The 238791-nt window shown below is 40.6% G+C and overlaps 6 protein-coding genes across 11 annotated transcripts in view; 3 read left to right on the top strand and 3 right to left on the bottom strand.

Moving 5' to 3' along the window:
* The window catches only part of fam184ab (family with sequence similarity 184 member Ab), a 146117-nt gene extending 116458 nt beyond the window's left edge, over nucleotides 1-29659 (top strand). For 4 of the 5 annotated variants that reach the window (XM_072686274.1, XM_072686310.1, XM_072686293.1 and 1 more), the window contains exons 14-19: nucleotides 7569-7753; nucleotides 14062-14208; nucleotides 18252-18369; nucleotides 19156-19260; nucleotides 22574-22782; nucleotides 29124-29659. In XM_072686274.1, the coding sequence (XP_072542375.1) occupies nucleotides 7569-7753; nucleotides 14062-14208; nucleotides 18252-18369; nucleotides 19156-19260; nucleotides 22574-22782; nucleotides 29124-29205 (846 nt within the window). In that variant the 3' untranslated portion in view covers nucleotides 29206-29659. The remainder of the gene's footprint in view (nucleotides 1-7568; nucleotides 7754-14061; nucleotides 14209-18251; nucleotides 18370-19155; nucleotides 19261-22573; nucleotides 22783-29123) is intronic. The other variant, XM_072686283.1, reaches the window with a different exon arrangement.
* Nucleotides 29660-30851: 1192 nt separating this feature from the next.
* On the top strand, nucleotides 30852-37961 carry mcm9 (minichromosome maintenance 9 homologous recombination repair factor). The gene is made up of 8 exons (XM_072675497.1): nucleotides 30852-30909; nucleotides 31071-31202; nucleotides 33794-33968; nucleotides 34253-34455; nucleotides 35275-35478; nucleotides 35680-35762; nucleotides 35850-35995; nucleotides 36387-37961. The coding sequence occupies exons 1-8, from the start codon at nucleotides 30852-30854 to the stop codon at nucleotides 37861-37863; spliced, it is 2478 nt and encodes an 825-aa protein (XP_072531598.1). The 3' UTR covers nucleotides 37864-37961.
* Nucleotides 37962-48314: 10353 nt separating this feature from the next.
* cep85l (centrosomal protein 85, like) lies at nucleotides 48315-109221 on the top strand. Of its 2 annotated transcripts, none has more exons than XM_072686260.1 (14): nucleotides 48315-48347; nucleotides 59226-59384; nucleotides 81370-81769; nucleotides 81864-82191; nucleotides 96159-96244; nucleotides 98098-98215; nucleotides 98314-98508; nucleotides 99427-99579; nucleotides 100322-100476; nucleotides 101049-101166; nucleotides 101861-101911; nucleotides 102370-102477; nucleotides 105307-105487; nucleotides 106888-109221. In XM_072686260.1, the coding sequence occupies exons 1-14, from the start codon at nucleotides 48332-48334 to the stop codon at nucleotides 107049-107051; spliced, it is 2232 nt and encodes a 743-aa protein (XP_072542361.1). In that variant the 5' UTR covers nucleotides 48315-48331; the 3' UTR covers nucleotides 107052-109221. The 2 variants fall into 2 exon arrangements, with proteins under 2 accessions (XP_072542361.1, XP_072542351.1); XM_072686250.1 differs by lacking the exon at nucleotides 48315-48347 and adding an exon at nucleotides 55059-55407.
* Nucleotides 83081-91589, bottom strand: pln1 (phospholamban 1). Its single transcript, XM_072686237.1, has 3 exons — nucleotides 91467-91589; nucleotides 86320-86701; nucleotides 83081-84299 (listed from the first exon to the last, which is right to left on the bottom strand). The coding sequence occupies exons 2-3, from the start codon at nucleotides 86472-86474 to the stop codon at nucleotides 84281-84283; spliced, it is 174 nt and encodes a 57-aa protein (XP_072542338.1). The 5' UTR covers nucleotides 86475-86701; nucleotides 91467-91589; the 3' UTR covers nucleotides 83081-84280.
* A 545-nt stretch (nucleotides 109222-109766) lies between the features above and the next one.
* Nucleotides 109767-120367, bottom strand: LOC140551730 (uncharacterized). The gene is made up of 8 exons (XM_072675359.1): nucleotides 120095-120367; nucleotides 119259-119547; nucleotides 119034-119153; nucleotides 115394-115651; nucleotides 114881-114972; nucleotides 113233-113414; nucleotides 111447-111616; nucleotides 109767-110090 (listed from the first exon to the last, which is right to left on the bottom strand). Exons 1-8 carry the CDS (start codon nucleotides 120365-120367, stop codon nucleotides 109906-109908), a joined length of 1569 nt encoding a protein of 522 aa, XP_072531460.1. The 3' UTR covers nucleotides 109767-109905.
* A 1476-nt stretch (nucleotides 120368-121843) lies between these two features.
* slc35f1 (solute carrier family 35 member F1) lies at nucleotides 121844-228379 on the bottom strand. The gene is made up of 8 exons (XM_072656580.1): nucleotides 228028-228379; nucleotides 179596-179771; nucleotides 156985-157112; nucleotides 149502-149661; nucleotides 147093-147249; nucleotides 142353-142405; nucleotides 133609-133763; nucleotides 121844-123106 (listed from the first exon to the last, which is right to left on the bottom strand). The coding sequence occupies exons 1-8, from the start codon at nucleotides 228153-228155 to the stop codon at nucleotides 122882-122884; spliced, it is 1182 nt and encodes a 393-aa protein (XP_072512681.1). The 5' UTR covers nucleotides 228156-228379; the 3' UTR covers nucleotides 121844-122881.
* Between the last annotated feature and the right edge of the window lie 10412 nt (nucleotides 228380-238791).

The following is a 238791-nucleotide window of genomic DNA, read 5'->3' as shown; positions in this document are numbered from 1 at the left end:
TCTTTTGCTGACGTCAGCCTAAGATTTAAGCAGGATTAACTGGCACACTAAGTGCTTGCCACTTAAAGTCACCTTTGACCTGGACAAGAGCCACCCAGAGTGACAGGGGCTCGGATTTGTCTCTGTCCAGAGGAGCTTTACTGTTTATTTGTTTGTTTGTGTATGTGTGTTTGTGTGTTGAAGGCTGATGTTATGAGCGGTGAAAGGGCCAGTGTTTGGTATTGGCCTTTGAGCAAAGTGTAGCTCAGAGGGGCTGCGCTCTGAGCCCTGTGGGTGACCAGCTTGTTTTGACATGTTGGTCAGGCTGTTTGTGAACATGCTTCTTTGCCACTGTGTATGTGTGAGAGAACGTGTGTGTGTGTGCTGTTAAATCTGAAACACAAGTATAACTTAATCTCTCTGGAGAGAGAAAAGCCACCGGCCCATAATTACTGCTGCTCTTATTTTCATATTGCTTTTTCAGAAGCAGTGAGTGAACTGCACTTCACAGATCATTTGAGGTGACACTGTTGAGCAGTACCTCATGGCAGCTTGTCTAGTAAAGTATCTAGTAAATGCTTAGCTTTGCTGTAAAATGGATCTAAATTAATCCAGTTTAGTAAATCTATAGACATAAAATAAAGCATTTGTGTAATGCTCAAGAACACTATGCCGGCCTGACTACTATGCGGGTGTTCTCCTGTCTTATACAGAGGACAGCACAGTTGCTACTATTAATTAGTCTTATAACTGAAAAGCAACGGTATGTAGCATTTTTACCTAAAACTAACAGCTTCAAAAACAGTGAGATGCTCCACTGACCTGTAATAGAGGGAATATCATCTCCATTTGTAAAAAAAAATAATCCTGTAAAATTACTCTACCATGTCAGTCCATATGCTTCTTTCACTCTCAATGATGGTGCTGTAACTCTCAGATTGTCCAGAAATGCATGTAAGCATATCCTCCAATGCTGCTCTAGGAATAATTTACTGAGTAATAAGCTTTACAGTGTATAAAAACTGGGAACTGAACAAGTTAAACAGGGTTAAAGTTCATCAGAAAGAAATTATTTCCTTGTGTCCCAAATTTAGGTTTTCTTAGTTTTGCTGACATAGCAAACAAGTAGGAAGCTGACACCAACCACTTATCCTCACTCCATTAGCCTGACTCCCTAAATCATTACACATCTGACTCAAACTATGTTGAGTAGCTATGTACTCTCCAGTAGACTTGCTTATGTGGTTTCTGACACTGTATGACACAATGCTATATATAAACATAAAGGACAAGTACATGCATCGATGAAAACAGCAGTTATAGCTGCTTTGAAGCCTCAATTTTGGCCACACTCATGTACACTTCTAATATTTCACACAAGGCCTGGATGATATCCAGGTAAGCCCAACTGTGTGAGGTCATTCAGATCCATGACCTTTACTTGTTTTTAAATAACGTGCTTGACAGCGATTTGTGTGATAAAAAGGTAAAGGTAAAGGTAAAGGTGCACGTATTTGTCACTGTACAGTGTACAGCGAAATGTGTCCTCCGCATTTAACCCATCTGGTAGTGAACACACACACACACATGTGTTATATAGTATGGTAGATAGTATGGCCCTTTTACTCCAGTCTGCAACACAGAGCAGGAAATTTCCACATTCAGGTTCAATAATAAAAAAATTAAGAATTTTCCACCTTTGTAATGCCTTTACATGCTATAGTGAGGAACCACTTCACAACTGATCTGAACCATCGGGACACTTAAGCTATGGAAAATGCTGAAAACTTACCATAGCCTAATGCTATTACTGCCGTAATAAGCCAGTTTAACATATGAAGGTAATATCACATGTATTTGCTATTTGATATTATCTAGCAAGCTGTTTCATATTAAATGAAACCTCTGTAGGTTTACATTAGTTCTTTTTCCCCAACATGGCAGTCATAGTCGATATCCACTTACATCATCCTACCATCCAGGCTCGTTGGACACCAATATCTCTTTTGGCTGATTGATGGAGTTTTGGAACAAGGGGGAAACTGGGATTTGTCTCCAAACTCATGAGACCTAACTAATTTTAGCATAAGTGTGACCTCACCTTTGTGTGTACTCTTGTTTGTGTTCATGATAATGGGAAGTAGTCAGGATATAAGCTCTGGGCTTCTGCCAGATTTTACACCATGGCTCTTTTCAATTACAGTCTCCCTCATGACAAAGTCTTGGCAAACGCTGCAATCACATTATCCAAGAAGCACATTTTTGCACCCCAGTGGAACTTGATTGAAGAAGATTTCTTCTTTTTTTGTCTGTTCTATTCTAGTAAACCCAGTTTACTCTCACATGCAAGTCTGGGACTTTGCTCAGTGTGTGAGTCAAGATGATTGAACGCGGACTGTGTAAGGATTACTGGAAAAACGTAAAAAGGAAAGACCACTATTTCAACTCTTTTTGTGTTTCATACTAGTATATCTGCTCAATTGGTGTTATTATTACTGTAATGGATGACTATAGGATGTTATAGAGGAATCTGGTCTAGACTATTTGGACCTCTTTGAGCAAAGCTAAGTGTTCTAACGCAGGAGCAAAATGAAATTAAAACAGTGATGATGAGTGACGTCTCAAACAGCACAAAAGTACAGGAAAATACCAATTGCATAAATCTGTGCAAGTAGTAATTTCCGGCCATGAAGAAGAAATTATGACTGGATATGATTCCAAAAAAAATGTCCCAGTCTCATAAGCCTTTCAGTCATTCTACCTTTCAAGGACAGTTTTGACATCAAGGCTTCCGTACAAAAGGCAGCAGAGAGTGAAGCCAAGCATTATTTACTTTCTTTCTGATCACAACCATGTGCTGAGTTAACATGGTGCTCCATTTAACAAGACAGAAGAAAAGAGGATGGTGACAACAGTGGACCAGTCTGTAAAAACAATAAATACAGGCCAAAAATATTCAGTACTTAATACATTGAACTATGCAAACATTAGATTAGTTTAGTTTTTAGGGCTAAATTACGGATATTCATGTAAAAAGCTTGGGCTATCTGGGAAATAGTGGTCCCAGTTCTCCACTACAAATAGAGAAGGACATCATTCCTGCAGGCTCTACAGGCCAGGCCTTTGGAGATACAGGCTTCCCTCTGGCTTCCTCATGAGTTTAAGTGCTAATAGAAATATCACTAGTCAGTTCCAATGATAGGCTGGAGTCAGCTAGCACACACTCACATCCCCATTTGCCTCACAGTTTCAGTCCCAGGCAATGTACCAGAGTACAGCCTTTTCCCATCATAAGTTCCCCTAAAACTCTGGCTTCCCTAAGCTCCCTCTGTCCCAAGATGAGAGAAACAAGTCAGCAAAATTACTGCTTACTGTAGTGCAGAAAGCCTTTAAATGAAAGCAGAGCCCTGCTTTGTGTGCTTGAGTCACAGTGGCTGACAGGAAGAGTGTACAGGCTTCATTGAAGGAGGAGCCATTCTTTAAATCCAAGGATGGCTTCAAAACAAATGTAAGGTTATGCATATTAGAACTGTTCCCCAAAAAAGAGGTACAACACAAAGTATGAGCTATCATGTCCTTGCGTGTCTGGCTGAAGACATCTTAATTCACACCTGTAAGGTTGTGTTGTACCGTGTTACTTGCCTTTAGGGATCAGTGGTTATGTGTGTAATTCTAAGTTCCTGTTTAGTTTATTCACTCGGGACAGTGGGGCCCAAGTTCATTCTCTCTGTCAAAAAAGCCTCATGATGTAGCCATCCCTCTTGTGGAATGAGCATGTACTCCCTCAAGTAATACCAGACTGCTGTATGCTAATGAAACAGCTTCCACCCCCCCAGTGCTCAGTTCCCTGACACTGCTTAGGCAAATCCCTGCCATGGACTCGGTTGGCAAGATGAATCAACAGTTGTTGGCTTGTATGTAAGGCCTGAGTATAATTAATGTATGTCCACAGCACACACAAAGTACAGAGTATGGAAACCTTCCGGTGCTCCTCAAATGCAGCAAATGTATTTATTTATTTATTTAGACTCAATTTGTTCACCAATATTATTCATGTCCAATTTTACCTGCTAAAAAGATCTTCAAATTACACTCGTTTAATTTGGGATGTTATAAAGTTGCTGCTTCTGTGCAACCACTAATGCAAGTAGGGTGTGTAAGAAAATATTGATATATTGAAGTATTGTGTTATTAGGTTTTTTTGTACTGTATCGATTCTCAAAACACAAGATGGATATTTAATTTAATAGTTTACTTGACTAGATTGGTGGCAGACAGTGGTTCATTCTGTGTTGTGGTTAAGGCCGACCGCCTGATAGCATGTTGTACTCTGTCTTTGGATCCCGCTGTTCTGACTGCAGAAACTTTTCTAAAATGTGATTAAAAAATAGCAATAACATGCGCTGATTGCAGTCTTCTTTGCCAATTCAGACTTTTCTAGGAATCTTTCTAGGAATTCCAATTGACAGTCTGTGCTTTGCTTGTCACCCGATTCCTCACAGATCAGGCCGATATGCTCTGTGCGCTGCAGAAGACGGCAGGGTCACACAAAGTTCAAATGTTTTTAACTTTTGCGTGATGCACTTCGGCCAAGACAAACTTGTCATTCGTCCATGTTAGAAGGACTTCCTGACATGTTAACTGCCCTCCTGTTGGTTGTGCTTGATGTCCAATGAAGATTTTTGAGAGAAGCTGAAGACTGGCGGCGCCCTTCTAAACAGTGCAGGCGAAAGTTGAATAATGCTACTTTTTCAAGCTGAACATGACGACACAGTACCAGTGAGAAAGGTATATAGGGAGGCATTTCAGTCACAGCAGAGGTGTGTGTGTGGCTGTGTTTGTGCTGCTGGCACAGAAATGTAAAAATAACCGGTGCAGAATCAGTTATATGAGCCAAGTGATCAGGGAATCTCCAATAGCAATTAACGTCTTGCTTACAGCATTACAGTAATCGCAATACATTAAATAATAACCCCTGTATTATGATGTGTATCATATCGGCAGGTTCTTGCCAATACACAGCCCTAAACACAGCATCAATGGACAGCACAGTGCGCTTGGAGGAGAACACCAGCTGCCAGTTCTGTTATGTCAGCTTAGGCTGAGATGCCTGCATTGACTGGTATTGCGCCAAGTGATGAGGCCAAGTATGCTTCCTTAGACTGCCATTTATGGATGGCTGTGACATCCCCAAGCAGCGATAGATACAACATTTAAACATCTGCGCTACTCAGGATCTAAAACATCAGATATGTGCTCATATGCAGCCTCATGCAGATTAGGTATTAAGACATGTTAACACTGTGCTAATAATCAACAGTGAATCCAAATTGCGGTTCAACTTATTTCTTCTAGCATTGGCATCTTCAAGGTTTTACACCTTAGGATGGGGCCTCTGTGTGATACAAGTGTTTAGCTCCTAAGGACAGATGCTCTGACAGCACTATTAAGCTAATTATAAAGTGTGAAATGATATTTACTGCAACTCAGGAGTTGGATGAGCAGACTGTAATTCAGTTAGTTAAGCAAGTTCATAAAGATGGCTGTTGGCTGAGCTGTGCACTATAGAAAGAGCAGAGTTTAGGAAGTCACAGTGCTGTTGGAGTGGAAAATTAGCCTGCAGATACAGAGCGCCGTTTGATTAATCTACACTCTCCAGTACAGGATGGTGGAAATTACGGTCATGTTAGGAGAGCAACTTCATTTTGCTCTCTCTCTCGCTCTGCCGGCTAGTTCAGTGTGGTAACATACGTTTGAAGGATGCATACGTTTAATATGCAGGCACTTACACCCATTTTAAAGGAGTTATTTGGTTACTGTACTGTATTATAATGAGTATATATTCAAAGCTGGGGTTAATATATTCATGGGGGGCTTCACTGCTGCTCATGGAAAAGCATGTGCTGCGTTGGGGGATCTGTATGTGCAGAAATATTAGATGCCTTCTAACATCTCATCTCGTTGCAGGAGACGTCAGAATAATGCATGCATGTGCTCTGTCTCCATGGGCCTTCAGTCTTGTTGTTTTGCTGTGTTCAAATGGAGCATCTGAACATTCAGAGGCCTTCTGGACTGAGCATTAGCTCTTCCCACCCTCACTTGGGCCCACTGGGTCCAGCTTTCGCTCCATTAGCTGCAGTGAGATAGCGTAGCATTAAAGCTGGATGCTTAGCCTCCATGGTGTGAGGAGACAGCAGACTGATCTGTCAAGAGTGACTCAGAACACAAACACAGAACGGCTGGCTGGTCACCCTCCCTTTACTTATTCATAGGGGGGCTATTCATATACAGCATGGGCACAGAAAAAAGAGGGGCTAAAACGAAAACAGAGCTGCGCAGCCATCAATATTACATTCCCTGCCTGGCCTCAAAGTGCAGTGGGAGGTGAAAATAGCTGGTCCAGGAGACCAAAATGTCGGAACTTTTCAAAGCTGTCATTTTTTTAAGGCCTTGGGTTTAAGTGACTTATATAAAGCATCAGAGAAGATGGTTCTGCCGCACACATAAGAGGATTGCATTGGGCAGAGATGTTCACATAGCTATTCCAGCTTTCCAAGTGATAGGGGAGTGTAGGGCACAAGCCAATATGGAGTAAAATGTAAAATGTAGATAAACAGCAGGACGTGCTTTGCATTTCTATGCCAACATCATAGCAAGCCCTGAAGACCATGAAAGTAAGAAAACTTACAGATGTTTTCTTAAATGGTTTAAGTCCCAGAATTCACACCGATGTTATTTTTATTACCCTCTTGGTGTTTGTAGCATTGCACTATTTTTATGCACATTAACAAGCCTGAAGTACAGCCTCCACCGCTAAATGGTGAGGGACACAGTTTTCCAAAAGGATATGAGTGTTAGGATCATCCTAACTGGTAGAATGTTCGGTGTGATGTTCGTCCTTCAGGAATCATCTTTGAGCTAAGATGTCCAGTGTCACACCTGTATCCCACCCGTATAGCAGTCGACATCCACACCCATATAAATAAAACATAAAATGACATAAAATATGAAAGTAAAACATATTCTAGTTTCATCATACTGACTTTTGGTCCAAAATAAATGTGTAGAGTTGTGTTTAGTTGTGGGTAACACCACTACCCTCCATGTGGCAGACTGCGGTTTGATTTCCAACTTGGCAAGAAGACTACTCTAAACCAATAAGAGACATTAAAGACTTGTGACGCTACATTCTGTAACACGTTTAAACTGTAAATCAACGTAGATGACTTCTATGGGCTTCCAAGCGGTGCAGCCCTCTAAGGGTGAGCACACCTGTTCGATCCCTGGTCGACCATCCATTGTCTCTATTGGCCTCACTCATTCTGGGTGGGTATAGGATGGCCCTCCCTTTTTCATTCATCACTCAGCGTGATGCGTGCCAGTGCTGACGTCTGTTGTCTGATGTAACAGAACTGGCAGTCAGTGTTCTCGTTCAATTGTATTCAGCTGTGCAGTGAAAAAGATGCGTTAGTAGTGCTGGTAGCGTCATGTGATGGGAAGGCCTAACTAGTTGATGAAAACTGAAAATTACTAAATTGTGGAGACAATTTGTAAAACTCTGTGTGTGTGTGTGTGTGTGTGTGTTGCAGGAACGAGAGCTGTTGAATCGTATCTCGGACCTGCAGGAGGAAGTGACTCGCAGGAAGAACCACATTGCTGACCTGGACCATGAGATTCACACCCTTAATGAAAACATCAGCACCCTCACCAAAGAGCTGGAGCTGAAGGGCAAAGAGGTGCTGAAGATCCGCAGTGAAGCCAACCAGCAGATCAGGTTTGTTTGTTTGTTTGTTTGCATGTGTCAACACTGAAACAACAGACTGATCCATCAGTCTTAAGGCTGCATTGATTTATGTTAGAAAATGATGACTGATTATAAATATAAAAAAACATATGCACTAATTTGTCATCCAACCTAAAATACTTACTGACATACTGTACAGAAAATGTAGTGGTTTCTAAAGAACTGTAATAGCATTGAATCTAGGCAATATAGGCAACCTCTCTTTCAGACACCTAACCACCTAACCACTTCTCGGTTGCTGAGGTGGCTGTGTGTTCTCACTAGTGTGAGTGTTTGTTTACTGCTACGGGATGGGTTAAATGCAGAAGCACTGCTGTGCAGTATAATGGAGGCACAGACTGAAGTATTACTGAGCAATGCCTTACACCAATGTAATTAATTTTTCCAATAACAAAGCAGTTTAATGCTTTACAGTTGAAGGACCCGTATCCAGCTTTAGTTATCCCCTGAGGTCCCTGAGGTTCTCATACAGCTTTTGTTTTATGTTCTAAAAGCAGTTATAGTTCATTTTTGCATAGTCAATTTCTGAACTTTCTTTACCTCTTAGATTTCTTAGACACTTAGAAATCATTTGAGGTAATGGGCCATGTTACACGCAGTCCAATGTCCGAACAGGGCTGGACCGATTTTTATTGGAAAACCTCTGACTTTGTTGTTTCGCCTCCAGCTAAGCTAGAGACTGTAATTGGGTTTGCTTCAGGGTCTGACTCTTTGTTGTCCCACCCTCTTCTAAAAAGAGGTTCTGATTGGTTATGCTTCAGGGTCTGAATCTTTGTTGCCCCGCCCCCTTCAAAAAAGAGGTTCTGATTAGTTATGCTTCAGGGTCTGAATCTTTGTTGCCCCACCCCCTTCTAAAAAGAGATTCTGATTGGTTATGCTTCTGGGTCTGACTCTTTGTTGTCCCACCCCCTTCTAAAAAGAGATTCTGATTTGTTATGCTTCAGGGTCTGACTCTTTGTTGTCTTACCCCAGATAAATAGAAATTCTCATAGTTTTTACCAATTGAGTCTTTGTTATCAAAATGAATTTGGCTGAGTGGATTTTAACCGTTAGCTAAACCGTTCCGGATATGTGTCTGCCACCTCTGTCTTAAACGCAAACAGGATGTTTTGTAACTGTGCCTTTAAGACAGGGCTTGGATAAATTATATCTGTTCTGATTGGCTGTCCTGTATCGTGTCTTACTTAAAAAGCACTCCTGACAACTGCAGTATGAGTGGGTGGAGCTAAACTGGCATAGGCTAAATAGGCGTTGAGTTGGTACTGGTACAGAAACAGTGATCTCAAAACAGGCTGTTTTCACAGCATAGTTTCTGTGTATGGACTTTACAGACTGAGGAGGAAATGGTGTGTGAAACTTTAACAATATTTGTATATTATTTTTAAAAAAGTGAGAGAGGCTTTTGTATGAAATAGGCCCTATAAATTCTTATAATCACATTACAGTTATTGACTTGCATTACTCACATGTCTCTAAACAAGCAGTATAAATGATGTGCAGTGCGTTTAAACAGAGGGTTTTGTGTATCCGCATTATCTGTGCCTGTCCTTATCTATACTTTGGTTGTGTGGGTACTGCCTGTAACAGCTGACTGCGCAGTATGGCCTGTGAACATGAGCATTGCAGAATGAGCATAGGCGAAAACCAGCCACTAGCCGCAGTAACATAGCATGAAATGCTCCTTATATATAAGATAAAGCGATAGAGGCCCAACCTAAGCTAAACAGGACAACACAATTTTCATTAGGGAGCAGCTCTATCAAGTTTACATTCATTCATTTATTTATTGGAAGGCAGCAGGTTTTAAACAGTTTTTAGATTTTATGAAAATATTTCTTCAGTTTCTTCATTTTAATGATGTAAAATTATTTGTCTTGTTCTGTGCAAAGTCAGGGGCAAGGACATGACATTTACTTTAATTGCCTAATTTATTTCTAAAGTACTAAAGTAATAGACTTCTTGTACTTTTGCATGAATAATAATCCTTAGATCCATTTAAAGACCACTGTTCATACAGGTAGCACCTCAACATGTTCTAATATAATATAATGCTCTAATATAAGGGTGGGACTAGCAGAAGACCAGAATCTACAGATCTAAAACAAACACAAGCAAATAAATCTGTAATTTACAAATGTAATGAGTAAAGTAATCTCATTACAGTTTGAGAGAAGTAAGCATAAGTAGGTAATGGATCATCTACCCCAGCACTGGTTTGAAGTCAGACACTTTGGTCAGATTGGTCAGTCATCCCATATTTTGCTCAGCCTTATACACATAAGAGAACCTCTTCATCGGGGGTCAACAGTTCTGGTCCTGTTCTCAGACACACCTTCTAAACCTTGATGAATTGAATCACGGTGTTTGAGCAGGACTCCGAACCATGAGGATCTGTTCTGACTCCTGGCCTGCATGCGTGCAGACCCAAACAGACAGCAAACCACAGTCTTGGGCTTTCTCTCCGGCTTCTTCCTTCGTTTGCGTACTCAGAAACACAGTGACTGACTTTTCCCACTGTTGTCTTTGCCTGTGGCGAGCTTGTCACATTAATATTCAGAATAGCCAGTGGAGCTGCCAGTAATGAGGCTTGTCAGTTCTAGCCTTCATTTCATTTTAGAATGGTGGATATTTCAAATCTGAACGAGCAGAAATCGATGTGGCATTTATTGAAAACTTTTGAGCTACTGCAGGACATTTTCGTTTGCCTAACTAGCACTTCAGACCGAGGTCATGACCCCTATTATGTTGATTTGTTTCAGGAAAAATAGATGCCAGGAGCGTACCAATTTGCAATGCATATATTTGTCTGCTGTTCGGCTACTCACACTGCTTTTTTGGTCTTGCTGATGTACTTTGCTTCCTGTGGCTTTGCTATAGGATAAAGGAAAAGTAGCAGCCTGAGAAGGAGACCAGTCTTTATCATCTCATTTTCACACTGCGTGATATTAATATTTTAGTTTCTATGAATAAGTAATGTCAGCAGACTGATGCCAGGCTCTGATCAGAATCAAAGGTTGTTGTGCCATATATTCCAAATGAAGAAGTAGAAGATGCCTCACTGTTGTTTCAGCTGGAGATGAATTTAAGACTGTACTGTGTACATACTGTGTTTATACACACACGTGGGTATGTGTGTTGGTGTCCATTTGTGTTCATGTTACGTTGCACAAAGCATGTTTCACTTCCAATTATATAGCATGGGAGCAGATTCTGAGTCGTGCGCTAAAAATAACAAATAAATAAAGAATCTCCTCTGGTCCCCGGAGGAGAACTACTCTGGGAAAGCAGCAGAGCCGACTTCTGCACTTCCAGTGTACACGCATATGCATACACTTAGTGGAGGGAGTGTGTGTATACAGTCATGCCCGAAAGTATTCATACCCCTGGCAAAGTTTGACTTAAATTTACTTTTATTTAACCAGAAGTTATATTTTTGCCTTGAAATGACACAGGCATCTCCCAGGAGATAACACGATGATGTACAAGAGGCATCATTGTGGGAAAAAGTATTTCTCAGCTTTTATACACATTTGAACAAAAAGTGGCATGTCCAAAATTATTCATACCCTTTGAAAACTGTCACAGTATATGGGAAAATCCAAAGTTCTATACCATTCCAAATAGTCCAAGCTGTTTTAAAGCATCCTAATTACCCTGATTCATTGGGAACAGCTGTTTTAATCAACTCAACAGGAGAAAAACAGCAGCTCTCTGCAGTTGGTTTGTGGACAGTCATGGCTAAGACAAAGGAGCTCACTAAGGACCTGCGGCTGTGCATTGTGGCCGCTCACAAGTCAGGAAAGGGCTATAAAGCCATATCAAAATGTTTTCAAGTTCCAGTGGCTACAGTGCAAAGTATTATTAAAAAATACAAGAAGTTCCGCACTGTGGAAAATCTCAGAAGATGTGGTCGGAAGCCAAAAGTGACACCTGTGCTGGCCAGGAGAATAGTGAGAGAGGTGAAGAAAAATCCAAGGATCACCACCAAGGCCATCCTGGTGAATCTGGACTCTGCTGGTGGCGACATCTCAAGGCAGACAGTTCAACGGACACTGCACACTGCTGAGTTCCACGGACGCAGGCCAAGGAGGACACCACTTCTCCAGAAAAGGCACACAAAAGCCCGCTTGACCTTTGCAAATGCTCATCTGGACAAAGAAGAAGACTTCTGGTGTTCTGTTTTATGGTCAGATGAAACAAAAATTGAATTGTTTGGCCACAATGATGTGTGCACCATTTGGCGTAAAAAAGGAGAAGCCTTCAACCCTAAGAACACCATCCCCACTGTCAAACATGGTGGTGGGAACCTAATGTTTTGGGGGTGTTTTTCAGCCAATGGACCAGGGAACTTGATCGCAGTAAATGGCACCATGAAAAAAGAGCAATACATCAAGATTCTCAACAACAACATCAGGCAGTCTGCAGAGAAACTTGGCCTTGGGAACCGGTAGACATTTCAGCACGACAACGACCCAAAACACACAGCCAAAGTGGTGAAGAAATGGTTAGCAGACAAAAACATTATTGTTTTGCAGTGGCCCAGCCAGAGTCCTGACTTGAATCCAATTGAGAATCTGTGGAGAGAGCTAAAGATCAGGGTGATGGCAAGGAGACCCTCAAACCTCAAAGAGTTGGAGCTCATCACTAAAGATGAATGGGCAAAAATACCAGTGGAGACATGCAAAAAGCTGGTCAGCAATTACAGGAAGCGTTTGATTGCTGTAATAGCCAATAAAGGCTTTTCTATTAATTATTGAGAAGGGTATGAATAATTTTGGACATGCCACTTTTTGTTCAAATGTGTATAAAAGCTGAGAAATATTTTTTCCCACAATGATGCCTCTTGTACATCATCGTGTTATCTCCTGGGAGATGCCTGTGTCATTTCCAGGCAAAAATATAATTTCTGGTTAAATAAAAGTAAATTTAAGTCAAACTTTGCCAGGGGTATGAATACTTTCGGGCATGACTGTATGTGTGCACATATGAGCGTGGTAAAGCTGTATGAACTGTTCCATGCCTCGTTCTAGTGAAGAAGTGATGTTGGAGAGAAAGTGTGTGACTGTCCTGAATGGAAATCAATAAATAAACAGAAGGAAGTGTTGAAACTTACACCAGGCAGTGATACCCTCCCACCGAGCCCACCATGAATTATACACACCTTTCTTCGAAAAGACAGCTGGTATTGAGGCAAAAACGGAAAAGAATATGAGACGCAGGAAGAGCAAGATGTATTAAATGTTATTAGGAGAGCAGGATCAAAGGCAGCATGTGCATATGTTATTGTGCATAGTGATGGTGCAGCAGCCAGCAGGGACATCAGCACAGTATTCAAGTAATTAATATTTAAAGATGTTGTGTGCATGCAGTGTATATATCTGGGAAGCAAGTATTTATTTACTCAAACACCAATATTACAACAAATACAAATAACATTAATATAAAAAGCAGTTGTTTTACAACACTGTGTTTATTTGAATATCCCAAAAGCTCTCCTCATGGGAGTTTAGTATTATTTATAAGTATCATCACCAACGCCTACTTATATATATATCGCTCAAATTTTTCATTTTTTGATATAATCTGAATCTAAAAGTTCATCTGTATATTACAATTTAATGGAAATATGAAATAGATGATGAAATAAAAATACTAAGAATAATAAGAAGTTGTTTCCTTGCCCTCTATTAAACTATGTTAACAAAATTAATTAATAAATACATGCATGTAGATATATATTTGTCAGGGCAGTAAATGTTTAGTTAATGTTCAGGTGTCCAGTGACCAAATGTGTTACGGAAAAGGATGATGGAGTTTGATGTATCTCAAAAAATGCACATGCTTCTGCTGGTAGCACCATGTAATATAGAGACCTAGCTAGTGGGTGTGAGTTAAAAATTCTGTCTCGTACCCTTGGAAATACAAGACATTCTGGATATTGGCTTCATCTGGATTATAACTTCATTCTTGATGTTATTTAGTTTTCCTTGTCATCTACAGCTCCTGCCCTTATCCTGCACTTTATTTCATTGAAAACTTTGATTTTAAACTTTAGACATGTATTGAGTTATTAATTCTTAAAAAAAAACATTTTGAAGCCTTTCTGTATGTCTAAATGTTCACACAGTGTAAAGGGATGGTGGCATTGTCAGCTGGTGTAAAACAATGTAATAATGTTAAAATAATTTGATTTTGATATGATTGTGACATTGTGTTCATTAATAATAATAATAAGCAAATCTGACTGACGTATGATGGATGTGTGTGTTTGTTCTTAGGGCTCATGAGCAGGACCTGTGTAAGAAGCATGAGAGGGAGATGGCTGAGTTGAACGCACTGCACAATAGAGAGACTCAGAACATGCTGTCTGACTTCAACAAGGCTCAAGAACTGCTCAAGGACAAAATCTCTGCCCTGCAGATTCTGTGAGTAAACCCACTAACTCTGTGTTTGCCCGAGCCTGTGTTTCTGTGAGCTGTTCTTTTTTTTTTTTTTTTTTTTTTTTAATTAATGGAAAGTATCAATGATTGCCATGCATTCTACACAACTTCAATTTTCCAAACAAATCATGAGATAGTAATTATTGTACATTAAAAATGAATTAGTAGAATATCTCTCCTCATTAATGATTCCGTCAACCAGGTGTGCCCGAAGTTGAGGAAGTCTAAATAACTATGTGTGGTATATCGGATAGAAGTAAAGTTCTATGCAAACGTCTGAAAATGAAAAGCTATTCTTCTGGACAGTTGACATATGTTTGTTCAAATAACACAGTAACTGTGAAATAAATTCTAATAAAAAATACATTGTAATTTAATGCACATCTTCTCCTTCTTCTCCTTGAAGAAGTTCAATATTCTCAGCCTTCATTCAACAGCTAATTTATCTAATCAGCCCTTCATTAAGGCAAACAAGCTGCTGGTGGAACTGGAATAATATATCCAATGTCAAGAGTTCAGAGAATCAGCAACCAAAGCTATGTTCTTCTAAGCAACATATGAGTAACTGACTAACAACACTTTCTGACCACTGTATTTATTCTTGAATTATGAGGTGCTTTACATTGTGCATTTGCTGAGAGAAAAGGTTGTAATTCGCCCACAACTTTTGCACAGCACTGTAATTCCATATGTATTACTTCTCTATCAATCATTCATAGTCGTTGCTGTTGTTCTAACATGGCATATTGAAGGCTGAACAGGAATGTGTTACGTAGTCAAGGCCTGGTTGCAGACTCCTTTTTTAGAAGCTTTTTTAAAAAAAACAAAAAACAAAGAGTAGGAAGCAGGAGATCTCCTGCCATGCCAGAAAGCCTCACCCGCACACACCACTCACCCTCCTGATGAGATTGAAAGCCTTGGCTAGATGTCACTTTAGTGAACAGTCCATTGTGGCTATGCCTTGATCAGCCTGCATGTTCAGTCTTAGACATTGTTCAGCTGTCTTACACTATACTGATTCCTTAATCGGTCATATTAACATGTCCTCAAGATCCTTTTTTAGATAACCTCTTATAGGATTCTAACGTTCATTGTCTCAATGCTTTTCATAGCCTTCTTTGTTCTTGATTCATTGCTGTGTATTCATTAGTCCCTTTTCGCTATTCCTATCTCTTACTGCTTCGATTGTGTTATTGTTTGCTATCTGGTGTCGACCAGAAGAGGTACAGGCTCTTTTTTGGAGTCATTGTTGTGCTCAAGGTGGAAGGTGGGAGTTTTTCCTCGCTATTGTCTGCCTTGGGTTGCTCCCACATTTCTGTAAATACAATTGAAATGAATTGAGATAAACTCAGCATCAATACAGTATCTCCCATCCCTACCCCCATAAACCATTACCTCTTACACATCTAATAATGACACACACTCATGCTCAAACAGCAAGACGGAAAGCTAATTCCGTTCATTTTTGATATTTAACACAATACATTTAGGGGTAATGAAATGAGAACATAATTATCATGCATAATAAACACAATTTCATTCAGAGAGCAATACAAAAGCAATGTAAGGAATAAGTGTGTGTGTGAGCGTGCATAAACATGGAACAGATGTACAGGGGGCTCTATGACTCAGGATAGTGCTGGGAGAAATGACCTATTTTAACTTGACTTGAATGAGAGCACCATCTAGACTCAAATCCAACTATTACACAGCTTGTGGTAAAAATAGCTCATCCTGCTCCTCAAATCCTCCACATATTTACCAGCACTTCTGCAAATGCCAGTTCAGAATTCAAAGGCACATGAAAGTAAAAAAAAAAGAATATGCAGATCTGTCTATGAGATTTTTTTAAGCTGCGTGAGAAATATCTACAGGCTAAGGGCAAAAGGACCACATATTCAAGAACCCTTCTCCATAAAACTCAAAAACAGGAGCTGAAGATAGACCCAAGATAATGTTAGACATGTAATAAATCAGAATTTGCAAAAGTGTCACTATTGAATTAATTAAACAGCTATGTCACATCACCCTCTGGTCTTTACCTGATAGTATGAATGCGCTCATTGGTAGATCAAATTAACTTTTACAGTAGAAGAAAATCTGAATAACAAGGCTTTCACAGCCATCCCGCCCCTTTGTTTAGAAAGGAACATGGATCTATACACTGCTAATTTATACACTAATTTGTAAACCCAAGCCCTTAGATTGGTGAAAATGTGCTGTTCTTTAATTGCAGGTTTGACTAGCCAACAGAGAGATAATCTTTACTATAGCACTGACCTCTGCACTGACTGAGAGACCAGCAGTGTTTTTTTATACTGTCTCAACAAAGGCATTATCATTAAGCTTGACGTCAGGTCCAGACAGTGAATGCTGATTGACTACAGATAACGTCCTTTCTCCCAAATGCCCTTTCTTCTGAATGGTGGGTGAGGCTATTAGAATTACAGCAGAGTAGACTTCCTGAGACCAGATGTCCTAAGTCAAAATAACCACAAATCTAGATCTAAAATAAGCCCCAAAATACTGAATCTAGCATTATACTGGTTCAGTTAAAATGTTATTTAGCTTCTACTTTGGCAGTCTAGTGTTGAATAGTGGTGGGTTTTTCTTCGTCAGACGTTTCCCAACACAGCCCCAGAAGCTCTCAATAGGGTTTAAATCTGGTGACTGTTGGTGATATGGCTAGCACACTTATGCCATCATAGCATCTGATTTTGCATCCAGTTATGGAAATGCACAATTCGTGCAATTTTAAGAGTGCTAAGTAGTCCTTTAGTGACTAGCAGAATGAGGTCTCGAGTGGAGCAGCCTTTAACGAGTAACTTTCACACTGTTTTCTAACTCTGCCATCTCTGGGCTTCCCCAGAGGGCCTGGATTTACAGCTTGCTAATTAAGTATAACACAAATCTGTTTTAATGACGGTCCCGTCCTTGATGCAATTAATCACAGTGACAATCAAGCTTCCCCAAACCTAGTTCCCCAACCAGCATTAAATTTCAGCCCACTTAAGCCTCATGCATACTTGGTGTCTGTAATTTCCTCACACGTTGCTGCATTCGTGGCTCCATTTGAGTGTGAGTAAGCTGAGCAGGCTTGTGGTTTTGTGTTCTGTGGTCACTTTGGGTTGTTGTCACATTGTGCAGAGTGTAGAATCAGCAGAGTGATGATTTATTTAGGAAAGCCTGGCCACAGTCTCAGCGGGTTTTGAGTTTGTTTACAGAGTATCAGTTCGGATCACTTGTTCAGGGTCAAAGTCATGGGCTATTCAGATACTGCCTCGTCCTCCGGCCTCTGACAAACCTCACACATTGAGAAAGCAGAATGGATGAATAGGTGGTTCGTTTGATAGACAGATGGGATCCTCTATTTTGTGTAAATCAATACTCAATTAACGTAAGAATAAATGGGATAGTTAAAGTACATTCAAACTTCAGACATGACTTCATTTTCAGAAAGTGCTAGAACAAGGCTGTTGTATAACAACTGTAAAGTTTCTTGTTGGAAATAAAGTTATTACACCCAGATAATTAACACTAGACAAATCCTTAAGCTAGTCTTTCATTTGAGGAAAGCCATCAATCATAAAGGTGCATTCAGAGGAAGCAGTGTACTGCTGATTGCTGTACGCCCATTATGTGCATATGAAATATCCAGCTCTAATCCAGAGGCTGAGCAGATATTGATTCACAATGACTCTATTCATGTTGAGAATGAAAGGATTGGTGGAGATGAAGGGCTCATTGAGAGAGACAGGTATTCAGAGGTGCTGCTGATTTTAATTACCAAACGGGCGGCGGGAGATTAAAGTGGAGACAGTGAAGTGGGATGTTACTTTCACATTGATTTGAAACTAATGGCTTTCAAAGCACTCAAAGCCTAGGACTGCCAGCCTACGCCGGCAAATTGAGTCTGAGTTCCAAAGAAGTCAAATTTCTCATCCACTGGTACCTGGCAAGCCCAGACAGCTGATGTTTTTTTTCCTCCCACTGTGAGTGAAAAGAGAACTTCTTGCTCTGTTTCTTAGGCTGGAGGGGACAGAAGAGAAGTTCAGGAACCGAGAGAGCAGACCAGAAGACCTCCAGGTGATTGCTGAGCTCAAGGACATGGTGGCTGAGAGGGAGGCCCTGGTCAAGAAGCTGGTGGTGAGTAAGCTGATTATTATAAACGCTAAAACCTGACAACAGTGCTAACAACCGGTACTTTTAAGCATTGACGGCTGGTTGGTAGGCTTAGGTGACCCAGAAATAAATGTGTATTAACACTGTAACCATGGAAACCAAAGTCACCTAGCAACAACCCTAACTTGACAGCAGAACGGACCATTTGCTCACCTGATGACATTTTGTAAGAAAAATAATCAAAGAGAGTAAATGAACCAGTGTAAATGAAGTTCTTATTCAAAGCACCACTGAAATGTGAAATTAAAACACTCTAGCAGAGGCTTACAAAGCAAGCTATGCTTGCTGGATTCAAAAAAAGATTCATGGTTAATAGTCATCTAGCATTTTCAGTGAAATTTTTGTTCAACTTTTTAGTGTTACTGATATGTTAGTGTTACTTTAGTGTTGCTGAATTGTTTCTCATGGGTCTGTTTTCATCGTGTGGTCATTTCATTCAGTCAAAATGCATATCAGAATAGCCGTTTTTAAACACCTCTAGCAGTCAAGGTATTTTTACTTGTTTTTACTGTTGAAACCAAGCATTTTCCCACAACTTTACTCTGTTTTTTGGGGATTAGCATACAGATTAGCCAGTGTGATCATTTTAATGCAATACCAGTCACTGATAAATAGACTGGCCAACATGGAATGTTTTCATCTGCTCTGTACAGAAGAATCAAGCACAGTTCGAGTTAGCTATAGCTGTAGGATTTGTGTAGACGTGACTCCCATGTGCACAATGACCTGACATTTCACTGCTATGCACAGGATGACAAAAAGTTCTACCAGCTAGAGCTTGTGAACAGAGAGACCAACTTCAACAAGGTGTTTAACGCCAGCCCCAATGTTGGTGTGATTAACCCCCTCATCAAGGTAAGTGGAACCACCTGTCTCTCCTGTCAACAATTTCAGTGTTTCACAGAAAAACTGTTTCAGTGATATTTGTTTAGCATCTACTTCCTTACATGAAGAGAGATACATCATTGTATGATGTGGCACATTAAGGAGCGGCAGGGCCAGCTGATTTCAGTTCACACTTGAATCAGTAACTGCTGGATCATTAACACGTATTCCCCGAGTGTGCTGATCTGCTGATGGGTGGAGTAACACTTTTATTTTTGTTTCAGGGAGAAAGATGGTGTGCTGTTCTAATAGTAATGCACTCTGGTCAAGGATTAGAAACCATGCATGGTTTTGGGGCTGTTGCTGTTGATTATATTAACATATGCATGCTTTGTTAGCCTCTTTTACCCTGTTCCTCAATGGGTTCCAAAGGACCACCACAGAGCAGGTAGTATTTGGGTGGTGGGTAATTCTCAGCACTGCAGTGACACTGATGTGTTGATGTGTTAGTGTGTGTTGCGCTGAGTGCTGCTGGAGTTTTTAAACACCTCACTGTCACTGCTGGACTTAGAATAGTCCACCAACCAAAAATATGCAGCAAGCAGCGTCCTGTGAGCAGTGTGCTGTGAGCACTAGATAAAGGACCTCTAAAGTAGAGGTGTCTAATCCACTCATACCAGCACAACACACTCTAAGACACCACCACCACGTCAGTGTCACTGCAATGCTGAGAATGACCCACCACCCAAATAATACCTGCTCTGTGGCGGTCCTGTGGGGTCCTGAGCATTGAAGAACAGGGTGGTAGGACACTAATTGAGTATGCAGAGAAATAGATGGACTACAGTCTGTAATTACTGAACTACAAGGGCTCCTGCATGGTCAGCTATTAAAATGGCCAATGAATGTAGAAACAAGGAGGTGGTGTTAACACTTCATGGCTTATTACAGACTAAGGTGAATTACCCAGTAACTACAGAGACTTCTGTACAAACTGGTGGGGCTATTCTTTGGTAATAGAAGTTTGTAATAGCACTCTTGGCCAGCCACAGGCTTTTTAAGGGGTTGGTATAATGGCGGATTGGTGATATAAGTTGTGTCCATCTTAAGAGAACAGTAGATGAACCTAAATATGCAAAATGTGAGCAATTGCAAGGTTATTACAGTCAATCAGTCAATTTATGATGGTTATGTAATATGAAAAATAATATAAGTAATATCAGCAGCCCTATTATTTACTATTTTCTGTAGATAGTCTATAGGGCAACCAAGTAACCTCTTCTTAATCTAAATACTTATGTTCATTTTTTGCTTCATAATGGTTTCTAATTCCTGACTAAAGCGCTACTTAGAGGACAGATAGCAGTTAATGAATGTATGTTCTGGTTTTCATTGTAACCTTCAGATATTCCAATTACTTGTCCTCTAAACGCTAAGTGAACGCGGTGCACAAAGCCTTCACCTAATCAAACACTTGTCCGTTCTTACATCAATCAAAGACAGCACACACAGAGACCGAGGCGTAAGACTGGACTTGTGCAGATTCAGAAAGCAGCTGTGTGTGTATGAATAATGAGACTCCTGTCTACCCATGACATGCATAAATGAGGAGCTCATCATTAGCTCTCCTGAGTTCTACTGATCAGCATCAGGATTCTCTAAAGCACTGCAGCACAAAGATCATCATAATGTTATTTCGAATGTCAGCTGGAATACATTCTCTGATGCTTCGGATGATCTAAACACTGAGGGGCTTTTGGGAAAATGAGTCCTGACTAGGGTTGCACGATGTTCCAGCGGCCGATATTATTACCCATTTCACAGCTGATAATTATAACCGATAACTTGGTGGCCTAGTTTTTTGGCTGGAAGGTTTTTCATGAATCGTTCAGTGATACAGACACCACAGTGGATGACACACTGATGATTGAAAGATTGATTCTGCATTGTTTCTGCTATCTTGAAAAAGTAAAAAAGAACACCACGTGTCCACATGGTGATTCAGAATTCAGTGTGCTCCCAGTGTCTGCACGGGTGTCCTCCGGGAACTGCTGTTTTTTTCCCACCTCCTAAAAATACACTTAGTAGGTGTATTTTTGAGACTACTATTGAATAGGCTATGCTAAATTCCCTAGTTGTGAGTGTGTATGTGAATTTAAGGGTATGTGTGGTACCCTGTGATGGACTGGTGCACTGTCCTGGGGGTATTCCTGCCTTGTGCCCAATGATTCCAGGTAGGCTCCAGACCCACTGTGACCCTGACCAAGAAGAAGCGGATAAGAAGATGGATGGATGAGATTTCATTAATACACTGTGAAATATTTCACAGTGTATTCCTTCTTTTGTTTTCTGAAAAAATCTGGATATCTGCAGCAGAACACCACGTAGAACACCACATGACAGTTTGATGAAACAGTCATGGTATGCATGTTGCTGGGAACATGTTTGACTACAAAAAACTGGCCAATCGGTTATTGGTATCAGCATACACCACATCAAGGTGTTCAAGGTGTTATGGGTTGTTGTCATCGGACCACAAATTCCATACCAGTGCATCCCTAGTCCTGACAGAGGAGGGAGGTGTTTGTCCCATTTCAATGTAGCTGCAGCAACCCCAAACCAACAGGCCTGTGCGCATGAGCAGGTGGTTCACTGCTGCCCCATCTGTGTTCTAAATCCAGTCCTGCCAGCCTGCAGCACTGCACAGGTTAGAGTTTTCTGTGCTCCAGCACAACCGATTCAACTTCTGGGGCAAAGGGATGGAGGGCAAAGAGACAATGAAAGTTCTTCAGTTAAGGAGTTGAATCAGGTGTGTTAGAACAGGCAAAACACAAAAGTGTGCAGTGCTGTGGTCAGCTAGGACCAGATTTGAGAAACACTGTTCTATAACTTCCAATAGCTGTTTCAGTGTCAACGTTACATATGTGCGTATGTGTATGTTTGTATGTATAAGTGTATGTGTACACGTGTGTTTGTGTGTGTGTATGTGTGTGTGTGTGTGCGTCTCTGTTTTCTTCCTGTTTAGACATCCAGTTCTTCTTCTTTGCTTTCCAAGCCATTCTTTATCAGCCGCAAACTTTCAGTAGCCTCTTCCTTTTGCCACATCTGTTTTTCAATCATTTTGATTTGACTGGCTGAGAGCGACTGTTGCTGCCACTGCTGAGAGGTGCAAGCTTGACCATCAAACACATGAGCTTAACTTGTGAATGAGAAAATAAGAAATCATATCAGAGAGCGCCAGCCTACTCTATTAACCAGAGCAGCTCTCCCAACTATATATATATACATACATATATATATATATATATATATATATTTGTTGTTTTTGTGTCCTTCTGTGTAGCAAAAGCGAAAGAATGACAAATCGGCCAACCGATTCAGCAGCTCGCCCAATCTAAGGGCCAATGTGGAGGCTTCGGGGACAGGGAGCGGCCAGCCCCAGCCCAGTCGCCTCGAGCCCATCCCCAACTCCCCCATTCACCAGCTGGAGCTCAACACCAGCAAACCACTGCCCCCACCGACCCCTCCCACCGAGCCCAAGAAATTCATGAGGTGAGCCACACCTCTCCATCACAGGTGCCATCTCTGTCTCTCTCGCTCTCCACACCACAGGCCAGAGGACGAGCATACCAACATGTCGAAGCTCATCTTTCCTTGTAGACCTGACCTAAGGTTTTTGCCTTTTTTTGTTCAGTTTTTTTCTACGCTCAGACTTTTGCTAGGTGCTCTAGTATCCCCCTTTTTTCCACTAGCATCCTTGAGAAGCTGGAAAGAAACCAGTAAAACCAATGTGACACAAATGTGGCAGCATTTTTGTTCCCCCCGCCATGCCAGGCTCCTCTCTGATCAACAGCGAGCGTGAAATTGTGAATTACAGATTGAAAGTACTAACCATTCGGCTCCGAAACAAGTCATTAACTTGAATAATGAATGCCTTCTCTGGGCTCGGAGAAAGGAGTCATGTGAGAAATCCCTCTTGATCATTATGCTGGTAGAAGGATGTGCTCCTGGTTTGTCTTTGCCTGGGTCCTTCAGAGACAACGATGGTGCCCTGGGAGAGACAGACTTAGATGCAGATGAAGAATTGACCCTGCTCTCTCCCAGGCTGCTGTCACTTCTGTAAAGGAATACTTTAGTGCAGGGGTGCCCAACCCTGATCTTGAGGATCTACCACTCTGGAGAGTTTAGATCCAATCATCTAGCATCCAGATGCTCCTGAAGGCCTTTCTTACTTGGATGCTAAGTCTAAGCCAGCTGGTTTTCTGGTACAGGGATACAGTGGTTGCTGAGCCAACCTACAGACCCTACAGACCAATCTGCTTAAGTATTCATATAACTTTGGCAAGCCAGTTCATCCACTATTGGTTTCTTTCCAGACGCAAAAAGGGGATACGTTTTATAGTACTACTGTATACATGTATGAGTATCTTTATTACCTCTTAATCCCATACATGAGCTTTGGAAATGGCATTGGAATGCAAAAGGGAGCATGTGTCCCCCCTGTCCGAGTGCACGCTGGGAGTTGGTGTCTTTTTTTTTTTTTGTCTCTGTGTTGTGGTTTGTGTTTTCTCGTCTGTGCTGGAAGTTATACAACTCATATGTGCTGTAACTGTTGTTGAAATATTCTCTGAAGCATCGTCACCATTACTCTGTACTGCACTCGATACTGCACTTTTGGGTCATACGACCTGTGTACACTGAGAGGACAAAACTGTACAAAACTGTAAGATTTCGTTTTCCACCATCCACTGTATTGATGTGTGTATGCGTATGTATGTGTGTGTGCGTGTGGCTATGTGATTTGCACTGCATTTTGAACGGTGTCTAAACCTTGTCCATTTTCTTAAATAAACCTCTACCTCTGACTGGGTTTTGTGGTGCCCGGCATGTTGTGAGCTGTGTGTGTTTGTGTGCGTGTGTGTTGTGCATGCATGGCTATGCTTAGCGGATGCCGCTGCTGCACTCGTTCCTAGAAGTGCCTTTGCGTCTGGGGTGCTGCTGTGTGTCTCTCCTTGCATGCTGTCCTGAATGTGAATGAGCTTGCAGTGGAGTGGCTAGACAGCCTTGCACAGGGCTGCCCTCCATTGCCATGGGACTCGCCCATCTCTCCACGACACACAGCCTGCCTAGCTCACATCGGACCAAAGTGACCTCGACTCCACCCAGCAGCAGAACAGCAGCGAGACGAGCCTCTCTTCAAATATACATACACATACATACATACTCCTCTGATGCCTTCCACCGATGGTTCCCAATCCAGTAGTCGGTGACCCCTAGACAGCCCACGTTTTGCTCTGTCACAGATCCCATGAGTCCTATAGCAGAGATATTATTAGAGAAGACATTAACTGAATGAAATAGAAATAGGATAACGCTCAACAGGCTCCACCCTTTAATTAAAAGAGACAGTCACCGCCCCAGCTGGCCCCCTATGTCGATAGACGTTGTTATCTGGTTGAATGTAGGTCGTGATGTCGGGTGACCGAAATTCAATGTCGGTACAGCGTCTAATGCCAACCTCAATTTGACATAGAATAGGGATGACAGCTGAAGTTGATATTTTGTTGGTTTCAAGTCTTGATGTTCAGTAACAAAATCCAGTGTCTTCCAAACGTCACATGACAGTGTCATGTTGACATAAGCTCACCCCTTTTTCCAGATACATTATCAAAAAGAGTAACCATAAAAACAGAGGGTAAAGATGCTCAGTGTAGTCATTGTTGTGGGGATGCAGTATGTGCATTCATTGTAACCTGAAGAATATCAGCCATATTGCATTATGTGGTATTTGTCTAGTCTTACCACTGATTTCAATTAGTTTTAGAACTGTTAACTAGGCAACCTGTAGTCATTTTATTGGTCTCTTCCCATCCAATGTGGTCTAGGATCCATGCTCATATGTAAAAGCCAAGTGAGCAGATTCACCTAAAAGGACTACTGGGCATTCAGTATTGACTCTGTTGTGTTAATAGCTGAGACAAAGCAAAATGTGGATTACCGGGGGATCCCTCAAAGGTGGACTGAGAAACACTGCCCTAACACAGTGATGTTTGCCACCAGGGGTAGGCCACAATGACGGTGCAATGTTAGTGTCACACCAAAGGAAGCTCCAAGTAAGACACACTCAGTAACAATAACAGCACACTGCCTAGTCATGAGGTGGATTGGAACAGGACTACTATTACTGAGAGAGCCAGAGTTTAAAAACGACACACACTACAGATTCATACTGGATTAAAACCACTCCACAGTTAGAATTATTACTGTAAAACTAACTGTAAAAACGATGGCACTGAAACTCCAAATACAAACAGCTCCAACAGTGTGTAAAGACGTACACTGGAGCATACTGCATTGTGGCCTTATCCTCATTTTTAAGCATTACACCTCAGTCCAGCACCTGGCAAATGGGACACATATGTAATAATGCTGTGTTCTTGTTCTTGCTATGGTTAAAGCCCCTAAAGTTAAATCACCCCTTTGTCTCAGCGTAGGGAGGGGTTGAGTTTGGGATGAAAAGGCTAATATGCATGCTCAACTGAGCGCTAAATTGAGTTTGCCGGAACTGAGGCATCACTGACAGAGAACACTGATTGGGGCAGAGATGTTTGTGAGTAGGAACGGGTCTTTGAGCTGACTGTAAATGGTTTTTAGAAGCTGGACAAACTGGACTGACTCAGGATGCGTTCATTTAAAAAGTTTGGTGCCATGTTTATGAAAAGTCTAACTTTCAAGTAAGTCCTACACGTGCCTTAAATAACAGCTATTCAAATCAACATGTTAATGACCTTATGCATATTAATGACCTTACTCACTGCCTAATGGGGTGTCAAAATAGGCTGAAAATCTCAGAACCAGTGCAATACAGTTTATTAAAAGAAGCAGAATACAGTAACATACTGTAATGAATATCATATCTACTGGGTTAAAAAAATACAGTAACAAATAACATAAAAATGAATAAATATAAATACTTATAAAAATAAAAATAAAAACATTTTAATGTGGGATTAAATGTAAAATTAGCCACAATTAAAAAGTATAATTAAAAAGCCATGGCAAGACAAAAAAAGTGAAAAGTTAAAGCATCCTGATATAGATGCAGTTACAGAGCTCTACAGAGCTTTATTTATATGTGTTTTTTAATCTGCATGGCTGAACCTCGTCCATTACAAAGAGCATACTTAGTCTTTGTAATTGTATTGGACTAGGGTTTCCATATCTCAGCCCTATGTGACCATACATCTCCAAATGTCAACTGTAAAACTCTAACTGTATGGGCTGACACCTGTGCTAAATGAACCTACCTGAGATACTGTCAGCGACGAGCCCTTGCACAGTAACTGACAAAAGCTGCAGAGTGGAATGTCATTTTCGTGATGCCTCACGAAGGCCCAGAAACTCAATTTTCCCTTGTTGTGGCTCACTATTACATGCAAGAATCCCATTGTCTTTTTTAGACAGATTAAATATTTTGTTAAACTGTCTGGTCTGACATGTTTCTCTGATTATGTTGTAATCTGTAGTCCTTCACTTTCATATAATGAGCTATTTTAGCTCCGCCGTTGTCTGCACTTGGCACCTCACATTAGCTAGTTAGACATAAAGAACTCTCTCTCTCCCCTCTCCTTGCTTTTCACTTACTGTTTCTCTGGCTCTTCAGACTTTGGATGTGAAACATTTCTTAGATAAGAGGAATCTACTGCCCATCAGCAGCCTGCAGCATCTGCCGAACTGATTCACTGAGAAAAATCCAGACGCCAGTCAGATAGTCAGAAAAACTCCTGCAAACAATCAGCCGGAACTCTCAGAGCCATGGAAAAAACTTTCTACTCTTTTTACTTTTCAGAAAAAAAGAGAGATCTACACCTGCAGTGATACAGTGTTCTAGATTTACTAGTTTTTGTACACTCTTAAAACAGAGTTGATGAAAATAAAGCTCTAACAGATATTCTAACAAGATATTCCTTAATCATCAAACACTGGATCAAAGTCATTCCTTTCTATAGAGAAACAATAAATGGTATTTCATAGTGACACTTGAGGTGTACAGCATTTTGAAACATTTTTGTTTATTACAATATATGGCTACTTTGAAACACTGTTGTCCCCACAGAGAAAAAGTGCTGGTGCGTTCACACTAGTCAACAAATTAATAACATTAAAACAGATCAAACACAGGATAAACAGTCATCTGTACTTTGCATACTTGCATTAGTGCATATAAAATTTATGTATTATATTTATGTGTTATATCATCTCTTCATGAGGTCTTAATCTGTAATTACCAGGCTGTTCCAGACTGCAACACATTTAACACTAATGTAAAATACATTAGCGTCACATAATGGCCGCATACTTCAATTATATTGAGTATAATGAAGTTTTTAAAAAAAGCAATAACCTCTGAAGGTCCCCTTACTCACTTCACTTCAAAACCAGGGAGATACCTTAAAAGTACCATTTATATATATATATATATATATATATAGACGTATAGTTCAGGACTTTTTGTAAATAAAGTTCAAACCTTTGATTAATTTTAATGCAGTTGTTGTTGTACAATAAATGCTCCAACAAAACGAACTGTACACAATTGTGACTTTTTACCGATATGACTTTTTTGGTTTTTTAGTTCAACATCTACAATGGTAATATGGCATGCAAAGGTTTGGGCACCTCTGGTCAAAATATCTATTATTCCGAATAGCTAAGTGAGGATGTATAATGTTAAAGACAATAATTTTTAAGTAAGTAATATTTATTGTTTACTTCCATATTTTATAGTTTTTGGAATTTAATGGTACTTTCCTGAATTTACTGAATTCATTCTTTCCTCTACCAGTGAAATGTTCCCTGCACAACTGGCTGGGTCAACCCACCTTCATTCTTAATAGTTGGAGAGATGTTCTTTTCATTAAATTGCGCACCCTTTTTTCTTCAAACATGTTTTTGCTCATTACAGCCAAAACATTTTATTAAAACAACTCGTTTACAAAATTTCTTCTGATGACCATAATGGTCATATTTGCGCAGGTCTCACTGCACTGTAGAGCAATGCACAAACACTCCATAGTCTGTTAAAGCTTCAAACAGGGGTTTTGCCTATGGAAGAACCACTATCGTCAATTCTACAATCTTTAATTGTACAGTTCTGTTATAGAACCATGTTCTGTGCATAAGACGTAGGGTTTTGTGTCTCGTAGAAGTCCTGTGCCTCATTCTTGCCTGAGACCATTTATGAGCATTCATGTTTAAGCAGGGACGTAATTACGTTTCTATAAATGTGAACCCAAGGCTAAACAATTCTGGGGCCGAAAGCAGACGGTGTAGCAAACTCACACCGCGTTTTTCACCTTGAAGAAAAATTGAGTTTTCTTTTATGGGCAACATAAAGGGATTACATAAGAGGAACGCAAGAGAGGCCAACATAGTTCAGGTCTTAAATCCACACACACACAAGGTCAAACTGTTCTATTTTCTTTGTAATTCAATCAGACTGAAGTTATTGTGCCAGCAGAAAGTTTGATCTTTTTTAGAGCGAGAGCCTCTCGGAGAAACAGATGGAGCGGACTCAGTTCACAACATTGAGGGGCTGAACCAAATTCTTTAACTGAAAATTTGTTTGCCACAGACTCCTGCGGAGGGGCAGCGGAGTGAAATGGACTCGAAAGCACGGCCTGTTTATCAGAACTTTGGATGAGGCAGAGAAATATGACAGAATGCTTTCAGTATTGTTTGTCACAGTGATGGATGAGAATACATGAAGTGTATAAAAGCTGAAAAGGCCAGCGAATATAAACTGCAGTTTGCAGTATAACCACTGCACTCCTCCTGTTCTCTCTCTCTCTCTCTCTCTCTCTCTCTCTCTCTCTCTTTCTCACTTTCCACAGCCCTCCTGAGACAGAAGAGTCACCCGTAGCCTCCCCAGATCCTCAACGCCAAGAGTGGTTCGCCCAGTACTTCACCTTCTGACTTTTAGCAACTCAAGAGCATGTCAGCCAAACCAAAAAAAAGCAAAAGAAAAAACAGACAAAAAAAAGATCCTCATCTTTTCATCATTCCATCTGTTCTATTTTTTTTCTCCACTGTGAATGGGTCTCTTGTTTTTTTGTACAGTGCTAATAGGTATGTTTGACGTTGCATTTCATGCCGTTTCTACAGAGTGGTGCATTTGCTGCTATTTATTCTTTGTTAAATACAGTATAGAGTAATCGTCTTCTCTATGTCTCTTCTTTTAGAATGGCACCGTAATGAGAGTTTGTTACAGCTGCATAACCACTTTTGGTAGACTTAAAACTGTTTGTATGGTTGTCAACAACACAGATACAATGATGTCTCACCAATTTTAAAATAAAAATGCATATTTTATATTTATATTATACTGTATGTATGCTCAAAGAATAAATAATTATGGTGACATTTAAAACCGAGTGTGTCCTGTTGATTCTTCAGGCGAACATCCGTAGATGAATGAAGGGTGGCTTTCATTTTCCACTACTAGAAGGTTCCTGCACGGCTCAGAGGGAGGGAGAAAGCTCTGATTTAGCTGGCATGGAAAGAATGAAAAAATTAAATAGTGACCTTTACCAGCTGGAGGGTGGTGGTGATGGGGGGGGGGGGGGGGGGGGCAGTTCAGAAGTATGTACTGTTTGAGATACAGCCTCTGCACAGATCCACATATACACAGCAGGTTTTGGGGGAAAAGGTCATTTGAGGGCAAATGAATTCATGCAGTTCTGCCAGGAACCATCATCACTGAAACCTGGATTTTAATCTGAATTCTTATTCATGTCCTTTCCAGACAGCTTCTGAACTTTTTGGGACTAGTTGGAAAGTTGCCGGAGTTATAAGGGTCACCAATGTACACTGAAAGATGGGCTGATCAGAGTTTTTAAGGATGTGTTTAAGGTAGTCTACTTTTTTCTTAGAGTTACATTACATTTATAGCATTTAGCAGACACACTTATCCAGAGTGATTTACAAGGTTAGTTGTATTACAGTGGTGGGCCAACGTAGTGTTAGGAGTCTTGCCCAAGGACTCCTATAGGTGTAGCACAGCAGAGTTACCCAGCCTGGGAATCGAACCCCTATCCCCCACAAGGTGTGGTAGCTCAGTAGCAGGTAGTGGTGTTATCTGTTGCGCCACACCAACCACTGTTTAGTGGTGTAACTTGTAGGGTAGTCAAACTTGTAGAGGTCCAAAGCCCAAGCTAATAGAACTCTGTCATCACTACTTGACATCTACTTACTGGAGGTTATTCTCTTATTGGGGGTCCTTTATTTATTTTGCACTAGGGCCCGTAAGACCCTAAGTTAGTACATCCAGCGTATATCTGCGTAGGGAATTAAGTTAGACTATTTTATTCTCATTGTAAAATAAAATGTCGCTGTTAACATAAACTCTAAAGGGAATTTAAAACTAAAATAATAGCTGATAATTATTTATTTATTTCGTTTCTGAATTAAAACTTGGTTACATATTGCGAATACATTGTACCCTCCGTTCAGAGGTAAACTTTAGTTAAACTGAGAGAACTATTTATTAAATCGAGGCTAAGTTTTAAGCCTCTAATTGTTAATATTACTACTTTGGTACTTCAGGGGCTCCGTACCGAAAAATGAGACACAGTGACGTCGATCTCGCGAGAATCTCGCTCCTCCCTGCCAGCGCCAACCGTACGCACTACACTGGGACCTACCACGAGAGCTAGTGCGGAGGTAGATCCAGCTACTGGGCTCTGTCGTTTGAACGTCCACAACAACACTAAGCCTACACAGAAATGTTGGACCCACACGTCTACGCGTGTTCTCGTGTTATTATATTTCATATGTGACAGACATCTTCACAGTGGGACTGCGCTTCCCCTTGTTCTGGCCGTGTCCCCCCGCAGAGCAGAAAGTGCAGGAATCCAGCGCCAAATCTAAAGCATGTCTACCCAAACAGACCTGTTGTCAGATACGCGTAGTTGGTAATGTTGCACGAGTCCTAAAAGCCAGTATACTGTTCGGAAATGTGCGCGAAAAACGAACTTTCGTTTGATTTAGAGGCGTTTTTTATGTAGCTAGCTGTCTTTCTTCTCTGTGGTAGCTGTGTTACTGAGAGGCTAGCTAACGGCTGACCCTCGCTTCAGCTTCAGCTGTGTTTTCAGACAGGGTTGGTCACTCTGTGCTTCTCACGTGCTCGCTGTAAGTGATGGAAACACCACAAACGGCTTTACATTAGTGTTTTACAGCTACTTAATCATGGCTTTGTAGTTCTGTAATTACAGGCCATAGTCCATCTGTTCCTCTACATTCTCTGTTAGCCTCCTTTCACCCTGTCCTTCAATGGCCAGGACTCCACAGGACCACCACAGAGCAGGTGGCTAGTATTTGGGTGGTGGGTCATTCTCAGCACTGCAGTGACACTGACATGATGGTGGTGTGTTAGTGTGTGCTGGTACCAGTGGATTAGACACTGTGTAAGTGCTGTGTGAGTTTTTAAAGCACCTCATTGTCACTGCTGGACTGAGAATAGTCCACTAATGGTGTCCTGTGAGCACTAGGTAGAGGTGTCTGATGGAGTGGACAGTGACTGGACACAGTGTTTAAAAACTCCAGCAGCACTGCTGTGCCTGATCCACTCGTACCAGCATGCCACCATCATGTCAGTGTCCCGCCAGAATGACCCACCATCCCAATACTACCTGCTCTGTGGTGGTCCTGTGGGGTCCTGAGCACTGAAGAACAGAGTGAAAGGACACTAACAAGAGAGAAACAGATGAACTACAGTCTGAAATTATAGAACTACACAGATGATCAGCTGATATATAAAACATGATACATATGTGTATGCATGTATATGTGTGTGTGTGTGTGTGTGTGTGTGTGTGTGTGTGTGTGTATATATATATATATAAACACTAGTCCTACAGTAAAGTATATTTATTGTCCACATATGCTGCTAGATATCAGTAGGAATCCTGTAGTGGTACATAGGCAGTCAAAAAGATTTGTTCAGATGTATATATCTTGTATGTATATTATACGCTGTTGTTTAGCAGCTGTTTTGGATGTGGTTTAAGGATTTGTCTCTTCTGTGTTGGTGGAAAAGCACAAACAATGATTTGCCCACAGGTTAATGCAAGACTTTACACTGTTTACCAAGTGATGGAGTGGACTGAGGAGTGAGAAGGTGTTTGGAAGGTGTTGGAAAACATGTGGAGAAGAAAACTCCCACTATAGTAGGTGGTTGGACAGTAGGTGTGTATATTATTTATTATTAGAAATTATTATAAAATGATTATATATACAAATTATAGACTGCCAGTGTATGATAGATCTAGTAGGGTAGTGTTGGTCAGTCAGTAATACTGCTGTGTGTAGCAACAGAGGTTTAGACTATTCTGGCCAGCACAGGTGTCACTTTTGGCTTCCGACCACATCTTCTGAGATTTTCCACAGTGCGGAACTTCTTGTATTTTTTAATAATACTTTGCACTGTAGCCACTGGAACTTGAAAACATTTTGATATGGCTTTATAGCCCTTTCCTGACTTGTGAGCGGCCACAATGCATAGCCGCAGGTCCTTAGTGAGCTCCTTTGTCTTAGCCATGACTGTCCACAAACCAACTGCAGAGAGCTGCTGTTTTTCTCCTGTTGAGTTGATTAAAACAGCTGTTCCCAATGAATCAGGGTAATTAGGATGCTTTAAAACAGCTTGGACTATTTGGAATGGTATAGAACTTTGGATTTTCCCATATACTGTGACAGTTTTCAAAGGGTATGAATAATTTTGGACAGTTTTTGTTCAAATGTGTATAAAAGCTGAGAAATACTTTTTCCCACAATGATGCCTCTTGTACATCATCGTGTTATCTCCTGGGAGATGCCTGTGTCGTTTCAAGGCAAAAATATAACTTCTGGTTAAATAAAAGTAAATTTAAGTCAAACTTTGCCAGGGGTATGAATACTTTCAGGCATTACTGTACCTCTGGTCAAACTAAATCTTATATAGTCTCTTATATAGCTTTCCTCCAGATAGCTTTTTCTTTGTCCATGTGATAAGCTGAAAAATTCGGTTTCGTGAAATTTTGGAAGCCAGGGCCTCTTTCATGGACGACAGCTTCTCAGTCCATGACTTTGTAAAACTTATTTGACTGTAGACCGTGATACTGGTGTTTCAGCTGCTTTCAGTTCATGGCAGACCTGTGTTTTGGTGGTTCTTATGTTGCTTCTGACAGCCCAAATGAATTTCCATTAGCTGAGGGTAGCAGTTTAGGTCTTCTTCCAGATCTTGGCAGTCTACACCACCCAATGAGTTGTACTTACATAGTCATTTGAATTGAATGACCTTGGCTCTGCAATGACCCCAAAAGACTTTCCTGACATAAATCTACAACCATCCTAGTCAGGTCTGCACTGAGCTCATTAGGCTTTCCCGTTGTACTGTGTGTTGGTCAATCTAGTGAAGGCTGTTAAACCAACAACCAAAATTTGAGCTTGTGCACTTTAAGTTTTTTTTTAAGTTTGATTATTGTTGAATGTTGTACCGTTTTCTCTGTTTGTTTGTGATCAATAGGTCTGACTGTAGCAGCTGTGAAGGACTCTGGAGAGTGGCACCTGGAGGCAGGAGCATTGGTACTCTCTGATGGAGGCCTGTGCTGCATCGATGAGTTCAACAGCATTAAAGAACATGACCGCACCAGCATCCATGAGGCCATGGAACAGCAGACCATTAGTGTGGCCAAGGCTGGGTTAGCAATGTTTTTGACCCGGAGAGGCACTTTCACTGACAAGATCTAGATTTCAAACCTGTCTGAATCGACATGTAATAACTAAAATATATGAAGTGAGCGACTTTACTAATTAGTTGAACCTGGAGCTCCCTTTTTAATAGTCCTGGTTCAAGCCACTTCATAACTTATTATTTTTGATTTCTGTCAGTGCCTTGTGAAATTGCCCTCCCAAATTATTTATTTATGAAGGAAAAGTGTTATGTGGCTAGGACTGATTGACTACACGTGTGTCTTGCATGCAGAATGGTGTGTAAACTGGATACAAGGACCACCATTCTGGCAGCTACCAACCCAAAGGGCCCGTATGACCCCAATGTGTCCGTCTCTGTGAATGTAGCTGTGGCGAGCCCTCTTCTCAGCCGCTTTGACCTGGTTCTGGTCCTGCTAGACACCAAGAACCCTGAGTGGGACAAAATCATCTCTTCCTTTATCCTGCAGAACAAGGGTTTGTTCAAAGTTAAAATATAAAAATTATTGGGTAGGGTCAGTGTGCAATGACCAATATATGGGCATACACTGTATGTCCAAAAGTAACCCTCTTCATGTTAGTGAATTCAGCTACATTAAATAATATCCATTGCACGCACACACACAGCTTGTAAAATATGCAGAGAAAGCATTGCTAATAGAACAGGACTTCCTAAAACGGTGTATGGTGTTTCACGATCAATTGCAAGTGTCTGTTAAATTGTCCAATATTATTGATTCAGAACTAATCATCTGACAGTATCTTGCACCTCTAATGCTCTCATGGTTAACTCATGTGTTCCATCATTTAATGTAAAATGTTCCCAGAGGAGTATAGGCTGTTACTGCAGCAAAGGGGGACAAACTCCCTCTCAGTACCTTTTGAAATGTTGAATGCGCAGTGTGTACAAAACATTAGATGTACAATGTTTTTTCTTTCTTTTTTTTCTTGGATGCAATCATGTGACTGTGTTGTTTAGATTACTACTATTAATATGATTATAAGTTTGCATGACACCAGAATACTACCTGCAAAGTACCTGGATGGCAGACACAACCAGACACAACCAGACACAACCATAGTGCGAGCTCTCTAACAAACCCCATGCATCTTTGTAATGTGAGCAAAAAGAAATCTGATATAAGGGATGCCACAATTTCATGCTTATTACTTAAATAAAACAATCAAAATGAAATGCACAGTGTAATTTTTTAGTAGTTTTAAATAGATAGGAAAGTAGTTTTGAATAGATAGGAAAGTGAAATGTCCTGTCTCTCCCTTTTTGTTTAATTTCAGGTGCTCCAAGTCAGTCTTCATCATTATGGAGTATGGAGAAGATGAGAGCCTATTTCTGCTTGATAAAGCGGCTGCGGCCCCAAATAACTCAGGAGGCTAACTCTATCCTGGCCCGCTACTACCAGCTGCAGAGAAAGAGTGACAGCCGCAATGCTGCACGCACAACTATACGCATGCTGGAGAGCCTTGGGCGCCTCGCAGAAGGTCTGTCCATCTCTCACTTTCTCTTTTTCAATGTCTAAATCCTCTGCCACCTCTTGCACCTTGTTGTATGTACAATATCTCTAATAAACAGCCTGATGTTCTTAGTCTGCAGCGTTTTCTCAAGAGCACAAATACAGTACTTTTCCATGAGGGCTGGAAGGCCACCCTTATAACTTTTGTTGTTGTCGTTCCTCTTCCTAGCTCATGCCAGGCTGATGTTCAGAGAGACGGTCACAGTGGAAGATGCTGTTGTGGTGGTATCTGTTATGGAGTGCTCCATGCAGGTATGTCTTCTTTTAGTTTTACTTTATTATGGAAATTAATTTTCCTAGTCTTTTTAAGCAGAAATCTTTTTTGTATCTTTACCACAGGGGGGAGCACTACTAGGTAATGTGAACACACTGCACACCTCCTTCCCGGACAACCCAAGAGAGCAGTATAGAACACAGTGTCAGATTGTGCTGGAGGGCCTGGGTTTGACCCACATCCTTGACAAAGAGCTAAAGCGGCTCTCGAGGTAAACCCCACCTTAGACTTGTATCAGTGACTGAGAGGTATTAAAATAAACATATAGATAATACTTTGTGTATCAAAACTGTATAATGATAAGCTTCCTAACTGTTTTTGCTCATGCACTCATATAAAGTGCAGCATGCAACAGTGTACACCTGCTATATGCAGGGCACTAGGCAGTCATTAAGGCAGTATACAGTGCTACACTGGACAGTGCAAGGCAGTAGATACAGTGAAATTCTGGGAACTGAGAACACAGCAGTAGTACATTAGAGATATATTACATGGAAAGATATATAAGAATTATTCATTTCAGTACAAGAAGACGCCCCTGGTGGTGGCTCTATTTTTAAACATGATGTCGTCTTATTTATTTATTTTTAACTGTGAAACAGAACACACAACTCATCTGGAGTGGAGCAGCACAGTAATATGCGTATGGAGAGCACGGGCCGTGAGCTGACCCCTGCACCTGACCCAGGACTTGACTGGTTCCATGGTTTAAGCAGTCCAGACGAGGCAAGCAGCACTTTCCCCTCAGTGTCTCCCATCACTACCTCCACACAGAACGCTGCGAAACCACAGAGCCCAGCCGTGTTGCCTAGCAACAGCAGTTCTGCGCATGGCAAGGGTTCTGCGTGGGAGAAGGAGGCTGGTGGGGCCGTGGAGGCGGCGGCTGAGTCAGGCAGGGATATGGAGGGGGCTGAAAGACCCAGTTCTGTAGTGGAGAAAAGCTCCAAAAAGCTACGGGCCAAACGATTGAGAGGGATGGGTAGGGAACCCCTGCTGAGAGAAGAGAAGACCGCTGAGGGTGGGAGGACAGACACTGGTGATGATTTGGAGCAGATGTTTTCTCCAGACAGGTTTCCCTCCCACAGCACGCCTGTGGCAGGCGAAAAGCAGCTTTCCAAAAGAAAAGCTCCTTCACTTGGTGTCCCTGTGGAAGAGCAACAATCCAGGGACAAAGCAGAAAGTGGAGAGGACCTACGCAACAAACTGTCCAGCTTTACCTTCAGACCTAGAGAAAGAATGGGGCATGTAAATCAGACTGGTTACGGTACCAGTGCTAACAATGAAACACTTCCTACAGTGGATAAAGGCGATAGAAGAAAAAGTGGCAAAGATGCCGAACAACCCACAGAGCAGAGGGAAGAGAGTGAAAATTATCTGTTCTTTGAGCGGCCAGCAGATGGCAGCAGTGCAAGCAAGAAGCTCCGTCAGAGAGTTGAAGCCAAGGTCAGGGAGCTTCCGTCTGAGGCGTTACATAGGGAGAGTGGAGGAAGTAAAAATATGGAGCACAAACGTCAGCAGCTCCTACAGAAACTGTCCGGTTTGACTTCAGGAGCGTTTAAATCTGCTTCCGACCAGCCCCCCATGCCTCTCCAAGGGCAGAGTCACCCAACAACACCTAAAGTTGCTTCCTCCACCCTGGCCAAACTTTCCAGGTTCTCTTTCGTTTCCTCTGAGGAGAAGAGCCAAGAAATTTCCTCCACAGCTACAGGACAAAGGCCAAAAGCCTCACCAGTTTCCGAGGACAGTGTAATGGAAAAGGCTTCCAGCACAGTGGAAAACAGACATTCAGACACAGCTGTGGTAACTGTGGAAGAAAGAAGGGAACAGAAAAACACCAACCCACAGACCTTAATGAACTCCACCACAGAGAGTGGTGCAAAAACTAGCAGGCCATGCATAGCCGGCACAAAGACCGAGGATTGTGGCGCAGCTCAGGGATTAGGAAAGCAGTTAGCGAACCCAAAAAAGAGGAAGTGTTTTGAGTTAGGCTCAGCAGGCCCCACAGGCCTTCTCTCTGGCTTTTCATTCTTCAGCTCCTCTGTCATGGATGATGATGACCTCAATGTGGACTGGGAGTAAGAGTCAAAAGACTGAATGTGTAATTACAGAGTATGAATCTGTATAACTGCTAGAGCGGCATGGTTAAAATACTGGATTATGCTGTTGCATTTTATGAGGGCACTATACTGTCCCTTTACATATATTAAAACATGAAGTATTGGAGAATCATTAAGGGGACATGGTTATATATGAGCCTCTGTTATTGCAAACAGAAACTCGTGGGGCATTTCAGAATGGGTCATCTTGAGACGTTTTAATATCCTGTTCTATATTTTATGTGGAACGTTTCCTTAAAACCTCTGAGGGGAAAGCATCCAGGTCTCTGCTGCCGCTGCTGCTGCTGTTGCACCACAGCCGTGCCAGATTATGAATCAGCACTAACTGTGCTGACAACTTATTTCTCTTCTGTGACTAGTAAAGTTAACAGTTGCTTCTCAATATTCAGGGATGAGGTAGCATCACAGTTCTCTTCTTATGGCATATTGCACATGACCACTTCCTTCATCAGTTCTGGACAACACTGAGCCAGCAGATACTGAGCTTACATGTCCTGCTGAAACCATAATTAATGCACTAGGTATAAATAAGAGTATTGCACATAGCACAAGTATACTCCTGGTGTGTGAGCTCAGGTAACAAAGCTGGGCTGAAATAGAGCTTAAACAAACACTGTGAGCAACCGACACATCTCCATCTTTTTTAATATTTTAATTGATGATTCTTATACCTAACCCCTTAACACTCCAAGGCTTATTACACACTAAGGTGTATTACTCAGTAACTACAGGGACTTCTGTACAAACTGGTGGAGCTATTCTATGGTAATAGAAGTTTGTAATAACACTTTCCGTCCGCCGACAGGTCATAGGCAGTTTAAATGGGTTAATCGTACTTAGGTAGTTGTTCTTTATATTGAGTTAAAGTCTTGATGGATAGACCAATAGACTACATTACTTGGATCAAAATCTATTTCCGTTGACTTTCAATAGTGGTGATTCCACTTCCATCCAAAGTGTGATGTGTCGATACGTTTAGTAGTTGAGATCTTTGCAGAGACCGCACAATGCATACTCAAATTACACGGCCGATTAGGTCCCCAACGCTATCAGGGGCCCCCAAGAGTACCAAGATGTGATAAAAAAATATTCATATATTTTAAACAACATGTCAACATATCAACATATTTTAAAAATAACTTAAATAACTTCATAAAAATGGTGTTACACTATACAGTTGCCATATAGTTGGCACACTAGGTTAATTTCTGCTGTTGGCTACTGACAGTGTTGAGCAAATGCAGATCTGTGTCGCTTGGGTAGTCGATAAAGGTCCGGGTGCTTCAGCGTATTGCATAATATCTTTCTCCCTATGAAATGATGAAGTGTCTGGTGCTGAGGTGGTGGTATGGGGGCCCCCAAATGAAGGCTTGGGCAAGCCATGGGTCTTTGTAATGTAAAGTATGCACGTTCTACTTTAGCGTCACCCACCTGCAATGCTCGGGTTTGTTTTTCTGCACCACATCATTACTTCTCAAGTTGAGCCAAGTGTTTTTGAGCAGAACACAAACCTATGCAGTAGACATGGACAATGTCAAAATTATCACAGTATTTAAAGACCTTTCCACACACTGTGTGCTACAGTTCAACAGGAACGCAGTGTCACTGACACCAAGCACCAAAAGCTGTTTTGAGTACTACCAGCACTCCCTTGTGGACAACCCTGCCAAACAGAGTGAGTGAATTAAGCCCATGTTGATAACATGCTTCACATCTACAAAATACTGTGTGAAGTTCTAAGGTGTACCATGTCCCATGAAACGATGAACGCTTTTAATGATGCAAGTTTGGACGATATCCATGCCCTCATTTGATATGAGCAAGGAAGCACTAGCAAAGTGTACCAATTACTTGTAAAAGCTATAGCTTTAGTATTTCCACCACTCAGCCTCAGATATGGTTTCAAGCCCTCAGGGAAATCCACAAATCTAAATATATGTTTGGGCAGGGATTGATGTATTTGTGATAGATGTGCTAATATGTGGACATGTGAAACCTTCACTGTGTCCTCAGAGAGGATAGCCTCCATTACAGAGTGAGATCCTGTCTCTAGTTGGAGTGGGTCAGGGTCTAGTCAATGTCAGACAGTGAGGTGGGTCCCGTGTGTGTGTTCTCAGTGTTCCTTACCGAGGAGAGCTGTGGTCAGGAGAAATGCGCTGTAAGATGAGGATTTAATGGATCCTAACTTCCTGCAGATGAAGCACCAAGGTCATTAATAATGAAGTGATATTGACTTTGTGTCTGTCTGCTGTTACTGAGTTAGCATATACCTCCTCATGCTAGCCTTACATCATCCGTCTGGAATTTGGGACAAATCCACAGATTGATTTGTCATTTTTTACTGTTTGTTTGTTTGTAGGGATGTCAATGAGTCACATACTAGAGTCAAAAAGAATGGTTCTTTTAGAAACACACACACACAGATAACTAAGATTCCCCTCTGACTATGATTTTCCTAACATGATCTAAATGTTAGGAAAATCATAGTATTACTCTCCGCACATTTCCCAACTCAGTCCCCTAAACCCCCAGTGAAGTTTAAAGCTAGTGACTGGTCTGATCTGGTGTGTTGTCCCAGCATCACCTTACCGCTGTAAGTCTTGCATTGTCTTCATATTATCAAATAAGTAAAGCTATATCACTATACATACACTATATAATACGTACAACAGCTGCTACACATCAGTGTATGCCAATGTGTGCATCTGAGCAGTTGTAATCAGGTACTTGGGTCTATAAAAGCAGTCCATGCAATGGACCAAACAAAACAGCAACACATTTTAAAGACTCCAAACTTCCTCACAACAAAAGGATGAAGTAGGGAAGTCAACATGGTGGCACGAAGCATCGAAAGCTATTTCTTGCTAATAGCACTACTTCGTGGAGAATCTTCTGCCTGCTAAATGTGAGTGAGTGAGTGAGTGAGTGAGTGAGTGAGTGAGTGAGTGAGTGAGAGAGAGACACCTGTAAAGGCCAGAACACACCAACCAAACACACCGGGATTTTAATGTTGTCAGTGGTTTTAGAATGTTCTGGGAAATACTGGTCTGTGGCTCAGCGGCCAAACAGCATCCAACAGCAGATCTTTAATATTAGAAAAGGGGGGAACCGTATTCAGACTGGGTTCAATTTACATGGGGTCCTTGGTTAATTCACTTTCTCAAGGGGCTCGTCTTTAAGTTTATTCATTATAATTTACTTTCAAGGCATTTAGCAGATGCTCTTATGCAGATCTTAATCACTGTTTACTCAGAAAATACCCTTGGCTAGTTTGTATTGGCTAGGATCCAAAAGATACGATACCTCTAAGCTTAAACACTACTAAATACAAAAGTCAGTATTGACAGTATTGGGGCTTCAGTCTGCGTTTTCTGCGAGCGACTCTGCTGTTCGGACACCCAGGGGAAGTCTGTTCCACCACTTCGGTGCCAGGGAAGAAAAAAGCCTGAATGTTCGTCTTCTGTGGATCTTAAAGGATGCTGGGTTAAGCCGAGCCTGTCTGGATCAACCATGTATAGTGGGGATAAAAAAAGTATTTAGTCAGTCACCAATTGTGCAAGTTCTCCCACTTAAAAAGATGAGAGAGGCCTGTAATTGACATCATAGGTAGACCTCAACTATGAAAGACAAAATTTTATGAGAGACATCACATTGTCTGATTTTTAAAGAATTTATTTGCAAATAATGGTGGAAAATAAGTATTTGGTCAATAACAAAAGTTCATCTCAATACTTTGTTATATATCCTTTGTTGGCAATGACCGAGGTCAAACATTTTCTGTAAGTCTTCACAAGGTTGGCACACACCGTTGCTGGTATGTTGGCCCATTCCTCCATGCAGATCTCCTCTAGAGCAGTGATGTTTTGGGGCAGTCGGCGGGCAACACGGACTTTCAGCTCCCTCCGAAGGTTTTCTATGGGGTTGAGATCTGGAGCCTGGCTAGGCCACTTCAGGACCTTGAAATGCTTCTTACGAAGCCACTCCTTTGTTGCCCTGGCAGTGTGCTTGGGATCATTGTCATGCTGAAAGACCCAGCCACGTTTCATCTTTAATGCCCTTGCTGATGGAAGGAGGTTTGTACTCAGAATCTCACAATACATGACCCCATTCATTCTTTCATGTACACGGACCAGTCGTCCTAGTCCCTTTGCAGAGAAACAGCCCCAAAGCATGATGTTACCACCCCCATGCTTCACAGTTGGTATGGTGTTCTTTGGATGCAACTCAGCATTCACTCTCCTCCAAACACAACGAGTTGTGTTTGTACCAAACAGTTCTACTTTGGTTTCATCTGACCATAAGACATTCTCCCAATACTCTTCCGGAACATCCAAATGCTCTCTAGCAAACTTCAGACGCGCCCGGATATGTACTGGCTTAAGCAGGGGAACACGTCTGGCACTGCAAGATCTGAGTCCCTGGCGGCGTAGTGTGTTACTGACGGTAGCCTTTGTAACGTTGGTCCCAGCTTTCTGCAGGTCATTCACTAGGTCCCCCCGTGTGGTTCTGGGATTTTTGCTCACCGTTCTTGTGATCATTTTGACCCCACGGGCTGAGATCTTGCGTGGAGCCCCTGATCGAGGGAGATTAGCAGTGGTCTTGTAGGTCTCCCATTTTCTGATTATTGCTCCCACAGTAGATTTCTTCACACCAAGCTGCTTGCCTACTGCCGATTCAGTCTTACCAGCCTGGTGCAGGTCTACAATTTTGTTTCTGGTGTCCTTCGACAGCTCTTTGGTCTACACCATAGTGGAGTTTGGAGTGTGACTGTTTCAGGTTGTGGGCAGGTGTCTTTCATACTGTTAACGAGTTCAAACAGGTGCCATTAATACAGGTAATGAGTGGAGGACAGAGAAGCCTCTTAAAGAAGTTACAGCTCTGTGACAGCCAGAAATCTTGCTTGTTTGTAGGTGACCAAATACTTATTGTCCACCATTATTTGCAAATAAATTCTTTAAAAATCAGACAATGTGATTTTCAGAATTGTTTTTCTCATTTTGTCTCTCATAGTTGTGGTCTATGATGTCAATTACAGGCCTCTCTCATTTTTTTAAGTGGGAGAACTTGCACAATTGGTGACTGACTAAATACTTTTTTTTACAGTTCTTGAATTACCTACTGTTTTTTGCTCAACTCAGCGATTGTCTTACAATTTTAAAGGCATCCAGATTCACATCTTTATATTTTCCCAGACAGTGGCCTGTCTGACCGCTGCTGTGCAAATCAGAGCTCCTCCAGTGGATATTAAAAACTTTCTGAATCTCTAGCAAAAGCAAACCTGGAAAATGAAGACAGCCAGGTAAGCAGGAAAGTGTGAGCTGAGTATTTTTTAATCATTACATGATTATTAGTATATATAATATTATACCACACTCAGCTAGATCCGACCCGCTGTGTGATTGGCTGGGATGCGGTCCTGAGGTGCCAATGTTGCACTATGGTCGCACTCTGACCGAAGCTCCTCACGTATTACTCCGCCACATACTCATGGAACCTAGCAACGACGCTACAAGACAAAAACACCTGCCATAACAAAGCAGTAACCTTATAATTATACATGTAAAACACTGACAACATTATTTATTTATACAATTCATACAAAATATTGGCTTTGAAGATACTTGTTTTGACCAACCTGATGCTTCCGATGAAAATTAAAACGAAACGCGGGAGATTTCGCGCTGTCAATCGCACGGCGTCCCAAACCGCACATGAGTCCCCTAGACACAGCCACCGTGGGTTTCCAAACACGGCAGTACTCATCAGAAGTGTTGCTAGGTAGGATGGTAGGAAGGGTGCATTGTGTGGTTTGAGACACGGCCTGAGATCAGCCAATCAGAGGGAGCATGATCTTCTGCACCATTCAAAGTGGAGCAGATAATTGGAATGTAGGGCGGATGAATACCAAACAACGTTCAGCTTTACGTGAAGGTAAATTCAGCAGTGTGTGTAGCCGCGGGACTGATAGAACCTCTAACACTGCCGAGAGTTTGGTCTGTTGCTTGTAACCCTGATGATTGGGAATGGGTGAACTGCTCCTCCACTGTTAGGACTGCTATGGGTACAGCAGCGGGGTGACTGAGAGACAGGGACTATTTTACCTCGCGGATTGTTGATAAACAAACTTTTTTTTTTTCTGTTTTCTTTATCAGAAAATTTAACAATAAACACTACACCAGTGCAATCTAACTTAAATTACAAGTTATTTATATATTCCTAGACTTCAGAATTGATGTGCAACTTTACTTAAAGCTTAGTAGACTAATTAATTAATAAATAAAATAATTAATTGATGTATTTTGTGAATCAATCAAATTTCCAACCTTTTTCTAACCCACAGCCCCAGTGTATGCATTATTACCAGCATATGAATGGTCAATTTTTAAATATTTTTAATAATCTAGTTTAATAAAGTAAAGTGACATCTGTTTACAAAGGGTCTCAGTTCCAGGTTGTTGTGCTCTTCAGTAGAGTGAAAGAGAGCGTAGCGTATTAAAATGCCTAATATAATCAGGCTGATTCTGGTTTTATTAGCTTGTCTGTGTTTTACTCTGCACCCCAGGCATGGGGTACATTACAGCATTAAGTAAGCAGTAGGAAAGATGGATTCCCCTTTCAGTAGTGATTTTGTGAGCTTCTCAGTCAGATACTTTAATCAGATGTCTCCTTTATTGTCCTCAACAGATTTTTAAAGACACACATTCACTTTGGACCCTTCTGCACAGCTTGCCGTGACAGCGTCAATGACCTGTACATGGGCTGGTTTATGTCAAAGACACATGTTCAGGTGAGTAGGGTGAACAAGGGTCTGTTTTCCTTCAGTCAGTTACAGTTCAGCTCGGTGTAAAGATCTGGGGGCTTTCAGCAAAGCCTGAGGTGAAATACTCTACTTGAGGGTAAGTAGGATTTAGTACACTGCTAAACGTACTGATGAAGATGGGTTACATCTTTGGGGAACCTGATTAGAAATATAACACTATATATAGGCTGGAGGTTTAAAGAGATTCCCTCTGATTTAGCCTGCTGAAGTGTGTGTGCGCTGCTCTGACAGGTATAGCACAGTTGCATAAACACACAGGAGGGTTTCTCAGCTTGCTGTAGCATGTTTGTTGTGGAAGCTCTGCAGGGGAGAAGAGGCAGAGCAACAGGATTGTTGCTAGGGTTGTGCACACTCTAACCCAGGGGTGGGGAAGTGAGGGCCGGAGTCCAGCACAGTTTAGTGATATCTGCTGGAAAATCCAGCTCAATACCAGCTTTTGCTGGTAGCTGGTTTTGGATGGGCTTTGAGGGTGAGAGTGGTTGACTAACTTGGTGATGCTGGTCATGCTGGTCAACCAGCTTGTTGATGCTGGTCATGCTATTGTAAGTTGCATTTGATTCTGGTCATGCTGCTTGTCCATTTTAGTCATGCTGGTCATGCTGGTTAACCAGCTTGGTCTTTTTGGTCTAGCTGGTCATCCCTAAACGAAAATATGAGCTCCGGGAAAATATATCACCGGGATATCAAGTCAGGGATATCACCATCCTGCTGACTGCCTTGGAGCATTATGATTAAAAGTAACCTTCAACCCCCAAAGTAAGCAAGGATATAAGCCCATGTCCTACTTAAATAGGGTACATTTAAAATGTTTAGTTATTTATTTATTTTGTGGGGCAGATTGTTCAAAAAAGTTACAATATGTATATTGGGAAATATACATTGCATTAATATATTTTTTCATTTTATAATCCTGATATTTTCTGTTCTATAATATGGTGTAAAATAAATGTGCCATTGTGTGGTGCATACCTTTTACTAATCATTTTTACTTGAATATACATTTATATAGGTTTATATAGGTTGAAATGCGTATATGGTTTACACAACACAGAATCATACCGAATTTATTATATTGTTTATTATATGGATTCACTGCACTTTCAGCAACTGCACTGTCATGTAACACCAACAATTATTCCCGCAACTCTATATATGGAATAAACTAGAATAAACTTAAAGACAGAACAGTTGTTGAGTTATTAATCAGAAGAACACAGGTTTGGTTGGTGATTTTCTGTCAAATTCAGTCACCATATGGATGAGTTCAGTTTCACCAGTAGCTCTCACCTGATTTACTGTAATAAAGAACTTATTAGACAAACTAGCTGTTGTATGGGAACTGGAAATACTGGAATACCAGCAGAAGAGTGCTGAAAGTGATTAAGCTAACGTTTGAATGTATTGTTATATTAGAGCTTTCTGCCCAGATAAATAGCTTTACACAATATCAATGCTGTATGTGTACTGGGTAAGCAAATATTCTTTCAACTGGACTGAATATGTGTACTCTAAAGTTGAGCAATACACACGTATTCACTGTTAGGGTGTGACATTCAGCATTAAAGTGCTTACTTAGAAACACAGAGGCATGTGCTGAGAGTGAAACGCCACCAAAGCACAGAATCTCTTCTGGAACTTCTAAAGCGGCATGGAGACCCATAACCCAGCCCTCTTCCACAAACACTTAATAACTCTGTCACTGACCCAGACAGCCATTGATCATTTAAGGAAGTAGTCCAGGCTGACCAGCGGCCCCTCTTTGCGCTTTTAATAGGGTATAACTACACATTGCTACATGTGCAGGTTTATGGAGTGTTTTCAACCAGTAAGGGGAAATTCCAGGGGCTTGGCAGTATAGCTATGGTTTGAAGTTTACATACAATCATCATAAACAAGGGTGTCATGATGATATTGGGTTTCAGTGATTTATTTGGAACTGTTCTTTTTTATGCTAACATCTTTAAGAGAAAAAGGAAACAAGAATTTGTGTGTTTTCTGACATCGACACAGGGCAAAAAGTATATACACAGGGTGAAGAAATACAACAGACTTAATATTTTAAAATGTTCTTGACCATATTGCACCCTGACCATCGTCAAGCTTCTGGCAGACTTCTAGTAGAACTCAATGAAGTTTGTTTTCCTGGTTCCACAGTTCTCACACACACACACGTTATATGGTTGTGGTTGGGACTTTGGTAAGGCCATTCCAAAAGCTGTTGTATTAGCCTGCTTTATCTATTTCACAAGCACCCTTGATGTGTGCTCCTTGTTATTTAACATTAAGGATGTATATTGTACACACATTTTGCACCCGGAAAAGAATAGTTTTTAAAGAAATAATTGAAAGCCCAATACTGTCATGATATTCATGTCCATGATGAGTGTCTGTACTTCTAAACACAACTGTGCAAGAATTAGAAAATGTGTTTGGAAAGCAATACAGTGTTTTGGATTTACCTCATTTCCTTACAGCAATACTGTTGTTTCTAAGGCTAAGTAGAAACTGAAATATGAAAACAATTGGCTCATTATAAAAAGAGACCATGAAACTTTGTATCAGTCAAGACTAGGAAAACATTTCCATTTCACTTTCAATACAACAGCAATCTGTCTCATCGGTTTCCAACTGCATACATTTCATACAAAGCCATTTATTCCACATTTTCTGAATGCTATGTATAGGGGTCTAAAAGCTTATTGAAAAGCAGTGGAATTTGAATTATACAAAATGCTAAATAGTTTATAGTTAATAGTTAAATAAATATTTGAGATAATGCTTATTGTTATTGTCAGATTTCTAAGAAGAAACTAGAAACTAGAAACTTTTCATTCAAATTGCTATGCTATAAAAACCTTTACAATGTAAAACTGTTTGTATTCAATCAGAAAGAGACTATTCAAAATAGAGGCAGTTTCACTCTGTGTGCAGACTTTATATTATAAAATACACACCAAAAACTATTATTAGATGCAGTATTTACATATTTTGGGATCATTATTAGATGCAAAGTATTATACTGTAATGATATTTACAATATGTGTTGTTGTGTTTTCCCCAATAATAGAGGTTTATGATATTGATATTTTATTAATATTATTATATATATACTAATAATTCAGTCCTCACATTATAATTGAGTCATTACATATACAGTCAAACATACTTCTGGCTCAATGTGGCAGCACTTTGTGTTTCACTATGTTAACTGTAAATACCTATCAATTAAAATAAAATATGTCAAAAATATGCTGATTTTTACAATTTTGAAAATTTGTTCACTTATTTAGACCAGGAGTGTGCAAACTTTTAAACATTAAAACATTTTATGGATATGCAGTGTAGTTATTTAGTGCAGAACTACAATAACACTCAAAAATACCCCTGACAATAGTGATTTGATGTGGCATACATACTTTATATAGAGATTGGCTTTGTTCTGAAGTCACAGATATTTACACCACATGTGTTTGAAAAGTGTGTGTACTATGTGGAGTGAATGCTTATTGGCTGAGCAAGTTCCTCTGCACTCTGCGGAGTTTCACTTTAGCTAACGTATGCTGAACCATTTCCACTTCCTCCTGCTACTTCTACATTATGCGCCTTTCTCATGAAGAAGCACAATTGTAAGTCACATTTTTACTCTGTTCATTTTTTGAAAGTACGTATTTGAAAAGGCCACTGATTTATACCTGGTGAGAAGCTGCTTCATAGAGTCCACAGAATGTAGCTAGATCACATATGGAGCTTTGTAAACTAGACCTAGATACTGCACTATTCTTTAACAGTTCGCTCAGTTAGGTGTATTACGCAGAAGCTACGGTGACACTAATATGTAAGTTGTTATGTGGTTACGAGAGTGAGGAATAGAAGTGTGGGCCCACATACGGGCCCTTGGGCTTTAAGGAGTTTAGTAGAAATGCAAGTACAGGAATGTATGTCTGTATATTTCACTTATTCATCTACACTGTACAACCTAAATGTTGAATTAAGCAGTTAAATTAAGCTATTGAATGGCCAATGGTCTTATTACACCCTTCTGTTACAGACGAATACCACCACCAGTTGCACAGACACAACAAATAAATAATAATAAGTAATAAACCTCAGTGTGTAATAAGCCCTGGAGTGGTAAGGGTTTTAACCTGGGTTAGGCAGCTCAAATAAGTGCTTTAAATCACACAAAGCAAAGCAAATGAACAGGGTTGGATAAACAAAACTAGCATTTTACACCAGTTCCAACCTGAAAACAATCTTTTACAATGTGTACCATACCCATTTACAAAAGGCTGTGATATCAGAGTTTATAATACAGCAGTCTTAACAGGGTCACATTCTCATACCCTGTACATACTGTTGTATTTAATCCTCTGCATATTGCCCGTGGTCATGGACTGTTAATGAGAATACACACTGATACATATATATATTGGTGGATAAGAACAGGAGCCTGTTGTGTACTGCTGTGTTAGAGGCCACGATGTTCTGATGCTATGGCAGCCGTGTGTATCAAACAGAGCCATTGGTTTCCTGGCTATGAGACAGGAAGTAGAGGGTTGGTGCAGCCTGCATGGGCTCGATAACACGCTCAAAAACACTGATTCTGGACGCCTTGCTGGCTTAAGGTCCCGCTCTACGCAGATTCAGGCAGTGGCTGGGGATTTCACGTAGCGAACGCTGTTGAAGCAGCTGCTAGAGTAGAGGCGAAACATACACCGATTGTCGGAACAGCAAACCACGCTGACCCCTGCGAGAGGAAATGCTTTGTTTGTGTTGGTAGCGACACTGTCCATTACTCTGGGATAAGGGCAGGGAGCCAAAAGGGCAGCTTTGTTCCACCAAAACACGATCATTCATCATGACTGAAAAGCCTGTTTGTTGAGTTGGCGATTAGTGTTGTTTATTGCAATGTTATCACGCTTGCCATTGAAGGGTTCATTTGTGTGCATCACTAAAAGCAGTAATGTGTCCTGCTGATTGGGGACTTTGGTAAGGATTTTGTCATTTCTTAGGCTGTCAGACCAATGATATCGGTTATTGAGTAATCTGAACACAAAAGGGCAAACAATAGAAATCTTCGTCTTAACTGAACAATAACAAACTGTACTCAGTTCTGAGATTATAGAATACTTTATTGGAAAGACAGTACTACTACTACTACTGCTATTGTTACTACAGTACTAATACCACTACAATACAACTACTCTGGGGGTATGTTTCTGAATTGTGTTTGTATATGTAATAAGGTTTGTATAAGGTTATGTTGAATAAATTGGAACATAATGTTGACTCTTTAATAAGGGCTCTTCAGGGGTTCTTCATGGGTACAGCAGTAAAAGCACCGTTTGAATTCTTAAACGGCTCCTTGGCTGGTTTAGGGGTTTATTGCTCAACACTGGTATCTATTTATGTGTTGTAACATCAGCATTGTGGCTACTGACCACTGTGTGCTGTTATGCTGTTATTTCATAGATAGTATGTTCCTGGATTGATTGTGGGTCTCACCTGGTCCTAAACTACACTGCAAAGATATTTGAGATGTTATTGTTATTTGCTGTTAGTTATGGTACAATTTACAGTAGTATATACTGCACAGTATGTGACTGTGTTTTACAATGAATTCTGGGAGCTGTACAGTCCTGTAAAGACCTCCTGCTTGAAATCTTTACATAAGTAAAATAAGAAAATTCTTTTTTGTTTTAAATCATATTTTTCTGGCAATCCTGATTTTCAGTGGCGCTTCAGTGAAAGCAGTAGAGAAAGCAGTGCAGTTTGTTACAGGTGAGGTGAGAGAATATGGATACCTGGCACAAGGACCGCTCAGCTCATCTCGGTGGTAAATCTGGACTGAGTGTTGCACTTGTTTGGTTAATCATGCCAGCCCTGGTTATATCCATGGTGTGCTTACTTCACACTCTGTCTGTGCCACTAAAGGCCTTAATGTGCCCCACTGATTGGCGACGATCATAAGGATGGTGATGTTCTATTGGTTCTGCACTAACAGCAGTCAGATTGTTCTTAGCAGAGTGTGTTCTTTGTTCGGTGGTGAAGTGTGGCCTCTCTGTGCCTGGCGAGTGGGCCGAGGCTGCTGTCCAGAGCTGCTGTCGCCGTGGAGACAGTCAGTACTGTCATAGACTGCCAGGATTCCCTGTCTGCTCAGTGCGTGTCTACATACACCCACACGGGAGGGATTCCAAGCTCACAGGTGGCCATTTAGCAAGACCCAACCTGCGCTGAAGATGTATGTTCAAATATGTAAAATGCAGCAGTGGCTGTTTCATACATTTTAAACAAAGTGCAGCTCAACAGAAATCCTCCACCGAACTTGTTTTGAGGTTAACGTGCAGCCAGTGCATTTTCCTGACAGCTGTCAAAAAGGCATACGGAATAAATGTTATTAATAATGTAAACGTATTATGCAACCTCCCATGGTGATAGCGTTTCACTGGAAGCCCAAAGCTGCCTTAGTTGAAAACAGTAACACTTCATTTGTATGTTCTACATTTGTATTAGCCTTTCCAGGAGACTCACTTGCGGTGTGGCTGTAAACATCTGCACAGAGATTTTTCTTCACATCCACAGTTCAGTCTTAGAATACACACAGCTACACACGGATCATAGTAAAGAGTGTGTGTGTATGTCTGCTAGAATATGTTTAATGGGAATGCTAAATTCTGTTGCACTGCTGATCTTAATCTGAATCCTAAACATGTTCCATTGACGTTGAGGGCTGGAATCTGGGGGTGATCGGTTTGTCAGTTGTGTTGTGGTGTTTTTTTTTTTTTCATACAGTGGCTAGAAGGAAACACCTGTGAATGATTTCAGGTCTGAACTGAGAGTGGAGCTTGATTTTCATCTCTCGTTCAAAGTGCTGTTTATCTGATGGGGGCATTTAATTTGATGGTCTCTGCATTGGCATATAATTCCCATATCTGTGCATCTTTTTTATGTAGCAACACTAAATTTTACAATTTAACAAACCATTCCTGAACAGTCAAGACTGTGTTCTATCTGGGGCTTGAAAACTGACATTTTCGTCTGTGATCCCCTTTCTATTTAAGCATCAAGTGGTGTTCTACGAGAATAGACTATAATACAGTGACACCCAAGGCACAATTCACATGTTTGGATTGTAAATGTTTGTTGAATGAGCTCTTTTTACACACTAATTGCACTTGAATGCAAATCTGAATGAGCAGGATTTGATTAATTGTAAGCTCATGGGTAATTGAACCAGCACAATGCTGTAATTATGTGTGCAAGCTCTCCTTCCTTTGTGTAAAAGAGTGCTATTGTTTAAATCTGTTGATGCTGAATCTACAATAAATTAAATGTCTGATTTTCATGCTTTCATCATAACTTAACTTCCATAATATTTAAAATATCTTTATGGTGTGTTCTTGATAATAATATAGAATAATGAAAACAGGACGTACCTTTTACAGTGGTTATCTGTCAAAGAGGAACTGTGCAAAAACAATGCCAAACATGTTGAAACTGAACTACATGTTGCACAAAATATTGGAAAACGCTGTCTATTGTGCAATGCAGATATTGTGAAAATACATTTAGTAGTCTGCTTCTCGTGTATTTGGGACCATGGTAAATCATTTTGGCTTCAGAATTTGGGATATCTAGTGTATGGATATAGGAATGAAACATGAGTGGATTTTATCCTCAGTGTAGTCCCACCCCTTAACTAGGTGTTCCTTATTAGCCCTGGAAGGCTAAAGGCTTGCACATGCTTCCTCCAAGCCACATGAAGCACCATCACCTCACATCAACATGCGGCTAATGCAACATCTCTGGACAGCTAAATACTAACTGCCAATCCTGTTATGGCAGCTAAGGGTCGTGTTGGCCAGTATCACTCTGAATGATAGGGAGAGGGAGAAAAATCCAGCAACCACTTATGCTGTCTTTGACCCCTGGCCACAGATGGCTGTGGCATCACTAGTTATTAAACTCATGACCTCTTGATGATGGAGTCAACACTTACACAGTTGTGCCACTTTTTTAGTTTTTTTAGAATAACTTGAAAAACATTTAGGAAAGCAAACAAATTCTTCCTAAATATAGAACATCTGTAGCACCTTCTAAATCAGGTGAAGCTACTGTTATCTGAAATCACTGTAGAAGCTGCTTGCAGTCTGCCTAAAAGCTCAGGTTTTGGACAGTATCCATACAGGACAATTATATTGCAGAATAAAAAATAGCCTTTTACTGACCTGGACCCCAGTGTTCTCTTTGTCCTTTAAGTTTAGTGTAGAGTAGTATTGCTTTATAGCAGCAGACTGCTTTATATCAATGTGGGCTAATGAGCTGTGAGTGAGGTCCACACATTTGAACACTTGACAGCTTTAACACACAACTTCAAACACATGTGTTTTACCTTTTTAACTTACACGTTATTAATTGCAGTTAAAAGTATATAAAGTACTTTCATGGGGCTTTCTTAGTCCAGAATAGACATTTTTAAGGGTCTGTTTTTAAGAACTAAATGTTGTGCTACAATACACTTTTATGAGCATGTCATGGTCTTGAAATTCTGTGGTATTACAGTTTTGCCATATTGCCTAACCCTATTTATAAACCGTTACAAATAAGGCTTCTAAATGGATATTTGTCCTGGATGAACCGTTAGGGGGGGAAATCTTATGGAACCTTCATGTGGACGGTTATTTCAGTGAGAAACATTTTTAGGGAACCCAAAGTGGTTCCTTGGCAGCATCACTTTTTGGCACCTCATTTTTTGTAGCTAAGCTGGCCTGCTTTAATGGCCTGTAATGGTCGTTTAAAGCCATACAACCTTGAGTAATTCCACACCTCCATTAAACACTCGTATGCTGTGTTCCATATAGTTACTGAATTATACACCTTTGGATTTGTTTGATGAGAACTTGCACTTCCACTGCTCTTGTGTTCTTCTCAAACTGAAGTTTTCAAGGTGTCAGTTATCTAACCTGACATGCATCCAACAGCCACTCACCCTGTGTCAGTGAACAGCTGAAGAATTCCAGCCCCTTAAATAGTTCAGCTGAAATTCCTCTGAAAGAATGTGCAAAAGAATATAACTGGTAAGACTCCAATATACTATATCTCTGCATTTAAAAAAGGTTACTTTTGTGTTATTATTGTGTTACTAATGAAGCCTAAGGCAAGCCAACATGAACAGAACAGGGCCAAAAAAAGAACGACCTGTAGGACTACACTTCACAGTAGTGTAGATGAGTAATTAAATAAGGGTAAATATTTGTTCATTTGTTAATACATTTGTATTTAGAAGGAATTGGAAAACATAAACTGGCATGTAATAACCATTAAGGATAGGTGTTTCTGAGAAGGCTGATAGGGAGTGTAGGCCATACATAAAGGTCTTGTCACTCATTGGCCATTGTCAGCAGGGCTGCTACTACCTTACATATGCCTATTATAGGTAAAGTGCTTATACACAGTCTACATACTTATTAATTTCATTATTTTCATTGTTTAATATTCAGTAATAATGTTAACTTCACTGTTAACCAAATTGAAAATGACTGCTGTGGAGCAACTGTGTGTGTGTGTGTGTGTGTGTGTGTGTGTGTGTGAGGGGGTGTCTGTGTGTGTCTGTGTGTTTGGGAGGCATTTACATTTTATGGTATTTGGCAGACACCCTTATCCAGAGGCATTTAGAGCAGGTTTAATAATGTTCCAGAGGTAGACGAATGCAGCGCTAGGACTCTAGGAAACGAGCCCCTTCTCTGGTCTTCTGTGTATGGGGCAGTGCAGTGGTGTTAGTGTGAACGGGACGTCCGTGTTTGGGCAGAGACTTCCTAAAGGAGCAGGAGACAGTTCACTGACACAAGTCCTGTTGCTCAGTAAATATAGAGTCAGTTGTCTTGTTGGTAAAGGTGTAAAGCAGTAAAGCCCCCCCCCCCCACACACACACACACACTGACACTTTACCAGGGTTTTCAGCTTGGGGGTTGTAGGTCTTCCCAATTAGTTTTTTTTTTTTTTTTTTTTAAGACCCTTGTCCCCAGTAGGACTGTTGAGAAGTGAGGGGACGGGTTTTTACATTGGGTCAGCGTGTTGTTGCGCTCCACCAGCACAGAGATCCTCTGAGGGGGAAACTCCACGTGTCTGAGCTGTTGGAGCAGGTCTAGAAACACAGGGCCTCGGTGTTCCCTTCAGTCCTTGGTCTGCCGCCAGCCAGTGGAGTGGGAGGAGCTGAGCTCAGATTGCGCCTTCTCCCAACACTCAGAGTGTGTGTCCGTGTACGAGAGAGAGAGAGAGAGTGTGTGTGTGTGTGTGTGCGCGAGAGAGAGAGAGAGAGAGAGAGAGAGTGTGTGAGATCACGTCCTTGCAATGCGGTCGCTGGAGAGTGGACTGTAGTTCGGTGGCTAGATTTCCGACACATGACTGATTCACGCAGCTCGCTGCTGTGAGTCTCTGTGAAACAGGAGCTCGCTCTCTTTGTTGTTTTTCTACGTGCACTGACTTACCGTAAATATGGATTTCAGCCTAACCTAACTCGAATATCCCTCCCAACCCGTTGGGTTCGCGTTTCTGGGGACGGTTCTCTCTTCCTTCTGGAAAACCTCCGTCTCCTCGACATCGCTTCTTCAGGCAGAGAGCGCATGAAATCGAGTGAGATGTGGGGCAGAAACGATTTTGAGGATGTCCTTGATGCTTATAAATCAGGTAAGATGTCTAAAAATGTCTCGTGTGCCTAATGGACACGCTGGTTTGAACCCCCCGTGAGTTTGGAGGGGGGGGGGATTAGCTAGCATATCTATCTAATTCGCTTTACCGTAAAATCTCGTCGCGCGTCTAACGGTATCTTTATTGTTAGCCGAGTTGCTAGCACACGGGCTAGTCCTCCAGCCTTCACAAAGCTCCTGAGGGACTCGACCCCAACCATTCGGGCTACGTGACGTGCTCATGGGTTGTGTTAGGTGGTTTGCTGGCTGAAATGACGATAACTGGCAACGGGGGTGAGTAGTTATCACGATACAGTGGTCTCACTAAAAGACTGGGCAGATTTAGCCTGCTAGCATCAGCCTCGGTTTTCTGGAGCTGAGCGGAGACCGTGCTTGGCGGCGCTGGTGTTAGCTAGCTGGCTGGCTGGCTGGCTGCCTCCTGGTCGTCGCGATGGCTCGCTAAAAGGAGATAAAATAGAGGTGTACGGATTTGTCTTTGTCTTTGTCAGAGGCTTGTTTTTTTTTAAACCAGTTTAAACGTGTAGATTGTAGAGAGTCTATGTGTCTTGTACTGCGCCTCGGTGTTTTCTAAGGGGGTTGAGACCCTGAGACTCAGCTCGAGCAGTTGGTTCAGTATCTATCGCTAGTTAACTAGATAACTAACGTTGTAACCTAACGGTAATAAGGTTAAGATCTTATAGAAACATGATTCATCACGACATTTAACGCAGTTATCTGAGGGGTTTTATTTTTGAACGCTTGAAACATTGCAGATTTAGCTATACCATAAGGTTACTGAGCCCCTGCAACCACCACCCCCCGTTTAATAAACTACTAGCTAGCTGTTTACTACCGTGTAATAACTCTGAATGAGAAACTCAGGGGCAGATACTAGCTAGTTTTTACCTTTAAAGCCTGGCTTGAGACAGTCTGGCAGGTCTAACGTTACCACCCAGCCTAGCAGCCTCGTACACTCCACGTGTAGGTAGACATCGGGGCATGTTTTCAATAAACACTTGCATATTTTGTTGGAGGAAAAGTCTCTCTTTATTTATCTGTCTGCTTCAAACATTCAGCTGCTGTGAAGACGCCCAGGCCGTCACTCACAGATGTGTTTCTGTACTGAGAGCCTGTCTCAGGAGGATGTTTGTCAAGTCTGTTGCAAAGTAATGTGAAAGGGGATTTGGCCAAAGGGACCAGTAGCCCAGTTTGTAGAAACCCCCCCCCCCCCCCCCCCCACACACACACACACACACACACACATATCCCAGTATATCCAGCTTTATGAGTTTAATCCTGGACAGCGGTCGTCTGTTATCTGTAGATGTAGCTACTGTTGATGTTAATTTCCCTCTATCAGAACCAAGTGACTTAGTGACCGACTAAGTAACCTGCAGCCAGACCAGGAGAGGCCGGTTTATCAACCCAGTCGCAAGTGACTTTCCCACTGTCTTGATGTTTGAAGGGGCATGCTGAACATCTGAAGTATTTTTGCACGCTTGTCTGTACTGTTGCTCATGGCAAAAAGCTGGAGGCACGGCTTATGGATTTTGTGTTGATTTATGGCTCAGCAAAAGCTTTAGTGATGATTTGGTGGGCTGAAGTTTCGCTGACACTGACTTTTTAGAGAGCGAGAGACAGAGAAAAATATTATAACTTGGCAAAGTGGATAACTTCTGTAATTTTTCTGCGCTTATCTTTAATGTGAAGTCCTCAAAGTGCATTAATGTCTACTTTAAAACACATACATTGGCGATGATGTGATGCAGCCTTTTATTTCATGATAAGGAGACTAGTGTTGAAAGTATCAGCCAATACTTTTTTTCTTTAAAATGAACTTGTGATGAATGTTTTTATTTGAAGCACTTCACTTTAGATGAGCATGTAAAAGTAGGCCACGATGAGTCAAACTAGCTACATCATGTAACATCACGTTATCGCACAGTGTGAGTGTGTGTGTGCTGTTTTACAACAGACTTGTTACAGGAGTGTGTAAGATCCGTAGATTTTGTCATTTCGCTATCCAGTTTAGCATTTTTCTTGATACCAGTGCAATACTCGTACCCATCTTCACTGATGAGCGGTCTCTAATTTTAATCAAACTAATATTCATATTAAAGATGAAGTACTAGGAAGGTTTTGTAACTGTAGCCATAACAGAGGCCCTCGTACCTTTTCTCCCTTCTGGCTGTTACCAAAGAAGACAGTCTTAATGACTATGTCTAACCGGATTACACCCTAAAATAGATTAGGTTAGCAGATAAAGGGGACATGCTCTCCATTGGAAGACTGTCCATTTGGATCGCTGTTGCTTACCTGAACTTGTCCTTTTTTTGTCCTTGCCGAGCATTAATGAAGACCAGCTAAGGTCAGCGTGAGTGAGGAAACTCTTGGAATTGAGTCTTGGGCAAGCATGGCTGTGGATATGTAGCATGAATTTCATACTTTCATACTTTCTTCATGTCACTTTCTCTAGAGTGAGTAATGAATCAATGTTTTTAGTGATATAAAGCCTACTTGTCTTCATAGCTGCCATTTAATGAGTAAGAAACTGTAAAAAGAAGCCAGGTAGTACCCTGAATCAATTAGATAGTTCTTGCCTCTTCTTTCTGTTATTGTGCCACTGGTTCAGGTTCACCATTTCATGCACCAACATGCCATTTCTCTGCACAAGCTGCCTAATCTTTTGCCACAGCCTGATGAAGATTGTTTCTTGTAGATGCTCTGCTTTCTACCAGGGCACGTCTAGTGGTGCTCTCGCTACCAGAAGTCTGCATGGGCTTCTTAGGAGTTCTGAAGTCTTATCTTATCTGCCAACAGAATAAGACCATTTTTTCTACAGAAGTGATCAAATCTTGAGTTGGGTATGATTGTAAATGAGCATCATGTCCTTTATTTATGCCTGGGTTCATGGGTTCAAGTGTCTGAATATTAATATTAAAACAATTCATATCATGAAATAAAACACAAGAAATTATTAAAACAATTACTAGAACAAATTAAACATGTAATATATATAAATCATATAATTTAAGGAATACAATGCAAAAATATGATACATATAAAACACCTTATTTATGTTATATAAGTTGTTATTATATATAAAATAACACAAACTGTTAATATAAGTGATTCTAAACCTTTAAACGTAAAGTACTGATTGATAGAGTTTAGTATGGTATGGTGTGCTGTAGTATAGGATATTTCCCCTGGAAGGTAATTTTTTAAATATACTAAAATGAGATAAAAACATGAGAGATGAAATACAGTTAAAATAGTGCAAAACAAACTTTGTAAACTGTTTATGTAGATCAATTTTATACATATGGGATCTATCCCCCACTGGGAAGTGGCTCTGTCCAGCTGTACAGGGTTAGGACAGTAACTTAAGCTGTGGTAACCTGGTCTTAGCATTTGTTTGTGTACCAAAAGACTGGTTGCTTTTTTTCTGTGTAAATTCACGTGATCTACGATGAGTTTCTGTGGTCTCTATGTGGATTTCATTGAATGTAGAACTGTCAAAGTGCTGTTCGGCGCATTAAGGAATTTGAAAGTTCTCAGAATTATGAGTCTATGGTATGCTATAGGGTGGTATAGTTTAGTGCACTGTAGTATGGTGTTGTAGAGTAGTTGGCTTTTCTGGTCCATCCTGGTCACATCATTATACTTGATTCTATGATGTCATAATTAGAAGAATGCTCTAATTGTGATGTCATTAACTCTCTGTCTCCGGTGGTCATGCTGTTCTTGTTTAGTGTGCTTCTCTTGTGGCTGTGAGCACTGCCTCTGTGGTGACCGGGTCCTCTGTTTGTTGTCTAGGTTCGAGCACGTCCTCTCCTGGATGGGTCCCAGGCTGTGAGTCAGCATGGCAGGGCTCTTCCTCCACCACCACCAGCAGTAATCGCGGGAGACGTCACAGCGCCGCTTCTGACAGTGGTGACACAGGCATAGGCACATCCTGCTCTGACAGCGTGGAAGGTAAGCCCCGGTACCCACTGACCTTTCAGAACGACAAAACTGATGATTTGCTCTAAACCCATAACTTGCTTCAGTGAGACTTGCAACCGTTGTTATCGGTTGCCTCCGAGCCGTGATCTTTGCTGTTCAACGGATAAAGTTCATTTGCAAAAGGCACAGCCTGAGATAGGATCTTAGGGAGTCAACTCTAAATTGGCCATCCACAACAAAAGTAGACCATTTCCTGTTGTAGCTGGGGTTAGCTTTGTGCATTAATGCAGTTGCCGTTTCTTTGTTTGCGCTTTTACACTGAGGCCTGTTTTAACCAGGAATTAGTACAATGTTGTTTATTTAGTGTTTTTTCTTTCTTTTTTGTAGCTAAATTAATTATGCTAACTAACATTATAATAAAACGTAAAATTTAATATCCACGAAAAGCTTACTGTGACAGTTCTTTGCCATGACCACCGTACATAAACATATTATAATGATCTCACCCCTGTCAGACATCCACAAATTATTACTGCTGTCCAGTCCAGATCCAGAAACGGGTCCATTTGCAGTCATTATTGTGTTTATGTTAGGATGTTGTTAGTTTATAATGGCAAAATTTACCAAAAGTAAAAAGGCAGTATTTTCGTAACCCTTTTTCCAAGTATGCGCTGCATAGCTTGGAATCTTACAACAGGCCAAATGGTGATTCACATCAAATTATCTCATTCTTTCATTTTTCCCCCTCCCACTGTTTCTAACTGGCTGACTATATTGGTAATGTTTTTAAATTCTTGTATATGATTTTTATCTTTGAACAATTCTGTCATACATACTGTTGTCAAAGCAGTACTTTCTGTGAAACAGTGAGACTGCATGTTGCTTTAAAAGGCCGGAAATGAGGTGTGGCCTGCTCGTAAACTAGACGTTCCTGCACAGTCTGAGCACTGGAGAGATCAAGGGGTTGTTAAGTTCTCCTTTAGCACTTCTGCATTTGCTAAGAAGACAGATGTTCTTCCCTGTGTGACACCACTGCTTGGGAAGATAGACTCCCTGTCCAGTCGACCACAAGACCAAAGCTTAATTCAGCCACAACTAGACCGACCTAAACTGCCTCGGGCAAGTCAGAGAAAGATGCTAAGCATTTAGACTTGTAACACTCGATGCACTGAAACAGAAATCATCAGAAGGCCTAGTTTTGTTTCTATAATTAGCCCAGACTTGTGTTATAAATTTGCATTATTCTGTGCACATTTGAAGACGCTTGAGTGTTACTACATAAAACAGAGCAGTCCCTGCTGGACGTTGCTCCTGTTTGCCAGATGCTGACTGATGAGCAGGGTGGGTTCTCTCTCCCTTCTGCACTCGCCCTGTTTACCCAGTAGATTTGGTTACTGTAGGAACCTTGTGAGTACATTACGGCACTCGTCGGTTTTTAATTGGCGCTGGGCGTGATGAGGGATTTGAGCTGTACTTTTCACAAAACATTGTACCCTCACTTTGTCTTGACCTGGGTCTCAGTGTACAGATTCTTGTGTGATCTTCACCCAGCTCCCACATTCTGCTGGATAACCCTTGCTGTGTTTTCAATACAACAAAGTAACTTTTAGTAATTTCAATTCCTTACCTGAAAATATATTAGATTATATTAATTGTAGTGCAGCATTTTATCCTGATTTGTATCTTTCGTAACTAACATGTAACCTGGTGATTTTGCTTGGGACTAACTTATTAGCTTCTGTCTAGAGCGTAAAATTCTCCTATAAGAAGATTCTTTGTTTTTGCTGTATCAAAAAACACATTGAATCAAAACACCACTATGACTTTTGTAAATTGTTAGTAAGTGGAGTTTATATTTTGCCTATAGATAAATCAGTCACTGCTTATACTATAACATAAAAGCTGTGACTGAAATTAGCATTGTACTATACAGGAATGAATTCGGACACTTCCTCATCATCATCATCATGTGTTGGTGTATAGACAAGACAAAAAAAACATATTGACCATTTGTGACGGACACAGATGGAATTTGGCTTCCACTTTTATCCCATCCGTGCAGTGAACACTTACATACACACCAGTGAAACACACACAGTGAGCAGTGGGCAGCCATTCTAACCGCTGAGCCACCACTGCCCCAAACGGGCATAACCCGTGCCTGTGCCATATTTAAGCCATGTTTAGGCTCCATACACGCACGAACTGAATTCTGAATCTTTGTCAGTTATGTTGCTTAGCAGTATAAGCCCACCACAAACAAACTACATGGGAAAATATCTGAAATTCAAGATGCACAGTTGGTTGTCACTTTCGCTCACTTATCTGTTGCTTAGTAACGAAAAGACTTGAAGACCATAAAGTTTAGTCCACAGTCCGCTCCTTTAGTGAGCTACGCTGTTCACTAGAAATTAAAAGTGCATTATGGGAGATTTGAGTGCCCTCAAATTCACGCTTGAATTTTACTTTATGATTTAGAAACTCTGCAAAAAAAAAGCTGCAAAAACATGACTGACCGACTCAGTAGCTCCTCTAAATGTAAATAGGGTTGCATATCGGTCACAGCCAAAGTGTTTCTATGCTGTAGCAAAAAGAAACAACATTCTTTCAAACCTCTGCTTGAGATCAAATAGTGACATTAACTTCTCCTGAAACTGTAACTGTATTATACTGAGCATTGTGATGGCGATCTGTGGGCTCCAGGGATGCCAGCTCATGCCTGTCCTGCTGATGAGCTTCTGGCTCATTCCCATTGATTACGGCACATGGACTGGAGCCTTAATTGATCTCATTATCGTCAGTGAAATCAGTGAATCTGGACTGCACAGAGCCAGGATCAAGGTCATGTACAGAGCCTTGGGCCTCTCTGACAGTCCATGACCCTGTCATGATTGTGCTTTTGCTGCAACTTGTGACAAGAAGGAGATGCCTCAGAGCATCCAAAATGCAATGTTTTTCTCTTGAAGCATGTGTTACAGCTTTGCGCAAGCTATCATCAGCAGAGATCAGGCTTGAAACAGTCAACGAGAGCTGGCCACAGAAGTAGGGCAGATCAGCCATGAAAATGCCTGTAATCGCTGCGTAGGAAGAGGAGCCGCGATATCACTGAATGGTACAGAAAACATCCATCCTGTGGCTGAAGGAGATTTAGGAAAGAGAGCACTGAAGTAGGCCAGAGCACTTTCTCCAAAAAGGAGGAACTGCCTGCTATGCTTGATATATTTAATGAAGCTTTTAAAAATGAACAAAAAAAAAAACAGTTGGGCTTTAATGTGCCAGCTTAATGCCCAAGGCCAGTTTTGTTTCCCCTTGGGTAAATTCACCAGCGAAACACAGTGAGACAGCAGTTCCGTTGTTTGGCTTCTATCAGACTTGCAGAATAAAGCACATCTTAAAAACCTGATAATAAAAGGTATTACATGTGTTCTTTAAGAATAAGCCTCTTTCTTTATATCTCAGGGTCCTCTATGGTATTGCTGATGCTCTTTCTTCCAAAATCTTTCCTTCGGGAGGAGTAGTGTGTGTGGACACAGTAGCTTTAATCCACACGAAGGGGATGTTATTTTGGGAGCCACCGCATAATCACTAGCCTACATCTAGCCTATGGTTTAGAGTTGGTTGATTCCCCATCACACTCCATTTTCGTTTCCAGCACACACTGGCATAAGCACATTTAAGATAACACATGTACAGCTGTTAATGACCACTGTTCTGTAGCTCTGCTTTCAAATGGATGCTCTGAAGTAGCTATTTGATCTTTGTAAATATTACTCTGCACGCTTAACATATAACATGCTTTTTCATATGCTCAGTTCATGTCGATGCCGGCTGTTCACCTCAAGTGAATTGCATAATGAGACGGCAGCCTCATTCCACTTCATTAGTGACTGCAGTATATGTCTAAGCCTGGGGACATGTCCTGCATCGAGGTCACTCTGGTCCGTCCAATTCTCAGTCAAATCTCAGCACAAGTGACCCAGGATGCACAGAGAATCCCCATGTCCCAATCCTATTGGCTAAAAAAAGGTTGGTGAATTCAGTGGATAGAGGTCCAGACATAATGTAGTTTTAAATATAGGTCAGCCTAGCTGATATGTTAGACCGTCTGCTAAACATGTACTGAGCTCTGACTGATAACTGCGTGCAGTCAACTGAAAGTAGTCGGGGTCTCTGGTGCACATCCTATCAGATGCAAGGCATTTAGACATGTTTTAAACACAGACTGTAATTTGCTTGGTGAAGGACGATATAGAACATTGCAATATGACTTGCAGTGTGATTTGACTTCGCAGTAAACAGACTAGGACTGCCAAATGTACAAAAGTTAGCCTCTTACAGTTTTACCTTAACCCTGCGATTCTTTACCTTACTATATTGTAAGGACCAGGTGTACCTAATCCAGGTGTACCTAGCCTAATCCAGGTGTACCTAACCCAAATTAACATGCCCGATCCAAGGAGTGAAGGAGCCGGAAATGTCAGGTCTGAACTTTCCAAGGTGCTTGATATCCAGGACCAGGTAACTCTGGAATAGACATACCATCAAAAATGGCAGCTGGGTTGTTTAGGATTGCAACATTTAAAACATCATCAGCATTGTGTCATTTTTATCATCTTAAATGTTTTTTGCGTTTGTAAAATGTAAAATGTGATCTTAGAAGTTTCACCTTCTTCTCAAACCTTGTCTAAGCAAATGATGAGAGGAATAGTTTAGTTTAACCTTTGAAAAAATGTAGCAGAAGCGTTTGTGTAAGTTCAAACGCAAGGTGGTCTTTTAGAATCCCCTTTTTTCCAAATTAGCTGCTTAGGTGACCTAGAACAAGACGCAGGAAATTCCTCTAGTTTTGAACCAGGCCACCTCCTGGCCCAAGTCACTAATTATACATCACTGTGGCAGGAGTTGCTTCCTATAATTACCCCTGGGGTGCCTATGGCTTCATTTGGGTGTTCCTGAATAACGAAAGAAGGAACATGGTTTCATTCTTGGTTAAACCTCAGGAGCCTATGTGACTCTGACAGGGGGGGATGGAAAGGGCTCAGAACGTTCACTTTCAAACTGTTAGGCAAATTCACAGCCGTTATCTACCTTTTACTGTGCTAACAGACAAACTCTAACTCCTTTTTGTTGAACAGTTACACTTGCTTTTATGTTTGAAGGTCTTGAAAGTCACGTACATTGCCCTTTCTTTGAAGAATTCTAGAAAGTCTTGATCTTCTGGGTCCTCTTCATTAGCTTGCTGATGGATCTGCTTGCTGATCTCCTTGTCTTATTTTGGTTCATGGAGACATCCGTTTCCACTCAGCGCTTATGCAATGGAGGTTGAGCGCTGGGCATCGGCAGGGTGTCCGGTGTCTGCGTGAGGATCGCCAGTGATGAAAGGCAACTTGAACCACATGACTTATTGGCCAAGAATGCACACGGAGACGGCCAACGACATGCAGGCGTGCATGCCACAGATGCTCCCAAAGCTGCCTAAAAATACTGGATCCCAGAAGGGGTGGCCAAAGCTGGGCACATTTAGTTCTTCTGTTGTTCTTTATTGTTGCCGGCTTTACCTGCTTCACATTGCATTATCTGTCCTGTGCTAGTGCCAAATTATTTGATGACTCTTAATTCAAAGTACATCTCTGTTTGGTTGGATACACATAAATTACACATTATTTTCTCGGCCTGACAGAGAGACAATAATTCTGAAATAGACCTGTCCCCTCCCCCTTAGCAGATGAAATTTGCCAGCACCTCTCACCCTGGTGTGGATTACCCTTTTAAAGTCCTGGCTACAGTGCTTTGGTAAAGAGGTTAACTTAATTGGAGAGGGGTTATGGGGGAACAGTCACCAAATCTCTCTCTGATCCTTATCTAATATCCTTTCCCAAGAGGAGCATCAGCAAGATTCGGCTTCCCTGAATGAGATTTGGGCTAGATTTGCTTTGCGCTCAGCCTGATTAGCCAGTTGGGAGTCGCTCATTACCACTGGACAAGGGAGGGGGGTAATGTAGTTAGGCCATGATGGAAGGGGGTTATTGTTTGGGATAGCCCTCCCTTGCTGTGTCCCTCGTAACCCCCACCCTGGAACATATTGACACACCAGCTGCTGCGGACCTGTCTGACTAATGATAGCTTTAGATCCTGAAACGAGGAATGGGTTAGCTTCTCAAGGACATTAACTACACGTAGACTGTGTAAAATAATAGACTACGTGTGTTATTTAGGCTACGGCGTGTACATGTGAATGTCAGGGGAGTAATTATAATATGCATTGTTGCATGCATTTGGGCTAATTTAGTCTACTGTGGACATGTGTATACACCAGGATTAACTGCACTACTTTCGCATGCTTACATTGTACACAACATAATAAGCAATGTAACATAGCTTAATTAAGGATGTCCCAATCCTGTCTTGTAGATCGGCTTTGATATTATAATGAGTTGGACATTGGCTATTTAAGCCTGATCCAGTTCCAGTTATTTTTTATCCACTTTGTTCTAGCAAGGAGAACTCATAATGTCCTCAACAGTTACAAAGAGTTGATTTGTAAAGTATCAACTCTTGCAACTCTATCAAATATTTTGAAGAAGTGTTTTCCAATAATAATGTAATATCTTTAGTAAACATGAATCTTTGTTCCCTGAAATATTTGTTTTTCCTGTAGCAGTAAAACTAAACCAGAATAATAAAAAAAGCTGCTGATTGATCATGCATGTGCAGCCGTTGGGTAAAGTGTCTTAGAAACTATGCCCTGTACAAAACAAGGGAAGTGTGTGTGTGTTAGTTTGTCTTTACTGTATAAGGCAACATTGTCTACATACTGCTTTGCCTTTTTGAGATATTACCTTTTCTGTAGGAATTAGAAGTCCTGTGGGTTTCTGGATAACTCTCACTCTGCTGAAGATTACACCCTTAGCCTCAAACAGAGCTTGCTTATCCAGTGTGACTAGTAGGTCTGGATCAGTGACTTGTAGCCCAGATTGATGGCGGTTAGAATAATAACCCTGGCAGTTGTCTATGGCATTGTTTGTGGAATAAATCCTTTCAAATACACAAATATATCCACCATTTTTTGCAACATTTCGGTTGCTTTAAAAGCTGACAGCTTGTGCATAAATGTTACCACCCCTATACTCTTAAAAATAAAGATGCTAAAAAAATAATTATTTGGATACAGGGCCATAGCTGGGGTGTCCATTCATATCTGCAAAGAGCTAGCAGTTTTTCATTTCAACAAAGCAGGAGTGTACATAAAGAGACATGTTAGATAGTAAAAGTAAAATAATAATAATAATAATAATAATAATAATAAGTTGGATCCAAAGACAACAGTCACCCCAGACTAGAATAAAATAATTTGCATTCGGTGAATCACCATGCTGCAGTTTAGTTCAAGACTAGCCCTAATCTGTCCAGTTAATCCACCCTTCAAGTTCAAGTTTCAAGTTTGTTTGTCATTTGCAACATTTCAGGACATTTTTGCATTGAAATGCATTGAAATGCTTGTGGTGAGGCTCGGGTTGATGCTCTACAGGAGGACAAAACTATATACATACTAAACATATTAAAATAAAGTTATATAAAACATTAAATAAATATTAAATAAATACAAAATACAAACAAAATATACATAAAATACAGAATATACAAAGACAGGAGGGATCTGTAGAAATTCTCTGATGTGTACATTTATGAGACAGGTATAGTCAGAGGGAGAGTGGAGCTAAATATGAATATGTATGTTTATGTCTATTCCTGTTGTATGAAGTGACTTAGTGATGTTGTCCATAGCAGTGATATATAGAGTATTAATAATAAAGTGTCCAAGTGCAGTGGTGTTGGTGAAAGGTTCACAGCTTGTTCAGTAACCTGATGGCTTGTGGGTAGAAACTGTTCATTAGCGGGTTTGTTCTGTTCTGGATGCTGCATTGTTCAAACAATGATGAGTGTTCTTACTTTTCTGCCATTCTGATTCTGGTATTGTGATGCTAATACCATTAAAGAGCCTTCTAAGTGAAAGTCTGTCAACAAATCTACTGAAATCACTTAATTAAACGGTTATTTAGGAAACCAGAAGTGAGTGTGGTGGCATCGCACCCTTCTGGCTCTGATTAGAGATTTACGATTTTTCAGATATGATTCTCTATCACAACAAATGTCTCTTGACAGTCTGTGAATTCTGAGTGTGGTTTCCTTTTTTTGGTAAGATAACAAAGTTGTGATCCTTATGTGTGGTCCATGCATAGCTTTCTAATTACGCTTGGAGTAAAGCCGTGGACACATTTGGTGCCTCCAGCCCTGCCCTTTTTTAAATTAATAAGTGTCCCTGGATCTTAACCATAACCCTTTGGAATGACATGCTTAGATATGTGATGTGTGTGTGTGTGTGTTTGTGTCTACATTTGTGAAAGTACATTGACATCCTGCTTTCTGAGTCTTCGTATGAGGCCAGTGTTGAAAGCAGGGGGCCTTCTGTATTGCAGCTGAACAGGATTGGGAGATTGGGACTTTTGAGTAGAGTTGGGTCATTCTCTAAAGAATGTGTTAGTTGGTTTGGATGAGCTGGCTCAGGCTCAGTGACTTTGTTCTAGACAACTGAGTGATTGATACTAGTCAGCACTTGGTCAGTGTTTTCTGCCTCCTTGTGGGTTTCTGTGGAAACAGACAAGTCGTCCTTTTCTTCCTCTTTTAGAGGGCCTGACTGGATCTGTTGTTCGTTTAGAGGCAGCACTAAAATGCTTCTCTAGCTTAGAAAGTGTGAAGGTGTAAATGTTTCAACATACCCCATTTTTAGACCAGAAATGATGAAATATATTTATAAATGTATATATGTTTACAGCATATTTAAAGCATTATCAAAAGTACTAACAGTTCCTCTGTCCTCAGCTCTTAGATCATTTTTTTCTGACTCGTCCTTTCAAAAGGTCTCTAGTTCTATACGTTATGTTGTTATGAGAGCAAAGAGCTGAAGTGTGGATCCACATACAGGCCCTTAGAGATTGTCTTTCCGTCAATCATGGATCAATTCATAAATATGAACTCACTTGTTGAAACACTGTTATTCTTATTGGTCGACGTGAAAGAGCAGAGCGAGAGCAGAAAAAAGAGATGTGGGTAAGAGACTCTAGAGATGCGGAGAAAACAGAATGACTTCACCAGCTAATCCTCTCCCCCCCTGAAACCTTCAGGACTAATTTATTCTTAGCCTGTTCAGGTTTATTGCAGCATTTTAAACAGAACTGTTCCATATGTTCCTTAGGCTCAGCTTGGCTGTAAAGAGTCTGGATAAATTGACTTTCCTTTATGCTGAGTGCTTTTCATCTTTTTGAGAATCGGACGCAAGCCATTATGGCACAGACTGAATGCAAGTCATTATAGCTCTGATGTGGTCAAAGTGAAACAGGAGTTACTGTGTTAGACCTGGTCTGTGTTCTGTTATAGTGGCCCTCGGGGCAGGACAGACTATTATTCCGCTCCAGCATGGACCTTCTAATGGTCTTAAAGTGAAGGTCCTGCCCCATCCACCACTTTACTGCTCTTTAAGTTTGTGTGTATTTGTGTGTGTGTGTGTGTATGTTTTTGGGATACCGGGACAGGGCCAACAGGAACCACATGTTAACACTTCTCCTGGCTCAGGTGCAACCAGTTGCGATCTATACTCTCTCTGTGCCCCACACACACTCACTTCAGGCTTCTACAGTAAGCTTGTTGCCAAGAAATTCTAGTGCTCCTCATTTGAAATAGACAGATGGACACAGATCTAGGAGCACTAGTTTAATAAGATTGTTTCTATTGGCTCTTTGGTATGGACTGTTTCTAAGACTGCATAAATGGGTAGGCCACGGAAATATTCTGGGGGCCTCAAAATGACCCAGAATAAATTACATTACATTTGCATTTCTTCCTTTTTGAATGTGAACTAAAATGACACAGACTTTGGATGAATGTGTCACTTCTACTTAATCTGCTTAATAAAAAGAACACCCCTTTAAAAAAAAAAGTTTGCAGGGGCAAACAAACTCTGGAGCCTGGCTTTCTTGCGTCTAAGACCAAAGAGCTGCCTCCTCATGCACACCCTGAGCCACATGAATGAAAGAAGACATGCAGCGGATGTAGAAAGGGAGAGCAACCTGATATGATGAATGAGAGGAAATGAGGAGAATGGTAGGTCACTCCTTCACCACAGGTAACTGGGCTGTATTATTGAACAGATCTAAATGGAGACGAAGGATGCTAGCCGTCCATCCCAGCGGAAAAGAAGTGGCCTAATTAAAAGCGTGTAAGACAAGAGAAAAGGCAGGATGTTGCCTGTAAAGCCCCAGTCAGTCTGTGATGCTCCATTCATGCAGTATATGGACACGGATCAATAATTAGCCATAGCAATGGCGTATTGCTTTAAAAAGCTGCTGATGGAGGAATATTAGACCCTAGTAGAGGAAGGAACTGCAGCGTGGCTGGTGCTGAGTAGGGGAGATCAATGTCTAAGAATACCCGGGGTATCAGAATGCACGTGTTCAGCCCATGCACTTCTTATAGTTTGGTAAAAGCTAGTATTACTGGACCTTTGCTCAAAATAGACACAATATTGCAAGTTAATGGATATATGATTGTAACATGTCTCTAATATGTAAAACAGCTTAATTTGAGAGGTTTTTAGAGAAGAAATATCACATTGGTATTGGCTGATGCTCAAGATGACTAAAATCATGATGTTATGTTATGACAAGTGGTGGCTCACAGCTAATTTTTCTATTTGTGTTAATGAGACATGGTTGATTAGTATTCTGGCAGTACTGCTGAATTCCGTGAAACTATAGTTATATATATATATATATATATCACAATAACCTTATAAACTTTTTGGTGATCATTTTCCGTGTCCTTGTTTTCTGAAATCTTATAAGTAGGGTGTATGGTGTGTTGTTTACTTCCTGTTAATCTCTGTGATCATTCTCCCTTGAGTGCACGTAAACAAGCGTACACATGCCTCGTGATGGTTCAGCACTTCTCCCCAAGCTGATGGTTAGTCTAGTCAGTGTGAAAACACTGCGCTTATTAGGGCACTGCTGAGGCTGGTGTTTTTTCAGGTTGGGTTGAGCACTGCACTTCTTGCCCTTCCCAGCTGGCGCTCATAGAGATTGGGTTTGCTTCACTATGTAAAGCTTTAACCCTAATGTCTCTGGCAGATTAGAAATGCAGTGGCACAGCAGACAAACACACCATCTGTCTACCCCCCTGTTAACCAAGCACGCAGTGGTGACACACCATAGGGAACCAGTGTGGATAGATTTGGTGTAAAACCAGTGGACGTTTAATCAAGGTCAATAGAAACATTTTCCTGGGTAACTTTAGTGTTATAGCAGTGAGTACAGTTACACCTCAAAAAATGTAGTTATTGCATGAATATCATTTTATTTTTTGTCAGCGTGCGCAGACAACAAAATGCAGTTTAAATGAATGTTGGCATATCTTCAGTTTGTACGCCACACAACCTCTTGTTTTGTTTTGAAGTTGCTCGGTCTTTGAGAGACTGGAGTCCAAGTAAGCAAAATGTGCCTCTTTCTAGGTGGGTAGGACCACTCAGTGGGTTGGTAGCCATCTGATTCTCACCGGCATTGGCAATTAACATTCTCCTTCAAGTGTGTTCAGCTGTCCAGTGACTTTGTGTTAATGGCAGTTAGAAAAAAATGCAGTACCACTTTACGTGACTTGGTGGGAGCCCATGCTAGATTTCGCCATTTCCGGTTAGTGTCTGAAATGAGACAAAAAAGGACATAACACAAGTCCAGCTCCCTTATCCCTACTTCTGTTTCATTCTTTAATGAAGATACTTTGCCACATTGGCTGATGTGTACATATATCCTACATCCATGCTTCTCACAGCATTTTATTCTGTATTTGTACAGAAACATTGGCCCCACAGACTCACTGCCAACAACACGTCTCCAAAATGATATAGGGTTAAAGTAGAGGAGAGGGATAAAGCAAGGACAAAAACATACAGATGCAGTAAATACAGGCCAAAATCGTGTATAATAGACTATGAAGGCTGCCTAAGATTTGTGAAATGACCTGATTGAAACTTTTCTGTGAATAGTCGTGCCCCGTTGGGCTTTGGCATTGTGTATCATTACTATGTAGGTTACATTTTATTTTGTGCCTCAGCTTATGTTACAGGAAAGTTGACCTTGGAAACTGATCGCTGATCATGGTTTTCAAGTCAGTAAGTTCTAAATGGAAGGTGGATTTGATATTGATTCTACTATAAATGGCCGGAAATATGGCCAGGCTTTCAGTATTGAGTTCACTCTGAAGTGCTCCACTAGGATCAGCTTCTCCCGCTGTACTAAAAATGTTGAGAAAGGCTTCGCTTGCCCTGGGTCTGATTTCATGCATTCAGACGTGGTCTCGCTTGTGTGGAGAAGTGGAGTTCTTCTAGCAGAGGGCACCTTCACTCTTGTTCATCTGTCTATGCTCCGGTTTCAGCAGTCTTGCTAACAGCCCTGGCACTGCTCCCGTTTCAGCCGACCCGTGAGTGGCCCGGGCTCTGTTGCGTCATGCAAAGATATGGAAGAGGTTAGTCACTGCTGCCAGTGCTGGCTTGTCACAGGGACTTTTCTGGAGAATACCGGAGGCATCCTGGCTAAGCGAAAGTGAAAATTGATAGGACACTAAAATTTGTTAGGGCAAGAAGCAGGGACTGAATGAAAGAACTTCACATATATAACGTAAACATTGGGTTTGCTTAAACACCATCTGTATCATATTTAGTAGTAATTGAGTAATCTACCTGTTATTTAGATGATTATTATTATTATTCAAGTAAACAGATTTAAAAAATGTACTCAGCTGAACAATACATACAACAAGACCAAACATAGCAAACATAAAGACAGATAAATGCATTATCATAATGTGGATTGACTCTAGTCTCTGCCAGTTCCTTAAAATGGTACATTTTAATCAAGCAGTCAAGATTTATTAAATAATTGTGATGTTGGATGTATGGGTCTTGAGGGCCTTTAGCTCCAGTGATGTTTACTGTGAGACAATATTTACTGTGTATGTGTGGATTTTATACGGAACAGTACATGAGCCAGTCTTGAGTAAATGAGTTTGCACTGAGTCCAGCACTGACTTGCTTGGCTGCAGGAAACATTTTCCATGAATAGTGTGGCCGTAACGGGGCTGTCCATGGTGCTATTTAAGTTGGCGATGTGACATTCACACCTGAGGCTCATGGCCTGTGGTATGCAGTGTATGAGTGATGTAATGGTAGCTCATAGCGAGGGCATTTTATGTAGTTGTTTACCACCAGAAGTCTTCTGCTCTGATCCTAAATGTGTTTTTGTGAGCTGACTGACTTAAAAGCACATTCAGGAACTGCCAAAATGACACCTCAGGAGCGGCTTTATGGTTGCTAGTAGTGAACATAGAAAACATGCATCTTTTTTACTCTGGACTGGCCTATTAGTAAGGCTTTAAAATCAACCTGATATCAAATTGGACTTAAAATATAATGACTCATGCCACCTCTGAAATGTCTTATGGTTGTTGATCATGTCATTTACTAGAGGGCGGGGCAAAATAATATTAGCCAATAATAGAAAGTTTCATGTACCACCACCACCTGTCATAAACTGAAAACACTCTAGCTCATAGACCCTCCCCGATACGATATGCCTCTGCCACTGTTACCGGGAGATGTCACTACTTTAAGAAGTCCACAGTTAACCCATCTTTTATTCTTAGCCTCTGCTTAGCTATGGTGCTTTAATTGAACCCCTCTCTGGCCCGTGTCCCTCACGAGAATGGCAGTTTGAGAGCCCCTGGTACCAGTATTGGTCGCCTGTGTCCGCCTTCTTGGCGCCAGGCTAAAGGCAAAGGGCAGCTCTGTGAAATTCAAGAACTGCTGCTAAATATGTGCTAATGTGGTAAGACCAACGGGGGCGCTAGTGCCCCACACACTCCTTCCTCACACACCTCTGTGTCCCCGGAGTTTGTGTGCGGTCATACGCTGGCTTTGATTTGCTCGCTACCCCACCCACAAATACACACACTTAACACCCATGATCATGCGACCGATTGCACAATAGGACCTCGCTCAGCATTTGCCAGTGTTCTGTTTCCAGAGAGTGAGTGTGAGCTTACGCAAGGCCCCATCAGCCTCTATCCTGTTTTTGTTATTGATTTCTCCTGCGGGGAGGTGGCTCATTAGACACTCCACTGTAATAAACACGTTTAAGCTGCCCGCAACTGCCCTCAGAAGCAGTCAAGATGAAATTTGTCCACAATCTGTGTTTCTATTGAAATTTGAGCTTAGAAGATTATTTGGCCTTATTAGGCACTGTAGAATTTCTTGGTATTTGAGATGTTAAGTCTGCATTCAGTCTATACAGGTATGTGTGAAAGCCTCTGATGAGCAGACCAGATCCACCTGAGAGTTTCCTGAACACGAGCTTCAATAGAAGAGATTCAAGAGACTCCAAATACATTGTACCTTTTCTGTACAAGAACCGTAACATGGTCAGTGTCACACCTTTGCTCATATATGACTATTTCCAAAAAAATCCCAGAAATGGAACCTCACTATAGATCTAGTGAATACATACAGCAGTTATATTCTGTTGATATGGTACCTCAGTTACTATACCGGTCCGCTGAAGATTAGACTGAGTGAGTGTGAGATTTTTAGGTCCTCTATGAAAGGTGACTCAAAGCAGTTTCTGCTGTGGATCATGAAGCAGATGCACGCAGCTCTCACTGGTGATTCACGCTGGGTATCACATTCTTTTGGGTTGTGCTGCTGTTGGATACCGTTATGTAACCCGGTTCATATTCTGAACACACACACACACACACACACACACACTCAAATAAACACACCTGCTCCGCAGATCTGAGCTCTCCGACTGTTTGACTGGCATTGTACCACAGAGACTTAATTTAGACTCTGAATGTTGATGTTGCTGGACTGAGCTCTGGTCAGCGTCGTGTTAAATTGCATCTCTTGCCCAAGAGTGTCATGCTGGGTGGTGTGGTGTGAGAGGCTGATGCTGTGACACCCAATGTGCTGCTGTGACACGTGAGCCAATGGGGTGTGCAGAGTGTGTGTGTGTGCCTGTGTGTGTGTGGCATTTCACACTGCACTGTCAGGAGGACTGCAAGACCCTGACTAAGCACTAAAGCCTAAAAGGAGCTGCTGCTGGTCAGTAGTTGTGATGCCGCGCTAGGCTTATGTGAAGTAATCTATAGTCTGATCGCACTGCATAGTCAACCCTGGCTGATGATTGTATCTCTTATTAGCCACAAGTGTGTTTTTTTAGGAGGGCAAGTTATATGGTTACACTGCAATGAAACCTGCTAATAACAATGCAGAGCTACATGTGCAGATGCTTCTGGCCAGAAACATACAGGCTAAATTTGTTCTTGGGATGGTTTGATGTTTCCAGCCTTATCATCAACCTATTCACGTACTTAAGAGGAGTGTAACCATTTTTGATTTTGATTGTAATTCTAGATAATATAGAATGATATTTTAATATATATATTTTCATTTCAATATGTGCTTATGAAAAATAGCTATGGTAATATTGTACAATATTTACTTATATAATACCTCTGTGATATCTGTGGTGTTTTTCTAGCTTGTAAATGATTTGTAATATTTACTTGTGTAGTAAACAAATGTCTGAGTTCACTGTAGGATCAGGACTTCATCACTGTAGATGAAGTCCTTTCATAGAAACGTACTATAGATATTTACTATAGATTAAACCTTGTTACTGTTTAGAAACAGTGTATTAGTGCTTTAGTATAAACGTACAGTCTTCTAACATGGAATTCAGTCTAAAATTTAAAAATATAAGAAGTGAGATGAAAAGAAAGCATCCACAGCAACAGTTAGTTTTCATCTAGTTCTATTAACTCACAGAGAATCTGAGCGAACACACTGACTGTGACCGAACATGCTAACCATGAGCTAACACACTAGGTGCAACCTCAATTGCATATTAATTACTAATACAACTAGTTTTTGAGTATGAATATTCATGATGCATACTTAAAATCAGTTGTTTTTTGTGTGGTTATGATGGACACTGTAATCCCACAATGCATTGCAAAACAGATATAAAAGGAGCTACTAGGGTTCAGAAGTTTCACAATAATTCAGAATTCAGTTTAATACAACACCTTCAGTCTGGTTCTCTAGTAGCATTAAACATACACACAGAGACACTAAACCAAACCATTCTCAACCAAGTGATGAGAGAAGCCAAACAAGGGTATGAGAGCAAGAAACAGACTGTTAAGATTTATGATTAGCTCTCTATCAGCCAGGGAAAAATACAGGACTTTGTGGGCTTCTCCATGACCCACATTTCAACATCCTCCCCTCCTCATCCCGCAGACACACTCACACACACTTAAAGTGTTGCAAGCATCGGAGTGCAGCTGACAGAAACACGGCCAGACGGACGACGTGACGACGTGAACCAGTCTGCAGCCTTACATTTACATAATCACACATTCACCAGGCCATTTTTCCTCACCTTACATCAACCATCATGAGCTCATACTAAAGACTGGACCTAACAGCAAACTTACACATAAGCTGTACATTACCAGCTATAAACCAATTAATGATGCTGTGTGATTTTTAGGTCTGAAGGTGGTGATTCAACAACGTCTGCTGTGGTATGTTAGGACTGGAGACGGTGTGAGAGTGTGTGCTGTTTCAGGCTAGATTTGTCTTTTTACAGCACTGGATCTGGTTCATTCATTTTCTTCTGATGTTGTACCTGTTATTGGATCTTTGGCATCTCTAATTAAAGTAATATTTAATATTTAAAGGTTAGTGTTTTCATCGTCTATGTCAACAGCTCGCATTTGCAGCTTTGCTGCCACAAAACCTTCTGCACTCCACCGGTCTGATGTAGGGTTGACTCGTCGTCAGGTGTGAGATTGGTTCCTCTGTAATGATCCCTCTCTGAATCTAGAGCTGCTTCTGACGAATGCAGTTGTCGAGTGCTGGATATGAGGTGCTGTATAGCAGTCTTGTTCTCCTGCAGTGTGTGCAGTGGGAGTGTGTAGCGGGAGTATGTTAGCAGAGCGCTAGCTGCCCCAGGCCTCAGCAGGCCTGGTTTCGACTGTCTCACTCCTCCACCGCAGCGCTAATCACAACCAGATGAGGCTATTCTGGGCAGCATAATCCAGCCGCTCTGGAATGGCCATTCAGTCCCTTTCACAAGCGAACACCCCACCAAATGTGAGGAGTTAGAGGGGAAATGGGTACATGGAACCGAGACGATAAAAACTCTGCTTTTCTGTTTCATGCAGTTTAATTCCTGAACATGATGTGGACTGTTGCAGATCTTGACTTTATTTGGAAACTTAAGCACCTAGTCATGAATTATCCCGATCGGATTAATGGAGAGGGTGGTGAACGTGCATTGTAGTGAGGGTGTTCATGTTTTTCCACATGTTCTGTTATTGCAGTATGTAAAGTGGCAGCAGTCCCAGGTGGGCTTTAAAACTTTCAGCTTTTTGTTTTATCAGGCAGCTCAGGTATGTTTTTACATACCACATAAGGTCAGACACTCCTGAAACTCTCAGTGTGTGGTGTAGAAGAAATGCTTTCATTCATTTGTGTCTTTCATCAAACCCAGTACGTCGACCGGCCACTTCATTAACACCACCTGGGTTGTTAGTACCTTTGTTTCTGCACTCACTGTCCATTTTATCAGTTCCATTGTCCATATAGCACTGACATGTTGGTGACTCAACTTTTAGTTAGTGAATTCATCAACTTTACAGAAGGACATTCGATGTATTTAATTTAGCACACACAACTTTTATAATCTCCGCAAAAAAAGCATTGCCAATAGAATGGGACATTTTGGAGGAGCTACACATGATCTTCAGGTTCCAAGTGTTGGCTTAAGGGGTATAAAGCAGGGTACCTGTGTTGCCAGGAATGATGAAACTCTGTCCTGTACGTTTACAATGAGTTAAAGTGGTGTTTGTTGTCCAGAACGAAACAACAGCCCCTGACCTCACTGGCTGAATGTGGTGGATTTCTTCTGACCAACTACATGTTTCATTACAAAGAGCATAATTAGTCCTGTTTAATTGGATGTCTGGCAACCCATCCCTAGCTATTACTAGGGATTACAGACTGTCTAATAATGCCCTTGATTTCCGAAGAAATGTTTGAGGAGCATCTACAATGGACACATTGAAGTTACATGCACGTATCATACTTTACGTGATTAGATCTGATATTCACACATTTCAGATACATTAAAGTCTGGCATCCCTATACTGTAGTCCATTTTAGCATGTCTGTGTGTTTTACAGCATTAGTGAATGTGTGGTGGGGCATGCTCAGTGTGTGTGTGTGAGCGTGGATTCCCCTGTGGAATGTGCACTCTCAGTTCTCCAGCTGCTCCACACTTGCCGCTCAAGTGCCAACAAGGAGCCGCATTGTCCAGGCTGCTGTTGAGCCGAATGCCAGTGTGTTTTGGCTACAGAAGGCAGGCACTAAGGTGGAGCACACTTTAAGGTGGGCCACTGGAAATTAGACACTTGGAATTTAGCTGGTCTTAATGAGGTGGGTATTTCAGGCCAGGGTTATGAACCCAAAGACTTTGAGAAGGCATTGGAAAATGTGTTTATTGGGACTGCTTTATTGGAATCATTATTAAGAGTGACATTAAAGCTTTGAGGATCTCTAGAGCGGCCATTAATTTGACTATTTTTTCTTGATGAATCAATCATCATAAATATTTTTTTACTGCTCTGTCATTCTTGTGATGGACACACCCGTTTATATAGAATTCTTGCCACATTTGTTAAAATTGCTGTTATATTATCTTTGAAAGGTTTGCTGTTTTTCAGGTTAGTGCATTTTATGTATGGCCTTAAGAAAAAACTATTCTATAGGATTGATATGTCCTCTAACTCCAAAGTTTTATTTTTGACATGCAGAATGTCTGCTGTTGGAGGACACTTTAGCGTGTGAATGACAGTAATGTGACGAGAGCAGCACTGACAGTAATGTTTCCTCATGCCTTGTCACACACTGACAAACCCAGTAAGCTCTTCTCTCACTCAGAGTTGCAGCATTGCACCCACAGACTGACTGCTTATACGCAGGTCCCCTGGCTCAGTGGCCTACCGGAGGCCTTCTGTGACCATCTGACAACATCCTCATCCTAAAAGGGCAGACAGCATTAGTTTTGAGAAATGGCCCTCAGTCCCAAGGACACTATACACTGCACTTGCTACAGATGACAGTATTTAAAATGAATATTAGGATTAGGGGTAAAAAAGCATGGGTCGTGACTGATGGGGAATAATCTTTTATTTTTTGAGAAATTATTTCTAATGCAGTTGTATTTTTTTGGAAGATTCAAGTCTTTGAAAAAAAAAAAAACAGCAGCAATCAGTTACCCACTCTTAATATGTTGTATGTGTGATGCGCCACACTCCTGCTCCCACTCCTCCTTAGCTCTGGTCTTGTTAGATTAGAGTTGACTGTCAAGGGGAATATTGAATCGTGAACCCAGTATTATGAATCAAATCAGATCATTGAGATTCCAATTCAAACCCTGCAGTAAAAGCAATTTCAGCACTGCTTCTTCTGGGAAGGGAAGAAGCTCACATCCAGGAATGAGAGACTATAATTGTTTCCAGTTAACCTCTGATTCCTTCAGTACAGTAAATCTTTCTGTAGCTTTTCTGCTGCTTTATCCAAACAGCTGGGCTCTCTGGATAGGCATGTCTACTCAACTATAGTGAGTGTCACATAGAAAACTTTGTATTACTGCCATCTGAAAAACCTGACTCCTCCTGTTCCTCTCCTGGTTTCCAATCCTACCCTGGAAAAATGTAGAGGAGGCAAGGGGAGCAGCCGATCCACTTCACCATCATCAGATTTGACCTTGATTACTGATTAAGTCAGCCAATGACAATGTTTACTTGAATGCTCGCCCCTACGAGTGCAGCTGGCTTCCTTCACATTGTCTGTCCTCTCTGGCTGTAGAATGACCATTAAAAACATGGACCCTGAGGTTCGGTTTCCTTTCATTTTATAGAAATTAAGCCTAAAATGTGCCCCGTGTTGTCAAATTTGCGATCAGAATCTGTGCAGTAGAGACCAGATGTGGAGCCGGACTCGCCTACTCATTTGGTTGACCTGCCCCCTTCTCCCAGACCAAGTGCGTCAGAAGCAAAGTCTGTTAGAGCAGAGAAAGCTACCTGTTGGAATTAGACACCGAAGATAGAAAGACAGTTTAGAGGAAAAGAATGAGGTGGCAAATGGCCTGTTTTAACATTGAACTATATGGGGATGGGCGGAGCAACACATCTTACTGCAACCGGTCCACAGAGGAGCTAAACCTGTGGTTGCTTTGAGAGATGCAGTACCTGTACCTGTACCTGAGAAATGCAGTGTATTGTTTTGCTTGTATTGTATTGCAGTATGTTGCTATGAACATGTATCATATGAGTATCACAAAGCATCATAGGGTGTCTCTTATAAGTAAACAACAGTTAAGTGAATGACAGGTGAACTCTGATGAGAGCAGCTTGTGAGTGAGAACGTTTGGATTGAAGGAACGACGCAAGTCAGATGAGTTCAGGGAGAATTTTTTCAGAGCTGTGGTTCAGCGTTGTTTGGGACTCGTTCCTACGGGGCTGGAAGAGAATGGAAAAGAGATCATGTACTCTGGGAACACGGTGGATTATGGGATGTTTGAGGACGGTCTCTCTTTCTCTCTTAAAAGAAAGCTTCTCCACTGCAGCATCACAGTTCTTTTAGTTAACGAGATGCAAAGGGCTTTGATGTCCTAATTGGTTTATAACTGTATGAATATAAATTATGTTCTCTTTTTATATGGTGCAAATACAAAATCCTTTGAGGACATGAGGAACTGATCAATACTGGCCTAATTCAGCAAGGACGTTAAGGGCCATGTAGATGACATACACTGACTGAGAACTCTTCATGGCATGGATTCCACAAGATGTTGAAAACACTCAGGATTCTGGTTCATGTTGACATGATGACATGCATCACTCAATTCCTGCAGATGTGGATGCTGTGAATCTTTTGTTCTTCCACATGCCAAAGATGGATGGAGGTCCAGGGGCTGGGAAGACTTCTGAAGAACACTAAACTCATGGTCATGTTCATGAAACTAGATGTTTGTTTTTGTTACATGATGCGAGATCATGCTGGAAGTAGTCTTTAGAAAATGATAAATTGTGGTCATTAAGGGATGCACATGGTCAGCAACAATGCTCATTGGCTGTAGTATTTAGGCGATGATTGATTAATATTAACAATCCCAAAGAAAACACTCCACACACTATTACGCCACCAGCACCAGCCTGGACTGTTGAAACAAGGCAGCTTGGGTCCATGGTGCTTTCAAATTCTGACACAGCATTCTTTTTACTGAAATCTAGATCCCATCTTCAGAGCCAGTAAGATCATATTTTTCCCCATTTCTGGACGTTACCTGAAGTTGCTGGCATGTGTCTGCATGTGTTTATGCATTGCACTGCTGCCACATGACTGGCTAATTACTCTCTCTCTTTCGTACTGTGTCACTGTAACCTCAGGTTCATGTGCAGTGCCTTGGGGGCTGGTGTTTTGCCACACATGACATATTACACACAGATCATGCTTTATTCATGAGAAACAGCAGCTGCGAAATGCCGTTAAAAACTGTCCGCTACTGATCTTTGCTTTTCTGTAACTGATATTGCAGAGTCAGTGTGTCTAGCCAGTTAGAGTAATATTTTCAACTTTTCTCAGATGAATGTTTTATTCTACCAGTGTCTATTGAATTTTAAAATGCTATGACCACTCTACTTACAAAATGTTGAATCAGTGTCGATCTTTCATGAGTGTCTAACTTTAACCACCTCTGTTAATTTGCATTAAACTCAGAACTTATTGTTTTGCCATCAGCTCACCAACATGTGTGTCTTTTTCCCCCTATACTCTTTGCAGATCACTCTAGCTCGAGTGGCACCCTGTCCTTCCAGCCGCTTCGCTCACAGGGCCCCATCCCCACGGCCCACGTCATGCCCTCACCCTCCACCTCCAGGCTCAGCGCCCCATCAGCCCCTAGCAGCCCCTGGAGCAGTTGCCAGCTGCCCTCGCCCCTAGACAGCCCGCTGGACATGAAGGACCCCCGGCCCGTCCGCCGCTGGTCTTCCCTCACCCGGCTAAGTGGCCAGGACAAAAGCAGCCCGTCCGGTAGAGCCTCATACCGCGCTGATCCCCATGGCTCCTTGGACCGAGGCCTGCTTTACGGATACCGGCAGCAGGAACCCCTGAGTACAGATGCTCTCTTGACCCATGGCTTGCATAAGCTGTCCTCCACCAACCCAGAACTACCACGTTACAGGTACGAATCGGGGTGGGCAGCAGACCAATAACCGCAACACTTTTTTTTTTTTTTTACAATAATAATTTTGTACCGGTATACCTCCCACCCCTAGGTACGAGCTGGGCAGCGGCACCACCTTTGCCAGAACAGACTCGTCCTGCTCCTCTCCGCTCAAGCCCAGTACATTGGACCTGAGCTACAGTGCCTTACCAGAGAGCAAACCCACCACTGCAGGCTCCCTACTGCTTCCCAGCCCGAGAAGCTCTGCACTAGGGCACCAGTCGGTAGGCGGCTCCCCGATCCAACCAGCCGTCCGCACCCAGATGTGGCTGAGCGAGCAGATGGAGTACAGGCCCGGGCCAGAGGGCTGTGGACTCAACTCCTGGCAACAGGAACAGCAGCAGCGTGACAGACTGAGGCAGGAGGCTGAGCTCACGCAGGTAACATTGCATTTACATGTGTTGAATTTAATGCACATGATCTTATACCTACAGTGTGACATTAGAAGTCCTGCACAGAGACTCTTATTGAAATAGCAGTGACAGGAGTGCTTGGACACAAAATTGCATCTCTTTCTTCCATGTGCAGTTATCTGTTAAGAAAATATAGGCTAGTCTTAGGATATTATGAGCTTCAACGTCTAAGTAAATTGATCCAATAACACAAAATTGTAGTGCATAGAAATTAGGAATCAGTGATGTCTTAGAATCTGGAAATATTTTACAAGAAAAGGCTTAAATCACAGAGGGTATTGTAGGTGGGCGTAATTGGCTTTAGATCACAGGTTTTCAGGAGGGTAATATTGTTTCAAAACAACATTTTAAGAAGTGTTCTTAAAACTGAGGGTGCGTTGCTCCCTGGTGGACAGATTGTGATATGGCACAGATTGTGATATGGCACAATATGACAAATTATTTTTGCATTATCCGTCTAAAGGGTATGAGGGAATCCATTCAAATAATATAGTTATTGTTTATTTTTAGGGAGTGCCCAATATGGACATTCTGATCTGGTGCTATTTTTACTATAGTGTCTGTTAAGGCTGATACATACTTCAATAAAATGTAGAAATTAGGACTACATTACCCTACATCACCAGAATGTTTTTTTTTTATTATTATTGTAGGACTTTTAATAGTGGTTCGGTCCCACTGCACAGCATCATATTAGTAGATCCTGCTATAAAACTCTACAGGAGCACTGACTTTTTCATCCTGTGATATGTGGAGGTTGCTCCTAGCTATGCTTGGGGCTCTGTTGCTCTTTCACAGGGCAAAATCTGCTCATTCAGCCACCTCTGAAGAAACATAAGAGAACACTCGGTAGAGGTAATTGTCAGTGAAGGCGGTTTATTTTTACAGATCTGTTTTCACTCATCACTCCAAAAGTGCTGTTCAGGAACAATCAGTCATCGTTTACAGCAGTTTAGTCCACTTAACTGTGTCATTGTTATAATATTGTGCCCCCCACATGTGTCTGTGTATATATCGGCTTGAAATCAGCACACTTGTTAAAAAGAAATGTTAGAAACTGTGACAGTGCCTAGTGTTGTAAAGGTTTTGTGATTACATATACACTATATAAAAAAATTATATATATACAAACCAAACACCTATAAGAATTGTTGTGAAAAACTGTGAAGGCTTTATAAAATAAGTGTTCCATGTCATTGGAATCTCTTCCATACCTTGAGGTGGGGTTCATTTGATTGGCAGAGAATAGGTATGTTACTCTTGATCCTAGGCATACTACATGCTTGTTTTGTGGACTTTACCAGTGTAGAATCCAGTGGTTTGTGGAAGGAGGTCACCTACTTCTAAGTCCTAATTCTTTTGCTGGCAACATGTGTGTGTGTGTGTGTATTATAACTTTAATCTCCATCTGTGAAAAAAATCCAGATTTTAAAGAATTAGACTTATCCTGGCTGTTTTATTAGATGCATTAGATCACACTGCCTAATGCAGTGTGGAAGATTATCCACTAGATGGAGCAGGCGGCTGCCTTTCAGTTGCTCATTTGGGTTCCCTTTATAAGTACTAATGATAGGAACTGAGAAACATTTGTTTTAATTTGGGCATGTTACGTTTATGGGTTGTCTGTGCCTTTTTTTTTCAGAATAAAGGACTTTTAACCAGGGTTTGTAGAATTGCATTTAAAACCCATTAAAACATGGAACAAATGCTTAACCACAGAGGTAGAGAGAAAGAGCAAGGGTCCCCATCGCTCTCTATATACGTCTCAGGCCATTTTAATGCTTGGTTAGTTGAAGGGCAGGCCAGGTCACATCATCTTGACCAGAATGAGCATCAGCAGCAGCACCACTATGATGAGCAGGAAGTTGAGCAGCAGGTTTAGGCCACGGTTGTTGGTTAGATCCATGGTGTGAAAGCAAGTCTGTGCTGGAGCTGTCCAATCTGATGATGGAGTGCTTGAGCTCGCAGTGAAGCAGTGGCTGGCCTGGATGTCACCGGATAGGCTGGTGGTCAGTGTGCAGGAAGGTGGACCAAGCTACACCATGCTGTTGATCCTTCACATGACGTGGAAAGAGCTAAACATGATTGACAAGGACAAAGGAAAGCACATCATTGCTGTTTTGTGTTTGTTTGTTTTTTTATAAGAAACAGCTTTGCCCACACTTAAGGGGGGTATCTGTGAATAGGCCACAGTTGTAAGCCTGTGTTTGCTTTAGTTTTGTGTTGAAGCTATGAGGCTAATGTATCTGACGAGAGCTAGAAGCTTATACCCCACCAATTAGCATTTGAACAGACTGCATTCCTACATCATGACACACAGCAGTGCTAATTTGTGGGGTATGAACTTCTATTACTTGTTAGCTACATTAGCCTAGCAGCTCCAGTGCTGAGCTAAAGAAGCAAACTGCAGATATGTCTTGACAGATCGACTGCGTTTTGGATGAGGGGGGAATCTGTGCTTCGTAGTCAGAATCCAGTGTTCTGGTCACTCTCTGAACAGCTGTGATGAATTATTATAGATTTATCATTATACACTTGGATTGGCCTGATTAGCATTGTGTGGGATGGTTCGATGGTTGAACAGAAACATTGCTACGCACACATTCAGATCACTTAGTGTTTTATTGCAGACTTAGTATATTTCAGTGACACACACTGTGTTGGGTCAGGGATGGCTAGCCCAGTGCTCAGTGCCTTTGAGTCCATTTGTCAGCTAAGGTAGCATGCAGTGAGAGGAAGGGCAACGGAGGACTAGAGTGACCAAAGCCTCACAGCTGCTGCCCACAGTGATGACAGCCTCTTTGTCCTCTGCAGCCCGGTCAATATTCTGCCTCTCACTCTACCGCCTGTCCTCAGCTCCACACTGCCACTCTGCCTCACTGAGTTAACCCCTGGAAGTCTGGAGTCACTTTGCTTTACTTGCTGTACTTCTAACATTCACTTCTAGAACTACAGGAGGTTATAACGCTGAATTGGCGGAGTCAACTAATAGTGTTGCAGAAGAGTTGTACATTGTTGCTATATTATGAAGCATTTACTATGATATTTCAGTTGGTTGCTAGGTTGTTGCTAGCCACTGTGGTGTGCGTGGGAGTTTTGCTAGGCAGTTGTTGGGTAGTTGCTAGGTTGGTGGTAGAATATTGCTGTGGTTTTCCAAATGTGGTTAGGCTAGGTGGTTACCAGGTTGGTGCTAGGATATTGCTGTGGTATTTCAAATGGTTTCTGGGGTATGTTTTGTGGTTGCTAGTAGAAATTACAGGTTACTGTGCAATAGTGTTGCTCTGTAGTTGTTATTGTATTCCTTTTTTTGCTAGGGTGTTGCTATTCAGTTGTTATGAGGTTGCTAGGTTGGTGATAGGACATTACGTGGTGATTGTTAGGTATTCTAAATGGTGGCTAGGGTGTATTTGGTAGTTACTAGAGTGTCGCTAGGCAGTAAGATCATAGCTTGTATATTGCTAGGTTGGTAACTGTTGGTTGGTTGCTTGCTGTGCTGTTTTAGATGTAGGTTATTGTTGGGTGGTTGCTAGTATGTAACTAGGTGGTTTCTATGCTGCTGTGAGGGTTGCTAGGGTTTTGCTAGGTCGGTGCTAGGCTCTTGCCATGATATTTAATACAGTTGCGAGATGGTTGCTAGGATTGCTAGGTGATTGTTACTTTGTTGTTGCTATGTTGCATAATTACATAATTAAATACATTTGTGATAAAATAATTGGCCACATGTACATTTAATTTACATTCTGTGTCGATGCAGATTCTGATGTCAGACCCTTTTTTGTTTCTGTGAAACGAGGACTGAACATACAACAATATCTCCAGAGTAATTCAGTTTATAATAAGAGCTGAAGCGATTCTGTGCTTGTTTCAGTGAGCAATGAGTGAGACATCATTCATCTAAAATCAGAACATGCTTCTGTTATAGCAGCTGATAACTGTGGCTTCTAAGGGTTAAGAAGTGGTGTTACTCTATGGGTGGGTCATTTACAGAGGTGGTGTGCGATTAGCTCACATACTCTTAAACCCCCTTATAAAAACGCTCTTACAACCCCCCCCCCAATCGACAGAGTCCATGACCCTCGTCCTCCTCCAGCTCACATCAACAAGACGATGATGTAGATGAGCAGCAGGCAGATGAGGATGAGGCAGAAGTTGACGAAGAGCTCCTGCATGTTCTGCTTGGCCTGCTGGGGTACCTCCATGGTGGACGCCCTCCGGATGGCCGCGCGCGTGATGTGCTGCACCTTCTCCATAGTGGAGGACAGAGAGCAGCGCAGCAGCGCACACTAGTGGCAACAGAGGTGTAATGCAAAGAGAGACAAAGAGACAGACAGAGAGATGGACAGAGAGATGTGGAGGAAGGGCAGCGTCTCAGAAAGGAGTGTGGTGAGATGCAGGGAGTGGATGGAAGATGCAGTGGAGGTGCTTGTGGTTGTCGTGGTGACAGAGGTGGTCCAGAGGTCGGATGGACTCCACAGAGCTGAGGGAGGGACCAGCAGAGAGGCTGTATGAGTAGGCATGCACACAATATGGGATAAGTCTCAGGCAAGGGTGTAAAAGACTTCAGGCCCTTACAGTGCCTTTGTTTAGGAACTGATTAATTACTATAAGAAGATTTTTTTACCATGATTTGGTCATTTTTTTTAAAATGACATAAAATAAAGGGAAGTAGGAAGGTATAAATAAAAAAGCTACATAGGAGTCTTGTGTTTTTTATGTTTGACAATAGTCTTAGAATTTAAGTTAAATTCGCGCCCTTCAGATAGGTACATGCACTTTCAGTCAACCCATTATTATGTGCCTTTATAACAGAAGAAACTTTCAGCAGCCAGTTTATAGTGTGGTGTTTTGACATTGTTGGCCTTTCTAAAAGTTTACTTTCCGAAAAGACCTCGCAACCCCATCTGTAGAGTTTGTTGGCTGTTGGATATTTTTAGGAGTCCTTCAGGGACCTGCACTCTCCATGTGATTGTCTATTCCATGCTCAGAATTTTCCTTTTTGGTTCCGATAAGAAGTGCCGGGGCAAGGACGGATAGTTCATAGATGAATCAAATTGATAGAAAGCACCGAAAACCACTTTTCTCCCGTGGCTCAGTCACGTCGTAACAGTGCTGTTTCTGTTGGATTGGTTCTGTGATCTTATCCCGACACTCAGACTCTACTCAGAGTACATTTGGAAAGGATCCAAAATAACAAAATGTATTTTAGAAATGTGCACAAATGACTGGCTGTTATCTATTATTGCTATAGAGTGTTTTTCCTTATTAGCGTGATGTGAGTAGTACTAGTGAATGCTTGGCAGGACGTAATGATATTAAAGGTTTCAGTTTTACTAAAACTGGCCGTGATTTGGACATTGAGCTTAAGTTGTATGTCAGAAGCTGTGCAGGTAAGTTTTGTTCATTTTGAACCTGTTTAGGTTCGTCTGTGTTCAGCTACACAATGTACATGCATTCCTTAAACATGTCAGTATTGGTATTGTAGAAGCATGCGATTTGCAAACGTTTGCCTTGCCAGTATCTTTGCTGTGTGCATCCAGATCAATCACAGATGTGCTTTGGATGTTTGGATTAATCAAGGCATTCGCATGATACAATAAATGTAGGTAATTTGGTCAAAAATGGGCAGGTCAATCTTTAACCTAGTCCCAATTGAAGGTATATGGCAAACACAATATGTATGTACCAGTATAACTGCAATATGGTATTTTGTCCATATTGAACATCCTTAATCATTACATTAAACTAACACCCCCTTACTAGAGATGTAGTTACTTCGATTTGGGAATAACTTGATGGGGTAGATGTTTAATGTTATGACTGTTGACTAAAAAAAAGCTTAAATATGCCAGTGTGACTTTTCCCCCAGGACTGTTTATTCCTGCTATACACAGAATTAGCCTTCGGCAGAGCTATGGAATAGGAGGACGATCCTGTGCTTTGTGTTGCGCTTATAGGAAGATTAGATGCAGTTATTTTGTGTTTTGCACAGGAGATAAGGCACTTTTACTAATAACCTCTTAGTGTTGAGGAGCAGAGAAGCTTTCTCCTCACTGTCTGGGTGGAGGGAAGCTTATCTTCCCCTCTCAGACTGCTGTTCTTCAGCTGGCTCCGCAGCAGAGAGGAGCCCCATGGGGAATGTTCTCAAAATCCCCTTCACTGCTAGGGGAGCAGGAACAAGCCTTGTATCCTCAAAAGCCCCCGCATGACACTATCTACTGTGCCCATGGTGCACACTAAAGGTTATTATTAGGACTGACCTTTGCCTATCACCACAGAGGGCCATTTCTAATTGAAACTGCTGCCTACACTTACTGAGCACTGAGTGATTTTTCTCCATCCAGGACTCAACACCCTCCCTCACTGCGGCCTAAAATGCAGCTGCCAAAAACTGGCTATAGCTGCACGTCGGAGGACACGTGACTCTCGCGTTTGTATGTCGTAGGTTAAGCATTTAATTAATTGCAAAATGCTTGACCTCTCTCTGTCTGAAGTGTTGGGCCCCTTCTCAAGCAGATTTAGAGATTAAGCAGATCTTTTTAAGTCCAAACATAACAAGATTAGCATGTAGGCTATCAGGATTTAAGCAATTTGTGTTTGTTTTTTTTATAAGCATGCTTTGAGAGAGTGCGCTGTGGTTCTGCTACTTGTACTTGTAGCCCCTTAAACCCCATAAACCTATACTCAGCCTGTACTTCACTTCCAACCGACAGATGTTACATATTGGCTTCCTAGTCCTTCAGTGGTGTAGCAGATTGGTGTTGAGTGCAAATGATACACAAGGACGAGAAGATCAAATCAGCTGTGTGGGAAAAATTCCAGTGAACTAGCTAACTATGGAGAGTGGACACATTGAGCATGCTAATGTTTACACATTACAGGCTGTACCAGCTACTTCAGGGGGGGTCACTAGATGGAACCAACTGTAACTTTTGTAAGCTCTACTGTTTGTTTGAAATAAATGGAAATAAACCTAGCCCTATGCATTTGGGGGCTTTTATTGCTTTGTTCCTGTTATACCGCAATTGTGTTGAATCACAATGTCCAAAACACGATGTGAACTGAACAGTGATTTCTGTATACTGTTACACACCTAGTACGTACTGAATAGGTCTTACAGTAAGCCTGTGGTTCAAGGGGTGAAATGAGTGTTTGGTCTGTGCTGGTGTTGGGTAGAGTGGTTGGTATGTGTAAAGTCTGGAGGTCTGTATGTGCAGTGCTGGGTTTGTACTAGTTTTAGGCATACTGTAGTCTAGGGGAGTAAAGCTCTGGAGTAAAGCTCTTCTGAAGATCTGATTTTGTTAGAAATCTTTAGGGTCTGAATTATTTGAAAAAATACATTAAATATATCGACATGAATGGAGAAACTATTTTCTTCAGATGGATCAAACTTAGGTCACTGGAATGCCCTGCAGTGTGTTTTCCCTCTTTTAACAGCATGAAATCAATTCTTGACAGCCTCACTGATTAAGATGATAGATTAGTTGGCAGTAAGTGCATAATTCATTGAATATTATTATAATTGATTGTAATAGCCAGACTGATTCTTCACAGTGCACTGCTTCCTTTTTAAACCACTAGTAAACTAAGTGTTGGGTTTGTGTTGGTGATATGCCGGAGTGTTTGACTTGGTGAGTGACAATGCGTTGTGATCTGGCACTGCCTCCACCAGGCGCCTGTCTCTGCACACACATCATGGGCCGAGGAGGTTTCTGTCAACACCACAGCCCAAAAACATTCTCCCAACCCAAGTGGACAGTCATGAGGGTGGCGGGGAATGATAAGTTCCCTGTGAACTATGCTGATACACTCTGTGGGGAAAACCGACCCTTACATGGTTACTCAAGCACATGTCCAAGTATGCCGCTAATATGACCCCGTTTATTTAGAAGGCTTTTTAGAGCATCATTTGGCTAGAGGCAATGCTTTATCACTCGAAGACGAAGAGGAGCCAAAAAGGCAAAAAAAAAAAAGGCAGGCCGAAAATAAGACGGGTCCGAACCGAAGAAGGAAATCTTTTGAAAAGCTGGCCAGAGCTTTCCCAAGCCTGCGTGTGTTTATATGTGTTTTTCCCCTGTGCTGGCAACATTCCTGCACAAATAAAGTCCTCTTGAGGCAAAGAGAGCCGTGCAGTTGGCCTGGCCTCCACACTCAACTTTCCATGATGGCATGGCAGAGCAATGCACTGGGAGCTGGTGGGGGGCACTCCAGGGCTTTTGGACCTTCAGAGGACATCAGGGCCCACTCAGAGGTTGGCTCACTGACCAGTGCAGTGGGCCTGGACAGTATAACTTAATAGCGACTACATAATCCCTCAAAGAGGACTTGGTCTCATTCAGCAGTACTGAGATTGGTGAGTAGGGGTGTAAAGGTGCTTTCATAGTGATCATTCGAATGCATTGAATCATTTTCTAGACAATCATATTCACATCAAATCAAAGGTCAGAGATTCACACCCCTGTTGCTAAGTGCCACTTGCATGATAATAAATATCAGGCTTTCTAAGAATTACACTGTCAGTTCAACTAATGCTGGTGTGTGTATTTCTTCCCTTCCTGTGTGTATATATATATATATACACACATTCAAGAGACCTGGCCGTTTTTCATCCAAATTAACACAGATTAATTGGTCTCACACACACACATACGCTGACATCCAAAAAGGCTGTATATATATGGATGTCAGCGTATGTGTGTGTGTGAGACCAATTAATCTGTGTTAATTTGGATGAAAAACGGCCAGGTCTCTTGAATGTAAACATACAGTGCCATGTAAGTAACCATAGCTTTTAACCTGGTGTCTCTGGTTTTTGTTTGTGTCAGTGAGTGAAGAAGAATGCATCTGGCTGCCCTGTTAAGGCTCAAAGACAAAGTTACATGTCCAAGCATCTGAATATAAGAACTGCTACAATAATGTAGGCTAAATATATCATGAAGGAGGTACGGCAGCATGTAGTGTTAAAATAAGGCCTGTTTTTTAATTTTGGAGGTCAAGGTCAAAAATGCACTTCATTTTTTGGTCTGCTGCTCAGGACGTTGTGAGGGACGTGTTTTAAGAAACGTATTCATGTTATGTTAAATGAAGTTGCAGACAGACAAATAATCCATTTCTGTTTAATTGTCAGTTTACATAATGTACGCCAATGGTAGCAGTAAAAGCAGCGGCGATTCTGTACAGAAGTGAGTTTCACCGAGCGTATTTGTGGTGGAATGGTGACCGATGATGAAGGGCAGCTTTCTTACCTGAATCTGTGGGTGGACGGCTATGGCAGTGCGGTCCAGCCTGTGTGTTTGTGTTTATGTCCCTCGCTCTGGTTCAGATGCTTGTCCAGTGGGGTGAGGCTGGGCTCTGGGAACTTTGTGGAGTATGTCCGAGAGTTTATGAGTGAAAAAAAGCAAAGGGGTGGAGAATGGGAGGGGATGACAGGAAAACAGAGATGCAGAGGAGGAGTTAGGTCTCTTATCTTCACTCAGTTGCTTTGTTACTAAAATCCTTTAACTACTTTGGCTTTGTGTATCTGTCCATTTCAGTACTTTGTACAAATTCATTGATAGTGGATCAGCTGTGCCACTGAATTGTCAGAACCCAAGGTCATTGTAACACATCATCTTGCTGGGGTTGGTTTCAGTAGCTCAGTGCTTTTCCTTTTGTTAAGTTGTGTTTCTCTTGTTGTTGTTTCAAGTTGTTGTGCACACACTCTTTGTTCTCTAACTGCACCCAGCAGTTTCTCATTGTCCATTCTCCCATTGCAGGATTAATGTAGGTATTCTCTTGATGTTGTTGCCAGACAAGTGTGTGTGTGTGTGTGTGTGTGTGTGTGTGTGTGTGTGTGTGTGTATGTGTGTTCTGGAAGACTTGTTTCATTGACCTATTTGCCCTTTTCCTAGTCTTGACCTTCAGCATCTAGCGACTAACCTCAAACAGCACAGACCTCTTCAAAGGGTGCTGCTGGGAACTTTTACGCTGAGTTTTGCAGCGTTTTTGGGAGCTCCGGAGATAAAAACAGCTCAGAGTTTCCTCTTCCTTATAAGGCGTTTGGCAGGCACAAGCGGTGCGAGTTCCAAGAGTGCATTTTTAAACGGGCCGGCGGCGAGAAGAGGAAGGGCGATCAGGACACTGCTGTGGCATGCGCTTGTTGTTTTTCCCCTGGCCAGGACATTACTGTTCTTGGCATGGTTTGGACCACCAGCTTAAATGCCCCCTTACTGAATCCCATGCACTGATTCGAGAACAGAGACATACACACATGCACCGCATGCCAGAGGTCAGCGGCCACAGCGGAGGGCCACTGTGTGTGTAAAAGAGCTGTAATGAATGGGAAGGTGGAAGTCAAATGCGTGTGCGTCATTTGAGCTGGACGTCCTAAGCCTTTGAGCTGTGGCTTTGCCGACACCCTTTCAGGCCTGTTTCCATGTCCCAGCTGGCAGCCAGCCACCGTTGCCCAACCCTGTCTGTGCTGCCCCTCATATTGGAGTTCCTATTGTTCATTATCATGCTTTGCAACCCAAGTGTTAATTACCCTGACCATTATACTTTCAATGGAAAGGACAGGGGAACGGATGGCGCCATTTAACTACGCCTCAGCAATGTAACCTTTTGCATATGGAGCAGCTCATTAAAATGGAGGTGCTGTGGAAGGATGGCTGTTAAAGCTGACCTTGCCCACCGTTTTCTTCCGTTTGTGAACTGTTTACTGCAGATGCTGGCAGGTACTGTTAGTGTGTGCATGCATTCACAATCCCTGGTCTTGCCCTTTGGCTAGTGCTGGAAAGTCTGCTCATTAGAAGCAATACATCCATATCCACTCTGTTCAGCTCACTGTATTGAGGTTCCCTGTTCTGGTAGCAGTGGTTTCCAGCATTGGCTGCTTAAACACTGAAGAAAATGTCAAGCTTTAGCTGCCAATACTAGGCTGAGAAACAGTTCAGCCTTAGCTACCAACACAGGCTTGAGGAAAAGTTCCAAGGCAAAGAGTAACAGTTCTGACTTTAACTGTTTAATAGTAGACTGAGGGACAGTTCAAGCTTTAGGTGCTAGTGCTACTTGATTGAGGACCAGTTCAGGCATGAACTGCCAATAACGGAATTAGGAGCAGTTCAGACCGTAGCTGTTTAATTCCAGATTGGGGAAAAGTTCAGACCATATCTTATTAACACTGGGTTGAGGAACAGTTTAGGCTTTTACTGCCAAAAGTAGATTGTGAAGCAGTTCAGACCTTAACTGTTATAAGTGCCAGATTAAGAAAGAGTTGAAGTCTTAGCAGCCAGTATTGGATTGAGAAACAGTAACAGAATAATCATCATATTCATAATAGCAAAATTGTGATTATTGTTATTGTTTTATCAGCAAAGCCTAATTATGGAATTGAGGTAAGGAGTATTGCAGAGCCGTATCTCACCTCAACTTTCTCCAAATCAAGGTTAGTGTGCAGGCCTTGGGACAAAGTGGCAACAGGGCAGATAAAGTTCAAAAAAATTGGCAGCAGATTAGCTGTCAGATCTGGCAGTGGAGCTGCTCTGTGCCGTGGCCTAGAGGCAGGAGATCCTGCGCCACTCAGTAGAGGAGAATGGATAACTCTTTTCTCACTTTACTCAGAGCATAACACAGAGCTCACCTCCATTTAGCTCTCCTTCTACCCCACAACCTCCCATTTCACTCGCTGTCATTTAGGCAGAGCGCAGCCAAGTGGAGACTCTGTCTTAATAGACTGCTTCGAGGCATCTGAAACATGGGAGTCCTGATATCTTAGTGTTATAACATTTATTGTTTCACTCAGAGCTGATCTGATCTGTCAGGTTGAATCTATTTCCACTTCTAAGTACTGTTGCAGCGTGCAGATATGTCCTTATCTTTCAGGAAACAGAAGGAGCTAAGAAGCCATCCCTGGGGCCTTAGACTAAGCTGAAGATGGAGCACCCTTAACAATCAACCTGCTTTTTTTTTAGGAGTAAAGACCATCTACGGCGAAGAAGGCCTAGAACTATTTTTACACATTACTTCAAATGATGGGTTATGAGCCTACGTCTGGTGTGGTACTACAGCACTTTTATCAGCTGTGTGAATCCGGATCCATGGTGAATCACAAGCCATGACTCATCAAAATGGAAGGCCTGGTATTTAGCATTTATACTGAATGGGTTGTTGCTGGTTCTGCTCGTTGGCGAGAGAAAAATAATCAAAAAGCAATAAGAGCGCTTGGGAGAGGGATGAGCCGAGCCGGATCTCTTTCAGTCTCTTTATAAACTGACAAGATAATATGATTCAGGTGAATGGAGGAGTCCAAAATAGAATATTGTTTAGAGCCCCCAGACGTTAACACAGCAGGTGCTCATGCTTGTTTGAACAAGTTGGCTGATACCACTGCTAATACTATTATGACGCTATGATGTCCATGCAAGTATTTGATGAGCGCAACTCACAGGTGGTAGATAACTAAATGGTGACCTATTGTTCAATCAGTGGTATTAACGGACAGAATGCCAGGCAACTGAAAATAATGCTCCAACCCTGGAGAAGACAGGAATTTATAAGATATGAAAAACATCTGACAGCAGAAAAGCAGTGAGAAATCACTGAAAGGAATCGTAGAGTTCATAACACTTGAGAATCAACTTAAGAATTGAGTGTAATTGTAGAGCACATTTAGCCAAGGTGTATAAGACCTAGTAAGTTCAACTTTTACCGGCCGAGGCCTAATATCGGATAATCCTCAAGAGGGCAGTATCTGGTATCGAATTAGACTTGGTAAGAAATTAAAAATGATATTAAAATTGGCAAGAAAGTTACAGCAGTACTTTGGAGTTAGCACAGAAGTTGTACTGTGTAACTCAGGGGCGGCTGGGGACCGCTCGAAGAGGCTGTGAGCTCAGAGGCCAGCACTCAGCTGCTGGGGAATGACAGCTATGCTCTGGCTCCCTCTTCGGCCCACAGTTAACACAAAGCCCTAGCAGACTGCATGGCGACAACGCTGCGCCACACCCCCTTTTCTCCTGTGCACTCTCTCTGACTGCCTTCTGTTTTTGGTATGCATATGATGGTCTGTTTATTATGCTTTGACAGTTTTTCAATCAAAATCAAACTTAGAATTTTGTCTTGCTAACAGTATCGCAATACATTGCAGTATATTGAATCGTAACCCTTTTAATTAAGCGTGTCGTCAGATTCTTGCCAATACACAGCCTTTAATTTTACTCAGTTAAATAACCACTTGTTGCTCATTATGTATTTTTACTGAAGATTCTGAGTCAGAGTCTATATTGGCTAATCAGTATTGTCATATGTCACATTCATCCGTTGGTCTACTAGGCTAGCTGGAGCGCCTGTCAGTGGCAGTAAAGACATGTTGTCTGAAGTGTGTGTCTTTAGTTTTGCACTCCAGCTATTAGATTAATGTAGCTAATAAGTAATGGACGCTTGTAGTGGAATTAGCACTGTGCAAACTGTAAGACTGATGGTGAGGATGTGTGTGTGCATGTGTGTGTCTGTACCTGTGGGGCACTACATACAATGTCCCGTTTGCTGCTGTACTGCGTGTTCAGAACGTATAGGGAGGGAGACATGATGACATATGTGACATGTTTGTGAAGTCTCAGCCTGACAGCTCCTCTGCAGCATTGCCATTTAGCACCTTGTGCTCAGGAGATTGTGTGAGATTAGTCACTCAGTAAGAAGCAGACAGCCTGTCAACCCTCACTCACGCATACATGTGAGTGGCAGGAATGTGAACTGGAGGTGTACATGAACTTCAGGAACAGCTGTATGGGAACTATACGTAACCTTTGTACATAAGCTCTGTCCTACACAGCTTTCTCGTGTTCAACTTTCAACTCAGCTTTTCAGTGAAAGAAGTTCCATTTTGTTGTAATTTAACACACATGTACTGATTGGATAGTGTGGATAGTTTATTGTAATACTGTGATTTCTGTGTTGGGCAGATGCTGGGTGGAACAGGTCTCCCTGTGAACACACTGGTCAAGATAAAGGAGGGACTACTGAGACAAAGAGAACTGGAGATTGACAGGTGAGTAAAGAATGACCTGCATAGAACCAGGACTGTTCTTAACCAAGGACTGCAATAGAGAGTGCCAACACTGAATATTTTCCATAAGGATTTCTCCCTAACTGTGCTCATTCTGGGAGCAGCACAGCGTTGCCAACTGAGCAGTGATGCCCTGGGCTGTGGGAGGGGCTATGTGCCTTGCCAAATGGCCCAACCAGGAATACCCAGTCAGTTCTGGGACTTGAAGCCATAACCTTCTGGTTGCTGGCTCACCTCTCTTGCCACGAGGCAACCGGCTTGCCAAAAGCGCTTCTTTGGTATGCCTGATGAGTCGTGTACATCTCTTAAATACCAAGTATGCACCAAGTAAGATGGAATGATGCTTAACCTAATATCTACATTTTACCTACAATTCCTTTGTAAATTCATAGTAATCGAAATAAAGGCTAAACAACTAGACAAATAAGGCCTGTTTAAATCTGTCTTGTTTAGAATGTTTGAGCAAGAAGCCAAAATAAGCAAAATCAACAGAATCAAACAATAAAGGCCAACCACTTTCCTACAGCTCTATACAAAAGGCTAAACTAATGAGACAGGGGTGTATGTGGAAATGTACCTGGGGTAACTTAACTGCATATTTGTCTTTCTGCCTAGTTGTTCTTACATTACAATCACTCTCTGAATCTCATGAATCTCATTACCCCCAAAAGATCACTGATAATGAATTGCCCCGGCGTTTTCTAATTGCCTCCCTTTTCAGATTGTGAGAGTGTATAAATGACAGGGTGTTGACGTGTTGCTGAATATGGTCAGGAACGTGCCCTCTTGATTGCTATGGTGACCTTGAGCAGCTGTGCTGATGTGGGCATGTTGGCACACACACAGTGAGCACAGTTCAACCCTGACCGTTGGAGTGCAGGCCGTGCCACTGAGCACATGGGCACCGTTAATCCTGCTACTAGGCAGGCGAAAAACATGCATATACACACACACACACACACACACACACACACAAATATCGATAAAAATGGACAAAAGTATGTTGTCTATCTAAAACAGTAGCAGCAGCTGTCCTGATGACTTGAACTGTATCCATGTTCATAGAGAACTGTCAAACTGGTATCATACAGTGTTAGAAATCACATAATCAAGTCTGTTTGAGATGACTTAGTAACTTGATGTCATATATGTGACATCAAGTTTTAATTTGTATGGTATAAGCCAAATAAGAAAACTATCGTTTTAAGAGTGTACCTGGCCATACACAGTCCAGATAGACTGTTTATCTCTAATGTAGGTTCAGGATCTACTGATATACTTCAGGACTATCCTTCAAATTCCGGACTAGTGTTCAAGCATGCCTAATAATTTTTTTTTTTTTCATTTTATTTTTCACTAGTTTCAGGTAGTTCCACCAGATGGTGCTACGAGCTGCTGTTTCACCATGCATTTAGTATTCCAGATGCGACCCTCCCTCCTTTAATGACATCTTCTCTCATATTTTGCTGAGAGGCAGAAAATGTCTGCCAAAGTGCTACAAGCATAAATCAGGGTGTAACGACAAATATGACAACTTTTTATCTCAGAACGTTTCTTCCTGCCTCATCAGAATGACTGCCTGCAGCTGGCAGTTCTTAAGAATATTAGAGTGGATGCTGAATGCGCACCTCACAGTTACTTAGAATAAAGTGCTGTTACAATACATCGCACACTGTGCTTTTAAAAGAAACGCCATTTATGTGCACTGTATGCTCATGGTTCATTTATCGTTGCAGTTGTTATGTCTGGTGCTATATTCCCAGTTTCTCTCAGAGTCAAGCAAATTTATAAGTAACACTGAGAATTCAGATTTTTTTTTTATGTTTACTTTTTAGGCAAAAGCAGCAAATTCTCCAGCTTCATGCCAGAATCAGGGAAAATGAGTTAAGGGCACAGCAGGTTCTCCAGAACCAAAGGGGACGCTGTGAAGATCCATATCTGCTTAAAACCAAGGTATATTTCCTCATTGCCAATGAAACAGTGTGTCATGAAAAGTAATATGTCTTGTTAAACCCACTGTTACTCATTTTTCGGGTGGTGTTCCTCCGCAGGAGTGCCCATATGACGGGCCTGTGCCTGGTCACAGTCCACAGCCTCCACTGACTGAGCGGAACACACTGTGCTGTGAAAACGGCGAACTGGGCCGCAAACTGGCTGCCGCTGAGCTGGAGGTCATCCATCTCAACGAGTTCCTCAAACAGAACACACAGAAATACACAGAGGACATCAAGAAACTAGAGGAGAAGGTAACTGTATTCATAAATTCATTCATTTAGATTTAGATTTAGATTTGCATAGTGATAGTGCATAGTGCACTACACAAACCTCTGTTTTCTTTGTTCTTCATGGTGTTTTTATGTCGCTCTCCTTATGATACTACATACAAGGCTAGCATTTTAGTCTCTGTGTGGACTGAAACATTTGCAAAAACGGAAGGGATATCTAAATGTACAGGGCGCGTGGATGTAGTGATCCTACTTTCCCCTCCTGATAGTGATTGAGGCAATGCCTGAACTCAAGGTATCCGTCAAAGCCAAGCACTGATCTGATGTTATATGTTCATTTTAAAATCTTTATATCACAAAATAATTACATAATTTATATCTCACAAAGAAATTACATGAGGTTAGGGATAAATACACATAACTTAACTATGAAAGAGTAAACAAAATGTAAGAAAACAAACAGCAAATAACAAAGTACATTTTGAATAAGGCACAGCATAACTGAATAACGAACATGAATGTAGCCTTTTTTTACATGAATGTAGCCTTTTAAAAGCAGTATTGAATATGCATGAGTAATGTCTGAACTGTTTATTGACACTAAATGACACTAACACTGAATCAGTGCTTCACTTATTTAGGCAGTAGTTTTAAACAGCACCACTTTAATTAAATAGAAATGCTGATGTCTTCTGTTGTGTTATATTCTCTAAATATCACACCATCGAAATTCTGTTTTTATCTTTATTTAATTCTTCTTCTATAGTAATAGCCAGTAAAATAGTGTAGTAAAATGTGTTGTATTTAGTATATATTATGGGTTCATAGTATAGGAAGGTACAACTAATGTATTATAATCATTTTCATCTTCCTGAAATCAAACATCTTTTATATTATTGAAAATGTTGATTTTAAACTATATGTGTGTGTTTCTCTCAGATGAAGACGCGTGATCGCTACATCAGCAGTCTGAAGAAGAAATGCCAGAGAGAGCAGGAGCAGAACCAGGAGAAGCAGCAGCGCATTGAGACTCTGGAGAAATACCTGGCTGACTTGCCCTCGCTGGACGAGGTGCAGACACAGGCCCAGCAGGTACACACCCTAGCACCGCCACACTCATCTCCTGCAGGATTAAGGTTCAGTTGACTCAAATGAAGCAGACTTGAAAGCTCCCCCTGCTGTGTGCACTCTGACCCTTCAAACTGACACAGACGTTTGTGTTCAGTTTCTGCAGTAGCTGCTGTAGTAGTAACTGGTTTTATCTAGGTCTGCAGACTTATCTCTCCTTGTGTCTTCTTCTGAGCCAAAGTTTGTAATGGCTGAAACCCTCATGATTGGTTCTGAAATCCAATTTGACATGAATTGAATTAGTTAGAACCTAATGAACACATTTCAGCACTAAACCAATAAAAGAGCGCCTTCTCCTCAGGGCCTGTGCTAATGCATCAGTAAATAGCACCTAATATGACATTTTGTTCTCTTTACTGACCAGGAAGAAGCTCACTCGCACATAATGTAATCCTCCTATCAGTGCAGGAATAGGAGCATTAATATTCACTATAGAAAACCTACCTATACCTGCATATGAATTAGAGTTTGGAGCAATTGCGTAAGCTATGCTAATTAGCTTAACAACATGCTCAGAGTTGTTATGTATGGTTAACAGTAAAATCTAGCCAGCAGAGGTCAGTAAAAACCAATAAAGAAAAATCTGTATATATTTTTTCTAAGAAAAGCCTTTATTTTCTCTTCATTGTGAAGAAACTCTCCCAACACAGTTGAGAACACTTTTATTTTTTTATTGGATATGTGTATTTGTGTGTGTTTCTAACAGTTGGAAGAGGTTCAGGGAAAGGAAAGGGCACTGCAGGACACAGTGGCCCAGCTGGAGCGGAGCTTAGAGGAGAGCCATTCCACACTGCAGGAGAAAGATGCTCTCATAGAGACCCAGTCCAAGAGGGAGAAGGAACTGGTGGCTGCCGTGCAAAGGTAGCTCTCACTCATTTGTGTATGTGTGTGTTACAGGAGGGCAACATGACATTGATATTGTTGTTACAATAAATAATTTAGGCGAACAGTCCTTACTTTAACACGTCAACATCAGCTTCTCAAACTGCCAGAGCAACTAAACTAACCTCATTTGACAGTGCTTGTTGGATTGTTTGAGAAGAAGTTGACAGTCTTATGATGTTAGTTCAGCACACAGAAGTGTGCTGAACTGACAGATTTGTTTTTGGACTTGTTAGGAAGCTCATGTGTGTATTTGTGTGCTGGAGCAGCAAATCGCAACTACATGCTTAAAAAATAATAGTGGACACAATTTGCTCTTTGATGTCTTGTGTTTATGTGTTGAATCATTTCATCAAGCTATTTGTAGATGCTGTTCTGCTGCCAGTAATACCCTCCCAAGGGAGAAGGCAGAATGTTGTTGTTGTATGGTAATACAGGGAAACGTGCAATAATCTAGAAAGATCCACGGGATTTAAACAATAGTTATATCATATTATATATAATAGTCTTTGTGTCTGTATAGAACAATCTTCTCTCTAACTCCCCTGTAGTTTGCAAGAGAAGGTAGAGAAGTGTCTGGAGGACGGAGTGCGGTTGCCAATGCTGGACCTGAAGCAGCTGGAGAGGGAGAACACCCGTCTTCTAGAACAGCAGAGTCAAAATAGCATGGTACTCAGCTTATACACGTGGACCCTGACACTTCACCGCAATGGATTTCAGTGCACTTACACACACTAGCAAAAAGCTGTTAGCTGAAGTACTAAGAGACATTCTTTCTGAATTTTCAAGGTCATGATTTTCAGGGTTTTTGTTTTTTAGTGTTACAATCTTGAATTTAAAGAGCTGTAATTATATACTACACTGATTGGGTTGACTCACATAGAACTTCATCAATGCCTGCAGTGCCCTCTAACAAGCTAAACTCCAAAAATCACAACCACTAGAATTTATAGTAATTTGAGTGTGGGTTTATGCATTACATAAGCCCCTCCCTTTCTGCACAAATTACTCTGAAAGGGGGCACTCTTTTGCAAAGTTTTGCTCATTGACAGGAGTGTCCATGGTAAATGATAAACTAGTCAACCTAAAAAGAGACTGAGGGTCATATCAGCACTACAGGTGCACATCTTCATACACACACACTGCGCACAAAAAAAATCATAATGTTTGAAATGTTTTTGTTTTCTCTGTCATTCTTGTTTTCATTCTTGTCGAGTACACTCTCACAGGAAAGCTGAACATTTTCCGTACATGAAGTGCACCTCTGGCACCCACGCAGCCACCCACCTGCACCCACACACTCACCTTTTGTTGTTAATGGTGGATAAGCTCTCAGTTTATGATGCTCTCTCTCTGCTTTCAGCTGATTGACAGCCAGAAGCAGCAGATTGACAAGCTCACTCTGGAGTTGACGGTAAGAATGCTGTTATTGCTTGATATTCTTGGAGCTTGTAGTCTGCTTGACCTGCACAGTAGAGTTAATTGAGTTTTTTATTTCACCAGCACTCGACCGCCATATTGTATTGTGTTGTTCAATATGAAGGCCAATATCCTCTTTAGCTCAAAATTGAGAGCAGTGAGGCCACATTTGGCCTATTAGCTCATCTGGAACTATCACTGGACTGGATGCTCATAGCTCACAGTAAAAAAACATTAATCTCTTACAGGGCTTGTTTGCATAGTTTGCAGAATTGCTGGGGTCTATATCATAAAAAAAGTATTAACAAGTGACACATCAGTTTCTGTGGAGGTTGGATGCATGGCCATGTCCTTTAATACATGCACATAATCAGGCTCTGCCTAGGTGAAATAAATGCTGTGTCACTTCTCACTCTCTCTCTCTCTCTTTCTGTCTCTCTGTCTCTCACTCAGGCACTGGAGAAGAGGCTGCAGAAAGAGAGGGGGATCACGCAGGAACTCCGTAAACAGTTGACTGAGAGAGAGGAGGACCTGGAAGTGCTCTCCAAAAGCATGCACAAGGTACATCTCCTGGCTTCTGTCATTGTGAGGGCATTTTTCAACTGGGCTGAGTGATAAAATCTTAAATAAAATCATGATATACAGTATAGTGTTTTAACCCTTGTTTACACATTCAAGAGGATTATACTGGTTGTTCTGTGGAACCAAATTTAAGAAAACTAAGCCAGTTTCACACTTCAGAAGAAGTCTTAACACTCCATAATTTCAATGTTCAGATTAGCTCTAACTATTCCTTCTAACTGCTCTGCTGATTTGTGCTGTTGTGAGTGAAAGGCTAGACAACTTCTCTCTTCCTATCGTGCGAGTAAAAGATGCTCATAACAACTGTGCATTACTAAAAGGGCTAAAGCAACTATATTGTTATCCAATTTAGATTTTTTTTCTTCCTTTTTATTCTATTTTTTTGACAGATTTTTGCTGCATAACCTGTTTTCCGTAACCCAACTCAGTTTTAAGATATAGACAACTTTCCAGCTTTAGATTATTGAGGCTGATTGTGTGATCTGGGCTTGTATACAGCTTTGTGAACGGGTATACAGTTTCTGTCTAGCAGAGGTTTTTCATACGGAATACTTTCCCCATATTAATCAATGAAGTGCAAAATTGAATGCACCCTTCTAATGTCTCAGTGTTACAAATACACTAGTAACACTCAACCAGATACATGGGGTACTATATCAAGCACTTGCCAACGTGCTAGCAACGACTTGGGACATCATCGCAATTACCTAGCAAAACTTTATTAACCACCTAGCAAACACCTGAACAACTTACTAGCAACCACCAAGCAACACCGTAGCAATCATTTAGCTATCACCTAGCGCCATCATGGGATCCACCTATGAAACCCCATAGTAGCCACCTGTGTTACACTAGCAACAGTCTAGCACTAACACCTAGTTTCATCCTACCACTGAAGCAGCAGGACCTATTCTGTGTTTTCTTCAGCGAATGTACTTTTCCATTTCAACAAAGATGTTAGATATTAGTAATTATTATCGCTTTATCACTCAGGCCGAAAGCGAAGCGCTCACATGTCCCCTCCCTGCAGGCCGTCCTTGTGAAATGATCATGGTTGTGGAGATTAGGGCTTGATTGAAGGCTCATTTGAGTGCCATTACATTTTCTTCTCAGTCTTCTGTTCTTCCCCTGTGCTTTTCATAGAAGAAAGGGTCATGAATAACCCAGCCGGCCCTCAGCACACAATTAGAATTCATGGTGTGATTTTTCACATTGCCGTCTCAAGGTGAGACAGAGTGGGGTGCTTACACACGCAGCCCATTCCACACAGGCTGAGCCAGATGCGGCTCAAACCGCCAACAGAGGAACTTTGTGTTACGGTCATCCATTACCCACCTGTCAGGGCATCGAAGCCCATTATCAGCAGGGATGTTCCCCCCTCTCTGTAATACCCTATGGAACACACACACACTTATACACACACATGTGGTTGCAGATTTGATCTTGATGACCTTTAAGTAGTACTGCTCACAGCCATCGCAAATTGGCTGTCAGTAAAAGAGTGAAGCAGTGGCTACAGTCTGCTCTAAAAGGCATAGCACGGCTTTCCGTTTTAATGTAGCAGCTGAGGGCCACTTACTTCAAAACTGCCACAAATGCATTCTGTTTGGTGGGTTGTATAGCGCCCCGTCATCAAATTTCACTCATCCAAAAGTGTATCTGAAAGTGTTTGATATTTTAGGAAGGCAACACCCTTTGTGGTACAAGTGCCAGAAAGTCCTAATGCATCGTGATTTTTGGAGAGTGGTTGGTCTTTCATCGTCTGACATAATTGGAGGCAATCCACAGGCCCCCTCACCTTCGCTTTGCGTCAGCGCATTTGCCTGGGAGCTGCAGGAGATCAAAGTTGAAGCTCCTCACACTGAATGCTCATTCCAGCGCTCTGGAACACTTTTGGAATCTGTCACTCACCATTAAATAAAGCTGGTAAAGTTTCTTAACTTTGATTTGAATCAGTCCTTAAAGCGTGCCACCACGCAACAGCTAGTGCTCTAATTCAGTATCGCTGGGTACACACGCGCACACATCTACACACATTCATTCCTGTTCTCACACGTCCTGCATTTCAGCCCTGCCATCGGCAGCTGTCCCTCTCAGCTTAAGGAGCTCTCAATAAATTCATGTGCTTCCATCCCAAAATAACAGGCTCTAATGGACAAAACTCAGCCAACAGAAATCTACTTCATAGCTTGATGTTTGCAGCAATTGTGATGACAATAAAAAAAAAAGATATTCAGTTTTAAGAGCACTAAACACAGCCTGACATACATGTTAATTTGCATGTGGCCTTTTGGCGGTTCACAGTATTTTATCACTGGCGGTGAAACTCATCAGATTGTTTGAGCTTTTTGTTTTGTTTTGTTTCATATTTTAAAAAAATGGATTTGGACACAGAAGGCTTACAGCCATGCCACTCTGAGAATACCTGATCTCATTTGATCTCAAGTGCCAAGTACTTGGATAGGAGATCACCTGGGAAAACCAGGGCTGTATTCTCTGAGTAGCTCAATGGTTAGAGCACTGTGTTAGTAATCATAAGTTTGTGGGTTTGATACTCCTGTGAGTAACATTTTTTCCTTTTGTGTTGCTGTACAACTGCAGTTTGGCTATATAACTGCATATATAATTACATTGCAAACCAGGACAGAGCAATAATAATAATAATAGTAATAATTATAAATATATCTCTGCCCGCTTGATGAATTTGATGAATTGTTGTGAAGCAGTAAAAACAGCACACTGTGCAGGACTGAGCTTTTGTCAGATGTTTGTCACTGACATCACGGTTGATGTGTGTTTTGTGTACAGAACCAAAGACAGGTGGATGATGGAGTGCTGCGGCCGGCCCCGGGCCCCATGGTGCAGGAGGCGGGGCCTCTGCTGAAGGAGATGTCTCTGTGTCTGCTGGATTTAAAGGCTCTCTGCAGCATCCTCACGCAGAGAGCCCAAGGCAAAGAGCCCAACCTGGCACTGCTGCTGGGCATCAAATGTGAGTGCCCCATCCATAGCTTTATGCAGTCAGCTCAGCCTTTGCCCTCTGCACTACACAACACAGCATCAGATCTCATTTCACACATTTCTCTGTCCTCATATGCCTTGAGTTCAGAATGCCGTATGTATAATTTATCCCCCTAAACTCTAACAGCTCACTCTCACTCTTCTAACTTTATCACTTAGTTTTAATAGTAGTTAGACAGGTAAGAGAGTATAATGGAAAGTGTTACATAAGATAATGTCGCTGTAAATACAAAAACCTTTTATGTCCATTTTCAACACTTGACATTTGAATCTGACAGTTGTTTTTTTTACGTTGTTTTGAAAGAATGTACCCCTGTTGTTTTCCTAGGGTGCTGTGAGGCTAATGTAGCTAGCAGAGGAATGGAAGGAAGTGTACAGTTTTTGAAGGTGTTTTTTACCCACAGCGAGTCTTCGTTTGTCAGACGGTCTAAGATGGTTCTTGCTGTTTTGCCTGGATATGTTTTCTTGGCAAGAACATTGTGATGCTGGTGCTGTCCAAACAGTCTGCTCTGTCTCACTGCTCTGAAGCATTCACACTTCACTTCTCTCCCTCTTTCTCTAAAGGCTCAAACTGTCTCAAACGCTGCAAGCCATAGCTTCTAAAGATCAAACAAGCACAGACACACACACACAGCCCAACAGTCTGACACACACATACTGCAGAGAGTGGTTCAACTTGGAAATTTGCTACTGAAAATCAGTTAAAGGAATGGTTTACTGACATTAATTGAATGTAGTCCACCAGTTAAGGCATGTTTGACGTCTGACGTTTGGCTTTACTAGGGCTACAGAGGCTCTGTAACTTTAATGGTGAACCATTCCTCTAAAAGCCTGATGCCCCCAAGTAATCTTGTAAGAGTAGTCTTGTGACAGTCGTAACAAAATATCTCTGGCGAGTCAGAGGCAAGCAGCAATATTAATAGTGCCACATTTGATAAATCTTGCACAAGCACAGGGTGTTCCTCCTCCACAGTGAGGGAGCTGTGGATCTCATAATAGCTTTATGCAAATATACGTGTCTTGTCAATTCCCAATTGGCTACTGTGTACCCTTTCAATGTGCTTTGCGAGTTGATTTGTTTGTGTTAACCAGTGCATTGCAAACAAAAAGTGACAAATTACAGAGATGCCGTATTGGCGTCAGTTGTTATTGAGCCGATCAGCCGGAAATGCTGCATGGGCTATCCGGGACATCCTGGACAGTGTCATGTGATGACTTTGTTCGTACTGAAGAGGTTCAGTGAAAAACAGCCCGTTTTAAAGCATCAGTCAAATTCAGCTTAAAAGTTTCAGCTTAATCCTCTCTTCAGCTCCTTGAGAGTGCTGGTGTTTCTCGTATTATCGTTTCGTGACCCTGTGTTTCCTGTTCCAGCTATGAGCTGCTCAGGTGAAGAAGGTGAAAAGCCGCCGGCGGAGGACAGCTTGCGGGCCAAGCTGCAGGAAGTGTGCCAGCTAAGAAAGGACATTGACGAGCTGCGAACCATCATCTCCGACCGCTACGCGCAGGACATGGGGGAGAACTGCGTGACGCAATGAAGTGCCCCCTAGAGTCCAGCCTGCTTTCCCAGGGCTCCTATTCACCGCCAGTGAGGACTGGAAGACAAAGGAAAATAATAATAATAATAATAATAATGTTTTTTTTTTTTGTTTGTTTGTTTTTGTTGCCCTGCAGAATCAGAGGTCTCTGACTACTGAATGTTGGACCAAGCTGTGAATCTAGTTTACAAGGAAGTCTTTGTAGCTTTGTGTCTAAACGTTCATCTCCACATCAGATTGTTCAAGATGGTATTATATAGGAGTATGAACTTGTGATTTTTTGTTTTTATTGTCTTTGATATATATTTATTGGGACTACAGATGACCTTATAGTTATTACAGCAAGTGGAGTGTGAGGGATCTGTCTAGATGTGCAGAAACCACAGCAATGCAGTTAGAACCACAGAGTACATGTTCTTAAATGAGCCCTCCTCCAGCTCTTACGGTAAGGTTTGTGGAATGGATAGTGCAGCTTCGTTAAGTGCCTTGTGGTGATGATCCAGTTTGTAACCCCTGTTGTATCACAAACTCTTGTCACTTTGACCAAAAGACTATGGCCGGTCTTCTCCGTCAACTGCTGGTTGCAGGTCAACACTGAGGCAGATTCACGTCACATACACACCGACCACCAGACGCACAGTAGTTTAACCGTCTTCCATTGAGCACCTTGTGTTCTGACTGCGATGTTGCTTCCTTCTGTGTAGTTCATCTAACGTTCTTCTAGCAGGACTATAGTAACAATACCACAACAAGAGGCCAATGTGGTGTAATATATTGGCAGCAGAGTTTTTGAAGCAGTACTAAATTTCAGGTAAATCGTGTCAGGAATTGTTTTTAGTTTTAGAGCCAAAAAGGAATCAGGAAATATTTCTCAACAGTTTCTGAGCTAATGATGAGATTACTGTTCAGGAACTTCTGCAGCCTGTTCTGGTCCTGAGGAAGTTTTTCCTCATGAAGCTCCAAAGATGACATTGGAGGGGAAACAAAAGATCTTGGGGTTTTTGTTTCCTCCCCTCACTGAATTGGGGAAAAACGCACAAAGGATTTTTATAAACACCATAAGATGAAGCACGTAGGCTTTTGAAATAATGTATGTAGAAAAAAAAGGTCAATGCAAAAAAGATTCTCAGGTATTTTATATAGACAGTGTTAAGACTCCACCATTAAGGTGGAATTGCTTTGCGTTTTCATTTCAAAAGGGATTTTAACTCTGAGAGTTGTCCGGTCTTAAGAGTTGGATCTTTTCAATGTTGGCCCTAGCTAGAATTCGTTCTTATTCTCTGGAATACAAAACGTTCAGCAACTCGGTCATGACAATCTATGCACAGGCATTTGCAAGACGATGAATGTTTAAGCTATTTATTTAAAACAAGCGTATTCAGCTGATGTATCTAGCTCACAATATTACTATTATAGTCAGTATACTTTTGCATGGGACTTAAACTAGAATATGTCTGAGTGTGCTAAGATTTTCCATCATGTGCATGTCTGTTTTAACGCTCTTCTTAAATATTGTCCTGATGGAACCTGTACAGACGGATTAGATTGGTGAAGCTGGTTTTGACATACACAGTGCTATGCAACCTCATATTTACCAGCATCCAATATAGAATTCCGCAGACATCATTTTTACTGTGCCTTTACAAACCTATGCAGCAAAGTCAAAGTCCTGGGTTTCTAAATGTTGGCCAGCAAGACTTGTAAATGTAAGCAACAGCCGTATTTCTCTTGCTGGGAGACGGCTACACTCCTTGATGAAAGGTGCAGTCATGTTAAGCCATAGCCACAAACAATGCATATTTACACTCAGGCAAAGCAAGACTGAAACCTGAAGAGGAATGTACTTGCTGCAGCTCCTGGTTTGTACCCTGCCAGACGCCGTTAGATGAATGAGCATGCCCAGCGGTGTACAGTGATTGTATTGCAGACGCAAGCAAAGGGACGTGCACAGTTGTCATGGCCGACTTTGAACACACTGTGGGCCGAAGGCCACTGGCTGGCTTTACTGAACGGTGTAGACCTTCTCACTGGTTTAAATGTACAAGCTTTTAGTTTTTCAGCTAGACTTTAAATATGCCAAAGCTCTATTTATGTACCAGTTTCAAAAGTATTTTTCCATTTTGTAAAAAAATTTTAAAAATAAAAAAAGAAAGTTTGCTTTCCATTTGTACAGAGAATTAATAAAATATTTTTCTATAAACAGCAGTTTCATTTTTCTGTTTGACCTCCAGTTACTGACAATGCACAAGTACATGACTCACCAGAAACATGCATATAGCAAAAAACAAACATACACCAAGTTGTAGTTTTTGGAAGGGACTTTAATAGTCTAAGGGCCACTTTTGTGTTCTTGAGTTTCAAAAAAAAAAAAGAAATGTCAAGTCAAAAAAAAAAAAAAAAAAAAAAAAAATACAAAAAGGATCTGGTGTTTTTTGCCTTCCATGTGCATAGCTAATAAATATTATTTAAAGCTGAAATATCAGGCATCACTAAAAGATCTTTTTTGGCAAGTGAGGTGAAATGGGAGAACATTCATAGAGAAATCCTACTCAACTCAATCTATAAGGATATTCATGAATCATACAAATTCATCCCAACACCATCAGCATTAAACCCATATCATTCAAGTCTTAAGCCTTTAGCCCACACAAGCAGACCCTCAAGCAAAAGTTCAATTGAAGCCTAGTGCCAAAAACCCATCCAATAAAAACCTCATTAAAAAAAAGTAAAAAGTTTATAAAAATATACCAAAAACTTTCCAAGTTGCCTAAAAGTATTAAAATAGGATCTAAAAAAATACATATATACAAACATTCTTTAGCATGGTTCAGGCAGGCATGAGTAGTAACCAATTCTAAGCCACAGGCGGTCCCCAGATTCCCTGCGAGAGGGCGCTGGCAGTAAGGTAGTTTAGGTGGGTATGAGCACACTGCAGGACCATTCCCTTCACTGCCTCCAGATACAGCTGCTGACCAGAGTGAAGATACAGCCAGATGAGTCTGCTCAGCTGGGCACTGCCAGAGGTTCCATGTAAACTATCTGCAGACAGCAAAGGTTAATTAGCACAAGTAACCTAAACATGCATCTCAAACCTTTTGATTGACAAAAATAAAAACCCCAAAAGTTTACAAAACAGTAAAGTATGATTTAAATACAGCAACATTTTATGGAGTATAACTTTAGGAAAACAACCCATACAAGCAGCACCATGTAAATCTCAGCATCTCAGATTTGAGCACTCATGTTACCAAGGTCTCAGCCCCTAATTACCTTGTTAGCATTTGGTTTGCTCACAATTAGGAAAGGCCAGGTGATACAAAAAAATTAAAATAGCTTTATAAATATGCCTAGACCTCAGAAAATTTGTTTGATTTGGGAATTTGGCTCAAGTAGTAGTGCATTGGTAGCGCACTTATCTGATGACCACTCGTCCATGAAGGTCCTATTTGGGCAGGTACAGCCCTTACAGTAGATTAACCTAAAAATGAGTCCAAGATTACCATGGCCAAGGATCAGCTAGAGGTGTAGAAGCCACACTGAGGCTAAAGCTAAACACACCCAAAGAATCACTTCGTGTACCCCAACCCAGTGTACTTTCATCAGGCTTTTGTCAAACCGCTCAAGTCAACAAAATAAGCAAGGTAGTTAACAGCAAGATTCCAAGTGCTTGTAATAAAACTATTTTCAGACATGAATACACTAGAATTCAGTGCACAACTTGAAGCTATGGGTAGGTCAAACCACCAAGACCACCTTTAGCAGGCATTTGTTTTTCTAAGCTGGTAAACAAGACAAATCACCTGAGGGACTGCAGCCATCTGATAAAGTGACCACCATGTCCAAGGGCCAGAGAAGCATGCTGCAGCACGTCATAAATTCTAATTAACATTTCACTGACTCCTTGTCACAAACCTGCAAGTGATGAATGGTTCTTACAGGCAGGGAAGGGGGAAAATGATCTTGGGTTTTTTCCTTCTATGGTTCACTTACATGACCCAAATTACTCCCAGTCTCTCAGCAACCCTCCATCAGCTCTTAAAGATGGACATTGGCCAGTAAGACATATCAAGCCAAGCTGTTGCTGTGTGTGATCTTTATGAGAGTCAAACCAATAAGCTTCCAAAGGAGTGAGCACTTCGGAGTGAGGCACGAAGCCAAAGATACAGAGCTAGTTCCATATGGAAGCTGAAATTTGGTTTTATTGGTAATGGAGCTGATGCCTCTCGCTTACAGTGATCTAATAATCAGCAAGTGCGAGTACACCCAATACCATTACTCCAGGCTCTAACAGTGGAAATGCTTTACTGCAGTCAAGATTACGAATGACGTTGCAACAAAATTGGAATACTCTGCAATACGAGCGCCACAGATCTCTACAAAGCTCTGTGAACTTGCCTTGAGCGATCTTGGTGTCGAACTCCAGCAGGGTATATAGCTCGTCTGGCAGCAGCTGTCTCAGCCAGGCGTTTTCCTCTAGAAAGATCCAGTTATGGACCATTCTCTTTCTGCGCAGAAAACCCTTCACATGCTCCAGATAGACGCCATTGCCAGACACCAAATACAACCTAAACAGCAGAAATTAAAGTGCATGTTAAAAAGGTCCACTTGAGACAAGGATGGTTTCCAACCCTCACTCCCAGATCTTCCAACAAGGAAATAAATATATAGTCAAAAAGCAGTTAAGCCCCAAGTTTAGGTCCATCAAGTCACCTAGTGATAACTATTCAAATACAATAACTTACAGAAATAGCAAAAGTAAAACTGATAGCTTTTGCAAGTACAACGTAATCATAAGCCATGGTACTGCAGCAAATCACACCTCTACTGTACTGAAAGGAAGTAAACAATATTAAAGGAGAATCCTACCCCTAGTCCTAATCCTAATTTTTTTTTGCTATTTTACTGACTGTCCAAAACCACCAGTAAATCTACACATCTGAGGATTTATATGACTGTAAAATAGATGCACAAACTAGAACAGTTACCACTGTTTGTCTAGGAACACCTAGCATATGTTCACCATGAACACACTTCGTTTTAAGGCAGTGTGGGCCTAAGAACTAGTTGGAACAAGGGCTAGCATCCAGCACAGTTTGCAGATTTCCCTGCTGCAACACACCAACCAAACCTGACAGGAGTTGAACCCGGTGAAAGACAAAACTGTGCAGGATTTATCCCTCCAGGGCTGGAGACTGACCCCGGCCTTAAAAATGGTCCTTAAAACGCTGTCTCTCCATCAGGCAGCATATAGGGTCTGGACAGAGCTTAATCACTCCCAAAAGGACCTTGGATATAGTGTAGCTTCCCAACTCTTCAGACTTCTGGCAACCATCACTACCACTGTGAACAAAAGGTTTCAGTAGAACGTAGCATTTTGCATCAAACCAACCCGAACAACTGGTCAAATCCATTTTTATTATGCAGAAATTTAAGAGGTAGAAAAAGTCATTTTGTAGACTCAAAGGGGAATTTAGACACCATTGAAGTTCAAATCCATTTTGTTCTATAGAGCACAGTGACTGCACCTCATTCCCTCAACATGTAGTTTCCTACTTAATTTGTAAACATCACTTCTCTCAAACCACCTGCCTGGGTAATAAGTGGAAAGTTCCCACTCTGTAGACTTTCTTTAACATCTCATACTCATTTCCAGCATTCAGCTGAAGTTGCTAGATTTGGTTCTGTCTTTAGAGAAGAGGTTCATTCCTCTTGTACAGAGATCAGTCGCCTCACTTCAAAAAGATACCATTGACTAGCTGTGGATCCTCACCCTGTGACTGACTGCAGGCTGTGTGTTTGAAGCTGCCAGCAGTGCCCCAGTTCTCACACTGCGCGTCGTGCCAGCTTCAAAGCCCTGCCCGAAAAGCGACCACTAGTAGAGCTCAAGGTCTTCTGAATAAGTTCTTGATGGAAACAGCCCCCCCCACCCCCCTTTCCAAATTATATAGCAGCGCCCAGTTACCATCTGGCCAAAGACCTTAAAATATGTAAAACTCCTTGGGGTGCCATCAAAAATAGCAGGCAACCAATGTCAAGCTGTTACTGGGGTGGAGGTTTCATTAATAAAATTAAATTTTAAAGCTGTCTCCAAGATGCTTGTTGTGTAACAAGGCTGCGCTTACATTTTCTTCACCTCTTTACCCGTGGAGAGAGAGATCACACACTCAGAATCAGCACTAACTTGTAGTAAGGAAGCGTCTCGATCATCTTCCAGTTGACATAATTAGCAGCAGTCTCCTCCAGGGTGCACACTCTGCTCATCTGGACTTTAGCCACCTGCCAGAACCTCTCGTGCTCTACCAGGCTCTCTCGCATCTCCCTCTTCAGCAGAATGTACACACCTTCCAGCGTGTCCTCATAAACCTGTGACCACATCATGAAACACCATTACAAAACTGCCAGGAGACAAGATCCTCAACAAAAGTAAAAAAACAAAATAGACAAAGTGCCTAAATGACATGTGAATCTTCTGAAGCAGACGTTCACATTGTGCTTCTGTACACCACAACGAAGCAAAAGTCAAGACATGACTGGGCTGTGGCCCTTCATCTGCAATTTAAGTAATTAAATAAAGTTGAATTAACCATTTTAAGAAGCTCGTTGGTCGTTTTCGCAGTACATTTTAGGTCATTTTCCATCTGTCCTGTGAAGTGCAGTCCTAGAAGTTTTACAGCACTTGATTTAACTGTCCAAAGAATCTTGTTCCAGATTAGGCTTTTTTAATGTTTGTCAAATTCAGCCTTTCTGCCCTTAAGGGCTAGAAGTAGTGAATGGTTCCCCTCCCCATGAAAGGAGATCAGCAGTCTCTATCATCTACTGGTCTTCTAATTGTTCTCTTTCTGATGGTTTGTTTTCAACCCAATGATTGCCTCCTTCACTTGCATCAACACCTCTTTGGACAGCATGCCAGGTTCCTATGAACAGCTACCAAATACTCTTGGAATCCATGCCAGATGATTTAACTGCTTAGTTGGTCATAGAATAAAGAGGGGACAGACCACTGCTGGCAATGAAATCAATAGTCAGTTATCCAATTTTCAAATTCTGGGATTAACTAAAAATGACTGAATTCTATAACTTAAACCCCTGCAGGGAGGCAGTGTTTCAGGATCAGGAACCTCCTGTGCGATTTGTAATATTCGCAATTACACTGCATCCAAACTTTGGTGCAGAAGCTTGTGTAGTAACAGGAACGGAAAAGAAAACTTGATTACATGACATTATTCTGGGGCTAAACCAGAACAGCAAACTCAGTACATTGTAGGGGTGGCCATCTCCAAAATGCCATGCTAAAAAATAGCATTGATCACTATTCCCACCATGTCTCTGGACCGCTGCTTTTTATTACACTGCCTTGCAATGTAGAGACACACAAGGTGTAATTGAATGGGACACACATTGATGGGTCTGTAATCCATTTAGCCAAACGTTAGCTAGGGGGACTGAGCTTCCTGTTTTCTGCTCAAGCTGTGACCTGTGAAATCATCGGCAGTAGCTAACGAACTGAAGATTACACAATGGCAGGAGATGCACACTGCGGGATTACTGTACAGTGGGGCATATTCTGCCTTAAATGAGCTTCTGTCAGAACATCTGTACTTCCAAACAGTCTTGTCTGTGGGCCCCATTAACAAGCTACACTACAAAAAACACAGGTTTAATATTATGTGTGGTCACAAAACCCATTGGGGGCTGGCACCTTTTCATAGAACCAATAAAAAAAAAGCCTGACGTGAAGACAAGGTTTTCTTATTATGAAAGAGTTGAGATTCAACAAAAAGCCATGTTTTATTCCACATCACTACCTTAAAAGTAGACAACCGCTTTACCTTTCTGCGCTTCAGTCTGCCCCAGTCACGGCCCAAGATCCATGCCACGAGAGACTTGCACATTGAGAAGTAGTTTCCCACTGTATGAATACCTGTAAGAGAAAAATAAAAAAATAAAAAAGGAAAAAGAAACAGCACCACAGGTAATGAAATGTAGCTGATTTTAAGGCTAGGATTAGAGGACTACATCTACTAGATTTGGAAAAAGGATTTTCCTAAGGATAATCCCCACCGACAGTGCAACTAATCCCAGAAATAGGTTTAATCTGTCTGGATAATCAGACCAAAGAGTTTGAGGGAACGTTTTTTGATCTAAAACGTTGACCTCTTTCCTGCCAAAGTAAGCCTTCTTCCTTAGAAAATACTAATGCAAAGAGATATGAGCATGCTGTTCAATTAAAAACCTTCCAGTGCACTCGGAAGATATTCCAGTCATTGCTCCAGTCATTGATTAATGAAACAAGTGAGACATGCTTTGGTGATGCAGTTGGTGTACTTTAAAATTCAACTCACCCACATTCTCGTCTCCCTGAGCCAGATGGCCCCTCCAGTAGTCTCTGGTGATGGGATGGAGTGAGGCGAGGTACCTCACATCACACAAGGTTTCGCCCCATGTAGCCACCTTCTTCTTGCTGTGCTTCCTCCACTGAAGGAAGATGGCCCGCAGCTGCCGGTTGAACGGTGCTGGCTGCCGGAAAAGCCAGTAGGTGAAGAGCCACTGAAACCTGCACTGTGTGTACTGGTGGTACATGGACTCCAGCTCAGAGTGGTCTACAAGAAGCCAGGAGACCAGTGAGAGGTAGAAGAGAGCAGGACACCCAACAAGTCTTGGTTCTTGCAAAATAATTTTGAACCCAATTTCAGACCCAAGATTTATAGTTTTACACAAGCAAACTGCGAATGTTTCCAGCACCTACTGTGAATCAGAAAGTCAGCCAAAAGCCCAAGTGTTACAAATTAACAGGTGCTAAGACTTTGCCTAGAATATTCTGTACATGATCAAGTAGTAACTAGTTCCTCCAGATTTGATTAAATTCAGGGAACTTTGAGTTCCTCACTGCAGCAGGAGTGGATTGAGCGTTCAAAGCAGATGTCCAACCCATTAAAAAGAATGCACCAGAGAATCCCAGACCACAAATTTCAGGAGGACGGGAGATCAGCGCCCTGGACCGCTCCAAGAGCGATTCAAAACCTGTAACCAAACTGAAAAGCTGTTTGAGCTGTGACGTCTGCAAAAGGGAGCACGTCCATTAAATTACTGTTCTTGCATCCATTCCCTTCACTACTTACACCTCCGACTTACCATGTAACTCATGTGTTGCCTTCAAAAGTTCAGATAACACCGTTCTTGTGGGGAAAGAGGAGCACAGAGCCTAGTGAACAGTTTTGTGGACTGGCATCAGTTCAAGCATTTCCAACTAAACACCAGAGAGGATTTCTCTTCCACCTCCAGGCACTGCTCAGGGTGAGAACATTAGGGTGGTCAACACCTACAAGTAAGTGTGTGTGCGCATCTGTGTGACATGTGAATGAAAACAGGCTGTGCAGGAAGAATCAAAAACTTCCCTCTCCTTTCTGAGGAGGCGGAGGTCCTTCAGTGTGAGGGGTCAGCCGGTGAGTACTAAGGGTCTGGTGTCAAGGGCCATTTGTAATGCTGTTGTGTGCTGGGGCAGCAGAATTACATTGAAGGATACCTACAGACTAGCCAGTGTCCTCAGGGCTAAATTGGACACAGCGGATAAGGTGGAGAATACTGACAAAGAGGTCAGTGATCATGAAGAACCTTTCCCACCCACTCTATTACACAATACAGAAAGGAAAGAGTACCCTGAGCGGCAGTCTGCGTCTGCCTCTAAAACTATTCACACATGAGATACCCATAGAAGCCTAGAGAGGGCGTAAAGTTAGAACAAATACCACCTGGACCATCCCAGATTCATTAGACATACTGCACAAGACTAAAAGGTAAAGAAGCAAACAAGAGGGTTCAACACTACACACCAGTTCCACTTTCAGATCAACAGTCCATCACAACACTTTGAAGTAACTCCAAAAATTGGATTATTATATTTCTCTTAAAAAGGCTTCCATTCCTTTTCTGAGGGGAAGGGGCTCACAGAGGGGAAAAGAAACAAACAAATGGTCTTGGAAAACAGACCTTCAAAGGAAATGTTGGACTACAAATGCCGATTTCTTCCAATTAAGACATTAAAAAGAGGTCCACACAGTCAAAAAAGGACTACTCAAACACCACCAGTACATCAAGAGCCATGTTGGCAGAATTTTCACAAACATATGATTTTGCAAGGCTCTGTACAAACAATTTTAAAAAGTAAATAAACTGGTTTCTGGATAATCTCTAAGAACTGTCTAGCACAACTGACCAATAATGCTTGCGAATCAATCATTTGATACATTTTTTGCTTTGAAATGTAATTTGACAGTAGGCCTTCAGCACAGATCTGAACCAAAGTACTTTAAATTGCTGGAAGATCCTACTGACTAGTTGTGCAAGATGGCATAGTTGAACCTTCAGTAAAAGCACTGTGGGCATAACATCTACAGGTTTGAACTTGACTTTCTACCAAAAAAAATAATAAAATACTAAAAAAAAACATGATTATGTAAAATTCTGTTGTCAATATCACACACGTTGGTCATGAGGCCAACTCCAGTCACCCACACACTCCTGATCAGACACTGCAACAGAACGCAACACCTTCTCAAAGTCCAAAGAAACTGTAAACAAGCGCACACAATTTAACAATTGTTTTGGCATTTTCACATTTCACTCCCTGCATTTTAAATCAGTAACTCTTCAGCCCTACATTTTGGGCCCAGGGCAATTCAAACTTGCCGCTTCTAAACCTAGTTTAGTAGAGAATCTCTGAAAACACTGCACATCACTGAAGAGATCATTTCCACGCAGAAGCAGCACATTACGAGATGTTGCACCTCTTGCTACTAAACCCACATACAAAATGCCCATCTGTGAGGTTTTAACCTCCGAAGTTTAAACAGTGTAAAAACTAAACCAGAAGCGTTCCCTCTTAGCTGTCAACACTCGCCAGTTCATCACTGTGCAAAACCATACAGCTCCGCCACTCAACATATGCTGGTAAAATACTGTTTAAAAGGCTGCAAGCTTGAATGAGACAACCACTCTTTCACTCACTGTTATGCATGTTGTCCGTCACACAAAAAAAAAAAAAAAAAAAAAAAATATATATATGTGTGTGTTTAAGGAGAACTTTCATGAGGAGGTAATGATGAGGGGATACTCCTGCCTGTTGAACTGTGCTTGCCTCCCCCTTTTATTTCAATAATATTGATGGAATACATATTGAAGTATGTCCAAGGCATTTCTCAAAATACTTTACATTTAAAATTACTATATTCATTCATTTCTTTAAACTAAAACCATAGAGAATGTAAAGGATGTATGTAACGTAAAGTATGAAAAACATTAAAGCTCTATTAATATTGATTTTTTTAAAATATGTTTTAACACTGAAAAGTGACTTACCAGTAAATTTTAATACATACTAAAAAGATTCTCCCATTAATATGTGAAATGCCACAGATTCTCACTAGTGGGAAATGATTACATGCTAAAATGTGTTCTTAAAAGCAATATTTTAATTGACAAATTTATCATATTGTCATGTTTTAGCATGAATAACTTGTTAGAACTGATTTTCTGGCATCAGAAATTGTGGATTAAAAGATAATCAGATTTTTATTTGTGTGCTGTAAAAGTCATGCTTTAGGTTTATTAAAAATATATACTTATGTGAGCTTGAAAGCAAGATGTGGTGAAATAATGGTAAACATGACACTCTTTCACTCACTGTTATGCATGTTGTCAGTGTCACACACAAAAAAAATAAATTATATATATCACTAGCGAAAACACTGAGTTGGGTGCTCACCTGCAAAGATGAACACTATTCACTTCCAGTTTTATAGATCATAAAACACTTCAATATATATTCCATCAATATTATTGAAATAAAAAGGGGGAGGCAAGCACAGTTCAACAGGCAGGAGTATCCCCTCATCATTACCTCCTCATGAAACTTCTCCTCAAACACAGAAGCTTAACATTCATGAAACTGATCAAAGAGATGCCCAGAGAGTCTCCACTGCTTACCATTGCTTTGGTGTTGGGCAAGAACGTGCCGGAAAACCATTGCAGCACTGCCATGATGACCGAGGGCAAGGCTGTACAACTCCCTCCACTCAAATTTGAGGGGCTCACCTTCTTCTTTCTCTAAAATAAAATGTAAAAAAGAGAGAAATACTGAACAGGAAAACTACCGATTTGCTTATCCCATACACGCCATATGATCCGATCTGGCTGGAAACGTGAGCAGACTACCCTGGAGCTTCTCTTTGAAGAGGTCTCTGGAGATGCCCCACAGCTTCTCCACATCACTGCATGAAAGCCTAGCTGAGGGCAGGGGCACGCACTCCTCCAGCACCAGCCACTGGCTCCAGTACGCACGGGGAGGAAACGGGACTTCAGTGAAGAGCTTCTCCTGAAGGGAGCGGTTACAGTGGATGTTCCGGAACAGAGTCCTCCACATGAACACCAAGCGGAAGGCAGTCTTGGCCGCAACGACGGAGCCAGCTGTGCTGTTCGGAAGGCAGACCTGGAACGATTCCTACCAGCAAAGAGGGGGAGAGGGGGAGAAATAGGGGGAAAAAATAATAATAATCACACCACAACACTTATTATGGAGCAAAAATAAATAAATAAAAACAAACAAACTTGCTTGCTTGCTTTTTTTTAAAAAGTAGAAATGGACCAACTTTCGTGAACAGGTTCAATACAACAACGATGCTGATGAAGTGACGAGATCGCGGTTTTCATCATGGCCGACCAAAACATGTAGCTAACTAGCTAGCTACCAATCAGTGACCAAAGAAAAATAAACAAACCACAGACAAAATATGGCTGTAAATATATTACATTTACTACTTATTAACTTTAGCTACATTTGTGTTTTAAAAAAATAACAAATAAATAAATAAAAACCCAGATACCGACAGCATTGAGGCTAGCTAACGGTAGCTAGCACTAGCTAATGACCCTAGCCTGGGTAACGCAGCACTAGCTGCCCGCCCATCTGTCTGTCTGTCTGAGCTGTGTTAACCCAGGTGAGAGAGAGTCAGCTAGCTACAGACTCGCTTTCCCGGGACAAACTTCACCTGAAAATGTCGAATCCACAGCGAGTCACAGGAGCAGACTCTGAACAGCGGCCTACATGTGCTGCCCAGTCTCAGGAGAGACACGGGGTCCAGGTGCCTCAAAATAACCACCAGCACCTCGTCGCTCAGATACAGCAAGCCGACACTGCCCTCACAGCCCACTGCAGAGACACCGTCTTCTCCTCTGTTCGCATCTTCCTCCGTGAGTGTGGACAATCTGGAGAACTGCTCCAGCAACCCCTCACTGTCCCAGGTGGTATCTGGGTGCGCCATGCCTGCCCTGCCCACCTGCGCCCTTACCGGGAACCGGCTTAAAGGGTCGGGAAGTACCAATCTCCTGCCCCGGTGGGGGGTAACCGCGTGGCAAGCTGGTTTACCTTTTACCAAAATTCAGTTTTCACCAATAAAGTTGTTATTATTTTAGTGAAATAAAAGCTACATTACTTTAAAATGTATTTTTTCATGTTAACCATTATTTCACCACATCTTGCTTTCAAGCTCACATAAAAGTTGCCATATATTTTTAATAAACCTAAAGCATGACTTTTACAGCACACACTAATAAAAATCTGATTATCTTTTAATCCACAAAATCCACTGATTTCTGAAAATCAGTTCTAACAAGTTATTCATGCTAAAACATGACAATATGATAAATTTGTCAAAATTAAAATATTGCTTTTAAGAACACATTTTAGCATGTAATCATTTCCCACTAGTGAGAATCTGTGGCATTTCACATATTAATGGGAGGATCTTTTTAGTATGTATTAAAATTTTCTGGTAAATCACTTTTTTTTGTGTTAAAACATATTTTAAAAAATCTATATTAATAGAGCTTTAATGTTTTTCATACTTTACATTACATACATACTTTACATCCTTTACATTCTCTATGGTTTTAGTTTAAAGAAATAATATGTAAAGTATTTTGAGAAAGGCCTTGGACATACTCTTCCTTTAAGAGCAATATTAAGCTGTTCTAGGCCGTATTAGTTTAATACTTTGTGAGAGAGTTGTATGATCTTGATGCTGAGATGTAAATGATGTAATTTGCTAGTGTGGATCATGCCCTGAGATCAGAATACTTTTGGCCTGGAGTCCAGATCGACTTTCCTGTGGTCCGTGTATAAAGAAGGACCCCCGTTGGTGTGGTAAATGCTTGAAGAAAGGGAGGAGACGGGGTGGATGTGGGTGCAAGATTGGTTCAGCATGTTGAGTTGAGAAGCATGGGTATATAAGGGCTTGAGGGTCATTAGGAAGAGTTTGGGGCATGATCCATCTCCAAAAATGTTGTTATGCATTACTCCACTTAGGGCTCTAACAATTTACAAAATTCACAATTCCATATGATCCAGTAGTATCTTAATACGGTACCAATATAGTGTCTTACAAGTGCATGGTGTTCATATGTCAAGGTTTACATTTTACGTTCATTATTGAAAGCAACATTATTAGTTCACTATTTATAATTAATTTTGCGCTAGACACACTCTACTATATGTTAGCCAGAAGCTTTTCTACACTTCCACGTGTTGGTTAAGAGGTTCATGTTGAATGGTACAGTGTGATATATGCTGTATTTTGATACATTGATACATTGACTGCAGGGACTGTAGCCAGACTTTAGTATCTTAACATTCAGCACAGACCAGGGGTGATAATGATAGAAGACCAGTGTTCCAGTGGTATCTTACACATTCAATCATTTTCAGCTTTAAGACAAAGATACTTTATTTAAAGCGACAACTCAGACACATTAAGAATTCCAATATTTAAATGGCAAATAAAAAAAGTTAAATGCTTTTTTAAAGGATCTTTTCAAAATAACTTTATACATAGATTTTATCCAAATGTGAGAGTACTTAGGACTACGGTGCAGCTGCTGATCAGCTATAAAACAAAAGAAACAAAACTCTGTAAAGACAAGTGCATTAAAGTTCTTTTTTCTTCTCTTTGCAGTTTTTTTTTGTACAAGTTTACAATCAATCGCTAATACACATTTCATAAGTAATACAAACAAAAGTGTCATGTATATTCATGTATTAAAAACAAAGAAAAACAGCCAAAGACAATCAGTGGTTTCGCCTACTCAAAAAAGAATAACCGACCAGAGACAACTGGTGGAATAGTTAAACCATAACAGAGGAAAGAGACTTGCTGTAATTTTTCTTTGTCAGATAGATAATATCCTTTTGTTTCTAGCTCAGAATGCAGCACTTTTTCACAAAACGATGCCCTCGGACAACACTTGGCGTAAAGTGATCAGTGAAAAGTGTTACAGTGTACTGCTCAACCAACAATAGCTGTACAATGCAAGGCACTGGCTCTTGACAAATCAACTGATCATAACTCAGAATTGCAGAATTGTTTTCCAGTAGACAGAGGTTGAGAGAAATAACTCAAGAGGCTTAAAATATTAATGAGCGTAGCAAGAAAATACATGTAAAAATCTCAAATACATTGAACCCTTTGTGCTCGTATAAGAAAATAAAAGAGTCACGATGGCGCATTTGCACGAACAGTCAGCACAAATCCTTCTAAACACTTAAACTGTTGCCTGGGGGTTGGTGGGGGGGGGGGGGGGGGGGAGCGAGAGACAAGGTGGGATCATGTCTATACAGGGATTTGAGAAAGTCATTGATCACTGCTACCTATTCACAGTTTGTGATCACAGTGTAATTGTTTGCTACGTGGTTATATACATCATTCAGTGATAATCATCATTCACTTTCTACAGACTGTGGGAGGGGCAGAGGACGACTGAATCTATAAAGCTCCGCCCCTTCAGGCTACTCGGATGCGAGGCTCGTCCTCGATCTCCTGGCCCAGGCTGCTGTAGGTAACTGAGGGCTCCAGGGGCCCCACATTCGGCGTGTCTGGAACTGCATTTCCTGCGTTGCGGAACTGTTTGTACACACGAGGATCCTGCGCCACGTAGGTGGAAGATGAGGAGTAGAGCACCAGCCCGAGCAGAATGATGAAGAAGGACAGCAGGTAGAGCCCTGAAAACTGAACAGACAGAAACGGCTTTGTGAAACATCAGCCATATATTACGTGTGGTCTCTGCTTTTGCCTGGGGGTTCTTGGAGCTAGCAGAGCGTTTTCTCTCCGTGATGGGTGGGGGTGACAGGAGGTGGCAGGCATGGTGACACATGAGACATTGTGTATCCCTGCCTGTTGGAGTATAGTCACATGTTTTACCGGCATCTGTACATGTGGATGTAGATTATACAAATACAGGGACTTTGTCTTTCAAATGATATGGTGTGATGAATTGTGAATTGGAGAAATAATAATTAATGGCCAGTCTGTTTATTTCAGATTGACTTTAATAAGGTTGCTATTCAGATATTTGAATATTTAAACAGTTTTCAGCTTCATCTTAATGAGAAGAACTGTTGTGCTACTCATGTAAAGCACCACTCTTCCATAGCGCCATGCAGGCTCTATTAGCATGTACTCCCCTTCATCAACTACAAGCACAACCTGTTCGAAAAAGGCAAGGATATTCTAGTATGTTACTGTGTTTCAATATTATAGTGTATTGTAGAAACATGCACTCTAAAGTCCAAGCCTAAATACTAGTGGACAAGCCTCCCGATCTTGCTGACCATCCACAGTGCTGATCTGAAAACCAAAACTCTAGAGTGTCTACAATGTTTAAAATGGTTTGGGGCCATTTACTTCATATCCATGTAATTTATTACTGCACACATACCGTTTCAAGTATTTAAACAAGTAATTTCTTCATTTATTACTGTATTTTAATACACACGTACACTGAGTAAACCTCCACAGTGCAGGCAAAAAAAAGTAAGTCAACCTGTGTGCTAATGACTTCTCCAAGAGCTAGTTGGCAACAGGTGCTACAAATCTGATAAATCTGTATTTTCTAAGGAAGATTAGTAAGTGTGAACCCAGTGCCCAGTGTTATATAGGACCACAAGGCTGGAGAAGACTGTAAAAGCATTACTAAAGACCTGGGTGTACATAAACCTACGCTTAGATAAGGCTGTCTACAAATGGAGAAAGTTCAGGACTGTTGCTACTTTCTCTGGATTCTTGGGTTCTTTCTATGTTTCTACGTAAACCAAAACAGATATCTACAAGAAAGATGCTTTGTACAGGCTATAAGAACTTTGTTAGGGATGCAATATGCTTGCTTGAGTGGCACAGCAGTAATGCATATCCTGCTTTTTTTGGAAGCGAAAGACAAGGTGAGGCAAGGCAAGTTTATTTGTTTACCACATTTTATACACAATTCAAAGTGTTTTACATGATTCCAAGTGAGGATAATGACAACGTTAAGGAGAGAGAATCAAAGACACGTCCTCAGGAATTAACTAGACACGTTCATGAGATGCACTACCAGCCTTAACAGTGGAGGCAGTATACCACAGTGGGGCGTTATATCAGTAGCAGACTGAACAAACTGTGAAAACAAGCACTTCTTTCATCTGTGCATCTGTTAGGACTGTGTTTCACAGAAGTGTGTTCATATAGCCGGCAAGGTGCGATGTTCAGGTAAACACCAAACAAACTGCTAGTATTTATCAGTAAAAGCTGACCAAAAATTGGCCATCATCCGTTGAGCATAAAGAGATGAGACTATTAAACGTTATCAGTGCACCCTTACCATATGTGGAAGTGTTTGATCGCCATTAAGGGCATACTCCAAAAAAATGGGAACAATCAAACTAATCTGCAACCAGGCAAATCAATCACACAGAAGAAGGTCTCATCACAACTCTTAAGACAATAGGCTGCGAGTGAAAACTCCAGATTGTGGCCCCTCAAGATCCCAACATACACTTTTAAACTAGATTCTGTTCTACATGGACCAATGACGGCTAATGTAGATGTCAGTTCTATTTCAAGTGAAGAGCTAAAAGTAGGTCACATTAGGGTCATATCTGGTGCTCTCTGGAGTACAGACACGTGGCAGTCAGAAATGGAATCCCCAAGACATGACTATAACACCATTTCTGGGAATTAGTTGGTGTAATGAGGCCATGAAGCCATTTCATCAGTCTGGAGGGACGGATCTGTTTCACACTCAAGCCACGTTCGGCTAAAGGAAACTGAAAATAATTACTAGGACCTGATCACAGAGATGAATATTTAAACATTTATGTTGTGGTGTGCCAGAGCCAGGCAGGGGCAAAGAATAAATCATTTATGTTTCATTCCAAGAAATTTCATATTTCGTTATAGCATTGCTTAGGCAACAGGTCTGTCCTAATCCTAAACAGTGGTGCAATGATAAGTGTACCATGCCAAGAGAAGCCAACATCATACGTATGTTAATTTTGCCTTCTGGTGCTTTTTTTGCATTAGAACAGTTGTGTAAATGAGCATCCATACTCAATGAGTACTCACTGAATTGACCACAAGTCAATTTAAAAAAATTAGAAAAGTCTCTTGAGGAACTTTTTAGATGTTCTACAATTTGAAACTGTGGATGAACCTCTTAAGGGGTGTTGAGAAACCTTCAAGGACCCTATTTCTTCTTCTAAAAAAAAAAAAAAAAAAAGCACCTTTCAAACTGTTTCAAATTGAAGAGCCTCTAAATTTTTCCCAAGGACCTTATACCTGTAACACTGTTCTACTTAATGTACCATTAAGATTTATAAGAACTGACTGTAGCCCATCTGTGTGTAATCCATCGTCCCACATAGGACAAGGCCCATTATAGGACATGAACATGAAGCTAACATGTCAGCATCGCTGCTGACCAGAATATTTTCCGGTCAGTGGTTCTATAGTAGTCCCTTTCCATTGACGACCATGATAGAAATATAAACTGCACAGGCTACAGTCTATAACTGTAAACCTTCACAGTGCCTCTACATAAGATATATTTCTGACAAATAGCCAAAGTATGTAGTTACAAAGTAGGTGCACCTACCTAACTGGCAAGTGTATACCGATGAAGGTAAAATGATGAAGGCGTGTCCTGTCTAAGGACACAGGTTGCCCATCTGTTATGTCTAATGGTTTAAAGCACTGACACTACAAGCACAGCTCCAGACTGGTTGACTAGCATAATCATTTCAGCTGCTATCACAGAGCTGAGCCACAGCTGCCTGCCCTCAGAGAGCGCATGCTATCGGCATCTCGCTACTACAGACAGGCAGAGAGAGACAGAGGGCAAAGGAGGAGCTTGCATAACCACACACACACACTAAACACAAATGCCTGCACACATGCACAATTAGTAAAAACATACACATATATACACACATGCTCACTGGAGCGAAAAAGAACAAGTGTTTGTTGACATGGGAAGCTCCATGCAGGGTTTTAATGGGGGTCCGTTCTGCGTTGGCTTAGCTGGCTTATATATATATATATAATATATATAAATTATATATATAATTGTCTTTTTTAATGCATTTATGTACTCTTACTATTAGGATAAGACCAGGCAGGTTAAAGCAGGTTAAACATAGATCATTCTTAAGCAGTAGAAATTAGGCACTGTGGAAGTTAGACAGAGCCCCATTATCCATACAGTGACATACAGCAACATCTCGCCTGCTGGGTCTGTATTTAACCTGCACTAAAGTAGACAGCCATATCAATGCAGACCACAGGAAACAAATTAGGCAGATAGTACTGTCAAGCCTTTTATTAACACACACAGAAACAGGTCTGCACCGTCTAGCCTTGCAGCAGAGCAGATATATGAGATGGTGAAAATGCAATAACCAGTGAGGAGGAATATTTTCCACTTAAGCAGCTTGGGTGTCAGGATGCTAATTTACATTTATCAACTGGTGCTAGACTCCAGCATAACTATGATAAAATGGGTGCTATTTCAAGCCAGTGAAATTCTGTCCCCTTCTTCTAATAGAAAAAAAGCTTAAGGAGAATGGACATGCAACTATTTTCAAGGCGTATGGATATGAATCTAGCCTATAAAAAATGTCTCACCATAAATCATGCTGCAATATTGGAGGTATCTTGCATGTCATTTTTCAACCAAATACGTTCTTTATAGGCTGAAGGGTTATTACACTGTCCCAGAGACAGCTGCATGCTGATGAAGGCTTTGACTGAAATGCCTATGCTTACCCAAGCTCCCTGGTGTGGTTAAAAATAAAAATTAATTGCATCTTGGGGTATATTGGGCTTACAGTGAAGAATGGTGAGAGGTCCACCTTTACTATATTTCGAGTCCAGAGTTGTAAATGCACTCCTAAAACTCCAGACACACAATGAGTCTGGGCTCAAAGCTTTGGGAACTTTGCATACACTGCAGTTTGTAAGTAATTGCATGGTGACACAAATGGCCCCAGCACTAGTTTGGAAAAAGAAAGTGAATGATTATAAAAGTTACGCTGCATTTGAAGAGTATTTACAGACTCCTGAGGGGAAGAACTGACTAAGGGTTCGCCTCATCAGCAGGAAATTGCAAGTTCGATCCCATACGATGCCACAGCCACAGAGCATAATTGGCCTCACTCTCTCTGAGTGGTTAGGATATGCATCCTGCCTTAGTGGCAGTTGGAAAATACAGTTCACATGGGGCTTGTGCTTGTATTCACCTTTTTAGTGAAACACAAAAATAGGTATTTTAATTATATTAGATAAACCCTATGTTACTTCAATGGGGGGGTAGACCAAGTGTAAATGACCAATTATTGATTCATCGCTTCTTCTTGGTCAGAATCAAGGTGTGTCCAGAGCCTACACTGAGAATCACTACACTGAGAATCACTGAGCACATAGAAGGAATAACTCCTGGGCAGGGCACCAGTCCATCACAGAGCACACAACAGGATTAAGCCTGTTTTGAATGCTGTTTGTTCACTTCAATCATGACACTGAGTGTAAATAATGGTTTATGCTAGAAGTGCAGCATCTTCCTCTAAATCCTACAAATGACATTTTAATCTCTGCTTTTTTGTACAGAATACTTCAATTTCAGTAAAGTCATTAAAATACAGAGTTTATAAGTTTCATACTTAGTTCACAGCTTATAAATGTGGTAATATCTCAGCTCTGATACCCTGAACATGCGGTTAACACTAATAACCTGTCTCTATCTTTTCACTTAGAGCTTAATATGAATAAATTTACTGATGCACTGTTTTAGTATTTCTTTAGCTGTGCAAGTGTGTCAGTAAGAGGTTATCTGTAAGTGTGGTTCATCACATGAAATAGTTACAGACTTAAATCGACCTAAATCAGATTACAGAACCGGAACTCAGCTCTTTTGTTTTTCACACAAACTGAAGAGAACACTAACCACCAATTCTGTTATGTCTGCTAAAAGATGCCTTGTTGACTAGCATAGCATTAAGTGATGAGCATGAGAGAAGGATCAGCCTCTTTTGGACTCCCAGCCACTGTGGGCTAGGCTAAAAGCTTACCTTCTTACAATCTTCAGCTAGCTAACTGCACACTGTGTAGACTGGACACTGAGAGGACCCAGAGAGGACAACAACACTATCCAGTAAGACTCAGAAATGCAAAACGTCTGAGGCTAAATAACAGGGTTGTAAACCCTTATGATGGAATGCTAGTTTATAGCTCCTCTCGCAAATGATTGTGATGAATTATTTTAATAATTTGACAGACCTAAATGGCCCAGCCACTGATCAAACCTACAAGGTCCAGGACAACAGACAAATTCAAATGTTCTGTTTTTGTTTGTCAGAATATTCAGAATATGACATCAACATTATTAGAATGACACAAATATTTAAAGCTCAGAAATGTGATTTCCATCTCTAACTATTATTGTCAGAAAGTCATTCATTAGATACAAGCCAAACATGCTACAGCATAACTTTTACTCTGTGTAATCTGTGTTCATTAAGACAGGGCCACAGTGTAAACCATTGATTCTGTCGTGACCAGACTGAAGAAAAAAAGGTCTTAGATCTTCAAGGCCATAAGACAGTGTCCTGTGTATTTTATGCCAGTTGCTATTGATAGAAGCTACTATAAGCATCAATAAACTGTTCCAGGCACTTTAAGTGCCTAGCTTGGCCCTGATTACTGCAGGTAAGTAGCTGATACAGCACCTCTCTTTTCTTGACTCCAATTTCCAGAGGACAAGGAAAATGCTGCAGACATCAATGCAAACGCATCGCACCTGCTAGGAAACTGATGAGCCATGCATCAAAATGAAAGCCAGCACACTTTAAAACCTGAAACAATATGCACGCCCGGGCCAACTCATCATTTCTCATTAGACAACATAACACTATTTTCTGCATATGCATGGACGCGCATCAGTTTGTAACTCATTGTGGCATTAATTCAGACCACAATATTTGCAACCATCAATCACCGCTTGCGCTTTTATTCCAGATTTTGGTATGAAAACAGGAGACCTTTCAAACCAAGCCCACCAACAGTCTCATAGGTTACATGAATATTAATGGACCTGCAGATGTCAATGAAGCCTCTGAAGCACCATAACCCCCTGGAGTTCCCACACACAATAAGTGTGCGTGTTTATAGTGCAAGCTCAGAGCCATGATTAGCTGTGGTGGTGGTGAGCTAAATTCATACAAAATACCCAGCAATAACCAACACGCACACACATGAAAGGGTTGTACATTTAGACATGCTGATTAGAGTAATGCTGCAGTTACATGATGCCATTGAAAAGAACATTGTCCTGAGACCCAAGGCAATGTGCGTGCCTCCATGACAGTGGCATTACTGGAATAGCAATGCAGCAATAGCATCTCTGGGCAATGATGTTAGCCACTATTTCAGCATATCTTCATATACTAATGTTCCCTATGGTGTCTTTTTGTGGAAGTTTGGGTTTTGTTATTGCATGCCCAGACTTCAACTAAAAGAGACCAGGCAAGAGTTTGCTACAGTGGTTTATTGCACCACTGTTGGGAAAAATGACTGCTTGGGTACGCTATCATTGCTGCTGGTGGTGGCATAATACTCAGATGCGTGTTCAATAAAACTTGGAATATCCAATTTGCTGTCGTCTATCTATAATCATAATGTAAATAGCACAACTGGCACACTGGTGCTGGCACCTGCTACGAATCAGTACATGCACAAGAAACATAGCTCATAGTTTTGTAACGCTGGAATTCTTTAGAAATGGCCAAGGTAAAGGTTTTGCTTGAGTTACATAGACTGCCTTGAACGAACTACAAGGATAATGCTAACATTAGGGCTGACCAGTGCAGTGGCAGATGATGGCACATGGTTTTATAAGCAAGGTTCTGTTCTCCTCAGTGGATCATGTGCCAACATGTTAGTTTGCCAATTTGATGCTAAGAACAGGGAGAAGATCACTGTTCTTGGTTCTGGCTAACATCAGCTAGAGTGGTTTGTCCAGCTGTCGCAGCAGTCTGCTTTCTCAGTCACGGCCTTAAAGCTGCTCTAGAATAGAAAACCGTATTTACACTGGCATAGTAAATAATGAGAGTTCGGTATATGAAAGTAACACCATGAACCTGGATCAAGCACTGCTGTGGGTTTTAACGCACTGAAAGTGAGTGTGTGCTAGCCAGGGGCTAGGCTAAAAACCTACCTGCCTACAATCTTCAGCTAGCTAACTGCACACTCTGCAGACTGGACACTGAGAGGACCCAGAGAGGACAACAACACTACCCAGTAAGACTCAAAAATGCAAAACGTTCTTCCTTCTGAGGCAAAATAACAGGGTTGTAAACACACATCTGAGCTTTTAAACCCTTTGAACCATCTGTTATGATGGAATCCTTGTTTATAGCTTCTCTCGTAAATTATTGTGTTGAATTATTTTAATAATGTAAAATAATTCAACATAATAAATGTGCTATACTTATTTTAAATACAAACAAAACTGTCACAATTTAAAAATCATTTCTTTGAAAAACAGCAGTGACAGTTCACTAACTTGTTAGCCTGTATATTACATACATATACATATATATACAACAAATTCCAGAACAGCAGTTCAGATATCAAAAAATCCTATCTATAGACAAAGCGTTAGCATATTTATTCAACACTTAATGAGAAGTACAAAATGAGAACACAGCTGTATGTTAAACAGCTGCTAGAGTCTAGACTGCTTTGGTACATTTCAGACTATCGTGGGATTCTGCATCTCCAGTCTAATTCTGAGCAGAGAGTCAAGTCTCCTCTCTCTGTCTCTAATTAGCTGCAGATTACTAAGAGAAATAAGAAAGCACATCCCCCAGAAGTTTCTTTACCAAAGGAGTGTACCAAGGTCAACCAGGAATATTAGTCCCTGGCAAATATGAGATCATTTGTATTCAGCACACAGACTTGAACTAGTACCATGAGAAAGGCAAAAGTGTGTGAAAAAAACCCATTCCACAACCTAGACTCAAAACATAATCCAGAAAAAGCAGACATGTGTACTTCATCTCCAAATAACATCTCCAAGACGATTCCTCTGCCTGGGGCAATACAATACAAGTGTTCTCTGTGAGGAAGGAGCATTGCACCAGAATCAAAACAAAAATGAAATATTATGATAATGAATGCTCATTTATCAACCGAAATTCTGCCATCGCTTTCATATTCAGTGTGATACAACCTAATCTATTAGTCTAAAATGAATATGTTTTTGCCTGAATGTCTGAAAAGGTTTTAATTAATATGCAGGGATGATTCATTTTCCTGCACTTCTGATCAGCCAACTCTGTGGTAATTAAGCTACTTGAAAAATATCATACAACTGATGAAGCAAGATATGCTTCCCTTCTGAGACAGAACAGTTAGATTTTGCTGGATTCTTTGAGTGATCCCATGGAAGAAGCGTTTTTTGGTTTCATAAAGAACCGTTTTTGTAAAAGAGACGAATGTAGAGAACGTTTAAATCAACGATTCTTTATATGGTAAATGATTCTTTTATGGCATCACTCAAAGAAATCTTTGTAGCATCTTTATTTTTAAGAGTGTACCATTCCTTGTTCGGTATAACTGAGATCAGACAGGGTCTGGTCTCACCTGATTGTATGATCTGGACTGAACAGCAGTACTGTGATTGTATTATTACATACTGTAACTAAAACACATATAAAAATCAATAATGTGACATGACTAAAGACTGACCTGCAGTATTCTGACTAAGCTTTGATGGATTGCATGAATTATCTACAGTAATTGATTTGGTACTGCGACTGGTGAAGATGTGCACAGTAAAATAGCACTGTGATTGGTCAGAGGTAAATATGTAGTACTTAAGTTTTCTATTGTCTCTTATATTGATTTATCTCATTCTGACTTCATGGACTTGACAGCATTTGTGCTTGGGCATGCCTTGGTCAATAGTCTCAACAGATACCAAGTACAGTTTAAAAATATGATCTGGTTGATTTAGCCAATTTGATTCAATAACTAAGAGATATTTAAAAAAAGATATTTGAATATATTTTATTATGAATTTTATTTTTATTTTTATTGTTATTGTTATTATTATTAATAATATTGTTGTTGTTTTGTGGAATTCCTGATATTAAAACAAAATGAAAAGGAGTTAGAAGTACAGACGGGAATCCCTCTGTACAGAATGTTATTTAAAATACCTTTCCTTATCGAATAATGCTGATTAGTACAATTGCCTGTACACCTGTACAGGATCACATTCTGACAGAAACATAGTTAAGCGCGACTTGCAAGCTGTCTGACCTCATGAGTCCGCAGAACAGCTTGGTGGATGAGGAGTGTATAAAAGCGATTATCACACAGGCCTGTTTAATCCCTCATTTTTTCCCCAGTCCACAGGTTGGGGCAATAGAGGGCCCAGGAAGAGATTAAAATGCTTAGTCTGTTCTACTGCATGACAAATGCTTTTAGTATGTGGCTGCTTCAGAAGTAATGATGGTGTCAAGAGATAGGAATTCACATTGTGGCCTCATCAAAAGAAAAGAGGGCTTCTGAAATCCTGTGAGAAATAGCTCAAGTGTGCAGAAATCACGCTGCACCATCTCAATCCTTAAAGCCTATGAATTCAAAGACTGTAGAGACACCTGCACAGCAAATTTGTGTTAAATCAACACTGTTACTATGAGTGGTAACATTTATCACTAACACTGACTAACAATGTGCTATTTGTTGCATGTCCTACCTTATGTGCTGGAGTGTTGTTTGTGATCCAGAACTAATCATCTAACATCAGAACCTGACCTTGCTAATGCCTGGGTGGCTGAATGCAATCAAATCCTCATAACAATGTTCTAACATGGTGGCTTCTCAGAAGACTAGAGGCTGTTACTTCTGCAAAGGGGGCCAAACTGCCTTGGTTTCCGAAGAATCTTTGTATGAGCAGATGTCTTGTTATCTTTGAACATTAATACAGATAAAGTTGAGGGCCGAGAGCCAGGCAAACAAACAAACAAACAAACCAAAGGAAGAGAGAAGGAAGGCAAAACTGTAGAAAATGGAGATGGACATGCACAGAATGAAAGACGTAACAATTCCATTTGTGAGCGGGAACACAAAGCCCAGTGGTTTAAAAAACACACATACACACTCATACACAGTAAGAGCAGAACGAACACACTCACCTTGTACTGGAACAGGAACAGGCCACAGAAGAGGCTATAGAGATCAGCGGTCAGCAGGGAGAGGTTTACCGCTGTTGCACTGGTCCTTTTGATGACCACAGGCATGAAGCTGTACAGGCCAAACATGCAGGCACTGAAGCCGATGTACAGGAGGCCTAAAGATCACACAGCACAGAGGGTCAGCTTTAGCAGTTCATAAAGGCAATATCTGAAGCTCTGTATCACTCTTGTTTTCCTATGCTGTTTAATTACACAATAATATGATTGATTATACATACAAGGCCATGACTACCAGCCCAAATCTGATTTTTGACATGAATTTCTAATAGTCTGGGCAGACAAAAAAATCAGATCCAAACTAATTTGTAGGTGTTTGAAATGCAATTAGAATTAGACTTGTGCAGATGTGTCTTAGTCTGGATGCTCTGGATGCTCAAATTCAATTTTAAAGTTTCTTTTGTGTCACTCTCAACGCACAGGCAACGGCTGCATCAAATTCAGAGCAACCTCCATGTCTCCTGCTACTACATACAAATGCAGCTTGTTAGTGCCTACTAACCACTGCAACCATGCAGGTTTGTGAGGTCTGGACACTCAATCCAATACGATCTGATAACATATAACATATAACAAAAAACAAATAACCGTGTGGACAGTCATCTCACCAGATCTGATATAAGAATCAAATACACCGAACAAGGACTTCTCTTTAACTGAAACACAAATGTGGTATTTATTGAAAGTTTAAAATTGCTCTTATCTTTAATAAACCACAGAAAATATGAAAGAACCACTAGAGGGAGGGTCTGTTACTAAAAGATACTACTACAAAACTACAGCATGCCTCTGTTAGTGCTAGATGCACAATTATACTGTATACCAGAAGATCCAACTGGCAGGCAGTGGTAGGCTACTGTGATGCTGTTCATTTTACTGTATTCATATTCTTATATATACAAACACTGCATGTTTCTGAAATGTAAATTAAAGGTGGATTTAGTCCCAATTTCCATATATAATGTATAAATGTATGCACACAGTCTTACACATTTTCTTTTGCTAAGCTAATCAATGGCTTTCCAGTCACAGTTAAAACTGTAAGGGACAAAAGATTAAACAGCAGCAGACAAAAAACCTGTCCATAATCCAAGGCATGTGGACAAGTTAGCTAACCTAGCAAACCACTAACAAAAATAAGTTGTTATTGGTAACACGCTGTGGTATCCTTTTAGGTCCATCACTGTATCAAATTATGAGCTCTTTATCAGCACACCAGTGTTTGAATTGAAAAGCTCCAGCAGGTCAAAGGGTGCACCTAGTCTGTCTTCAATAGATACAGTATGTGGTTATCTGAAGTTGGCTTCAGTTTTTTTAGTTACTATTTCACGTTCAACCTTAAATAGTGCACCAGTTAAAGTGGAACATGAAATTCCAAGAAGAAGAAGAAGCAAAAATAAATAAATAAATAAATAATAATCTATTTCAGATTTCTGTGATATTGGCTCTTTTGTTTGGCTCTTTGCATTGTCTTTCCTTATTACCACTGCCCCATTTGAATACCACATCATATTGTGCTAGGTGAAAAATTTAAATCCTAAAGTACCTCAACACTCCAGATTGGATGTAATAATATAGAGACCATAAGCAGCATACATTTAATTAATAAAATAGGTTATAGTAAGTCGACCAAGTAGTTGTTGTCATTCTGTTCACTTCTTTCGGCAAAGAGATTTTATTAAAATCATTAAAAGATGATATTAAGATTATATTAAACACACTCAGGGGGTATCTATAAATGTACGTGAAGGGCAGACACATGAAATATATAAACTAGAATCATCTATAAAAAAAATAGGAGTCTGATATAAAAGTCAGTGATGTCGTGAAGGACAGCGCGGTCAGACATGTTCTGCTCATCTTTCATTTAGCACAGGCATAATAGGATTAAATGTAACCAAATAATACAATTATCTGTTTGTGCTTGCAAGCCATTCATCTCAACCTGCATCTATAAAGGACATGACTTTTATTCCTGCAAATGAAGACAGGGCTGCATGGAAGACAGATTATGGTCATTTGTTCTGAAAGGGAAAAGTAAACAGCACTTATCCAGCAGCATCCAAAACGTTCTCCACTCCACCACAGCCTGTCATTCCCAATTCAACAATTCCACTAAAGGAAATCGGAAACTTATTGAATTAGCGCTGAGATTTTTATTCCAAAGCTGCTTTAACAATACATTCTCATCCAGAGCTTATGCTCTAGCACTGTAATACTGTTTGGGTGATTCTGTGATCTTATGCCTCTCAGAGAAAATGGATATTGCTCCACAGAAGACACCTGAGGACATATTTCCTTTCATTTACAATTTTATGTTTGATTTTTACAGTTATGTTTCAATTAAGTAAAAAAAAAAATTATATAAGGTATATTTTATCCACATCTTTTTGATTTAGTTGTAGTGTTTAGTGTAATCTAGCATAGTCTTTTGATCATAATGTCCATTAAAATGAAGTCAATTATTCACATCATGTTGATCCACTCTTGTTTAAAGTATTTCACACTTAAACTCTTTTGGTCCAAGGTGGTTTAAACACCTGAAACGTTTCAGTGCTGATGTGTGATGACATCTTAAAAAGGGGCTGAAATATGAGGTCTTTGCATAAAAGCTTTTGTTAGTTTTTCCTTCAGTTTTGCCAGGCTGCAGGATTACACCACATTGATTATGTTGTTTACATGGTCATGTGCTCACCCACATCACGTCTCTGCCCTCGTCCTGCCTACTCCTTAGTGTGTCCAGCTGTTCACTGCCCTTCTATAACCTTCATCATGTATTTATCGTTTAGTTCAGTGTACATAGAGTCCAATGTGGGTGTTCCATGCTGTTGTGCGTTGGCTGAGCTGGTTTAGTTTTCTCCTGTTTTGTTTCAAATCAAGCCCTCATTGCCTGTACATCCAAACTCTTTGCCATATAGACATTTAGTGAGTTTTTCTAAGCACCCTAATGGAAGAAATGCATGCAGTGTGTCTCAAGGGAAAATAGCCCCTATCATCAACTTACTGAACTTATATAATATAATCAAATATCATTCTGAGTCTGATATGAGTGTATATTCTCTGGTGGTTTGAATCATAAATAAACATTTGAGTTGTAGACATCACAGTCCATGGTTTCTATCACCACTGTAAAGAAAGAAGACTCTGTAAGCTTCTCTACAATTGAAAAAACTCCCAACAAACCCCGTTTTGAATGAAAATCTTTAAGTATATATATCTGAATGTTGAAATCATCTAGGAAATCTGCTGTAGCCAATCAGCAACCATTCTGAGGCTTGTGTTGTGATTACAACCAGTGCAACAACCATTCTTTTTTCCTTTAAGAAAGATACTGCTTCAATTTATGTTACATTTGCCGCAAAATTTAACATGCACAGGTTGTGTCTGCATGCAAATATACTGGATTTTAAATATGCAACCATATTGTCGTTTTCAGCAGCCAAAGCCTAAAGGCTTTTGCTGTGCTCTGAGCCTTGGTATGTTCCCAGGAAATGCTCGTCTGAGCCAGCACTGTAAGCATAATTTAACACTGCCAGACCACATCAACCGCTTTTGGAAATTGCTTATAAAGTATCAGTCTCCTGGCAGGACACAGCAATTTTATGGTTGTAACTTTAAAACTTTTAAATGTTGACACGTGCACTCACACATACATACCTACACATACACACACACACACACTTAGCCTAGGACATCCAGAACAGAGAGCTTCAGTGTTATTCAAATCATTCACATACTTTGTCTAATGATCCAAATACAGTAGAAAATGGCATGCTGCCACAAGTTCTTCATAACAGAGACTTCTCATGCAGAGTGTGCATAGACGAGTCTTTAACTGAGCTTCTACAAGTGTCTGGTAAAGAGACATCAGCACACACATTTGAATATCATGAATATTCAGGACAATTTTATAATTAGTGGGTGCTAATGACTACAAATTTAGCCACATTCCAGGGCATCGTCTGAGAGAGCAGCACTATCTCTTTTGATCAGGATGTGTAGCAGTGAAATCATTTTCTCTCCCAAAGGGATTCGGGCGCTGCTGTGTGTGGGCTGAGATATGATACATTAGCAAGTAAACATTTCACCAGATGACCTCGAGCCAGGTCTGCCTTTTCTTAAGCTTTTTTCCCTGCAGCCATCCTTCCCCTGCACTTTCCCATTGCACGCCCTGAATTCATTCCACATAAACTGATAAAAAAGCAGGTTATGGAACCATCGGAAAGAGTTTTCACTGTGATGTTAAGAGATCATTCACAGGCGTAATGGTGCTCAGTTCCACTGGCATATATTGAAGGAACAGTACATATACACTGTTTGTCAAACTTGTCAAGCTTTAAAAAAGTTATTTTTAGCTGATTATCTATCTTTCTTTGAAAATACTGTTAAACTGAGCAAGCCACTGTTGTGTGCACTAATAATAATGCAAACCCATGCCTTGTATACCCTTGTTGTGATATCACTCATCAGCACTCAAACTTATTAGGTGCTTTTAACAACAGTTTGGAAAATAAAAATATCAGACCATTCTGTTTTCATACCATGGATGACAATTTGATGAACATGAGTGCTGCAAATGTATCAGACACCCCTTTTTTATGAAAGAGTTTAAGAAAAACCCACCCTCAGTATCAGTCTCAGTATCAGTATCACCCCCTAGTGTGCCTGGGGGGGTCAGTAATCAGTGTGTGGAGGCGGTCCTTAATGAGAAAGGTGAGAAGGAGCCAATCAGAGGCTTTCTTGCTTTGTACAATGTAAAAGTGCACATATCTGTCACTGTACAGCGAAATGTGTCCTCCGCATTTTACCCATCTGTGGTAGTGAACACACACACACACTAGTGAACTTGGGGCAACAAGTGAGCACACACCCAGAGCGGTGGGCAGCCACCTTGGTTAATTCAAATTAACCAAATGCTACAATAAGCATGTATGTGGAATGTTTTTCTGATTTAAAAAATGCTATAGCATTTACTAAATCGCTCATCTATGGCTGATACAGGTATTCAAATACACACAACAGCCTGTATCATTTCTATAAGAAAGCATTACCAATAAAATGGGACGCTCCGGAGCAGCAGCAGATGAACCTGAGGTCACCATCCCAAATGCCAACGGAGTGATTAAGCTCCATTCAGTACCTTTGGGATGAGTTGGAGTGGCAGAACTAATCATCCTACATCAGCGTGCTGTCTAGTGTAACAGCATCTAGTGTAAATCCTTCCCAGACACTGTTACTGCAGTAAAGGGGGGCAACCTTATGACCCATGATTTTTAAACAAATGCTGGGTTAGCAGGGATCTACAGCTGTTTCCTTTACAGGCCTTTTTTTCTTACTTGGTGGAAAAATGTTGTTTCCCCAAACATTTGATGGGTAGAGTACTGCCATGTTTTGTGAGATCAAGCTATCGTTATTTTTTTTTCTAGGGCAGAACACCCTCAACACATGGTGCTGTGTTTGCAATAGCAGTGAGAGTTAATAACGCTCTCTCCCCAAAAGCAACTCCAGACTCACTGATGTTACTGTGACAAGACGGAGTCTGCAGAGACGCGGCCCAAATGCTGCCTTTGGCATGGCCTGACTCTCCAACAACACACAGCAGGAGGTTGGGGACGAGCGCAAAGCCACAGCCTTGGCATCATGAAAAGAGTGAAAATATGGGATGGATGACAGCTTCTCCACCTCCATATTGTGCCGCAGCCAAATGCCATTTATCAGCTCGGCCTGCTGTACGCTGGCGTGGAACTGAAGAGGAGTGATGCAGGGGCGGTTAATACACAAGATGATTTTACCGACACTTTGAGTGGAGCTGGTAGGGTGTGTGGAGAGTTCACGCAGGAGGCTGTGCACTGGTTGAATATTGGCAGCTAGCTTACAACACGATACTCACCACAATGTCTCATGATTTGAGGCATCAAATCCCATAATGATATTAAAATTGGACCACGTGGATTGAACAATGTTTAAAATCAGTTATGGAGCAATGCTACTATTAAGCTTCAAAACAAGATGGATTGAATTAATTTAGCATCAACCAGTAGCTCAAATACTGAGCTTGAATATTTGATCTTCACATATGACTTGAATACTGAATACTGCAACAGCTGCCACATAATAATTCTGTCACATTTTTATCTTAAAGCAACAGCCGTGACGCAGTAGTTTTAGGGCACAATGTTTTGTAATAAATAGTATACATGTGCTGGTGTGATCATCCCTGCATAGTCAAATATTATTAAACAACCTTTGATGCTCCACTATCTTGTAATAATGAAAACAGCATCTTGCTTTTCTGCACTATGTAACTTTGGTGAAGCAAGCAGAACAACTGCATGACCCAAGTCATATTTGTGCAGAATCCAGTAGCGTTACTTTACAGTGTGAGTCAATGCTTCTTGCATTTTCAATGCCCCTTATGTGTCTCCCAGCTTGTCCAGAAATGCATGTGTAAATCATGTCTTATTATACTGTCTATAAAGGGAGCCCAGGAGGAAGATATCATAAAATCGTATAATTCTGCTTTAGGTGACTAAGTGTTTTTCACAAAACCGTGAACAGCCCATGATTTCCTAATAAACTGCTCAATGGGTGTAATGATTCTAGTGTTTAAGGTACAAAAATGTTAAGATTCAATGGTTGATAAAAGAATCAGAGTGTTAGTCTCATTAACTTACACACACACAATGTTTGCAGTAGTAGTCTAACTACAATCTGATCACATACACAATTCAAACATCTTGGTTCAGCCTAGTATCTCTACTCAGGTACAGTAGCTCCATGTGACTGCGCTCTTTTGCTTGTTACTGAGAGAAAATGATCTCACACATCAGGGAATGAGTGTGTGTTTTGTGTGTGTGCAGTGTTGGGAAGGCATGGAAAAGAAAAGGCAATCAATCCCCTTCTGCAACACCTCACCCTCCTACACATACAAAAATATAAACACACACCAGTTTTTATTTAGTCCTGCTGTCTCCTGTGGCTGACACGTTTGGAGCTGAAATTAAGAGTGACGTCAAGACGAATTTGGCATTGAAACGTGGCGTTCATTGGAGAGCAGCAAAACAGAAAGCACTGCTAAGCAAAAGGGCTAACTTGGTTTTCTTTGACAACTTTTTATGGTTTTTATGGTTGGCCTAAAGCTAATCCTGCATTACACAATACAAAAACAACACCAACATGCAAACATGGTGGTGGTGGTAGTATGATGGCGAGCGGATATCGTGCTGCCTCAGGCCCTGAAGAACTTGCTCATACTTGAGGAGATATGAGTTCTGCTCTGGATTAGACAAATCATGAGTAAACTGTCTGCATATCTGTCCATTACCTGAAGCTGTTCTGAATTTTGCAGCAATGACTCAATGATTTAAAACAGAAAAGCAAATCCACACCTGAATGACTAAGAAAGAAACACAACGGATGTTTTACAGTGACCAATAGTCAAAGTCCTGAGTTATAGAGAGGAGCTAAAGGGCTCAGAAAAGTAGTTCATGCATACCTCTGAATAAAAGCAGTTGTGTAAAAGAAAGTAGGCTCAAATTCCTCCACAACGTTGTGAAAGGCTAAAGTATAGAAAATGCTGATTGCCTCTTCTATTATGTTTTTTTCACATTGGTTTTCTTCACAAAATAGTGTTAAATGTGTGATTTGTATGCTAAAGTACATGTTTTTAGATGCAAAGCACCTCATGGATCTGGCTTGTAACTCACTCACCCACTATAGGCCAAATATTCTCACAAGGGGGTGCTGTTCAGTGCTTCGCATCAATGACACTGTGTGCCTATGTTATAATACTTAACATGATGGCGTTTAGGGCTCATATTCACCAGCTCAGTTTGTTTTACGGAGATTTTTATTATTATTTTTTATTTTTCCTTTATTTAACCAGGGTAATCACATTGAGATTAAGATCTCTTATACAAGTGAGCCCGGGACAAAACATCACAACATAAACACAGAAACTACATCTTAAATAACAACATGTAGAGAATAAATACACACACACATACATACAAATACACTTTAACAAAAGCAAATATATGCATAAAAATGAGTGACTGAATATCACTGAATATGATTCTATGTGAGAGGTGCATTGTAACTTTCCAAATTTAGACCAAACTTTAGGAATATCCAATTTCATACAGTTATTTGAAGGTAATATATAGAAAGACTTATTTGTTGATATGAATTCAGACAAATATAAAGAAAGCTGACCACAGATTTTTCAGTGGCACAACTGTCCAGGGTTACGTCCTACCTTCAGGAGAGCATGAGTTCAAATCCCGGCAGTGTCGCCACAGAAACGTCAGTAATTATCAAGTGCTTTATCAGTGACATTTTTCATACCTGTAAAACCTGCAGGTCACCAATATCGGCTGAGAGTATTACCATATCCCAATATACATAACAATTAGTAACTTAAAAAATAACCAAACAACAACAACAACATTTGTGTTTATTCCTGGCATTGTATTGTTCTGTTCACACAACTCTGCTATAAATATATAATTCCTCGTTTGGTAATATCACAGGAATTGTCTCGGGCAGGTAGATTTCTGCACCAGTCTCACCAGGACTTTAATCATTGTTAAATTCCTGTATAAAAATGCACAGGTGAAAAGGGGCTCACCGCTATTCACAGTACAATCCCATAAATACACAACGTCATGTCTGAATGAGTGACTTACCTATTTGCCAGTCCCACTGCACCTTCAGCAGCTCCTTGTGTTCCATGATAGCTCTGAAATAGAAAAACACATCAATTCACGTCAGCCACAGGTGAACCCAGCAGAGTGGAGAGGAAAACCTGAGCGGCTGTGAAAGAAAAACGCCGTGGTCTCTGAAGCCCTGGCTGCATGCTTCACTCTGACAGGCGGCCGATCACTGCTACGGCGTGCAGGTTGACGAATCCCCGGTGTCAGAGCACAGAGCGGTCAATCCCTCCGACCACCCGGAACATTCCGAGGGATTTCTATTGACACGATTCGTCCCGCTGCAGAGCGTCTCCATGGCCCGCTAGCAATCAGCCACAGCCCCCCACACCCACCCCCACCCCCCACACACCCATACACATACACAATTACAGCACAAGAAACAATCCACACAGGCATTGCAGAGGCATCACAGGGTTTCAGAGCCGTTACCAAGGTTACGGAATGATCGGCCAGCGGTGCTGGAAGGAGAAACGGAGAGGGAGACAGTTTTAACTGCCTTCAGCCATCATAGCTTACAGTGTTAAGTGCCACAAATCTGTGTTGGATCTTTTTGATGTTGGGTGTTGAAGGACGGGTGAACTCAAAAAATCAGATCTTGCTAAATTAGACCACGTTTACACCTGCTATTAACGTGTGTCTTGGGTGGTCCAATCACAAGTGTCCAAAGCATCTTGGGTACATGGGGCACTATGACCACATAACAGTTGTAGTATGAGGGCTGCACGCAGCATCCCGACAACGTAGGATTGCCTAATCAATTGTGTTATCACAGCAGATACAACAGCAGCTGCTGTGCGTATTTCTTTGTCTCCTCTCTCATTTGTTTATAAGCTGCGTTAACATGTACATGTGTGTAACAGCTTCAGCACTGACATGAACAAGGACTTGTGGGACATTTCTGTCTGCAGGAAAAATGCAGGAAGAGCCTCTTTGTCCACAGTGCTCTCCCGCTGGTCACAAAATGGTCACTGGATATGCATTCAACACACAGAAATGGCAGGTGTAAATGGCTATACGTCTCACTCTCCACTTAGAATCAGACCACATGAGATGGATGTGAATATTTGAGCCACTTTCATATCTACTGTTACATCAGGCACAGTAATATTCTCATGAAATAGCTTGACAGTTGGGTTTGCTTTTCTAGAAATTCATGTGGTTGGATACATCTTAAAAGAAAAAAGCACTTTGTCTAGGTGAGCATCACTCAGAATAATAGATTTTATGGGGTACCGCAGGGTTCTGTATTAAACCCACTTTCATTTCCCTCGTACATTCTGCCATTAATCCAGTATTCAGAGCAATATCTTGGTGTAATTTCTGTCTCCACCGTAACATGTAAATCTCATATTGGCATTGTCACTAAAACAGCTTCTTTTCATGATGAAATGCAGCAGTAGTTAGATCCTTTACTCACACTTCAAGATGCAGAGAAGCAAATCCCTGCTTTTGTATTTTCATGACTAGACTCCAGTAATACATTATTCACAGGATTACCTAAAACCACTATTGACTGACTGCAGCTCTCTCAGAACGCTACAGCCAAAGTACTAACACAAACAAAACATAGGGAACATATTAGCTTCATTACATCAGCTGCCTCTTTCACTTAGGATTGATTTTTAAGAGTTTTTTATTAAATTAGTACCTGCTTGCATCTCAGAAGAACTGAGGGACTGACAGACTGTGACCCAAATAAGACTGTAAGATCATCAAGTGCTTGTATTATGAAGCACTTTCTGAAATCTATAGCTTATAACTAGCAGCAAAATATAACTATAGTTTCTGTTATTATGCATCAAATATGCGGAAGTTTATTTACTTAGTTTATTAGCCGATATTTATATTGTTCCTTTTTATTATGCTTTTTTATTTTTCCTTTAAATGATGTAATATACAATTTAATGATTATATATATATATATATATATATATATATATATATATATATATATATATATATATATATACTTGTTTTAGGATTCATTTTTTAGGATTTTTATTATATTTTCTTTCTATAGTAATGCTTTATTTAATTTTGAAAAGTTTTCTGTTTTTTTTATCAATGTAGTTTTTTATTTGAAAGATTTTTGGTTTATTTCTTTATTTAACTTTAATGCTGCATGTATAAAAAGGGCTATATAAATAAATATATTACTATTCACATTTACATTTAAGTCTTTTAGCAGATGCTCTCATCCAGACCAACTTACAAAAGTGCTTCACTTAGAAAGTAACCTTAGCTAGTTTGTAAAGACTAGGATCCAAAAGATTTACATTTACATTTTACATTTAAGGCATTCAGCAGATGTTCTTATCCAGAGCGACTTACAAAAGCGCTTTGCTATTTACACAAGGATAACCTCAGCAGTTTGAAAAGACTAAACATTCAAAGATACCTCTAAGCTTAGACACTACTTAACACAAGTCAATATGGAGACCATAGTACTCTTCTCTTCGCCCAAGTATTCTTGATTGGATTCTTGATTCTTGAAAAGATACCTCAAGCTTGACGCTGCCAAATACAAAAGTCAATATGGAAACCTTGACACACAATACTTCACATACACTACACTTGAATACGCCTGAATAGCAAACCAATCAAGTAACACATGGGCACAATCGTGAGCCTTAATTGCAAGAAATCTGCCATTGGATTCGAACCCAGGTTGCACCACCCATTGCACATTATTATTATTATTACAATTATTAAACCAACTTTATAAACTGTCCACTTATCCTAACTGCAATTGATCAGTTAGAAGATATTTGGTGCCCAATGTTTGCTTCTTAGGTTCTGCGGCTCCAAGACGTGTAATGTAATGTAATACAATTCTTTGTTGCACAAAAGGATTTTCAGTGACATAGACTTCAACTACTTGTTAGCTACACTAGCTGCCTTAAAGCTCCATTGCAAAACTAAAGAATCAATCAGACACCAAATATCTTCTAACTAATTAACTGCATTTGGGTAAGGGGACAGTTTATACAGTTGCATCTAGTCACTGACATTATCTGCAGGTTCAAAGTCTTAAGCCAAAATCATGGTATTTTGACCAAATATCTGTCACCACTACTCTCAACACTGACATTTAGAACAAAACGTGTATTTTTTCACAGAACAGGTGTAATTTCTGAAAATATGTGCATGATTTACATCTGAATTGCCCTATTAAATTAAACACGCAGTTCTCCCCAGAGAGAGGCTTGCTTTTACCTTTGAAATAATCAAGAACTGAATTAAACTGAACAGATTCTGTGCTCTGTTATGATTTCTATGTCGATAGTACAGCATTAGCCATGGCCAGCCTTTCTCGGCTAAGTGCATCTCAGTATAATTACGCCAGAGATGTAAGCGGCTGGCATGAGTAAACAGCTCGCCTGGGGTTTGTGTAAATACAGCAGGATATAGATGTTGGTGTGTCTGTGTGTGCTTCAGTGAGCTGGCATGGTAAAGACAGCGGCTGGTGGTCTCAGCTCCAGCTGGAGGCTACCCGGAGCTTGTTGGGGGAGGTGAGGGATCCAAGTGGCCCATGCTGGCGTATGGATAGAACGACTGGGGAAGAACACATTTCCAGTTGGCTCGAGGTCTGCAAGATATTTCCAGCTAGTTCCAGCAAAGGCCAGCTGGCTGATGCAGAACGCGTACTGTGGTGCAGACACAGCTGAGGAGGAAATCGTTAGGTGGAGAACTCAGGAACTCCAGCTGACAAGGGCCTGCGGCTTGTTTGGAGTATGAATGGTAGTGTGAACCTGACTGAGGAACCTACTGGACATTAAATGTCAATTACTTTTCTGGTGAAACAAAGCACACAGCTGTTTAGAAATCCAGAATCTTCAAAAATATTAAGACGTTTTGTGAATTTATATATAATAATAATGTCATTTCTAGTGAATAGGCTAAAAATCTAAAGGTATTTTCAGGTAAAGAACATTTAATGTCATTACACTAAAACACCAGGGTCTTCAATGCCCCTGGAGCAAAAAGAGCCAAAAGGGTGTAAACAGTGTCCAAATATCTGAAACGGGTATCAAAACCACAACCTCATAATCAATAACCCAAAGCTCTAACCACTCAGCTACCACTAAAAACAGGGTCAGTGTGTGGGGTCAGCCATGCTACTCAAGTGTCCAACAGTGGTAGCTTAGTGGACATGGGTTTTGAAACCACAACCTTGTGATCAATAATCTAGTGCTCTAACCACCAAGCCATCATTTGATCAATGTTTTATGCTACATGCTGTTATTCCTAAGGATGTAATTTTAGAAATGTGCTAATAAACAGTTTTGTAAAAAAAAAAAAAACATTTGTTTTTAGCTTTTAGCTTTTAAATGGCAAGAGTCTCTAGCCTCTGCAATGGAAATTTACGCATGCACTTCATCGTAATGCTTAATGCAGTCTTCTCCACGCATGGGCTACACCCAGGTACCTATGTACCTAGGTACAAAATATGGCTAGAAGCATGTGGACACCTGACCATCACCCTAGTTGGTATAACAGCCTCCACTTTTTTGTGAAGGTCCAAAGCTTTTGGTGGGAATCTGGTGAGGCCAGGCGCTAATGTTGGACCAGAAGGCCTTGCTCACAATCAATGCAATTCTACAATCCAATTCATCCCAAACATCTGAAAAGCTTTTGACCAGGTTGGTACTGTATTATCAGCAGTATTCTGCAGTACTGAGGATGGAGTGAATATTGCAGAGTGACACTCACAGCTGGATGCCGCTGAAGAAGGAGCCGAAGAGGCCCATCATGCCCAGAAATTCGACACGGCTCAGGTTCTTCACAATGAATTCCTCACACACGTTAGAGATGCCATACAGTGTAGCGCCGGCCAAAACCAGCAGGTCCCCCAGCAGCTTATGGTCTCCTGTTGGGAGAGGAACAAAATCTTAGAAATAACAATTGTTCATGGATACTTATGACATATACTCATTTGACATATAGGGTTATACTGTAGTCTGATCAATGATCTCATTTTAAACAGCTTATGGCCCACCGGCAGGGCCGTAAGTGTTATTACAAAATATCTATTTCCAAAGAATAACCAGAAGTCCCTGTAATTACTGAGTAATTTACAGCCTTGAAGTGTTAAGGGGTTAATCTAGAAAATATAAAAGCAACTTTAATAGAATTTCAAGGAGAAATCAGTAATATCCAAGTAAGTTTTGATGCTGTTTTTTCCCAAGGAACAGCACAGGGGTTTTACTAGTTATGCAAACAGAATATTTAGCTTTTCATTTGCTTTAAAGTATTTATAGACCAAAAACTTATTTTGTCTTGAAGAATTTCGTATTACAGCATACAGGTTCCGAATAAAGGCACTCATTACAGTACTGGTTAGTTAGAGAGCACTCTCCATTGCACTCTCCACTTTTTTTCTTGTCAAAGTTACTAATGTGGTAGTCGGATTTGCTTCTCCGTGCTTAAAGAGTCAACTCAATCAGTCAGCTTTAAGAACGTAGAAAAACAATCTTTAATCCTGCAGTAAACGTAATGCTGGCTGAAGGTTTCAAAACTGCACCTGACAGAAGCCTTGCCGTATGATGTCAGGGTTACATTGTTATACATCACAAATACGTGGTCTTTGATGTCCATTTGCTGATAACGTTGGTTTTCTGAGCCCCCCGTGGTGATGATACACCCCATTGTTTCAAGGTAAAACTCAAACCATATGTCTGTTTCTATTCCCCAGACAGCTCCATATGTAATAACGTGTTAAAACTAAAAAGATTAAATGAAAATAATCTATAACCCCCCCACACACACACACAAATTTTTCAGCATCAGGAAAAAAATACAAAAAACATTTTATTTAAAATAAAACTAGTCTGCCATCAATAGTGTGGGATGTTTCAGTATTTAGTGTGTCCACTGTTATTACTGCTTCTATTCTTTTTAGGATACTCACTTTCAGTCTTTCTGCAGAAATCTACCCTTTCCACCCTTCAAAAGTTCAATCTTAAATCATTTTAGCATCATTAAAGCATTTTCTGCTTCATCATCCCAAACACATTTAAGGATGTTGAGGTCTGGTGGTCAGTCAGTCTGGTGGACAGCAGCAGCTTCTGGCCTTTTTGTGTTTGCTCTCTTCTTTTTAGTTTCCTAGTTTCCTTTTAAGTAAAAGTTTCTTGGTCAGCTTCAGGTCAGAAATGGACACAAACACCTGTAGATGTTTTCAGATCAGAAGAGAGAGTGGAGCTTCTCTCACAAAAATGAAAGCTTATGCTGCAGTTTTAGTGGTCTATCAGTTCTAGCTCAGTTGTTGGGGATCCTATGTTCACTGTATTTCTTTTTTTCATTTATTGTCATTTGACTTTCATATTACTTACACAATTGGATTATCGTATATCTTATATCTCCTCTGAAATATCCTGAAAAATAGAACTTATGGTTTATGGCTGCTTTGACTGCAACTGACATCAATGAGTTATGCACAGAACTGTATGCGTAAGTACAATTTGTATAAGATGTTCATAACTCTCGGGGGTGTTTAATAATGTTGCAAAGCACTGAATTTGTACACAAATGCATTTCACAGAAACAATGTACTGCTGAACACTTTCTCCATGGTGGTCTCAAAGGTATCTCTAATTTGAAAAAGTAGTTTACGTTATCAGAGCTGAGCTTCGCAGAACAAATATTTCTTTCACTGAGGTAAATAAGCTTGTTTCTGCTGGGATGATCTAGGATGAATCAACTTCTCGCCACAATAAATCACCTTCCTTTCCTGCTCCGCGTCTCTTTCTAAGTCTGCTGTGCACAATTTGAGCACAGTGAAATATCCATAACTGATGAGCATTATATCGTTAAAGAACAAGACCCTTGTGGGTAAATTACAGTATTCCACAAATCCAAACTCAGCAGAGTCCAGACAACGCTTTGGTATGCTTTTCATGAGACCTGTGCCTCAGGGAGGCTGAGTGAGATATAGACGAGCCCTATTTCTCTTTCATTTTTAATAACAAAGATTCAAGCTTTCCGTAAGAAACCTCAGTCTGTGCTGAACACAGCCCTAACGGTCGTGGAGGACGGCTGAATATGAAATGCCACACCACACAAGAGAGTCGGGTGTGTGAGACGTACAGCATGTGTGGTGTATATGGTGTCAGATTCCCTTACCCAGCCCCTGCTGTCGTCCTACCAGCACATCAGCTCCCACCATGCAGCCCATGCCCAGCAGGCACACGCCCACGCCTACAAAGTGCACCACCTTATACCTCACTAGCAGGAAGAACCAAGACAGCAGCAGAACGACGGGGATGACGAAGCAGTCCAGCAGCTGAGGAGACACAAACAGAGCACATTAGCCACGCGACACTGGCTTCAATATACAAGCAAAAACACCAACACTAAAACCAGTCTAGTAGAGGTGGTTGACACTGAGCTCCTGCCAATTCATAGGCTAGCTAATGCATCAGTTATCCTCTCAATCATTTATTTAGGATGTGGACAATATGGCAGTAACAACACTGCCACATTCAAAAACTGCACATCAATTTGATGGAACACTTTACTAAAATTATTATTATTATATTATTTTTGTTCGTCACTAATTCCTCTATTTCCAGTGCTATCCTCGGGGAAGGCCAGTATTTCCAGTTCCCATCCAATGCCTAGTTTACCTAATCAAATCTTTATTACAGTAAATCAGGTGAGCAGCCAGTGGAACTGAACACATCCATACAGAGTCTGGAGTTCACATAGAAGAACCAAATGTGTGTTCTTCAAATTGCTTTACTCTATATTACATACACTGATCAGCCATAACATTAGTACCTTAGCTTACTACTAATTAGTTCCCCTTGTGCTGCCACAACAGATCTGACTATTCGAGGCATGGACTCCACAAGACGCCTGAAGGCATCCTGTGGTATCTGGCATCAAGATGTTAATAGCACACCCTTTAAGTCCTGTAAATGAGACTTATGTCCCTGTGTCCTGTCGCCAGTTCGCCGATTGTCCTTTCTTGGAGCACATTTAGTAGGTACTGACCACTGCAGAGCACAAAAACCCAACAAGACCTGCCTGATGTTTTTCGTATGCTCTGACCAAGTCATCACTACTTGGCTGTTGTCACAGTGGCTCAGATTCTCACACTTGCCCATTTGTCTTGCTTTTAATACAACACCTTCCAGGACTGACTGTCCACTCGCTGCCTAATATATCCACCCCATGGGTGTAAACCCACTGAAACTCATATTAGGGGTCCGGACATGCATGCCAGAAAACTCATGCATTCAGGGGCTGATATTACTTGGCAATTACAAAACAAACACACAACCCCACTGCAGTATTTAAATCTGATTTATAGAGATTGTTTGCATGCTACAGCACAACACTGTCCGTTATTGACCATCTGTCTCTGACACAAATATAATACCATGCTGGGTTATGAAATCAACTCAGCAACATCAATATATACAAGTGTTTAAAACGCAAACTTGCTTGCTTTCATAAGCTTGGGACAAAGCGTCTCTAAATATCAATGCAGAGGGTTTATTGCAATGGGTGTAACAGGGAGGAGGACAGAGGCGTGTAAGGGAGGTTTATGTGCGGAGAGGAGTCATCAGCTCTCCATTCCGGGAAGAGCCAGCAGCACTCAGTGACGGCTGCACAGAAGCACCTCAAGGGACGAGTTCCGAATGGCTATGAGCAAATAAATTAACCTTCAAGACAGCTAAATGGCCTGTCGTGCGTTCGAGACTGAGAGCACTCTGAGAGGCCTCTGCTGCTGTCCTCTGCTGAATGTCCAAGCAGTAAAAGTGTGCAGTGCAGAAAAGCCTCCAAAATAATGATGTGGACCTCTGTGTGAACGGCTCTAAAAATGTGATCAGAAGTTCACAAAATGATTCAATCTAAAACAAAATTAATGAATAATTAAAACATCTTATCTAACAAACACCACACACATTTTACAATGCTAAATGTATGCCCTTTTATTTAGTTCCTTTAGTTTTTTTGGTCATTTTACACTTTTTTATATGAATGTTGTTGTTCTTTACAATGTTTCAGAATTTCATGATAAAATAATCAATAAAACATTTTTTTTGTTCTTACTCCTGTATAGTTGCAGTTTTGTAGAAACATTTTTGTGTGATTATGATTATCACTCTAATGTTTTTTACGGCACAATAATAATATAATATATATAATAATAATGTAATAATCTATAATAATAATAATAATTATAATAATAAAAATAATAATAATAATTATTATTAAAACCTTTCTCAGAATCACACTTAGCCAAACTCCTGGCATGTGACCCAGCCAAACTTCACTACCTCAGTGACTGGCAGCGAACTGGGATTGAATTGGGAGAACCGGCAGTGAATTGGCAGCGAACTGGGAATTTGGCTGAGGTGCAAGCCGGCCGTCTAACTCTGCTCCCTTCGCAAAATCTCTCAATCTGAGCCTCATTTAAACTCTGGGCTCACATCCCTTGACAGTATATACTCAGACGTCTCTAAGTCTTGGCCATCTGTCTTGACATATTTATTCTCTGATCTAAATCTAATTTATTTTTTATTTGCATTGTCTTTTTTTTTTAACCGTCACCAACGTACACTGATTCCTCAGGAAACTTAATATGAAATAGCTGCGTCTCTTGATGTCTGATTTGCCAACTGGATTAGACAGCAGAAGTAGATGGTGTGTGTAGAGTTGTTTCTATCATGTTTGTGTCAATCCATAATGCATAAGTGCAGACTCAAACCATTGCTCACAAAATGCACACTGATGGCACAACTATAATTAGAAGTATTTATAACTATGTAATTAGAAGTAAAACCACAAAAACAAGATATGATAAAAAAGGGACATAATGAAATGTCCATCATTAACAACAGATGGAATAACCTACTATTCAAAAGCCTCAGTGTGAAAAATTCATATCTGTGACAAATGAGACACGAAACATCTAAAATGCCTGAATTACAGAGGCAGGAACACTACTTCATTGCTGGTTGTTTTTTTAAATATTAAAAGGGCAGTTCAGCAGGGAAACAATACCTTTTGCAGTGGACAAGGAGAAAGTAATTATGGTGCTTCCAGTGACATTTCGGTTCTAGCTTCACAAATATCAGAAAATGAATGAAAATTGTATGATTACCACTGATTCATTGAGGTCAAATTGGCACAGGTGTGAGTATTTAGTGACTGGTCCAGGTCTCATTTGTTTTACATACTGAAAGCTACCTTTTCTGCATCCCCTGCCTCAAGCTGCTTTCATAATAGTTCCTATGTCACATCGAAATGCATGTAGCATAGAATAAAGACAGACAGAGAACCAGCCTGGGAGCTGAAGAGAGAGATGCAGTGCAACAATGGGCCATCACATCTGCATTCTGGACCCTAGCCAACCTCTACGATCACCCATAACAACTAATCATCTCTCCTTAATAGGCAAATTCTTTACGGTGCGGCTCCTCTGTGTGGCTGCTCATGCCTGGATATTAATATTAATGAGCCATTGTCTAACCTTGTTAGAATTTGTATGAAATCATTGCAATATGTTGCGCTCGTTCTCCTCCCAGACCTCCGGGGAATCAGCAAAGACAGTGGCAAGTTCGGCAAGGCTGCAAACTTTCCCCTTACGAGGAGAAAAAGGAACAAAACTGTAGGCTTTCTGGCGAGTGGGTGTGCACACTGATCTGCTTCCTCTGTCAGATAACTAGCAAACAGTCAGAACTCATCAAACAAGCTGTCTTGTTACTGTGGAAAGGCGGGAGCATTTCCCACTAATTGAGAGCTGAAAATGCACCAGCTCTTTCACATGTACACCTTCCTTTGCCACATGTGACGTGTTTTAGTGCACTCCTGTGGACAATTTTGAGATGCAACTTTATCCTAATCTCATTTCTTCAGTGCTACTGTTATATGATCAGGAGAATGGAGTGACTGGGAAATGGGACGTGTTATAGCATAGCACACAATACAAAACATGGGACTGTTGTAATGTATATGGCATGGAATGCGTGCAATAAGGCAATGCGGGCTTAAAAGGCTAGAGATGCTCTAAGGTTGTAATAGCTCTATATTTCCTGACAGTGTGAATACAATCACAAATTACAGTCCATGGAAACAGTATGCACTATTAAACATGTTTACATGCTAACATCAGATCATACAGTGTGAGCATATCATTTCAGGATAGATCTGTTGCAGCATAAGATCAGATTATTTTTTATGCCCTTTGATATTTAATGTAGTACTTTCTGCTGAAATCAGCACAATAACCATACCCATCAATACTAATATGCCATATATGATAGCTATCAACATTTGTAGTTCTCACTTGGAAAAGTAAAGAATTAGCTAAATTGTGTTTGGCAGTTTCTTAATAATACTGGTTTCCTTTCTTTTTAATATTGCAGGTAGATGCAGACCCTACTTCACATTCTTGGGTTTCTAGAAGTGGGCAGAGAAAACAGGCCCAGTAAATCTCACTGTCAGGCAGACTGACACCATGGAGCCAGCTTCAGCGTAGCGTCTTGGCTTGTCACAGAGCGCGAGTCCCCCCTTCGCCAGCACAACATGATGCTGTATTGCAAGGAGTATAAATTACATTGCTCATTATGGAAACAGATGCTTGGAGCCCCGAGTGGCTGTCAGCTCTCAGTTGCCGTTTCTGGGACTCTGTAGGGCATTACAGATGATGAGCATGCACCTCTGTTTTATGTGAGCTACCACACCATCACAATTAGGTTATACAGCTCCATACATACACAAACACACACAAACAGACACATACACATACACAACAGCAGCTATAGGCAACCAATAGCTCTGCGTCACATTTATGAGGCCCCATCGATTCCAGCTTCTGAGAGAAGGACGCTAAAATTGCCATGAAGAATAGAACTGACAACACAGTGAAACAGACTGCTGCAGCAGCCCCAAACATACCATGCTGGATGTAGCATCACATGCAGACACCGCAAACCTCCGAATTAGCAGATTAAGTTCAAAGGTTGCAGTAATTGAAATCAGAGAAGTGTGTTGCAAAACAAACAGCAAGTGACCAACAGAGCTGGACGATACAAGGTCTTTATGGACCTTGCTTTGTTCACTGGTGTGCAGTCATGTTGGAACAGGAGGGTCCGTCCCCAAACTGTTCCCGCAAAGCTGTGAGCATGAAATTGACCAAAACTTCTTGGTTTGCTGAAGCATTAAGAGTTTCTTTCATTGGAACTAAGGGGCCAAACCCAACTCCTGAAAAACAAACTCACATCATAATCCCCCCTCCACCAAACTTTACACTTGGCACAATGAAGTCAGACAAGTACGGTTCTCCTGGCATGTGAGTGTGTGAGTAAATGCTTGTTTGTGGTTCCCTGTGAAGGGCTAATGCCCTATTATTCCTGTCTGGAGTGTATTCCTGCCCAGACCCATCACAACCCTGACAAGAAGGACAGATGGATGAACGGATGGATGTTTGTATTTGTTCATGTTACAGTTACATTTACGGCATTTAGCAGAGATTACTAAACACAAGTCAATATGAAGACCATAATACTCTACACTACACTTTGCCCAAGTATTCTCGGAGGTGGGTCTTCAGTCTGGGTTTGAAGACAGTGAGCGACTCTGCTGTTCGGACACCCAGGGGAAGTTCATTCCACCACTTTTGTGCCAGGACAGAAAAAGTCTGGACGCTTGTGTTCCGTGGATTTTAAGGGATGGCGGGTCAAGCTGAGCCATATTTGAGGCCCAGAGGGTTCTTGGTGCAGATCGGCTTTTGACCATTGCCATCGAGTATGGAGGGACTGGTCCCTTCTTGGCTTTGTAGGCCAGCATCAGCGTTTTAAATCTGATGCAGGCAGCTACAGGATGCCAGTAAAGAGAACGCAGGGTTCTAAGCTATGCTAAGCTAGTCTAGGCTGTGCAATGCTATGTGGCTGTGGGACATCGAAGTGATGTTAACCAGCCAAATAAAAGCAGAACGTATCTTTTTATTCATATCCTACTATGAAATGTCTCAATTAACAGGCTTGGTAAACAACATCTGAGCATTTTCTCCTCCTAACCAAAGTCACACACTTACTATTTATACATCAAAGAACAATGATCCACTATGCATTCTATAGAACTTGCTACATCTCCTCCTGTAAAGGTACCATTGTAGACATACATGTTTTTTTGGACAGCAAAGAGGTGAGTTATGAATTATTTCTGAAATAAGTAGTCTACTTTCAGTTACTCATTGGCTCATGTACCAAGATATTTGCCTGATGATAAGATTCTCGTGCCACTCACTCTCTCGCCCTACGCTATCCTCTGTCTGATAAAAGGCTATTTGATCTCCACCTTAATGCTTAAATGGGGAGATAAGGGATTAGCTGTGATTTAAAACCAAATGGGATGCCAGCAAAGATCACCATAGATACACAGTCCATCCCTTTACAGTCACAAGGCCTTTGGTAATCAATCCAGTAATGGCAGCATTGGGTAGCTGAAGAAAATGTGGAGGGAAAATCAGTCTCTCTCTCTCTGTAGGACTTTCTAATAATCATTAAGACCTCCTCTGGCCACTAATCAAGGGCCGTTAGAGATGCCATGAGTAAGGCTGTTTCACCACTAACAGCATTTTAATGAAGATTAACTGCCAAACAAAGTGGGCACCAGCCAGGAGAGCAGTAATTTAGAACCCACCTTAAACAGCCACTGATCCCTGTACTTTGGCTAGAACTGCCCATACAAAAGCCCAATAAAAAACCTCTCTTAACAAGAATCAGACACATCAGATTTAAGACATTTGGACTGGAATGTTCTGTGTGTAAAGTAGTAAAGTAAGTCTGTTACCAAGTCAGAACTACACCACTACACCACTACAACAACCCTCCAACACACAATGTCCCACTTGCAGGGTACCCACTCCTTTTAGTAAACACATTTCCAGGATTCCCCAGGACAGTTTCCATGACTTACATCCATGACAGGTGTTCTACATGAAGGGACCATAAATGCTGCATAACTGTGGACATAAAAGTATGCAACACAACCCATAACTATCCACTGCTGACTAATCAAATCAGACATACACACACACATACACAAACTGTTCCTCAGGCAAACATCAAGTTCCACTGAAATGTTAGAAGGGAACGTATCTGAGTGCAGGAAGCTGGCAGGTTCTAGCATTCACACTTTTGTTCACATGTGGCACTGCAGTTCAGCAAACTTCAGCAGGTATCAATGGATCAGTGGAAGACTTTCCATTCAGGTTTTCCAGCATGTGAAAGAACTCTGACTTGAAAAGCTGTAGAGTCTCTGAAAAGTTCTGTGTTGAAACATGTCCATACCCTCACAGCAGAAGGTAATAGTATGTTTTAAGCCTTTAAGCAGAACTTTCAAGTTTCTATTTTTTGGCTTTCTATCAGTATAACCTATTATAGCCTACAATCACATAAGTGTTTACTGTGTTTACTGTGAGCATCCATATTTTCCTGACTTCTCAATGCTGAGGTTGCATGAACACGTCAAAGTAGGAAAGAGACTATTCTCAGTTGGACAATTCTGAACCCCCAGTTGTCATGAACACAGCATAAATAAGCCCCTGAATTCACATATGCTGTGGTGTCACGAATGGTTACAGACTCACCTGCACACTGGTAAGCGTGGTGTACTGGTAGGCTTTAATGACCAGGTAGTTGGCCTCAATATCAATCAAGCCCAAGATCATGTACTTCCACCATCGTCTTTTCAAGATTGCCAGCAAGTTCTCTTCTCCTGCAAGTAAAACATAAGCAAATATTTGAGATACCAACACGACTTATTTGTGGTGATGAACGTACAGTACATGTTCAGTTGATTGTACATCCAAACACTCTCAATCTCAAACTAGTCCTAACGGGGGTCCCTAATAAATGCATAAAAAATTTAAACCACCTGAGATGCCTGGAAGACTGGTTTAAAAGCCATTTCCCTAAATAATCATTAATCACGTAACATTCATTGTACATTGGAACTATACAATTAGTTTACAAAAGTTAACATTAATATAACTTAATTATACTTGATTTATTGTATCATAGATTCAGTCTCCTTGAAAATAGTTTGCTGACTATGTGCCTTACACCAGGCCTGATTTCAGTAGCTACTTTAATGCTATGCACTACTAATACATTGTTGCCAGTTATTTGACATATTTCCCTGGAGCAGTTACTTCAAAAACATTGATGTTATGAAACATATTGGCAATGTCCTAATTACATTTTCCCCCAACGCCCCTTCACCTTCCCCCAAACTGGATTGGAGCACCTTAAATGGATGTGATTCCAATTTGTTCCAAAAAGATTTATGATTACATTTATGATTAAATTTTTTCTATTGTATGAGCATTAATCTGCCTCTCTTTTACGGTTCTGCGCACATTGTTTAACACCTAAAACTAGAAAAGCTGAATGGTGTGTTCCACGACAGCTCAGTTTTTAATCAGCCATATTTATAAAGAGTGAAAGATGTGGCAGAAATGTGTTTCCCACATGGTTATGGCAGCAAAAACCACAGTGAATAGACAAACAGCTGGGTAACAGCTGCAAGCTGAGATTTAACCTGTCTGATGGCTTTACTAAACTGGATTGGGGCATCCTTAATAATTATGTTTGCTTGTAATAAAAAGCTTGCTATTAGGAACCATTATTTTCAAAAGATTACAGCACAAATTACAAAGCTTAACCTGAGCATAAATCCAGGATTAAGTACAACCCTGCGGTAGCATGTGAGTGAATATCAACTCAAAATGAACAACACAACAAACTAGTAAACAAATAAAGTTGAATATCTCTCCATGGGCAGCAGAGAGATCTCTGGAGAGGAGACTTTGCAGGATTAGATGTGCTTTCATATATGCCTAGCTAAGAGTTCACACTAATCACTTGACACAGCAAGAGCTATTCTGACATGGACTAAATGCGTACGTTTTTATCTAGTATTATAATTGGCAAAAATCTCTTGTGGAGGGAGGCCCAGAGCCCATCTGGAGAGGAACAGTAATTGGGCACTACAAAGACATCTGCAAAGGCCTTCAGTCCAGCACAGCCTGCATACAGCCATGTGTAGAGGTGAGATGAAATGTAATTAGCTCCTTCTTGCCTCTCAGGCATTTCAGAGTCATGAGGGGAGCTTCAGTTTCCTTCCTTTTTTCGTGCAGAGTGCAGGATGACAGTCTTTACACAATATCAAGAATGCATTCCGGTTTCTTCTACTCCAGTCTACTTAGTGGTGGTGATTGACTCCTTAATGATAGCCAACATTGTGTCTTGTGTGTAATATGGTCTAATCAAATTTGGTTAGAAGGTTAGGTACTGAAGTTAGGATACATAATATAGCATTTGTAAATCATTAATTCAATCTCAGCTCTTAAAATACTTAAAAGAACATCTCTCTCTCTCTCTATATATATATATATATATATAGTTTTGACAAAAAATTGTAACAAGAATAGAAGAAAAAAATATTCTAATTAATATAAAAGGGTTTCCCCCCCCCAAGTTTTGGAGAATTTGGGCACAATGTAAATAACCCACATTCTCATTATGTCAAGTGAAAAATGGCATATTTGAGATATTTACGTGAAAGAAAAAAATATTTAGACATATTACCACATGCAGACCGTTCTTATATAACCTAATACTGATTAGTAATGTATTTATAAAAAGGTATATATATCACTTGGTACCTGGTTGGTTCATGATTAGTTAATAATAAAACAGCAGCTAATAGATGCATTCATGAGGAAATACTACCTTCTACAGCCCTCCTCCATATTCAGATTCAAATCTGTACATTTTCTAACCCAGTGCAGATTAACAGTATGATCAGGCATGCAGTGTGTGCTGAACTGTATTTTGCTATGACTTAGCAAATGTGTCAAAATCAGCCTCACTGCAAACATGCACTGACCACAGGCTGGAAAACCTACGCAAACATTAGTCTATCTCCATCCAACAGGAAAGGCAAATGTTCAATGTTCAACACACACACATACACACACACACACACACGGCTACAGTCAGTTCAGGAACATGACAAAGAGCTGAAGGTGTTTTCCTGGCTTCCAAATTTTTCCCAGATTTCAATACTATCTAGCATCTGTGGGACGTGCTAGAACAACAAGTCCAACCTGTGGATTCTCCACCTCACAACATAAACAACTAATCCATAACTGCTAAAGTCTAGGTGACATGTGAAGGACAACATTTTGGGCAGGTGGTCATGATGCTTTGAAAGGTTGAAGAGCAAAGAGAAAAATTTATTTTTAGATTTAGAAAAATATAATAAAAGATCTCGCCACACTCAATAAACACCCATTTTATAGGTGTGAGATATGAAAGTCTGTAATAATTGAGCTTGAGATATAGCCCTACAACATTTTAAAAGTATCTTTTCTTTATGAATATGAGTATGAAGTGATGCAGGTGCTGATGGATAGATTCTAAGCTTTAATGGTGATGTGGAGAACAGTCAGTGCAAAGTGTCCCATAGGTGTTCAGTTGATCTGGGGAGATCTGGTGACCCCTATGGATGTAGGCTACTATAGTGGTCAAAAAAACAGGCCTGTACCAGTCTCCTGGTGTACATTTTTTACATTTATGATCGTGATCCCCTTTCCCATTATTATACTCCACATACCCAGTTACCTCCCTTTATCCAACACAAAGTTCCCCTTCACAGACCCCCTCCCTACCCCAACATCCAAAGGCTTTACATTTCAATACTTAAATATGGCATGGTAAAAGTGGGGGAAAATACTAAATAAATAAATAATAAATAAATAAATAAATAATAAACAAAAAATGTATTTAATTAAATAAAATATCTGTCACATCTCTGTTAGTATACTATTCAGTGTCAGTTATAGATTTAATGTTATCTGTAGAGGTCAGAATAGGTCCCCAAATAGTTAAGAATGAATGAATATTTAATTTTTTCCAACTTTATGAATTGCATCAGATCACTAAGCCACACAGATGCTTTTTGAGGGTGTTTTGATTTCCAATGTAATAAACTTCTCTTGCGAGCAAGAATGGTTGTAAAGGCAATGATGGTTCTGTGACTTTTACTATCAGATATGCCAAATATGGCAGCTAATGGGTTAGGCTAAAGATCCGTTGATCACTTGGTTTTAACACCACTGACCTCTCAGATGGTGATTTCTCTTTGTGATCAGGGGATTATTCACCGTAGCCCCGCAATAATATCCTTCTATATGTAGTTGTGGACGGACTGTCCTTGCTATCAGTCTGATCACGTCCTGCACAGGCATTTCAATAAGGGTCAGCAAGTGAAATAAGAAGCAGAGCCATTTTGCCCTATTTCAACACAACTATCCATACTATCATGGACAACACAACTTGTTTTGCAGAGATAAATACTATATCTCCTTAGATTTATAGATTTATCTGAGATTTTAATGTCTCTGGCAGTGTCTGACTACTTAAAATGCTACAATGACAGCAGTATACTCAGCAATATTTAAAAATGTGCTATCAGCAGTGAAAGCAGCATAAGCTATACTCAAAAGAGACAAATTAGCAGCTGTATATTAGATTAATTCCAGAGATAACGAACATTATGTTTAAACTGTGTTAAAGTGTTTGCCAAAGGATTATTTCATTCAACCTTGTTTACTATTACTTTATTCTGACCTATATGCTAATTACGCTGTAGAGCTACATGGGAGAGGAGAAAGAACCGCATGTTGTCGAACCCAGCAGTAAGTTCACACAAATGCAGAAGCATCATTGAATCCTTCTGTTTCTATTAAAACACTAGCCAGCTAGTCAGCTGAGCATTCTCTGACTGAAGGACTTTTTCTTAACGTAAACAAGTGAAACAGAAAAGCTTTTGCAAGTGTTCATACTGAACTATAATACCACAGCCTTGTCTTTGAAAACACTCATTATCAACAGGCACACAATGTGTATTTAATCTGGTCTTATAAGCACACGCTGCAGCAATTACACCACCATCCACCTGGGAAAGTAGCTAAAGGAAATTGCTTTGCTAGTAGATACACCCACTGGAGAGAGCATATGAACCTGTCCTAGTCATGACAGAGCGCTAATAAAGCCAGCCCAGGAGCCCTGACTCCAGACACACTCTGCACACACACACACAGACTGCCATAATACAAGTCTCTAGTATAAAAATAGACTTTTTAATTTACTGCAAACGCCTCACATACTTCTTCGTGACTGCATACACTTTGTACTTCGGTTTCTTAAGGCTGGGACTAGTAAATCTTAAGGATCAAATCAGAAATCAGTTTTTAGAGTCAGATTGCATGTAAGACATCTTACATCTGATTAGCCCTATTGGAGCTGGATTTGTTGTACCAGATAAGGAAGGGGGGGGGGGGTAAGCCATGTATTAGTACAGGATAAATAATTTAATTTGTAATTATGTGTAATTTCTCTACTTCTGAGGAAACTCTCATAAAACCTTTTTACTGCAGATTCATCCTGGATTGAAATCCCTCCACAATTAGTTCTGTCAGACTGTAAATACTACATATTCTGCAGATTCATACTGAATGATATACCTCCACAGTCAGAGAATTACTGTCAGACTGCAGAGACTTCACACGCTAGAGATTCATACTGGATATACATCCCTCCGTGATTATCACTATCAGACGGTAAAAGCTGCATATGCAGCAGATTCATACTGGATAAAATTTCTCCACAATTGTTTCTGTCAGACTGTTAAAATAACACTCAAACAAATTCATACTGGAATAAAAGTCCATTCATAATTACTGTCAGACTGTAAAATAATACACTGCAGATTCATACTGGATTAAAATCCCTCTGCGATTATCACTATCAGTTGGTGAAAGCTGCATATGCTGTGGATTCATACTGAATAAAATTCCTTCACAATTAGTTCTGTCAGAATGTTAAAATAACACTCAAACTAATTCATACCGGAATAAAATTCCATTCATAATTACTGTCAGACTGTAAAAGCTACACACATTGGAGATTCATACTGAATTAAAATTCATCCATCCATCTACTTATCTGCTTCTCCCTGTCCGGGTTCCAGAGCCTACCTGAAATCCTGGAATAGGAATTAAAATCTCTCCACAGTTATTACTGTCAGACTGTAAAAACTACAAACACTGCAGATTCATACTGGAATAAAATCAAAGATGTATGAGTGGGTGTGTGGATGGGTGCATACAGATGCAGCAGTTAATGAAGGGATGTATGGTTGGATGAATGGATAAACATATATACATTATCACACTGTTGCTGGATGCTATATACATTTACACATATATGTTCACACACATACACAGTGGAAATACATCAGAGCACAAACATGAAGCACAGAAGAGTGTAGTTAGTAGCTGCTCAAGGCACATCCCTGTCTCTAAGTCATATCTTTAGAGTTTCTATCTTCTATTTCTATTTCACTCCTCATTCATGAGAATATTACAGTCTCAGTTTTTCATGTCATCATCATTCACCCGCAACCTGAGCAGATATGTTACTCTGGAACATATTACAGCGACTGAAGTCGTTGTGATGCCTTCACAAGAAGGGGAAAATAAGTCATGATATTCAAAGAGCCCACTGAGCCTGAAGAATGTAAGTCCACGCTGATGGAATCCACTGCAGTACCCCAACATCCTGTGCAAAGATGGGCCCTTCAAGTGGCTCTTCATGTGCCCACTCATCCTGCCAGCAGAAGCAAAGCCCGCACATCTTCAAAGATTTGCGGATAAACTAGTATATGCGAGAGATAGTGTGGAGAGGTCTTAAAACCAAGAAACTGGCAAAGAGCAAAGAGCCAGAGCGAGAGAAATAGACAGTAGGAAGTAGACTGTTTTTTGAAAGCATCACAAAGAGCGAGAGAAGTAGACAGCAGGAAAAACGACTGTTTTTTGAAAGCATCACACCAATCAATCAGAGAACAGGTCATTTATTTAAATCAATTTTAAAGGCACACTAACAACCACTAACATGCCACCAGCATGTCAGTGTCACTGCAATCTTTTCAGTGTCACTGCAGTCTTTCTAGTAAGATGATAAAAATAATAATAACAAAGCTATATATAGCACAACACCATTGCAACAGTGAAGCATGGGGGTGGTAGTATCAAAATGGGATGCTTTTTCCTTAGTGGGGACTAAGCATTTTGTCCAAATAGAGAGATGGATGGATGGATTATAAGGAGATACTGCAAGACAATCTGCTTTAGTTCGATTAGGGAAGACTTCAAAGTCCAAAGCAACACAGGAGCCATTTGGACCTTAGGACAGAACCTGGCCCCTTTTAATGTGTGTAAACTCTGCAGATGAGTGGATAAAGTAGGAGATAAAAAAGGGCAGAGATAGAAAAAGAAAGAAAGAGAACAGGAGAGGCCCATTTTATCCCCACTAATGACGCAGCACCAGCAGCATTCCGGCTGGAGCGTGTGGAGTAATGATGAGGAGTTTCTTCATCAGTCCGGCTGCCTCGGCCTGAGACACATGGTCATCCTTCACTATCTGAACATTTGGGCCTTTCGCAGGTCTGTGCCAAGGGCACTTTAAAGAGAATCCAACAATCCTGCCTACCTGAACTTTAAAGAGCATTTATCATTTGTAAATGCACTTTCACTCCACGTTGTTCATCTTTCTTGCCAGCTGAGGTAGAATCACTCTCACAGAAACATGGATGAATGGCTTTAAGGACTGCAGACCTTCTAAAACAGCACAAATACTGGGCTAAAAGGTTGGAAAAACTGAGTTAAACTTTAATAAGTGTGAATTAGAAATTGCACAGATCCAACTCAGTCTCACTATTGGTACAATACCATCAGAAAATGCTAGATTAGAACAAATCTAATCGGATTGTCCACTGAATGAGGGTCCTGGCTGAAGTAACTGGGGGAGGAGTCTACCCTTCAAAGGTAGAAGCCAAGCTTGGTGAAGGAGAGGGAACTGCTGGTCCACTGCTGATTTGGTTTAAATGAGTGTAAATGTTAGATGTTCATTATTTGCAATATTCTTCTTAGATTTACTTGTCTAGTAATGTGTGTTATTACAGGAGGGACTTGATTTTTGTGCCACCAAGAATTTCAAACAGGTAAGCAGTCCACCTCTACGTTTCACAACTAGAAGGTGGTGCCACCCCATGTATTAGATTTTTGGCTAGGGAAGTTTAGAGTAGTTTCTTTTGTCCTAGCTAAGGACACTTAAGACAGTAGGGAGGTATAGTTTGTGAAGTGCACACTAAAATGCTTTGGTGCTGTCCACGGTATGGTAATGTCTAATGCAGCAATTGTATTGTATGTTAATGTATGGCTTTTAATAAAATGGCGTTTGTTCATTAAAGCTCTGACCTGTTCCTCACTCCTATTTCTTGCCTTAATTGGCACACACATCAAGTGTTATTGATCCCAAGGTTCATTAGATCCACGTTGAACTCAGAAGATACGCTTGGCTCTAGACCTAAAATGGGCTTGTAACAATAACAAGAATGACTGCCTTAAGTTTGCACTATATTTCTTTTGTTTGGACATTTTCAGTGGAATGAATCTAAACGTCTTGATTCTATGAGCATGTCTGGCAATTTTATGGTTTGCTTGGAGTTAACTATGTGGAACAAATGGAGAATTTATGTTCTACAACCTCTGGCCAGTCATGACTTTAACACTACTGTTGTTTGTAATCATTCTTTATCTGGTAAATCTCAAAGCACAAAGGTAAACAGCAGTCCGGCGAGGCACTTGTCCTCTTGATGAAAATTCACACAGTTACAATGTTTTCAGTTTTGCTGTGTGCTTGCAATTTTGACATATTTTTAGCTATGTATTTCTACCTGTAGGGTAGTAGAATGTATATTACTTTTAGCAGGCTGGGTAAATGAAGTGCATGCTAATGTGTTATTTTCTACCCAAATGCTGGGTTCAGGCTATTGAGTCATTTGGTTGGGTAATTTCCAGAGTGCTGGGAAGTGGTCACGTAGCCCAGCTGACCATGCCACAGTGATGGGTTGACCCAGACCCAGGCATTTGTTTTGTGTGTAATATTGCAGTTGGCTAACATTAGTCCACTGGCTGGTTATCAAACCTTTTTGGTTAGGTCAGCTAGACTTTCTGCAACTGTTTCTCTTAATGTTTGGTATTTTACTGCTGGTAAGGTACTGTTGGGTTTTCTTGTGTGTATTCATATAACAAAGGGTTATGTTTGCCCTCGCTTTACATGTTGTGACAAACATACTACACAATCTGCATCTAAGAAGAAGTACTAAGTATTAATATGTATTAAGTAACTTTATTTAATCACAGTGTCATTACTGAGAAGTTTGTCTCATATTCATCAGTATCACTATCAGTAAAAATAGAAAAGCTGGTATTGTGTAGAGCTGATTAATCATTTTATAGTAATATCAGTTTCTGTGATAAACCTTCAGTGACAAAACGACTGAAATTGTGTTACACGTAGCATCAGAGCGACATATGTAGACTAAAAGAATAGCACTGGAAGCCTAATGATCTCTTCCCTGTGCCAGGCTTGAGCTGTGTTTACTTGCATGGCAAACAACCATTGATCAGACTGTCTGTCTTGGTTGTTACTGATGAACATTCTTTCTCATACAGCATCCATTTGCCGAAGATCAGCTCAGTCCAAGGCAGGCAAATATTGAATTATGCTGAAATTAAGGTCACCACATCACCACTGTTCATGCTCAAGACTCCCATTTGTGTTGGTAGGATTCTTGATATACCATGGTAGTGTTAATGCTGTAAAAACTATAAGATTTGCACTGACAAAGCTGACCTGAAGCTGCGTAATCATCATGGACATACTGGGGCTGTGCGCTAGCTCGGTCCTAAGGCCCAACACATTCTTCTTCACAAAAGAGAAATGATCATTTCCAGGAGACATGCATAAAGATTCTTGTACACTTATGTACATCAGCATAAAAGCAGCTGAAAGCTGCTTTGTATTTGAGGGAGTACATTTGTACTGTAGCGAATTATACCTCATTTACATTTAAATGTATGACATTTGCCAGGTGCTCCTTTTTTGGAGCTACACTCTAAGCAAAAAAGGTTCTATGTAGTATTGACAAGTGTTCTTTGACAGTGGTGGAATGGTGGAACCATTGAATTGAATTGAATGGTGGAACCATTTCTGGTTCCCAAAAAAAATGTATAAAAAAATCTACAGGTTGTATTCCTTGTATTTGAAGCTATTTGAGCTCTGGAATGGTACTTTAACTTGTCATTAATTTTTCATTAGGACCATTCATTTTCAGTTTTACTGATTTCAAGAAACTTTTACTGGTGATCTACTTATTCCTTTGGTCCACTCAATCGTAACTTGTTTGGCATGAACTACAGATACACTTAAAGCAACATGGAGTGTCAATCTCACATATAGATTTAAATACTGACTAGAGACATCTTGCATGACACCACAATAACCATAATGTGATGTAAAGGCAAATTTTTTTTATTAATTTCTTTCTTCCGCTTTGCATCATTCCTCACATCAATAGGAGAATACAGTGTTAAAAGTTACAATTTAAGTGAAGTTCTACTAAGGAGAAAGACAGTAAGCCCAGCACAGATACCATTTTGCCCTAACAACAACAACAAAAATGTAGTAACTGCTAAACTGTAGCACAACCAAAATGAAATTTTATTCCTCCCTCAAGCTGTTGGAGAGCTGTCCATGTGGACCAGCTCATGCAGGAGCAATCCACAGGGAGAACGGCTCCTGAATCTGCTTTTGAGAGCTATAATCAGCCAAAGCCCAGCCATGCTCACCTAGGTGGCATCAGTCAAAATAAAGCAGCAACACTCAAGAGAGCACGAGACACTCTGGATAAAAGCATCAGTCAGATTAATAAATAATAAGACGATTACCCCGGCTACACACATACTCTTCTTCTGCAGCAATTACAGCAGGCCGTGCAGGGATAACACAGACACTCAGGGGGATTCAGGCCTTTCCAAGAGACCATTAGACATGTTCACAAACCTCCCACAACACCAATGCTACTGATTTTCTGAAGCCTGAGATGCTCAAAGCACATATAGTCGTATTTTAAAGCACTCTGGAGTGGGATAAAAAAAAAACAGTTTTTTTTTCTACCATAAATAATACGAAAATCATATGCAGGAGCACTATCTACAATATCTTTTTGTAGCCGCTGACAGCTCATCACATTCAATCAATGCCACAATGAGTAGCTGTCCATAGGCTGGTGATATAACCACAACCTAATTCATGAAGATACTTTATTATTAATATATATAATATATTAAGAGATGTTGCATTAAAATTGCTTGTGCACATTGTGCGCGTGATTAAGCATGACCATAAGGTGGACATATCACTGATTATCTCTCTGCATGGAAACAATATACAGGGTAATATCGGTAGTCTTGATCCCAACATATTCATCCAGTGTCTGTCTAAGGTAAGACACTGTCTCTAAATGCCTCGCTTGATCTAAAAGTCCTTATAATCATCATTTTACAAAAATACATGTCAAAATTACTGCCATTGCTACAACATTTATTTCTTGACAATGCTACCTGTACAAATGCCAGATGTTCTTACAATAAAAGCAAATAAATGAAAAATAGTAGTAAAAACTTTTTGATGTTTTGTGAGCTAGTTTAGCTAGCGAATTCCGGATGTCTCCAAAATGCCCCTAGCCAAAGCATGGATTTGGCCTAATATTATTTACCAAACCTGGTAAACCTGGTCTCCTTAAATTGAGGTTTGGAAGTGGTTAAACAAATACACAGTCATTTGTAAAAATCAATACTTATTGTTGTTAATGTTATTTGTATTCATTGTTTACTGAAAAAAAAAATATTTCCAGGTGTCTAAGCTTTGCACAGTACTATATTTTTATCACATCACATAATTTCTAGGGATATACAAGCAGAATTATCCAAGACTAAACTGGATGACATTTGTTGTAAACATAATTTATCGTTGTAATTGTAGCTGAATTGTGTAATTCTGTGATGTAAATAACACTAGCCACTTACATGCAGAATGATCTATAGGAACCAATGCCTACACACCTCCTATAGTGGCTGAGATTCTGGATCCTCCACACATTTCCTAACACAGTCCCACAAACTGGAATTACAAACTGGTTTAAATGATGTCTGAATTTGGGATTGTGGAACGTTTTATTTGTTTTACAGTGAACAAACAAATTCATGAATACCTGAAATGTAATTAAATGTGCTCGATTTACAAAGAGATAATTGAAATTGAGTGAAAGTGAAATTGAGGCATATATTGCATGTATCACATTTATTTAGGGTCATGTTAAAAATGCTCTGCCACTGTATACCTGTGGAGGCCCTCGGACCCTGCTTTGGAAACCACTTAATGTACTTAATGTAAAGTGCGCCACTTTGCTCTGTCTTGCTCTATTCTGCTGGAACATCAGTCATTTTTGTAGTTTTTAGCTTTAGGGTTTGGAGCAGCATTTTTCATTAAGACCAAGATTATGATGAACACAGAACAAATACAGTACATATGAAGCTATCAACAGTTCCTACAGTCCATATGAAGCTCTCAACAGTTCCTACAGTACATATGAAGCTATCAACAGTTCCTACAGTCCATATGAAGCAATCAACAGTTCCTGCAGTACATATGAAGCTATCAACAGTTCCTGCAGTACATAGGAAGCAATGCAAAAGACAAAGATGTTGGCCTTTCAATGCCCCTGCAGTTGCTGACACAAAATATCTCAGGACATAATAAAGAGCACTGGCTTGCAACAGGTTTACTGAACCACCACCAAATCAGAGAGAAGGAAACCACATCTCAGCATCTCTGTCTCACACACAGACAGAATTGGGAGGAAAAAAGCATAAAAAATTTCCGGAATCAGTTCCCCAGGAAGCAGATGACTGCCAAAAGTCTAATGAAATCACTCCTGAGCAAGATCACACTCGCTCTCCCAACCTGGCACATGAACTGCATCACATGGCAGCTTGTACTTCTACCTAATATGGCCCTGCATGTGCTGAAAATACCACACGCTCTTACTAGATCATTGCATCATGCTTCTTCGGTGCTTCAGCTAGTTAATACTTCAACCACAAACATACAGGCTTTCATACTTATTTCAGATGCCTGAGTAATAAGGAGTCACAAAATAATGATTTTTGTGCTCATTTCACAAACAAATGACACCCCACACACAACTGATAAATGAATAATGTAGTGCAAATACTGCTTAAATTGCTCTACCATTGCCACAGTGATCGCACAGGTAGATTTAATCCTGGATTTAATAAGCACTGATATTTGCAATATCTAAGTGGTTACCGGTTGCAAAGTCTTTCAAGCCTCTCCACATTCCACAGGAAACAAATCTTGACAGAAAAAAATAAATTCCAGAGCAATGCCAGATTAGGTAACTGACAACAAACCCTGTGGGAGAGCAACATTAACTGGATGAACATCCTCCGCTGAGATGTAGCGTTTAAAAGTTTTTAATATTACACTGGCAGTCTAATCAAACAACTCAGATGTTCATGTCATAGATTAGAGCTGGGCAATATGACAATATTTTATCGTATCGTGATCAATTTCTTTATCATGGTACACAATATGCTTTTATGAGTGTATTATAGATATCGTCAGTGCTTAAAGAGCACTGATTATCTACACATTTCATTACAAAGAGTGTAATCAGTCCTATTTAATTCAATAGAGTGAAGCATATTTTGAGTAAAAATTACAGTACTCAGTATGGGAGAGTATATGGATATCAGTTTTTAAAGATTTTACGCTGCTGGTGCATTTTGTGTACATGACCAAATATTGCGCTAAATATCGTATATCTTAAAAATGTCTTTAAATATCGTGATATAAATTGATCACCCAGCTCTATCATACACTGATGTTTAGCAGCAGCACTGGATGAGTTTGAAGGACTTTCTGGTGAAGAAACACAAAAAAAAATTAATCTGCGCCAGACAAAATACCACACCACTCATCAAGCGATAGAGAGGGTTGAGAAGTTCAGGTGAAGAATCAGAAGGTCCCTTAATTTTTATGAGCTCTTTGAAATCTTGCCACACGCCTGCACTTAGATAGAGAAAACACAAAGTGTTGGTTTGATGTGTGACAATAATACAAATGTTGCGACGACCACAGGAAGCACTGTTGAGCTCCATTGTGTAAGAGGAGGTCAAAATGACTGCATAAGCAGCAAAACACTTATATGCCCCACCAAGAAAATAAAGATTTTCTGGCCATGAATGCAATACACAGATCCTAGTGGGGCTGCTGATACCAGATTAATCTGTCATCTTATGAACAACAATGGTCATCTGTTATTTGTACCCTCTGGGAGGGAACATCACGCTGCAATTCAAGCATAGGTCATTTTGCGAGCAAAGGCCTGATTAAAACAAACTAGACCAAGATAAATGAAACCTTGCATAGCATTATCAACAAGCAGGACAGACAACCTCCTGGGAAAGAAGTCAGTAAGCAATAGGGAAATTAGCAGTACCAATTAGTGTCTAAAGCTAATGCGCTGAAGCTGAGGGAAAAATCTGCTGTAGACCTTCTAGACATAGTTCGATGCTGTAGATACAACTAGAGAACAACAGGCAGCATCTGATTTAGGCTGTTGAACCAACCACAGCTCCATGAGATGTGTCTAAATGTCAGAGCCGGCTCAAGGCATACTCGAATTACACGTCACTTAGGGCCCCAATGCTTCCAGCGGGCCCCCAAAAGCACCAAGATATTACAACAAAAAATACACATTTAAAAAATATCATATAATAAACCAAAATGGTGTTACACAGGTAAATTTACATTAATTTACTTTCATAGTTGGCACACCAACACTAGGTTAATCAATTTCTGTTGGGTCCTCTTGGGTAGTCGATAAAGGCCCAGACGATTCAGCCTATTGCACAATATCTCTCTCCCTATGAAATGATGAAGCATCGGATGCTGAGGTGGTGGTATGGGGGGCCAGAAATAAAAATCTACTTAGGGCCTCATGAAGGCTTGGGCCAGCCCTCCTAAATGTCACAGCTAGCCAAGTTGGGATGCAAAATAAAGTATTATTCTAAAAGCAGGTAGTATCCTTAGTCTTCTTTAAATCAGTGCTTAAAAGCAAGTTCATCATGTGCATAGACAGAGCTTAGTACAAACTGGAGGACTGATGTTTCACCCTGCTGATTCAGTGCCACAGAGCAGTGTTGTCTTCCTCATTGCTGGGTTGCAGTGTGGGGATGAGGCTGGAGCAGAAGTTTGTGTGTTTCTTCACTATAGCATTGCTAAATCAAGCACATTTTAGATCAACTGTCCAGTCTAGATCATGTTTTACAATTCTATGAAGTAATGATAGCCTTCTAATATAATTTACCAATCCCAGAGCTCCCTCCATAATAGTAGTCCAGTGTAAATTGGGGGAATATTTGGCCAATGGGAGATACAGCTAAATGCTAAAATGAAGATTAACTGTCTCTAGTTCTACCACCAACCCTGTCCTTTGTGAAATTGTGAAAGTAATAGAGAAATAATAGAGCATTATTCAGGGAGGAAACACTAGTAGCAGCCAAGCAAGTAGTCAGTCCATTTGAAGGGGTAACAATCTAGGCAAACCAAAGATATTAACCCAAGCTAAAGAAGACAAATTGCTGCTCTCCCAGTCTGTGGAGGATGATGTAGAAGCTCCAACTGCACGGATTGTCTTCAATGTTTCAGCCATGTAACTTCTCTGCTGCTGTCTCTTCACTGGCTTCCTGTAGCTGCCCATCAGATTCAAAACCCTGACGCTGGCCTACAAAGCCAGGAAAGGACTAGCCCCTCCGTTCTTATTAGCAATGGTCAAAACCCGATCCGTATTGAGAGCCCTTCAAGCTTCAAGCATGCCTTAGAGAGACAAGCATAGAGGTATCTAAGCTTAGAGGTATCTTTTGTATTCTAGCCTTTACAAACTAGCTCTGGATAAGGCCACCTCTGGAGGACTGAGGACTGGTTAGGAGGACTGAAGCAGAACTCAAGGCATCCGCTACTGCGACAAGTTCTAAAACCACTAACAGCTCCTGTGCAATGCTCGCACCAAATGTCCACACGTTTCCTCGCTGCAACTGTTTTTAGCTTCTCTGTGATTTTAGCAGTTAACGCCATTCGCTTGTTTCTGTTGGACGAAGTCCACTTGGCAGGCCGCAGCACGGCGCTGACAGATTGGGAAGGAGAGCACTGGCACCACAGTCCATTTGGTTTGATTCCTCAAACAATAGGGGAGAGAACCATATGCTGGTCAGTTATTGTTCTGCTGGAAAGTAGCTGCTTTTGCCCTACTTGCCTTCCCTCACACTGCTCAGGAGCAGATGGCAACAGGAGACACCACCCCATGTCTGTCACGCTAAACTTAGATTAGCAGGACATAGAGGACCTGTCCCCCCACCAGGAAAGCACATAGTGTGTCGTGTTGAAGCTCTGAAAGGAACACAATTGCATTACAGACAGACCATCTATCCAGCAGAGGAAGGGGACAGCACAATCAAATGTGGACACGGAATTTTATATCATTAAACAGGTTCAAGTACAAAGTGCTTTTGGTCATCTCGTATTCCCATAGCAATCTCATCTGTGGCCTTTCACAGCAACTGGACAGATCATTTGTGAAATGAAGTGTATGGGTATTTTATTTGAATCACTGCCTTGTTGGTTATAGATCTACAGCTATGTTGCTATGTTAGAGCCACACTGGTGCACTGGAAGGGCACTAATCAGAAGAAGAATCCAAGCAAGTCAGCCAGGATTAATTTGTGGGAAAACCAAAAATATCAACCCAAGCTAGTGATGTCAGCTAGAACATACTAAGGTGAATTGCTGCTTTTCCAGTCTATGGGTTCCTGAAACTCCCAACAGTTTCTGGGCTGTGCAAGAGTAATCTAAATCTTTAACCTGTATAAGTGCAAAAACCGTCAGTCGAACTGACACATAGCACCATTTTGAAGCATTTAAAAAGCTCACAGTGAGAGCCAGCCAAGCTAACAATACAAGAGAGCAGGGCACAAAAAAATGTGGGTTAAAATGTGACATTTTTGTTCGGTTACATGAGTCAGCATGCTTTTGCTCACCTTCTTATAGTGTCAAAGCAATGTCAACAGCGAATTTTAAATATATCATAAAAGTACATTTTTGCGCCCTAAGACTGTTTGATCTGTTTGATCACTGAGTTATGTTATTTTAAGCACTTTCTAGGTGGCTGTAAAAGAGCACCACAGGTTAAAATCCAGGTTCCACACAGCAGGGTCAGGTGTCACACAAGAATCTTTAGAATGTCAACTTTACAAGAGAAGGAACATACTTTCATTGGAAGTCAAAGTAAAAATATGGTATTCCAAGTTTTGGACCATTGCTATTGGTGCATTTCTAATACATTTTTGATACGATGAATAGAACCATGGCCAGACTTAAAAGGGCAAAAACTATTTTGTATTTAGTATATATTTAGATATTTTTCCCACAGAAAAAAAATATTGGTATTTTTACATATACTATGTGGTCAAAAAAGCTTTTGTATTTAATCTGATGCATACATTTTCATATTTAGGCTGGAAAGCTTGTTTGGTTTTTGATGTCATGGTGTGCTAGGCCAGACACAGAGGGATAAACACTCGCAGAGATGGAGTCAAAGCAAGCAGATTTATTAACACAATCGGATAAACAAAAGGGGGCAAGTGAGGCAAAAAAGCCATGAACAGCAGTGATCAACAAAAACATGAACGTGGCAAACAAGAGGGCGAACCAAAATGAACCTGGGACTGTGGGTTGAGCTGGGGGACCAGCTACTGAACAAAAACGGCTAGGCCGACCAAACCTGGAACCGTACCGAGCTGCCGTGAGCGTAGGTCGCCTAGCTAAGACGTGGGTTGCCAGTAACTCCTGGCCGTGAGTGAGCCTTGCCTCGCTGATGACTAGATTGGCAGGGTGACCTGCTCCTAAACGTGAACACTGAGCAGAAGCTGGCCTCAACACACTTCTACAGTACGGGCAACCTCTCGTGAAACCTCGAGGTCCCAGACGATACAATTCTTGGCACCGAATAGCAGTGTCAAGGCTTCTTAAATACCCCCCAATCCCAGGTCAAACATGTGAACCAAATGAACATGACTCATGAACCGATACCAAACACATGGATATAAACAAGGCGGAAGTCCTTATTTGGGCCTGTGGGCGGTGGCTCGGAATCACCCTGGGAAGGGTGCGATACCGAGGGGCTGACACTTGACAACAATGTTTTTAATTAATTAACCCTGCCTATGGAGCAAGCTGTAACATTTTCACTCACAATGCTTTTGGCTGAATTGTTTATGAATTCTTAGCAGACCTGTGTGGACCACACAGTAAACTACAGCAAACCAAAATGTGTTAGTTTGTACTCCACTCTCCCCTACAGTAGCAATATCAAACAAGCGACACCATAGCACTTATTCAAAAAGAAAAAAAACATGAGCAAGAGAGAGAAAAAATGCTATAGGCGATCATACAATGCCAATAAAATTATTACTGAGTATCAATGTAACTCCAGATGTGCTATACCAAGCAGCCTGACTCCGAACAGTGTGCACTGGAAGTGTTTTTGGAGTAAGTCCAACGCAATAAAGGACATAAAGTTTAGCAAAAGAAAAAAAGATTACAAACATTGGCGTGCCTTACCTAAGACACTTTCCTGCAGACTTGTCAAGCGACTAAAAGCTTTCATAGCTTTAATTAAAAGCCGTACATTGTGGATCTAACTTCTCTTCTGATCAGTGGAGCACAGTGCTTCTTAATTGCCGTAATGTAAGTCAGCTTTAATAACGGCAGACGGGCCAGAATCAGCCGTAGCCATTATGCCAGTGTAATTAATAACTGGCCGGCCACATTAATATGAGCACTCACGTCTCGTCTCTTCCGGCGATAAGTGATGCACTTGTGAGAGAGCGCGTCTTGGAGCAGAGCCAGCGTGCCCTTCTCCAGTTCTTTCTCTTTTCTGCTGACCCCAATTTTGCAGCCCCGCAGTTTAAATCGGATTTGAGACGGGCCGAAAGGGTCACCCAGGTCTGTGAGGCGTGAAGAGTGTGTGTGGGGGGGGGGGGGGACAAGTGAGGGGACTGCATTGACTGTAGAAGTTTGTGTGTGTCGAGTTCCAGTCAATGTTGTACTGCCTGATCCGAATGCATTAGAAGCTTGCGCCGAGACCTCGGCTCCAGGGCTGGGAGAGTGGACGGACAGCCGCTTGTGCTGTGGATACGCACACTGCCCAGCTTTTGTAATGTGTGGCTGTGCTTACTGAAGCACCAAACAACATTCCTCCATCACTGGGGAAAAACAAAAGGCGCAAAAAAGCAATTTGGCAGCATCCGCTCGGACACGCGGCCTTGATGGCTCTCGCCTGCTTTAAAATAATGAGTGCGTTCTGCATGGCCGCTCTGAAGCTTCACAGGCTACAAAACCATGCTTTAGTCTAATTAAAATTACAGTAGGTCAGGCATCTATAATAATGGCAAACAAAAAGGAGAAAATATAAACAAACTACAATTTCTGATTACAGAAATGAATGAGGGAAATAGTATGAATTCGTGAGCGTTTTGACATCAGTTCTTCAATTCATATCATCCAAAATCCATTTAGGAAATCCAAAATCCACAAATCCATCAATTTAGGGAGGAAGAACAATCCTAAAGCCTGAAACTACTAATCCTCCCAATCTAACCTTTTTTTAAAGCCATCTCTACCTTCTGTGTTTTGCACACATCACCACTCCATCTCCTCTTTTTAACTGAGCTGTTTTTCTCTGTCCTATCTCTACATATGACAGGGAGGCTCTGGCCCTCTAGCTGCCCAAAAGTTCCGATTTTTCTCACAGTCTCCTCCCACATTATCACATCCTGATAGCACAGTCCAAACTCCTTATGTGCCTGTGAATCAGCAGGTCATTCCAGCTCTCAGAGTCATATTTTGAAATGAAAAAATGTCTCTACGAAAAAAGAAAAATCCTTGAACTCTTGTCTACTGCCACTGTATTGTCTTCTTCAAAACTGTGAATTATTCATTAACTCCTAATTAACACAGTACTGAATATATCAAAGCATCTCCATAACCTACTTTGGCAGCACAATGTTTTTTTTTGTGAAATCTGATTTGCCGCTCAAAAAATAGTACGCCATCTCTAAAACAACTATCCTCCCATGATATTTTAGGTACATCATAACGGAACCTGCCAGGCAAAGAAAATGATTATTTATGTTCACACAAGAGTGGAGAGAGTGTTACATGAATTGCATCAGGGGCATGCGCTCTGTATCAAGTCTTTATAAAAAACACTGCGCCATGTTTAAAAATATACTTTTTTTGATCTGTGAGAGCATATTGGATTCCCTTGATGTGCTAAAAATGCGACAAGATCCTGTCTGGTAAGGTAAGTTGGGTACATAGGTTCAGATAATGGTTAACATATACACACCACTGTTCACAATTGATTTGATATATTATAATATATGTAATAACTACATATTGAAGTTATATGCGTTATCGCAAGGAGTCTGTTGTTTCGTCACCTGTTTCAGTTCCCTCTCTTCAGACTAATGAGGATTTAAACGACCAAACTACAGAATAGCTTCTTTCCTCATATCATCACACTCAAATCATTACAGTATGCATGTATTTTTTTATTATATTATATTATGTATCTTATTTAGTAGCTACTATGTGATCAAAACACACTCCCTTTAAGCAATTATTTGCTGAAAACAATATGAATATGTTCACATTGTGTGTGTGGGGGAGGTTAACCTTGTACATATGAACTAGAGCTGGGCGATATGGTAAAAATACTAATCACAATATTTAAAGACTTTTTTCGCGATACATGTAATCACAGACGAAACATATCAGTAGCGGCAGATTCTTATAAACTACTATTCCAGATACTCTCCTGTACTGAATACAGTGATTTATATTCAACATCTGCTGCTTTTCATCTAATTAAACCAGCCTAATCACACTGTTAATAATGAAACCTGCAGCTGATCAGTGTTTATTAAGCACTAATAGTAGCCTCCAGATGCTTACAAAAGCATATTGTTATCATGATAACAACATTTATCACAATACGATACAATATCATCATATTGTCCAGCTCTAAGACGAAACATAAGATATTTACCTTTTTGCAAAATATTCTCATGTGATAACTGATAACATCAAATGCAGCAGTGTTACTCCACATAACCCTTTGGTAACATATCCTACAAACATTTCTGCAATGAATTCTGAGCAATATTATTATGAAGGTCACTCAGTCTGTCCTCAAAAAGAATGTTCTTTACAATTGCATGTCCATGATTACGTTTCTGCTCTGCACATTCTGTATCTCAATGCGTCTAACAAACAGAAGGAACCATAAGAGGAACACTTCGGTGATTGGTGGGATATTTCTGGCCAGATGAAACAGTAATGAAGATAAAAACAACTCGCTTCTGGGAGAGGAACCACTCCACTCCACTATAACAGCCCACTTCAACCACCAGGAACGTCTTCCCCTTTATTATATTTGTTATGATTGCTCTGCAATTCAGATTTTCATCCCCTTCCATTCTTTAAGTGGATGAAACAACTCCTCAACAATGTTTTTTGTGCTCCAACGGGAAGACTAAAACCAAACATGACCTGCTGGACGGCAGGTGTCCATCTGTTGTTGCTCTGGAGTGGTGTTCAAAAAGCAGCCTCCTCAGCATGACTGACAGTGTTCTGGATGGAAAGTCAGTGGCTTTTTTGAAAGCTCTGCGAGAGCTTCCACAGAGGTCAGGCTCAAAGGCATTAAGACAAGAAATAACTGCTTTGGTCTAAAACTAGGCTGAAACCTTTGTAAAAAGTTGAGTGTCTTCTAACAATTTTGGATGGACAGTATCAAGTTTCGTCCCCCTTACTATCCGTCTTTGAATTGACCATTTTGTTGACAGCCAAAGAACTGTCAAATATTTAATGAATCACATTGTTTTGTGTAGCTAATTACATTTAACCTTATTTGTCTTATTTGCTTAAATGTAAGTCTAAAGAAAATTGGTTTCCATTTGAAAGCAGTGTATTTAGCTATAGCTATACTAGTGGACAAAATAATAAGAACGTATATATTTTTACTGGTAATTATATGCATGATATATATTATTTTCAGAATCAGAATCAGAATCAGAATGAACCTGAACATGAAAGTTCTGTGATTTCCACAGAGTAACAGTGGCTGCATGTTCCAACCATTGATAGTGCATATTATAAGTAAAGGTAAAGGTGCACATATTTGTCACTGTACAGTGTGCACTGCACAGCGAAATGTGTCCTCCGCATTTAACCCATCTGTGGTAGTGAACACACACTCACACACACACACTAGTGAACTAGGGGCGGTGAGTACACACACACCCAGAGCTGCAGCCAACTCCAGCGCTGTATATCATACATACAGTCTGTGGTCCAGCTCTTCTGTGACTGTAGCCTAGTTTATACAGTTTATACAGCTTGTAGATTTCGCTGAAGGCACGTTCCAGTGCTAATGTAACTGATATAACTGGTAGAGCTCATCATCAGTGTTGCGTTTTGCATGTTAGTGGTGCATGTTGCCAGCATGTTAACAGCTGGAAATAGCTTGGTTTAATCAACTGAGCCTCAATGCAACTTGTAAACCATTTATTAGCTGTATTTCACTAAGAGGGTTCAAAGAGAGGCTTCTTGTATAGTGCACTACAGAAGTCATGAAACTATGGCTTTTGCAAACTGCACTGAATGTTAAATAGAAGTGGTGCCTCCTGTGGTTTTTTTTTTTTTATAAGATGCACTTTTTTGGTGTAAAAGGTCCTATTTCCTGACTCTCATAATAAACCACATAGAAAGATGATTAATTATATGTGTTAATTATATGTGTTATTAATAATGTATTAATAACACATTCTCCCTTTGGTCAGCACACAAGCCAACGACCAGCTGATACTGAGGTATTACCAAATTCCTCCAGTGTGTTTAACGGTTGCTCACAAATACACACACACACACACACACTCACGGTGGAAGTCAATGTAAAAAGATAATATTCAAAGTCAGTTTGGAGCATTTCTATTGGTTCATTTATCTATATGTCAATACAACGTAAAATAATGACATTATTCCAAAAAGTGCAAAATAGGCTGCAGACAACTCTCCCTCACCTTGCCTTACTGCGAGTGTCGTGGTGTAGACCAGGAACAGCAGGATGTAGTTGAGAAAGCTCTGGAACACTGGAGTGTTGGCATGGTAATCAGTAGCCAAGTACTTGCTGGTCAGGCCAATCCCGCAGATGAGCAGCGACAGGACCTGGCCCAGAGCCAGAGTGAGAAGGAGCTCTCTGTGAAGGAAAAACACAGAGAAAAAACATGGACAATCATTATGGCACTCACTACAGCCCAGGACATCAGCAGAGACTAACAGCATTCATGCACTCTGAGGTACTTCTCCAATAGGGGAGACAAAAATACAGCACTTAGACAGTCACACGTACTGTTTAGAAGTGTTTATCTCAGCAGTGAGTGAGCTTTTGTACTCCTGTTTTCATTTAGATCTTCAAAATATGCATTCTTTCAAAAATATAAATATATATTTGTCTTCGAGCAAGAACCAGAACTGCCCATTAGGTTCAACATCACCCCTGAAAAAACAGCATCCTTTAATGTGAAACTGCACAATTTAGAGTGTTTAAATGTCAACATCAAGTCTTAAATTAAATATAAAACATATTTGCATATATTTACTTTGGAAAGTAACCATTGCCATCCCCTTAAAGTGACATAGTGTATTTCGAAGTGAAACAGAATATTTGGCTGGAAGGGACATTTTATCCTTCAGGATTTGACTGGATCATGAAAAGCTGGCGTTCCAAAACAAATGTTAAGTCATACTCAAACACCAGTCTGCAGTCAACCTTGGAGGAACACTCGCCTCCTGCAACACCTCTGGCACTTGCAGTGGAGGAGTGCTATAAAATACTGGTAGTACAGAAGACAAGGGAGGAGGAGGAGGACAATATGACAATACTGTACCAGGTGCCACATTTGTTTAGTACAGCCAGAAGGTGAGGAGATAACTGGTGTTTTTACCAAGTGCTCGGTGGGGCTGATGGAGGAAAAGGTAAAACACACTGTGATTATATAGGTTATAGAATTTGTCCCTGTCCACTGATACACAGTGACATAACTGAACATCAGAAAGCATCTAAGCTCTGTCTAAGCAAATGTTGTGCTTATAGTCTTATAGTCCTTATTTCCACATAGATGTCAGGACCACAAGGCTGTCTGCCCCTTAACCTTCATATAACAATCACATTCAACAGTCTTAATAAGCATCATGTCTCTGATTCGCTCTACATCTTTTTGCAGGTTGAGTGGTAGGTCATGTTCTAGATAGCACACTGAGTATAAAGGTACAGCACTGAGACCTGTAACATAAGATGTGAAAGTTCTCAGACCATTAACACACTATGTAAGAGAACACAGTGTAAAGGCATAGAGGGAGCTTGTGAAACATATCTAAATATGTGTAAACTGCATATTGACTAAAATGCAATGAGGCTTTGTATAGTGCATTCAAAGTGCACTGCTAAAAACATTGCCAAGGCAACGTACCATTTAACAAGACACATTTATGACCCTGCAGACACTTCAGGACGCAGACCGAAAGACCTTATATAATTTTAACTATAGAGTAGAGCTGTGTTCTCTCTAATGATGGTGCTCCATTCAATACATTTGGGATGAGTTGCGGTGCTGGGGATAAGTTGGGGTGGTGATCATCCTGCAGCCTGACCTCTCTAATGCTCCAAAATCTTCCCTGGACAGTAGAGACAGTTACTTCAACAATAGCAGGACACACTCTTTATTTTTTAATATCCTTAATTTCAGACGAAGCAATTCATGACCCAATACTTTTGCCCATATAGGGTATGTTTTGCAATAAATAAAAACACATTAAAGATCTGCCTGCACAATTCCAACCTAAATTATGTAACATTGTTAGATGCACTGCTGTTTATTGAGTATATCCTTCTTTTTTATTTTCTTTCTTTATTATTTGTAAAGCAACCTTAGATATAAGAAAGGCTATATAAATTAACTTTATTTTGTTTGTAATTGCCATTACTTTATATTGTTATAAAATATATGTTTACAATTTTTTAAATATCAAATAAAACATTATACACAAGCGTGAAGCTGTCTGTATGTAAATCTACAGTTTATTAGATATCACTAAATATAAAATAGCAAAAATATGATATAATGTGATTCCAAACTTTTGAACAACTGATATATTGTGCAGTCCTGAGATCCGCATTCAGGGCTCTAAGGATCCTCTTTCCCTTCCTTTTCTTTACACACACACACAGCGAGCTCTACCACACATCTCATATCCGTCAGCCCGTGACCTCATAAGCGGGCAGCCTCTCCAGAGCTGTCAGGCAGAGCACTTCCTGTCCACTTTTATATTTGGGTCAGTGTGGGTAAACACTCGTTCTCTGCCATTGTGATAAGCAGCATGGTTTCCTCTCTTTCATCAACAGGTGGCCGCAGAGATTGAGCTTCCTCTGCCTGCCTTCTAGACCATCACCGGTTATTGCTATGAGTGTGAGGTCAGCAGTGAATGACCAATGACTCCCTCTGAGAGAATGTGTGTCTGTTTGAATAACGGATAATGATTTGGATGATAGATAATGATTAGGATGATGTGGATCTCCACAATCTCGAAAAGCAGTAAAAAGAGAAAACAGAAGAGAGAGAGAGAGAGGGGGAAAGATACTTCCTGTAAGAAGGCTGGAGGCAGTGAAAGATGTACAGGGGGAGAGTATGAGAGAGGCAGAGAGAGGGAGAGAAAGAGGAGAGAGGAAGAGAGATATAGAGAGAGATAGAGAGAGAGAGAGAAAGCAGTAGAGACAAGGAAGACCAAGAAAGTTACAGAGTTATAGAGACAGAGAGAGAGATGCAGAGATAAAGAAAGACAGAGTTGGAGAGACAGAGAGATGAAGGTGTAGGGCTAAAGTACGAGAGAGAGAGAGAGATGTAGAGGGAGAGTGTACACACAGAGTAAGCATGCACTGTTTCTTGTTATCACCTCATACAGAAGCGCTGTGATATATTATCAGAACAGTCAAATGTGAATATTAACTGTGGAATATGATACTTTCCATGAATATGATTAAACCCTTGCATATGACAACGCCTGCCTGCCTGCACTCTTAGAAAAACCTAATTAACAGCACTGTTTTTGTGTTATCACTATACTGCCACAAGAGCAGAGCACGCCTGACAACGACTGTGTCATTTGAACACACTGAACACACACTGAACACACTGCATGTGTTCAACAAATGTACAACAGTTAAGCAGTTCTATCTACTCAAGTCATTCTAATGGATTTTTGTATATTTGTACTTTAGTCAAATGTGTTGGTGAAGAACCCGATTTTACTTCGCAGCATTGTGGTCACTGTAGTCATCACACAGAGCTACACAGTACAGGCTATTAGTCTGCGGTCACACTGGGTTTTGTCTGCAAACTCTCATGTGCAGAATTACACACATTTCAATGAGATTCCTCACGGCAGGCGAAATTTACCTACACAATTTCTGGGCAAATAAACTTCTGTGTGGAGTTCAGCTTGAGCGCTCTGTCTGAGCCGACCGAGTGAGGAACCGTGCTGATTGTTGCGATTTTAAAAACAAGAGATATTACGCAAATCTTTCCATGGGGATTCTACAATATGACGTAAGTGAGAGGCAGCATGGTACAATCAGTCGGGAGGTGGGATTAGGTGGTTATTATCTTTTTTTCTATTTTTTGTTTGTAGTTTTGATATGTTGTATGTCAGCAAGTTTGTGAAGAAGCTAAACCAAAATGAACTGTTTACACTGCTGATTTTCAGCCCTGCTCACAGCCACGCCCATTTCGCTCTGTAATGCGAAAAGCAAAAACCCAGTGGGAAAAAACTGTGTCTTAAGGGTGAATATGGTAATATCACAAGCATGCAACGCCACCCACCCCCCTCGTCTCTCCCTCTGGCTGGTGCCCATAGAGAGTGCCATAGAGAGAGTCTTTTTTATTCCTTATTGACTGAAAATAAACAAGTGTTCAGCAACAGTCTGACCTTTTCCATCTTATTTACACTATTATGGTGGAAATTATGGTGGATTGGATGAGGATGGTGTGTCAGTCTTGTTGGACAGCTGTGCACCCCATGGCGGTTCAACAACACAGACACACCATCCTTGTCCGATCCACCATGATTTTATAAGTATAAATTAGATGGAAATGTGTTGTTGGACATATCAAACATGCTAACTTTCACATTTGTGTCACTACAGGCTACAGCAGCAACATTAGGGGGAACTTTACAACACTAGACAGAAAAAACTGTAAGTTGGACTGCTATCTGCACAAAAGCCCTACATTTCCGAGTGCATTTCATTCTGCAATGTGACAGCTCCTGTACTGCTTTGTAATTGATCATGTTTCTGACATATTACTTTATTTTAGACTGAATCAACAAGAGAAGAACAGAATCTTACAGGCCTCGCTTTCTATGCTGAGAGATGCTCAGAAGGTCGCACTTCTACTCAAGCAGATTGACAGAAAGGTGCTCTTAAATTGTAAGCTGGAGAAAGGGTTATAGGCTACTAGGCTAAAGTAACCCAAAACATCCTGTCCTCAACCAGACAAGCTATGTGTATCTGTTTTGCCAGTGTTCTTTAAGCGAGTAGAAGATGTTTTTCACAAACTAAAGCTTTAAATAATTCATTAGAAGTCGACTACACCAAGGACAGTCCTGGAAAAACAGATGCAAAAACACTGGAGTTGTATAGAGCGAGTTCTAACAGCACCCACGTAGTTCCACGTATCCGGTGGAACCAGATGAAGATAAAGTCGAGCATAGCCTCAGGCGCCTGTCCACTCCAGCAGCAATTACTGGACACCAGACTGACAGTTCAAACACTCTAAAAACTGTTTCCTTGCCTTGGTTACGAAACGTAAAGCAACGCTGTATTTCTCAAGCTTGTTGCTAACTCTATTTGAGATTAATCCGCTAGTTTGGAGGGTAATTGAGTGATGGCCAGCACCGTGATAACAGCATTACTGTGATGGAGCTTATATCCTACAGCTCCAACCACTCTCCCTCCGGCTACTACAGCGGCTAAGATTCTCATTTTCTGAAACACACACATTTAATTACGGGTCTGTGCTGCCGGCATGGCTGCATGCAAGCAAATGCAGTGAGAGTAATTACCTCAATCACTTTAAACACCAATAAAGCAAAGCAAATAAAAGCACAGAAATGCACAGGGCTGAGCACAGTTTGAGAAGCTATGCCTTCAAGCAAGACGACCCTGATGTTCTGATGTGACAGAGCAAGGCGTCACAGCAGTACCCACTATACTACAAGCCAGAATTGCAGGAAAAAATGTTCTACCCCCTCCATCCCCCAATTTAAGAATTTCCAACTCCCACCTGCCACTCAGAACACCTCCTATAAGGTCCACACTGAACACACTCTGAACACACTGCATGTGTTCAACAAATGTACAATGGTTAAGCAGTTCTATCTACTCAAGTCATTCTAATAGATTTTTGTATATTTGTACTTCAGTCAAGTGTGTTGGTGAAGAATCCAATTTTACTTCACAGCATTGTGGTCACTGTAGTCATCACACAGAGCTACACAGTACAGGCTATTAGTCTGGCTGCATCCAAGCAAATGCAGTGACAGTAATTACCTCAATTACTTTAAACACCAATAAAGCAAAGCAAATAAAAGCACAGAAATGCAAAGCTATGCCTGCAAGCAAGACGACTCTGATGTTCTGATGTGACAGAGCAAGGCGTCACAGCAGTACCCACTATACTACAAGCCAGAATTGCAGGAACACCTCCTATGAGGTCCTACAATGTTACCAGTGCTGAGAGTGTTAAGGCTGACAAGCTTCCTCTGGAGCATTGGTCCACACTCAGGCCCAATTCTTGGCTTGTGTGGTGGAGGGACTCATTATTGCTGGTTTGCTTTCACGCAAAGAAATTCCATTTGAACTGTGGATCGATTGAGCAATTTCAAACGTCACTTTTCTGAGCATATATATATATATATTTTTTTTTATTTTGCTTAATAGTAGTACCAAGGTTCATCCGTTTATCGCCTTTAATTATTCTCCTTGGATACGAACACTCAAGCTCTTTCTGTAGTCATGGCGTTTCACCGTGCAGCGTGCACCATTCTCACAGGAGAAGGTGTGTAGCCATGCCGGCAATAAGTTGAAGCAGTCACATGATCAAATTAACCAATCACGCAACCCCACATGCAGCGCTGGGAGCAGTTAGCTTCCGCACCTGCAGCAAACGTTGCTTATGTTTATGTATCAGCATTAACAGATACAGTAAAATCATATACTTCTACTAGATGCATCCCTAATTGCAATGTGTCATATACTAATGTGTGTCAAAACAATCACACTGACGTTCTGGTATCGGCATAATGGGGCCTGTAGCGGTTCACATACACCTGTACAAAGTTAGTGTTGCTTACAAACTTCAGGCATTCAGCGTACTTGTATTCTGAGAATTTGAGATGGTCAGAGAGATGAAAATGATGAATCAGGCAAAGTACAATACACAGACTTACATGGGTTCTCTCAACAATCTCTCGTTATTATGCATTAAAAAGGTACTCATTAAGTGTCCTCTTAATTATCCACAAAAGGTATTATGTGTCATGCACAGTTTCAGGTTCATCGAGTACATTTCAGGTTCATCGAGTACATGCATTAAAATTAGTTATGGAGTGACGTCTCTTTCCTGGCATTTCCATGAAAAAAAAATGAATGTGATGAAGAAATGATCACTGATTTACATGAGTATTTTCACTGTTCTGGGACCATCTGCATCCTCCAGTGTGTTTTGCGGGTGACATTAAAGCGTGAAATAAAGTATTTAGTATTTTCAGGCAGCGCCATGTTTTTGGTCCCGTTAGTCTGTGGAGATTAAATATTGAGGCACCGTACATATCTGAGGCTTTCTCTGCATCTAGGAGAGAACCAAAGCCACATGCATGATCTCATTGTTCGACACTACAAGACAGGTAAAAATTTGCATTTAGATAGAAACCACTTTGCTTTCCTCTAAAGCAATTATACTCCAGATGAAATATGGACGCATTTTGCCTTTCCATGGCTGTGTCAGATTGCCCAGAGTGGCATTACCTGGGCAAAGGCTTAAATAAATTTAGATTATAGCAACTGTAAAGTCTTTCCTTCTATCAAAGAAAAGAAAATGATTGAGAGAGAAATCCAATAACAAATGCTTCATATTCAGTGCAGCGCTTCATGTACACCTGTTTCCTGCTTCCCGTCCTTCTGCGTGAACAACAAGATGGACTTGAAACGGTCACTCTGGGACGCATTGCATTACCCTTGCATGCAGGGCATCATTTTAGCAGTTCCAGTAAATGAAAGACCATTCTGGCTAGCTTCAACATTTGAGTATCCCAGTGCATTAGCATGAATAAAAACAGCAGCTAACAGAGAAATGCATTAGAGCACATATTTCATAACTCTGTAGATATGTCAGGTTTAAAGGATGTGTCTGGATCAAGGGATATGTGTGGATCAAGAGATGTGTCTGGATCAGTGCACTAGAGTAATGAAGGCCTTGAATGCGCTAATGAGCTAATGCTAACAATGCAGAATGCACATAATGGTGCGGCTAATGGGTACATTTTTTCTCGTCAGTGGATGAAGTGTCAACTTAAAGTCTGCAACCCAATCTGAGCCCAACAGAACAGAACCTGCAGGTACAGATCGGGTTTGGGCTTCAATTTCGAGCCTATGCAGAACCCTACGTTTTTTGTATGACTGTCTGTATCTGAAAATCAACAAATCCATTGGCGTGAGGTTCAGTGTTGATTTTGACCACATCAACACAGTAAAGTGAAACATTTGAGCTCATTAATGTTCTAATCAACACAGTGAGTTTAAGGCTTCACAACCTTCCACAATCCTCTACCACAATTTCTAGTAAACACAACAAGCACTATGTCCTCTGAATGTAGACCAGGGTGCACTATGAGTCTGGTTATTATGCAACCGAGGGTATGTTAAAGCAGCATTATGTGAGAATTGGTATTTCTTGCTCCTGGGCTCCCCCTACAGTTGGGAAGTGAAATTTATGCTTTGATTTTACATGCATTTCTGGACAAGCTGAGGAATACAGAGCCATTACTGAGTGAGAAAAGCATATGGACTGACGTGGTACAGTAATATTACAGGACTTTATACAAATAACAGGCTTTTGCAGTGATTTTGACAGTTCTCACAAGCATTGTCCTGACCACTTTACCAGAGTTACATAGTGCAGTTAGCAGCTTGCTGAGCACTGAGCAGCCACAATAGAGGTGCTAATCTCTCTATTACAAGTCAGTGGATCATCAGCATGACTTTGAAGCTGTTATTTTAAGGTAAAATATAATAACATAATGCTACAAAATGTTGCTTTAATGCTGGATGCTGAAACTGAAACGTATCAGACTCTCCTCTCGCAGCTCTGTACAGTTAAACACCAAAGACTATGATGCATTCACTGTTGTTCTTTATACAGCAGAAATAGCCAATGCAGGTTAATGCTGTCATGAACTCAGAATTAAGTGTTAGCCATGTTCATTTTGTTCATTTTGTTCATTTTTCCCAGGCCCTGCACTTTTCACCTCTCCTCTATAGCTCAAAACTCTTTCAGCAGTGGGTCAGTGTAGAAGACCTCATGCTTTCCTCATTTTTCCTGAGACCAGTTTTTCCTTTAGGATTACTCCAGTACCCATGCATGTGTGTGTTATATATTTCCCAGATAGACATTTGCAGGATTCAACGATAAATCTATATGTTTATACTTATGTTGAAGACAGCAGTATTTTACTGCCCTGGTTGGAACATTAAGTCCATACACACGCAAAGATACAGCTCAAAGGCTGCACAGAAAAGCTGTCTCTACAGCCTTTTTCCTCCCCAAGCTGATAAACAATTCAGAATGACCTGCAATATGCTTAACAACTGCTGCTAAAGAAGGCAGGGTATAGAAGTTCTTCATAATTATATCAGTGAGCTAATATACACTGTTCAGTTCAATCAGAACAAAGATGTGAACATATATATATATATCATATATATCATTTAAATATATCATATATAAATTTATCTCTGACACTTGTGACCGGACGAGGGGTGGAGCTGCCGCGTTCCCCTGTCACCTGGTGCTGAGAGCTTGCACCTGATCACATTCAGATGCAACGGATTAGGGAGAAGCTCCGAGCCCCTTTAAAATGCCCAGCTCAGATGCACAAGGAGAGGGAAAAGGACAGAGAGAAGGAGCAGGAGAGGAGAAAGACTGAAGGACGGTCAGAGACTGTATATGTGAGCAGAGACTGAGCAGGGGTTTCAGAGACGCTTTATGTCAGTAGGCTGTGGGTTTCGTTCACATTCTCGTTTGGGGTTGTGTTATGTGCACAGCATTTGGTGGCACACAGTGAGGTCTGTGTGTGTGCTTATGGGACTTGTGCAGTCATCCAGTCATGTGCTTCGTTCAATTTCCAGGTTGAGGTCACACGTGCCCCCTGCTGTAATAACCCTGATTCAATTCATTTGTTTATTTCTGCCAAGGAGGAGGCCTAATGTACCGGACGTGTATAACCATATGTGCATATAACTTATAACCATATGTGTATATCAAGTCAATAATGCAAATGCAAATGAACACAAGCATCTATAATGAAACCATGTGACTGTGTAGCAGTAGCTAATTTGTACAATGTAATTATAACCTCTCACTGGAATTACGACCATTTGAAGCCATACGATTAGTACTGGATTACATTACCATACTGGATCATCTAAATTATCATTTTAGTGCTACAGGCTGTAAATGTACTTTAGTGATGGGCTGTCTTACTCTTGCTCAGTCTTAAACCAATATCTGACCCTTTTTAGTTCTCCTTATAGAGTTTTTATTAAAGATCTACTTAGGGACTAACATTGAGAAAGCAAGTATTGCAATGTCTTTTGGAAACATCTAGTCTACATGTCAGGTCAGAACCTTCCCAGGAAGCTTGTGTCTCTGACTGCAAGCTACCTGCTGTTACTCAATCACTTTCAACATTTTTAAACCAGCTCCACTCTGCTTGTAACTGTTTGATTTATATTTATTTATTCATTTTTGTTCTGCAATTTTATTCATTTGTTTATTTACCTTTATTCATAGTGTTCTTGTTCTTATTCTTAATTTAATTTATTTTGATTGCTTGATTGCTTCTGATTATTTTATTATTATTGTATTTATTTTCACAAATATATTTATTTTATTTTTTAGTTTCATTTTCATTATTTGTCTTTTTTATCTAACTCTTCTATGGCTGCCCACCACTGGTGGGTATGTGTTCACTGCACTGATAGGATAGGATAGGATAGGATCTGTGTCACAATGGTGTCTTTTGTCTTTGTCTTTGAATATGTATAATTTTGTTGGTTGTTTAAAATCATACTTCACTATTTTTCATTCATTTTTCAGGTATTTTTCATTTTTATCTCCCAATTTTGTTTTCTTCATTTCTGTTTGTTTTATATTTATTATATTTTGTGTTCTAATTAAATACTAATTATTATTTATTTTACATTTTACATTATAATTTCTTTTACTCATAATCTTCCATTATCTTGTTTTTTGATTTGTTTATTTTTCTCTTGATCACTTTTGTCTCATTTTCATTGAATGTATTATTTTTGTTTTAATTTTCTAATTTAATCCCTGTTTACAGTAAATGCTCAGATATATTGAAAATGAGTATCACCCTCAATACATTTTCTGAGTAAAAATAAGCATCATTTTTGAAGTTTTCATGATTGTGCTAATCTGTCAATTATGGTGTCAGTTTGACTAGCTAGCTACATGTTTGGATAACCTGGTGAAGCAGACTGATACCGATACAGAGTTGAATGCATCACAAAATAGCTTCACTTCTTCACTTCAGCTTTATGCAAAAGCCCCTAAACACATTAAGAATGAGTTACTGTGAATATTCCAGAATGGATTAAAGTATGGCTGGACTTCACATTTGCCAGATACTTACAATGGGCCTCTTTCACCAATGTCTTCTGAAGTAACAATCTATTTCAGATTCATGGTGTGTCTTTAAACTGCAGAATGATTTGCAGCTATGTTCTTGGATCCCACTGTCTTCGGAATCTATGCATGTATATTTATGATTAGATTAACCAACATAATTATGAGAAACCGACCAAACATTTTTTGAATTTAATTGAAGTAATATAATCTTCTGGAACTCCAATGCACAGCCATGACTCCACAGCCCAATGTTTGGGGCTTTATAGCTACCGCTCTATCTGACCCTCTGCATTGGACATGGAGACCTCTGTCTCGTATGCGACTTCTCCAGTGAGGCCCAGTCTATTGGTAGTGCTTTTCTATGGAGATTATAAAGCAGTTGAACGTCTGTGTCAGCAATGGGTGCACCTTAAAATGGCACTTATTACGATTCTCAAGGCTTTGCCAGACGTGCTGTCTGCATACCAGATCTTGTGAGAGAGTGCTGGTGTGTGTGGGTGTATGTGTGCGTAGGTGTGTGAATGTGTTGTGCCTGAAACGTCCCACTCAAAGACAGGTCTGTGATAAGTGAGAATACAAGTAGAGAATAGTCACTACTTGTCTGCTGATGCAAACAGAACAAAACTCTCTTACAAAGGTGCCTTTCCTCACTGCCCTCCAGGACCATATAACAGGACTTTCTAAGCAAGGATGACAAATGTGTACCCAGCCTTAACAGGGTCAGGTCCTTCAAAAAAAAAAAAAGGATTGTAAAGTGGTCACCTAGCTTATGTCCTAAAAACAAATCACATGTAGAACAACAGGAGAATATAACCAGGGACTTGAAGTCCTTCCAATCAAAATACCACTTAATTTTTGCAAATATGATGCTACACCTGGATAGAATATGTGCACAAGTTTTGCTTAGAAAAAATGGCATGCATATTCGCACAGGCCCCGACGACTACCCCTTGCACTTCACACTGAAGTAATGTGAAAACTGCTGCTACAGTCCATAAAAATAAACTTTTAATAACAATTTCAGACAGAAGCTAAATACTAGCTGGATATTATCATCATGTACACAATTGAACCTTTTTGCACACCAATAGAAAGCTATTACAAAAAAAATAATCAGAAGGAAAAAAGCTGTAGTAGATTCCTGCAATAGTGTGGAGCTTTGGCCTTCTATAAAAGAGTGAAAGGAGAACATATGGTTGCAAAGTGATTATGCCTATGTGTGTTTTCGTGTCTAATATCAGAATGGTTCGTTCATGGTAAGAAGATTACTTTTGTGAGAGATGGAGGGACTAAGCATTGCCAGACACCTTCTGTGTCTTCCGTTGAAAACAAATAACATGGCCTCTGAAATATGATTCAACCCATTTCAGTGTTTTGCGCGATCATCATTAACCTTTTAAAGCAGCCGATGAGTCAGACTGTCTCTGAGTAAAGAACCAGGCTTTCGTCTCCTTGAGCTAAATGTCCACCAGGAATAGCCTTTCACCTTGACTCATTCTTTACAAAACCTCAGAGGCTGCAGATATTCATCGCCAGCTATGAAAGCATGGCATACATTTCCAAGATGAGTACAGAAGCTTTAATGCCTTGTTAAGAATAAAGTATTGTTAGATATAAAGGACCTTCTGGATCCGGCTCATATTTTGCTCACTCACGTACTCACATTTAGCAGGCTAAAGATTCTCCATAACGGGGGGCACTATTAGTCAAGCAGCTTTAGTGCTTCCCTTTAATGACACTGTGTATCCTTGTTAATTCTAGGGACGCAACAAAAATGAATAAAAACAAATAAAACATTCAACTGGACAACAGCAACACTCTTAAAACTAAATGTGCATTAAGTCGTTTTAAGTCTTTTAGAAATGCCATAGAAGAACCACTTTTGGTTCCATATAGAACCATGTTTGTGACAGATACATATGTTCGCATGAAGAACTTTTTTTTACCATTTGGTTTCTTTCTCTCTCATTTGCCTCTCTTGTAGTAGCCTGTATGCCAGTGTTTTTGACCTTGAACTGTCCTCCCGTAAACAGCCTGCGGTCAAAAACAATAAAAAACAAATGTGTACATATATATATATAAATATATATAGTGTTTGTGAATCCTTTGTGGGGTACACTGTCTCAAGGACACACTGTGGAATAAAAGTAGTACTCCTGGATCTTGCTAAACGCTAAAAAGGTAAATAAAAAAGGGTTCTTTTGTTTATTTTAGAAATAAACCATGTTATCATAATGCAGCACTAAGAGGTGTCTTGGTTCCTTTTATTTAAAAGCACACATAACAGTTACATTTGTACCAAAGCATAAAATCAATCAACTCAACTGATCAATACTAAAGCTACTAATAAAGCATGGTGTAGTTTGGAAAGGAGGAGGACCTGCTTTTTAGTTCAAATCAGAATGTGCTTTAACTTCAGAAGATGCCCTTAAGAGTTTCCTCGCTCTTACAGTCATGCACTTCACTCCCATACCATAACCAAATGCAGATGATATGGTCCAAACCCGCAATCTGCAGAAAGAGCTTTGAAAATGCCCACCAAAAGACATGAAAGTGATTCAAACTAATGCCTTAAAATATATATCATATCATGTACTGTTATGCAACATACACCCTGTTCACACTTGGTCACTTTATCCGCATTGAGTATCAGAATAATGTCTAGATAAGGCCCAGCCACATAGCCATGTAAGTGTAAACACTCCCACGTATTTACTCACGCAAACCACTTCAGAAGGGGGTCTGAGACATATTTGACATATTAACTTATCCTTCTTTCCAAGACACATTCAACAACCGAGTTTCCTCCCAGTACAGCTGAAACACCAGTAATGACTGCAGTGCTGTGAGCAAATTTATAATTGCACAACACAGCCAATTGGATTTCAGTCTGACTAACCGGAGACACATTTGACTACCAAGAGTAAATGCATGAGGCTGAAATCTCATCAGGATACAATCCAAATACAAGTCACATGAAGTGACCAGGTGTAAATGGGGCCTTAGGGTTTAATAGCACGCTCTTTAGTGAAGACAATGGTTGTCTATAGACTTATGACTTATAATGGAAGGAAACCAATGGCCTGGTGAGTCAAGAAAACATTTCTGCTGAGTGTATACTTCTACTAATAACCTTAGACTTCCAATGTTTGATTCAGCAAGCTAATTCTAATATTTTGGAGACCCCTGCTTTCTGTGTTAGACCAATGGATCTTTTTTCCACAACAAAGGCAAATCACAATTTCAAGTGCAACAAATAGGACAAACACATCAAGGTCAATTCTTTAAGAGCTGTTTTCCTTTGGTAATCTATGTTGACATTCCTTTCTTTGAGAGAGCAAAGCAAAAGTCTACAAAGCTTAATTAAGGAGTTGCTTTGGGTTCACCCAACAAGCGCTGGAAGCGGGGAAGGGGGTGGCTAGGGAGAAAAGTTAATGTTTACAAAGAGAGATTTTTGCCTCCACCCCTCCTGCCCACCCCCCATCTCTGGGTGCCTCCAATTCAGGTTCAGACCTGAAGGCCTGAAACGAACGTCATTTTCCCCCAAATTACTCCTGTCCGGATCGATATGGATCAGCGGGGTGACCTAGGGAGACTCCTCTGAAGGAGTAAATACAGGCTCCATCAAGGGCTAATTTCATTCCCATTCAAGGCAGGTACTGACAGAGGCTCCTTCTTCCCTGTAGATCTTACTACAAAGAACGCTGAGAGCCAGAGGCAGCGCGAGAGTGTAGGGAGGGGGTTGAAAGCACTGTAAAGCAATGTATTTTTTCACAGTCAAAATGCTGCAAATTCAACACTTCTATACATTCTCATACATTTTATAGCATGGAGTCATCTTCTCACAGTGGAAGGATGGACAGAAGCATCTGTGGGTGTTCTCAAATCTCACAGTAGAGCTTGAGCTTCACTTGAGCTTCGCTTTTTGGTCTGAGTGGTGAACTATTTGTGTGGTTTATTTAATATGAGTAGCTTTGGTGGTCTACCAGGTCTTGCACTGTTGTTAGGGGTCCCATTTTTCTGCATTTTTGAAATAATATTTTGAACTCCAGTGTCCTCCATCTAATACCCTTAAAAATCGAAATAACAAATCAAAATAAAGAACTTGTTCTCAATGAGTATAACAATTTAGTCTACTGGATGACACACAACTTCATAAATGAATCTAAACAATAGGTCAGCATCTTTACCTTAAACTGTGGACAGTTTTCTGCTGGCAATTCCGGTACAGTATTTTACATTGCTTTTCATTGCAAGAGATGGTGGATAAAGAAGGCAGGAGAAGTGCTGTAGTCAGAATCTCAGTGCCATTCTTTGCAGGCAGTCAGCAGGGGGTATGTATCATGAATACAGTAATGAGCTGAAGAAGCCCGCGGGCTCAGTGTGTGGAGTGTGTGAGTGTGGTTAAGCCTGATCCACCTGCTTCCTCTCAGCTCCTCTCATGGCACTGGGAGATGCCAGCTGCCCCCGGCACACAGGTCTGGCAGTACACACTCAGCCACACATACAATTGTTTTTTGAAAAGGGTCCCAAATGAAAATAATTTTTAGCATTGTGCAGTGTTACAGCATTATGACTGGAGCTTCCTCAGGAATATATATATATATATATATATATATATATATATATATATATATATATATATATATATATAGAGAGAGAGAGAGAGAGAAAGAAAGAGAGAGAGAGAGAAAGCTTTTGTTAGGTTGCTGCTGGTTAATCGTATCCACAGGTCTTTTGCAAGCATCTGTCTAGCGTAGTCTAATGGGATTTTAAAGTTAGTGGCATCAAGCTGATATTGGCAGATCGGGTATCTGAAAAAAAAAGGAAAATAGAAAGAATCTATCCTGAAACACAACACACTTACACTCTTGAGATGTGAGGTGGTTAGCTGTGTGTTTGTATCTGATAGGTGTCGGCCAATATTCAAGCATCACAAATTTCATATTGTAAAAGAAAAAGAGGTATTCTCTGGTGCCATCTCTAACCCTAATGAGCCCTAATTATAAGTTTTGGGACCCATGGCAAAGAAGCTGTATCATTTGAGTCTATCCCCAAATTTTCTATGACGTTTAGGCCAGTTGACTGTGAGGGTCACTGCAAAAGCTTCAGTTTGTGTCTCTTTGAGTAGTCCATGGTGGATTGTGAGGTATGTTTTGGACCATTATCCTGTTGAGTTGTGTGACAATGTTACAGTGAAAGGCTTCTTCTCATGACTACCATTCCAATGGAACAATACACCACCCTTTTGACTCAGCTAAACCTTCATGCAGTCTATTTTCTTATAGCCGTTCCTTGCCTTGTGGGCACTGATTCACACTGATGCGCAACATTTGAAGAGTGGAAGGGTAGAAATGTATTTATTGAAAATATTGAAACATTGAAAATGACCAAGGGTGCACAAACCTTTGAATGAGACTAAAAGAAAAAAGGTGATGTTTCTATTCTTGAAAATGAAGCTTTTCTAAAAAGAATCCTACAGGCCTAAGCAAATGATGGTTTGATAGGAAGTAGGTCACCTCCCACAGGAGCTTGTCAGCATACTCCATTCTCTGTCGCACAGATAAATGCTCCTCGGAACCTGAGCTGCACTCATTGAGTTTACATAAAAGACGAGGCTCATCCATAAAGCGGGGATCATATTTAGGAGAGTGACTCTGGCAGCTGACCCGGCTGGGCGTGGTCCAGACGGAGCTGCTACACCGTGTCCCTCTGTGCCATCTGTGCTCCCGCCACCGGCATGGCCCGGGCCAGAGGTGAATCTATTCTAACAGATAATCACCCAGCTAAACATCCACTAATGGGACACCTGAGAGCATGAACAGAGAGCAGGTAGATAAATTATACACTGCTGTCCTGTCTCTGTCTCAGACCAGCTCATATTCCATACTGCTCTGCATGCATCATCCACTCTCATTACTCATCTCATCTCTCACCCTCTCTCGCTATATTCTAGACAACCTAATGCACGTATTATTGGCAGTGCAAAGCACACACATAGGTTAAAGCTAACATTTTCTTCTTATCCCAAATGTAGTCCAACAGCCGAGACAAGGTTTGGTGCTGAAGTTAACTTTCCTACAGGTTAATGTTAATAAAAAAAAATAACGCAAGCTTACAGCCACCAGTTAGCATTTATTTATTTTACATATTTATTTTGCTGGTAGTTGGTTTCAGATGGTCTAAGCTGGTCTTTGATGGCCAAGGTGGTTGAAAAGCTGGTTATCTAGATGAAAACACACCCTATGTTGGTAAGTAGCTGGTTAACAAGCTCTTGATCAGTACAGTGTATGTTGCATTTGATTATGTTCAAGCTTGGTCATGCTGGTACATGCTGGTCATCCTGGTTGACAAACTTGGTCATGCTGGTCAACCAATGTGGTCAGGCTGATCATGCTTGTAGACCTAAACTACACAATCAAACTCAACCTAAACCATGAAACTCAAATGGAAAAATGTCAAGATATGGTCAAGAGCCAAGCTGTTTTTAGTCAGCAGGGATAATGCAGCTTTTAATAATAAACAACAATCTTAATTGTAATCTCAACAGATTGAGAACAGAAAATCAAATGTCCATGGCATCACTGTGAGACTCTTGGCTGTCCATTTGTTGAGACCTGTGGCCATATATGTAGATCCCTCTGCTTTATACTCTCTAAACAACCACACACAAAGTACATCTGACAGAAAGCAAGCATGATTCACAAAGTATCATCACTTCAAACAAGGGGCTCAGCTCCTTACTGCCTCACCAACACCACTAACCGGCGCGGCCTCTTAGATTAAAGCCCACTGACACACAGTAAGGTGCAGAAAACAAATCAAATGAACTCCTTTTCATGGGAAAACAAAAGAAAATATGTTAACCACGGTTCTTTATGGCTTCCAAAAAAACACACATTCTTAGAAAGGGCTGAAGTCTTTAAAGGATCTTTGCTGCTCTAATAAAGGGCCAGAAAGTGGCCTGGTCTCCCTGTGGGGTCTCTGGGTCTGTCCCAGCTTTACCGAGTGCCTCACACAGAGCACGCTTCATTTAACTAATTCATCAAGGGATTAGGAGAGCACAAAGTGAATTTTCACAAGGAGGAAAGAAAAGGCGCTTTAATCTGCATGCTGTCCGGACCTGCTTTATTTGAAACATCAGTGCAGGGAGCTGACTAGCTGCTCTCACAGCAATAGAAAAGGGATTTTACGGCAGACTGGGATGCTGGGGTGAAAGGATCAGAGCACCATTACAAACAACAGAAAATGTACTCTGCATTCCTGCATTCGTCAGGAGAGTCCGTCTCAACCTGGCAGTTACGGAATGTGGCCATGGCTCTGTAGTTCAAGTGCAAGTAATTTAACCCTATCAAACCTAATATCCAGCCAATGAGGAGCTTTTGGATTTTCCCTACTTTCATTTCTTTCAATTGTACCACCAGAGTAATTAGAATTTGTGTATAACCACATTCTGCATGATACAATAAATCAATGTATGACTTTTTGTGGGCCACTGTGTAAAAGAAGCTCCATGCTTCCTTTATTTTTGGTTGCACTGCATTGTCAGTGAGTTTCCGTTTGTATCATTTTGGTATAAAGAGAGCAATAAAAAAAGAGTTTTCTACGTTTTACATTTCTTACATTTTGTCACTTGTCTTAAAAAGCATCCGCTGTGTGAGATCTACTGCGTATGTTTTTTTTAATGCTGGTTTGAGGGCAATAAAAACTAAATAAATCTGGCTGACAATTGCAATTAAAAACAATTACCCCAACACACGTTAAAAGCACTTTACTTACGCACACATGCAAATGTGCCGAAGAATGCTTTTAATGAGATGCCAGCAAGCACCTCATTTTGTACTTCCAGTGACACATAGTAATTACCTTTATAATGGCTTGATAGGTTAAGATCTTAATTGCTCTTTAAAGTGCGCTGGGGACGATGCTGCAGACAGCTTTGATTTGATCAGGACCGACCAACATGGAGCCATAAAGCCACGTAGTGAGCTGAAACAGGTAGCGGGCTCTTGAATGGTGTATAATGGAAACACATATCATTTCCGTCAGAAGACCCTGGAGCACATTCCCTAACGCCCATCTCTCACACTCATGCCAGCAGAAAACAACACAGCCTGTGTTCCACAAGCATGCCAGTAGACTGTTGTGCTATTGTGAAGAGCAGCCTCACTGCCATGAAAATCTGGAAAAATATCCAGACACGGAATCAGGCAGGAAGTATATTAATTCACTGTAGAGATTCCCAACTACAGCAAAGAGAACTGTCTCCTTGCTGGGAACTAGGAATGTCCTGATAGAACCCCCCTATCCGAACTGAGTCTGTTTATGCGTAATATTGGACAATGCTGATCTAATCCAATATTTGCACTGTCATGTATAAGGATGTAGCAAACGCTTAGCCAAAAATGGACAAAAGTGGAACTTATGGTTTCGACCAAAAGAGAAAAATTCTGCTGACAGGCTCAAACAGTTTGCATTTGGAACTGTTTACGAGTTCTACTAGGGATCTGTGGGATATACTAGGGATTGCTGTGAATGTTATGTATGTCTCCACTATAGGTTTGATTCTATTGAAAAACACATCCTGCTCAATATATTTGCAGAACACAGCCAATAAAAGAAACAGAACAGAAAGCCCATGCTTGCAATTAAATTATCTGCAGTCACATCTTTTGAAAGTATGAAAAAAATCACAAATTACAAAAACAAAGTGCTGTTTTTGAGTATGCTGTATTTCACGGGCTTCTGTAGCCAACACACTGTAATATTTTTTACTGTAAACTGATGTTTCCTTGTCCTTGTTCTTCATCCACGGTCAAAGCTGAACGGAAAAGTACTGAAAGAAGTACATTCATTTTCTCCAAATTTCTCCAATCTATCTATCTATCTATCTGTCTGTCTGTCTGTCTAGCTGCCCAAAATCATTTATTTTACTCCAATCTTGGATACACAAATGGCATTATTCATATCATGACACTGTATAATTGACTTATGGTGATATCTGGTGAAAATCCATGTATTCTGTAATACCATAATATACATGGCAGAAAAAAACACCATTGCAGTATCAGTTTTTCCAGTATCGTGCAGTCCTACGTACTTGATGGACTGAAATGATTCTGATTTTGATGTTTTGTTTCAGTACATTTCAGACAGACGCATTGAAAATGCATTTGAATGCAAGTGCCTTGCTTTGGTTTGCATTAAATAAGTTAACAAAAGAACAACAAGACCTTAATCTGGTAGTAAATTAGTATTTACCGTCATTCTGAACTGTTACTGTGGTAAATCAAGCACATCAAGCACACAATACATGCAATATGGACCAGTAAAAAAACAGCATCACTGGAGAATCAGCTTCACCAGCACTTACGAGTGCCTTGAGCCTGCTTCACACTGTCAGTCAAGTGCCTATCAGCCTGAGAGGGTGATAAATGCAGTGTTCACTATTGTCTTTAATCAGTCGGCGTTGCGCTTAATTGCTGTAATAAGGCAGGCACCAGCATACAAAATTAATTTGTAATAACCTTGTCAACATGACAGGTAAAGCGTAGTGTGGGTAGGAGAGGATAGGACAAAGACAGCGTGACAGTGGATGTCTTTCTGAAGTACAATGATATGCCGGCGCACTTATTCAGCGTAAATTAATGGTTTGCGGCTTCATGCAATAAGAAGCAGAGAAGATTCAGTTCTCAGCTGAGCCGAGGAGGTGTGACTGACAACACGGAATGCATGCTGCGAGACAAGCGCATAAAACTTTCATCAAGGCTTCTGCGTATGTGCGAAAGCATGACTTCTGCACGTTAGGGGAGGCGCTGGAAAACAGAAGCATCTAATTACCCTCATACACGCCGTTACATCCTTGCCTTTAATGAACCCAGACTCAGAGATGAGAGGCTTTTTTCAGCAATTAACTCTCACTTCATGCTTTCCAACATACTCTTAAAAGATTCAAGACCCTCTGAACTCACAGGTTGTACAATTCAAAACAGCTTACAAGAAGCATAACTCCAGATTGATGTGTGGGGATTTTATACATAAAGGGGCGTCAAAGAATTTTGCTAATCTGTTCATGCTTTTAGATCTTTGATCCTGCATGAAGGTAATATTGACTGAATATTAACATAAAACAACACTTCAGCTGAGATTTTCTCCCTTTTTGTGTTTCCTCTGTTGGATTTGAGTTAGGCAGGGCTATACTGGGAAGAGATGATTAACTGATCTCTCAAATAATGAAGAATTAGGGTAGATTTTTGTCCTATTTTACACCACAGCTCTTCTCCGGCACACAGCTCTGACTGAGAACCAATGAACAAGCAAGCTGGCATTTTAAAAACCCTCTTTAGTCTTCAGCTTTAATCTGACTGCTATTTGTACTGGGGCACAAACTGAACATTTGTTTTTAAGTCATAGAGGCTGAAAAAACATCTTTTTTGACTGAATATCTGAATAAACTGTCAAACCATGAAAGTTCTATTGTTTGCGTTGGATAAATATCTTTGTTCTGATTCTCTTTTCCTACCTGGACTATTCCTTCTCTGACTTATAAATAACTACATTCTCTAACTGAGAAAAAAAGAAAACTAGGCCACTGACTGACTGACTAAAACTAACTACACAGTTACTGTAGTCACTTTCCGTTCAGTTAGCCTTTCTGGCTAACATCACTAAATAACACCACAAGTACAACACAAGTACTATTATAGTGAAGTAGCAGTATAACAGTAAGAAATACTACACCTGACAAACAGTACATTTCACACACGTGAAACATAAACAGTGCAGAAATATTATTTGGTACATCAAAGTACAATTATTTACTGGATAAACGATCTGCAGCTGGAGTCGCCGTTTCTCTCTCTATGCTGAGACAAAATATAAAAGGCCTGAGGAAACACATTACAATCCAAAGAAGTCTCCAACAATCCTAAAATGGCATCATCAGAAAAAGACCAAACACATTTAATTTTCATGGGAGATGTGCAAGAAGACAACCATCAGAACCCAAATCAACTATGAAGCATGGAGGTGGAAATGTCATGGTTTGGGGCTGCTTTTCTGCACTAGGGCACTAGAGCTCTCCAACATAGAATCCACTAGCAAGTCTTTACTATCAGCGCCTATCAGAGGGCGCTTGAGGAAAATGTGTCTACCATGTGTCTAAAATGGAAGGCTGAGACGTCACACAGCTGAAAGAATTCTGCATGGAAGAGTGGGAAAAACCACCACCCACTGGATGTCAGAGACTGCTAGATCATTATAGGAAACATCTAGCTGAGGTTATTTCAGCCAAGGGTGGAAATCCCAGCTATACCAGATGTAAGACATAGGGTGTCCTATCTTTTTCCCTCCAAAACAAATTGCGTTTCTATTTCTCAGTAATTTTCCAAACATTTTTGGGGGGTTTAGTTATATGACCTCCATCTCCCAATGTTGTATAAGTGAAGTGCAAATGTCCATATGTTTAAATATGTTAAAGATGAGGTGTTAGAGATTTGGCTCCCCTCCTACATTACAAGTCATCTCATTAGATTTAAAAAGCCATTAAGGGGTTAAATAGTTCATAATAATAATAATAATAATAATAATAATAATAATAATAATAATAATATTTGCAATCAAGTTGACAACCTCTTTGCAGAGCCTACAGGCTTTTTGTGATGATTTCTAAAATTGTTTTAGTCTACACTTGTGAATTATGGCCCTGCAAGAAAGCCAATTGCTAAACTTGCAATGCAATGTGTGTACATTTGTCTGAAATTTCCTGAAATAAAACATCAAAATCATAATCATTTTAGTCCATCAAGTACGTACGATACGATACGCTGTACGATACTGGAAAAACTAATACTGCAATGGTGTTTTTTTTTGGTATTACAAAATACAGGGGTTTTCACCAGATTTCATCAGATGTCACCGTAAGTCTAAATATATGTGGAGGGACATAACAGATATTCAATTTGTATTGCTGTATAAGCAAAGGAACACAACATCACTTAAAGTGCACTGCCTAAAGGAACCTAAAGGAAGTTTAATACTCTAAAGATAAAGAGATGGTGTTTTTATTTTTATTTATTTCTTTTAGGAGAGAAAAGAAATACATCTAGCAGAGGAGTAGAACTGCTGTTTCCTGTTGACATTTGTTTTTGTTTTTTGTTTTTTGAGTCAGTAAAAGCTAGAACTTCACTATTTATTGAAATCAAAAAATAGAATTCTTTGGTTCTGGTCTCAGCGTGCTTACAATATAACCCAGTCAGCTCTCCAGAGTATAATTTATCATGCATGTCATTATATGTACAGGATATCAGGTTAGATCTGACCAGGTGTAAAAATACAATCATGTCATTATAATTTTCTAAATCAATGTCTTACTAATGGCCAAGAAGCTTTCATCATGCATATATGCACAATAAAGGGAGGTTGTATAACTACAGAAACATCATTGTGTGCATTACATTACATTACACATAACATGCAACAGTAGGTCACAACAACATTCACAACATGGCCTAATTTGGCATCACTAAGATATTACTGTGAATATATTGTAAACAGTCTGCTATTTTTGTGATTCTTGTTAGTCATCATACTTTATGACCATGTTTTGAAATGTACCACGAATGCCACTACATCTAATAATGACCGTTTATAGCAATTTTTCAATATACCACAGATACCCCACTCCCTTGCGCCTTGAAAATGTCCAGAGGAGGAAAAAAAGGTCTAGCAGAAACAATATTCTGGTTCCAGCCCAGCCGTTAGACACTCCTCTGCAGTATAGAGTGTGTTTACACTAACATCAACACTATGCTGAACCAGGGCAGGGTGATGACCTGACCCTTGCTGGCCGGACTGTGGAGAAGAGGATCTTGGAGCAGCAGCATATGGGAGCAGTGCCCAGGAACTGGCATGAAGCCGCAGCGCTTAGCCTATTTGATAGAAGGAGGGACCTCTACACTGGAGCCTGGCACAAGGACTGGAAGCAGCATCAGAAATAACCATGGGTCAAAGCCAAAGATGGACCAGTATTCAATATATTGCAACAAAGCCACTATATTCATAATTTTTACTTTAACACAACAACATTGGCAAAAATGGCACCAAATGTTGGCAAAATGTAGCAAACAAATGAATGTTAATATTGCACCAATAAAACATGTCCGTCAATAGGTATTGTATCTCTTGTCAAACTGGAAAACTGGTATAATATAGAACTGGGGGAAATGTACAAATGTACATCAAATTAAAATTTTGTGTAGTTCCTTACGTGTGTCCCTGAATAAAAAAATATATATTGGGTATAAACAGAAAAAACAAATAAGACAAAAGACAAATAAAAGACAAATAAAATGCACAGCTCTAAATATAGAAACAATAACTTATATTTATATATATAAATAACTTATATTTATATATATAAATAATAATTTATCAGAATTGACTGTATAGATCATTTAACCAAATCCCTGTGAAAGACTTGTAATCAAGTGAGAAAAGATATTATTATTAAATCAATTATGCATTCACTGGTTATGAAATGCCTAATTAGACATTCTTTAGACATGGTGACGTACAACATTCATTAAATCGTAATCAACTCCCAACGGAGGACTCTGTTTGAGGTAATGGCATAATTTACAGTGAATGTAAAAAAAACATTCAAATCTAATTTAATATTAAAATAATAAATGAATGTTATAGAAAAAAATAATCATAGCACATTCACTGCAGTGTGTATAACTATAAACACAACAGACATGTGATGATTTCTACATGTGGAGCTTAATGATCAGGGAGGTTAATAATAATAATCACACATTCATAAGACATTAAACATAGTACAAAATTTACATTTATTTAAACAATGTGGCTACCAGATTTGCACATTATGTAAACAGTAAACAGTAAACACTAAAACGGAAGGTACTACAAATGTTATTTTACCTCAGAATTAACTAGCAGCACAACTTACCCAAATTGTGTGACTATTATTTCTAAAACACAAAGACTGGATTGGATTGATACTCAGTATTGAGGCACTAAAAGATGGACATCCCAAATATGCACTCCTTGATGTACCATTGGCATTATTGCAAATATGAGTTCCCGGCATGAAAGCCGCAGCTCAAGTGGCAGCTCCAGAAATAACTTAATTTTAGCTGTGCATTTACCAAACAGGCCTCTCTACCTAACAGGTCTGACCTCAGTTCGACTGGCACGACTGACGCAAAGAAGGTTTTTTCAAACATGCACAACAAATTTTCTAATCTAAAAAAGATTCTGTAATTATGTCTTCACAAGTGGAAAATAAGACCATCCTATCAAAGCAGGAAGACACGAAGGCACGATGGATGCCAGCAGCCCAGAAATCCACTCAAAAGATGAGGCCTCTCCAGATAAGAAGTTAGAGTATGCCTTTAGAGTATCTCACTTTTCTAAACTCAAATAATTAAGAGCCAAAGAGCCCAAAGTGCAGACGGAAAGCATCAGATAGGTAATGAACTCATTTGACAGGGTGGAGAACCTGAGGTATAACACGTGTCGAGGCGTGAGGTCTGAACTTTTTGATCATTTTACTTTTCCAGAGATGAGTGGCCCCTGACAGTCAAGATGACTGATACGTAACGTTTCTCTCATTTGAGTTTTTCTTCTCTGGCAGTCAAATTTTATTTCGGTGCTTTTCTAGATATAATCTGATAAAGCCTCTTTTTTCATGAATAATTCATCTGCTCTCAACAGTAATAAAGAGTTAGTCAGGCATACTCCCTTCATGAATAATTTAAACTGACAAAACTGCACTTATCTGAAAGAGAAAGGTAGACTGATTGCCAGATTCTCAAAACTGAGGCCTTAGTTAATTATTTCAGCTGAGCTGGGTACGCAGCAGAAGCGTAACTCAGGATGTGCTATGCGTTGCGTGAGAAAATTCAAATAACGTGTTGTTTTGTGCAGTAATAAGTAGCAGACAATGGTTCCTAGGTTGTTACTGACAGGCCGAGGCAGCCACTCTTCTTCTCTATTACCCTTCATTTCCTGGTCCAATGCCTGTGTTTTCTTCAGACAAACACACTCCTGCCAGCGAAAGGTCAGCAACACTCTCGCACTTCACTAGCAGTCCTCTTTCACTTCACACTTTCAAAACACCTCAACACACACACAGCCTAGAAAGGAGAAAGCAGATGCAACAACAATGGTCCTGGTCCAATGGTCCAACTGTCTCATATCATATTCCTGTTACTATGAAAGCTTGCAAATAATATCTGGGATGCACAATCTCGTCAAATTCATCAGCTATTGGTTTAAATGAGCATAAAAGCTTAGTCACATTCTTCAAAAATGCTAACCATGGGAGAGTTGCAAGGCATAAACACTGCTAACCAGGTGGACTAACGTCCTGTGGACTGATGAGTTCAAGGTGGAACTTTCTGGAAGGCCAGGTTACTTGTATTACAGAGGTGGGCCAGTGTAGTGTTAGGAGTCTTGCCCAAGGACTTATTGGTGTAGCGCAGCACAGTCTCCCACATGGTGTGGTAGTTCACTGGCAGGTTGTGGTGCTATCTGTTGCGCTACTCCAACCACCTATTAGATGTAAAGCTTACACAGCTTTCCACAATAAGAATGTCACACCAACAGGCAAACATGGTGGAGGTAGTGTGATGATGTTTCTCTCCTTTAGTGCCTCGGGGACTTGCTACATTTGACAGAACCATGAATTCTGCTTGGAAATGTTTGGTTGCAGATCCTCATTTTCACCCTGTCTTGTTGCATTTTGTATGAGTATCGGAAACTATTTAGTGTGGCACATATGCAAAAATACAGGCAATCAGGATCATACTTTATCATGGCATTGTATGAAGTAGCCTGCGTGATTTCTCACTGGCTTAGCTAGATGAGATGTTAATGGTTCCTTGGTGTTAACTCCCAAGGTCTAATCATCTGCAGCACCTTAATTGATCTCAGAAGCTGCGTGTAATGGTAGAGAACTAGGGTGGACGGGTCGGTGCTGTGATTTAGAGGCAGTGTTCTTTCACATGGATCTCAATTAAAGTCAAGAAATAAGCAGAGCTTTAGAAACACAAAGGCCTGGAGAGAACGTCAAGGACAGAAGCAGCAGCTAAAGCATCAGATCAGATAACTACAGCTCCCCAGGACACAAACACACACACACACACGCATCATCCAATAGTATTCCACTCAGTACAGCCTCTGAGATCTCTGACGGATTACAGTAAATGAATACATTCATTTCAGACTGGGTTATTTTATGGCACACGGTCAAGCTGCAAATAAAATGTAGAAATATGAGGCCTAAAAGATCTTAGCTTCTAAAAACCGTATGACTGTTATTTCATAGTATTTTTTACCTACTTTACCAGTCACCATTTCCATTTCAATCTCCAACGTGGTTCACACACAAATGCCTGCAGTCTGGAGTAAATGATGGCAAAGTTGCATTCTTTATCAAAAACACACAAAGAAAGAAGAAGAATTGACTGTAGAAGTACAGATGGGAATCAAATGCCTGCAGGAGTCCACCAACAATCACGATTCCAAAAGGCCAGGCCTGCCTCTGGAATGCACTCCTCCTCCAACGCCCAAAACACACTGGAGAGCAGGAAGTCAAGTCAGGCAAAATAATTGATGAAACACCTTTTTAGCTGAGGAGCAGTCTTTCAAAGATGAAAACACAGAGACCTTGCAGCCTGCTTAAAAATAAGCAATTGCACGTTTTCATATGGGACAAGTAGTAAGAAGCAATTCTGGCATAATACAAGGACGCTAGCAACGCAAAATCGTTTTTTAAGCAAGTCTTGTTTTTTTCCAGCGCTGTCAACAAAGTGAACCTTGTAGTGCAGCACAGACATTGCGTACGTCTGCCACTGTGAAAAAAGGCAGAATAGAATGCCTAAAAGAAGAAACAAATCCCATCTTTTTTATCTTCCTCCAAGCAAAAGAAATCTGTCGCTATTTACCACAAGCAATGTGGCAGCTGCCACGGCAAGCTGTTCCAGTGAGCATGAAAGGCCATTTTCCATCAGCCTGCTTCTGCTAGACAAACAGAGCCGTCACCGCCTACTGTAAATATCCAGCGCACGATTCAGCGAATCAACACAACCGCCTTGAACCCTTGTTTGGGCTCCCAGCGGTGGGCCTAAATTTGCTGGCTTTTGAGCCTGAACGCAGAGGCGGAGGCTGTGGAGGCCGCCTCAAAGAGACACAGCGGCCATCCACTGTCATGTCGGACCTTAAGCTGATGGGGGGGAGTAATGGGTGGTGGGTGGGGGGTAACGAGGGATGGGGGGGGTGTTGTGTGTGTGTGTGTGTGTGTGTGTGTGTGTCGGGGACAGCCCTACATCCTTCTACCTGCCTCACAACAAGCAACCCCTTCAGCCTTTGCAATACATCACTACCCAGGCAAGGAAGTCCTGCAGCTTCACACTGTTTTCTGTTGAAAGCTCTGTGGAGTTATTATTGTCAACACTATTTAAATGCAATAATCACATAATTATGACTGACTGTTTCTGTAAGCCACAAAAATGTAGATAGAACAGTTACTCTTAATGCACACTCAAAGACATTAGGACATCTGCTCATTTATTGCATTCACTGACAAGAGCGATCAAGATGTGGTCAAAATGCTGGATGATCCCCAATTTCCCCAACTCATGCTAAAAGTATTGGATGGAGTACCATCATCATTCCAGAGAACACTGTTCTGCTGCTCTACGGCTCAATGCAGGGGGGCTTTATACCCCTCTAGCCCACACCTGGCATTAGGCATGGTGGCAATAGGTTCATGTTTATCTGCTACAGAGAGTCCTATTCTATTGGCAGTACTTGGTGTGTGTATTTGCACATCTGTGTCAGCAATGGGTGCAATGTGAAGTAGCTGAATGCAACCAATAGAAGGGGTGTCCACAAACATTTGGCATATAGTGCGTGACCAAAAATTATAATAATAAAAAGTTGGTTAAAAGGTGGTTTAATGCCTTAAAAAAATTATCTGTGCAATGTTTGTGACCAACAGGTGTGATGAATCATCTGAAATATGTAAGTGCAGTGATTAGAGATGCCAGGTAATATCAGAATACTATTGGTATCACATGTATCCAGATTAAACCAGTATTTCAAACTGACGTTTGATAACATTTGCTGGCTTACAAAAATACTTAAAAACTAATAAAAAAAACTATATATAAAAAATATATAGATATATTTAGTTTATATTTTAGACTGTTTTTTTTTGTTTCTGTTTTCCAATTGTTTTAATATCAAGAAATAAGAAAAAAGATACCCATTGTATTGTATTATACCTACAAACTTAACTGTTGTTGATTGAAAGCTTACCATCTGCACACTTTACACTGAACCTTTGGGCTTGTTTCTAAGGAATGAAAACAATGTTATGTAATATTACATCATGCTTTACGTATCAGCAGTGATAAACTGTGATTTCTAAGTCTGAGGACAGAATAAACCATAAGTAAAACCTTCTGTATTTGTTTTTTTCATACAAATACATCTGAAATTTGGAACATGCTTCCAAGTCTTTTAGCATGATAGGATAAGCGTCTCCAAAACACTTCAACAATACTTGGGACTTGACAAAGTTGATTTATAATTCATGGTTTTAAAGCCTTTTGGAGTCCATTTAGTAGATTCCTTCCTCTAGTCGCACTAATGGGAGCTCTGGAGCATTAGCGTCTCTGTCAACTGCATCAAGGGGTTTTTGGTGAGAGGGTATTACACAACACAACTCATCACTGCTCTGCCTGCTGATAACAATACCCCTGCCACACTCAGGCAGGAAGCATATTCAGTCCTTAGCGGCAAAGCGCAGACATCTTGAAGAAGTCTCTGTGGGAGGCGACTTCACTTGCTAATGATGCTGAAATTGATTTGACACCCAGAGTTAACTTACAGTGACCTCATATGCCAGGAGACAGACACAGTGACACCGAGAGCCCAGAATGAGTTTCAGAAAGACCTCATAGTCAAGCTTGTACATTACTAAGAGTGTTATATTTCAGTACAGTATGAAAAATAGATGAATAGGGAATGTTCAAACAGTGTCTTGAAATTGAATCTGTTTCTGATACGCCCAAAGGGTCTCTCATTTACCGTCTTTCTTGTCTGTGATCAAAACCTGATGTCTGGGTGCATCCTATCAGATTACAAGTGGGTTATATTGCATTTATATAATAACATGATTTTATTGTTTATAATGCTCACTTTGTAACAAACAACAACATGTAGTTGGCCAGTGTTTTGGATGTACTGATAATATCCAAGATCGGTTCAGAAAACATTAGTAATCATTATTTGTAATAATTTATCATTTATCATGATAACAATACATATGCTATACTATATAATAACTAATAACTATATGCAATATTCTAGCTAGCTAAAACAGTACAGTTACTGAAAGTAAATTCAGTAGTAGATTTGGGTAAACTGTCTATACTGTCTGAAACACAACCACACCAACTGATTTATTAGAATTACAATGATTAATTACAATCCTAGTGAAGCAGATTTATGAAATGTTAAAGAAAAATCATTACTACTCATTGTTTTGGATAGATGTTTCCTAAATATGCCACCAGCGGTTTCTTATCAAATTAATCAAACTAATCAAATGTTAAAAAACATACATATTGTGACATGTTGTGTAGGGCTAACATTTATATATCCTTATATTTCATTCAAGCTGTATTGCCACACCTACTGCTAAGGTTTATGGAAAATCAGTGTTGCTCAATCTTAATGGACCACAGTTTGATGTTTTTTTTAGGCTTCACCTTCCAGAATTCGCAGAATTGCAGTTATATTTGTAAGCACTATAAAACCTCAAAAATAAAAACACAATTTATAATCTAAATTTTCAGCAATTACATGTATCACAAATACTACTTAAAGATATCTCTCATTCTGCCACTTTTTAAAAGTACATTTTATATTGTTATTTATAAATTATTTTATATTCATTCTTCATATGAGAGCTTTTTATCACACCACAAAAATCCACAACAAAATAAAGCGCTTTAAAGATACTTGATTTTTTAGTTCAATGACAAAATAAAGCAAAAGAGAAAGAATAACAAATGTTTATGGTAAATGAATAAGTGATTATGGGATGATTATGAGAATAATTACAGATAATTTAGGACAAAACTAAGAAAGCAATAAACCACATTTAAAACACTTTATGTTATGTCACTACAACACAGATCACTGATCTGTGGGCGATAATCTTTAGTTTAATCATAATATCAAACACCGTGACTAATTTGCATGAATTCAAATAATATTTGTTCAATTAAAACTAAACACATCTTCATAAAACCTGAAACTTTCTTTCATTTTGGCTGTCCTTTTTTAAAGAACGGTTCTCCTGATGAAGTGGAAGCATGGTCAAAGACATATATGAGCTATCAACTGACTTGTACTGAGCCCTACAATGACCTTATTTGGGCTTCAGAACTTCCACTATTCTCTGGCCCATCATGGACAGAGCTGGTGTGTGTTATGTGTGATTTCATCCCCCTCTCTCACAAAATGTCTTTGTTCTTCCTGTTCCAGCATTCATGACCCCATGAAGAGAAGCTAGGCTGGGATTTTGGAGAACCACTGCTTCACAAATACAGCCATTCATGAACTGCAGCCACTGTATGTCTGCAATGAACAAGTCCTTACTGAGCCTTACTGAGCCTATCTTCTCTAACTCCATTCTCTCTTTCTTTCCATCTCTAACTTCCATTTCTTTCCACCACATCCCATGTGTTTTCACTTCCATGTTCATCATTCTGTTCTCTGCTTTTCTGTTTTTGTACTCACTAGAATATGTTAAATTAATTGTTTCTTAATTTTTAATACAGAATATGTTGATTTTTATAATTGCTATTAGACCTTATCCACAGCCTATACCTTTCATTGTAGTAGCAATTTCTCGGGGTCCAAGCACCATACTACGTTAAGAGCTTCAATATGTCTTTAGGTGTTTATTACAAATGTAGGGTCAAGTTTACATATTGAGACCTTGGTAGAATTAGCAACAGATTTTTAACAATTGCCCCTGTGATTTAGTCTAAAACTGCACCAATCACATGAAATAACACAATCATAAAGTTTTCTCTTATGAGCGATGCCGTAAGACCCACCACAGGAGATTTCTCACAAGGTTTCACAAGGTTTCTGACCTTAAAATATCGTAATGTGACTTGTATAAACTGTGTGACCCTGTATAATTTAGCCCAAGTAATTACTCACAGTTTTTCTCCCATATCTATAATCTACTCAAGTTATTTTCCTTCTGCCCCTCACACATACATACACCCACACTTTCCCTTAAGGGACTACTTCCTTTCTGTACTCTGGAGCAGGTGAGGGATCACGGCGGTCATTTCACCGGCCTGACCCACTTAGTTGAGCCCAAGCCTCATTAGCCACCGTTGGTGGTGCACAGAGACACTCCATCAGGGGCATCAGGACTAAAGAGAAAGTCAATCAACTGAGGATAATTGTGTAGTTTAAGGCTAGACCGGCGAGCTAATTAGATCCAGCCAGTCAAGTATTCTACCCACTTGTTTCTGCCACAGATCCCTATTCATCAGCAAAGCTATGCGCGTTGCCCAGCTGAGCTTAGCTTGCTACTCTGGCAGACGAGCACAGTTTGTGCTGTCAAAAGGCTCTGCACATCTCAGTGCATTCTGGGAAATACACTTAAGGTCAGCAGATGCAAAATGAGAAGAGCATTGGAAGAGTCGAGTGGTTAGGTGATGCTGGACTGCTACATTAAAATGCATGCAGTTTATTGATTTGACTTAGATTTGTGCAACTCATTTGTCTTTGGCAAAAAGTGAGGAATGGTAATGTGAGGGATTGTATTGTACACACAAAATACTCAAATCATAGCAGATTGAACGTTTTGAATCTTTGATTTTGACACAATTTTTTAGTGAGTTAAGAGTGAAAAACAGTCTCTATGAAATTACACCAACTTTGTTATCATCGGCTATAAACATCCATATCCCACTGTAGAATGCACAATTATAGTACAGCAGTGAATGTCAGCGGTGGTGGCTTCCTACAATGTGCGAAAGTGCCAGCTATCGCTGATGGATGACCACTTTTCTTCCACATAATGACTGGGGTAGATTTCTGGTTTGTTATGGTACTACGCTGCCAAATCTGTTGCACAGACTCTCAATCATCCCAGACAAGCAATATTATCTGAAGAGCTGCAGTTAACACTGACAACAATTAATTATCACACACTAACATATAAGTTGACATATGGGCTTAAGTAATGAATGCCTCTTAAAGAGTTGTTTTGTGTTGCCTCTTAGGATGGCAATCTGTCACTGTATGAAATGTCCTGCGGATGCTGAAGGGGAATGGGGGAAGGTCTAGGTTCCGTGCTTCAGTTCTGAATAGCCCTGGAGCCCGGAGCCGAGGCAAAGGGCTCAAATAGTGCCTCTCACATCAATGCCTTGATTATGTGTGGATGCTCCTTGCCTTACATCACTCTTTGGCAGTCATGGAGACACCGCTGGGGGAAATGAGTGGTGGAATACTGGCCGGCTGCCATCTTCAGACAGGGACCTTTACCACTCTCAGTGACATTCTACTTCTCTCCGCATATTTCCCTGAAGACAGGATTTGCCATATACGTTTGGAGACTCTCTCAAAGGACCTCCATATATTTGACTCACAAATTGTAATGTTCCTGTCATGTTAAGTCATGTTCGGTATTCCCTAAAAGATTTAGTCTATTACGGGGCTGCAGCCCAGGCAGACATTTGAATTTACAGAAGCCTTGAATTGTATTGCCTAATGGTACATTTTCCAAATAGATGTTAGCTTTATACATTAATATTAGAGAACGGGTATTATTGATTATATCTGCCAGTATTTTGCACATTATTGCTCTTTGGTACGACCATGTCTCACACCTTTATTAGCAAATACGTTTCATTGGAATTAGGAACGAATCCAATTTCCAAGCTTTATTAATTCTCTCAAATACTGTTTAAACCTTTTACTAACCAGCATCAAACCTTGCATAACCACCAGCATCAATGGGCCCCTCTAAGCAACTAAAGATCTAAAGATCTGAAAAAGATAAGCCCTCAAAGCAGGGGAAGGCTATAAAAGGGTGGTGCACCATTCTACTGTGCAGTGTTGCTTGCACATCTTTATAGAAAAGTCATAGGAAGAAAACCTAACCTGTGACCTAGGCATAAAACTCAATATTTGAAGCATGCTACAGATCATCTAGACAAGATAAGTTTTGGAAATCAGTGCTATGGACTGGTTAGGAGAAAAAATTAAATGCATTTAATGGAAATAACACCTTTTCAACAAGTGAAACATGGAAAGAGTGCATTCCACAAAATACCAGCAAATTCTGGATGCAAATGTCAAACTATTTTTCAGGCTGAAGCTGAAATGAGAATGGCTTCTACAACACAAATGAGGCTTTTGGAATGGCCCTCACAGTCCCCTGACATGACCTGAATGCGTGGATAGACCTTAAACAAGCCATGCATTCAAGACAACCCAGGGATATCTCAGAACTAGAGGCCTTTTGTTAGAAGAACTGGAAAACCTGATTTAAAATTGTGCAAATGTTCATTTAGTTCAATCAGTGGCTGAGTGAGCGAAATGTATTGGATCATTTGTAGTTCTTCAGCACGTAGGAACTTAGGACTATCTGCAGTCTGGCCTTCTACATCAAAAGGTTCCCTCCCTTTTACAGTCTCTTACAAATCAACAGCAGCTCCCAATTTCCATATCGCTGAATCTCTAGTCCTTATTATTGTTTTGTTTAATCACGAAATATTTGCTCATGGGGTATGCTTGTTTTTTATGTAACTCAAGAAAATCTATAATTTCCACCTTTATTAGGCCATGTTCTTTATAATCAAATAAACTCAGCAGAATTAACACACCTTATTATTAACAGTAAAGTGCAAAAATTGTCTGTGGGATCTGTACACTACATAACCTACATTTTCCAAAAACATCAATTGCATAAAATTTTAGTTTACTTACAGAATTATTATTAGTTCCAATTACTAAGTAAGCCTTAAGATTAACACCTGAATAATCAGCCTGCAGTTTAAGAGGTTAACGACAGGCACATTCAGCCTTGCCCTCTTAATTACCGAGTGAGGCGTGATGAATATCTCTCTGTTTCCTTCATTCCCCTTTGTAATCTCACACAGCTAAAGCTTCTGCCTCAGAACTCATATTCAGCTGCCAACAGAGGGAAAGAAAGTGTCTATCTCCCCCTGATCCTTTTCTTCTTTCCAACATGATGTAAAAACCCCATTTAACTCTGCACAGAACGTGTTATCAACGACTAGCAGCTTGGCGTCTGATATTTTAATGACAAACATTAACACCGTGATACGATCCATTCAAACTACTCCTGCTGCTGTAAAACTGCTGGGTTTCATTGAGTAAATATTGCAGTGTACAGCCTCAGTCCGAGAAAGGTCTTTTAAACAGGCCATGGGGTATCCATTAAATACAATAATCTTGTAGGTGCAAAGAAAAAATAGCAATATGAGGGAAATAGTTATTCTCTAACAACAGCAGGAATTCGCAGAGTGTGAATGTGTCAGTCAATTTGATAAAGCTGAAGTCCACATTTTTAAAGCACTATTGGAGCTGAATTGGCTTTACCAGTTGAGGTTTTACCCATTTCCCCCCAATTTATTTGTGATCGATTTTTACTCACTTGTTAGGCCTCCTCCTATTACACAATACAACCAGCGCTGAGAGGGTGAAGCACTAATAAGTGCTACCTCTGAGACACAGGAAGCACCACAGTATCTTTTCAAACCGCCGCAGACTCAGCATCACTGCACAACTCAATATGTTTCGAGGAGAACTGTCCAAGTGATACAGCATTTCCCCAAATTCCCACTGAATGAAAGGCCAGAGTCAAAGACAAGAGTCTGATTGTTTACATCAGCTTTACATCACAGGACACAGTCAGTAGCAATGACACTATGTTTATTATCAGTATGAGGTTCCACTATTACTGAGAGACCTCTGGGCTTAGACATTTACAAAACTGTTCACTTTAAAAACTACAAACACTCCAGATTCATACTGGATTAAAATCTCTCCACATTTACTACTGTTCGATTTCAAGAACACACCTTGCAAATTCATACTGATTTAAAATCACTCCCCAATTATTACTGTTGGACTGTAACAACTGCAGAACTACATATGTTGCAAATTCATACTGGATTAAAATTCCACCACAATTATTTTTGTCAGACTGTAAGAAATAAACACATCGCAGATTCATACTGGATTAAAATGAATCCCCAATTATTACTGTCAGACTGTAAGAAATAAACACATTGCAGATTCATACTGGATTAAAATGACTCCCCAATTATTACTGTTGGACTGTAAGAACTGCACAACTACATATGTTGCTGATTCATACTGGATTAAATCCCTTCACATTTACTACTGTTGGACTTCAAGAACAACACACACTGCAGATTCCTACTGGGTTAAAATGACTCCCCAATTATAACTGCACTGTTTTAAGTATGGTATTTTTACAGTACCTGCCCAGGTAAAACTAATCTTGCTTCAATAGAGCTTAAGGCTTAAGGCAAGTGAAGAAGGGCACAGTGCCATGTCCACATACTCACACTTCAGGCTGAAGTGTTGCATGACTAACTTTCCCGGCCCTTTTTACAGCTTGAGTCGCGATGATAAAAGCTGGCAGTCAGCAGGGATCCAGACGATCTTGAGCGCTGGCGGGACTTTTATAGCAACGCCGGCTCTTTCATTGAAGCCTCATGATAATCCAGGGATGACAGCCAGAGACTTCTGGAACATACATCAAAATATCTCCTTTTTTTAGGCATTGTGGCACTTTCTGTGATGAATTCCGGTGAAGAAAAAAATCTGGAAGAAACCGTAATGAAATACATGATTTCTCTTTGAGATACACCATCGCTCATATCAAAGCAGATCTGGCTGTGTCCCGGCGGCATATGCAGAGACAAATTGAATCCAGGGTGTCCTTCATTCACCAGCAAACTGACATATTGGCGCGTCACTCTTGACTTCACCTTGATTAATCATTTTCCACTGGAAGGAATCCAGAGTCAAATGAGCGATGATATTTGACTTTGCAGCATCCCAGCGAGGATAATTAATAAGGGGGAGCGTATATTTTGCATGGGGTATGTATTATTTGCTAGTTTAGTCGAAAGACAGCTCCCTCGGCTGTTCTATATTGCATGAGCAGCATAATCAAAGGGATCAGAGTTAGCTGCAGGGACTGTTGCACTGATGTGATTACAGTCACTCAATGACCTCTTGCTAACTCAACAAGTGCCGCCCACACTCTGAAGCTCCAGACACCTGCCGCATGAAGACAAACAGGAGGAACTGACCAACACAGTGGCCACAAACTAAGGATTAGTACTTAGGTACAGGAGACAAATACAAGGAAAATACTTAAGGTAAAAAAATAATGGTGTGTTAACTCCCCATAGATCCTGCAAAATACAGACACAAATATTTTGATGTATGTAAAAATGAAAACTGGACATTATTATATACCTACGACATATACACTGTAAATATTTAAAAGTTTGTGGACACTTTCTCAACCAACATTACTGGCATTAATAGGGTGTTTATCCCCCTGTGCTGCAGTAACAGCCTCTCTTCTTCCAGAAGGATTTTACACATAATGTGTGAACATTGCTGTAAAGATTTTATTGCATTTAGGCACAAGGCCTTTAGTGTGTGCAGCACCTGGGGAATTATACAGTACACTACATTGTGCTCTATAAAAACCCTGACTAATTCAAACAGGGAAACACACAAATGCTCACAGGACATGGGCTAAAAACCACCTCTGTACCAAGCAGTCTAATCTGGACTGAAAAAACGCAACACTGCCGTACATCAAGGAAAAAAGGAGCGTCCTACTAACACAAAGTCGAATAAGGTGCTGGGAATAAATTACTTATGAATGTTCATAAAATGAAGCTTGTCAAGACAAACGCACCCTAAGCCATAAACAAAACTGAGAGACTCGTTAAGGACTTGAGATTTTCACGACGCAGACTAAGTGCCAATTTAATTGTAGCTCGGCCCCTGCTGAGTCAAGCAGTGAGAGTTCTTCCAACCAGGCTGGATTTCTAATTAGATTCCATGATTAAACAACCGGTCACATTGTGGAGAAAGCTTCTTGTGAAGCTTGTGAGCAGAAACAGGTATCATGACAGTTTAGTCATCATTTTATATGGTCTGCTTCGATTTCTTAATTATTCTAACTGCCAGGCAATCAGTCTAAGCAATGAATAACATTGACATTAACATTAATGGCATTTAGCAGACGCTCTTATCCAGAGCGACTTACAAGGTTACTCATATTACAGAGGTGGGTCAGTGTAGTGTTAGGAGTCTTGCCCAAGGACTCTTATTGGTGTAGCGCAGCGTAGTCACCCAGACCGGGAATCGAACCCCAGTCTCCCACGTAGTGTGGCAGCTCACTGGTAGGTAGCGATGTTATCTGTTGCGCCACACCAACCACCAATAAAAGCTCAGCAAATTTTATAGGTGTATCATTTTTTTAAGTGTATCATTTCCAATTCCCACCCAGTAGCTAACAGAGAGGGCTGTTCCATAGGGCACTAAAGCAACAGCACCAGACAGATGAACATGCTTGGAAAAGAACGCTAACTCCCAGTTCTGTTACACCAGCGTTTAGCCATCTGTGCTGACTAAAAGATATTACTGGCTATTATATCACAAATATTAATATATTGCAAACTATTTTACATTAGATGAAGCAAATTGAAAATATGACCATATTTGTAACATCACACCTGCTGCAGAGGTTACTATATACGTGCGATTTAATTTATTCCAAAAAAGAATGTGCATGTGTCATTTATGCGAGAATGGTTTGGGTTTCGGAGAGATGACCTCAACAGAGTTCAAAGTATTGTGCAAATGATGCCATAGAAACATCTCAAAAAAAGGAGCAGAATGATGACTTTATTTCATCATCTTAAACAACACTGCAGTTTGCTGAGTCAGTCAAATACCACGACAAGTGCAATTGTCTTATGTTTATAATTAAAACAACATATTAATTAGATACACACTAAGATATTTACTCTCTTTAAATATACAGCATGTTGTGTTTTGTCGTTATAAATAAGCACTGATAGTGTACCATTATCCTCAGTTAAGGTTTCCATCATATCATATTGTGTTGAATATTGCCATTTCTCTCAAGCATATCGAGATATACGTTTTTTAGTCAACTTGCCCAGCCATACTAGAAGATGGGAGGGACATCCTACCCACCCAGAGAGAGTGACTGTGCTCTCGATGACTCCCGGTCACAGATGGCTGTGGCATCACAGGGACTTAATCAGGATTCGCCCAATGCTCTTCATACCAAAGAAGACACTTAACAAACATAAACATAACATCAAGCAAAACATACCCAAAACATCTGTAAATTCTAATCAAGAAATCAAGTGTAGATCCAAACGTCACAGCAGAGAAGGAACTTACATCATATCTTCAGGCTTTGGCAGGAATGAAGAGTTAAAGAAAAATAGGTCTTTGTCTTAAAGAGACAGATACCACGTTCCCCTCCACATCCCCTCACCCTTCAGCTGTCCACTGCACAGTCATGGGGCCACAGGAAATAAGAAAAGGGTTGTGAGTCTCCAAGAAGTCCTGACTGCTCACGTGAAAGAGCTGGATGCCCCTGAACAATAGACTTGCCTGTTTTGCCCTCAATCAAGCGGATGCATTCCCCCCTATTATCTACTAGGTTGCCAGGCAAAGGAGGTGCATCCTTTAGGCAATAAAATTACTCTGAACCAGTGGCAGCTAGAGTAAAAAAAACATTCTAGCAGCTTGCAGTAAATCTACTCAGATCATGTAAAAATTGTACTAGGTATTGATTTTGCACCATTACAGGGTTCTGATTTTAGGTTTCTACAGAGTAATTCTAAAACGATTCATCTTACATGAAGCTCTACCGTGTTCTTTCAGACTGCTGCTAATGCAACGCCACTGCAAAGCTAACACGCTTGGAGGAGAACATCAGCTAGCAGACGCCCACATTCACAAGCACTGTGCTGGGGAGTGATGGAAGTTAAATTTACCCACTCAGAAAGGGTAAAAGTTGCTGACTGTTTCTGTGTAGAAATTACAGACAAAAGTCTCAGAATGAAGGAAAATTGGCGTTCCCTTGGTGCTGACTTGATCACTATGTGCGAACTGCTGAAAGACGTGATCCGAGAGCTTGCTGAGTGATTGCTTGGGCCTTGCAAACCTCCAACAAATTTCTAGCAGGTTTAAAATCTGGAACTGACTGGTGACTCTAAATCTGGTAGTGTGAAAAGTGCAGTGACTAGCTTTAGCCAATCAGAGCGCAAGACACAGGGTGAGAAGAAAGCTGAGGGTGGATTGGTAATCATCAGTTTTTGGAGGCCATGCACAAGTCCCATTTCCCATCCCGTGCCTTATCCTGTGCCTGTAGTAAAATACACTAATCCACCTTGCCCTGTAAAACTAATCCTAGCCTAATAGATATTTTGATAGACCGATTCTTAGATAACTTCATACTTCAGAAAAAAGCTGAGATAAGTTATTTTTCTTGTTGTCTTTATAAGGACACTAATGGCTTTCCAATGTAGCGCCACAGTTATCATGCTTTCCAAGGTGGATTTTTTACCAGTTAATGCTTCCACCATAACTGTTAGTTGTTGTTTACTGAATTATTATTATTTTTTGTTTGATTCAGATTTTCCTCCATTTTAATATCCACTGCACTGATTTAACTAAATAATGTGGGGAAAAACATTATTATTTACGATAAGTTGCAAAATGCTGTATAAAGGCAACGTTACAAACTGCCTACATATGAAACCAATGAAAGTGTCTAAAGAAAATCTGGAGAAATGCATTTAAGAACATTTAAATGAACGTCTTAGTGTTTTTCTTACGATTCTTTGTAAGGATTTTCATAGGGTACCTTTTGTGAATCTGACCCCCGGAGCCGAACAAGGTTGCTTTGACCTAACAAACAGTTCTCAAGTAAATCTGACAACTTGCTGTAGTTCACTGAAGCAACACAACGTTCACTGTTGCATGCATTCCTTAAATACAGTCAACAGGAGAAACCTTATTTTAATGGAGCGATTTCATTATTTGAGGGTTCTTTCCACATAAAAGTGCCATGAATGCACCCAATAAACCTTTCCCAAGAGACAATTACAGTCAACATGTTCAAAGAACGGGGAGCACTTCAGTACAATGTGCAGACAAAAAGAGCACACTTTAAAACACAATGCATTCTTTCTCAAAGTGAGACCTACAGGCTGAATCTCTCCGCTCATTTATCTGTGTAGCAGCAGAAAAGAATGCAGTCCCTTACCAGAGTTTTATTGATTACTACCCGCACCGCTACAATTACAGAGATTGTTCTGTTCCATCATTGCACAATAGAGCAGCCATACGTCTTATTATGAGCGGAACAGAAAACTCAGCCAAGTCTGTAATTGAAACAAAAGAGCGCCATTGAATGAAACAGCACCTCCATTTTCTACTGTATGCCATAATTGCCTTGTTCCCATCCACCCAATTTTACCCAGGAGGCAGCCATGGAAAAGACTATACAGAAAGTAATGGATTTGGAGGGTGAGACCTTTTCACTCAGTACTTTTGCTAAGTGTGCGTCAGATTATTACCGCCTGCTACATCACACATCCAGTCTGAAGTTTTCTGAACTCATCGTTTCATGTCAGAGCATCTGATCAGCTGAGGAGCTTCTGACAATACCTGTCACAGATCCCTGAGCCTCAGAGTTTCAGAGTGTATAAAGTGAAGTCAAAGGCACTGTTTGAAGTTTGTGTTTCTGAAGGTATCTTGATTCGGAAAAAGCTGTCACCATCTGACATGATGGAGGATACTTATTCAATAAATACAGGATTTAGAAAGTTGTAACATTAAAAAAACTGTATTTATTTATAAAATTGAAATGAGTTAGATGTGAAGCTTTTAATTACCTGATCTTTCAATGCACATACATTCTAGACACATTTTACAAGGTCTGTATCCAGTCCATACAGTTTTGAATGAACTGGTTTTGGTTTATGTCACAAAAATCATTGCATTTACATGCTGTACATCAACCTATTGAGACTACAGCAGTTTAGCTCCTCCCAGTCATAAGAAGTGTTTCAGTATGGTCTAAATGTTTTGTATAATGCACAATACAGTATTGCCAATCAGGACAGATGTCATTTACATATGTCAGTCCTAAAGGCATAGTAGTCAAGTCAAGTCAAGTCAAGTCAAATTGATTTGTATAGCGCTTTTTACAACTGTTATCGTCACAAAGCAGCTTTACATAATTAGTAATTAATAAAAGACAGAGACTTAGATAAATAATGTAAGACATGAAGACCCCCAGTGAGCAAGCCAACGGCGACAGTGGCAAGGAAAAACTCCCTCGGAGCTGGAGGAAGAAACCTTGGGAGGAACCAAGACTCACAAGGGGGACCCATCCTCCTCTGGTCAGAAGGTATAGTAACCATAGTAACCAAAAAAGGCATAGCAACCAAAACAGCCTGCCCAATTCTAAGGGATAAAAAAGGGCGTTTGGGAAACAGTCATATACTAAATTAATTATGACTAGTTTGGGTGCATAAAATAAATGAAAATGTAGGATATCGGCCCTGCAATTTAAAATGAATTAACCTACAGACCTGATGTGGCCAGCAGTTAAACGTCTCCAATTCATGCCTCCCACAGTTGTTATTACTGCTACTTTATTGCCATTATGTGCTCTTTAGCATGCTTTACATAATTTTCATTCACAATAAATTACAGAACTCAAACTTTACTCTTTCATGCATTAGCTTTAACATAGTTAAATTAATGTCATCTGGCCACTGACTAGAATTATACACAGCATGGGCAATATGGCAGCTCCTCCAGTGAATGGCTCTCAATGTGCCATCTAACAGCCCTTCTGAGAGACACGCCAGTGTCACACTGTGCCAAGTGCCCATATTATCACTAAGAACTTTCCAGTGTAAAGAACAAATGCCAGTAATGCATTCACTACTGCAGTTCTGTAAGCCTGTGGTTTTCAATCCGTGTCCTTCAGGTTCACTTCATGGCTCTATTTCAATTCAGCTAATTTGTAGCTAGGGCCATAAGTATTTAGACAGTTTTGCCTTTGTACACCACCTCAATGGATTTGAAATGGAGCAATCAAGATGTGACTGAAGTGTAGATTTTCAGCTTTAATTTAAGGAGTTTAACAACATTGTGTTACATGCAAGCGCTTTGTTTTGTTTGTGTGTATACAGCTGTCTTCAGGTCATGTCGGAAATATTATATTTATGAGATGAGCGCACATCAAGGTCACCACAAATCTGTATTTTCTGATGACCCCAGACTTTCCGAGTTGGGGGACATGTCAATAAAAGACGCTGATAACTGTATAATTGGGTGTGTTAGTTATTTAGCAGCAACACAAGTCAAAGGCACTGGTTTACAAGTGTAACTCCTGTACTTACATGTGAAAAAAACATAAGTACGAACTTCTGAGGTGGACCTGAAGGCTCTTTCTCTTCTCACCAGCCCCATCAGGTGCAAATCAGCTGACCAATGAGAGCCCTGGATTAATAAGGGAGTAGCCTACCCTCTCAAAGCAGGAGTCGAGGAAGCTGAAAGGAAGAGGACTGCTATCATAAACTGTGCTGTGAGTTTAGCTTTGTTTGTTTCAGAACTCCTCATGTTGGGGCTGCTTTAGTTTGGGTATCGTCACCTGCATGTTCTCTAACTTTATTTTTCCTAGAGTTTAGAACTCTTTGGTTTAAGGGTGTGCTTTTTTTGTAGGTGTTTTACCAGCGATTTATAACTTTCCACTCTTTGAGTGAGTGTGATTTTGATGGATAATCTACCAGTGTACTCTGATTGGTTTAGTCCTCTAGCCCCTTCCTGCTTTGGCGCTGTCCATGGTTTAGTTCCTCCAGTGAGGTACTAGCTAACACAGAAGTCATCTCTGTATCTGTGTGGCGTGTACCCCAATAAAATGAGCTAGAGCTTTTTACTCTGTTCCTCACCTCTTTCCCCTGTCTTCATTGGCCCAAACAAATGTCACATGTTGATGCCATGGTGCTTTAGACTGAAACATGATTGTTTCGACACTTTACATAGTCTCACAATGTTTAGACTCAAACTGCCAACATTTGAAAAAAAAAGGAATGCACTGGTGAGCCCAACATTACCAGAGAGTCTGGAGGACCAGATAAAACAGGTAAAGTAGATAAGTGCAGAATCCTTTCCTTGGGAACTCTTCCTCTGAGAACCCCCTACACCCCTTCTTCATGTCTATTCAAGTGAAGAACACTCTTAAGAAGGTAGGCTCATCATAGTCAAAGTTTACTCTAAGGTGAAATCCAGGAAGACTTTCCAGATTCACCTTCTAAAAAAAGGCTGCCAAGGTCTGGAACCAACTTCTTTGGACAGATGAAACCAATATTTCATAACCAAGAACCAAGAATTATGGAGAAGGAAAGGAAGGGTTAATGTAAAGGGTTATGGGTTAAATCAGAGGCACTGTTATGGCATAGACCTGCATAGTTGCCAATGGAACAGAGTAACTGGTGTTTATTGATTTGACTAATGGAGATGGAGGAATTAACTTTAATGTATAGAGTAAAAGCGTGCAAAACTGCTGTATAATGATCCAAAACACACCAAGAAAGAAACCCTACAGCATTGTAAGGCAAAGACATGGAACACTGTCCTTTATCTGACCTCAACGCAATGGAGCAGGCATTGGACTTACTGATAGCGATGAACTATCTGATCCACAAACAAGCAGCCACTAAAGATGGAAGCAGAAAGGGCCAGGCAACAAATCTCAAGGGAAGGAACTTGGCACCGGTGATGTTCCTAAGTTCCAGACTTCAGGACCTCATTAACCACAAAAGATGTGCAACAGAGTATTAAATAGTCCTTATATTAATAATTCTGTTAGTCTGGGCAGTATTTTGGTTGAACCTATTGAATGAAAGCCTACAATTCGATCACATCTTAAGTGCTTAATTTCACTTCTTGATTGCAGATCAACAAGTGAGATTGTAGTAGGGTTGATATGGCAGTATTTATAACAATCTTGTCCACAAAGGGTCAGTGTGGCTGCAGGTGTTTACTCCAGCACAAGTGGGCAATTGACCAAAGACCAACTAATGACACAAGCAGAGTCAGGTGAGCTCCGGCCTGTTGGGAATACAAATCTGCAGTCCTACCAGTCATCTGTGGATCTGGTCTGGAATGTCACATATGTGAAAACTAAGCCATTTCTATAGTGTTCTATAGTGTTAATTGGTTTGGTATTGACTGATACTTAACATTAAGGTGCCTGGACATCCCTAGTTCGAACCGCCCTATAGGCTGTTACCATGGTAACTAGGTTAACCTACAGTACGGTGCACAGTGAATTGACATGAGACTCAGTAATCGTACTGAAATATCTATAATAAACCAGCAAGCTTTTGTCATATGACCTCCTCCAGTGAACCTTACGGATCATGTGACTACATAATATTTAATATTAGTCACTGAATAATTCATAGCTCTACTGAATAGTTTAAGGGGTTAACTCCTGAAGCATCCATCAGAACAACAGCCTCATCTCAGCTTTCAACACGTCCCACAATTGTGCTCTGCTGTACCACATTCAGGATCTCTAGAACTGATTCAGACTCCTCTGAAGCGGCCCCAGAAGAACCCAGTGGGCAACCCGAGCCGGCCGCACAGATTCCACACCACCAGACATTGTTGTGGAGATAAAGGCGAGTGGCCGAGATGAAAAGAACCAGCAGATGGCAAAGAGAGCAAGCATGAGCTCAAATCTGATTCAGGACCACCAGCTGTCAGCCTCTGTGGCTTCACTCACAAACACACACACACACACACACACATAACATTCCACATAACACTGGACCATCTACCCTAGGAAATCTCTCTCTCTCTTTGACACACACACACACACACACACACACACACACACACACTGGAATCTATCTGTCTATTTCAGCACTCTATCAGTCTTTGACACACTCTCTCTCTTTCTCACTCAGGCACACGCACCAGGACTGGTCAGTCCACCTTAACACGCAGTCTCTCTCTCTCTCTCACTAACACTAACACACACACACACACACACACACACACAATTGGAATTGGTCTGTCTATTTCAGCACTCAGTCTCTCTCTCTCTCTCTCTCTCTCTTATTCTCTGTCTCTAACTAACACGCACCAGGATTGGTCAGTCTACCCTAGCACTCAGTCAGCCTCTCTCTCTCTCTCTCTCTCTTTCTTTGTCTCTCACTAACACATGCATACACACACTTACACACATCAGGATTGGTCAAACTACCCTTGAACCTTTGTCTTTATCTCAGATAAGATTCTAAATTCTCTCTCTCTCTGACTAACACACACACACAATTGGACTTGGTCTGCCTATTCCAGCACCCAGTCTTTGTCCCTTTCTCTCTCTGTCTCTCTTTACTCCCTCAAACACACACACACACACACACACACACACACGCGCGCGCACACACAGACACAGAATCGGTCCTACTGAAATGTCTTAGGTTTCAAATGTTTTTAATCATCAAATACACTCCCTAACACCACTGGAATCACACTGCCTACCCCACCTTATTGTCTCGGTCTCACAACCTCCCCCCAACACATACAGTAACAACAGAGCTCATCTTAGCGAGGCAGGTACTTCGTCTCCCTGCTGACCCTCTCTAATCACAGGCGCTGACCCTGTTGTGCGTGTCTTACGCCTGCCATCCTCATTAGACTGCATGCAGATGTATCTGGAAAGCCAGCCTGCTGGTGTCTCCCCGGTTGGGATGCTCCTTGATGCTGGAGCGCTGGCTTTTAGAGGACTTCATCCTTTTCATTCACTGTGAACACACAACAGGTCCTGTATGCAGGGTGTGTGAATAAGCATTTTTGGAGAAATCCTCCGGCACCAGCTGAGCATTGTAAGTGATGGGGACACATACACCACTAGACAAAAGAGGAGTGCTTTTATTTGCTCTTCAGGACCTTTCAGCCATGGCGAACGCGAAGCAGAGCTGTGCATTTCTCAAAAATTAATCAAATCCGTAGCACCAGAGCAAAAAGCAGAACGCCGAGCAGATATCCTAGCCGGCAGGAGAACGTGTCTAAAAAATGCAGGGAATAGAACTGATACTCCTCATAACGATATTTGATGTAAGAGTGCTGTAAGATGCTCCTGCAGTAAAGTAAAGCACATTCACTAGATCCAATTACTGAAATAGTACAGCAGTGGAAAATGTACAGGTGATTTTTCACAGTTTTCACTTTTTTACATCATGTGCATCTGGCATGTGTCATTGTGTCAATTAATATCCTGACAAATGGACCGATAGAAATGTATATATATATATATATATATATATATATATATATATATATATATATATATATATATATATATGTAATGCACAGCATTACAAAAGTTGTGGGGAATTGGAGAAGCCAAGAGCAGGTGGTTTGCATTGAGATCACCGGTCCCCTTCCATCCCCGACCCCCACATATATATATTTGGACCATTTGTATATATATATATATATATATATATATATATATAAGATTTCATATATATATACACATATATATGTATATAAATACATGTATGTATATATATATATATATATATATATATATATATATATATATATATATATATGAAGGCTTTCATAGCCACTTTTATGTTATATACATATATATGTATATATATATATATATATATATATATATATATATATATATATATATATATGAAGGCTTTCATGGCCACTTTTATGTTCTATTATGGTTCATACAACCCTGATTACTGAAGGATCACGCATCTGCACATATCTTAGTCTTTTCAAAGCTCCATATCTCCACACTTTTTCCCCACACAATGTCTGTATATACACGCCTATACACAATCAGAGCATTAAACAGTCTGCTCAGACAGCGTGCCTGAATTTCAGACCTCCCGAGAACCCAAATCTCCACCTGAAGCCTACCAGTCCTACCACAAGGCACCTCAGTGATCTCCTACCACAGTAGCCCTAATGGCATGCGTGCGTATGCCTGAACTCGCCCCGAGCACTGAAAAAAATGAGTGTTGGGAGTAAAACCCTGCGCCCAGGCTGCCATCTCAGTGCAGCAATGACGTTTCCATAAACGTGCACAGCATTACAAAAGTTGTGGGAATTGGAGAAGCCAAGAGCAGGCTGTCTGCGCTGAGCCCGCCGGTCCCCTTCCATCCCCCCGACCCCCACATAGAAAGAAAAGTGGCGCTCAGCCCTCCTTACCTGTTAAAGACTTTCCTCAGCCTGTGCAGGAGCGTGGGGGAGGCTGTGACTGTGTCTGAGGGGACCGTCTCGATGGTGCTAACGACATGATTGTGCTGCTCGGAAATCATGTCTGCGCTGAAGGGCATCTCAGGGCTCCAGCCTTAGCTTTCCATCATGCGGAGAAAAACACAGCAGGAGGATGGTCCAGTAACTCAGAGAAAGAGAGAGAGAGAGAGGGGCAGAGGGAGACGCAGCGATAAGGAGGTGTAGGGTGCAGGTTTAAGCGTGTTCAGCCCGGTCCCTGCTCTGATCTGAGCTGTCTGTGTTCATGCTGGGAGCAGCAGCGCTGCACTGATCGCTCTGACTGCTTGGACCGAGCTGCGCTTTCAGCTGCAGATGCACACAGCGGCCAGCGGAGGGAGCAGTGGACACTGTCTGTGTGTGAGGGGAGGGGACTCAGTCTCGGTAGGAAAGGCTCTGATGTTTACTGTGAAGGCAAGATCAAGATGAATCAGCTCAGCTACACGGTGGCATGTCTTTCATACTGTGAAAGACCTAAACCAGTGGCTCTCGAGCCCAGAGCACCCCCCCTTTAACACTTCTCCAAACACACCTGATCCAGCTTCAGAATCATTTTGATGCTCCACTGACCTGTAATGGGAAGAATAGGGCCTCTGCCGTTGCTACTCTGGGCTTGGCAATATGTAACTCTGATGAAGCGGACAGGATAAAGGATAACGCTTGCGAGAGCTGCGTAAAGCTGCGTAATGCCAGCCTTTTTTTTTGTTGGTCAAATCCTCTAGTATTACTTTAACACCCCAGCCCAGCTTGTCCAGAAATGCATGTCCGTTTGGGGAGGCTCAAAGCGCAAATTCTACTTCTGCAGAGCGAGCCCAGGACTAGGAAATGCCCATTTTACACAATGCTCTACTTAGGCTTTATCAAATGTAGTGGGTTAGATGTACACCACTAAAATATGTAATGGGGGCATGAGGGTCCAGAACAGAGTTGGGAACCACTGCTGTCAATCACACCGACAAACCTGACAGACCTTTGGGTGTGAGTGGGTGGAAAGAAGTGTGCTGATTGGTTATTGTCTATTAGATGCAATAGATGCTAACATTACATAGGATGTTGTCTACCAGGAATGGGAGTGGACCTTGAGGAAACGCATTAGGCTGCTCATGAATGGAAGTGGCTTCAAATTCATTTAGCTGAGTAAAGTTACTGTCATTATTTAGATGTTACTTGATAATTAACGCTTCTTGCAGAGTCACTTCCAAGTCATTCGGTAGTTAGAAACACATTGGGAGTATTCCCCCAACATTAGCAACACTCTGGGCCCAGGAAAAGGAAATCTCAGCAGTGCTGAAAGTTCACTAATCAACTATGAGTTCAGGCCTCATTACTGTGTGGTCTTCCAGGGCACAGAGCAAGCTATGAAGCTGAACAAGATATGAATTGAATTTCAGCTGCCCACCTCATACCTCTTTATGAGCCACTGATGGGAAGGATTTCCTGCAGTGATTACATCTATAGTTTCAGCTTCAGGTCATGGAGGTCTGATGTGATCAGTTCCTCATATATGCAAATTACACAATATGCGAAGGGCCCCTGTCTACCAAGGTGACAAATCTCTCCTCAATGGCAAGAATTTAATGATATGTTTTGTAGTTGATTAGAGATCATTGTTGTTGGAGATATTTATCAGAGATAGTTGCTATTTGTAGAGATAATTAGAGCCTGATACTTATTTTTTAAGAGCAGGGTACCCCCAAAAATCATGTGACAACACATTTGACAACACTGGGCTTTGTTTATACAGATTTATACAGACGTATTAGCAGCAGGCCTGACAGGATGGCCATGCGGCTCACCGGGGTTTGCTTCCATTGCCGTTACTCACAAGCACTCCATACTATTACGATAAGAGAGACTGTGCAAGAGTCCTAATGCTGCATTCACCTGTCTTTGTGACATGAGTAAACAGGTTGCTCTGGATAACAGCATCTGCTGTGAATGGAGGCTGTATCAAGTCGAACTGAATTCTTAAAATTTGAGCAATTGTGAAGGTATTTTGCTTCTGTGAATTCACAAAGAGCAAAGCATTCCCATATGTACATCTGTTATGTCTGCAGCAGCTTAGCTTCACCAGTTCAAGCTGAAATGTTAAAGAATTCAATTGATTTACAATACAGGGAAACTTGTGAAACTTTGAGAAATAGACAAATGGACCTGGAGAAATATTTCTGTACAGTTGATGTTGACTCACACACTGCCCTGTTCCTACTGTGTGTGTGTGTGTGTGTGTGTGTTTTACACAGAAAGCTGAATTCAACAAGGTAAATAAAGTAAAGATTTAGTTGGGGGTAAATCCAGCCTGCCGGCTCAATGTGCTCTTTTTTTTTTTACTGTAACCAGTAAGAGACAAACTCCCCAGCTCTTCACGGTTCAGCAAACAGAGGCAAAATCCATCAATTCCAATCCGTACCAAGTGTCCTCAACAAGACCTTCCATCTTCAAAGGCTCTGGATGCAATAGGATTTCGCTGAGGAACTGAATGAAAATCTGGACTCTTGCCTCACACATGAAGAATGAATGCAATAAATCCCATTAAATCCCACCTCATTACATTTCTGCAAGGCTACAGACCTTGTCCCAGCACTGAGTTGTAGAACTGAAAATTAATTTCCCAAGGTGTCTGTAAGCTGTTGTGCTGTATAAGTGTAGCCACAGTGCTTTCAGAGTACAACAACTGCTGCATACAAGTCTAGGAGCAGATTTGAAAGTTATCCAAAGCAAATCGAGAGTGTAAGACAACATCAAGGCAGTACTCGTCTGCAAAATCACTCGCATTCACGAGTACTTCTACACTCTTAAGAGTAGCGGTTGTTAGAGATGTATGGTTGTTTATGAAAAAACAAAAACTGGAATTAAACTTTTATATCCTGTGGAGATTTTGTAAAGTGTAAAGAGTCCATATCATATTTGGTTTTATTTGGCTTATCCAGTATGTCTAAACACAGTGAGTATATGGATAAAGAGGAAAAACAACAATATAGTGCAGGGAAAAAGAGCTTTTGACTTACATTAGAAACACAATATTAATATAAAATAGCATTCACAAAGCAGATGGTTGGGACAGGAAGTGGACTTTGGCTTCATATTTTGTTCATATTAAGTTCAAGTTCTCAAGTCGAGTGGCAGACAATTCCAGATACAAGGTTCTGTAAAGTTCTGTAGAAAGCAGGATGTAGGTTCATGCATTTGAGGGTTCAGTGTAGTATGTTTTGGATACAATCTGGAAGGATTTTGCTTAAATAAGAACATATACTGACTGATTTGAAAAAGGTTAATGTCTTATACATTTATAATCCTTCAATTCATCAATAGAGGGTGAGATTAAGCGTCATCTGAAGAGGAGCTGATCATTCTGACAGATCACTTTAGAAGAATATGTATGCCTGTGAGGTTACTTTTCAAGGTATTAGCCCAGATAATATCACAGTATGACAGGTATGGATAGATCACTGTATAACACAGATTGAGAAGAACATGCTGAGGTCAATATTTTTTTCTTCAATATTGTTTTTCTTCTGAAATCAATGGTATTAATTAAGACTGCACTAGAAGGCTTTACACTCAATATTGGAACATTGCTGTGAGGATTTGGTTGGATGGTTAGTTCTGGATACCAACTCATTCTAGAGAATGCAGCTCCACTGCTTCACAGCTCAGTGCTGGGGAGCTTTACAGCCCTCTAACCCACACTTGGCATTAGGCATGGCAAAGGTCGAATCATGTCCTACTGTCCCAGATTATACAAACTGTATGCACAACTAAACTAAAGTAGCTGAATTCACTAAACAGAAGGTGTGTTTAGACGTTTGAACGTTTGAGTCTAATTCTGGCCTTCATTTGCTAATTAGCCTTGTAGCTTCAGGGCAAAAGAACATCACACACCAAACATGTCTTGGCTGATTGATTATATTTAGGGTAAAGAGGGAACTGATGTAAAATCTAACTAAAGCTCATATTCAATTAGTTCAGCACATTGATGATAAAGGTTAAATCACACTTGAATCAGTAAAAATCAGAATCAGATCAGAGACTGAAGCTAGACTAAGCATCCGTGCTCTTGGATGTTGGCTGAGACAGTGCACAGCTGATGTGTCTCACCTACGGGGCCACATAGCTAAATTTAGCAGCTTAGTTAGTGTGGAAGAAGACAGACAAGGTTAACGTTGTGAAAATAATAGATCGGTACATTGATCACCGGTGTTCTCCACACATTCTGTCTAATGAAGCTGGTGGCTAGTGCACCTCAGGTGTCTTGCTTATTGGGCTTTAGTGCATCACAGATCATTGCTGGGTTCAATATGTGCATGACATTTTAGCACACTGAAAAAGTAGCTCCAGAATAGTAAGTTAAAGTGAAGGTTCTGTGAAAAGTCACTTACATCAATTTACATCTTTTACCCTAAATATAATTAATCAGCCAGGACATGCTTGGTGTGTGATGTTCTTTTGCACTGGAGCTACAAGGCTAATGAGCAAATAAAGGCCAAAATTAGACTACTGAGAATCTGCAGATCTGTGAACATGTGCAGTGTGTGCCAGTGTACCACCACATAGAAGAACATGAGAATTTGTGCAGTGTCCAAACCAGAATGTACAGAATTCCAAGAGTAATACTCACTCTATAGTTTTTATATTATTTTAAAGATGGGGTGTAGTTTGGGATGTAGTGTAGTTTGGGTCTCGTTCATCCCACAATGCATTTGGGTAGCTACTCAGTATTTGTTCCACAGATGTGCAGTTTATATTTTTCCAAAAAGTACTTGTTCTCAATACCATTTTTATAAAACCAGTTATGTTTACACTTAATGATTGACCATAGTTGAGCTAGCTTTATATGTTGGTTTTAAATAGTTGATTTATTTTTTTTACACATATGTACACTCCTCTTTGGAATATATGCACAAAGACGTTGAAAGACAAATGTACTGTAACAATATGTTAGATAAGGAGACAGATGAGGCTGACTAGAGGTCATAATTCTTTTTCATTGTTTAGCTTAAAAATAGAGCAAAATATATTCTTATGCATCCTACAACAGGAGTCATGAACTTTGCCCAGTATCTAGAGCTCTGGTCAACTCTGCTCACCAGTATCCAACTGAAAGCATTTTGTAGGCTTATGTTCAAGAACATGAATGCAGTTTATTAAAGTTATTTAGTTATAGTAATTCAAGAATTCCTGACTGGCTCTGTATAGCTTTCAAGAAACTCCCTTTTGGGCGATGGACGAGGAGAAGCTGGACAAAATGGGAAAATATACTCAGAACTATATTGCCAAATAAGTATTTGCTCACCTGCCTTCGCATGGATATGAAGTTGAGTGACATCCCATTTATAATCCATAGGGTTTAATATGATGTCGGGCGACCCTTTGCAGCTATAACAGCTTCAACTCTTCTGGGAAGGCTTTCCACAAGGTTTAGGAGTGTGTTTAAGGTCAGGATAAGGTCAGACCAGTCAAGTTCCTCTACACCAAACTCACTCATTCATGTCTTTATGGACCTTGCCCTTTGTGTACTGGTGTGCAGTCATGTTGGAACAGAAAGGGGTCGTCCCCAAACTGTTCCTGCAAAGTTGGGAGCATGAAATTGACCAAAATCTCTTGGTATGCTGAAGCATTAAGAGTTTCTTTCACTGGAACTAAGGGGCAGAACCCAACTCCTGAAAAACAACCCCACACCATAATCGCCCCTCCACCAAACTTTACACTTGGCACAATGCAGTCAGACAAGTACGGTTCTCCTGGCAACCGCCAAACCCAGACTCGTCCATCGGATTGCCAGACAGAGAAGCGTGATTCGTCACTCAAGAGAACACGTCTCCACTGCTGTAGAGTCCAGTGGCGGTGTGCTTTACACCACTGCATCCGACGCTTTGCATTGAACTTGGTGCAGCTGCTCAGCCATGAAAACCCATTCCATGAGGCTCTCTACGCACTGTATGTGTGTTTGAGCTAATCTGAAGGCCACATGAATTTAGCGACTGACCTTTAGCAGAAAGTTGCCAATCTCCACGTACAATGCGCCTCAGCATCCGCTGACCCCGCTCAGTCATTTTACGTGACCTACCACTTCATGGCTGAGTTGCTGTCGTTCCCAAACGCCTCCACTTTGTTATAATACCACTGACAGTTTACTGTGGAATATTTAGTAGCAAGGAAATTTCACGACTGGACTTGTTGCACTGGTGGCATCCTATTCACAAATCTTAAACTTAAGCTTAAAGTCAGTTTGAGCTTGAACAGGAGATTGTGAATAATGTTCATTAGCATTCTCATTTCAGCGCTTCATTGCACAATACTGCTTAATGTGGTATGGCATGTCCAGTGTCTAAAGGTATCTTTGATTTGTAAGCCTATTCCAACTAGCTGAGGTTATCCTTGGGTAAATAGCAAAGCAGTTTTGTGAGTTGCTTTGGATAAGAGCGTCTGCTAAATACCTTAAATGTAATTGTAAATGTAATGGCCTTTAGACAAAATGCTGTATTTCCATCTCATTTTCCACTCGCAGTTTCCTTTTTTCTTTCCTAATTTATTATCTGCTGTTTATTTACTTTTTTTAATCCAAATTGAAGTAAATACTTTATCAAATAAAGTCAGTTAAATTCATTAATGCACAAAACATTCAGATTAACATCTATAACTAATCTTGAAACCAACAGTAAGACCACGCTGCATTACTAGGAAAGACTGAAACCATCTCAGAGGAGTTCCTGGATCTGTTCGTTGGCCGCTGAATGGCCTGCCTTGACCTGGTCCACCTGCTCAACTACCACTGTCCACGCCTAACATGTGCTTTCCAAAAGTATGCTGTACTTTGATTTAGACCTCAAAGAGAATATGGTGAACATGTATGTCGTACATAGATTAGGAAGACTGCAATTATTCCCAAGCGCTTGATGTGTTCGTTTAGATGCTAGAAGCTGGCCTGTATGTTGCAGCATTTCCTGACTGGAGCTTTAATTAAGGGTCATGCGCAGGCCACAAAGGTTGCTTCCACACAGACCCCGGCCACCCATCGCCTCTCTGTTGTCATGGAAACGCATTTCAACTCATACCGAGTTTATTTTCCCTGCCTGGACCAGAGGGATGGCTGAGGCAGTGGATACCTGTGTATATCCCCGAGGCACGAACATGGTATAGGCAGCACACCAACACACGCATACACACAGAGTATACACTGTGCTGATTGTGCTGGCCATGTTTATTGCCTTTAACTTTGCTCTGTATTGATCTCTTTGTCTTGAATCAGCCTCCCAATGCACCAAGCTCACCCCAGAGCATAAATCTCACTGGAATGTCATAAAAAGAGAAAATGTTCTGGTGTGTTCTCATATATTCTGTATACTGGAGATGCAGCCTTGAGCATGGCAAATGAAAGAGCATTATTTAAGCAATAAGGCTAGCAGGTGCTATCGGTCAGTGCCTGATAATTGTGCGCCAGACCGAAAGACTATCAATCGCCAGAAGCCATTTTGAGTTTGAACCATGCGGATTGATACACCAGGGAAGAACATTCATCTTCCGAGCAGAGTGGGATCTGTTACTGGAGCATAGCTGCTCTGTTGGCTTAGCGTACCAAGACAAACAGCCGGTTATAAAAAAACATTAACAACAAGGCCTCATAGTGCCTGCACTATTAATAGCACTGCATTAATAAATAAATCAATAAAACAGAGCAAATGATGGGGATTAGAGAAGCAAGTCCTTGCATTTATTTATGTCTCTGCTAATGGGATCTTGGCTGGACGGCCTGTTCCCTAAACCACCTCCAAGATAATTCAGGTTCTGGCTCATCAATTTAAAAGAAATAAATAATATGTATTAGCTGATGCTGTTGGAGTTTTTAAATACTGTGTCCACTCATTGTCTACTTTATTACACACCTCTACCTAGCTGTCAGAGATAGAGATAGACAGTTTGTGCTGCACAGTTTGTGCTGGTCATCCTCTAGTCCTTCATCAGAGGGTATAGGAGACTGTTTGCTGGATATTTCTGATTGCTGCACTATTGCGGATTTTGAGGGATGGCGGGTCGAGCCGAGCCATACTTGAAGCTGGAAGGGCTCTAGGTGCGGATCGGCTTTTGACCATTGCCATCAAGTACGGAGGGGCTGGTCCGTTCTTGGCTTTGTAGGCCAGCGTCAGGGTTTTGAATCTGATGCGGGCAACAGCTACAGGAAGCCAGTGAAGAGAACGCAGCAGTGGAGTGACATGGCTGAATTTAGGGACATTGAAGACGACCCGTGCCGCTGCATTCTGGATGAGCTGCAGGGGTCTGATGGTGAGTAGAGGGAGACCAGCCACAAGAGAGTTGCAGTAGTCAAGTCTGGAAGTGACGAGAGACTGAACAAGCACCTGGGCGGAAGGGTCGAATTCTCTGGATGTTGTACAGGAGAAATCTGCATGACCGAGTTACGTTTGCAACACGGCTTAAATGACACGATACTGCAACAGTGAAGCATGGGGGTGGTAGTATTATAATGGGATGCCTTTTGTCCAAACAGAGAGATGGATGGATGGTGCAAATTATAAAGAGAGACTGCAAGACAATCTGCTTTAGTTCGGAAGACTTCACCTTTTAGCAAGGAATGGCTCCCAGCCACAAATCCAAAACAACACAGGAGTGGCTAAAAAACGATCTGAATCCAATCTCCACATCGTAGAAAAAATATTGAAGAAAAATAGTAATGACCAGCATATATTGTAGAAGCTGTGTACGTAATGCGCACACTGTAGTTAACACTGGAGTTTAATTAGCTATTTCATTCAATTGATCTACGACTATACGAGCTTCTAGTGTGATGTATTACACACTCTGTTAGCTCTTTGCTGGGGTGTTAATTTGCAGATTTCTGTAGACGAGCACGTCCCATTGCTGCCCATTAACTGCAGCTACTTCAGCATGGCATGATAAATGGTTTGAGTTTTACCACTAAACCAAAATACTGCACGAGCATGTCTCTCTCTCTCTTCACTTTCTCACAAGCTGCCCTTCTGGGTTAGGACCTATAGTCTGAATGAAAAAATGGATTAAGTCTGTTTCATTGCCATTCAGCTTAGCCCATTCAACTGCTGGGCCATAGAAGCTGGAAAGGCAAATATCCCACATTTTGTTTTGTTTTTATTTTTATGGATAGTTGTGTGGGTTTTGTACCCAAAACAGAATGCATAGTTCAGTTTATCCATTGCAATGAAACTGCTTACTGGGGCTTCAAAACCGATATGTGGAAATTAAGATCCGGCACCATTCATTGCTCTTAGAGCACTGAAACAGAATTTACCTTCTGCATGTAACCCATCTGTGACAGTGAACCAGCCATCTCAGTGTCTGAGGAGCAATTGTGGGTTGGATGCCTTATTAAGGTGGTATGTGTTAAGGGCAACAGTGACCTCTCACTTTCCATAAAGTTTTCTCTCTACAGAATTTTCTCACCTTTAAAATAAAAGCGGGATGTTAAAAGGGATTTACATTTTTGGCCAACCGCCATATGTCCAATCTCATGACCCTAGGTACTCTTCATTACATTGTTGGTATACTCATTAATATTTAAAATGTGCTAATTAATATTACTCATTAGTCATTAGAATGGTAACATTCCTACCTCTACAATAAATACTAATGGATCAGTATGACACACTTATTTATCTGTAGGTCTTTTAAAGTAATATTTATATCTAGGCCAGAACTTTAAAATCACATCAATTGTTCAAATACAACACATTATGTGAACAGTCATGTCTGCTAAGTACTAGACATGAGCATATTCACCTATAGAGACTAAATTACGGAATTAACCACTTGGAAAAAACATCCAGCCATCTTCCTACCCGCGTCTTCCTGGTCAGGGTCATGGCATGGCCGTATCCTATCCAGAATCATAGGGTGCAAGGCAGGACTATCCCCTGGACAGGGCTGTAGTGCATCGCAGGGTACTCACACAACCACACCTAGGGGCAATGTAGCAGAGCCAATTCACCTACCTTAGGTGTTCTGCTTACAGCTTCATTGTTAGGACCATTCCTAGAGCCCGCGACTGACAGGGGCCCTAAACAATTTATCAATTGAGTATTTTGACAAGAGTTGTGGGGCCCAGTGTAATATCTTTTCATGGGGTCCAAAATCCCTGGCAGCATCCTTGTCCAGAACGAATCATCCAACATCAGTAGCTGATCTCCCCTGTAGCTGAATGCAAAAAGAGCCCTTACAGCAATGTTCCAACCTCTAGTGTAAAACCTTAACCTTAACCTTAAGGATTGCAGTAAAGCAGGAACATACTCACGATTAACACCCTGAAAGTAGAAGAAACAGTGAATGAGCAGGTAACTATGAATCTTTGGAGACTTGGAAACATATACAGAGCTGTGAGCAGCCGTCAAAGCAAGGAATTTCATTATTAAATAAGCTTCTGCACTAAAACCCAAACTTGATCTTACTGCGAAAGTAAAAACACAGTTGCAACACCAACAAAATTAAAACTACATTGTTCCTACAATACACCCCACAGTGCAGTTACATATTTGACAGAGAGAGAGAAAAGAAACAAGAGAATTTGAGAGAGACTCTCATTTGGGTTTCTGTCAGCCCGGCTAACATGAAAAGGCTGACAGCAAAAGGAGAAGGAAAAAAAAAAGTGTCATTTTTTTTCTGCCAACAGAGCGAGCAGAAGCACAGAGCTAATACATTATCTAAGAAGCTTAAGGC

Source organism: Salminus brasiliensis, chromosome 1, assembly GCF_030463535.1.
Source record: "Salminus brasiliensis chromosome 1, fSalBra1.hap2, whole genome shotgun sequence".
Lineage (NCBI taxonomy): Eukaryota > Metazoa > Chordata > Actinopteri > Characiformes > Bryconidae > Salminus > Salminus brasiliensis.
This window is presented reverse-complemented; position numbering and strand designations above follow the sequence as displayed.

Coding starts and splice junctions, on each gene's coding strand:
- pln1 (XM_072686237.1), bottom strand. CDS start 86,474: ATGGAGAAGGTGCAGCACATCACGCGCGCGGCCATCCGGAGGGCGTCC.
- mcm9 (XM_072675497.1), top strand. CDS start 30,852: ATGAGACACAGTGACGTCGATCTCGCGAGAATCTCGCTCCTCCCTGCC. Junction 30,910..31,070: donor CCTCCCTGCCAGCGCCAACC/GTACGCACTACA, acceptor CATATGTGACAG/ACATCTTCACAGTGGGACTG. Junction 31,203..33,793: donor TTGTCAGATACGCGTAGTTG/GTAATGTTGCAC, acceptor TGTGATCAATAG/GTCTGACTGTAGCAGCTGTG.
- cep85l (XM_072686250.1), top strand. CDS start 55,344: ATGAAATCGAGTGAGATGTGGGGCAGAAACGATTTTGAGGATGTCCTT. Junction 81,770..81,863: donor CCAGAACTACCACGTTACAG/GTACGAATCGGG, acceptor TCCCACCCCTAG/GTACGAGCTGGGCAGCGGCA. Junction 82,192..96,158: donor AGGAGGCTGAGCTCACGCAG/GTAACATTGCAT, acceptor TGTGTTGGGCAG/ATGCTGGGTGGAACAGGTCT.
- slc35f1 (XM_072656580.1), bottom strand. CDS start 228,155: ATGCCCTTCAGCGCAGACATGATTTCCGAGCAGCACAATCATGTCGTT. Junction 179,772..228,027: donor CTGAGGAAAGTCTTTAACAG/GTAAGGAGGGCT, acceptor TTTCCTTCACAG/AGAGCTCCTTCTCACTCTGG. Junction 149,662..156,984: donor CCACGCTTACCAGTGTGCAG/GTGAGTCTGTAA, acceptor GTGTCTCCTCAG/CTGCTGGACTGCTTCGTCAT.
- LOC140551730 (XM_072675359.1), bottom strand. CDS start 120,367: ATGGCGCACCCAGATACCACCTGGGACAGTGAGGGGTTGCTGGAGCAG. Junction 119,548..120,094: donor TGTGGATTCGACATTTTCAG/GTGAAGTTTGTC, acceptor CTTTGCTGGTAG/GAATCGTTCCAGGTCTGCCT. Junction 115,652..119,033: donor TGCCCAACACCAAAGCAATG/GTAAGCAGTGGA, acceptor GGCTTCTTGTAG/ACCACTCTGAGCTGGAGTCC.